Below are 286264 nucleotides of genomic sequence, written 5' to 3' on the forward strand. Positions count from 1 at the left end.
TTGTTCATACGTCTAATAAAAGACACAGAAATGTTACCATACCTGAATTCCTTTTCTGATCAGTAGCAACATTTTCTCAAGTGCAGGTCTAAGAATAGTTAATCCCTTAAAATAAGAGTATGAAACACAGACTGGCTTAACTCCACACTGAAACATGTTCTGACATAGTGAAGAATTTGCAGTTGATGAGACACAAGAAGTCAAGATCCTATTGTTGGCTTCATACAGGGTACAGCTTTACCACGTAATTTGTACCTCTTAGAAGCATGGAGAGTGCTAGCTTACTAAACCTTAAAGAAGTGGTTGGCACAACCAAGTATGAGAATGTAACTGGCAACAATTAAAACATAGGAATGTCAAAGTCTGGGAGCCAAAAGCCACAAGAGTCATTATTTTGTATAATCAGTACAAAAATTGTATTTGTTTAAAACCTGCAAGAGCTGCAATACAAAATAAAAATCTCTGAATACATTCTTTTTAGAAAAGGAAAGTTGATGGCAGTGTATATAAATCAGCAGTTAAGGTCAGTATAGGACAGGAAAAGGAAGACTGGAAGGATTAATTCAGTATCGGTGAACAACTGATAAAAACTTATTCAAACATATTTTGGAAAACAGAATTACAAATTACAAAAGTGTAAAACGAAAAAGAAACAAGGGAGAGCCCAAAATGTTCCTAAAAATTATTTTAAGTAGGAAAAATCCACGAATATTCAGATGGGCCCATTTCAGCTGAACTTAGACAACTGGGGAAAATCCCACAGGACTGGAAGCTAAAGTGCCATCAATAATTACTGCCAGGGTGGGCAACATGTGGCTCGCCACGTTTTGTCTTGCAGCAAAACTTCCCCATTGCTGGAAGCCTTTTAAACAGCAAACAGACCAGCTGTGTCATACATGGCTACTAACAATATGTATGGATATGATGCTATCTTTGGCTGAAGCAAAATTCTAAAAATAGCAGCAGCATCACCTCCATACATGAACAAAGGGAACACAAATGAGTAGAACTAGCTGATATCCCAACAAGGACAGCTCTCTTATCAGGTCTCAAACAGACAGGAACATCTGGATTTGCAGTAGGTTTTAGTATATCAGTGCCTTCCAAGGGCATCAGTATGTTATACATTCCTGGCTTGAAGAGGATGTGATAAATGTAGGTTGGTCACTCCACCTTTAAATTCCAACCCTTGATAATGGATAACTAATGGTGGATGTTCTTGTACCTATATTACTATGCACAAATAACAAAACACCACAAAAAATCAGTTGATGATCTGAATGACATCAATTAATCTACACAGCTTTCTGAAGAGATGGTTTTCTCCATACACTGTGTAAGCAATGCGACTATGTGTCTGCGAACAACAAGAATGCCTATATATACAGGCAAGTGGAGTTTCACATCACTCTACAAAGAAAGGCAACGTCTTCAAAAGATATGAAGGTGGCTTGCTTTAAGGTGGCATTTTTGTACCAAAGTCTGAATGAAAAGCAGGGATTATTAGATTTCCCCAGCTTCATTCCATTTCAGGTTTACTCCAAAGATCCTCTGTTGGAAATTCACAAACTTTGAGAAGAATCCCAGGAAGAGGGAATGCGTTAGTCCTTCTGTCAATCCCCCCGCCCCGCCCCCACACACACACATACCACTTCAGTGGCTATCGGGGGGCGTCCTTTCAGGTACCATGGGTGCACACTTCCACAATTTAGCAACTGCAAGAAAAGTGCATCCATAACTTTGTTAAGTTCTCTAGGGCCTGCCAGACCTCAGGAAAAAACATTTATTGGAAGTCCTTAGACAAGCATTTTTGCTACTAAGGGATCTCCAGATAAAGCATAGCTAACGATTCAATGAGATCCCCTAAGAATGCAAGAGTAGTACTGCTGGGTCAGACCAGTATTCTATCTAGTCAGCATCTTGCTTCACACATTTGCCAAACAGTCACTCTGGAAGACTAACAAAAGGGTAAAAAGGCCAAGGGCTTCCCCAAAAACTGGTATTCAAGAGGTTTACTGCCTATGAATTTTGAGGCTCCCTTTAATCACTATGGCTAGTAGCCACTGAATGAATTTGTCTAACCCCGGTTAAAGCCAGGTAATCAATATGTCCCATTACAATGAATTCCACAATGGAATTACTCATTGAGTAAAACAGTACTTAAGTTTACCCATCCTGAAAATATTGTCCATCAACCTCTTTGAGTACCCCATGGAAAAGAAAAAGTTCTCTCTACCTACTAATAAACAGTGAGAAACAGTGTGGTAGGCTCTTTTGGTTCTATCAGTTATCAACTCAATAAAACTCTAGTCTAGGAATTCAGGATAATCCAAGCTCTAGATCTGCAATCATTTATGCAAGTGATACAGGTATGCAGTGTTTTATTTTTAAAAAGCAGCTGAAGGAACAGAGTTTGAAGCTGTAAAGTTGGGGAACAGTAGCTATATGTAATATTGAAGACCTAGCTTGTCAGTTCAGTGGTGGCGAACCTATGGCACTCCAGATGTTCATGGACTACAATTCCCACCAGGCCATGCTGGCAGGGGCTGATGGGAATTGTAGTCCATGAACATCTGGAGTGCCATAGGTTTGCCACCACGGTTCTAGGTAGTCCTATTTTACAAATGTACTGCCCATGTTTTTCAGGCTTTTAATTTCAGCCCCCTGGAAGCGGAGACTTTCAAAATGGTGAATTCTGTGCAAGAAACAAGATTCCATCCTGTAGAAATCCAGTAGACATACAGAATAAAAAAACCACAGCCCTATAATTACTATTAGAATGTAAGGTGTCACTGGACGTCTGTTTTATTTTGTTTTACATAAAGTTTCTGACCTGGAGTGAAAGATGGGGAAAACCATTATTTGTGTCTAGAAGTGTGCCCATGGATTTACATATTTGCATAGGTAAACTTTGCTACCAGTATACAGCACATGGGATTTGCAAGCTTATTGCAAAGTAATAACCTTAACAGGAACTGTTGGCTACAACATTCAGATTTACTGAGGAACAGAGCACTGAGTCATACAAATCCCTGGGTAACCCTGAAAAAATAAAGTCCAGGGGCAATTTAAAGACACTGAGAGGCTCTATTCAAATAACATCATTGCCCTCTGGTGGGAAAAATGAAAAAATGGAAACCACACCAACCTCTTTGGTAGCTTACTTCCTGAGTTCCGGAGGACTGAAATGTGGTCTGGCATCCCCTCAGGGAATTTAGTGGGACTGATAACTTTGAGCCTTGTTTTGTGACTCTGCAACCCCCACTGGAGGTTTTAAGTCTACTTTTTGTTGTGTCAAAGAGGGAGTTAGGTGGCCAGCACCAACTGAACCCTCACCCCCTACCTAGTCCCAGAAGCTAGTGCTCCGCTTTGCATGACAGAGGGATTCCTGAGTTAGAGTTCTGGCTACTGGCATTCTTGGAAGTCTCAGGGGCTGCATAAGGCTGTATAACAGGAACCAGTGGAGGACAAGAGATGGCCCGCAGAGCTTGTTCAGGCAGCTGGGCTGGCTGCGTCAGTATGGATGTAATCTTGCTAAGCTGCAGGAGCGAGCCGGAGATAGCTGCATGGAAAGAGAGAAAAGAGGATATTGGTTAATCCTGAGCATACATCCGGAAGAGAGAACCTGTTTTGAGAATGTGTTGCAAACTCAAAAATGTTAATATAGCCTAGCATTCCAGTGCCACTAGTACTGTGGCCCTTCCTGGGACCTCAGGAGCGTTGGATGCAAGGCAGGGAAAGCAATAAAGGGTTCAAGCACTGGGAAATGACAGGGCTGATCAAGAGACTGAGAGTCAAGAATTCTGAATTCTTTTCAGCTGGAACACAGGCATGTTGCAATGGTGGCTCTCTCTTTCAATTCCTCATTTATCAACAGGTGACACACAGGACACCTACACTTAAAGTGACAGACTGTACAAAAGCCATTTCTTAAAATATTGCAGTTGAAAAGCACGTCTGAACAGAAAGAGGGAAAAGTCCTTAAAGCATACCAGGGCGCAAGATGGGCAGGGTACAGTGTTGCTCCAACCAACTCAACACCGACTGGCAGAAGTCCTTGATGCTGCCTGTGCCCACTGTCCTGGTGTAGCTCTCAAACAGTGGCTTGATTACCACACTAAACTGCAGATAGAAAAGTGTTAAGGAGTCTACACAGCCATGTCTCCCACTCCATACCCTATTTTAAGGACTCACCAGGACATTTTTGCAGTATCAAGCCTTGCAACCCCACCATTTACTCTTTGCTGCACCCTAACAATCCCATCCTGCTTAAGTGCTCTGCCCCCAGCTGTTGGTAGATACAAGCCAGAAGCGCCAGTCCTGTGAGGTGCGCAGGCGCACATAATCTTCGTAGAGCTGAGAAGGCTGATCTGATTGTGGTGCTAATACAGGAACTCCACTGGGTGGAAGCTGACGCTGGAACTCACTGCGGGGGGAAAAACAGGACAGGCATAACCCATTCTCATTCTATGGCTCATTCCGCACATGCAGAATAATGCACTTTCAAACTGCTTTCAGTGCTCTTTGAAGCTGTGCGGAATAGCAAAATCCACTTGCAAACAGTTGTGAAAGTGGTTTGAAAACGCATTATTTTGTGTGTGCAGAAGGGGCCTATGACAACCCTTGGCCCCTAAGACCACAGGACTGGTTCCAGGGTTTTTTTGGGAGGGGCAGGCACAGAATCTCTGGAGACTCCCTCTTCCCTGGCACTCACACACCTGCTCCCTCCCTGATCCACTGCTTGCCCACTGCCCCCTTCCCCACTTGACCACCTGCTGCCCGCTCTCCATTTGTGCACTTGCCACTGCTGCTTGCATCCCTTTGCTCACAGGGGAACAACAGCAGACCCAGCAGGTGGCCAAGAACCCTGGCAGCTCTCCCATTTTGGGATGCTGGCCCTGACAGACCACTCCACAACTCACTCAATGGCTGTGCTCAGCTCTTCGACTTCACTGCGCAATCTTTCCACTGTTGCCCGAGCCTGTCGATGCTCCTGCTGCAGCCTCCCCACATATGTCACGCTCTTCTGCAGAAGCACCGCTTTGCTAAGCTGGGGGCAGAATAGATATGTAAGAGGGGTCAGAAGTGCAAGGAGGCAATAGGAATAGGCCTGGCACAGCGACAGAGCCAATGGCAAGCAAAGAGGGGAATGTGTACCTTTGTGCTCCTCTGATCAGATCCTGGCAGCACCAGACTGGCAAGAGTGTCAAACCCAGAGCTGATGACCATACGCCGGGTATAGTCCGAAGAGGCAAATGTGGATCTTCGGCTTCGCTGCAATTGCCAATGAAGTCACAGGGTTTCAGACACCAACCAAATGCCTAGCTACCCATCTGATCCATTTGCTCCCATCTATTAAACATAGTCTAGACCAGAGGTCTGCAACCTGCGGCCCTCCAGATGGTCATGGACTACAAATCCCACCAGCCCCTGCTGGCATGGCCAATTGGCCATGCTGGCAGAAGCTGATGGGAATTGTAGTCCATGAACATCTGGAGAGCCACAGATTGCAGACCCCTGGTCTAGACATTCCCCATTACCTTGGCAGTGCACCGCCTGGATATTTCCGGTGGATTGTGGACACCCTTGTTCTCAGTCTCCTTGGCTTTGGAGCCTGAAAAGAAAGCCAACAATATTGGGAGAGGAAGACTCTCCTTAAAGAACCATTCCTCTTGGCCTGGAATCGAGTGAGGGTGGATGAGATATTTCCAAGAAATATCGACAAATCGAGTGAGGGTGGATGAGATATTTCCAAGAAAGGAGACTAAACAACCTCACAACACTCCCTAGCCTGCTCACCAACATCAGGAGAGGCTGTACCAGCAACAGGTGGCGACCTCTCTGTTCCAGAGGCTGAGCTCAACATGACATTAGCAGGGAGGTCTGGGGTGCCACAAACCTGTGGAAGAGGGTAAAATATGGTTATGAAAGGAGCCAGATAAGAATACGGAAAACAATTGTGTGTGTAGATGGCAGAAGAGAGTTTTCTCACTTGTGTAGAGTTCATGACTGGAGTGAGGGGAAGTGAGGTTGGACCTGAGGATTTAAAAAAAATTGCTTTCTGAACCTCTGTGGTTTCACTGTGTGCAATACAAAGCCTGGTTCCTAAAGACACATGCCAGGCAACTAACAAGTTCTGATCTAGCTGCATTTTGATAAACTACTAGATTCTGAGATTCAGCAGAACTACTTGGAAGTTACTTCAACCAAGAAATCTTCCCTGCTCTTCAACACAAAATTGTCCCAAATAACTGAAAATATAGCCCAAGCCACAAGTCTCTAGTGAAATCAGTGGCATCGTACCTAATACAGCAATTAATGAACATCCCTGACTCAGAGATATACAGATCTCTTCTAACATGTATCCACAATGTCTAGCTTCTTCACATGTAAAAGCTTCTCCTAAAATTCCTGCATGCATCACTCTGGTCCAACCTGGCAACCACTCCACTGTCCACTTACCATTACTGGGCTTCTGCACCTTTGATAGATAGTACAGAAAGGGGCTAGAGAACAAAGCTCTAGAGATCGTTTCAATGGGTAGCTAGGTGAGTCTGCAACAGTTAGATTCAAGTCCAGCAGCATCCTTAGAGACCAAGAAGATTTTCAGGGTAGAAACTTTTGAAAGTCACAACTTCCTTCTGGAGCTATATCTTCTAATTTCATAATGCCTCTATGTTAAAAGAAGCTATACCTACAGATTTGCTCTTCAACTAAGAACAGCTTGTTCTGTATGGCTTCTGATCATCCTGAGATTGTGTCTTGAATTAACAAACGAACAATATAATTTTTTAAAATGTAAAAGGTTATTTAGAAAAAAAATAAACTTTGCCTCCCAACAAGTTTTTTTCTCTCTTCATCCAGTGTTTACCTATAGTACATTTGGAACAACATTCACATTCCTGGTTAGGTTTTATCAAGATAGTTCCATTTGCCAGGAAAGCTAGGACAGTGGTCTTTTTCTCTATAAATAGAACCTAAATCTGCAAGTAATGTAGACTTTGCAATTCAGCGCATGAAAGGTCAAGCCACAAATAATGTTCAAGCTTTACAAATAATTTTATGACTTTAGCTATAAGTACTGGAAAATGCTCTCCCCAGTCAGTGACCATTTTCTATATAGGAAATAGCTTCCATTTTTCTGGATCCATGAGTACAAAATTAAACTCCTTATGAATTCATGAATGTGCTTAAAACCGTCTTTAAAGACATTCTCAAAGTTAAAAAAAACCCCTAAAACATCCCTAATCATCTTAAAGGTTACCAGAGACAAGCTAGTTCAAACAACATTTTGAAATCTGGGGATAAGAAAATCACCCCATCCCAAAAGGACAAAACCATATGAGCCTGCAGGATGTCCAAATCCACAAGGGAAGCCCTACTGCTCCCAAGCCATGCCCTTTCACATCTACATCAGCATACCCCCAATTCAATTGCTCCTCTGAATCCTAGTAGGAACATACCAGATGCAAGCAGGCAGGTGAGGGAGGTACTGGGAAGTACTGTCTTATGACTAGAAGAAGGTGCTGGAGCAATCCATTGTAGCCGTCTGCCCCTTCCACCCTTGGCTGGGGAAGCAGCAGTAGGCACAGCAAAGGTGCCTGTAGATGTGGACAAAGACGACGAGGAGGGCTTTTCTGACCCTGTGTGGGGGATGACTGAGAAGACCACGGTGGTTTGAGGCTGGATATGCAGGATCTGAGGAGTAGGCGGGGAACTAATCCTCACTGGAGAGGTAGGGAAGAGTGGCAGGAATGTCTGCTGTCCATTCATAGGTTGAGGTGGCTCCATGTTCAGGGAGATGGGAATGGGCATGAGAGAGCCTCCAGGTACTGGAAGTTCCTTGAGGTCAGTGGCAATATGTGGCACATCTGCATCACATTGACTCAAGGCAGTAGTAGCATCCGTTAATAGTGTCTGAGTCTGGGGTAGAGAAAAGAGGGGATCAGTCACATACAGTTCTTTAGGCAGGCAAAGCACAGTCCAGGTTTGGATCCACTAGGCATCACTGCACAGACACAGTTGCAACATTGTGCAGCATTTTGTGATGCCAGTTCAGACTCCAAATCTGGCACTGATCACTACCTGCAGCATGTACCAAAGACTGGAGAAGTCCAAGAGTTGGGACACTGGCATTAGGTAAACTGCTGTTCTTTACCTGCACTGTTGGATGAGGACGACAGGAAGTGATAAAATCTGTGAAGAAGAATAAAGCAAAGGTACATAGTTCGAAGAAGTAAAAAAAGCAGGCCTGTCACAACAGACAGGGAGACTCTCTTATCCTAGAAATATATCCCTCTTATCCTAGAAATATATCCCCCTTTGAATATAAGGGGAAACCATGAATGGCGATTTTCAGTCAACACCTTCACTAACTGATTTCACTCTCAGCTGCCCTGTCCTATAAGCTTTCACCCCATTCCTTCCATATTTTCCTATGAGAGCGCTAAGCAGAAAATCTGTGAAATCTATACTGTTTTCCTTTGTCTGCAGTAGGAAATTTGCAGCAGAAGCAGATGGGACAATGGGAGGGTAGGGGCAACAAGGCATGATCGTGTCACTCAGGCTGGTCTCAGTTCTAATCATTGACTGTAATCCACTTGGCTGCAACCTGCATGTATAAAAGAATCTGTGCATCAGAGAATGTGCAGAATGCCTTTTCCTTACCAATGAAAAAAACACTATCAAGCCCATATCCTCGCCTCTCTCAAAATCAGGGATCAAGGCCAAAGAACTAATGGGCCATAATGTTCAAGCAGTTTTAACCATAGAAAACATGTGCAGAACTTCAATTCAAAATTCCAAAGTCAAGAGAGACCATAATAGCACTGCAATGTGAAGCCCCATTCACTACAGGGAAAAAAAGATATTTGAGAAGATCTGGTCTAAGGTTGAACCCTGACCTGAATGCCAAGACTACCAATATGTATAAATAGTATTATGGGCACTCATGAACACTCATCACAGAATCTACCTTCCTGCTTGACAGTAGAGGACAAATGACTTGTGGGAAGGAAGAACCTTGGAAATCCTACTTTAGTAACAAAAGCAGTGATAAATACCCATCTTCCCATCCGCCCTTTTCCAGTGCAGTTTCAAATCCTGCCTCCAACAAAATTTCTTGATAAAAAGCAAACTACTTACACCTCAATAGGGCTGATGGCATACCCTGCTACAGATAAAGCTTCACAAACCCCTAAGCCTTGTTTTTACGTTTTAGGTGTTTTTTCAAGTGTGTGCTATAGGAGAATTCCTAACACTACGCTCCTATCTACTAACCTTTGTTAATAATTTTACAAATTAAGAAATCACAAAGAATAAAGTACCCAAAGAAAGCTCAATAAGTATCAGGATATTTCTAAGACCAGGATACTTCTATTCAGATGCATTCACCTATTGACCTTGCTAAAGGATTTTTCAAGCTAGGAGCAGCAGTGGCGTAGGAGGTTAAGAGCTCGTGTATCTAATCTGGAGGAACCGGGTTTGATTCTCCGCTCTGCCACCTGAGCTGTGGAGGCTTATCTGGGGAATTCAGATTAGCCTGTGCACTCCCACACACGCTAGCTGGGTGACCTTGCGCTAGTCACAGCTTCTCGGAGCTCTCTCAGCCCCACCTACCTCACAGGGTGTTTGTTGTGAGGGGAAAAGGGCAAGGAGATTGTCAGCCCCTTTGAGTCTCCTGAAGGACAGAAAGGGGGGATATAAATCCAAACTCCTCGTCCTCCTCCTCTTCTCCTTCTCCTTCTATCTTCATTGTTACTCCCAGGCTACAGACTTTGTGACTCACATACCAGGCTACTCTATTCAGAGGGCCTCACCTTTTGACCTCACAGTATATATACTCCACTTGCTTTCCATTCCTACTATCAGATCCTCTGAAGATACCAGGCACAGATGCAGGCGAAACATCAGGAGAGAATGCTGCTAGAACACGGCCATACAGCCCGGAAACCACACAGCACCTCAATAAATATCACTGGATGGTATTCTCTAATCCTATATTTAACTGTGCCCTTGTTATCCCTGCCATTCCAGGTTAACTGAAATCCTGACCTCTTTTTTAATGTTTCATTTATGAAGGCTTGTTAAAATGATTTGACTGCATTTATTTTTTATTTTGAAAGCTTTCTAGAGTAGATCTCTGGACAGGAAGAATATACATCCTTTAAATAAAGACAGAAGGGAGTGCACATCTCTACTTTATAGTGCTGTCATGCCTTCAGCTAGTTAGAGGCATCTTACAGCACAATCCAGATGTAGGGGGGAACACCACCATGGCCAGAGACAGTGTGGCAAAGACAGTGCTGTGCTGCCTCCAAAGGGGCTTTAAGCGATCCAGGGAGGAGAATTTTTTTAAACCCTACCATCAGAATACCACCATTGAAGAAAAAGGCTTATGCCACGCTTTCGTGTGGTGTAAGTCTGCGGCTGTGGAAGGAGGCGTTCCTGGGCTAGAAGTCCGGTGGAAGCCAAACGGAAGTTGACTCCAGTCCAGGGATGTTTAAAGTGATCACATCTCAATTACACTTTTTCAAGATGCATCTATGGTAACCTTTACACACAAACATATGAACTGCCAAGAAGAGAATTAATTTCACATGCATGTTGACTAATTTCATATATTTCAACTTGTCTGCAGATTGGCAGAGCTCCATCTGGAGAGATAATGTTTGCTCTGTGAGATTTCTGTTCTGACCTCGTGTGAACTACAATCAATGGCAAGCTGGAACAGAGACCCAGTCGGCTCTCTCCGGCTGCATCTTCCAGCCAGAGCTCTGATAATTGCTGATTCTCAAGATCATGAGCCATCCTTTCAGAAAGCACGATGTCTTCACCAGCAGCTTTTGAAAACAAGCTAGATTTTTTAAAAATTCTAAGCCTGGATGACACATCTACCAAATTGATCTCTAGCCTTGAGAGAAACTTCAGCATGCAACATGAATGAGACAATCAAGGGACACTATACTCATTATGGCAGCAAAATGCATTTCCTCATATAATATATTCTTTAGGAAATTGCAGCTTATTAGGCATTACTTGCAGCATGTATCCTTTTAGAATACAAATGGGACACTTCACATGTGCAGAATATGACCATGCACTTAAAATAGAGGCTTGTACCCTACTATTCCTCTCAGCAAAGTCTGTAGCCTTCCTCCAGTCAAAGCAGCCTAATCCATAATAGAAGTGACTATCCTACTGAAGGACAAGCCACCTCTGTTGGAGGAAAGTTCATCAGGATGGAAAAGGCTTCCTGCTGGATAGAATACAAACCACTGTATGCAGCAAACCTAAGAAGTGATACAAAGTGTTTTACGAACAAATATATCCCTGTACGAGCCAAATCATCCAATCACCAAGCTTAATTTAGCCACACAACACAATGAATCTGTTATATTACCTGGAATTGGGTCCAAGGTGTCCATAAACTCCTCTCCAAATATAGGGTGCAGCTGAGTTAAAGTGGGTTGGATCATGTCAGCATTATCTTGGTGGCCTGAAGACACAAGATGGGAAGTCTGATCCAGAGGAAGATATTGCCAGAGAACCAGGCTTCAAATATACATACTATTTATTAATGTATTGTTAAAATATTTCTATCTCACATTTCCTTTTGGATCAAAGCAGCTTACAATAATAATTAAAACATCCCCAACAAAAACATAAGATAAAAAAATGTCCCCAATCCCCCCTTATTAAAAATGCCTGCTGTTCAAATCCTCTCAAATGCCCTGACAAACAGGCAGACCTTCCAGTACAACCTCTTCAGGAAGCCCATTACAATGTTAACATCTGATTAAGACAAGCCATCCTAAAGTAGTAGGATAACCAACAGGTGGCTGCCTGATGACTATAGCTGGCACAAAGGGACTTATGAAAGGTCCTTCCATCTGCATTAAGAGGTGAGGCTCACTGCAAATCTTTGGGACACAACTAAAGACTTAAAAATAGGCCTCTGGGAAAACGATGGCAGAACCAGGAGCTGGATGGACTAGGCAAAAGCAAGGACCTCTCACCAAAACCACGTAGGTTTGAGCCACCATAAAGGTTCCTGCTGGAGAAGATGGTGTCCAGGAGTGCATCCAAATCATGCAAAGGGTCAAGATCCATGGGGCATCCACCAGCCATTTCATTGTACTGCTGGACCCCTGAAACATCAGCAGCTACCTCCTGCTGAAAACAAGAAGAAAAAGCTTTGAACTCTAGAATAACTTTGGGCAAACTCAAACAAATGCCTGTAGAAAAAGTGCTGACCAGCCACCTCTCAATGTGGGTCAGGATTTTGGGTTGCACACACGACTCAGAGAAAAAAAATTGAATAATTTGCTCAATAAACAAAATAACATTTGATATACCCACCTAAGATCAATTGCATGAGGGTAAGCAACATCAGGAAAAAAATAGCTAAAGGTTAAAATAACAATATAAAACACTGGTAGCGTAGCTTTTGTTCTAACAAGCAAAGTGAGAGACAAAAAAGTATTGCTGATAAGAACTGGCCGGCAGAATCTAACAGCTTCGACTTGCCTAAGATAGCAGGCTGAAAAAAAGGTTAAGCTCAGACAAGTAGAGAGAGTAATGAGAGTGAGAATGAGAATGTTGAAGGGCAATTATACAAAACTGCTGGTCAGGTGGCATAAACAGACCAAGAACACTCACAAAGTCAGTTTGGTGCAAAGTCATTGTTTCCATCAGGTGCAAATACTTGAAAGGAATTGTTAAAGTCCTAACTATGGAAGGAAATATCCTACAGCTGGGGTATGATCTTTAGCAAAAGCAGCTACAAACACATTGGGAGAAAGTAAAAAAAGACAATTTCTCCACAATGCCAAATGACAAAAGCCACCCAGCTACTTCAGTTTCAGGTTCCACTAAACAGGAAAGGGGATTCTGTAGGACCCGTATTCAAGAACAAGGCAAAAAAAGTAAAAAACAGTACCTGAATGGGGTCATAAACAGGTTTATCTATCTTCTCTTGGGCCTAAAACAAAACAGACAGGATTATTATAATTAACAAAGACATTAAAAAGTTCTGAAGGTGATGTATTATTGTTCTAAGCAGCGGAAGAGCCATGGCCATCCTTTCCAAAGATACTGGGGGCTCATTCCTTGTAGATGGTTTGTGGGTCAAGAGACTTGGAAAGCGTCAGACAGGACAAAGTAATAGCAACATTAGGCCTTCTCATAACTATCCATTCTAGTCTCCCAAAGTCCTGTATGACAAAAAGAATTTAGAGAAGCCACCAACTTGCAAAGAACTGAATGGGCTTCAACAATCAAGAATCAAAACAGCCTAGGTGTAAAATGGTAAAGAGGGCTGTAAGGAATATAGCACACCTTACTGGGAAAAGGGACTTACCCTGGTATGGAAGAATGTCCTCTGCTTGGGGATGAATGTCCTCCACTTGTGATATTCCCTAATGACAGCTCCAATTTGGCGCTTCCAGTACTTTCCCTCCATAATGACAGCCTTCAAAGTGAGAGGGAAGGAAGGAGTCACAGACCAAGGACACAGACCTGAGTCATGAGCTCTAAGACCCAAGTGTAAGCCTTACTCACCTCAAGTTTACGGTGCTCATCTACATCATTGAACTCCAACGGAGTCACAAAACTGCACACAGGATTTTGTCTCTTCTCCACATCTGTGTCCAGGGTGAGAGAGAGAAAGAATTGTGCAGTTGGATGCAGACTCAAAGAACGATAACTGGTTGGAAAGAACCCCCAAGCTACTCCACTCCCAGTATCCACCCGAGCATTCAGGTTGTGGTTTTTTATTGACTGTATGTTGTTCTATTGGTTTATTTTTGTATTGGTTACTGTATTGGTTTTATCTTTGTACACCACCCAGACCCCTTCGGGGGTGGGCAGTATAACAAATTTAATTAATAAGAATAATAAAGCCATAAACAATTTTAGATGTAACCTAGTCAAAGTGGAGTTTTGCTGGAAATTCATTCTTCTGTATTAAGGGGTCTCCTTTGCTGCAGCAGTCACAGAGATTATTTCCAACATTTTTTTTCCATTTCATTACCTTTATTAGGCATAGGATAAAACAACAATCAGACTGACAATAACAACAATAGAAAAGGTTATTAGGTGGTCAACAGGAGCGCACAGTTGTTGATAAAGAAGAAGAAGAAGAAGAGTTTGGATTTATATCCCCCCTTTCTCTCCTGCAGGAGACTCAAAGGGGCTTACAATCTCCTTGCCCTTCCCCCCTCACAACAAACACCCTGTGAGGTAGGTGGGGCTGAGAGAGCTCCGAGAAGCTGTGACTAGCCTGTCACCTGAAGTTGGCGTGTAGAGTGCACAGGCTAATCTGAATTCCCCAGATAAGCCTCCACAGCTCAGGCGGCAGAGCTGGGAATCAAACCCGGTTCCTCCAGATTAGATACACGAGCTCTTAACCTCCTACGCCACTGCTGCTCCTGTTGCCAAAAATTTGCTACCTCTGCAATTCTTTTAGTGCAGCAGTCATTCAAAAGCAGACGTAGCTTGTCTTGGTCAGAAGTGGCAAGTAATTTCCAACATTACAGGAAAAGAAGTCCCACTTTGAAAATTCTCATAGGAACTATGGGTAAAGCCAAGCCCTTGCATCACCCCGCTCCCGACTACTCACACTGCAGATACCAGGCCCTCCAGATGGCATTATTAAGCCGAATCTTGTCACGTTGCAGCAGTTTCAGCCCCTTGAAGGTTTTCCACTTGGGAGAGACAATTTTCCCACTACAAATAAGAAAGGAAATAATTTTCAGCAAAACTTGGTTTTCAACAGAAAGCTGGATGAAGCAATGAACTGAAGGAAAGCAAGACAGCCCAAAACACATTCAGCAAGACTATCTCTCAAACAGGCCAAGCTGTGAGACAGACATTGTTAATCTTATTCCATGCAAAACAAACAAACAAACAAAAAAGGCACACAGTGGACTAAACGCTGCATTTAAAATAAAGTAAACCAACAAAATATATTCCACAGTTTAGTGTAAATTTATTCAACTGGCATACTTTTAATCTAAAGCTGATATTGAAAGTTCCCCCAAAGTTTCAATTTCAGGGCAAATGTATTGTTTTAAGGGTGGAGAAAGATAGATGTCCGTGTGAGTAGGGCTATAAGTGTAGGAAAGCACAATCAGACACCAAGAGAACAGGACGCTAATTGTTAGGCAAAAACTGTACTCTAATTGTTAGACAAAAACTTTACTCTCTGAATAATATGGACCTCTGTATGAACTCCCTTCCTTCTTATTTTTCTTAAGCATCTTAAAACAAATGATAAAATTTTACAGTATGGGTTTTACATTTTCCTCTATTGGGCTAGGTTATGTGGGCCATGAGTACATTCCCTTCAGTTTAAAAAAATGCATCATCTATACATTGCAATTACTTGTTCCCTTTCAGTCATTTAACTGCACCATCAGAAATCATTTGCCATCCAGAGATCTAGCCTGGAAGATACACTTTATTGGTAATTACAAAGACCAACAATGTCTCGGAATACAAACTGATTGCAGTCTGTCAGAACAAAATAAAACAAAACAACAATTTATTGATACTTTAAACACTCACAACATTTATTTCCATATTAGCTTTTGTGATGGTGCTCATACTGAAATAAATGTTGTTGGCCCTTAAGGTGCTACTAGATTTTTATTTTATTGGAATATAAACAGACACTGGCAGCTGTTGCTCCCTCTCTAGTCTAAAACAATGTTAGTTGCCATCTTTGCCCTTCTAAGGTCCACGTGAATGTACATGGACATCCTGCATGACAATACACATGCCAAGTGTTAGGGAGTGCATTGCAGACTGCTTCCTTGCATTCTGCCCTGTAACTAAACCTGGCAGTAGCTTCACTTGACAGTTTTGTGATAAACAAAAAAGGAAGATATCAGAGTCCTGTGACTTCCCTTTCTCTCAAAAATGGCTTGATCTCTTTGGGGGAGGAAAGGACATTGGAAATGTTCTCTTACTACAAACAAACACCTCAAGTTTTAATCTGGAGCTGGGGAGTGGGGGGCAGGTTTGCCATTCCCAGGTGAAATCTTCTGCCATTCTCTAACTCCCATTGAGCAATTAGAACAATGCAAGTTTTATGATAGCCAACTGCTTGACAATTACATGCAGTTGAAGATACTGCAAGTTTTTTCTGGGCAGAGCCAAAATTTGAGGAGTCTCACCATTTAGAGAAAAATATCAAATACGGATAGCTTGTTCCCTATCATGTGTAAAGGTGATACAAACTATTGTCAAAGGCCTTCACAGCCAGATTCAACTGGTTGTTGTGGGTTTTCCGGGCTGTGTGGTCGTGGTCTGGTAGATCTTGTTCCTAACGTTTTGCCTGCAGCTGTGGCTGGCATCTTCAGAGGTGTATCACAGTGTCCTCTCTGTGATACACCTCTGAAGATGCCAGCTGCAGCTGCAGGCAAAACGTTAGGAACAAGATCTACCAAACCACGGCCACACAGCCTGGAAAACCCACAACAACCAGTTGATACAAAGTGTTTTGCTATAGTGATATGGTTTGGGAAGCAGATGCACAATATGTTGTAATACCTTTTGACTGTGTGGAAATCCTCTAATGAATTAGTTTCAGGATATAACTTTCAAATGAACAAGCTATTACTTAAATCAGACCTCATGCATATTAAATCCAAGTGCTAGAGAAAGAATATTAGTTAAAACAAACATGGATGTTCCATTGTGACAATTTTCATTTCAGTTTTTCCTTGAGATGGAAAGAGGTTTCCAGGACATTTAGTATAAAAGATTAAAAAGTGTGACATTCAGAATAGATTTAAAAACTATCCCATATGCAAATTTACTTCTGCAACCAAGGGTTCAGAAAGTACTTTGCAAAAGAATAGAAACTGGGATTCTCTCTAAGCCTCAGGCTCCCATGCGAAGTATGGTGATAATAGCACTGGCCTACTTTACTACAGAAATTGTGATAATATAGTCCAAACCCTGTCACGAGACATGATAATTTAAAACATTCCAGATAGTTTGTTGTCCAGCCCCTCTTTTAAAAAAATCTCCAACAAAGAAAACTGCACAATCACTCTGGGCTACTTGACCCATTGCTCAACAGCTTCATCAAACTGTTTAAAACAGAAAAAGATACAAACAACCAATTCCAATACTTTACTTTATGGCATGCCTTCATTTTCAACAAGCAGAAACAATAACTAAAACTAGATTATCTGGAAAAAATATAGCTTTCTTTGTCCTAATCATTCAAAGTGTTCACAAGAGTTCATACATGTATGCAAGAACTTCATTTGGAAGAGGCATGGGCAGAAACAGATGACTCTTCATTAACAGCAGTATCTAAAACATAGAATATTGTAAGACTTTATGTAGTCAAAATCACTCTTCTACAAGAAAAGCAGGAACTTACAGAAACAGATACCTCTGTGGACTTTAAACACTTTATTCTCTTGGATGTTTTATTTCTGTAATAATAAGTGGCAAATGCATGCACAAGATGTGGCTTCCCTGCTATTTGAAAAGATGGTTAATATTACAATACACAATAAGAATCCAGCTATAAACTTTCGATCTCTTCCACATAAGGGATCTGACCACAGGGCGAGTGCAGTTTCAAATATAGTGAGGGCAGAATAAATTGATCTGCTGTAAGTAATTGGGTCAGAGATAAGATCTGAACAGCAGGACATGGTAACACGACATAACCTGGTAATAGAATGGTGGTCTTTTTTCCCCCAGGCAAATATATCACAAGTCCAAAGTCTGGGACACTGCCACTCTTGAAAGCAGTTCCTCCATTTCTCAGAGTTGTATTTCTTAGCCTACTAAACCAGGAAGCAGAGAACAGTACAAAGCTACAGAACCAGCCAAAAGTGTAAGCCTGGCTTTATTACCACAGGCTCCTTGTCCAGTCATACCACAATATTCCGCCAACTGTGCAGACGCCATGAAAATGCTACACAACTATCCCTGCTGAGACCATGACATTTATGGATTTAGGTCGCTCCAGGATCGCTTGTGATTTGTAACAGCAAATCTCAAAGATTAAGAAACCAGCTTAAATAAACATACACTGTAGCCAATGTAGACTTTACTCCAGCTTTAGCTAAAGTGCAAGGCAGTTTGGTTAGCGTTGCTTTTATTTAATGGTGCTAGTTACCTAAACGTCTATGGATTTTCTGGCGGGCCAGCTGGTTTTTCTCAGCTTAATAGTTCAATGCGGCCAAAGGCCAGTAAAAGATTCTTCTCAGCAAACGTACAACTGCACTGCACCTGAGCTGCTGGGAGCCATTTGCAAAACACACTTTTTCACTCACTCTCGCCTGTATGTTTGGCTAGCTTGCGTCCACGACCTGGCTGATCTGCCTTCCTGTGACCGTCCCCGCTTTCCTCCCGGCCTCTTCTTACCTGTAGGCAAGCGTCATGCATTCGAAGAGCTTGGTAAGGGAGCTGTCGATGTTGAGGGCCCCGGTGCTTCGCGGCCCGTAACGGTAGATCTGGCACGTGCCCTCGTTCACCATGTCGAAGTCGTAGGTGGTCCCACAGCCCTTCGGCGTCCCACCACCGCTCTCCCCGGCTGCAACCAGCCCAGGGCTGCTCTTTTCCCCTGGCTCCGGAAGTCCTGGAACAACCGGACCACTTGGTCCTAGCACGCCCTCGGGATCGGGGTCAGGCTCGGGCTCGATGTGGGGCTCCGACACCATGAAGTGGCCACTGTGGATGATCTGGGGGCGCGACATCATCACCATCCTAGGCGCCTGCAGGCCCCGTCTCTCCTGGAGCATCGCTAGCGGACCACGGGCAATGCCATCGTCACCATGGCAACAAGACGACGCCACCGCTATGGCGACTGCGACCAGAAGGAGCAGTTTTGATTCCTAAATCGCCGCCTCCGCCATCACGAAAGACCAAACAGAAAGCAGGGTCTTCCTGTCACCGATCCAGCTCCAGACTCCCATAGCAACAAGGAAACGGCTTTCCGCACATGTCCTGCAAGGCATTGTGGTAGTTGTAGTTCTGTTTTCACTTCTTTCCGGCATCCAATCTTCACCGCAGGATGAAGCAGTTGACTCACTTATTAGTAAACCATGAGATGGCGGCGACGCCTCGGGAGTGAGAAAACAGGACTACATGTTCCAAAGTGCATCGCGGCACAATAGTTTCAGGCGCGAGGGATGCCGGCAAATGTAGTTTTTCTTCTAGAGGATCTTTGTTATCGTTATTGGGAAAGAAAGGATGGAATTAAAGGGATATTTCCAGCGCGGAAGTTGTTTGCCAGGTATCACCTAATGAGTTTTTTTGCTTCGAGTTGTCCGTTTTTTCTTCTGTATGTTAATTTTGTATTGGAGTGTAAAAATCTTGTTCACTCATACCTTGATGTCTTGCACATGTAAATGTGCCATTATAAAAGAGACGTTGTATAATACCTCAAGTGCAGTGATTTTCAATAGAGCCAGAAAACCCCATATATTCTGTGCTGCTCATTGACTGCCGGAAAATCATCAGGCTTGTTTGGGTCAGTTTAGTTCATGACTAAATAATTCATTTTATTAACAGCTTTCCAATATATGATCTCAAAAAGAGCATAACAGATACACCATAGATTGTGCTTAACGGAAAACTGAGCAGCGAGGAAAGCAGGTGACACTTTGTGAAGAACAAAGCCTCACAATCATTAGGAAACGTGTGGATTTGTAAAGGCATCTGATAAAATGGACTTAACCCGCAAGCAAGGCTTACTAGAATAAAACTTGTTAGTCTTTCATTTTAACTGCAACCAGCTAACACAGCCACCATGCTTCCTGAATTGTTGGAAAGTGAACAGATTTTAGCACAATCACTAAACTACAACTATGTTTTACATAATATGTTCCTTGCTGAAAGAGATGATGACAATTAATCTCAAAGAGAGACTTTGGTCTGAAACTGCTGAATAAGAATTTATTGATAGGTTTAATTAATGAGGATTTAAATATACATAATAATGTTCAGCTAGCACTAGGATCTAGGGTACCTAGCAACCCAATTGATCTTGAAGATCTGGAATGAGAGTTACTCTCTAGACCACATAGACCAGTTCTTTGGAAGGTGAACTCTATAGCATTTCACCCCACAGAAGTCCCTACAATCATTAAACCCAGCCCTCCCTACTATCCACCCCCAAATCTCCAGGAATGTTCTAACCCAGTGCTGTCAATCTTAAGGATTTAACTGGGAAGACTGTTTTGTGATCAATTACAATTGCTGTGAAGAGTCACTATGCTTTTTTTTACACTCTTTGAGATTTGCACAGAAATGTCACAGATTTTCTAACCCAGAGCTGTCAGTCTTGAGGATTTAACTGGGGAGACTGTTTTGTGATCAATTACGATTATCAATTACAAAATGTCACTGGTTGCATTTCATGACCCTTGAATCAACAGTTGCTCCCAGCTTCCTCCTTTGTTGAATCAACAGTTGCTCCCAGTTTCCTCCTTTGATGTGTTAATCTGCAGATTGATGTTGCACTTCATGCATATGATGAAATAGGCTCTAAGCTTATGAAAGCATAGGCGTGGGATTCAAATAATTTAACAACCGGTTCTGGTGGTGGGATTCAAATAATTTAACAACTGGCTGTTTACAAGCACCATTTTAACAACCAGTTCTGCCGAAGTGGTGTGAACCTGCTGAATCCCACCACTGGGCTAAATCTATTAGTGCATAATGTGCCTCAACATTCCTTTTCATTTTTTGCAGCAGACACAATTACCCCTCCCCCCTGAAATTTCTGGTCAACTGAGCACATGAAGGGAAAGCTTATTAGGGTAAATTGGGGCATTCACCTGCAAAATAACATGTGCAGGAGTGCAAATGGCATCTAAAGATTGATAAGTGTTAAATTAGTTGTAGTTTACTTTTCAACATGGAATGAGTAGGTATGATTTCAATACAGTAGGTAAAGAAATCAAATACCAGGTTGTTTAGAGACTTAGTCAAGGCAGCTGGCCATGCAGAATGGTGCTGTGATATTGATCCTGCGGCAGCAGGTAACACAGTGGATGGCAATCTCATGAACATTTATTGGGAGTAAGCTTTATTAAATTAAGTGAGACATGCTTTGGTATATATTTACCCGGTCTTTTGACCTCAGATCCACAGAGGGCTGCATGGGGATCACATTACATTTAGCCACTGAAATACTGCTGGTGATAGATGAGAAATTCAGAGATGTATGACTGATCAGTTGCTACAGACTGGACTGAGGGTGCCGACATTTTTTCTACAGAAAACCTAATCAGGAGCAGTCTACCTGAGCAGTAAGAACTTGACATTTCAGCAGCCATTATCTTTATAAATTTATTGCATGTATGTGGCCATTTTCCATGAAGGAAAGTAGAAGGAAGTGCCTGACCTGAGCATACAAACTGCAAATTGCAGCACTTCTGTTAAAACTTCAAACTCAATTAAAATAAATTCAGTTTCCAAGCTGAAAAGAGTGTGACTCTCCTATTTTTGAAAACCATTTTTCAGGTTAAAAAAGAAGTACATATTTAAAAATAACTTTAAAACAAATGCTTTTGTCCACATTAGTTCTGACTTAGGAAAGTCAGTTCAGGTCACCACTTGGCAACACTCTCCTCTATATTCCCTCCTTCTGAGGAAATGACAGGATGTCAGCTGTCAAGAACAGAGATGGAAAGCATATTTTAAACAGCCATTTGGCACCACAACACCTTTTATAGTCCCTTAGTGTTTCCATAATCCCCAAAGGATATTATGATAAATATGCAATATAATATTTCTGAATAATTTAATACATTGAAAAGTAATACAGAAATGACCATTGTTCTTTTTAATAATAAAAGAACAGCAATCAATTGGTGAACAGCCCTGGAAGAGTATTGTGTTGACCAACTGTTAGGAGTCGCATCTGAACCCACAAACTTATTTCAGTGGCAACAGTCAGCACTGGAAGAAATTGCATGTGCACCTCTAATAGATTTCTGCCAAGCCCAGAAAGCATTGCTCTAGGTAGCTGCACCAAACAAGGAGGCAAAGAAATACAGAATCAACTTTGTTTACTCATGACAATTAGACCTATGTAGCCAGGTAGGGTTGCCAACTCTGGGTTGTGATTCCTAAAGATTTTGGGGTGGAGCCTAGGGAGAGACCTCATCAAGAACTCCACCCTCCAAAGTAGCCATTTTCTCCAAAGAAACTTATCTCTGTATTCTGTTAAACCAGTTATAATTCTGGGAGATCTCCAGTCTCCACTTGGAATTTGGCAACAGAGCGGAACAAGCTTTACATATATGGAGTGTTGTGAGGTTTCTGGGCTGTATGGCCATGTTCCAGTAGCATTTTCTCTTGACGTTTCACCTGCATCTATGGCTGGCATCTTCAGAGGATCATACAGCCCAGAAACCCCACAACACCCCAGTGATTCCGCCCATGATAGGGTTACCTGCAATAAAATAAAAGCACAATTTTTATTTTATATTATTCCGTTTATTTAGTAAAGAAAAATGTTTAGATAGGCTTTTTTTAAGTCTCCATCATGTACGTGAGAGTTGAAGGCATCCAGGCCTGACTCAGGAAGCTACTCCCTCTGCCTCCCAATGTTTCTACAATTTAAAACATACAGAGACTTATGAACCTTCACAAAGGGTGCAGGACTTGTGACTGTTTTATCAATTGCAACCCGGAAGAACACCAATTGTGTTGGCTACCACCCTTTGTCCCTAGAAAGGATTAGCCGATAAGAGTCCAGGGCAGGAGCCTTGGGCCACCGATGAAGTCATCAAAGCAAGGAACACCTCTACCCCACCTCTGGATCGCCTTCAACAAATAAAATAAGGACTTTTTACTATTTGCCCGCCTCCTATATACTTTGATTTTCCCCCTATAAATTGCTTTACATGTGCTTTTGCAGGGGCGTTTGTTTTAGTAAAGTGTTCCTGCGTTTAAGATTATTGCATCTGTCGTAATTTCCATTGAGAAAACCCTGCCTTCTGCCCGGATGCTACTGTTTCGGGTCAGCACTATCAATTGTTACTTTGGCAGTGGTAACAAACACCTTCAACAATATATTTTCACGTATATGTTTCACGAGTCAGAGCTCAGTGGCATTAGGCCTCCAAATGGTTGGGTTTTGGAACATAAGCACTGGTTTGTATTAACTGGTTTGTACTAATTAAGGCAGCCTGTCATCAGATTAACATTAGCACTGGTTTGTATTAACTAAGGCAGCCTGTCATCAAATAGCTGTCCATGCAATCTGTTTTGCAGGGCTGTAGAACTGAAAGAGATTTGACAATCCATCACCTCGAGTTCTTTTGAGCAAAGGAATGTAGTAGCAATTGAAACAATGCAATTTACCCACACATATTTGCATTAGTCAGTTGCAGCATATGAACAGCAGGATGTGTGGGGAGAACCCTCGATTTTACAAAAGTTTCTTTGTAAGGTAATCTGGACAGTGTTGTGCTCATCACCACCAACCACACAACCTCCTATCTGCATTCTGAGGTAAGGCTATTTTTACTCTGAATACTTTGGAGGTGGAGAGAGAAAACAGGAGATTTACTCCTAACAGTGGCGTACTAGGCCTAAATGACACCAGGGGCATGATCGCCTCCCCACATCCCCTCCCTGCCTGTCTCCCCGCGCCCCACCCCTGCCATGGAGCCCCCCCACATCCCCGCAGACCAGTTTCTACTCTCCGCAGGGCCTGGGGAGGGCAAAAACTGGCTTGCAGGGAGCCTGGGAGGGGGGTGGGGTGTGCAGGGAGCACCGCCCCCTGCATCCCCTGCAGGCAGGCTCCTGTTCTTCCCAGGGCCTGGGGACAGCAGAAACTGGGCTGCAGGGAGCCTAGGAGGGGGTAGAGCAGTGGTGGGATTCAGCAGGTTCTCACCACTTCGGTAGAACTGGTTGTTAAAATGGTGGTTGTAAACAACCAGTTGTTAAATTATTTGAATTGCACCACCGGAACCAGTTGTTAAATTATTGGAATCCCACCACTGGGGTAGGGACACTGCCGCTGCCCACCACAGAGCCCTGCCCCCCTCCCCACATCCCTGCAGGCCAGCTCCTGTCCCTAGGAAGAGCAGGAGCCAGCCTGCAGAGAAACCAGGACGGGGGCAGGGCGCTGCAGTGGGTGGCTCAGGCGCATGATGTTTCGTCATGTGGGGGAGAGTCCAGCACTCCCCCGACGTGACTGAAAGGTGTGCCCATGGGGACATTGGTGTCCCCATGTCCTTATGGCCCCTGACTCCTAAACACGTGAACTGCAAAAGAGGAAGATCCCACAGGAGATGGATTGACTTTATAAAGAAAGCCACAGCCCTTAGTTTCCAAGAGCTGAGGACATTGATTTATAGGGTCACCATGAGTCAGAGGCGATCTGACAGCACTTAACACATTCACATGAACTGTAGCCTTACTGTATAACTTAATCATTTGCTCCTACCCACCACCTCTTTACTTGTGTCCAGGTCCTCTTGGACAGAAACCCCCAAAACTTTCTGATGCTAATGTTAACTTGTTCCCAGTTAAATGTTTTCCTATGTACCGGGAGCATTCCAATTCCAGAGCGCTTTTATTCAGCTGTAAGCAAGTCTGGTATGAATTAGACTTCTGGAGAAACTGAAAAAGCATGTGAGGACTAGAAAAGGGTTTGCTGCTTGGCTGAGGAAAACAATTGACTGATGCTGGGAGGAGAAGGAAGCACTGGCATTTTTTGAGATTTGTATGGAAGCAAGGCAAGTCCAAGATAGTTTGTTACCACAAGCAAGGGGCACCCGTTGCTCCTACCCACCATCAGCCTGGAGTAGGCCCAAGTCCCTGTAGTATGTTAGGTGCCCTCCTCATTGTGCAGTCCAAAGCAGCTACTTGTGGTGGCTTGAGTAGCGAACCAGCCAGATGTGGAAACTGGGTGACAAAGGTATTCCACTAAACAATGGCAACTGGGTTGGGGCCAAATCATGGATTTATTGGCCCTTTTCGCACAAATCACCTAAATATTTGTAAAATCCCACCCCCTTTTACCACAACATTTGTATGAACTCACCCCCTTGAAACAATGGTCACCATTAGCTGTCCCCCCCCCCCTTTTGAGTTATTTGTTCAATTGATGCTTCAATATTTCTTGCTGTAATTCTCATAGCTTGTATTAATCAATGCTTCGAAGATTTTTATCCCTCCCACCCCACATTAGGAAAAAAAAAACACTTACAGGAATGATATGAACAAACTGGTGAGGGGGAATGGAGTGAGCTCAGCAACACAATAAAATGGTGCCGAGGAAGTTTGGGGATTGCACAGAAACATGACAAATGTAGTAAACAGTTTGCACAGCAGGTGAAAAGGTTTTGAAAATGTTTCAATCAACAAATCATTTTTAAGGGGATTCAATTAAAATGTTTTGAGGCTGGAAAGAAAATGTTTTCAGGATGTAAGGGGGGAAAGTAATGTGGAACTCCATGATGGAAAAATTTTATTTCCTGTCTCAAAATGTTTTAAAAGGTTTGTGCTGAAAGGACCCCCATGTATCAGTGAATACATACAGTCATTACTTTTAATTGGCAGGAAGTCAGCATGGGTTAAACTTCCTTCCATTGAAGCTGAAGTTTTAATAATATGCACCCCCCACAACCACCACTTAGTGTTACGTTAGAATCTACCTATTCCTATAGGCACTTACCTGACCATTCCAGTCATTTTCAGAGGCCATGCTTTAAATGCCATCACCATAGACGGGTGGCAACCCAAGAAAGGGTTTCTCGATCATGGTACTGAAACTTTGGAACTTCTGCCTCAGGGATAGAGGGAGATTTGTCTGTCCCCGTCTGTCTCCCTTCAGCCAGCCAATGAAGACTTACCAACTCTTCATTAACCCTTCTCCCTCTTTGTTTTTGCCTTTTATTGTAAATGTGTCTAGATGTTTGAAACATTTAACATCCTTGGAATGCCAAATTGGGTGGGAAGGCAGCATAGATTTGTGTTAAATAAATGAACTTGATGCATTCATCAGGACACAGAATTCTGCTAGGAACATGCAGGAGAGGTCGATAAGAAGCTTGACAACATCAGTTTTCTTCTGGAATAGTTAAGTGGCATTTCTCAGCACAGAGTAGTTAATGACTGTGTTTTGGATTACATTGATTTTGAATTGGCAGCCGGGGGGGTGGGGGGGTATGTAACAGTCCTTTCTTTACTCAAATCTCCCACTATCTTAGACTCCAACATACCAGCCTTCTCTGCTCAAAACTGCCTTCTTCAACATCAGCTTGATGGGGAGGGAAGAAGCAGGGCTATTGTGATTTAGTTAAATTAACTTGTGTGATTATGTTCCATACTTTCTATGGTTTTATAATACTTGTACAAAAGTGTCACTTTTAAAGCACAAATCATGTCTTTAAGACTGGGACAGTAGTCCAGGCAAAATAATCTCTTTTACCCTTCCTTTTTATATTTGCCAGATATAAATAAATTTATCTGGCTTCCTGGTAGTTCTCCCAGAGTAATGAATCTGTCATCAAGATCTTCAGGGAGCTCCAGCCAGGCATGTACTGCTGGCTGACTCTTTGCCCAGCTTTGAGCAGATTGACGGCCTAAAGGTTTGCAAAATTACGGCTGGGACGAGCAAAAACCATCTTTTTTAACCCTGCAGATTAGTGTTTATGACCATGGTACCTGGAGTTAATTGAAGCTTTAAAAAACCGTTACAACTTTAGAGCCTAAAGTCAAAGATGTGACTAGTTATCTCAAATGAATGAGATGGTTCTTCCCTTCTGCTGTTTCCAGCCAGGCACAGTTCTCCTCTTAGCTCAATCACTGTTTTCTTTTTCTCAGATTAATCCCTTTAGTGCTCTGGGCCATTCTCTCCCCACCTAACCTCAACCTTTGCTTTCTCTGGGCTGAGACTTTTTTTTAAAGTCCTGCTTCCACACACCACCGTTTATATTCCTCCACAGATTGCCATACTAGCTCTTCCAAAAATCTGAACAACTCCACCAATGGCAATTAGATGCTACGAACCTTCCTGACTGGGACATCAGGGTAGAATAATCAGTGCCAGAAGCTCCAACATCCCCACAAAGCATCTTGTTCACGTAAGCAAGTAAAAAGATGATGGGAAGTAGATCTTGCTTCCTACCTCTGCTAAATAATAAGCAAATCTGTTCTCCTCTCTGGAAATGTAGATACCTGTGAGAGTTCTTCACTCTTAGAGTCTGTCCAGCAAAATATGAACTGGCACTACCCTTCCTTGTAAAGGCCGAATGGTGGAGTGAGCCTCCTTAGAAATAAATGTACGCAAGAAGCCACCATCTGGAAGCTGTTCACTCCTTGGGTGCAAATAGACGTCAGCTTCTCGTACTGTTCCTGCTTCACAGAAAAAGCAGCTCTAACCAAAGGGAGAGCCAGTTCCCTATTTTGCTTGAGAAGCCAGCCAGAACCAGGCTCCATTCATTCTAAGGGCAGGATCATGGGAGAGGAAGAGGTGTCCCCTCTTACCCCATTTGTGCTGGTATTCACTCAGCTCCAAGGTGGCCTGTGTTGGAAGTAGATGGCAGCAGGATGGTGAGGTGGCTGTTCCTGCTGGCTCCCAGAGGGACAAGGTTACTCCCCCCCCCCACCACAGCTGCAACTCCAAGGGGCAGCTGAAGGGCTCTGCAGCCAACTGACTGGGAGGTGACAGCCAGAGCACGCCCTTTCACATTACCTACTGACCACTTGGGTGGTAAACTAGCCTTGGAGCCAGACTTTTTCTTATTTTTCTTCCCTGACCTGTAAGCACAGTAAGGCTCAACACACTATGTGGTTGCAGATATGGGGACATCTCATTGAAAGGCTACTGTGCTAGAATCTGTTTCAATGTGACTCATGCTGAAATCTGTGTTGTTTTCAGCCGCACAGCAAAAACAAGGAGGGACTGCATTTATGATTAGGCCCCCTTCTTTACGGCCCCACAGGTGGGTAGAACATTGTAGTCCAAGGGATGGATGGCTTCTCTTTTGAGACATCTGTCCATGAGATGAAACACACTTTGAAGAAAAGGACATGACTAGAGGTCCTGCAAGAGAAAAGCAAGTTTATTCTCAGGCTGCGTGAAGCTGACAATGGCACAGTAGATGTGTGTGCAAAGATGAGTGGGAACAGTTTCTTCCCCCGTGGATCACAGTGAAAGGCTTTGCTTTATAAAGAAGTGCTCAGTGGCATCAAAGCACATTGAAAGAACAACCAAAGGCGACTTGTAAAAGAACGTGGCCCCTGAGGCCCTCACGTGGAGCTGTGGAATGTTCAAGGCCATTATGATGTCTGAAAGGAGTGAGCAGAATGAGCCCCCACCAAAGCAGTGGTCCTTTCCTGGCCCTTGTGCTGCCCATTATCCATTGAACAGTGTGAAGGCTGTGGTCTCCTGAAGGGCTGATTTCCTTTCCTCCTTGCTATCCTTCTCCTAAGCAGATACTGGCTCCCAGGACAATGTGAGGCCATAACTTGAAGGTAGAGGAAAGACGACTTCACAATATGATCAGTTCTTTTTTCCAGCCTCTGGGCTCCATGCATCATTCCACTTAACAACAGCACATAAGGAGGAAGGCAGAGGCGAGTCTTCATCCTGAGCTGGGATCTATGTCTATGCTGGTCTGCCGCACCATCCTCTGGGATCGAGCACCAGAGACAGGACTTAGGACGTTGTCTTTACCAGGCTGAGGATCTTGTGGAGAAGGTGACTTGAGCTTATCAGGGCTTTCAGGATCTGTATGCCCCTCAAACTCCTTGGCTCGGCTCACCACCAGGGCAGCATCAGCTAGCTGGGCCACAGAGAGGCGGTGCTGTAAGGGGGGCTTGCGGCATGATGGGGCGGGGCCTTCCATGCGCCGGACAACTTTACGCACCCGACCTTTTGCTGGGTGGTATGTGAGCTGCTTGCAGAGTTGGCCTTTAGGAGCCTTACGCCTACGGCATCCAGACTTACGACACAGCACCCGCTCCCTTTCTGGCAAGCTCTGTTTTGCTGTAGAGTCCGTTGCTGATCTTAATTTCTCTTCATTTGAGGGGCATGTCGTGGAATTTATAGGGGATTTCCTCTCAGAATGAAGAAATACCTGTTAAAGGAAGAAAGAGGTAGACAGTGTATCAACAGCTACACAGGATTCTCCTTCATCCTACCCTCACCATTGCACCTCGGGTTCTAGACTTTGTACCTCCTCCCACCCCAACTCCTTGCTTAGCATCTGTTTGTGCACTGCCATATCTTTTTCACACATCTCATTATTCCTTGCTCCATCCTCCATTATAAGGGTTCTTTTGGTGAATATCATCACACAGACACACCCTTACCTCTTCTTCTGTGACACACACTGGCATAGGGATGTGTTCTGGGCTATCCATCTCACTGATGCTACGCATGATTGCATAGAGGTTAATGCGCTCCCGTCGGGGCTGGACTGACTGTTCCGATACTCTTGTTGTAGCCAGGTGTCTTCGCACTTCCTCAGCCCCTGAGTCGTCTGATGCCCCAGGTTCTTCTGTCTCTAGAAGACTAAGTCGGGTGCCATCAGAGGGGTCTAGAGGCCAGTTGGGTTCTTCAGGAGGGTCCCTCAGAGGCCGAAAGCAATACTGGGGTGTTGTCACTGGCTCCTCCGGCTCTTCTTCTGAGCTTATTGTCTCATAATCTGGGCTTCCTGAAGGATCACTGCTGGCATCACTTACATCTGAAGAACCTTCTGATTGTGCATCTTCCACCTTTTGTTCCCATAGGCTGCTATGTCGGCTTAAAGTACAGAGAAAGCAAATGCAAAAACAACAAAACAATCAGCAGGGGAAAATTAACCAACCATGTTAACTTAAAGTCAACTGGGAACAAAGGGGGATACATTTGTGTGGTTTCCCCATGGCTGCTATGGTTTCAGATAACACAACAACAGCTACAGTGCTTCTGAATGGCAGGTTTCTGTGGGGCTATGTGAAGTGCTTTTAAAAAAAGCACTTCACCACCAGTGAAGTGCTTTTAAAAAAGTCCTTTGAATATTGTTTTAATGTTATAGCAATATGACTACCAACTAATTGGAATTCCGCACTTTAAGTCTCTAGTCCCTTTCATTGCAGAAATACAAGAGGAAAGGCATATCTCCCCTCAAATGGGGCTAGACACTTAACTAAAAAAATGAAAGCTGGGAATTCAGAGAACCCAGTAGACACATAGGAACATGATATTCAGTTGCTGATTGGGGGCGGGGGGGGGGAACCTCTCTAGTGGTGGAGAAGAAATAGATGCAACTATGGACTGGGGTAAGGGACAGCCAATGTGGTTGGAAACAGGAAGGTTCAAATTTCCCTTCTTTATAGGTGCCGTCCTGGCTTTGCTGAGATCTTTCCCGAAACATCACAGCCAAGCAAGTTTGGGGAAGATCATAGGAAGGACAGGGAAAGCCTGGAATGAGCAAGGAATCACCCATGATGCTGTGGGGGAAGCAGGATAAAGAACTGTTTCCCAAATCATCCAAGCTGAAACAAACATCCCATCTGTAAGTGATCCAACTCTGTCTGATACAGAAAGATGTTTGGCAAAGCGCCATGCACAGGGAGTTACTTTAAAAGCCACCTCATTTCTGAAGGCAGGAAGAGGAGAGGGAACACATAGGCCAGGTAGTCCTTCAAATTCCCTAATCCCAAGCCATGAGAAACTGTATTAGTTAAAATGTACAGTACAAGATGCATGCAATCATGTAAATCTAAGTAATCTATGACACTTTTTAGCTGCAATTTAAGCAAAACAACCCAACAACTCAAACTACACATTACATACAAATGTGTACAATGGTATTCTCAGGTACTGTTTGACTTAAAAAACTCCCAACACTTCAAAGTGGGTGACTGGAACCTGGGAAGCAATGGGGGTGCTTATTTCTTTTTTCACCTTTTTTTTCTTGCTCCAAGTACACCGCACCGCCATTACTTTCCCATACGTCATGCTTCAAACACTTTCTTCCTTGCAAGCCAGCATTTGGAACCCCACAAGAGAGGAGGGAATAGGTCAGAACACTCCTGCCTCTTCTGTGCTACCAAATGGTTTCTGCTCATACTGTTTTTACACCTAAAAGGGAGGCTTTCTGACTACTGCATTATACATTTGCATGCAATTGTTAGCTGGGCCGCTGGACAATAACAAATCCAAATTTAGTATGGTGTTAAGCAAGTGCCTCCTGGTAAAGCAGGGAGACACACAGTAGACTGGTAGACTGACACAGTTGGGCAACTGCAGTTCCTATCTGTTCCCTTGTCCACTGATAAATGCACTGACCAGATAACACCATGCCTTTCCCCTGAAATTACCTGGCATCCAGAATCCCCTGGTAAAGCTCCAGCTGTCTCATGAAACCTGGATTAGGGTGAACAATTGGACGCCGTTCCCGCACATGACAAAGGGCCCGTTCCAGTGACCAGCCATACTCCTTCATGGTATAGGCAATGACTGTAGAAGCAGAGCGACTCACGCCCATCTTGCAGTGCACCAACACCCGCAAGTCTTGTACCCTGCATGGGAGAATCTTTGCTTCAGCATTTGCCCACTGGCAGATCACTTACATCATGTCAGGCTGCACTGCCTGATACAAGCAACTCCTACTGTTTGCCTGGTCAGAATGCTGGTTGCTCAAGTGCACAGCCCCAGGAAGGCAAAAAGAGGAACCTTCCAGGCACTGCTCCCAGCAGTGATGGTAGCACCAAGCCAGGGACCTCAGCAGAAGAGGAGGATGTTGGATTCAGTGACTCACTTCTCTGAACAGGTGACTAGCTAGATCACATTTGACAATTACACCTAAGTAGCACTGCATACATGGATCCAAAATGATGCTTGTACAGCTCTAAATGCTGGGTTCCAAGAATCAGCCCTGGTAACCACAAGCACAGTAGGAGACTCCATCTCCATGCCTAATTCTCACCGGGCATCTGAAATGAAGCTATAGGTCTCCTTCCAGTGTGGCAGTAGCTGTGCTGTTTCCTCATCATAGAGGCGCACATTCATATACGTGAAATGCTCTGGGAAGAAGTTGTCGATCTCACGGGTTACATTGAGGATGTGGCTGATGCTGAAAGACAAGGCAGAGGACAGGCTGGGTTCTCCAGTACACACTCAAGTAGCGAGTATAAGCAACTTTCTGCCACCCTGTTGCCATCCTTGTTCCCCCAATCAATAAGACCCAGTCTTCTCTCCTAACCATTTCATTGTACAACTGTTCAGTATCCCAGAGAGGGGTCAAATCAGTGGTGGGATTCAGCAGATTCGCACCACTTGGGCAGAACCGGTTGTTAAAATGGTGCTTGTAAACAGCCAGTTGTTAAATTATTTGAATCCCACCACTGGATCAAATCATTCCTGGTTAGAAAACAAATGTTTTATTAAGAGGTGAGGCAAATTCTGTGGGGTTGCTCACACTACACGATAGGCACAATTCTTGTACAGACCCACATACTTGTTCTTTTGAAGCTCCTCAAGGTTGGCTGCATTCCATTCAGAGCCCTGGAGCAAAGAACACCACCATAAGACAAAGTTAACTCCCATGATATGTGAATAATTAGCAAACACGCTTTTATTGTTGACTTGCTTACTAAACACTTCTCTTAAGGAGCAGCTCAGAGCTGAGTAATGTGTTTAGCCACATTATGTCACAGAGTCTTTCTTTGATTATACAACTTCATGCTGCAGGGATATAGAAGTGACCTGCACTTGCCATTATGCCAAATCAATACAGTATGAATGACTGTGTGTCTCCCTGCTTTAGTTGATGGGTAGTATTAGGGATCAATGTGGTCAATTGTTTGCATTAAAAAAATATTCTTCCTTAGGTCCTCATGTCCTGGAGATCTTTTAAGTACATCATGGTCCCATGTGGCCCTTTCTTTCGCACACAGGACAAAAGTAATTTCAGCCAATTAATCTGTTTTATTTGAGATAATATACTCAAGAGTATTGATTCGTTAGTATTCTGTCCAGCAGCCTTCCTTCTCAGGAAACAGGTTGAAATGTCCCTGTTGCAGAGAGCTTCTCAGAAAGATGGGTGTTGAATATTATATGCTACTATGCAGTTTTTATTTTTGTTGTGGTTTTCTGAGTTTCTGCTGGACTGGATTTAATTGCTTAAGAAAGAATAAATATGCATAAATATTTTAAAGAACACAAACAGCATGTTCTTTAAAAATATTTTAAAGAACACAAACAAACTCGTTTTCCCTCAGCTCCTTTTGAGAGTATGTCAGTCAAGGTGGAAAAAGAGCTTTACCTTTTAAGAACAATGGTAGCGTGAGAATTCATATAAGGAATTAGGTACAGAACTAGGGTTGCTTTATATTGTGGGGTATTTAATGCAAAGCTCAAGTTATTTGATATAAGAGATGTCTCCTGACATAGATCTGTTATAACTGCATCCTCTCCTGTAGGGATGCACTGCTGACCCAGCAGCACCGTAAGTAGAGCGCTGGAACACCGGCGCTCCTACGGTCTTCTGGTCGCACCGCTCCCCCGCCCCTCACCCCCCGATGAGTCATGGGTCATGAACTACCTGGCTCACAACCACCGGGTGTCCCAGACAAAGGGACAATGGTCTTGCCCCCAGGTGAGGATTAGGCCTAGACGCTGATGCTCCTCTCCGCATGTAGCAGCCAGGTGAGATCATGCATCACATGATGATCTCTCAGTCTCCCGCTCTCCTGCTCTCCCGGAATCCCCGTTAGCCCTTCTACATGCCCCGGCCAGAATCATAATAAAAGGTGCCAGAGCCAGCACGGGAGAATGAGTCGCTGGGAACCACCGGGACACCAGCTACAGCTGCTGGCGCTCTCCACCAGATGTTATCACCGCGTCTCGTCTCGTTCTTGCGCTGACCTCGCGGGCACAACTACACTCTCCCCCACCCCTCCGGCAAAAAAGGCAATGCTGTCAGTATTCTGTATTTGTCCTTAACATAGCACCTTGTGACAATGAGTCCAATAATTTCTTGTGTATGGGTGTGCGTGTCAAATATTTGTTTAAAAGGTGCCTCTAGTTAATTTCAAAGCCAAAGAGAGTAAGGTATAAAGGATTAGCCAGTGTCCATAAACAGCTAAGTCTCCCCCTTTAGAAAATATACCTCTAGAAGTTACTATATGGATGATGCTGGAGGCAGTAGGAAGGAAACTCTCAGCACCTGACAATAGGAGAGAGGGACAGCCTGAAGGCCACTAGGTGGCAGCAAGACTTCCATCTTTTTTGTCACCCAGGAAGAGTTTGACACAGGTTGAGAGAAAGGCATTATGGTCTCTTGGGTATGGCCACAAAGTGCCATGGATACCTCACAGTACTTCCTCACCAGATAGAGGTGATCAAAAATCCTGGATGGCCGATCCATCTGAGCCATGATGAGCAGCATCTCATTATCAATGAATTCTTTGTAATCCTCCAGGCTGCAACCAGCTCGGTGCTCCAGTTCTGTGCGAATCTGTAGAATTGGGGGAGCTTGTGAGACCTCAAGCCGTATCATTGCCTTTCTGCTCTTTAACCAGACACCTGTATCTCAAATCTTATTCCTCACTTCATGCACATTCCTGCTTCCCAAATCTTCCAGACTTCTCTCACTCCCTCATCTTGTCAGCACTGCTTATACTTATTGTTCCCATATCCCCATCTCCTCTCTCACCCTCACTCTTCATTCTCACTCACACACTTCCATGTCCTTGGCAACTCTCCACCCCGCCCCATCCCACCCCATCCAAAACATTCCCATCACCTCCTCTTCCAGCACCCCTTTGTCCCAACATCCCACCTCCTTGGAGGTGATGTTCTCCAGGTCAGTGGTGGCCATCACCTCACGCAGCTTGGCCCGGATCATCCGCTCTGTCATCTCCTGTGCTGTCGGCCTGAGGCACAGAGACGGGAGGGTCGGCAAAGCTCTCGGCCCACCAGACTCGGCCCCAGACATCACCATACCAGGGCTCCCTCTCTATGCTCACCATCACTACCACCAAAGGCAGCAGATTTACAAATATGATGCTGTCCTCAAGCAATACCTTTCCCCAAAACAGCTTTATTAATTCAGAGCTGAAAAACATGTCATGGGAGCAATACTGGGAATTTTTAATGCTCTCACCAGCATTTTCTGCTCAATTCTCATAAATAGTCTCCTCTTCTCCCTATTAAGCAGTGGTGCAAAAGAGGGACCCCTTGGGAGACACGGCAAAACTGAAGTTGACTAGCAAGGCCATCCCAAGCTTCCATGCTTTGAACTGCTGCATGGCATAGAATTCCACTTTGGAACCCTCAGAGCCTCACTGACTATGCCACATAGTTTATGAACAGCCCCAGGGAAGGAAAAATAGCATCACTGACTGGTCAGAGGAGACCGCAGGCGAACTGGGCCGCACAGATTCCAGGTCAGACATGGTCAACCACTCATTAATGCAACTTTGCTCAGAGGTCACCGCCTCCTGGTACCACTCAGTCCAGCTCAACGCACTGCCACCTGGGAAATTATTGTAGCAGACTGCTTCACTACATGCCTTGTGCAGTACTTGCAGTGCTGACCTGAGAGCCGAGATGAAAGAACAAGAAAAACAATCAGACGTAATAATTAATGCCAAGCAACTGAAGTACCCAGACTGTCCGCCACCACATCCAAAGACGTGGGAGCTCCCTGTAATGTTTGTTCCACCCACAACTTCCTTCAGACGTGATTGGAACTGAACATCTGGGCAATGGTTTAAATCCACAACAGGAGCCTTGTACAGCAAAGATGTGCAGGAAAATACGGAAGGAGGATTCCTTCCCATTCCGTTTCCTCCCCTGCCCCTCCCATAAGCTACTACCGCTATCAAAGAAATTCAACAAAGGTCTCTTCCCTCAGACACTTTGATGGTATCTATATCCTTCTCCTGCCAGTGTCTTTAGCATTTCTCACCTCACCCAACAGCCTTGCTTACCACATAGTCTGGACAGAGATGGGCTTAAAGATACGTGTCTGCCCCCCAGATGTCACACTGAATCCCCTACAGGAATAAAAAGGGAGAACTAGTGTTACAAGAAAAACAGAGGAAGGTGGTATATAAAGGGGACCAAGACGAACATATAGACTGGGACTGTTATGTAATTGCCTTGAGATATTTAATAATGCCAGGTCCCATTTGTAAGCAGGAAACCTGGGCTTTCCCCACCCTCAGGATCTAAAAATCAAGTTGGTGTTTTGTGCAATGGCAAAAGCAGCCTTGATCAAATACTAAAAATGGATTGTACCAGCTAAAGTCAATATGGTAACCATCTTCCCTCTACACAGCACAATCATGCTAGAGATTCTTAGCATTCATACAGGAACTCTGTCCTTACCATAAAGTTTTTTGCAGCATGAAGAGAACAGTTGACATTTGGAAACAAATGAACTGGGGCCTGATAATTCGCAGCCAGTTGTCAGGTCCTTTAGATAATCCATTGTCCTTTAGATAATCCATTGTCCTACCCCTTGAGCAGGGGTAGGAAAATGAGCAGCAGAGGATCAAGGCCTACTTATGCAATTTTCTAAGGGAAATATGAAAGTGGGTTGGAGACTGCTTAGCATGTGACTGTGTAAAATGGAGATGAGGCTTGTGTTACGAGGTGATCCTCAGTCTACTGAAATGTTGCTTGTGACCTTTCAATAGTTGTTACAGTACACTGAAGAAATTCAGAAGGGGGAAAGGCTCAGTGGTAGAGCATCTGCTTCATCTGCAGAAGTTACCAGGTTTTATCCCTGTCATCTCCAGTTCAAACTATCAGGTAGTCAGTGATGTGATGCCAGAGACCCAGATACTGCTGGAGACCCTGTAGGGTTGAGGAAGCCTGAAACCTGATTGCATGTCCCTGTGGCATAAGAAGTGGCTATTAATCTGTAAGGAGAACTAGGATTTTAGATATAATTTTGTTATTTATTTTCATCTTACCTCTCTCCTCAGTAATGGGCCAAAGTGACTTACATTGTTCTATGCTTCTCCATTTTACCCTCACAGCGTAGTGGACTGAGGGTCAAGCTACACAATACTACTGGTGCTCTGCCCCACAGCAAGAGTACAGTTCCTGCAGGGCAGAGATTTTGGCACTGACATTATCCAATAAAGCAGTATGCCGCCAAAAATACTAGAATGCCCACAAGCCCAGGGAAACCTCAATTCTTCCTTCTTGCTTCAGGGTTTTGCTCCTTCTGGGTCGCTCCCCCGTTAAAAGCCAAGATCGGGGTTGCCTTTTTGTTTTTTTTAATCCCTTTAAAACTATATTGACATTTCTTATATCAATATTGTGCAGGTTGCTTTTATTCATTGCTTTTTTATTGCTTGCAGGGATCCACAGCTGGCATTTCCTGAAGAATACAAAAGCAATGAAAGCAGCCTGCACAATATCGATATAAGGAATGTCCATACAATGTTTAAAGGGCTTTAAAAAAAACCAAAAAAGGAAAACCCTGACCTTGGCTTTTGATGGGAGAGCGACGCAGGAGTGGGGGCAGGCAAGTGCACAAGCAGGCAGTGGGGCACTGCCTCACGTTAAAAAAAGGAAAATGTGAGGAGCCCCCACTGCGAAGGCACTGCGGGGCTAGAAGCATCATGGAAAGTTCTCCATGCGTAAATGGGCCACTGTCTAGAATGCCCCCTTTCCCCTTACACTGTGATCCTGAACAGAATTGGGCCTCTGTATACTTTTAAAATGCAGTTAAAAGTGAGTTACATCTGGAGAACTGGGACACAAATCACTAGATGTCATATCATGATTTAGACTGAGCAGAAGGGAGTACTGGACAGCTTCTTGGTTTGAGCCTGAAAAAAACAGGTTATGTAGCAAATGGATGGAGAAATGTTGGTTTCTACTATTACGTTAGAGAAGGGACAGCTTAATCCCAAAGCAATCTTAAAGCAACCTCAAATCCCCTTCTTTGCTATTCTGGATAAACTTCATGCCACTTCTCTCTGTGGATATAATTATTAACTGAGAACAAGGAAGAAGACATCTATTTATTCTACTTCTGGCTTGGCACAAAGAGTGAGGGATGGACAGGGGGTGGAAAGACACACAAACAACAAAAAATACATCTCACTAGCATTTGCTGTTTGTCTAGCTGCAAAGCAAACTTTCAGAGGCTTTCAAAAGGATTACTATTAGAGGAGGTTGTATGGTTTGAGAGGGAAAACATAAACAGCCTCTTACCCATCGCCATCAAGGAAGACCTGGGTGTCACTCCAGAGTGGCAGCACCATCCCCAGAGTGCAGGCAGCCGAGCTGGGGAAAAGGCATAGAAGAGATCAGACAGCAGCCAATGGAGTTACAGTCTGTTTGTTTAAGAGATATTTATGCCTATCTGTGCTCTCCCCACAACTGACTTTTGCAATAGCTTGGCAAACATTGTAGAAGTAATTGCTGTTTGGAAATGCAAAGTCAAGCAAGCATGTGATGCTGTATCTGATTTCAGGAAAGAAACAATAAATAGACAGCAGTGTAGCAGAAGTATTTGGCAAATGGCATCATTGCCCAGAGAGCAGCTCCTGACCATGATTAAAGAGAAATGCACAAATCTGTTGAGCCCTTTGACCGGGGAGTTGTGTGGCAACTCCTGTCTTCTAACTGAATATGTAAACAAAAGTTTCTAAAACATGTATATCCAGAATAAAGGTAGCGGTAATGGGGAATACAGTCAAGAGTTGCCAAACTTGTTCGACCAGGGAATAAAGCACATTAAGGAGGCTTGATGCCTAGGAGGACAGGAAGAAACAACTCTCTGGAGCAAAGATGCTTTAGATAGGATTTTTTCCACTGAGGAAGCAAGCAGGCTTTGTTCCTGAATTCTAAATGATTGCACTTGGAAGTAAGTCCCATTTATTTGAATGGTCACTGCCTTGATTATAAAATCAGAACCTGCAGCCTGAGTCTACACATGGATAATCAGGAAGAAAGATCTACTAAGTGCAATGGGGCTGACTTCCAATTTAAGTATACATCAAATTATGCCCTACAGTACTCCATAGATAGCCAGGCCCTGCTACAAGACATCATGCAGACACAATTTAAGTAAAAATAATCCACTGAGGAGCTTTCCTGCTTAGATTTGTGATTTCACCACTACAACAGGAAGCCAAACTTTTGTGACTTCTAGTATTTTATGTTCTGCTTTGTGAAACTAACTGGGTAGTCCTGTGCAGAGTTACTCAAGTCCATTGACTTCAGGGAGCTTAGTAAAGAATAACTGTACATAGGATTGCAATGTCAGTCTTTCTGAATTATCTGGAACCAGCAAATTGTCTAAATCAGAAAACTGCTTCTTGAAGGCCTGGATCCTTTCACAAATAACCAGTTGGAATAACCCATGCAACAACAATATGAGAACCAGAGGCAAAACCCCACAGAAAGGAAGTGCAACCCAAGAAACTGCACATCTGGGTGCTGAACTGAACTAGTGGGGGTGTATAGACAGCAGGTTTCTATTGGAAGAACTGGAAGTGTCCAAACACTGATCCCGACCCCTTAAATGCCTTCTGGGAAAGATGGAAGAATCTGAATCATGTTGCATCCCTTGTAGCACATTATTGTAAAGCCTATGTAAGTGAATACGCAGCAGTGCCATGTCAGCAGAAGAGGGGAAGAGGCGGGCAGATGACTCACTGGCTGGCAGGCAGCTGGCAGGGGCAGACGCTAGGAGGGAGTCAGCAGAGATGGGGGAAGGGGTGGGAGCCAAGGAACACCCCCCACAGACCCAGGCAAATGGTGCCTGGGTCAATTGTCTCCCCTGTCTCCCCGTAAGATACGCCACTGACTGCTCTGGTTTGACCAAGAAGGATCAATAACATCAGAAAACATGGACTGCAAGAAGAAAAGATAATCTCAGGGCACACACATACCTTTCCTCTGATCTATAAAACGGATGAAGGAACATAGTTGCTTCCCTTTGCAACAAACAGCAAAATTCTGCCCTCTTGAAAAGGATATAAATATGGGTGACTACGCTACAGCAAAGTGGCACAACTCTGGCTCGCAGACCTGATGTCTTCAGATTTCTTTCCTATCCTATTCTAAAGGCCTTGAGTTGGGAGATCAGCACTGCTTGATCTTTGATCAAGCTAGGATTTGACAATCTTTGATCAAGCCATTCCACTTCACAAGCTCCTTGGGCATTTTCTTTTTGCATCTGCATTCATCTCTCTTTTCCCAACGATTTTGTCGGGGCACTGTCTGATCAGCAAAATCTAAATGACAGTTGACTCATGACACAGCCTCATTCTGGGATTAATTGGAAGAGGACTGTGATTGGTTAGTAAACTGTATATAACGCAGCACTGTGCTTAGCATTGTGAGACACTTGTCTTCGCACCGTCTGGCAGAGCACTTTGTCTGTGAGAGCAACATTCTGTGAACTGAATAAAGTAGGACTGCTTTTGAGAAGCTGAATTGCTGTGTGCGTCTACGTTCCTGCTGTGTTCCAGTGTGTGTTGTGCAACTCTGCTATCCGGGGATTGAACCCCCACTTCATACCATACCCCTCAACAGATTTTCCATGCCCACTTTTTAAAAAAAATCTGTCAGTGCTAGAGTATGAGATTTTGGAAATATAATATTTTAAACTTATTTTTCTTCACCCCAGACTACCGAGATAAAACTATCCTTTCTTCCCCAGCTTCAGTGCATATTTTTTCTTTTTTAAAAATGTTTTTATTTTTCCCAGAGAGTTACAAAACACATAAAAAGATCTAGGAAAAAGAAAAAAGAATGGATGATGATATAATATGGATCTGCAGCAGTAGTCATTAAGATTCTTGATTTTTCCTCTGTATGGCAGATCCAGTTTTTTTAAAAAAAGATTTCTCGAAAGAGAATCCAAAATAAAAACGACCCAAAAATAATAAGAAAAAACCCCCAGGGAAAATGGAACTACAGAAAAAAGAAAATGAGTAAATGGAGAGTGGGGGGGGAGGGGGTGCTTCTGAGAGCCAAAAGGCTTGCAGACATCTACTGATTCTGGATATTTTCAGAACTAGTGGGTCTATTAATAATCCCCAACTAATTCACCTGTCAAATTAAATGTCCCCAGAGCTCCTGGGGAGGCTACAGTCAAAACCCGTCTGCCTTTGCGCCAGCGAATTGCTTCTTTCAGTAAGGTGTGGCAGAGAGCTCATAAGAACTCAAACCAGCCACAGTGCCATCTTCCCAAACCAGCCAAAGGGCCATCTTCCCCAGAAACCGCTCCATACTTCTTCACCTCCTCTGCTTTGGCACACTGCCCATCCCAAATCCTTCTGCTCACTTTCTTGCCCTCTCACCCTTCTTCAGGAAAGTCCACTCCAAGCAGCACCATCTCACTTTTGCTCTCCATCTCCAATGCAGACACAACCAGCAGGTACCGGATTCTGTGAGCTCGAGCTGACTCTAGCCTCACAGCCTATGGAGAACAAAATGCAAATACTCATCACACAAGTGACCTTCAATGTCACCGACATATCGCATGGGGATTCTTCTGTATCAAAAGCTGCAGTGCTGTCCCCAGATTCAAAGGCCCCCAGCTAGTTCAGCATCAAAACACAGTTCAGCATCAAACATACCTTTGTCCCTGAGGTCAATGCCAGGGCATGTTTGTGGTTATATATTTTTTTAAAATCACGCACACACACAGAGCAACACTTATGTATGACTATGGCACATTCCAGATAGGCCCAGGCTATAGGATGTGTCTCATTTCTTTGGTACCGTCATCTGCACAATTTCTATCATGAATGAAGCAGTAGTGATTTTGAAGAAGAAAAAAAATATATTTACATTTATCAGAAACATTTGTTTATAGCCAATGACAAAAGTAAGTCTGAGTGCACGTTGCATCCTATTTGAATATTTAAGTCTGACTAAGAGCTCTGCCATTTACAGGTCCCAAAACTACAGATCATCTCTTCAAAATCATAATTATATATAGATTTTTTAAAAATCATTTGGATCATAGAACTAAAGCTTCTAATCAATTTTGCACCATCATAAATAACCCGCTTTTGAGATTTTCTCCAGAGTTAAAAAGTCTAGGAATAGTCTTCTAAAATTACACATCTGTGAGCCACTGTATACCTTGTAAACATGAGACCTCAGACAAATGGACAGGGAAAGGTCATATGATGACGTTTCCCTATCTGTTCCCTAGAGATATATTGTGATGCTGTCTGATATGCAGTAGCCTATGGGGAAGTTACTTTTGCATGTGACACGGAAAAATGCTTATAAGCTCCTCTTCCACTATGAAAGTTGCTAACATGGGAGAGAAAATAAGAGAAATGAAATGTAAGCGCAGATTTTATACGGTCATTAAAGTCTGGTTTAATCCAAAGCCTATTTCAGGCTTATGTGTAAAAACAACCTTAGTGATAAGGTGTATACATAGTTATTGTACAGCATTGACTAAGCATGCTGATCCTCATTGTTGCCCTATCTGAAATGAGAGTTCACTGGACATACCAACATTCCCCTGTGACTCCACATTTATTCGTTTTCCCATATCCCACCTTACAGGGGAAGAACAATAAACAAATTTTCCATGGTACCTGGTCTGCCATTACTGAACCGACTGACTACCAAACATATTTTCATTCCTCCAGCTGTCACCCAGAACATATAAAACTATCTAGTCAAGTGTAGTGTTGCAATCACATTTCCTCAGACAGGGACATATCGGAAAGATTTATAACAGACATACCTATGATTATAATAATATTTAAATGGAAGAATAATCAAAACCAGGCTGACACCCAAAAACAGTCCGCTAAAGGCAAGGCTAAAGCAGATCACAAAAACCAATTAGCTGGTCACAGGCAAAAGCAATCCAATGCCTCATCAATGAACTACAATCTCTCCTTGATAGGAACATTTCTCTTTCACTTGGACTGCAAGTCATTTCTCTTTCACTTGGACTTGGACTGCAAGTCATTCCTTGGCCAATGTTCCAGATCTGAAAGTCAAGGTTCTCCTACAAAAAAAAAACTTCAAAGGGAGAATCCAACACAAAAGTGCTGTCTTAGAACTCATCAAGAAATTTAAAACTATCTGCTAGGCTTAAACAGAGACATGGCTTACCCTACTGACCATAAATGCTAACAACTGAACTGGGCCCACTCCTTAGAAATATTAGCTGTTTATTTTTACTATATTATTATCATGTTATAACTCTTCACAGAAAGCAGCTAATTTTTATTATGTTCTATATTGCATCTTCCTTCATTAGATGCTGTTTATTCTATTTTATTACACTATTTATCTGTACTTCATGAGAGGCTGGAACTTCTGACCTCTCGTATCACTCATTAGGGGTAAAAACCACATCTTCCAGCCTGTTACAGTTATACAGGGACTCATACCTGAATGACTTCTTCTGATACCATCCTCCCCGCATTCCATGATTCTGATTATAAAATTCTCCAAAAAGATTTTCTGTTCCATATGTATCTGATAAAGTGAGTTCTGACTCATTAAAACTTATGGTGGAATAAACTAGGTTAGTCTTACAGGTGCCACTTGATTCCTGTTTGCCACAGCAGACTAGCACAACTATCCTTTTCAAAATACTGACATGGTAACTGAGAAACTCCCAACAAGCTTCTGAATAGCACAAGATTTTTCCACAGATTGAAAACGATTGCCTTAAGGGATTGCCTCAGGTACACAGAAGCAGTCATGACTCACTTTCTAGAAAAAAAAATTACTTCAGCCAGCTTGGAAATCTCCCAACAGCGTCCCAGAGCTGGAATCAGGCTCACTGAGAGTGCAGCCACAATCTCAGGCTGCCTGTCCAAGAGAGAAAAAGATCCGCAGGCCATAAATGGGGAAATGGCTGCAGCTCCGGAATGTCTGTCTGTCTGAAAGCCACATTCCAAAAGGGGAGGACTCCCCCCCCCCTTTCACATCTCCATGCATGGTCAACAACGCCTTAGCCATAGCCTCCCAAGCAAAAAGTCCCGGAACTCTTGAATGGGGGCAGGGCTGGATTTCCTTAACCAGAAGAATGCCAAGCCAGACAAAGTACAGATGTTGGACTTTCACTGAGGAGGAAGAGAAAGGCGAAGTCAAGTCATGAACAGGGAACAATACTCTGGTGACTACACAGAAACTCTGAATTATGACAAACATCTCACTGAGATAATAAACCTTTGCTTTGATTTGGACACTTGCAGCTCACATGATGAAATGCTCCCTCATGAAAATACAATCCTACAAAGAGAATACTAGTGCATCAGGGAAAACAAGTCAAACTGTTCACCCTGACACTGCTTTCTATAAGCACGACATGGGTTTTGTACAGAGGAGCATTCAGTCTCATGAATCCCAACCTGTAATCTGAACTGTGGCAAACAAGTTTACCTTTTCTGTGAGTAGGCCAGTACCCTGTCTTCTGAAATGCTGCTTCTTTTTTCAAAAAAAGCCTAACAAAACAAATCCTCTTGTTTCCAACAGTTCCTTGATCTGTCCCAGCCTGCCCAGTGACTGCAAATTAAACCTGCAGGGTAGGGGCAAAGCAACAGTGCCAATGACTCCTGAAAGAGTTAATGGGCTAGATACACAAACAGAAGGAAATATCTGACTAGTTTCTTATAGTTCAAAGGGGAACATCTCAGATAAAGTGGATCATTTGATTGACAAAATCAATCTGATATGCCAGCAAGAAGCTGGTCCCCTTATTAATGTAACAGGAAGGAATTATAAATTAATGAAGGGAATTAGCTCCAAGTATGGGGCCTTACATAGTCATCTGTGCTGTCAAATGTGAGGGGCCAGTTCTTGGAGAGGCAGGCTAGAACAGAGCTGGAAGAGAGGATGTGGTGCAAGCCCTATCACAGGAAGAGAAAGAAGAGGACACAGAGCTAGAAAAAGAAGAGGACACAGAGCTGCATTCGTCTGTCAAACAACCAAAATACTGAACTAGATGTTCCAGACTCACTGGGGCTATCCCAAAAATTACACACTACTGTTGGTTTCCAGTCTCTATCCTTCCCACACAGCTGTTTCCATGCCCCCTTAATCATCTCACCAGCCGGATGGTGTCTTGTGGCCGCAGCAGCCCCACCATCTGCTGTAAGTGAAGCTCCTGCTGTCCTGCGGCATTCCCACTCTGCTTGTGGTCTGAAGGGGCTGGGCTCTCCTGCAGGCACTCAAGCTTTTCTTCTTCTTGCAGAAGTAGAGCAGCTCCTTTGACCATGACGAAGCTATGTCTGCAAAAAGGAAAAAAAATAGGGGAGACCATAGTAAAACCATCTCATTGTTCAGGGAAAAGATCCAAAAATTAAAAAAGACCAAGGGGTACCAAAAGGGTTCTGCTCCAGGAGGCAAACACAACTCTCTCCTTGAACACAGCCCCAGTTTTATTTTATGAATTACAGATTACAAATCAATTTCAAGTTCTGAAGCAGTGATACAGATAACCCTTAAGTTCAAAGGACAGCCAAGCAAACTCTGCTGGTTTGATTAATTAAGGCACATTAAATACACTCCCAGAAAGTGCTAATTGAAAATAATTTACGTTAAACTTTAAAGACCTCTATGCAGATTTTTTTGTAAGGAACACAGGACTATGGACGATGAATTACCACACCAATGACTACCAGAACTTAAAGACTCATAAGAATATTGTATTAAATGTGAAAAGGTCAGAAGACAACAATTATGAAAAGCAAAGTCACAATAATCACCAATGTATACACATAAAAGATGCAGTTTACAAGACTACAACAAAAGTGAAGTACAAACAGAAGGAAAAGTTGTGTTCAAAATGCACTGCAGAAATCAAGATGAAAAACAATCGAAGACTCAGGTCAGTCCTTATGAACAACCTCAAGAGCTGGTAAGTCCTATTGTCTCCCAACTGAATCTATAAACATCAATATCTTCAAGATAATGTCTCGACAGGCTCTTCTGGGTCTCTCCTGTTTCACAGCAGCTGAACTGCTTCATCAGTGGTACTGAATCTCACAGCCTGCTCATATAGTGAGTATAATATTCTAGTCTCCATAATAACAAATAAGGATCTTGGCAAAGAGTTGAAAAAATTTACACAAATCGAACTCTAGTTCAGAAACTGAAAAATTGCTCTAGGAGACTTACACGTGACCATTTCATGTTTAATACAATATTATTATGCGTCTTTTTTGGTAGTCATTGGTGCAGCAAGTTTTTGTTCTAGTTCACTGTTACTTTCCGCCACACAAGTCATTTTTCTTTAGTATTGTAAATTTGCTAAGGAATATTGGACTGACATTAAACACACTCCATTTAAGTACATAGAGTGAAGCAAGAATGTTATGAATTAGGGTTTTTTTTACAAAATTGTTTACTTTTTACACTAATACCCCCCCACTTTGAACCGGGTTTGATTCTCCGCTCTGCCATCTGAGCTACGGAGGCTTATCTGGGGAATTCGGATTAGCCTGTGCACTCCAACACATGCTAGCTGGGTGACCTTGGGCTAGTCACAGCTTTTCGGTGCTCTCTCAGCCCCACCTACCTCACAGGGTGTTTGTTGTGAGGGGGGAAGGGCAAGGAGATTGAAAGCCCCTTTGAGTCTCCTACAGGAGAGAAAGGGGGGATATAAATCCAAACTCTTCTTCTTCTTATTTGACCTTAAAGGGCCTCAAAAATCATGTTTTTGAAAATAACAGCATTTTACTAAATGGTCCTCTTGTACCGTTATATAAACAATATCTCACAAAAAACAAATGCTGATTGTGTGGAAAATCCATGAGACTAGTAAGAGGGGAGTAGTTTTCTAGCAAAAAATGTAGATCAAACAAAAATATGGAAGGTCATTGTCTCTTAAACATTCACAACTCATGGAAACTTTTAATTCTGTTAAACTATAGGGCCCATAACTGATTAAAATGAATGAAAACCAGAAAAAAAATGAAATAATTTTTCCCCTTCAAAATCATTTTTAGGTCCCATGGTGGAGACAAAGAATTACAGAGGGATTGGTAGGTGGAGGAAGAGAATTGTAGCAGACATGCAATAGTTGGGGGGAAATTATACATGCTCATTCTCCCCACCACTGTATCCTGCCTTTCAAAAGCACTTCTATGTTGGTTTGTTTAAAGGTACTATACCAAGAAAAATTGTCTGGTATGCTGAAGTTTGGCATGTAAATCTGAGGGTGTTTACCCCTGACGTAACATGAAATTGATCTTTGCCTCTTGTCTTTTCTTTTGAATAGTTTCAGGAGTACAGAACCATAAAACTGCACAAAATAGGAATGAGTACAATGCACTTCTGCTGTGCACAAAGTCTTACCTCAAGTTTCTGTTCTGTTGGAGAGACCAAACATTCCCAGAAATGTATGCAGGATATTTTGCTCTTGTGAAAGTTCTCCCAGAATAGCTAATTTAGTCTGTTGTAGCAAAGCCAAAGACCCCTGAAGCACCTTAAAGACCAACAGCTTTATTGAAGTACAAGCTTTCATGAGCTAGAGCTCACTTTGTTATATATATGCAATGGGCTCTAGGTCATGTAAGTATGTGGTGTAGTGGTTATAGTACTGGATGAGCGCCTGGGATGACAGCATTCAAATCCCTCACTCAACCATGCAAGCCTGCCAGGTGACCATGGACATGCCACAATCTCTCAGTCTAATTCACCCTCACAAGATCCTTGTCATGAGGATTAAGTGGAAGAGGTGGCATGATGTGAAAAGCTGCTTTGAGTCCTGATCAAGAAAAAAGTGTGATACAAATTTAAAAAAACAAGCAAAATAAGAAGCATATGCTTCAATACAACTGTTAGACTTTAAGGTGCTGCAACACTCCTTTAGGATTTTACTCAGGAAATGCAACTCTTTCCCTAGAAAAGACAACCCACTGCTATGTACTAACTGCTAACTGGAATTTCATTCTGAGTGTCATAGTGCTTCCTTATTGGATATTAGTCATGTTTAGTAACACAAATAACACAACTCTTACCCGTTGCTGCCAAGTGCCTGCACTATTTTCTGAACTCCCATTTTCTCTAGTGTTGTTATTTTTAAACATATTGTAGGTGGCTGTGAGCTTCTCTCCTACTGAGGCAACCATGCAGAACTAGCTTTAAAAGTTTTTAAAGGAGCAAGTTTACTCCCTTCCTGGCCCCCTCCCCTATCATTTCACCTCCCTCACCCGTTTCCTTGCAGTTCAAATCCTGCAGGGGAGGACTTTACACAGCTCTCTTTAGTAAACATTTGCAATTAGGAACAGCAGTTCTGTCCCATCATTAAATCCTTTACATGAGAAAGGAATATTGTTCTACTAATGCCGAATTGTTGCTAATGACACATTAACCTTCCCTAAAAAGAGGGAAGGTTAATGTGTAGGAAAAGGTTCAGATACTGGTTCTAAAGAACCTTTTGCAGCTGAGATAGAATGGTGTAGTTGATAGGGTATTCAGATAGAATGTGGAAGAGACAGTAAACTTATTGGGTGACCCTGGTCCAGTCCCTTTCTTTCTCAGTCTAACCTACCTCACAGGATTGTTGTTATGAGGATAAAGTGGAGATGGCAGGAATTATATATACCTCCATAACCTCCTTGGAGGAAGGGGGGGATAAAAATGTATGAAATAAATATTTTTATGTAAAAAAGGGACAGGATTATGAGGGTGACTCCTCACCGTCTTTGCAGCTGTCTCTTCCTGGGAAGATCTTCATCCTGGAAGGGAATTCCGTATGGATTAGTCATGCCTACTCCAGACCACAGAAAGAATCTCATGTTTCACATTAAGAGAAAACACAACATTCCACATTCCCATTGCTGAACAGCTTTCTGTACTCAATAGTTTGCACCAGGACATCCTAGAGGGACAATGTAGCTCAGGTTCTGATGAAATAATCAGAGATGCTTGCAAGGCAAACCTTCAGCTCTGCCTTGGTGGAAGGCGACCCCTAGCAATGAATGATCTTGTCTAGATCACAGGCCCAAGTCATAATATATGTTAGTGCACCAGTATAACAAAGGTAGCACAGAAAACACTAAATCATGGGTGTCAAATTCACGGCCCTCCAGATGTTATAGACTACAGTTCCCATCATTCCCTGCCAGCATCATGCTGGCATCATGGGAACTGTAGTTCATAACATCTGGAGGGCCGTGAGTTTGACACCTGTGCACTAAATTATACAATCATATTATAACAATCTACCTCATGCATATTTGGAAAACATGAATATCCTCTTTTCAGAAGAAACATCCTTTTTAGTTAAATTCCCATCCCTGTGGCTAGCAAAATTTCCTTTTTTGCTTATTAGATCAAAATAGCATACAGCTCAGGCATTTCCACAGTTGCTTGATGGTAACTCATGTGTACCATGTGAAATCCAGGTGTTTTTGAGCAATCTCAAATTGGTTTTGCACAGTTGGCTTTGCCACAGAAGAAGGCATGATATGACTACATTTTCCAGTTGTCAAGCAACTTCTGTGCCACAAACAAAATGGAGGCCCACCTATAATTATGAACACCAATGAGCCTTCCACATTATGGACCAACCAGTGAAGCCTAAATTTGCATATTTGTGTTTATTTTACATAATCTATTCTGTATCTGCTAATCATGGAGAAAGGATAAGGTCGAAGTCTGAGTACTGAAGGTTAAAGAGTTGCATAATCTTCTGATTGTATCCCACCCATGGACTTTGGTGATGAGCAGGAAATAAATATACAGGAAATAAATAAATAGTGATTTCTCAGACTTTACAAGTGATGGCCACAGGTTCATAAATTCTTCACAGCAACCAAAAGGGGTAGAAGCAGGTCTTTAAAAATAGTTAAAACAGAGATTCTCTGATAACCAAATCCTATGCTTGCATGAAGTTACCCCGGACACACACTGGTCCCTGCTTAATGCTAGTAGCTTCAGTACTACAACCTAGTTTGAAATAAAAACTGGAAAGATGGAGCTTTCTAGCCTATTATGATCAGATCAAGACCAGCCGAATGGTTATTTCATATTTCATAGATTTGAGATGGGCACCATTTTCCACATCCATTCTAAATCTCTCTGACTCACTTAAGAAGACAGCATCGTTTGCAAAAAGGGTTGTCCTACTGGCCTTCATTTCAGAAGTAAAAAAGTCTTTAACACTTGTTCTGACCACAGATAAGGGATACTTGCCTTGTGCTGTTTTCATAACTCTTGACCTATATACAGTAGCTGAAGCAATTCCCAGACAAAAAAAATCCTGTGGCACAGAGTGGCAACCTGCAATAGTGCAATCCAAGCTCTGCTCACGACCTGAGTTTGATTCTGACAGAAGTCAGTTTTAGGTAGCCAGCTCAAGGTTGACTCAGACGTCCATCTTTTTGAAGTCAATAAATAAGTAACCAGCTCACTTGCTCGCTTGTAAAGTGCAAAGATGACTTGGTAAAGGCAGTGGCAAACCACCTCGTAAACATAGTCTGCCTAGTAAATGCTGTGATGAGATGCCACCCCATGGGTCAATAATGACCTGGCACTTGCACAGGAGGCTACCTTTTCTTTACTAAAGGTGACTGACTCTAGTCCTTCCAGAAAGGTAGTGGTACTATAGTACAATCTTAAATAGAGTTACTATCTTCCAACTCCACTGAAATCAAAGGGTTTAGAAGGGTGGCATTCATAGCTTAAAGTGTTGTGCATCTTAAAGTTTAACACAATTTTATTCCAGCATAAGCTTTTATAGACTACAGCCCATAATACCCTGACAGTGCAATCTTATGCACACTAACCTTGAGGAGTAGACCCACTGACTACAGTAGGAACTTACATTTGAGTAGGCATGCCTAAGATTGTGATATAAGACCCTCTACAGCAAGCTTCTGAGGTGGTTCAGTATTCATGTCACTACATTACAGATGCTGCTGTTGACAATGGAATAATAGCGACTTGCTCAATTTTATCTAACTAAAAAAGAAGCAATGTTTAGACTTGGAGCTGCTTAGCTCAGTCTTGACCACTCACTACATTAGCTCTTGCTATGGAACATCAGGCCCACACAACCTGGGCCTCATTTTATTCCTGCAACTCCTAAAGAGCTTTTTCCAAATCTCTGGGCGGCTATTTGGTCTGGTAAATCTCAACTTGTACAGACCTATGCTACTTCATAATTTCAACAAATACCAGGCTCTTGTATATACACACATGATGGGGAACAGAGTGGTTGCCTCTTGGGCCATTTTACATGCTAGACTTCCTTCTACAACCGCACATATTCGCCTGAGCCAACTTTGAATTCAACCCCTTACACAACCTTATCTATGTATTTCCAAGCCTGTTAACTATTTCCTTTGACATTTATAAGGGAGGGGGAGGGGAGATACAATGTTCCCACCACTTCCTAATTACCAGTTCCTTACATAGAATCTAATTAAACTTGAAGTTTCTTCAGTCCCACATTTCCCAGCTTGGGGTGGTAACTCAAATGCTGAATGCCCCAGCTTAAGCAACACAAGGGGGTACTTCAAAGCTAGTGTTGTAGCCTGGGGTCACCTGCTTTTCAGAAACCTTGAAGCAAAGGATTCTTGGGGCTGCATTTTCTATATCTATAATGTAGCTATGTACAAGGAACTGGCAGGAAGTGTTGTGAAATTCACTGACAAGTCTCTACTACTGCCTGGTTCCCCATCACAGCAGTTTGTCAGAACTCAGTTAAGCAAATGGGGACACGAACTAATGACTACTGGTCACTGGCATGCTGTTAACAGGGTGTCCCCCAACCCCCCACTTACATGGCGAAATTCACTAGGGGAGGGAAGGAACAGTATAACAAGTCACTCTCTGTTGCAAAGGCCCAAAGCAAGATTAGCTGAATGGTCCTTTCACAGCTGGCCCCTTTCTTCAGAAGCTGCAAATGCAGAGGGTTTGTCGTCTTCAGAGAACCGAGTTTTCAACAGCCAGAGCCCTCTGGTTACCCTGTTCTTTGGGTGAAGACCAATTTGTGAACCACACTAAGCAGGAAGAAATCATCATAATGCCCCCATTGCAGCCTTCTGGGAAAGACCCTGGAATATCCCCTATTTGACAATCCAGAATAACTACTAAAACCACTACCCTCGTAAGGGCTAACAGATATGGCGATCTGGGCTCACTGCATTATTTATTTGAATTCCACTGCTCCCTGAGACCATATCCAAAACACATCCCCCCCCCCCCCCCCAAAAAAAAAAACAGTGAAACACTTCCTCTCCCCCGCTGTGCCAGGCTGAAAGGCAATGAGTGGTAACTGATCTACCTTAAGAAGCAAAGCTGGGACATTTAAGTCTTTAGTACAGTCCGAAGGAAAAAACTAGGAGTTATCTTATCTCTGATCCTATCACCGCTTCTCCCTCCATGCAGCTCCTCTACTGGGAAAGACCAGAAACACTGTGAGATCTCTCCCGTTTCCCCCACTTCCGACATCGCCCCCTACAGGGAGAAACGTAGGGGATGAAGCTAATTCTTTCAGTAAAATGAGAACGGCCACAGACGCCCGTTGCATAAGTTACATGCTGCACCGATAGAAAGAGGCAGCGGGCATTCGGGTAAAATACGCGCTGTGTTCACCACTGCAGGCTGCGGAACCTCATCAGCCCTGGAGGAACAGCAACAAAAATCAGGGCGGGGCTCCTTCGGGACTGATGTGCTGTGCTCCAAGCCAGAAGGATCTAATCCTACCTTGCTGAGGCTGGTATGGAAGGGACTCACCTTGCAGCCGGTGGGGGTAGAGTGGCCGCTTCCCGACGGGGACCGACAGACAGTCACAAGCGCCATGCACGGGTCGCTGCTGCTGCTGCTGCTGCTGCTGCGCCCGCTCCGCTCCCAGCCCTGGAGCAACCGGAGGAATCGTACCACTCGGAGCCAGTCGCCGCGAACAGCCTGCAGGGGGCGGAGGAGTCGAGCCTCCCGCACACCCCGCGGTGGGACCGGGCAGCCGTAAACTTTCTACTCCGTCACCCACGCTCTGCAACCAGGAAACGCAGGGATGCCGCTGCCGAGCAAGGCGAAACCGGGCACGTCGCGCGGGGGCGGCTCTAACAGGAGCAGGCCGGAGAGGCAAAAGGGTTCCCCGGGCTGAGATGGGAAGGACGGAGGAGGAGCATCGGGTTGCCGTAACCACTGCTGTGCTCGCTTTCCCAGGCAGCGGCCACCCACAGGTCCCTCGTTATGCTACTCCTCCTCCCTTCGTTTGGGGCTTCCTTTGAGCGAAAGGCTCGACCTTTACACCTGTCGTGAAACGAGGGGCCACAACACAGTAAAGAAGAGGATGGACAGAGTGCCTTTGCACAGCGTTGAACACTCAAAACATAAATCTTAGGGCTCCCAAGGGCTTCTTCCTCCTCTAGCAGCTTCTCCCGGCCCCCCCACAAAAATTTACCACTTCTGGTATGCCGGGTACACTCTGTAGGCAGAGGAGGAGGAACTGATCATAACATTGGTTCGTATTGCTGTCACAGGGGGGAAAATCTAGCCGTACTTCACTTTTTTGGCAGTGGCGTAGCTAGGCAAACTGGAGCCCTGGGCAAACCTGAGTTTGATGCCCCCCAGGCACATGCCCAATGCAACGCGCACCCCCTTGTAGCTACGCCCAGTATTGGCCTGTCTAGGGTAAAATCCGGAGTTTATGCTCTCCATAAGCAGCTTTACCCTCCCTCAATGTGCATCCGGGCAATGATTTTTACACCAGGTCGTTTCAAAGTCACCATCACATAGTGATTACGCGCCCCAACTCACAAATCTGAGCACAGCAATAAGCCATGCCACACAGCAGAAATAATTTTTTGAAAACATTTTCAAAATGCTTTCAAAATGTTTTATTACTGCTATGAAAACATTTTATGGTGTTGTATCCAGTACCCTGACCAATTGGGGGGAAACAGCATCACTTTCAGTGTTTCAAAGCGATAAATGGGCTCCCTAGTCTTAAACAAGTGATGCTGGAATCCACCCCCAAACAGCATCATTTTCAACGGTGTTTAAACTAAGAAGCCCAGATTCTCCTTTTAAATCCACATTAAAGGGAGAATTCCAAGCCTTAGTTTAAAATTAACATTGGAAATGATGCTATTTTGGGGTTGATTCTCCCACACCCTGAAGCAGCATCACTTGCAATGTTTAATCTGGGGACCTTTAGATTCTCCCTTTAAATCCATGTCAAAGGCATGGGGGATTTAAAAGGAAAATCTCAGGAAATTTGGGAGACGTCATCAGGTGTGCAATTAGTTAAGCTAGCAGCACCCAAACTTTCAGGGTATCTTTATGAGACTCCCCTAACGATACTACCCAGGTTCGATGAAGTTTGGTTCAGGGGGTCCAAAGTTATGGACCCTCAAAGGTGTAGTTCTACTTTCAGGCTCCCATTGGAAAACAATGGATGATAGGGCACCTCCTTTGGGGAGTCCATAGCTTTGGACCCCCCGGGACCAAACTTCACAAAACCTGGGTGGTATCAGTAAAAGGTTCTCCCATGATACCTTCCAGGTTTAGTGAAGCTTGGTTCAGGGGGTCCAAAGTTATCGACCCTTCAAAGGCAGCCTCATCTCCTATTAAATTCCCATTGGAGACAATGGGGGATGGGGCACGCCCTTGGGGAGTCCATAACATTGGACTCCCTGAACCAAACCTCACCAAACCTGCGTGATAGCATCAGGAGAAAGTCTCCCAAAACATCCCCGAAATTTTGCGTTACAAATTCCAGACCTACATTATACGTTCACGGGTCGTATCCGGCCCACCAGATGACCTCTAACCGGCCCTCCTGCCTTTGTTGGGGAGCACAGTTATATGTTTTGCCTTAGGGACAGCAATTCTTTGTCCCCGGGCGCAATCCATTTTGGTCACGTAGGGGGCGCCAAAACATCCCTGCTATCACGCTGATTCAGGTATTCAGGCCTTAGGAAGAGGCAGGGACTGTTAAACACAGCAGTCCTACTCATGTAACGGTGAAATCGAGTGTCCAGGAGTATGGGGAGAAATCCCACTGTGCTCCTCTTATGAGTTAGGATCGAAGGCTTCCGCCTCCCCTCCCTCTGACCCAGTGTGCCTTTATTCTCCCTTACTCACAAGCCTTCTGGCAGACTGGCCTCTATAGTACTGGTGGAGAGGAAGCTGAGCTGGATCCCAAAGCAACAGAACTCGATGATGATGCTGGCATTTGTTTTGGTAAACCTTCAGATGTAGGTGATTTAGAGAGATTTATATGCTTAGAAAGTTACTTTCCCCTTACACTGGCTTGGAGCTGTTTCTCAGGCCAGCCTACCTCACAGGGTTGCGGGCGACAAAAATAGGAAAGAGAGCTGGTGGGGAGAGAGCCATGCATTGTTTTGTTGGCGGTGGGGGGTGATCCAGAGAGATATTGTTGACATTTGTTTATAAATTTTCTGATGGGGGTGATTTGTGAGAGATTTATGACATGCTTAAAAGTTAATTTTCCCTGAACTGGCTATTTGAGCCGTTTCTCAGTCTACCCGTTTCAGGCTAACCCATCTCTACAGGGTTGGTGGCGACAAAATGAAAGGAGTTGGTGGGGAGAGAGCCACGGCGTTTTGTTGGTGGGGTGATTCAGGAGAGATATTATGACATTTTGTTTTGGTAAATTTTCTGGATGGGTGATTGTGAGAGATTTACATGCTTGTTAATTTTGAACCGCTTTGTTGTTTCAGGCTTTACCAGCTGCTTTCAGGCTAACCTACCTCACAGGTTGGCAGGCGACAAAATTAGAAAGAGTTGGTGAGAGAGCCGCGCGTTCTTTGCCGGGTTTGCGGCAGCAAAATCATTATTTGGTCGGTATGGGCGGTCACCATACCGAGTAACGCCAAATTCAGGTTTTGTCCTTTCGCTCCAGGCTTCAGCATAGATACACCGTTGAGTATTTCCGCGAGAAGTCGGCGCCACCTTGGTTGCCGGCTTCAAGGGTTTTCAGCAACCACCGATTTGGTTAGAGCGAAGCGCTTTGAGTTCCCTGCAGAAGCTGGTTGTTTGGCTGGTCATGGTTTTCAAAACCACCTCGCCTCTGCCTTTGTGCCAGAGTGAGAAAGCCCAGCTGGTTGCCTTACGTCGGCTTCTGGTTTTCGTTAAAAGCCATGCCTGTTCATTGGGCGCTGAGTTCGAAGTCCTCGCTATAGTCGGCTGTCTACGTCGCTTCTGTGGTTCTTCAAAACTACCTCGGCTTCCCTGCGTTAAGTCTGCCCTCCACAATATTTTCTGTTTCTTATGCAGCCCCATGGAAAAAATAATTGCCCACCCCTGTGCTAGCCTAAAAACTGCGCCATCTGCAGGCCAAAAATGGAAAAACACTGAAAATACAAAAAATCCCACAAACAAACTCATGCTTTCCACAGGGTTGTTTGCCCAGGGCAACTGCCCACTTTGCCCAATGGGAGGAACGCCTCTGTTTTTTGGCATAGTGTTCTGATCCATGCTACTTTTACAACATATGGAGAAATGTCTCTCCTTAGGCTTGAAGTAACCTGATCATTACAAGGCAAGGGAGGGCAGTGTTACACGAGCTTTTTATGCATGCATTTTAAGCTCTACCTACTAGCCTGGAAGTCGCATTCACACAGTTACTTCCCTTGCCCCAGGTAAGAAGGAAACTTCTTTCAATGATTCAGGAGATGGTGGCTAAAGGGTAGTGCCAAAAAGGCCATGATTAGTTTATTTTCTGCCACCAAGCCCTTCATAAGTTTACCATAAATCAGTCTTCATAATCCAAGGGACAAGGATCAGTCTATAACAGTGGTTCTCAACCTGTGGGTCGCGACTCCTTTGGGGGTCGAACTTCTTTTTCACAGGAGTCACCTAAGACTCTCTGCATCAGTGTTCTCCATCTGTAAAATGGATAAATGTTAGGGTTGCGGGTCACCACAACACGAGGAACTGTAGTAAAGGGTCGTGGCATTAGGAAGGTTGAGAACCACTGGTCTATAAGCAGACATCTCCAGCTGACACACACTCAAAGAAGCCAACCCTAAAGATCAAAGGCTCATCCTCAGACCCTTGGAAGTTCAGTAAGATTGAGAGCTGTCTATCCAGAGATATGCAGATGTCTGCAATTACAAACTGAACAACACTGACTTAGAAGGAGCTTTGAGCGCAAGCAACTATCCTAAAGCAGGGATGCAGCGGGAACGTTTAAAGAGCAACTCCTTAATTCTTTGGGGTGGGGAAACTTTAAACATTCTTCTGGGATATTTGAACAGATAAAAATGCTGATAGGATAGTATGGGGAAGAGAGAAGCTGTAACACTTGATGGGAAGAGGAAAAATATTTGAAGGAACTGATTCAGTGGTGGGATTTGGCAGGTTCACACCACTTTGGCAAAACCGGTTGTTAAAATGGTGCTTGTAAACAACCAGTTGTTAAATTATTTGAATCCCACCACCAGAACTGGTTGTCAAATTATTTGAATCCCACCACTGAACTGATGTACCAGGTAAGTATAGGACTTGAGAGAGTTTTGTTTGAATTCCCACTATGCCATGGAAGCTTGCTGGGTAGTCTTGGAGCAGTGATACTCTCTCAGTCTAAACAAAGTAACAGGGTTGTTGAGATGATAAAATGGTGGAGAGAAGAAGTATATAAGCCTCTTTGAGTCTCCATTTGGAAGAAAGATGGAGTATAAAGTACTTAACAGTGTGTTTCTGACTGGGGATTGAAATCTCCTTGGGTTCACAAGGCTACTCCAGGAGGGTGTGAGTTCTTTGTAAGGTCAGAGGGCAAATCCTTCCTATGACCAAACCTGCTCAGTTTTCTAATAACAATGAGAGGGCCTTTGTGCCTCAGAGAAAGGGGGCAGTATGAATTTCTTCCTCTTCATTCACAGATTAACTCAGAATACCTGCCAGAAAATGTTACAAATAGCTCAAACCCAGGAACTCTGACTGAATTATTGACACTGCAGCCGTGGCCCCAAGAAGCATAGGAGGCCTAGAGCCTCTCCTCTCAGCCACAGCTGGTGGTCATGGCAGACAGCCCAGCATACCTACCTGCTTGTTGCTTTGGCGGGTCCAGAGGGGAGGGAGGCAGCGCCATTTCACCCCCAGGCCATGAGCTCTGACTTGCCCCAGGGTAATTATGTTCCTGAAGCCTGCTTTCCACTCAGTGAAATCATACCAAAACATTTTTATTTTCCCTGCCATTTCCCAAGCCTTCTGTGTGGTTGCCAAACCTCAATTTTGGCACTTGCTCTACCAATTTTTTTGGTCCCTCACTTCACAACTTCGCCCCTCTCCTCTTAAATTTTATTATTTCTGGTGGTTTCCCCCCCATTTTTGGTATCAATGAATTAGTAATGTTAGGAAGTATTGCTACAGCATGTATGTGGAAGAAAAAAACCAACAGCAAGGAAACACCATTTTGAGAATGGGGTGTGAACAAACTTAATCGTAAACACGGATGGAAAACGGCTTCAAAATGGCACAAGGTGTGTGCGAAAAAGCCCGTTGAGCAGGGCACTTGTTGCAGTTCTATGTATTGACACTAGGTGGGGATATTCACAGTAATAGCAAGAATCTACATGGTGTTGCAGTTATGGCAGTGAAACCTTTGCTTAGTGTCAGTAGTTCAGAATATTCCATTGCTCAAGGACCAAAGTGGTTTTCCTTACAGGTTCAGTGAGGTAATGAGTGTGGATGGGAGCAAAACTTCACAAAGGAGACAGCTGAGAAGTATTGTAGGGATCCATGAGGTTCTGAGTCAAGAAGTCAAAGGCCCAAACCAGAAGGAAGAGTATAGGGCTGGCAACAGCCTCTGAAAGAGGAACCTGACAAAAGCAATGAGGAATGAAACTGGAAGCAAAGATCAGCAGAGGCTGAGAAGTGAGGGAAAGTGCTAACCAGAGGGATCTCTGAAGAAACTTCACATTACTTGAGCAGGGATTATTTGCTGAGGTGGAAGAGACAGCAGAGTATGAGGGTGGCTGGTCAAAGTAATAGGGACAAAGAAGACAGTGCCCTGAAAGGTGGCAACCTGCAATAATAGGGTTATGGAGACATGAAACCAAAGAAAGGAGGAGCAAAAGAGAAAATAGAAGTGGAACAAAATTAAATGGGCCTGCAGACAAGAAGGCTGTGTGCTGTTGGCAGGAAAGAAGTGGGCAGGGAAGGGCGTGGAGAATGAAGTCCCTGACAGGGCAATTCTGCCAGTCACAGGTTCTATTGTCACTGTACCATTATGTCCAGAGTTCCCAAACAGTCCTAAATGTGTGATGAGGACCAAAAAGTGTGTCCGTAAGGGAGCTTGTTTGGGTTGAGTTTCACATGATTTGAACAAACCAGCCATTTTGACTATAGGCTTCTAATGAGTAACAAAAGGTTGTGCCAGTTTGTGACTATTCCTATCTTCTTTCTTTCAGCCCCATCCAAAGCAGGGGAGCCAAATTGTTGCTCAGATGCAGCGCAGCCTCATGCCAATGTCCTTCCACAGGTATAAGGGGTACCCTTGCTGGTGGAGAGGGCAAGGATGCACAAATCTGGTCACCCATCAGCTCCACATCTGGAAATGGTTGCCACTGACAGATCAGACATCAGCATGGGGGTGGACTGGGACATTCATGTAATGGAACCAACATTAGTTGGCTTCCACCTGGGCTTTGTAACCAGGTACACCACTGCCCATTTAGTCCTATGGAGGGCTTTTCAGCGGTGGTTTTCCCCCTCTGCCAATTTTTCCTGCCTCCCCGTGCTGCCAAAAGTCTTCCCTGTGCTGCTAGGAAGCAGTGTTGTGCCCGGTTGCCATGGGCTTTGTATTGGGCTGCCCATGGGTCCTCTACACCAGCGAGGTGTAGTGGTTAAAAGCGGCAGACTAATCTGGAGAACCAGGTTTGATTCCTCACTTCTCTACATGATCTGGTGAATTGGACATTTCCCTGCTCCCACACGACACCTGCTAGATGACCTTGGGCTAGGACCTTGGAACTCTCCCAGCCCCACCTACCTCACAAGGGGTCTGCCATGGAGAGAGGAAGGGAAAGGAGTTCATAAGCCGTATTGAGTGTCCTTACGAAAGTGAAAGGTGGGTTACAAATACAAAATCATCATCTTCTTGATCGCATTGGTTTCCCATAAGCGGGACTTTATAGAAGGTAGCATAGAAAAGGATCTAAAAGAGGCCTGTACCACTTTAGCGCTCCCAAACTATATGCAGTACTCTGGTCTCTAGTCTTGTATGGTACCTCCTTAGGGGGCCTGATAACACCCTTGCATTGACTGCCTGCAAGAACTGGGGTGAGGAGGGCAGGATTGGCCAAGCATCTGTAAGGCACAATATATGGCTGGTGGGCTACATTCAGTAATGTGGCTAATGTGTTGTGTGGATCTGAGCTAAAGATAAGACTGAACCATCTCTAGAGTCCCTGCCTGAGTTAAACCATGCTAATACTAAATTGTTGTTCAAACTGCAAGTTGGCTTTGCATATACAAATCAGCTAGTTTGGTAATTTGCCTGAAGACCCACAGAAATCCTAGCAGTTAAAATTGGTGCGATAACCAAATACTCATGAAACAGGGGAAAGGGAAGAACGGCACAGAAAAGCAATGCTGGTTTCTTAGTTTTATTTAGTAGTTCCTGCTGCCCAGAGCCGACACCCTCTCCCCTGCCTGGTCCCCAGACGACAGGAAAAAGCCACTCAGGAGTGGGCACAGCTGTTCCCTTTAGACCCACTGGGTTCAATAAAAAAAAAACACACTTCCCGCTCCCCTTCTCATATGTATCTTCAGATATATAAATAAAATAAATTAAACACACAGGTGGGGGTGGAGAGCAGCTGATGATCAGGAAAAAAAATGCAGGAATGAAAATTATTCATCACGCTGCAGCCTGGCTTCAGATCTCACGGCAAACATTAATGCATCAAGCTCCAGGCCTCCACCCCATCGACTGCAACTTCCCCAACCAGGCCCAGTCTCCAACAGACCAAAACCTTTGAAGGGACAGAGACAGCAGTGCATTTATATCAGTCTTGGAAAGCCAGACACTGATGCCAAGGTAACATGACATGCTGATTTCCTCGACTTCTCGCACTTCCTTCACTCCTATCTGCTGCTCCATCTCCCCCTCCCCTCCCGCCACCTCGTTCTGTATAAAACACTTTCCTCCATGAGGGATGAGGATATAAAACAATTTTTAAAAATCTTACAGAAAATAATACCAGGGCGGAACTGAGTGAGTCTCAAGAAATGCAGAAGGTGCTGTCTTCTCGCATCCAGGCCAACCCCAGTGGGAAAGGGGCAAAGCATGGAACTCACCCCCACCCCACCAGAGGTTAAAAACACAATGAGAGCGAGGGCTTGGTAGGCTGGGTGGTGTGAGGCTCGAGGGAAGCGAGGGGCCCCTTGCTGGCAGGCTGGGATGCTACTTCTCTGTCAGCGAGAGCTGGAGGATGCGCTGCAGCTCCTCATCTTCCTCTCGACGTTGGCGTTCCTGTTCTTCCTGCTCCCGTGAGGACAGCTCCATAGCCAAACGCAGCTGCTCGTCGAAGCTGGGGTAGGGTGGCGGCAAGGCAGAAGAACTGCCACCGTTGGTACTGAGAGCTGGGCTGCCCTCAGAAGAAGGAGGAGCATCATTGTTGCCACCTCCTGTCTCCATTGTGCCCAGGCCTGGCCCTGACTGAAGAAACATGCTCTCCTGGATAGCCCTGAGGAGAGAGAAGGGGGAGAAAAACAGGCCTTAGACAGTGAGTAGGCCGTGGTTTATGTGGTCACACTCTACAGGCCTCTGTCACCCTACAGAGAAAATGGTTTATAGAACGTTTCACAGTGGATTTGGCTGTAATAAATATCTGCAAGTCATATCCAGCAACATTTAGAGTCTGGAAAGGTAGAGAGGCACTCATACTTTCCCATTTGCCTACATTTACAGGCATGTGCATCTGCTCCATATTCAGATATTTTGTTTCTGAAGTTGCAACCCCATGCCAAAATCACTTCCCTTACCCCTCCTATTTTCTCAATTTTGTTTGCATCATCCTTCCCCCAACATACATAGCTGGCAGAGAGTTGCTTTCCTTCCACTGTCAGATTGCTATTTCTCATTTCTACTTAAAATCTATTTAAAAACTGCACAATTGCAAAAGCCGAGACTGGAGTCTTACAGTGGGATGTGAAATACCACAAGGACTCCTAAAACCCCATTCACTCCACACAGCACTAAATTAAATTATGAATCAAGAAACCCTCTTTTCTCCTGTGTAAAAGAGACTCATCTAATGTATGATCACATTTTATATTTACTGGAAAGACAGAAGGATAAACCACTTCAACTATGTGGCAGCTGTTACCAGGATGGCTGGATAGGAGAGGCAGAGCTTTCCTCTCCACCCTTGTGTACCTGAACCCAGCATGGAAGATTTCATTCTCATTCTAAAATGTACAACCTGAACTGTGCCAACTCCTGCTTGTACTTATGTCAGTTCTTAGATTTTTTTTGAAAAAAAGATTTCATTAATATTTTATTTATTTATTATTTATTTATTACTTTAAATTTGTAAAGGCTCAGGGCGGTATACAACAATCAACATCAACAATACAGTCACAGCCCAACCCATTTAAAGCAGCTCAGTAAACAATAAATTAAGCAACTCATAAAAACAGATGGCGACAGCAACAAACCCACTCCCCTCCCATCACACCCATGAGAGGCCGAGACATGGATGGAATATAGACAATCACCCCAGCTGGCCAGATGGGAATGCTTGGGCGAACAGAGCTGTTTTGCAGGCCTGGGAAAACCTTATAAGTCTCGTTGCCTGCCTGGCTCTTCTTTTGGGGCGGGTGGGCAGCTCAGGCCTGGGTGGGCACTGGGGGGGGGGGAAGGAGGGGACAGTGGGGGCGATTTTCACCCCCCACTGACTGAATGGCCTGCACCCAGGGACATGTCACACCACATGTTCCCGTGGCCTATGAACTACTGCATCACATTGGCCCTGTATTCTCATTTCAGCTCTTTGGTGACTCAATGTAAAGTAACATAGGTAGGCTTTAATTCCCTGTCTAGCATTTTGTTCTCCAGAAGAATCTTCCCACTATGTTTAATTTAAAAACATAAGAGGGAAGGCTTGTTCCATTAATGCCCATATAGCTGAATGCAAATGAAGTAAGGGTAAGGAGATGTTGTGAGGATCTCCATATGTGGCCCTCGGAAAACAATACTCCAATGTCAGCAAAACATCATACGTGCAAAACACAGCACTTCACCCCAGCCATTGCTAATACTGACCAAACGCTTATGATCCCTTTTGCCTTGCAGTAATACAATGCTTCCACAGGCACTGCGGAGATAGTTCCAATGCAACTCTCTACTGGGAATATGTGAGTATTGGCCCAGTGACTACAATATCTCCCCCAACAAATAAATCCCACCATGTGGGAATACCCAAGCAGAAGGGAACTGAACTGTAGGAACCAGAGGACGTAGGTGGAGCCACTCTCTCGAATCTGTAGCTCACAGAATTTGCAGTGTTCTGGAGCCATCCTGCTGTTTCTTGCTGCTGGTGAGCATCCCTCACTACTGTGTAGTGGAAATCAATACATGAAAAATGCTAAATGACCAGTGTCTTGCGCAACCAACCAGCCTCAGTGACTGTGAACGATGGTGCAAAATAGCTTGTCAAAAGGGAACATGTTGTAGGCTGAGATTCAAATAGCCAGAGCACTGAAGAGTGTGGTAGTTACAGGGTTCCTATCATGCACACCACAGTATTCCCTCCAGTGAAAAGTACTGTGTTTTCTAGGTCCCTTCCTATGTTGCATTCTGTGGTTGTGTGGAGACAGATGTGCCACCATTACTGTGCTGTGGCTGCCTGTTTCCATATGTGGCTGATATGGGGAGGAGGGAGGTATCATCGGCATGATGACTGGCAGATGTCAGTGATATTACTAAGAGCTCTAGTGCAGCTTCCATTTCTTTTCTCTGTTAAAGCAGCATAGGACACTGACTAGATACGCGTGCATGCATGATGCACTAACATCTGGGGTTTAGGAGTGAGCTGCTTGTCATCTTCAGCACATCACATTTACATTTAGGTTTTGCTTAGCTGATCTACAATTCACCCTCCAGTTCTCTCACTGTAACTTTTCTGGTTGTGTTTTGTATACAGTCTCACATGTGACTATGGAATACGCAGCCTGCTGCTCATGGGGGTCTGCAATGCTTTCTCCTTGCAGTCACACAGAAACACTCACCGTTCCAGCTGTAGTTCTTCGTCATAGGATGGGGGATTGGATCCTGGTCGTGTATTGGTCAGAGCTTCCCATATAGTGACCTAATGTAATGTGCAAGAAAGAATATCTTCAAAATCAACCATATCATTTATCCCCTAGCTGAGCCATGGACTCAGTGGCTGGTCTTGAGCTAGTTGTAGACTCACAAATTTAGAAATGGAAATGCTGAGTTGCCTGTGTGCACAAGTATGTGAGAATAAGATTCGTAAGGCATTTAACAGAAACAAATAATAAGCTTCACTGGCCAAAACTACTTGAGAGCTGGCTTGCTCTACAGCCTAATTCACCCTCCACCTGATATCCCCATAGCCATGAATAGGCCACTCTGCAAGTGCAGCCTTCTGAAGGTCATGTGCCTTGATTCCAGGAATCAAATAGGCAACTCATGTCTCCCTGCTAGAGCTGAATGGATTGGCATCCTTCCCCATATAGGCCAGCTGCTGCTCTCACCTGGTCTGTCTCTGTGCCAGCATCCAGAAGGCTCTGCTGAATGGCAAATTGAAGCAAGTCATCATCTTCATCCCTCATGGGCTCTGTCCGGCCTGCACCCAACATGGTGTAGCCCTGGGGTACCTCAAATACTGATGGGTCCACCTCACAGGGAAAAGGGTACACTGGAATAAAGACATAGTGGTTAGCATGGTGGTCAGGAGGAGTCCCCATTTCCACAATTCCCCAAGTCCCCAAAGACCAGTTGAACCACCTGTGTCTTCTATTCCCATCTACAAGACGGGCTCTTAAAAACTTTTGCCCCATCAAGTGTCCTTATGGTAAAAAATGAATGGTTTAAGTGTCCCTAGGGAGTCTAAACTGAAACAAAGATGACAATGGACTGGCAGAGCTTATTCTCTTGACAAGCATTTAGCTGATTTATTATCATTATTTAACATCAACCAAAAAAAGCTGGGTGGAATAAAATCAGAAATTATTCCACTATCTTCCCACACATCAATCTACTTGATGGGCTGGCAGACAGATATCATGACTATCATGACTAGGATTTACCTGGCCATGGTATATCCATGGATATACTAGGATATACCTCTGATTCCAAGTACATCCTCCAAGGCCACCAATTATCCAGGAGAGACACCAAAAGGATGGCTCATGCTTAGACAGGAAGAAAGTAAGGTCAATATTGATTACCATCCTAAATCAGTATGGCTGGTGGGTTGGGGATGCGGAAAGGCGGGAAGGAAGATGTGTCTCTCCTAGCAACTGTCCTCTTCACCACAGGAACAGGGGCTCACATAATTACCAAATATCTGTGTCCGTTGCACTTTTATGCCTTTTCCCACTGCTTTCTCACTGCTGGTAGTGCAAAGTGCCTCAGTTGCCACTGCATATAACCCAGAGGTGGGATTCATCCAGTTTGGCCCAGTTTGGCTGAACTGGTTGTTAAAAGCCTCCTTGCTCCCCCTACCCTGGGAGAGGGAGTGAGGACGGGGCTTTTATCACCAGCCCAGGGCGGGGAGGAGAGTTCAGGCTCAGCTCTCCTCCCCACCCTGGGCTCCCGGGGCAGGGAGGAGACTTCCCGAGCTGGGAAGCACTGGTGTGTGTGTGTGTGTGTGTGTGTAGGCAGCCAGGAAGTGTGGGGGAGGGGGGCTCTGGCGGCCACATCGCTGTTGGAGGTAACCCAGGCATCCTGGCTGCTGCCCTAGCCCAGAAAGGTCACCCTAGCAGGCTGTGTGGAGGTGGCCTTCCCAGCCTAGGGCAGTGGCCGGGAGGCCTGGGTGACCTCCAGCAGGGTGGCCGCTGACCACCTGGACCGAGAAAGCCCCCCCCCCACCACACAGACTACTCCATCAGCAGTTCTGGTTGGACCACCACCAAGGGCACTGCCAATGGAGCTCGAGGGAAAAGGTGGAAGCAAGCCGCAGCCCTACCGGCTTCTGCGGCCACACCTCCTCCCTCAAGCTCCATTGGCGCCCCCCCACCAGAATCAGTTGTTACATTTTTTGAATCCCACCACTGATATAACCCCTAAAGTAGCTACCTATTTTTCCTCGCCAAAAAGCTGTATCCTCTTGCCCACCCTCATGCCTCTGCAAAGATTCAGATCAATGAAAACTTTGGAAGCACTGGACATAGCGCAGAGAGCCCCCCAATCTTACCTTTGGTGTTATTGGCTGCTTCTGCCCCAGCACTCAGCTCCTCGGTGCACTCAGGACTAGGTGTAGGAGTACAGATCCGTACTGAGCTCAGGGGCTCATCACAGCCACACAGATTACTGAAAGTGATCCGAGCATTCAGCACATGGAAGAGGGGGATCTCTGAGAATTAGGTGGAAAATAAGCAAAAGAAAGCAGGGCAGGAAGTGAGGAGCTGAATGCTGCCAAAACTGTATTCTCAAGTCCCCCCATTTCCCCACTTGACCTTATCAGGATATCTTATTTTCCTCATGCCTACTCCTTCACTTCCATTCCCCACTTAATTCTTGATCCTCCAGATCAGTCTCTAATCAGTGTTTCTTCTCCTCCTTTCCTCCCATCCCATCCACTGCTACCCATGCCTTGCATCACTCACCAATTTTGACAGGGAAGCCGGGAGGTAACTTGAGGGTAATGAAGTCACGTAGCTTGGCAAAGTGAGCATTGCTGATAGCCATCAGATCAATGATGGGTGTTACCTGCTCCACCAGGGAGAGGGGATGGTTCTCACACAGCCATAGGGTGGCCTTGAACCTAGCAAATATGGAGTGTGTCAAATGCCATAGAAACCTTGGCACAGGGAGATCTGCTTTCATTTACCCTTCTCTAGCCATTTCATTTTTTTGTAGACCCTTTTTCAAGGGCCAGGTGCAAACATCTTGACTCCTTGTCCCATTTATTCCACCCCATCCCTGCCACACACCCTCTCATCGCATCACACCTTACCTCTGCACTTTGCTGGACATCTCAACAGGGCGACCGATATTGCGAGACTCCAAGTTGAAGTTGGGGTCAAAATATTCATCAGGGGTAATAGCCGTTGGGTTGGTGGGGCTAGCTGACTGCAGCACAGGGGCCTGCAACAACAGGAATCAGACACTGCCTACATGTACTCCAAGTCTTTCATCCGTGATCCAGCTCGTTCCCCACATCCCACATCTCCCTGCCATTCTCCCCTCGCCTGCTCGTTTAGGAGCATTTGAGAGGCTGCGCCAATGTCCCCTCCCCCCATGTATAGATGGGTTCACTCACCCCATTCTGGGCAGCATGCTGCTGGGCAATTCCCAGGAAGGATTGGAAGGGAGTCTTGGAACCTGTGGGGGAGGAGAGGAAATTTCCAAGGAAGTCTTTTCTCAGTTTCCTTATCAACACCCATAAGGTGAGTAATTATTTGTTTTGGGGAAAGCTTTAAACAGTGATTTACAGATTCAATATAGTACACAATGATCTCTCTGCCTTTTATAATCACTAGACCTGGCCCATCCCCTTCCTTGGCAGACAGTCACGGTTTAGGAAGGGGCTAGGAGACCCCTTCCATTACCTGCTTTGATGTATTGATTGTATTTTGTATGCAGACTTGACTGTTTCTTTTGAAAAAGAAAGGTGAGATAGAAATTTAATAAATAAGCAATACTTGCTGAGAGGGGCAATTTGGTAACTTTCCTCCTTGCTGCTGCCCTGTGAAGAGAGCAGGCACATGTTCCGTGGTAGCTAGGCAGGCAATTAAATGTTTTGCAGTGTGTGTGTGACTGCTGCTCTGAAATAAACTGATGGTTCCCTTGTGACATCCTCCACCCCCACCCCATGAAGGCGAGCAAAAATGTCTCCCCCTTGGCCGGTATCCTGACCAATAAATGCACACAATGGCAGAACAGACAGCTCTCATGAGTGGAGCTAGAGAAGGCAGGAGGAGAGCATGGTTTCCTGGATATATGTTTTGGCAGTGGGGATAAGTACCTGTTAGTACCACATACATTTAATGGCACTAGCAGCTATGTGAGTAAGGTATTAGTAAGGGGCGGGGGGGGGGGTTCACCCTATTGTGCGATACATAGTAAGACTAAGGTATGATTGCTTTAGGTCCAAACTTGACATGATGTCGGATAGCCACAATCAGATTGCTTGCTTTTCTTTCCTTCTTCAAGAAATCTGTGTGCAATTGCCAAGGCCTTAGCTATATGTTACATATAACATGTAACTGGGAGGGGGTTCCCTATTGAAATGACCCCGGGAGGGCATTATTCGCCTCATTGGGGAGCTGAATATGCATTGAGTGTTTACATGTGCAGTGCCCCCCCCCCCCCCCCCAGAAATTAATGTTACTAAGATTGTTTCAGGTCAAGAAAACAGTGTAGAGTGGAAGGCTGATGTTTCTATCTCTGCATACCTCCCCCCGCCTCCCCCAGTCTCAATCTAAAACCAGCCCTGTGGAGCTTCAGAGCTGAGTTCTCAAGGAAAATGTGCATCTGCTCCATGGCTGCAAGTCCATGTATGAAATATAATGGTCCCAGTGTGATACAGGTGCAGTGCTGCAGGAGGGATAAACCCTTCCCCATTCAGTTTCCCCAGTCTAAATTGTTCCACTGAAAGGGATAATTTAGATCAGGGAAAAGGCTTTGAGGAAAGGGTTAATCCTTCCCAATGCAATTGCCCAATCAAATTAGCAATGCAACACAGTTGCTTTGTAGTAGAAAAACAAAGTTAAGGGAGGTCTGATCTTGGAAGGCATGAGTCACATCTTGTTTGCTGCTTAGTGCTAGAGTTCAAAAGACTAAGAAGGGAGTTGCTGCTTTTTAATATGAAGCCTGGATTCAACTAAAAAAAAAAGATGCTTCAAGTCTCCAAATCTTGTCCTCCTGTCTCAAGATGGACACGGTGTGCACTGGACAGGCTCTTAGTTGCTAAAATAGCTGTTCTGCACCCTCCAAGGCTCCTTTACCCCTCTCGCCACTTGGCCTCCTCCCAACATTCTTTACAAACATCTACTTCCTGCATCGTTGACTCTCTAGCTTGAAGTAATGAAGCCTGCAGCACATGGTGGCTAAACAGAGCCTTGAGAAACAGGAGGGAGTCCTTATTCCATGCCAGGACTAATGAGGACAAATCACTTGAAGCCAGAGGGCAGCAACTGCCAGAAAACATAACATACAAGTGAGTGGAACTCTCCAGGGGAAGGGGGGGAAACAATTTGCAGAATGTTTGTGGGATGGCATGGGTTGAATCAGTAAACAATAACTGGAGGAGGTTCAGGTCTGTTTTACCCTTGTTGCGTGTTTTGTCCTGGTCTGACAGGTGCTCAGTACGGGTTTTGGTGACAAGCTCCACGTTGCTGGCACTGTAAACCTGGAGAAGCACAAAGGCCACCGATAGCACATGATCCCATAAAACACAAGCCTTGCAGGAAGCTGGGATCATCCCCGCCCCATGGAGATGTGCTATCCATACTAGGTAACTATGCACACAAATGATAGGGTAAGGGTGGAGAAAAGTTATACCTTAGCTTCATAGCCACTGATGTTCTCCATTTTCTCTGAACGCCAGCCCCAAATGCCAGATTTGTTCCTGCAGAGAAGGGAGGCCCTAAGTCAGGCATGACAGAATCCCGTTCAGATTTGATGCGTCCTCCCGTAGCTAAAAGGCACAGACTTCTTCAAATTCTATTTTTGCATGCAAGCACACACACACTGAAAATCCTAACCAAACTTATTTCTTCTCCAACCTTGCCTTAGCAGATCTACAGAGTGCAGGTGTGACATTTGTGGTAACAGGAGAGGGTGCTTGGGGTCTTGACCCATTTTTCAAAAGTGGCTCTCTGGCAAAGCTAGTTACTAATCTAGGTAAATTAGATGGACTTTCTTTATCGATGTTCAGTTCATTTGTAGGCCTCATCATGCCCTCCAGTACCACCAAGTGTTCCCCTGCAGTTATACGCATTCCCGGAGCCATTCCCCCCATCCCAGCTTACCGCTCGAAGGCAATGTTCTTGGTGTCAAGGTGGGTGGAGACGATGGGTGAAGTGAGCCGGCTGGCAACGTGCTCCTCTGAAGGCTGCATGGCAGCCAGCATCAGCTCAGGCTCATGCAAGGCCAGTGACAATGTTTCAGTGTACACAACTTGCTTGTCGTGATCCACTTCCATCACCACAGCATTCTCATCTGGCCAACCAAAGAAGAAGAAGAGTTAGTTTTTATACCCCGCTTTTATCAACCATAGGAAGTCTCAATGCGGTTTACAAACTCAGTCCCTTCCTCTCTCCGCAACAGATCCCTTGCGAGGTAGGTGGTGCTGAGAGAGTTCTGAGGGAACTGTGAATGGCCCAAGGTCACCCAGCAGGCTTCATGAGGAGGAGAGGGAAAATGAATCCAGTTCTCCAGATTACAGTCTGCCATTCTTAACCACTATAACATGCAGGGGAAGGGGGAAAGCAATACAGAAAGATTAGTGTCACAGCTCAGAATCCCACTAAGGACAATATTGATTTTCTCCAAAAAGGAATTTTTCTGACCTTCGCCTTTAAAGATGTAGCTGCGTCGGCCCCGCTGCCAAGTCATGTGCTCAAAACCTAGCAAGGTTGTGTCGACCCGTAGGTTTTCGCCACGCTTCCACACCCGGTATACATCACTTGGGCACATCTTAGAGACCAGGGGCACTGCAGGGAAACACATAGTGAGCAAAAGGGCAGAAGTTACCCCCAAACCTTACTGAGTTGCCGTATTTGCATCACCCCCATCATTGTCCAAGGAGGCATTCTAGCTTCACAATGACTACGTGTAGTAGGTCAAGAAAGACACAGTGATGTGACCAAAGAAAAGCGATGGGCTTCATGGCTGAAGGATACCCCTGTCCCATTTGGCTTGGGGTCTGTCCAGCTATCAGTTTTAATCCCTGGGGCACTGCAATGATGGCATGTGTCTCATACAACTAGAAAGACGAGTGGCAGGCAACCTCTAGTACATATGCTGAAAGGCAACACCTCAAACCAATTTGCTCAACACCAGTCAGCCAGTTCTCTGCCAGAGCAACGTAGGCAAGATCCTAAGGCACCAGAAACACCACTAGCCCTTGCCGTACTCCCAGTGTATCTGGACAAGTACAACAATCCCCTCCCCACCCCCACTCCCGTCACTCCCACAGCCCATTGGTTTGCTGGCATACCAATATCTTCACAAGGTGTTGGGGGGGGGGGGGTGTTCCTAGTTTTTTTAAAGCCTCTCTCAAAAAAATGCCCTGTGCCTGAGACAGAGTCCGCTTCATGATAAAACCATTACATTCACTGCAGAGAATGAAGAAGGCATCTGAGGAGGCCCACATGTAGGCTACAATCCCATGCTATGCCATTGGTGTGTAACCAGCAGTCAGAAGGTCAAATCTGGTCCATGGGTGAGTTTTACTTGGCCCACTACTTGACTTTCAGACAGCTTACCACCCCTTCTGAAACCAGCTATTTTTGACTACTAACCTTGCCATTAGAAGATAAGAGAAATCATCTGAAACTGCCCATGTATTCTCTTAAGGAAAGACAGTCCCATGGTCTGGGACTAAACCAGAAGTGAATCAACCAGGAATGGGAATGGAGTCAAATAGAAGAGGCACATTGGCCCTGAGCTCTGTCTAGTGCCTTTTGTAGAAATGTGTGATCACTACACTCAGTATAATACTTCCCTGAGCTCCTAAGGTTCCTATCTATTTAGAAGTTTTTCCCTGGACAGTCATTGCTGATCTCCTCCTCTAGCTTTTGGGAACTTTTCTCCTTCACTCCCCAAAAAGTGGAATTCGAAGCACTGACTTACCCCAGCTAGTAAACTCCCATTTCATTTCCACATAGAAATCAGGTGCCTGGTGAGACAAAAAACCCAGAAAGGGACAGATCAACACAGACAAGACAAATGGTAGCAACAGCAAACCCCTCCTCTCTACCTGTTGTATGTGTTTGTACTACTACAGGATGTAATTTTAACATTATTAGCAACATTCTTCCAATGGGAGTTCACTGTTAAATTAGATCCTTACTACTAGAAAGCCCAAGAGTGTGAAATATCCCCTAGGAACCAGAGTTAAAGAGGCAGCAATGACTAACTGGGATTCCAAGTAACTACTACTGTCTAAGTCCCTAATGATGGGAGGGATAATGATTTTTTGCAAATGTGAAATATGCATTGGAGAATCACAGGTAACAAAATTGCAATTATTCCATACATTTGTAGAGAAGTGGGAGATGTGCTGCTGAAACTTATTGTAGGAGATGAATCTTGACTGTAAATTTTAAAAAATACATCTGCAACCACAGCTTCAGGACAGAGAGTGAGCGATTCCAGTAATATATCAAGTTAGACACCCTTGGCAAGGCTTCTCCCTCTCAACCTCTTCTGAGGTTCTAACGAGAGCCCAGGAGGGAAACCCCCTGGCAGATGGACTCTGTTGGAAAATGCTCCAAGTCAGCTAGAAGATGACAGCACATACTCTACGTAGTTTGTTGAGAAGTTCTGGGATGCCAGCTAGGCGTTGTGTGGCACGCTGGTAATCACGATACTGGAGCACCAGCTGTACCATCTCTGGGTCTCCTGTGCTCACGGCCTCCTGCAGGACTAAAGCATAAGGGAAAAGATATAGAGAAATTTTCAGTATTCATATCCTGGAGCCGCTCCCTACCCCCACCATCTCCTCCTTTAAGTCCAGACCAGTGTCTCTTCTATCCTCACTCAAAACTGGTAGGAGCGGAGACAGTCTATTGATTTGCCAAAAGGGTATGTCTGACTGCCAAGGGCACAGAAATCCTGCTAACTGTTGCTCAATTCTGCAGGAACGGCTCTGGAATCCTAAGCCAGAAAAAGCAGGTATCCAAAACAAAACTGTAAGAAAGAAGGGGAGCATAACTGTCCTATCTCCAAGGCAGACAGAACATATGGAGAAAATATGTACTAGATTCTGGTCTTTAACAGTGTTGCATACCCCCTTCAACCAGTTCCTTGATGTCTCAAAACTTTATCAACAGCTGCATTCCCTTGTCCCACTTTCACAATCACCCCTTCCACATTCCTGCTCTCCTTTCTGCCTAGGATATAAAGAGCTGTCTTATTTAAATCAAGAAGCCAGAGACTGAAGCCAAGGACCTCTTCATGCACTGTCTAGTGCTCTACTACCACAGAGCTTCCATACCTGTCCAGCCATGGGCATTCTCTTGGCCCACACTGGCACTGTGTCGCAGCAGCACTCTTGCAGACTCCAGGTTCCCCAGGGACACAGCCAGCTCCAGGGGTGTCCGGCCACGTGGGTCCAACATCTCGACATCATGCTGCAAAGAATGATGTGCAGGATTAAATGTCTGGCTGGCACTTTCCTCTAGGAAGAGGCAAGGCTGGGGTTTATTTTCAGCTACAGTTCAACCATGGAACCTGTTTTTGGTGCCAGAAGCCTACCCCATGAACTAGGATACAAATGTCACTGTTATTTCTTACTAAAGGTGACCATTCATCCAGCACTATTCACAGATACTGCAGTTCTTATTTTTATACAGGGTTCTAGAACAGGTTCCACATATCTGACAGATCTGATCTCTCATTGAATTGTAATTAATTTAACCAGTAGCTTCTTGAAGCTGAAGCACACTGATGCTTGGATCCAGAATCCTTTCCAAACTCACTTATTCTTGGGCCTTACTATGGCAATACTTTCTTGTGGGATCATTTGCTAGAAATGACCATCCTTTTCCCCAGCGTTATAGTAAGGTTGAGGGCAAGATTAGCCTTGGTATGCTGCAAAATTATTCAATTTATTTTTAACTGGAGACAGTGCAGTACTGAAACAGTGCAGTACTGAGTAAGCACACATCCCCTAAACTAAAACATTTAAGAAAGCAATCAGTGAAAAATATTTCCAAAAGGTGGGTAATGACAATGGCTCAAGTTCCTTGAAAGTGTTACAAATATTGGAAGCAGGAATTTTTTATTACCAAGAGATTCCTCCTAATGTAACTACTATGACCTGAACAGTTCAGAGTCTCCTCCTTTCGATATCTGGCCCAATTCTCTGCCCATGAAAACAAGATGCCTACTAGAATGTTTCTGAGAACAGAAAGAGTGCTACATTATCTCAGTCCCAGTAACCCACATACTTATATTTTGTGGCATGGCTTCCAGACAGGCAAGATTCTCTATAGGCTTTTGTATAAACTAAGCCTTAAGCAGGGAGTAAATGGACTCTTTAAGATATGCATTCTGGCACTATAACCTGGTATACTGCACCCTCATTTCTTCTTGGAATGCTACCAGGCCTTTTTTGTATCCTCCATGCATGCTCTGGAACCAATTTTGATGTCAGACTTAAAGTAGCTAAACACCCTGAGATGTTTGGGGGGGGGGGGAGTGGGGGAGGCAGATGCTTCCCCTACTGACTCTGCTGAGCCACTGCCATCTTGGTTTCTCTCAGCTTCACTTCCCAAAGCTCCTCCTAGCTGTGCAAGCCAATCCCACACCAAGTCCCAAATCCCTCCTATGAGCTATGTGTCAGGATGTATTCTCTCCTGCTATCAAAGACCAGGCTTAGGTGCAAGGACTAAGACCTGGTTGTGCAGAGGGGGCAGCTGTCTTCATCTTCTGGTATGTTAATGGACCTTTCTTTTTCCTTTTGTTTTCCTTTGATGCTGGTAACTGTAGCTAACTAGATGGAACCCTGGCGCCTTCCCAATGGGAGGGGATGGCAGGTGGCTGAGGACTATCACTGAGCTGGCCTTGAGATGCTAAACTCCCAAATATCTTTCTTTCCGCTGTGTTATTGTCACATTTCCTGGGAAACAGGGAGGGAGGATTTATGGCAGGAACTCTGGAGGGATAAAGGCAACTGTCTTTTAGTTGTTTGGAAGAACTGGCTTTCTGAAAGCCAGGTACTAGATGTTACCAATAAAGACTTCTGATCCTGCATCCAGAGTCCATTTATTGACTTCAGTCTCAAGACCTGACACTATGGTAGCTACACTGAAGATAAACACTTAGAGGGAATACACCTCTGAAAACTAGATGACGGCCAAACCCCCGGGGGAATGCTGTTGCTTTGCTTGCAAGCATTCCATAGATGCTTGGCATTGTTGGGAACAGAATGTTGGATGCAACAAAATGACTTGTCCAAGACCACAGAGTACAAGGCAGAAGTGGGACTAGAGCCCAGACACCAAACTACACATTTGACTCCTCATTTACCACTGTAACACCCATTTCATAGAAGACAAACTAGTACGGCTGAGCAAATGACCTTGAACTACCTCTGCTTTGTATTTAGTGGGCAAACACCAAAAGCCCAAATCATTTCCCTTTCAAAAAAACAACAGCCCACTTCTGACCCAATATTTGCTGTCATGCCTTATGCCATTGCATACTACACTCTGAATTGTTACCTCCCTGTCCCTTCCACCCCACCTCCAGATCCCTCCGAGGCAAAAGAACAGAGCTTGGCAAAGAAATGCTGCACACAAAACACATAATTATCATATAGAACTCACTTCTGCAAAGTATAATGACAACGGCAACAAGGCTGCATGACATTTTAAAAGGTTTAGACAAATTCTTGGATGGGGGATCTATCAACAGTTACCAAGCTAGTAGACCACCTCCATGCCACCTCCATGGTCACCACAGATCCCCACTTAAACGTCTGTCCCTTTGACAGCCACACCTACTTCATTGCCCCTCAGAAAAGAAAGGGCAGAAAAAAATCTTCTAAAGTAGGGATGTCGAACTCATTTGTTACAAGGGCTGCATATGACGAGGGAGATGGGGTGGCTCCCTCAGCTTGCCCCAGCATAGCACTGGGAGGGTTCCTGGACTGATGAACCTGCAGTGGTCTGGGCTCATCAGGCCAAACTGGAAACAAGGAGGGGTTGCCTCAGCTGCCTTGCAGGCCTGATAAGCTCCCTCAAGGGGCTGGATATGGTCTCTGGGCCACATGTTTGGCACCATTGCTCTAAAACTACTTACTCTATCTCCCTCAGTTGTCTTCACCCCTCAGGCTGATCCCCATTTCTCACTGTGTTCAGAATCAAATTAGAGGTTAGTATTTTCCCATTCCTAGGTCCATTCTACTGCTTCCACTTCCAAGAGGAAGCACAAAGACACAACATTGAAAACTGAGAATGACTGTCCAATCAGCAGGCAGTAGCCAGTCTGCCTCCAGTACTTATCCATCTCTACCATGCCACAACTCAGGTGCTCAATGATATTCTGTACAGCTGGGGCTAGAGGGAATCTTGAGACCTTTTTCTGTTGTTGTTCCCATGTTAGTGCCAGCCCCATGGTTTTGTTCTCATGTTAGTGCCAGTCAAGAGACTAAAAATCTATTTTAGAAAATAATGCCTGATGTGTATATGTGCACTGATCTCCAAATATCCTTTTTTGTCCTTTTCTAAAATGGTGGAGCGCATTGTGCTCTGAATAAGCCATCAATGGACAATGGAAGGAAAGCTAGGCCTCAATATCATAGGATCTGATGGGTATTACCACTATTAGCATTTCCTGAAAACCATCTGGAGTGTGAATGCTTGGTGTGGCTTGCCTTCATTTGCCCAATGGAATGGATGCTACAGGATCAACGCTGAAGATGTGTTGGGCTATGGAATTCCACACTAGTGGATTCAGAGGAAAAATGCTATTTTCTATGAAGCTTCTGCTGCCAAGACTGACAAAGAATGGGGTTGGGGGTCCCCAGCCTGAAAGACTCAACTGTTCATCCATGGGTTGGCTTGGGCTGAGCTATAAGAGAAAGAAGGGAGAGCTATAAGAGAAAGAAGGGAGATGTGGGACCAGGAGTTTGATGAAGCTAGGGGAAAAGAATGACGGAGCCATGGCAGTTGGGGTCAGGGGAGGTCCCTGGCGCCGTTCTCATAGCAATGAATGTGTGTGCATGTAGTGCGGAAGTGTTCCCTGGAAGAGGTGGCTCAATAGGATGTAGGGTTAGAAATAGTAACAATATTAGGATTGGTGCCAATATCTGCCTTTTTGGTGCTTTCCCATTCTGACATGCAAAGGGAGAAGCAAATGCTTGGGATCATCTGAGAAGAACCCCACATCTTCTCTCTCCCACATCTGGAACTCCAGCTGTGTAAGGCTATGGGGTGGGCCGGAAAGAGGAGCAGGGCGAAGGAATAATGCCGGGAGCGATTTTGTGGCTTCCCCCCTACCTGTCCCTTGCGCAGCTCGCTGTCCAGCGCCTGGTGCCGGTTGTGCCAGACGAGCAGGTGCAGAGGGAAGGCGTCTGCGATGCGGGCCATCCCGTCACCATGTCCCCACGCCCGGCCGGGTCTCTGCTTCGATCCCCTCCGTTCGAGGCCTTCTCGGGTAGCGGCGCCGGGGCCGGCGGCTGCCCTCCTGCTCGGCTCGGTACTGGGCCCCGCTGCGGCGGCGGCGGCGGCGCTCCCGGGAGAGGCAGGCAGGCAGAGGGCGGGCGGGGTGCGCGCGCGGCCTGGCTGGGGTTCGTTGCGGCTCCCGAGGCCACCCGAGCCAGAGAGCGGCGGGCTGGGAAGAAGGGGCGGGCCTGCGGAGCGCAGGGAGGAGACGGCGGCGGCGGCGGCGGCGGGGCGGAAAGCTGACCCAACCCAGGCACTTTTCCCCTGGCCCGACTGTCCGCTTCGGCTCACCCGAGAAGGCCCCGGGCTGGGGACTTGGGGCGGCAACACCCCTCGCGTCACCCCCGGCGGCGGGAGGGAGCAAAGGCGCAGGCGGGCCTTCGGGGCCCGCTTTATGAGCTGTCGGGAAGGACTGGCGGTTTCAAAAGGCCCGGAGGTGTGCAGACGGCCTCCGCTTTGGCCCGCACTCTCCAGAGAGGGGTTGAAAGGGGGTGGGGGGGCGTTTGGCCTGGCCTCGGTCGCTTGCAGTGGGCGGGCAGGCGTTTAGCACCGTCTTGCTGGGGCTTTTTTAATAGCTCCTTTTCGAACATTTTCTCAGAAATGCCGTGGAGACTTGAGACTCCTGGCTGGCAACAAAAAATGGGGCTGAAGGTTTTAGTGGTTCCTGCTCTTAGTTCCGGCCCCCAAAACTGTTTAGGACGTCGGGGTTCATCTCGAATATGTGAAGAAATGCTTGTGAGCATGTGCAGAGTAACGTTGCTTCCCGCTGAGTAACCACCTGCTGACAGCCCGGAGTCCCTGCAGCTCTCATCCTAGAGATTAGAATCCGTGATTGCAACTCCTCTTGGATCATCCTCCTTTTTATTGTTATTTTCTGTTTGTGACTTCCAAGCCAAAGTGAATGGCTGAGGGAGCGTCTCGTAAATTTTCCAGTAAGCGATCACTTTCGGGCCACTGCTTTGTCCTAAGCTCTGTTCTCCAAAGTTTCAAAAGGGCGACTGTGACCGACTGTCCTGTATCAGCCTGTTTAGGCTTTGCCTGGCTATTATGATGCAAAGACGGGTGCGTTTCTGGTTTGAAGGGCTAGGAAAGTTGGCACCCAGTTAACCTGGACAAAAGTAGCTTCCTCTAGAAGCATCTAGTAAACAAGGCCGTGAGGAGGCCCAGAAAAATGTAGCACAGAATGTGAAGAGGAGGGAAGGAATGACGGTGAAGGAGACTTCCTACCTTAATGGACAGGCTGGTCAGACCTGTTGTTACCGTGGTAAATTGTGAAATATGCTCTTGAGCTAATGAAGTTTCTCCTCCCCATCCTATATCCTAGATCAGTGATGGTAAACCTTTTGGGCTGGGCTTATCAAATATTCAGAAAATGCCCAACTTGGCTTGGCTGGCATTTCATCCTCCCCCCTCGAACAAAAAAGAAACAATTCTTTATATATTCAATTGCTCAAGGAACAAGGAACCTTACAGGTTTAGTGAGGTAAGAGAGTTATGAGTGTGGCTGGGAGCAAAACCTCACAAAGGAGACAGCTGAGGAGTACTGTAGGGGTCCAGGAGGTTCGGAGTCAAGAAATCAAAGGCCCAAAACAGAAGGAAGAGTTTAGGGCTGGCAACAGCCCCTGAAAGAGGAACCTGACAAAAGGAATGGGGAATGAGACTAGAAGCAAAGATCAGCAGAGACTGAGAAGTGAGGGAAAGTGCTAACCAGAGGGATCTCTGAAGAAACGTCACATTACTTGAGGAGGGATTATTTGCTGAGGTGGAAGAGACAGCAGAGCGTGTGGGAGGCTGGTCAAAGTAATAGGGACAAAGAAGACAGTGCCCTTCCATCCCCACAGTCTCCACTCTGAGAAGCATAGGAGGGCAGTGCCCTGAAAGGCAACCTCCCTGCTCCCTCCTCTGCACAAAAGAGAAATAATTCTTTACATATTCAGCTATTTTTAAAAATACTGTCCAGTCATGTGTGGTGCTATGTATTATATAAAGAAGCATCAAATAATTACAAAAATAACTCACACTCAAACAGGGAGAATAGTTGTTGGTGTATGCTGGCATATCACCCAAAATGTGGCATGTCACCTTTGACACGCATGTCATGGATTTACTATCACTGTCCTAGACCATTATTGTTAAGTCTATTTTTCACCATTTTTTGCAAGAATGATTAATGTAGTTGACAAAAACTGCACGGGCAGAGATTCTGCCGTGAAACTGCTGTGATTCCTTCTTCCAGGCTGAACTTGCTAAATTTCTGCCCAAAATTGCCCAGTCAAAGGGGTGGTGGTGGTCAAAATCCTTCTCTCCCACACTATATGTTTACCAAGTCCCCAGGTCCAGTTTGAGTTCTGCTTGTGCCTAGCCATGCCTTTTTGTCTAATTCATCAATTTATACTGATTCAATTTATACTGATTATATAAATTTGGTGGCTCCTTAAAGACTACGCCATAAGATTTTGTTGCACTAGAGCCCATGTTGTCAAATAGTTATCCTTAGTTGGCAGATATATATTTATGGGAAAAAATGTAAACAGTGAGGTCCAAAGGCCATGAAATGCAAGGGGTAGAAGTTCAATCTGGTAGACCCCAAATATATGAGATAAGAGAATACGGAAGTATTCACAACTGTACTGGCTCCTGGTGATAGATATTATCTTTCTAGCTATGCTGTTCTTTGCTAATTTAATACACGTAGCAGGAACTAAATGTACAGTGCTGACTAAATATGAATTGAATAGGTTATATTTTGCTGAGAAATTCTACTCCAGCAATTTTATGCTGGAGCCCCCTTGGAAATGTTTTGGATTGTGACATTGAAATCAGTAATACACTGTTGTGGAAGACTGAAATGTTCTTCCAGTTTCTGAATGTTGCAATTTAAAAACGCACACACCTTATCAGTTTATTCTTTTGTACAGGTATGGTGCAGTTTGACCCACGCAGACAGCATAAGGGCTTTGTAGGAATAAGGATGAGTAGACAGATGAGTTCCTACTTGGACTGAGATCCTGTAATAGTGTTGTCTGAACAAATGGGGCACATAGTATTTGGTTAAGGTCACTCCACTATGGAAGCAGTAAGAATGGAAACATGGGGGAACTGTGTCTATCTGTCTGCCCCATCTTTGTGCTCTTCTCCCCATGCTTCCCCCTGCAGTCCATCATCTTGATGCCTTAGCTCTGAGATAACTGCATGTCTCCTTGAACTTGGGAATGCCTGTTTCCCCAGAACACCTGAAGTTCAGGTCAGCTGAGGTAAAAAGCCCTGTAAAGGGCTGGGAGGGGGAATCACATGGAGCCTATATTTGTTCCCCTCCTGCCCCCCCCACCCACCCCTTTTTCCCTTCTAGGGAAAGAAGCAAAGGAGAATGTTTTGTGTGTCTCTCCCTTACCCCGCTCCAGTTCAAAGGGGAAGTGTACAGAAGCCCCATGAGTCATGACCAAAGATGGAGTATCATGTTGGCTATGAGCAGAATCCCCATATGAAAATGATGCAGGGCCAAACCTCTGCATTTGTGGTTCTGTCGGATGGTCTAGTGTTGCTGGTAGGTCTGCCTATGCACAAGAAAATTGAATTCAATTTTCCTAAACTGAGGACCTCTTTCTTTCCACTATTGAAATGGCAAGATATGGGATAAGATGGACCTTGCTGTGTTCCTAGTTATATTTCTGGTCCTCTATTTTCTGTCCCAATATTTGTAGGGGCATAACTTATCCTTCAGTAAAAGTGATAACCCAAAGGGGAAGCCTCAGACTTCCTAGAGGTTCAGTACTTCTGGGATAAGCACCTAGCACAGGGATCCCCAGTCTTTCCTACCCTGCAAATACCTTTGGAGTTTTGAAACAGGGTGGTGGCATAGCCACAAAACAGCTGCTGCAAGAGGTAGAACCAGCCATATAAGTCAAGGAGTAACAGTCACTCTAATAGTAACTCCTCATCCCTGTTTAACAGGATGCCTTTCAAAATAAGCATATGATTTAATATCATGTTCTTACATACACACAACTTATTTTCAGTCATAAAGTGAATATTTGGGTGATTTTTTAAAAAAAGCACAGCTAATCAGATCTGCAGAGGCCAATCAGAAGCTTTGCTAGGCCAAGTGCCTACCTGGGCTCACCCACTTTCTAAAACACCTGAAAGGAATGAAAACTGAAAGCAGGCACCATGGAGCCCATGGACAGTCACCAGTAGAGCAGCACAGAATCCTAAAAATGTTCCCACTCCCAAATGTTTCAGGGTATGTAACATACACATAAGGTCCCATTTAGTGTCAGAGAATGCTGAAGCACGACTCTGCTCCCATAGTTCCACAGCCACCAAAGTACTTGCATGAATCACAGTTTCTTCACCAGAACATTTGTCTGTCAAGTACATTTTTATCCTGCAGTTCCACCAAGAAGCTCAGGGGAGCATTTATGGTTCTCTTGTCTTCATTTTATCTTCATAGCCATTCAATGTACTAGGTTAGACAGTGTGTGTGACTGCAACAGGATCACCCAGCAAGCATCACAGCTGTATGGGGATTTGAACCTATGTCTCCCAGATCCTAGTCCAGCATTCTCACCAACTACAACACTGACATCACAGAAGACACAGATGCATAACTGACATTGGGGATTAAGGCAATAGGGTAAAGGGTGTAATCTGCATCATGGTGGGACTCTCAAACACACTTCTTATATCACAAACCAGCTGTAGGCTTTTTCCCCCCACTGATGTTACAGGTATCCAGTAATATTGTTCAGAACACTGAGCGATACATTACATCTCCTTTCTCCATACCACTTTTCCATTTAAAAAAAAGGGATTTGTACACTAGTGCGGCAGGACTGCTGCTCAAGAGTGCATATGTAATCTGTTTTTTTAAAAATATAGATTGAACAGCAGCATAACCCCTTCAAAATGTGTAAAGTACTGACAGGTATCATGATATTACCACTCCAAATTGTGAAATAGGTAACTTCATTCCTTTAGTGAGCATACACAAAGGCCCTTGGTGCCTGTCAGAACCTCCCTTATTTATGCATTATATGTCTGAAGTTGGGCAGTACAAGTTCCCCCTCAGCAATTCCACTGCCTTAAGAGCAGAAAGTCTCCATGCACCAATACACAACTCTGAGAAGCAGAGGAATAACAGCATTAAAGGGTTTCCAAGTACTCTGATTTACTTTCAGACTGCAGAGATTACTTCCCTGTCATTCTGCCCACCCTTCTCAGGCCCCTCCCATTAGCAGTGTGGCTGTACTCGATAGTGGCCACAAAACCTCCTTTCTATCAGAAAAGTTGCCTGCAACATTGATGGTCATGCCAGTGGATGATAATGATACTTCCCAAGGCAGCATCTGCTACATAAAGATAACACCACAGCTGTATAGATTCTTCAAGACATGCTCCACAAACATGGAACTTGCTGCTTCCTACCCCCATGTTTATATTTTCCATTTCCACCAACCTGGCAGCCATGCAAATGCTTAGCATTATGTTCATGCCTGTGTCTACCTGGACATGGTTCATCCTAGCCTAGGTAGATCATTCTGTCCTGGGGAAATCATGAAAAAAGGACCAAAAAGTTCAAAGTTCAGATAGTATGTATGAGAGAGACCTTTGCCCAAGCCCATGGATAACTGTTGTCTGTCAGAGTAGACAATACTAGGCAGGGTGAATTGGTTCAGACAAGGCATTCATCCAAAAGCCCAAATCTATGTCAGTGACCTTTTTCTTTACACTCTAAGGGCCACAGAAGAGCCTTTAGGTCCTAGTCTTGTGGGTTTTGAATTTTTTATTATAAAAACAGTCTTTTTAACCCACTCATTAAAATCACATTCAAAAATCGGCAAAAAAAATCCATAATAATAACCCAGAGAGACAAACCAGAGATCAATATTTACAGACACTGCAAGGAACGGGGCTTCATTCCACCTTTCTCCTTCTGGGGCTAATCACCCTGGAAGGAAAACGGGAGTCAGGTGGAAGAACAGGCAGAGTTCATCATTGGGGTGGGGGCATGCAGCAGAGGCAATCGCATGCACTTGGGCCGTGAGACCAGGGGAGGGGACCTGATCTCCTACCAAAAGCCATCCACCCATACCACACCCCCTCTGTGTTTCACAAGTGGAAGAGGAGGGGCACAGGCTTAATTCAACCTGACATTTCTCCCCAGCCTGTGAGAGAAATCATAACACTGCTGTGAGGGAGGGACAGTATTAATACAGGGGAAGAGCAGACCCAGTTTTTCAAACCCAGCCTGGCCTCTTGGCACGGAGATATTTACAGAGTCCTTCAGACACTCGGAGTTGGCACAGGGCCTCAGTTAGGCTGAGCTTCCAGCTACTGCCCCTCCACTCTAGCCCCACTCCTGAAAGGCCCCAAGCACAGGACAGGCAGTTCTGAATCTCTTTTGGCATGAACTCTGCTGCCCCTCCTTCTTTCCACAGCAAAGCAGAATACATTTGGCAGTAGAGACAGCAGAGCAGGAGACGGTTCCCATCCTATTCCAAGGAGAAGACTCAGAAGCAATAGCACAGTCTGGGGCACTCAAGTGATAGGAAACTTGGCCCGGTATGGCCTGGGGCAACAAGGAATAGGATTTTGCAGGTACTCCATTGGCCCACCTGGATGAGATAAAAACCATTGTGAAATTTGGCACAATTGATAAAAATATTTGTCCAGGCCTGGAATAGTGTAAGCAGAGGAATCATGAGTAAGGCTGTAGCAACAACAGCCTCAGGAATGGGCTCAGGAACACAGGGAGGGAAAAGAATGGGGTAAACCTTCATCTGTTAGCAAGTTCTTCTAGGTAGTAGCTTCAAGACAGCTTTACCACCCTCCTAGGGTAGAAACCCAGCCAATCCTGAAAGACTTGGTTATGGCACAATGGCTGATGAATTAATACTCTGAGCAAGGGGCAACAGCAGAGAAAAGCGTGCTCTCTTGAGCTTTCTCTGCCAGAACCAGGACACCCTTGATTCAGCATCAGCTGTGCAATTCTTGTCAGAGTTTGGATCTGGACAGTAAAGGGGATGGTATTCAGATTGTCATTTAGATTTCTTTCCATCCCTACTAGTAGAAGGAGACTCAATTCAGAGGATGTCCTGCCCCTCCCCCCATCACCCCATGGGGAGCAAAACCTAAACTAGCAGTCTCTCTGATGCTCCTCTAATGTGCACTAGCACATGTGTGGCACCACAGGGAGGAGGCAGGGAGTGTTCAAGGTACACAAAGCACTCCAGAACATTCTCTCCCGTTGGTCCCATTTAAATGCAAGGTGTTAAATCCCAGCCTTCCTTAGTGAGAGGTGTGTTGTCTTATTCTATCTTTCCAACTGGGCTCCTTCCCCTTGAAATGGGCATAAATCCCCATGTGCTTTGGGGAGGACAAGAGACATGGAAAAGCTTGTCCCAAATTTGTTGATGCCCCCACCCCCTCACTACAATACCCCAGAGGGCTGGGGTGAACATCACAACAATCAGCAAAAAGAGAGACAGGAGAGAGGATGGGGACGGTGGACAAACCCAGCCAAATAAATTAAGGATGGGAGGGAAAGTTGAGGAAGGTCAGAGGCCGTTGGTGCTGCTGCTGCTGCGCTGGATCAGCGGGACCTTGCTCAGCTCCACCACCGGAGAGCGTGGCTTGTGTTTCATCTTGGGCACCCTCTGCAGCAGCTGCTGGGCTTCCTGGTAGGCATCACGCAGCTCCTTCTTCCATTGCACCAGCTCAGGGTCACTCTGCAAGGAAAGGCAAGGAAGGGAATGCAGAGAAGGTGCACATCACGTCAACAGCACAAACCATGCTGGGGGCATGGGAAGGTGTTCCAGGCTCATCAGCATATTGTTACACCAAAACAACCCAGCAGTGTACAAGTGATGGGAGACCTTGCCTCCTTCCTGTGGCACTCTGAACCACAACCTTGGGTTTTAAAAAGTGTATTCTAATTTCTAAACGGCCAATTGGCACCAATACTGTTTTCCTTACAAATTATGGATATGGAATGGCAGGCCTGGACCCTCAGTCAAGCTCCTGTGCATCTTCCAATCCCAAGAAGTCTCTTCTGATTCAGTTTACATGCTTTCTCTGTATCAAATGGGATGCTGCAAAGGAGGTTGCAAAGGTTTGATTCCCCTGTATTAATGACTAGTCTTAGTGGCAAACAAGAAGAAGAGTTGGATTTATATCCCCCCTTTCTCTCCTGCAGGAGACTCAAAGGAGCTTACAAACTCCTTTCCCTTCCCCCCCTCACAACAAACACCCTATAAGGTAGGTGGGGCTGAGAGAGCTCAGAAGAACTGTGATTTGCCCAAGGTGACCCAGCTGGCGTATGTTGGAGTGTACAGGCTGATCTGAATTCCCCAGATAAGCCTCCACAGTTCAAGTGGCAGAGCAGGGAATCAAACCCGGTTTCTCCAGATTAGAGTACACCTGCTCTTAACCACTATGCCACTGCTGCTCCTATAGTTCTACCAAGGGTCTACTATAGTTCTTATAAGCACTTCCAGGGCTCACTTGCCTAGGCTCATGCATGGCAGTCAGATCTAAACTTTGTGATCAAGAGAGGCCTCAGCCAAAGCTTCTACTTGCACTGGAGCAGAGGGGGGTTAAAAGCCCTGTGGCTGTACTGGGTTCATGTAGGAGGTGGAACAGAACTGTGGGAAGCCAATGTTTGCTGGCCTCAGCCTTTCCTTGTTCAAAATACAAATTGCAAAGTACAAATTGCTCTTAAGAAATAGTTACCAACCAGGCCTATAGAGCTTGCCTAGAGTTCATGTCCCTAAATGCTTAAGGGAAGATAAGCTAACGAGACAGAGGTCTTTAAAAGTCTTCACTGTGATGATGTTTTCTCAGATTGGGCTAACAGATTTCCTTTTCGCTACCTCAGCCTGTCACCAGGACTAGATGGTCTTCAAGACAAACAGTCTTCTTCATTACTGTCCTGTCAGTCCTTTCAGCTCATGTCTCTAGATTCAATACTTTCCTGCTCCTAATTTCTACAGTCCACCAACAGTATTTCTGTATGAGAATCTACCAACATCTATATGAAGCTACAGAACATCAAGTCAAATCACTGGTCCATGTAATTGAGAAATGCCTCTTGGGGTTGGTGCGGCTCCTTCCGCAACCTCTGCTTGCTGACAGCTTTTAAACTGAGAGGTCGTAGAATGAATGCGAATATGCTGCACAACATGGGGACTTTAAAACATCATTTGTAAATGTCTTGAGCACTCTGATCCCAACCAAATATTTTAACCACATGCTTAACAGTCTTACTGAAATCAACAAGTCACTCAAGGTCTTGAACTTCAGCTGCACTTCCGTCCTTGGTTTATAGTGACACCTGAAAATGAGCAGCTGAAAGCCAAAATCTCAAAGGCCAGAGAGAGTTCAGACAGGATTTTCAGTGACTAGCAGAAACCTGTTATTGTACCCACACAGCTCCTTGCCTCTCAATATGCACAGATTATTCTGACTACAGAGCAAAACACTGCTCTGTTAAAAAAAAATCCTTTGGCAAAGCAATTTATCCTTTTGAGGCAAACACAGTGACCTTATTAACTGAGCAAATTGCTTTTCCAATGGATTAATGAAGACCTAGTCCCTTTGCCTGCAGGAGCTCTATGGCACTTTGTACTCCTTCAGACAAGGCTTGGCTTTTTCAGACTAAGGGAAAAACTCACATCACACTGCAGGACAAACTGTTTGCCTCCCCGGATCTTCAGCAGGACACACTTTCTATCCTTTATCTGTGTCTCCTCCACTGACTGGATCTCTTCCATGGTGAGTAAAGATTGCTGTTGTAGGATGGAAGAAATAGTGAATGAAAGAGAATGAATTTCCAGCTTTAAGTTTAAACATGCATGCAGCATTCTTTACCCATCCTCCAGATACTCTAGCTGAGAGGAAACATGCCTAACGGTGTACATTTAGGGCAAGTCTTCTCCTCGCCTTCAACAGGCCCATTCCCTCTCTTCTCACAGTAAAGTAGAATTCTTCTCTTACCGGGGACTCTCCTTCTCCACGCCACTCCAATCGATTTGGGAAGAGGTAGAAGTATCTCCTCTGCCACTGGGTAAGGAAAGGATTCCCCAGTTTTGACATGTAGCCATGCATGATGCAGTCTTTGCCTAGGGCATAATCTGTATAGGACAGTAGAAGTACAGAGTGTCATGGACAGTGTATAGCAAACCAAGAAAGCAGGGGGGCTCTTGGAAGCAGGGCAGGTGACCAGAGGCGTAGCTGGGCCATACTGCGCCCGGTGCGCACTCTGCGTCCACACCCCACCCCGGCGTCCTGCCCCGCCCACACACACTTACCTTAGTTTAGCCTGAAAGTGGAGGCTGGAAAAAGCAGCCTGTTCACTTGAGGCTGAAAACAGGCTGGTGGGAATTACACTTCCCAGGAGACCTTGCAGCTTGCAAGGTCTCATGGGAAGTGTAGTTCCCATCAGGCTGTTTTCAGCCTCAAGTGAACAGGCTGCTTTTCCAGCCTCCACTTTCAGGCTGAACTAAGGTAAGTGTGGGAGGGTGGGGCAGGGGGGTGCCGCAGGCGGGGGACGATTCCCCCCCAGTACGCACCCAGTAATTGTGCACCCCCCTGGTAGCTCTGCCTCTGCAGGTGACAATAGGTAGCTAAGCCAATCACAGCATCTCCCCATAGTGGATGAACAAGAAACTACTTTTGCACAATATTCCCAGTAGCAAATGCCCTGTAAATATTGTGGGTGGAGAAGATACTCCTAGCAGGCAGCACAGCTATCCTGAATCAATGTACCAATGGCAGTCCAGTCTCTCAGTCATGTGATTTACCTTCCTCATGGCCCAGCTGCTTGTTCTTTGCTCTTTTGCGGGCCTCCAGCTTGTCAGTCTCTGCATTGACTGTGTCAAAAACGGTTTCTGTCACCTCTTGTTGCCAGCGCTCCGAAATAGTGAGGGGGAAGTTACGATAGAGCTCCTGGTCACTATCCAGTAGCTGAGAAGACAGGCATGTTAGGTTACTATGGAGTTTCGGGGAAAACCCCACCACTTCCCTTCTCTGTTTTCAATACACCATTATCAAGCCATCTGCACCAGCTCTGTTCCTCTTTTTTTCTGATTCCATCTCTCACCCAGCATATACAGGATGTACTCCAAAGCCCAACCCTTATGGTTTTTCACAACTAGTTCTCACAGCTTCCCCCCACGACCAGTTCAGGCACAACTGCAATCTCCTTTTGCTCACTCCTCAAGTTCTTCTTGGCTAGCCCCTAAATCTTTCATACAAAATTCAGCTAATACAAATACTATCATTTTCAGAGGCAGAGTCTCTTGAATTACAGCTGGCCAATGGGATGGCTATTGCTACTATGTCTTGATTTTGATTTTTTTTTAAGGCACCTGGTAAGCCAGAGTTAAAGTGCTGGCCTAGTGGGACTTTGGGTCTGAACTAGCATCGTAGTTCCCAGGCACATAACATAGACAGCTTCTAGAACTGAATATTGCTTACTAAAACCTGACATCTTGAGTCTACAACAGGGAACAGACAGTGATAAGCCAAGTTTCTGGCTTACATGTGGAAGGTCCTAGCAGGAGGCAGAAGATTTAACTGATGCACCAATCATACAGTTTTAGCTAACTCCTAAATCCTTGTTTAATACATATTTTACATGAAACTCACTACCAAGAAATGTGATGCTGGCTGCTAGCTCTATGTTTTGTATTTTTGTTTTCTGGTGTCAAGTCATAGCTTGAAAACCTGTAGGCCTTTCAAGGAAAGAGATGTTTGGAGATGGTTCACCAATGTTAGCCTTCACATTATAATTCTGATATTCCTAAGAGGTCTCCCATCCAAATACTAGCCAGGCTAAGTTCTAATAAACAATTAAACAAATTAATGAAAGAATAGGTCTATTAGTTGCTGTTAACCATAACTGAACCACTGTGTTCAGGGATAGTTATTGCCAAGTAGCATTTACTAGAAGCAAATAAGGAAGAATGGCTATTTATCACGTAAGATAGATCATCATGTCCTCCTTGTATGCTCAACAGGGATATCTGGCTGATTAGCAGTAAGAAGCAAAAGGCAAGATTAAATGGATCTTTGCTTGACCCAGCAAACCAGTTTCTATGGTCTAGACAGACCATTATGTACAGTATCAATCTTGCTCTGCCCTAAATCCAAAATATTAAGTACCAGTTGCCTCATTAGAATTGCTGACCCTGCCCAAGATATTCATAATCCAACCTGCTCCAAGTTCCTGTTTTGGAAGGAAAACACAATACCCATTTTAAAACCACCATGCACACTCAGAGTAGTGAGCAGTGGCTTCCTGTCAGGTGTGCTGTAATCCCAGGAAAAGAGATTGGGTTCATTCCCTCTGTACCTTGATTCCTTTTGTGTCCTCTTCATCAAAGGAACCAATGTCAAAAGCATCAGCTGCATTCACTTCTCCACGTGGTGGGATTAAGGGTGGTGGGTACTATTAAGATAAATGATTGGAAATAAGATCATTAGAAATAAGATAATTCATTCTTGAATATAAGAAACTTAAGATACACCATTGGAGGAAAATTTACTGCAGTTCAGAACATCAAAACAGAGTTGTCCCTCCTTTCCTTTCCCCTCCAATTTCCTCCTTCAAAATGCACAAGTAAAATATTCGTTTTAAAAAATTTACGGATCAAAGTAATAAAATATGAAAAAAGGAAAACAACCCGTCCATAAATATGCTTTAGATATTAGTAAAAGGATAAACATAGATACTAATAGTAAATAGTAACACCATCAAGGTTAATAAAAAGTTAAAACATAAGACATGCAATAACCATTTGAGAACATGCACAGAATACGTAGTTCAGTGAAGACTGAAACTTTAAATGCCTAAGATATTATCAAATACATACACAAAAAGAAGAGAAAAAAGGTTTAGTTCTACTGTCACTGAATCACTAATAACTCTTCAATAACATCTATCTCAGGGCAAAGGAGCTGCATCCAAAAAGACGTCTCACTCCTGGGCAACCCCCCACCCCTCCAATGCATAAGGTGTACACAGAACTTGATTAATCTGAGAAATAGTATGTCACTTCTTTAAAATACATTCATTTCCTTCCTGTTTCTTTAATAGGAAATTGCTAGATATGAAAATGTTAAAAGAGGTGGTTTAGGGGCAGCCATCTTCTCTTGGATTATATGCTTTTTAACATTATTCTCTAACCAATCCTTAAACTTGTTTAATCCAAATAATTTCCAGCTTTGAAAGGAACCATACTTTTAATTAGAATGGAACTGTTATCCTTCTGAAAAATTTCCTTGCTTTGAGCCACAGTAATATGTTCTATTTAGTACTTCGAATAACGTTGTTTGGTAGTGGCTGAAGTCAATCTGTGACTCACTATAAGCAATTAGTATAAAAATCTATATAATAATGTATAATAACTGTTCCATTAATGCAAAATTTAAAATCTACTCAAACATTCAGGACTGTCAAATCTCCATCTCTTCTGCTACTTGCTTTAAACTTTAATTTTTGTTGTTGTTTTTTTTGCCATATAAAACTGTTAAAACATTGTTGCTGTTTTTCCACTTACCTGTATATTTGCATATTTTGCAATAAAAGTGTCCCTATTCTCTGTGCAACATAGGGATTCACACTCACCTTCTGGAGAAAAACCATCTGCCAATCAAGACCCTGGAAGAAAGGGTTCTCTTTCACCTCAGTTGCTCTGCAATAAACAAACAAACCCCAGTAACAGATAATGTCCTTTTCCGCACGTACAGCCTACTACAGATTTTCCTTGGTTAAACCCTGCCTCTTGAAAACATTTTCTGTGAAATCATTCCACACATCTCCCCCACCTTTTTTTGGGGTTTTTTTACCCTTGTCTTTTAACTTGCATTTATTCCACACACAACTGCTGAAACCATATTATTCCTGATGGTGATGGGAAACCCTCCCCCCTTTTTGTTCTTTTGCACAGACTCGATAGTGTTACTGTGCAATTATATTCTGAAGCGGCAACTCAAAAGTGTTTCAGCCTCCATATCTACTTTTGAGAACGACCAACCTAAAATGGAAGCCAAAACAACTTCTGAAGGAGGCACCCCTACCTGAAGGAACATAAAAACGTAGCCTACTTCCCCACACAAAGAACCAGATTTTTAGCTAAACTTATTCTGCGGTAATACACAATGATTATTGCAGCAGTCCCTGATTATGTGCAGTGACTACTTCTAGTACTCTTTTCAATCCCCTACAGCTTCAAAATTGCTTTCTGTCCTAATGGTACATCGGATAGTTTGATATGAAATTGATAAAGCTGATTCAATTGACCTTGCCAGTTTGTATATCTGCCTCAATGTTACACCATTAGTTCAAGATGATACAGAATTTTTTAAAAAAGATTTTGAAAACAGGAGGAGAGGAAGGATAAAATGGCTGAAGGGGAGGTTGGCCAGGTGTTTGCACACAATGGAAGCTAACTCCCCCTCACCCACTACTGGAGCAGGTGCCATTACCTGAAGGAAAAGGAACATTTAGTCCCACCACCACCACACAAAGAACCACATTTTTTCAGCCAAATTAGAGCTGCATTAACACATATTTCTTACTGTGGTAGTCCTTAACTGCCAACACAGTGTATTTTTACCTTAATGTTAGATCACTAATTTGAGACTAAATGGACAAAGCTGATACAATGACCTAGATTGTGTCTATGCCCTAATGTTACACCATAGCCCACCTCCAATCTACGAAAATTAACCCTGCTTGTTTGTGCCTAAATATTTCATTGCAAGGCATGTATGAAACTGACAAAGCTGATTCAACCGACTCTTGCTTGTGTGTGTGTCTCTGAATGTTACATTGCTAGTTCTATGTGACAAAGAGAAACATTTTAATAATTCCTTTGGAAAATGAAGGATAAAGGGGAGGAGAAAATGGTTGAAGGGGAGGTTGGGCAAGTATAGGGGTATGTGGATAAGTGCCAGGTGTTTGATGGGAGGATCATATGCTGAAGAGAAGCTGGTTCAGAAACGGATCAAAAAAAAGTTGTGGTTAAAGTGCTTGGGAAAATAGTGGAGGAAAAATGAGAAAATAATGTTTCTAGAACCAAATGGAAGAAAAAACATGTGGAATTCAAAGAAAAAAACATAGCATTTAGTGACAACATTAGTAGTAAACAACTTGTGCAGAGAAGGCCAGTAAGAAGCCCTCCTTTCAACACATAGTTATCTAGGGAACAACAATTTGCAGGTAACTGCTCCATCATGAACAGTAAACACAACTAGAATTCTGCCTTTGCATTTTTCTAACTGTTGTGCAATTACATTTTTTAAAAAGTTCAAAATACATGCTTGAAGTAATCACTGGTAAACATACTGACCTCTGACTTAGTGTGCCATGCCTTGTTTGAGCTGGAAGACATGCTGCTTTATTTTGTTGCAGGAAAAAGATCACTGTAACTCCCTAAAGGCAGAGTCACTGCTGTGCAATGATCTCACAATTGTGCAGAAAAAGAGCAGAATGTGTGGTACTGGTACAGAGAAATTTAGTTCATTACAAAAAAACACAAAGCAAGTGGCTGGTCCTTATGACTTTCAAGGTATACTTGAAAGTTGTAGTTAATGGGAGGTAGTATCTCAGCAGTAGAGAAGTGACTGAATAAGATTTCCAATGCTACGATGATGTTGCAAGTGAATAGCTCCGTGTTCCTTCCCATTGGCTACCAAAACCAAAGTAAATGATGCAGAAAGTTTACAAAGCTCTGCAGAACAGATAATGTAAATCAAGTGAAAATGATGAAAAATCTGCTCGATTTGCATAATTTATTTGGGGCACAGACACCAGCTTTTCTTAGCATAGAACTTTGTTTGCAAGTGCATGGAACTATGTCAATGCAGAATTACTGCAGCACGACTGAAAAGCTAAGTGCCTCAGCATAGTATGAACTTGTTTAAGCAACAGGCTCCTCCATCAGTAGCATCATGTTCCTACTATGCCAGTCAGCTAGTGTAGGAATCTGGGAGACCCAGGTTCAGACCCTCTATTTTGCCATGAATGCTTGCTGGGTGACCTTGGGCAACTCACTCGGAGCCCATCTCTCAGGACTGTTGTGAGGATAATAGAGGGAGAGGAGAATTATGTAAGCCATTTTGCCCCCACCCCCACAGAGAAAGGCAGGGCACAAATGAAGGAAATAAGATTCACCATGTTCTGAATTCTATTGATTTATCTCAGAGTGTAGCCTACTGGGGAGCAGGACTATTGACCCTTATTTTATGGAAGAGAGAATGACTACCTTAGCAGTAATAGAGGAACCTAGCCAGGAACTGCCATTCTCATTAGAAGGGATACTGAGTGTTTCAGAGAATAATGTAATAATGACTGATAAATATGAATAGTTACTTTTTCATTTGAAGTTGTCCTGTGTGTGTTTTTTTAACAACATTCTGAATTTTCTAATTTTCATTCTAATTTTCTAAGAATGAAACTGCAGAGGACAAATATACAGGGGGAGCTGGGTGAAGGAAACCAAAACATGAGAAAGATTTCACATCCCTAACAACAGGTAGTCCCCTCTGGCTTCTGCAAATGTATTTAAGTAAAGTAAAGGTAAAGTTTCCCCTTCAGTTGTGTTCGACCCTGGTGTACCACTGCAAGCAGTGATTTCATAGGAAAGCTGTTTTTGTGGGGTAGTTTGCCATTGCTTTCCCTAGCTATTCTTTACCCCCTAGCTATGTGCTAGGTCAGTGGTGGCGAACCTTTGGCACTCCAGATGTTATGGACTACAATTCCCATCAGCCCTTGCCAGCATGGCCAATTGGTACTAGGTACTCATTTACTGACCAAGGAATGGATGGATGGCTGAGTTGACCATGAGCCAGCTGCCAGGATATCTGACTCACAGGGGGCTCAAACTCCTGACCGTGTGAGTGGCAGTGCAAGCACTTCACCACTACGCCACGTGGCTCCTTAGTATTTTTTAGTATTTAAGTACTAAAAATCAAAAGTCAGTTTATTTTAATAAAGGAAACTGATAATTCTCTTTACTCCTTGTCCTATCTAAGGTTCTAAGTTGAGCAGACTATACATGGAGAAAACTAAGCCCAGCTTACAGGAAGCATGCATTGCTGAGGAATACATACACACCTTTTGGTCTCTCACTACAGCCCTGCTCCAAGGTCATTTAAGCTGTGCTATCAGATTGTACTTCAACTCTGAAGCAGAGGAATAGTGAGAAACGCAATACTTAGCAGCAGAACTCTGGAGGACATTTTTGAGAAGTTGCTTCCGTACATAAAAGGAGCAGAATCTGTACAGATCCCATTAGTGCAAAATATCACCAAAAATTCTAGATCAGATACATATTAAAGCTGTCTTTGTTGTGGTAACTACAGTTATCTTCCCAGATCTTTTTTTAAGGTGGCCATAGCAGCCCAAATCCAAACCCAACTTACAGTCAGTCACTCTTTTTGTAAAAAACTTGGATAACCACACAACTCCAGCACTCCTACAACCCAGCCAACTCACCCATGGCCCATACAACCCAGGCGACGATTGACATCTCTCTGAAGTAGCCCCTCCAACAGTGAGCGTAGCTCAGGTGAAAAGGTGTCTGGCAGCTCCACAGCCTGTCGGAACAAGCAGAAGAAGGTCAGAAGAAGAGAACTGGGAAGAGGTAGGGAGGGGAGAAGAGACACCGCCTGAAAACCAATGCATGATATTCTAGAAAACTAGAGAGATCTGCCAGGATGCTGCAGGGAGAAGTCCTTGAGCAAGGAACATTGTTCCAACAATTCTGCCTCCTGGGTATAAGCTGTGCAGAGCAACTGGGGCCATTTATTCATTCAGGCTGCCAGAAGGGACAGGGATCCCTGTTCCCTAAGGTCAAGGAGATTCTGATGGAAAGGCTACAGAATACTTGTGTATGATAGTCATGCAAGAACTATCTCTGGAGGAGGAGGAGAAGGAAAAGGAAGAAGGTGAGAGGCACAGGATTAAAAGCATACTCAATCATTATCAGAAGGGGGAAAGTGTTAATTGCTATCAGCCTCATCTAACAAGCACACACTTTATGTGGAGAAGCCAGGCAACACCCCTGATTTCCAACAGATGGCACGGAAGCATGGTTACATTTCCTCCGTAACTTGCTTCAGACAGTGGCAGCAGTTTGTTACAAACATCCAAAGGTGCCCTCTACACCTATCCCCTTCTCTCCCTCCCACTTTCCTCAGCTTCATCATGATGTCTCTAAAAGTCTGTCAAACAGGTAGGCACTTGATGTATCGCCACCTGAGCCTATCATGGTGATGGGAATTGTATCACTCTTCCCTTTTGTTGCCAAAATTATCCAGCTGTATTGAGTGCAAGGAAAAGACTGTGGGAGGGAACTAACACCATCATGAAATCTAGCGCAATATAGGAGCATTACTGATTAGCCTGGAAGAAAAATGAAAGCCACGACTTTCTAGAAGCCTTCAAAAACCACCCAAGGGACATAAACTAATAAAGGGTTTTTTTCTGAGATAAGAAGATATTTTTCTCTGTCTCCTAATGTTAGTATTTAGGCTCACCAAATGAGAGTGATTGGTAATAGGCTGGCACAGGCAAAAGGAAGTAAATTTTATATACAGCAGAGTTAATTTATAAAAAAAATATAAAACCTGACAGAAGGTACACCAGTGGCAAGCTTTTTAAAAAGTATTAGACAGATCCATTAAGTATAGTCCATGACAGCTAAGAAACTATACAACATTGCTGATAACTGACACAATAATATATAACATTTCTCCAGCCCAAACACTGGTTGTTGCTAGTCCTTCATGAGGAAGTGGCACAGATCAGATCTCATAATAAGTAATAAACATACACAGGATAAGCCTATGTGATTGTTTTAGCACACTGACATAAATCTGCATATGTTTTTACTTTTGAATTACTGGCAACTGTTCACTTCCATCGTTTCCCGTTCTAAAAAAGCACCTCTAAGTAGCCCATAAAAATCTTTGCCTGCCATTCCTTTCACATACTGGTTATTTTGCCATTCCACTTTTCCCTGCAACATACCTTTACTCAGAGATGTGTTTTTCTTTTTTTTTAAAGGGTCATATTTGGCAGACTGCTGGACAGATATAGATTCCTGGGAATGTAGGACTTGCCCAAGGACTGTTAGCTCATTCGGGGCTGAACAGGAATTTGAACCTAAGATTCCCATGTCTAAGTTAAATCTCTGTCCTATATGTTATATTTAAGACTATTTCCCACTTTCACAGCTATTTAACACTGTGGCATTTCCCCCTCCCTCACCTGGGCCCTTTGGGTGGTGTATCCTTTCCTCCTCCCTAACCTGGGGGTTGGTCTCCCCAGACGATGACCTTCCCAAATGGCCCAAGGGCCAACAAACCACCGCACCTACAAAGCACTGGGTATACGGGGCAGCCCTCGCCCATGCCACCCTCCTCCTAGTAGGTCTCCTTGCCTCTCTTCCCCTGTCTGGCTTGAGAGTTCACACCCTCCCCCTCTCTCTCTCCCTTGTTGCTTCACAGGGAGAGGAGTTTCCAGGGCTTTGTCTCTCCCCTGTGGCCTCACAGGGAGAGGTGTTTACAGCTTGTGTGAACGACTCCCACCCTGTTACTGGGATCAGCTTGAACCAGGGTCTAGGTTCTCAAAGGGGGTCTGGGCTTCAGGGTCCTCTTCCCTCCTTCCCACTTCCCACCACTGAGCTGTCCCTTTCCCTTGTCTCTTCACACCATACCAGGTCACACACTGCTGCGGCAGCTCCAGACTCACCCTTTCCCACTTCCTTATATACCTTCTGCCATCTCGTTCCGCTTCCTCGTCCCAGCTGCTTCTACAGCCCATCTTCTACAGCCGCCTCAGCTGTGGGCGGGTGGGCAGGCCCTGCCTGGTCTGAGCTGCTTCTTCAGCCCATCTTCTACAGCTGCCTCAGCTGTGGGCTTGCTGGGCCTGAGCCTCCTCTCTTCCCTGCCTTCCCCTTTGAACAAGGCTTCTGAAGCCTCTAAGGCCTTCACCCTCCCTGAAAGAGGCTCCTCTGTAGCCTTCCCATCTCCCGCAGTGCCAGCTGGTGCAGGACTAAGTGGGGTAAGTCCGGGCGCTGCAGCCAAGCCCGGACAAACACATACTGGTTTCAAAGCAATAAGCTGTCATAGAGCCCTGGACTAGGGACAGATTGGATTTTGTCATGTTACCCATGGTGAGGGGTGAGGGGTGGGGGGAAAGGAGCTGGTCTTTGTACACCTAGAAATGGTTTGGTCATGGAGGCAAGAAGACAATTTCTAACAGAATTTCAGGAATCACACTGATCAGGTCACTACTTGAGGAGAACATACAGATCTTAACTCCAAGGTAGCTGCTAGTAGGAGAGACAGAAGCTGGGATGGGACAAATTTCTGACATAATTTTCTGCAGCCCTATTCAATTTAGCCAAGTCCTCATTCCATTTTCTCAAGCCGCATCCAATTCCAGGAGTAATGCCACATACAAACAGGATAGTTTTATGTGGCCTCAATATGTGATGCCAATTTATCTAATTCATTTTTTTATCCCACCCTTCCTCTGAGGCACTCAGTGCAACACACATGGGTCTTCTCCAGTTTTCTCCTCAAAGGAACCCTGTGATTAGGCTGAGTGTGCGCAATTCTCAGCATGCTTTCGGATACTGTGGGGATTTAAAGCTGAATTTTCCAAAATCTAACCTACCGTATTAACTGCTACCTACTACTGGCTGTTCAATTCAACACTGTCATGATCTTCATTAGGATCACAGAAATGACAGCACTGCTTTGACAGTGAAAACTAGGCCCAGTCTGAACAGGTAAACTAGCAGAGGTTGGCAAGATTCTACAGATTCTCTGTTGAAAAACTCTTCAACATACATTGAATGTACAGGAACACAAGGACAGATGCAGAGAATCGCAGCACAGCAACATCCTTATTAGCTCAGCTCAGTGGTTCATCTATTTATTCTGTCTCCCACAGTGACTAGTTACCCCATGAAATGTACAACTGAGAGCCTTCTGCTCCCTGTAACTTTCATCCTTTAGCAGGTTATGGAATGGGAACTAGTTTATTAAAATGTTTATAGCCCATCTTTTCCCATGACTCAAGGCAATTTACAAACTCAAAATTTAAAAATACAACAAAACCTTCCAATGACCACTATCTTACAATGCCTGTAAACCATATTCCATTTAAATACTGGCAAATAAAATAGCCTTGTAGAGCCTCTGAAATACCCCTGGAGTTGGTATCGCCCTTATGTTCAACAATGCAAACTTGTGAACAGGAACTAGTGATCCAATCATACAAGGGATATGAGCTCTTCCTTTCTATCTGTTCCCAAAGCTGTCTCTTACAACCCTGGACAATTTGATTCCTTAAGTCACAGGACTTAGGTGGAGTAATAGTCCAAGAGTAATATGGGGTGCAGTAAGGAAAAGGGCAAAATCTGCATCTCCCCAATCTTCTTTCAGCACAGTTCTAATAACAGAGGAGGCTCTCCCCTCTCCTCACTGCATCGTAATAACCTGCATGGCTATTACTTCATGACCCCAGGAATCAAGGTTGCTAGAGTTCGAAGGGATTTTCTGAGGTAAAGGATTGCTGTGAGCGAGAGGAAAGTGGGCAAGATCTATAACCATTAGTGCACTCCACTGCTGGATCATGAATCCCAACCTATTCTGCATTCACCCAACACTTTCAAATTCTATCAATCTACAGAAGTACATAATGTTTACACGTTAGAATTCATGACTACAAAGGAAATACGGAAACCTTTTAACCAAAAGCAAAATCACAGTTGAGGATACTTCTACCTCTCACCTACTCAGTCTCTCTTAATTTTTTTTGCAGCAGTAGCAAAGAGGAGCAAGAAAAAATAGACTCCCAGCAATTTCCTCTCTGTTATTGCAAGAATGACTCAGTTATCACAGGTTGAGCAGGTAGACAGGTGACAGTACTGACAAAGAGATTAAATCAGACTTTCAAGTTGCTGCTAGCCCCTGTTAGAATCTTCAGTCTGCAAAACATGAAGCTTCTGTCTTTTTATGTCTGTTGTGTGAACTGGACCAGATAGAAAATATTAAAGATATAAGTAAGGTATGTCAGACTAAAAGAATTTATGAATGACTTTCATCAATAAGCCATGAAGAGAAACTATAGTTGTATTATAGAGCAGGGAAAACAAATGGATAGAAATCATCACATGCCAAACAACAGATTCCAGCTAAATCCTCTGGAGGGCTTATCTGTCATGAGAGTCCTGGGCGTCTTGGCAATGCTTGTACAGCTTGTCCTGCCAACAACTCAGCACTAAGTTGAATTGCTTCTGCTTACTGTCTACAAACTCTCTGGGGAAGGAAAGTCCTTTTCTACCCTTTATACATTATGAAAAATGGAGGATTCTCTATTCTGATTCTTAAGGCAGTGTCTTAACTTCACTATACCCTTTTCCACCAAAAGATCTAAGCTCAATTGTTAATTAGTCCACCACTATTTCCTGGATCTTCTTTGCAGTGGAATGGTCCTGGTGCCCGCCTAATTCTGCTTTCCCCCACCCTTTCGAATGATTATGAACATTCATTGATGGCGGCATGTTTTTTAAGTGCCGCCTTCATCAAAACCATCATTCTGTGAAATATTGAACATTTTACTTTAATAAGAGAGAATTTATATTGCCTTGAATTTTCAATTTTCTGCCATGTTCAGGAGCTTCTGTTTCCTCTGCATGCAGCTCACCATATGGCCATTTCACTCTACAAAGTTAATTAATAAAGTCTGTTTATCCTGGTGATTCTGCACACGTGATAAACAAACTTTATTAATCAGCTTTTCAGAGTGAAATGGCCACCATGTGAGCTGCACGCAAAGCCCTGGAGACAGTCTTAAAATGGCTGCGGCAGCATGGAAGCTCCTAAACTTGGCAGAAAATGGCAGGCGCTACTACAGAACAAGGCAAGTTTTGCCAGTAGTCATTCAAGGCAATATAAATGATCTCTTATCAAAGTAAAATGTTCAACAGTGCACAGAATGATGGTTTTGAAGCGGGCTGCTCTTAAAAACCTTTTTTTAAAAAATGCTAATAGAGAATTGGGACTATTTTCAGCAGTGGAAAGATGCAGCTCCTGGGGCACTACATCAACTGCACTGGCTGCCGATCGAGTTCCGGATTGTGTTTAAAGTGTTAGTTTTGACCTTTAAATCCGTTCACGGCCTTGGATCTGCATACCTGAGGGACCACCTCTCCCCCTATTGCCCCATTAGGCCCCTCCGCTACTTGGAGGAGGACCTACTAGTGATCTCTGCCCCCAAAATGATCAGGCTGGCCCCTACGAGGGCCAGGGCTTTTTCAGCCCTAGCCCCTACCTAGTGGAACAAGCTCTCTAAAGAGATCAGGGCCCTGCAGGACTTGCAGAGTTTTTGCAGGGCCTGTAAGACGGACCTATTCCACAAGGCATTTTGCCAGCCTGGTATAATATATCTACCTTTCCATCTGGCCTCCCGTGGGCACAGGGGGTGGGGGAGGAGAGTGCAGCTAGACGCCATCTGCATTTTTATGGGTTCTTGTATTATTATACATACCGATGTATCAAATTATGGTTTTACGTATGTTTTAAACTGTTGTTCACCGCCCTGAGCCCTTAGGGGGAGGGCAGTAAATAATAATAATAATAATAATAATAATAATAATAATAATAATAATAATAATAATAATAATAATAATAATAATAATAATAATAATAATAATAGTTGTTGTTGTTCTTGTTGTTATTATTATTTAGATCTTTTGGTGAAAAAGGCTGTAGAGGGAAACTCTTATGTCTCCTAATACATGCATTCATACCCTATGCTTTTCAACTAACCTGATAGTAAAGGGCACAGAAACAGGGACAGCCCAAATAATGTAGAAGAAGAATTTGGATTTATACCCTGTTTTTCTTTCTTGTAAGAAGTCTCAAAGCGGCTTATAAACTCCTTTCCCTTCCTCTCTCCACAACAGACACCTTGTGAAGTGAGTGGGCTGAGAGAGTTCTGAGAGAACTGTGATTAGTCACCCAGCAGACTTCATGTGGAAGAGTGGGGAATTAAACCCAATTCTCCAGATTGGAGACCATTCCTTTTAATCACTACACCATGCTGGCTCTAGAACGATATTGATTCAGTTGAAGAGAATATAATGTCAAAATGCTTCTGAGGTGTGGGGGTTGGAGAGGGAATGAGGAATGACTATTTAAAAAAGATATCTGTCAGTCATTAATAAATGTTAAATAAGCATAAAAACATTTGTGAACAAAAGCGGGGGGGGGGGGGGAATCCAAGGTTTGAGAGACCCAACGAAGTAGGAATGGCCAAGTTCCACATTAGGTATATTTAGGATCAAAACTTGAGCCTAATATATAAAGAATACTTACCATCGTAAGCGTCATGCGGTCAATTTCATGTTTGTCTTTAGTCTTGTGCTGCCGAAAAGGACTGTGCCTGAGATAAGAAAAAAGTGTCAAAGCTTCCTGCAGCATCTCCCTAGCTTACAACCTGTTCTTCTCTTGTTGCTCTAACATCCTTGTTTCAGAAATGTCAACCCTTTCATCATGCCATCCCATATTCTATTTAACTGTCAGTCACACCTCTCCATCACTATCATCTGTTCCCCTTTCTCCATCTCTTGCTCTTCACCCTCTCCCATGCTATCCACTTACCCCCTCAGTAGTTTGAAGAGCATGCAGCCTAGAGAGAACCAGTCAGCACTGCTATCATAGGCCACGCCTTTCTGAAGAACCTCTGGTGCCATGTACCCATGTGTGCCCCTGTAGATGCACAGTAAACAAAGCATCAGAGAAAGCATGTTCAATAGTGCACAGTAGAGCTAGATGCTGTCAGCATGAAGTGCAACACACAAAAAATCATTCTTTTAAATCCACAGGAGTGTGACAAACACCCCCCCGCCACATTAACATAGAAGGGATTTGCACTAGAGAATTTGGAAGCACGTGTGGCTTTTATCTAGAACTAGAATATAATTCATTCTTACAATTTATTTAACAGAAGAACTTACAGAAGCTCTCTCCCAATGAAGTCTTAATGGGAGTGGCATCAATTGAAAACTGAAGGGGGAGCTACTCTCTGCAGTTCCACTGTCTCCCAATTGGGTGGTCACCACTGCAAATGTTCATTTGTTGTTGGGGAAAGCCCTGTATGTAGACTTCAGTTCCATTCATAGTAGGATTCTGGCATCACAGTGGCTTGGCCAGCCATACTTCCATAAGGGCTAGGTATGGAACATTCAACACATTCAGACCTGAAACTTGATCTGCAACACACTCTGATTATGTGCCATATAGTTGACATAGTCTGGGCCTCCACACATCAGAGCACAGAGGGTTGCATGCAAACATGCTGAAGGGACATGGGACAGGCTGAAGCGATCTCATTCCCAGCCTTATATAGAAACAACCACTGACAACATGCTAGAGAATCTAGTGAACTTCTAGCTCCCACATTACAGGTGAAGTGCAGAATCTACCTATAGCCATTAAGCTCCATCGCTCTACGATGGGGAGCACTGATAGGCTTGGGTGGGGTGGTGAATATCAGATGCACTAGCTGAAAGAATGGACTTCTTTCTGGATACTCACACACTGGCATGAGGTTTCTTCTTGGAGAAATCACAGGCAAGACCCAGGTCTGAGATACGGACATGGCCAAACTCATCCAGCAAGATATTGGCTGGCTACAAAGACAGGAGAAGGAGAGGGTGGGGGGTGGGGTGGAGTGGGGGGACAATGAACAAAAGTTATAGGGAAAGCAGGAACTGGTGCGATGCAGCGGTTAAAGTGTTCGATTAGGATCTGGGACAACTGGGTTTTTATCCCCACTCTGCCCTACAAGATCCCTGGATGAACTTAGGCCCATCACATTCTCTCATCCCAATCTTCCTCACACAGCTATTGTGAGGATAGGCCAGAGGAGGGGAGAACAATATGATTGGCCACTTTGGGTCCCAGTTGTGGGGAAAGGTGACATTGAGATAGATAGGACAGGATGAGCAGATAGGAGGGACAAGGTAGACAGGATAAGATAGATAAAATAGATAAGTTGGGGTTTTTTTGCTGTCAAGACACAACTGACTTATGGTGACCCCAAAGGGTTTTCAAGGCACAGTGGGAAAGAAGAGGACTCACCACTGCAGCCTGCTCCAAGCCTTCTCTATTGTAATATTTTGCTTGGCAGCAAAACAGTTTGGCCTTTTGCAGGCAGGCTAGGTTTTCTGGCAAACAAGGCAGATAATCCCTTTATCATCCGTATTTTGTATGGACAAAATAAGAATAGATTCTGGTTCTTCACTAAGATAGTGTCCGTCTGGTTCTTCAAACCTCAAGCTTCTGTTTTCTAAAGAAGCAGATTACATAATCTGTCTCCTACATAAGGTTGTTGCTGCCCCAAGTGAGTCACAGAAGATAGCATAACTTCTAAGAAGGGCATCCCAGATGTATATGGAGCCATTCACACTTAACTCAGAGAAGCCCATAAATATATGGGTTGGATGTGGGTAAAAAGGTGGCATTGGGGACCCTTATGCAGAAGGCAGCTATGGTTACCTCTATGGAAAGGAAAGCCTGGGATGGTGGGGGTGGAGTACAATGTAGCTGGTGGGGCAGGGAGGTCGCATATGCTCACCTTGAGGTCACGATACACCACAAAGCGGTTGTGCATGTGTTCTAGCCCTAGAATGATCTCTGCTGCATAGAAACGCATCTCAGTCTCGGAGAAAACCCCGTGCTGTGACAGGTGGTAATGCAGATCGCCCCCTGCAAAAAACAGAGTTGAACGTCCTGTGAGGTATACGCCCTGGTCAGTCTCACAGGCAAGAAACAAACAGGCAGGGTCCTTCGGCAGCCGGAGGATCCTTTGGAGAGGTACACAAGGAGGTGGAGGAGGAGGAGAAAGAAATGAAGAAAGGGCTCCTACAGGCAGGGTTCTGGCTCTCACCATTCATGAGGTCCAGGATGAAGCTGAGCTTGTCAGGTGTTTGGAAGGCATATGACATGCACACGATGAAGGGACAATCCTGGCAGAGACATGAGGGACAAAGTCACAACAGAAAAAGGCAAAATAATAACAATTAAAAATCACTAAGTATGCAAGTACACTTATGTGAATAGTTCTCCTGCTTAGTGTTACACACATCTGTGCTCACATCCTCATGGCTCTCGCATTCCTGCTTCCCTGCTGCCCATTCTGCACTCTGAGACAGGCTCTTGCATTCTCCTTCAAACATATATGCCTGCAACTGGCAATCCGGTGGGACTAGCTTCTCCTACAGACCACTCTGCCTGTTGCCTCACCGACTACTTGGCCAAGGTTTTAACGGCTGTTGATATGACTTTTAAGAATTCCAGCTCTGTTTTTAATTATTATTATTATTATTATTTATTAAATTTAATAAACCTCCCACCCCTGAAGGACTCTGGGTGGTGTACAACAAAACAACAACGAGAAACAATAGTGCACAATAAAGGATTAATAAATAATTAATTGTTTTAAGGAGGTGTTTGTTTTTGCCGTGTGATCTTAATGGCTTCAAAACGTGAAGGTGGCCATTCTGAAGGCAGCAAGGCAGCATACACATTTTGAAAATAAAATCTGAAAAATGAATACTGTTGATCCATCCATCCATCCATCACTCTTGGCCCACACTTTCTGTTGGTGGCTTTCTGCCAACTGCTACCCAGCTCACATACCACCTTTCTGCTTCCTGGTATCCTGGACACATGTATACATGTGCTTCCTGAACACCTGCACTGGGCTTCCAGACTCCCTCTATCATCTGGCACTCAAAGGCACCTCCCACCCCTCCCCCTCTTTCCTCTGTGCAATCCATTTCTGTCTCATGCTCTCCTTCTGCTACAGCACACATTGCCTTGCCTCTCTTCCCTTTTCACGTGCATGATACACACTGCACTGCCTACACAAATCCCAGCCCTGCTGCTAGCTTACTGCAGGCATCACACTCCCAGCCACATGCTTTGCAGCACCTCCTGTAAATGTTATACCCTTCTGATAATGACCAGCATGCTCATCAGAACACCTGCTGTGTCTATACTGCCACATCATAGCCTGGATTGAAAGCATACTGCATACCCTCAAGCACTCTCCTTACTCACAGCCCTCTCTCTGCTCCCCAGCCAAAAGATACTCCACTGGGAAGATTTAGGGTTTGCGTACTATACTACTAGGATAGTAAACTCACCCCAGTGCTGACAAGCGACAGCATGATACGCTCATTCAAGGCCAGTGTCTCCCCCTGTTTCATCTTAATTCTTTTCTTATCCAGACACTTCATAGCATACCTGCCAGGAACAAGAAGAGCAAACAAACCTGCTGTTATTTTCTTTCCAGTCCCTACAGAATAATCCTTGCTGATATCCCCCTACACCCCTCCCCCCAGGAACCACACAAAGATATCCTTTGGCGTGGTGCTTGTGGAACGTATTCTGCCAACACGCTGTCAGAATTTTAAGCCAGAACAAATCAAACACATCAAGGGTTGTTTTTTTTTGTGGGGGGGGGGGGGGGGGAAAGGAAATGTTCCTTGGATGCCTCCCCACACAGTTCCACATCAGATCAAAACAATAATGGCACAGTTTGCCAATGAATAGATTAAACCAGCCTCCCTCTTATCTCATAAATTTCCCTTCCAATTAACACCGAGCATATTAAAGGAAGAACAAACTGCCCGAGTTTCATATTGCACTTTACTGGCCCTGGCAGAGCAGCAGCTGGAAGGGATGGGCGTGGGGGAACCAAATTACTACACTGCCACCCACACAGGAGGAACTGTAGAGTGGTTTAAAAGAAAATGGGGGTTCTCTCAAATGGCACAGGTGTCTTTACCACAAAAAAGGGCCCCAGGATGCTCTAGGAGCTGAGATACTGGAAGATACCTATTCTATCTTGTAGGTTCAAACCACATTTACATGTTGCTTTGCATGCAGTTCTGTTATTATCTCTTTCATAACCTGTCCTGCTCTCTTTCCTACACCTCAGTAAAGTCCTTTTTGGTTTTTTACAAAAAGAAAAAACAATTTGGCTAAGGGTGGGGAAATTGGAGTTAATTCTGTGATGACAGACAGTTCAATCCTACACTGAGTGCCATGGACTTAGAAGGAGTAACTCTGCATAGGACTATACTGTGTTTCTACAAAGGCAGAGACTGTTGTCTGAGCACTCTGTACATGGCTTGGAGGACTCTGGATTCAGTGAATGCACTACTATGAATTCCCAGGAATCAGGAGCAAGCTGGGAAAAGACTTTTGCAGCTTGAACCAGCTGGGACAAGATGCTATGTAAGCTTCCATTCAAGAAGTACCAAAATTGGCTGCAGAGCTGGGGGGAGGGAATACAGTGGTACATCGTAATTTTCCACTGCTATCATAGCCACTGCAAACCTCTGGGGGATATTATCATTTCTACATGACTTTTCAGTGTACAATTATCTCAATTTATCTTCTCCACAATTCTGGGGTTGTAAAGCTGAGAAACAACGAAACCAAATGCTCTCTCAGACCTCTACCCAACAAAGAGCTAAAAAGAAAAAGATGTTCTCTTAGATGCAACCACGTTTATTCTCTCCTTCTGGTATGCACCAAATGAGCATGCTAGCAGGAACACACTCCTGTTAGCAAAGCCAGATCAATTCAGATCATCTCAGCCAAAATTAAGGGAGGGCAATTTCAACAAGTCCCCTCCTATTATTGATATTCTGACTGCTTTCATGCCAGCTATCTATGGAAAGAACTGTGTGGCAGGAGGAGCTCTGAGCTCCCTCACCTTAACACTGTCTTGAGCCATCGCTCTGAATAAGACAGCAGAATCACCACTGTGATTAGGGAGGAAGGGCAACTGTAGTTTGAATTCACATTCTCAAACTCAGTTACAAGCTGCCTTGAAAATCCAAATGACAAAAACTAAATATTTAAATTATTAACCTAAGTTTTGCTGTCATGAAAATTCTCACAGCACCCTCAAAGCAATGCCAAACATTACATTTTGCCTGTGTCCGCTTTCCGGCAGCCATAGACCTCGCCAAAGCCACCACGCCCGATGATACGGTGGACGCTGAAGTCATTCATGGTCAGCTGGGTCCGTGGGATAGGGTGGGACAAAAAAATGGAGGGGAGGAAGACAGGAAAGGAGAGGAAGGGAAGAATATCAACATTGTATGAGCACTATATTGCACCTGTAACATCTCAGAAGCAACACACATGATATTCTCATCCTTTTACAGATCTCAATGCCTAACAGATCTCAATGGCTTTCCACACATTCCCCCTTCACACTAGTCCCCCATCACAGCTGCTTGGGAGAATACTTCTGTCTGATTTCAGATCTTGACTCAAGATCATCTTATGTCATACCTGAGCTGAAAAGATTTCTTTTAGGTACTGAGCACAGGACTGGGTTCACTTAATCTCTCAGACCTATACAGATCCTTCTGAGTCATCATTTCAATTACTGTGCAATCCTAAAAACACATTCCTGGAAGTAAGCCTCATTGAACAGATCTGAGTAGGATTTGAGTAGGCCTGTTTTATTCTTCAACTTTAAAACAATAGAATTCTACCTCCCTATGGCTACAAAGACTGTACAGGTTCCGATGCCAGGGCTGCTTTTCCCCTGCGTGGCCAGTGCTTTGTGGATTCTATAATATTCTGGCATCCAACAACAGTGTGCCCAGAGGCAGGTCCATGCTGTATGTCTTTTGACAGCTCTTGCCTTATCACTGCAACTCTTAGGAATGCCCTCCCACCCTTGGGGCACTCACATGGATGTTCAGCTCTACATTCTTCCACTGGCAGAACCGTGTGAACTTGTCACTAGACAGAAAGGTAAAAGGAAAACACAAGTGAAATAAACACTCATTGACAACTATTCCAATTCACACACCGTTCCTGTAAAAGAAATCCCCCACTTTATTAGATATCTCAAGTCCAGTAGAGACTCAACATATATTCGTGAATAGAATGTTGTGTACAGAAGGGGGAATATACAGAGTGACCTCATAAACATGTGCTATTCTCCCATCAGCTGTACCTGCTCACCCCCACCCATTAGGAACTAAAAGCAACTTGGGGGAGGAAGGATTTATATGGAATAAATGGCACCAGGAGGAAAAAGTTAACTACCCAAGTGCTCTGACCACAATCAAGTTCAATGTGTGGTGTTTTTTTTAATCCTGGGAAATCCTGATCAACAATCTCCAATGTTACACCTAGTTCAGCCCAAGTCTCACTGAGTTCAACAGGATTTGATAATTACAGCACTCTGTAATAAATCCCATTGCATTCAATGGTGCTTACTGCTAAGTAATTTTGCAGTTTTAAAAGTAATGTCCCATCTTTCCCCTTTCAGAGAAGTCTCCTGTTCCCAGTTACTCCATAATGAAGTGAAATTTACTCTTATACCAGATTCATCTTTCCTTTTTTTCCCAGTTAGTTCCACAGATAAACCCACTAAGAATTATTTAGACTTTTCTCCCAATGGATATCCTTTGCCAAGGATTTTTCCATGAAGTCACAGACACACACCACATAAAGTCCACGCTCCTTGACACTTACCTCTCAAAATATTTCTGGAAAATATCCCCACGCAGACATTGACAGATCTCTTCAATGTATGGCTGTCAGAGAAGTGAACAGGCAAGATTATTACGACAAATCTATTCCATTCATCTTTCCACCCACTGGTTCTGTTGTCTACCAGCATGACATCTGCAGCCCTGAGGATGCTTACAGCAAAATCCCTGGCACACCTGACTGTCACCAGCTGAAGTGAGATTTGGCCCATAACATCCATATCTCAGACCTACCTAATGGTTTGTCCCGCACATGCCAGTCTCGTTGACTTTGGGTCAAATGAGATTCTGGACTGGATGTGCACGATAACTCAGACCAAATCCACATTTGCGCCATCAAGGTCAGAAATCTTGAAATGAGACCGTAAATAATTTTTCCCACATGGTAATAGTTAGAAATCTGGTACAAGCACATTTAGAACAGCTTTTCTGTTTGTTTACTCATGCGTGCACAAGGGACAAAAGGGCCTTTACAGCAGCATGTGTGAATTCAGTCTCAATCTATTAAGGGGGACATACCTGGAAGAGATCAGGTGGTACTTGCTTCTTGGTGAGGCGGCTCTGCACATACTCCGTGGCAGTCTTAGAGAACGGCTGTGAGGGGCACAGAAGTAAATGAGCCTGAATACACAGCTCTTCAGCCTTTCCACATGGACTCAAGAAAACATGTCCCTCGCCATGGCAGCAGCAGCAACAGGCATAAGGACAGTGTCCTTGCCCCAACCCCAGCACGCTCACTGCAGCCGCCTGCCTGCCTGCACACACACTCACACCCTGTGGCCTTGTGTGGATAATGTCAATCATGTAGAGGCTCCCCCATCCCCTGCAGCCCTGAATTACCTCCTTTCCCTCTACTTTTCTTACCAAGTCAAAATGCAATGCTGCAGGGCAGCTCAGTAAGGGAAAGGAAAGCTCCCTAAATGGTGTGTGAAAGGAAAGTGGGGAGAGAGAACACTGAGTTTAGTGCAGGGGTCTGCAACCTGCGGCTCTCCAGATGTTCATGGACTACAAATCCCATCAGCCCCTGCCAGCATGGGCAATTGTCCATGCTGGCAGGGGCTGATGGGAATTGTAGTCCATGAACAGTTGTTTGTAGACAGCCACCTACACCAGTTGTTTGTGGCCACGAAAACCTTTGAACATCTGGAGAGCCGCAGGTTGCAGACCCCTGGTTTGGTGCTACCATACTGGAAAATGAGCTCAGCTTCACTCCCTCCCTGCAGTGGCAAATGAGGAAGTGTCCATCCAGATGTTTCACTTGCAGCCACTTGCCACACTCCCCCTTTAAAGCAGAGACAAGCAGGCTTATTTTGCCTCTCATTAAGGTGGAAAGCTGTACGAATGCCACAAGTCAAGTCTCAAATTGAGAAGAACTTCATATGCATGGTTCCCCTTTAATCTGAGTGCTACTTGCTTTCTGTGCAGGGAAAAATCCCCATGTGGAAGTAGCAGTTCTTACAATAACAGCATCAATCTAGGGAAACATCTTGAGGAGCAGGGGAGGTTTACATCCAGTTCCAATTTTGCTACGATTGGGGTTTTCACTGGGGGATACAAGAGCCAATCCACCCATAGAAATCAAAGCTGGGTCTCAAAATCTGAACTTGTCTCGACAACAAAGAGAACAGAAAACAGCTGGCCACAGACAGATACTGAAATTGTATGCTATCCTTTTTCTACACCCAAACAGCTGCTGAAAAGTGCCGTCTACCTGCTACCGAGGAAGAATACTGTTTGAATCCAGCCAGCTTTTTCACCCAATCTCACCCAATTTTCCTCCTTACCGCTGTCCTTGTTCCACGTGGTTTTGTCTACACATATCCCATAATCCTCCAACATAGCCTTTTTGAGTAGTGAAACTGGACTCCTGGCTGTTGTGAGTTTTCTGAGCTGCATGGTTGTGGCACAGTCATGGAGAGAAACACATACCTCTGAAGATGCTAGCCTTAGATGCGGGTGAAAAGCTGGAAGCAAAACTGCGAGACCCAGAGGCGTACCGGGGGAAAATGGCACCCAGGGCCACACCACCCCCTCTCCCCAGCCACGCTCCACTTACCTTAGTCGGTGGTGGTGGTCCCAGGAAGCCTGGCGGGGCCTGCCGTGGGCCGCCCCTTGGCCTGACCTCACCAGGCTCCGCTGGCTGAAGAAGCAACCTGGTGGGGCCGGGTTGAGGGGTGTCCAGCAGGCCCACAGCACACTCCTGGCCCAGCTGCTCCTGCAAGCTGGGCCAAGGAATGGTTCGCAGCAGGCTGCTCCTTCAGCCAGTGGTGGAGCAGCCTGCCCCGGGGACCCCCCCATGTGATCTAATGAGGGGTGCCTAGGGTCAATTGACCTCCCATGTTCCTCTGGCAGATACACCACTGACCAGACCACAACCTTACAGACTGGAAAACCCATAACAGCCAGTTGTTTGTGGCCACGAAAACCTTTGACAAAACATTAAGCTTGATTCCCTCCTCTTTTTTTTGCTAGTGGAAGTTGGTTGAATTCAACTCATTGCTTTCCACAAAGTAATGCTCTACATAACTGCCTTTTTTTCCCACTGTCAGATCATAGCCAATTTATGGCAAACCTGTCGGATTTTCAAGGCAAGAGACTTACAGAGGTGATTTGCCATAGTGCCCTTGGTGGTCTCCCATTCAAACCCTGACCAAGGCTGACCTTGCTTAGCTTTCAAGATTTGATGAGATCAAGCTAGCCTGGGCTACCCAGATCAGGGTAGGTGGCTGTCTACAATTGTTCAAAAGTATAGCCCAAATAGGAAATGAACCCTTAGCCATCAGTAGTAGAAGAAAGGGAGGCTGATCATGCAAGGAAGAGTTAAGTGTCAGGATTGGTACTCCTAAATATGTGTCCTGTAGTAAACCAAAGAAAATACCTAGCCTATTGGAGAGCATATAATGCCACATATATAGTATGAATATATGAAACTGATAGTGAATCAGAATTTTAGTTTATCTAGTTCAGCACTACCTACTTGGACTGGCAGTGGCACTCCAGGGTCTGGGTAAGAGAAAGATGTTTTCAACACCTTCTACTTGAGTTCTTTTACGTTGGAGATGCCAGGGGCTTTCCACATGTAAAGCATGTGCTCTGTCACTGAGCCACAGCCTCTTCCCTAGTTGACCAACCCCTCTCCATCAGCCTGAATTTTCAGGGAATGTGCTCAAGTTGATTATGAAGCAGATTTTCTATGCAAGTCCCAAGGGCTTTTCAGACTCTCCCACGGACAGCAAAGTATTTGGGACACTCACATGAGAGCACGACAGCAGCTCCTTCATGATATATGTGTCAAAGATCTGGCGGCTCTTAATTGCACGCTCCTCCTCAGAATCCAACTTTTCATACTTCTTGATCTGGAATGAATAGGTATTATCGGAGATGCAAGGCAACAGGATCCAGTAATTTGAATCTTCCAGCGCCCATGACTTGAACCAAATAACTGAAAGGCTGGGTTTGGTATCAGCTTTTAAAAACATGTTTTGTTTGCCTATTTTTCTCACTAGGGGTGGGGAGGGAAGCAGATTTCAGCAGGGACTGTGTTCATTTCCACATGGGTGATTATACCAGGTTTGATGCCAGTGGCAAAGCCACCAGGGGGCGGGGGGTGCGCGACGCACCGGGCACACCATTTCTAGTCACGTGGGGGCGTAAAAATCCCCCCCCCTGCAGCGCACCACCCCACTTACTTTTAGGAATGTAGCAGGCCAGAAGTCTGTCTGAGTTGCCTGGGCCTGGTGGGAACTACATTTCCCAGGGGCTCCTGGGAAATGTAGTTCCCACCAGGCCCAGGCAACGCAGGCAGGCTTCCAGCCTTCTTCTCTGGCCTGCTCCTTTCCTAAAAGTAAGGGGGGGCACCACGGGGGGGGGCACCACGGGGGGGGGGGGCGCAAAAGCCAGAGTGTGCACCGGGCGCACTCTGGTCTAGCTACGGCTCTGATGCTGTTGTAAAATGGGTTTTGTTTCTTCTTCCTCACAGCATCGGGGTACTTCCTTGCACCACCTGGGTTTTCCTCTGTGATCTTTCCCAAACCTGCTTTTCTGGCATGTTTTGGGGAAAATTTCAGCAAAGCTAGGCTGGGTAGGAACGTCTGGATTGTCCCAGCCCTGCCTGCACAGTAGCCAATTTTCCATTTCAGCCCCCAATGCCAGCTGTCCCCTCCCAGCATGCCACTTGGGAGCTTTTAAAAGTGTTTTAAAATTTCAATTGGCACATCAAAATAATGATACATTGGTATGTCCATTACTATTTTTAAAAAACACTCCCAACTTACCCCTCCTTCCCCAAATGTGGGAGTTGGGGGAATGTCTGCCATGGGGACCAAGGTTGAGGAAATGTGGAGAAAGCTGCCATCTAGAAGTCCCACTGACACTGACTCAGGCCCCTTCTGCACACGCAAAATAATGTGTTTTCAAACCACTTTCACAACTGTTTGCAAGTGGATTTTGCTATTCTGCACAGCTTCAAAGAGCACTGAAAGCAGTTTGAAAGTGCATTTTCTGCATGTGTGGAAAGAGCCTGAGCTACATCAGTGAGGTGGTAACAGAAGTAGCTAATGGGGGGAGGAGGGGAGCAAAGTCAAAGGGACAGGAACAGCAGATTATAGAGACTACAGAAGCTACAAAGCAAGCATTTATTTTTATTATTTTAAATCTATATTTTATTTATTTATTCATTTTTGCATTTATACCCTGCCAGTTTTCCCAGGAGGACTCAGGGTGGCTTAGAACTGAGATAAAAATGTACAATATATGTCTACATACATGTAGACAGTTACATAGAAAGAAAATAGAACATAGCAAACTTTTCAAGCTCTGACTGTTTCAATATATAGACCCTTACCCATTTTTTTTGAATTTTTCTCCACATCTTCCACAAGGTCTTCCAGGATTTGAGAGGAAACAGTGCTACACACAGTATTTAGGGTCACTAAGTCACAGTCCAGAACGTTTTGCTGAATTTTTACATTCCCTCTCAAATAGGAAAACGAGCTACCTGAGCCTTCTCTTACCACTACCACCCCTCCTCCTGGTTGGCCTCTCCTTCACCTGGTGCAATATGCAGAACTCCAGGGACAAAAAGTACCCAGAGGAAAATGGGCAAGAGAGACCCAGGAATACCTCATCTCCCAATCCTGTCAATAATTTAAAGGTACATAAACAATCAAAGGTAAATGGACAACCAAAGCATGAGTTTGATGAGAAGTAGGAATTGTAAGTTTTGTAGGTTGCTGTATAATTCAATTAACAACAACAACAACAACAACAACAACAACGGGGATTACAATTAGATGCAGAAGAATTAATTGAATAGGACAATATGTAAAGATACAAGAAATTGTTTATATATCAACGAATGCTACTTGAATAATAGAATATTAGATGAAATAAGTAATATGAAAAGTTCCCTCAAACCAGTATCATGTTTTCATTGAATATTAAGATCCATTTTATTGCTATTAGATTATATACATATTAGTTATTGTGTTGTTTTTCATAAGTTTTCTTAATAATTTTCTATTTTTTCATGCTGTTATATGTAAATGTTTAAATTTTTTAAAAGAAGAATTTAAAGGCACAGTGGGAACCTCTGACTAGTCTAGCAACCCTAATCCTAATAACCACTATGCAAGGCAGTTATAACCAGGTCTATTTTCAACCTTTCTAGAGCAGGCCTCCACGCTACTGGAAAGGGACTCTCATCCCAAAGTCAGTTTTGGCAAATGCTGTTTTGCCACAGTGTCTGAGGGGATTCAACCCTCTTGTGTCCCTCGGCAGAGAAGGCAGTTTGGAAGCAACTACAATGGAAGAACTGGGATGGATTTTTCTCTCACTCAGACATATATATATATACTTATAGAGATCCTCACCTCTTCATAGAACTCCACCAGTGGCTTGGCCTCCTCCATCTGATTCAGGCAAAAGTCTCGGAATAGCAAGTAGCCTAAAAAAATGCATACAATTGTCAGCAGTTAGGGACTGATGCATCCTCCTCCACATCAGCCAGTCTGAACCAGCAGTTCCTGGAGAGTCTTGATGCTATATTCCATTCCTCATGATCTTAAAACCTGCAAGGGAAATTTGTCTGACAGGGAGGATCAGGATGAAAACACTGGTAATCTATTCTGTTCTCACCATCTTAGGAACAGAAGACTTGCCTTGCTGAAGAAGAACAATGTCCTGCTCCAGCACCTGGTTTCCAAGACCCAGCAGCTACCCTGATCTTGCCAAGTATGCTGGCCAGTAGGGTTGCTGTGCCCTTGATGTGCTGCACACACATACCTTTATAAGGTCTCTGGTTTTGATTACAAATGGCCAAATGAGGAAGGTGAAGAAAGGGAACAGTAGAAAAATGAGACAAGAAAGACTGCATCTGCATTATCTCCCATTCCATTGGAACATTTTTAAGAGGCATATGCAACTTTTTAATGTAGCACCCTAACATCTTTCCAAGAAGATGATTTTTTTAAAATTTTCTTTGTTTGTATCCTGCCTTTCTCTTCAGTGGGAACCCAAAACAGATTACATTCTTCTCTTCATAGATAGGTTAGGCTGAAGGTATGTGACTGGTCCAAGGTCCCCCAGAAAGCTTTAAAAAATTCAAGACGAACAAATCAAAAGCGGCAGCAGATATTAAGACACCACTGCACGTAAATGATAGAACAACAAAATGGTAACTAGAAAGCAGCTTCCAGTTTCAAAATTCACTTGCCCCCTCCACACCTTTAGAAGTAGAAATATCTGAACTTGCCACCTGGAGATGAGGAGCATTCTATAGTCTGGGCACGGTCACTGATTAAGCCCCAGTCAGGATACCCGATCTGCTTAGTTTGACTGATCACAAAAGGGCAAGGCTCATAGCCAGATGGTGGTGGCAGTCCATCAGCTACACTAACCCTAGGTTGCTTATGGCCCAATCGAGAAGGGGGGAGGAAATAAGCTTGGGGAGGTGGTACGGAGTTGCACAGGTGAATCTTCCATCCCTGTGGCACTTACCCTGGTGGAGGGGCAGCCATGCCGGCAGGTGGCTGATGCAGCTGACTGAACACCTGGACACAGCCCCCAGAGCTGCATCAGCACTCCCATACTGCCGCCAGCTCTGCTGGCACAGTGGGGGCATGGCAGAGACATTCCCAACCTTAGTCGTCTTTCGCCCTGGGTTTGCAGCAGTTGTGCTGCGGCCCTAACACTTAGACTGGTGTAAGCCCATTAAGTCCTATGGAGGACTTCATGGGGGCAGAAGGTGTTTTTTTTTTTCCATTTTTCACTTTCCCTGTGCCACTGAAAAGCCCTCTGGAGGCAGCAGGGTGGTGCAGTAGCAGCACCGTCCCTGGCTGCTCAGGGTTCTGATTTGGGCTGTGCAGATCATCACTACTACTTTAACATGCCCAGAAGCAAAATTGTAACCAGTGAAGCTGATACATGATTGGTGATGGCTATTCTCATGCAAAGAGTAGTAGTAGTAGTAGTAGTAGTAGTAGTAGTAGTAGTAGTAGTAGAAGGAGAAGAAGAAGAGGAGGAGGAGTAGTCTGGATTTATACCATGTTTTTCTCTTCAGTAAAGAGTCTCAAAGCATCTTACAAACTCCTTGGTTCTCCAAATTAGAATTCACAGCTCTTAACAACTATACCACACTGGGCAGTTATTCTCATGTGCACCCTAACCTGGATAGTCAAGATTAGCCCAATCTCATCAAATCCTGGAAATTAAACAGGGTTTGCTCTCCACAGTCAGTTCGAAACTTCTTTATTCAAGCTCAAAGCAAGCAACCTAAAGCCAGTGGCGTATCTGCCTAGGGATAGGGGATACCCTCTGTCCCCGGGCGCCACTGATCTGGTCACGTGGGGGGTGCAAAATCGGCCCCCCACATGACCTGGAAGATGGCAAGGCAGCAGGACTTCCTGCTGGTTTTCTGGAGCTCTCCAGAGCCTCTGTTACCACAGACCTTCAGTGGTCTGCTACGAACAAAAAGCAGGATGTCCCTAGGGGCAGAAGCAACTGGAAGGCTCCGTGATGGGGCCTTTGTTTTTATAAGCTCAGGGGGCATGGCAGATGTCTCTGGGCGCCATTTCCCCCCGGTACGCCTCTGCCTAAAGCACACCTAACAGCTGCATCTACTACCACCCTTTCCATGCCCTTACATACAATACTCTTAAAGGAACATACACACTACTTGTCATTTCCCCCTTCCTTAACCCATAATGTAATCATTCGTCCAAACAGGTGGTCATCTCATTCTTCCTCTCCTCTCAACCACTACAGCAGATGGTAGTGATAGTATCTGTTGAGACATATCTAAAGGTCCTGAGTGCAGACCAGAGTTTTCCCCCAGCACAGATTCATCCTCATTTTGAATTACTGGTAACAAAAAGGAGTAATCTCATTCAAAACCCATTTTGTTTCCACTCCAATATGCAGATTCCAAATGGAAAGCATTCCATACACAACCATCCAACAATCTACAAGTATATGGTCCTTTCTTCTCCGTTATCTGGAAAAGTGAAGTAAATGTACATTCTTCTTTTTGCAAAATTCCACGTCTTCTTACTCTAACAAATGAACCACATTCAAAGTGAATATTAGAACATAAGAACGTAAGAACAAGCCAGCTGGATCAGACCAGAGTCCATCTAGTCAAGCTCTCTGCTACTCGCAGTGGCCCACCAGGTGCATTTGGGAGCTCACATGCAGGTTGTGAAAGCAATGGCCTTCTGCAGCTGTTGCTCCAGAGCACCTGGACTGTTAAGGCATTTGCAATCTCAGATCAAAGAGGATCAAGATTGGTAGCCATAAATCGACTTCTCCATAAATCTGTCTTAGCACCCCTTATGTTTATCTACGTAACCCTTATACTTTGCTTGCCTCTGACCCACTCTTTTCCCTCAGAACAGATTCTGACAGTAGATCAGGCCTTGCCTTTGCCAATGACATTTAATTTAGTACGCATCTCTCTCCCATGTAATAATTCTGTCAGTGATCTCTGCATTGGAGCATGCCTTGCTGCCCTACACACTTGCAAAAAGTGAGTAGTAAAAGCAATCCACGCCTTTCCTTCCAATTTAGCTGTTGGAAGCTATCTTTCAAACGTCTATTAAACTGCTCAAATTCTCCATTTGCTTGTGAATAATTCTCCATTTGCTTGTGGACTGATGACCTCCTATGTATAACATTTCAATCTGCAAAAAAAGGTTTCAAACTCCAAGGAAGTAAACTGAACACCATTATCAGAGACTGACTCCTTAGGATCCCCTCCCTGTAGAGAGTTGGGTTTGTGAGAGGCGTGATGACCGCATGGTGACTTGCCTGCCTGGTGCGAAGGTTGCGGATGTCACGCTTCGTCTAGATAGGCTTTTAGACAGTGCTGGGGTGGAGTCAGCAGTTGTGGTCCACATTGGCACCAACGACATTGGGAAATGTAGCCGGGAGGTTCTGGAAGCTAAATTTAGGCTGCTAGGAAACAGGTTGAAGTCCAGGACCTCCAAGGTGGCATTCTCAGAAATGCTACCCGTTCCACGCGCAGGGCGAGCTAGGCAAGCGGAGATACAGGGTCTCAATGCGTGGATGAGAAGGTGGTGTAAGGCAGAGGGTTTCAGATTTGTCAGGAACTGGGGAACCTTTTGGGACAAGGTAGGCATGTACAAACGGGACGGGCTTCATCTTAACCAAAGAGGAACCAGGCTGCTGGCGCTCAACATTAAAAAGGTGGCAGAACAGCTTTTAAACTGATCACTGGGGGAAAGCCGACAGGAGCTGAGGTGACTTCGGTTCGGAATACAGTATCTATGGGGATGCAGACAGAGAGGGAGGTTTTTCTAAATCAACCACATACAAGCGAGGAACATAGCAATGTGCATGTGACAAGGGATAGTGTCTACAAAAGACTTGAGGGTAAAGTACATAAATCCCAGGTTAAGGACAGAGACAGGGTATACAGGTGTCTCTATGCTAATAGTAGAAGCATTCGGACCTAAAATGGGGGAGCTAGAGTACAGAGTTTTGAAGGAGGACTTTGATATAGTGGGCATTACAGAGACATGGTGGAATGAGGAGAACCAGTGGGATGCTGTTATACCAGGCTACAGGCTCTATAGGAAGGATAGGACAGGGCGCATTGGGGGTGGAGTTGCCCTTTACATCAAAGAGAGCACAGTATCACATAAAATAGACAATGCAAGGGGAGCTGGTTCCCCTACAGAATCACTGTGGATATCAATACCAGGTGTGAAGGACAGTTTAATATTAGGAATATATTATCGTCCCCCTGACCAAAGTGCACAAGAGGATTCTGAGATGGAAAAAAGAAATTAGAGAGGCCAACAAAAACAAAAATGTCGTGGTAATGGGTGATTTTAACTATCCCCATATAAACTGGAAAAATGCATGTTCAGGTCATAGTAAGGAAGAGAGCATTCCTGGATATGCTAAATGACTGTGGCTTAGAGCAGATGGTTGTGGAACCAACCAGGGGAGAGGTGATCCTAGATCTAATTCTATGTGGGACCCAGGACCTGGTGCAGGAAGTCAGTGTTGTTGAGCCGATAGGGAACAGCGACCACAATGCTGTCAGATTCAGTATCTCAGCATGTGAACAAGTGGCAACTACTAATGTAGTTACATTCGCCTTCAGAAAGGGAAATTTCTCAAAGATGAGGGGGATAGTGCGCAGGAAGCTGAAAGGGAAAATCAAGAGAGTCAAAACTGTCCAGGATGCTTGGAGGTTATTTAAAAAACACAGTAATAAAAGCTCAGCTGGAATGTGTTCCACAGGTTAGAAAAGGCAGCACCCAGTCCAAAAGAAAGCCACCATGGTTAACAAGAGAGGTTGAGGAAATTATCAGAAAAAAAGAAAATGTCTTTTAGAAAATGGAAGTCCAGTTTGGCTGATGAAGAATATGAGAGGGAACACAAATGGTGGCAAAAGAGAAGCAAGTTAGCTGTAAGGGAGGCAAAAAAAAGGATTATGAGGGAACGCATGGCTATGAACATCAAGACCAGCAACAAACAGTTCTTCAAGTACATCAAAAGCAGGAAGCCAGCAAGGGAAGCGGTAGGCCCGTTAAATGACAAAGGAACAAAGGGTGTGCTAAAAGATGGCAGGGAGATTGCAGAGAAGCTGAATGAATTCTTTGCATCTGTCTTCACCCAAGAGGAGGTGAGGAACATTCCTGCACCTGAACCAAGCTTCTTAGGAGGCGAATCCGAGGAACTAGTGAAGATAGTGGTAGACAAGGAAGAAGTTCTGGCAGCCATTGATAAACTAAATGTTACCAAATCCCCTGGCCCAGATTGCATTCACCCAAGAGTTCTTAAAGAGCTCAAGCATGAAATTGCTGATCTTCTCACTTTAATATGCAACTTATCCCTGAAATCAGGCTCCATCCCTGAAGACTGGAAGATGGCCAATGTCACACCAATCTTTAAGAAACGATCTAGGGGGGACCCGGGAAATTACAGGCCAGTCAGTTTGACATCTGTTCCTGGTAAATTAGTAGAATCTATCATTAAAGATAAAATTATTAAACATGTAGAAAGCAAGACCTGCTGAGAAAGAGTCAGCATGGCTTTTGCAGAGGCAAATCCTGTCTTACAAACTTACTAGAGTTCTTTGAGGGTGTAAACAGGCATGTGGACAGGGGTGAACCGGTGGACATTGTCTACTTGGATTTCCAAAAGGCTTTTGACAAAGTTCCTCACCAGAGACTGTTGAGAAAACTCAGCAATGAAGGAATAAGAGGGGAAGTCCTCCTATGGATTAAAAAACTGGTTGAGAAACAGGAAACAAAGAGTGGGTGTAAATGGGAAGTTCTCACAATGGAGAGATGTCGGGAGTGGTGTCCGTTTTGGGACCAGTGCTCTTTAACCTATTCATAAATGACCTGGAAGTAGGGGTGGGTAGCGTGGTGGCTAAGTTTGCAGATGATACCAAATTATGTAGGGTGGTGAGAACCACAAAGGATTGCGAAGAGCTCCAAGCGGACCTTGATAAATTAGATGAGTGGGCTCAGAAATGGCAAATGCAGTTCAATGTAGCAAAATGTAAAGTGATGCACATTGGGGCAAAAAATCCAAACTTCACATACACGCTACAGGGGTCAGTGCTATCAGTCACAGACCAGGAAAGGGATTTAGGCGTCTTAGTTGATAGTTCCATGGGAATGTCAACTCAATGCATGGCAGCTGTGAAAAAGGCAAACTCTATGCTGGGGATCATTAGAAAAGGAATTGAGAATAAAACTGCAAAGATTGTCATGCCCTTATATAAAGCAGTGGTGCGACCGCACTTGGAGTACTGTGTCCAGTCTTGGTCGCCGCATCTCAAAAAGGATATTGAGGAGATAGAAAAAGTGCAGAGAAGGGCAACAAGGATGATTGAGGGACTGGAGCACCTTCCCTATGAGGAGAGGCTGCAGCGTTTGGGACTCTTTAGTTTGGAGAGGAGGCGGCTGAGGGGGGATATGATTGAAGTCTATAAAATTATGCATGGGGTAGAAAATGTTGACAGAGAGACATTTTTCTCTCTTTCTTACAATACTAGAACCAGGGGACATTCATTGAAAATGCTAGGGGGAAGAATTAGGACTAATAAAAGGAAACACTTCTTCACACAACGTGTGATTGGTGTTTGGAATATGCTGCCACAGGAGGTGGTGATGGCCACTAACCTTTATAGCTTTAAAAGGGGCTTGGACAGATTTATGGAGGAGAAGTCGATTTATGGCTACCAATCTTGATCCTCTTTGATCTGAGATTGCAAATGCCTTAACAGACCAGGTGATCGGGAGCAACAGCCGCAGAAGGCCATTGCGTTCACATCCTACATGTGAGCTCCCAAAGGCACCTGGTGGGCCACTGCGAGTAGCAGAGAGCTGGACTAGATGGACTTTGGTCTGATCCAGCTGGCTTGTTCTTATGTTCTTATGTTCTTACTGAAAACTACTGTCAAAAACTTGATCAAAGCATCTGAAATAGCTTGTGTCATAAATGATATCTCTGACCACTTGCTGAAATAGTCTATTAGGGTAATAGCATAATGACACTCAGTAAGGGCAGGCTCAAAAGATCCCACTATATTAATGTCAACCTTTTCCCATGCAGAGTGTGGAAATGGGACTAGCTGCAATGGTTTTGGGTGTGTTATTGCTGTCTTATCATGTAACTGACAAATCACCAGCCTTAATGGCTGCTTCCTCTCAGAATCCATCCCAGATCACCAACACAACCCCCCTCCCCAATCTTTATTTGGTCCATACAATTCTATACCATGCTGTGCGGTTATTCTCATGTGCACCCTGACCTGGATAGCTCCTACTTGCCTAATCTCACAAAGTCTCTCAGATGCTAAGACCACTAAGGAAGCCCAAGATCATTATTCAGCAGCAAGTAACAATAAACAACCCCTGAATGTCTCTTACCTTGGAAATTCTGTGACAGGGTCCCCAGCGTGGTACCCAAGGGCACCATGGGGCCTGCTGACCCCTTTTCTGGCACCCACCAAGTGTTTGGAGGAAGTGTGTGGGGTCAGGTAGCAGTGGTGGAATTCAAATAATTTAACAACCGGTTCTGGTGGTGGGATTCAAATAATTTAACAACCGGTTGTTTACAAGCACCATTTTAACAACTGGGTCTGCCAAAGTGGTGCGAACCTGCTGAATCCCACCACTGTCAGGTAGGGCTTTCACCCAGCAAGGCTTCTGATTAAATATGGGAGATGTGATTGGTTGTGCAGATTTTTTAGAATGTTGTTTTGGCAGCAGTTGCCACCACAGCACAATTTACATCATGTTAACAAAGTTAATCTGTGGAAATCGTTTTGTACCTGGCTCCACTTCCTATAGCAGCCTTTCTGTGGCAGCCATTTTGGTGCTGCACCTACTATGCCATGCCAGAATTCCAGATGTGCCCGCAGGCTCAAAAAAGTTGAGGACCCCTACTCTACGAGGTCACCATAGGTCGACTGTGACGTGATAGCAAAACAAACAAAAAAACCCTCATGTGCATGGTCAGTACTCAGAGGCCACTATTAGAGGCTGAGAGCACCTGAGTGTACAAAATTGGCAACTGTTATAATCTAATTTAACTTTAAGCCTTGAAAATTAGACAAAGAAATCTGACATTTCTAACAAGAGCCTTTGAAATATTTTTACTTTTACAAGGACAATTTTAGCTTTGTAAACTGCATAAAAGACTACTGGAGATAATAAATTTGGCACTATGTTTGACTCATTCCCCCACCCCACCCCTTGCCCAACATACAAGAAATTACAAGAAAGAAACATATCCCACCCGTTTATCTCCATCCCAAGTGAAACCTCACTTCTGCTGTTAAAAAGCACAACAGGGGCGGTGAAAAGAAATAGGCAGCCATATTGCACACTTTTGTCATCAAGTTCCCCATCAAAGCTTACCATGACTCATGAGAAGTACAAAATTCCTCTAAAGGCACTTCCATGGAAAGACCTGATGGAACCCTCCCTCCCTCCCTCCCTCCCTCACTGAACAACTTCCACTCCAGTTTGTGGCTAAACAGCTCCTGATGTTAAAGTCTTTCTCCAAGCTAGGCCTGTATCATTCACAGGTGAGAGGGGAGGGGAAGGAGGGCACAACGGCAGTTGGGAAAGTAACCATGAAGGGAGGGGAGAACACATGGGGAGGAGGGGAGGCGATTAAAACAGGGTATCTCATGCGGAAACCACAAGTGGCTGAGGGTGTAGGAGGAAGCAACAGGGTTTCCTGTAGGGCGGAGTATAGTAACAGAAAGGGGGAAACAGCACTGCAAGCAAATTCTAGGCTTAGCATGGACAACAGTCCACTGTCACTTAGCAGTTACTCCCTCCCTAACATGAATTTTCCTCAAGATACATGACCCCAGTTGCCGTCATAACAAGGACCCAACAGTACACTAAGAGACGGAATAACAGGGTCCCCCCACCCAAAGCAGGGCTCCAGTATCTTTAAAAACACAACACAGAGAAATTCAGCAAACAACCTTTCCTTCTTTTATACATGAGAAAAAGCTTCAGCTGCTTAACTTCAGTTCCTCATGTACAAGAACTCTGCCAGGGGAAGTACAACAACCACCTTGATATCCCCCACCTCATAAAGGTAAGGCTGGACCAGCAGGGGAAATTCTCACAGGTGCAGCTTCTACGATGACTACAGTAATGGGGAACAATGCACCTAGGGACATCCTGCTTTTTGTGCGTAGCAGACCACTGAAGGTCTGTGGTAACAGAGGCTCTGGAGGAAGAATATTTTCAACCCATAATCAGGCACTACTGATCTTTCTCCCAGCACAAGAGGAACCACTGCAGCCCACACAAAGAGGAAGCAGAATTTCTGCACGAACCTCAGCAATTCCTCCCCTTTCCCAATTCATCTGGGCAGCTCTCAGTTGATCTCTTTGAGATCAGGGCATCACCAGCTGGAATGCAAAGAAAGATAGGATGCCCTTTCTTTTTCCCCAGAGACAGAATTTTCTCTGGTGCATCTTTTCTTCCTGCTGCAGTACAGATACATGACAAGTTGCACAGTGCAGAAGTCCCCCTCCTATATAATAAAAGCACAAAAACTCTAGCCTCTTTTGCATTTGATCATGCAAAAAAAAAATGTTTGTTAGCTGATGATCTGGGTAAAGGGTTCCCTTATTCACAAAGGGGTCTCTTACTCACCAATCTTCTGAGAAAATATCTTGTCAAAGGTCACCTCACCCCGGTCTTCTAAGTATTTCTGCATAACACTGCGGATGCTGCCAAGAGACAAGGAATATAAGTAAATTACAGGAAAGCACCTCTTTTTGCTTTGCAGATTTTCCCCTTAGAGATCAACATAAACAGTATCTCCAGAGTAGACCATGCAGATAAGAGTCTTTATCCCAGAAATGGGGGAGTGGGCTCCAGCACTAGGTACCCTCAGTTTCATTTATGAGTTATGGGCAACTAGCACTTTAAATGAGAACTATGTCTCTACCTGGGCCAAGTTGGACCCACAAGCTGAAAGTAAAGAAAGACAGTCCATCAGCCCAGTAGGGGAGTGAAAAGGGGTTTGTTACATGTCTTAAAGGACAGGTCTGCCAGAATTTAATCTGTGTCTGGGAGGTTTGCAATAGAAGCCCATTAAAATGCCTCTGGACAATACTGACCTTTCTTTCTTCAGCAAGAAAGAGCAGGTTTCATTAAGGGTAAATGAATAGGCTCCTAGGCTTCAGAGAAAATAACATCTGGAATTTTGGGTCTACTGTCCTACATCCATCCATTCTGGTAAATGTAATATTTATTTGGAAGAGGAAAGTGATGCTGGAAGACCCAAGATGCTAAGCGAGAAGCAACGTAAGTGTACTCTTGCTTAAGAATGAACCATCCTTTTCAGGGGTTGAAATGCCCACCAATCAAACTCAAAGATGAGTTGGCAGCTTACAAAATCCAGTAGGTGGTCTAACTGTTATAGGCTGGTTTTTCACAGTGAAATTGCTCCTCTGTTAGCGTGGGAAATGCCTTGGTGCAATGGAGAGTTCTTCACTGCCCCCCTTGCTGCAGCATGTCTGTCACGCTGTTGCCCTGGCACAGCCCCGGAGCATTGGCTTTGCTCCGTAACTTTTCAGAACTGCCAAAATGGAGGTTCTTTTTGAATGCCCCTGTGTTGCTCTGAGGGCTTCCCTGCCATGAAGAACTCCATAGTAGCAGCATTGGGGCCATTTTTCCCGCCTCACTGCTCTGGCCTGTCCCACCAAAACAAATGAATCCCCCCTCCCCCCATGCACTAGGAGTTTGCAGGGAGGGAAGGGCGATTCTCTCTGTTTTAATTATTTTTTTTAAGTACTGAAAGTGAGTGAGGAAACACAAGGCTGCCCACACATGCTTGGAAGAGACTGTGGAAGAGCTCGGTGCTTATGGGAAAGCCTCAGCCTCGTGGGGAACCAGTTGGGGCTTCCTACACCGGCCCTGACTTGAGTGAAGGAAAGAGTCGGGAAGCCACAGGGAACTGCAAGCAGGGTGGGAAGCCCCACAGCAGGTATGCTCCCAGATATTCCACAGGGCATTTCGAAAGTGAAAAATCAGCCACTGTGTCAGGCTAGGCCAGGGGTCGGGAACCCGCGGCTCGCGAGCCACATGCGGCTCTTCCGCTGCTGTTCTGGGGCTCCATGAACGGAGCCGCCGGCCCCCTCTTCGCCCGCCCTGCAGGAAGCAGGGCGGGCACATCTCTAGCCCGCGGCCGGCGGCCCGTGCCGCGGGCTCTGGCTCCTGCCCGCCCCGCTGCTTGCGGGGCGGGCGCTCTCCCGGCGGCTGGGCAGGCCGAGCCGCCGGGCCCCTCTTCGCCCGCCCTGCAGGAAGCAGGGCGGGCACATATTTAGCCCGCAGCCGGTGAGGCCGCGCCGCGGGCTCTGGCTCCTGCCAGCCCCGCTGCTTGCGGGGCGGGCGCTCTCCCGGCGGCCGGGCAGGCCAAGCCGCCGGGCCCCTCTTCGCCCGCCCTGCAGCAAGCAGGGCGGGCACATCTCTAGCCCGCGGGGGGGGGGTGAGCGGGTGGGGGGAGGGAGGGCGAGCGAGCAAGCGAGTCGGCGGGGGAGCGGACGGGGGGGGTGAGCGAGTGTGGGGGGGTGAGCCAAATGGCTCTTTGGTGGTGAGCCAAATTTGGTGGTGAGCCAAATGGCTCTTTGAGGGGAAAAGGTTCCCGACCCCTGTGCTAGGCCAATGTCTTACAAAGTACTGGGGCTCTGCCTTGAAATCATCTGCACTCTTTTCAAGTAGGACTACTACTGGATTTTCCCAGTAGACATTAATTTTTGAAGTGATGCATCCAGAGCCAGTTTCCATGGAGAAACTGTTTAGTGCTGCCACACACAAACGCACACACCCTGCCCTGCCCCACCCCTCCCCAGCAGCTGGACTTTTCTAGAGCTTTCATATATGAACACTTGTGCTCTTCTAGTGAAAATCTTTTCAAAAACACCTTAGCATTTTTTTACCTGAATTCTAGCCATACTAATTTAAAAATCACACTAACTGCAATGGATCATTTTTGTACTTTTCAACAGCTTGACTTCAATCATGTTTACTTGAAAGGAATGCCTTTGGTTTTTAAAAGGGTTTCCTTCCATGTAAACGTGATTGATTGTAATCACGATGCCCTCCATATCTGAACAACCGTGCTGAGTCAGAGTTTCTGACATGCATACTTCATATCCTGATTGTACAGTTCCTCATGCTGATTATTGCTAGTTGCAGCAAACAAGGGGGATCAGTATGGCTGATGCAGCAATTGTCGCACAAGAGCAGTGACTGTAGCGTTGACTTGTTGTGTTAGCTAGTCTACCTTATGTTATGTACTTTCTTACTTTTAGCGATGGAAAACGCCATGCCAAAAAAAGGGAGTGTGTTGCAGATGCAGCTCTTCACCCTGACTGCATGCCAATTTTCTAAATGTGGGGAGGCATTCAAACAGGCTGCCACACAGCCTGATAAGGAACAATTCAAAAAAATATTTACCACTTCTTTTTGAATGTTCAAACAGGCCCTCCTCATTCAACCTTAGATGCTGATTGAAATACAAAAAGGGCTACAGCCTTGGCACATGAAGGCAACTGCATTATCCGTAGAAAGCCAAGGGAAAAAAGTATTCTTTATTTCACTGCTTAGTCTGAGCTGTAAAATGGGGGCAGATGGCAACAATCTCATCTCTGCAGTCTGCTGATAAAGCCTGAGGCTGGTCTGAGTGCTTTTCTGCCAGGGGATGTTAAAACAGCAGATATTTCTTTTGTACAAGAAAAGACAGACTTTTCAATGGAAGAAGGATGACCAGCTGCATTTCTGGTGCCTGGCACTGTTATGGGACTGGGATAATATACTAGTATCCCCATGGCAACCATCTCTGGGGTAGCGGGAAGATCTAATAGTAATATTATTACGTAAAGTGTTCTGTGTGCAAAAAGGTTTAATGCTCATGTTCTGGGCGTCCACACAGTATCTTGGTCAGGTAGGCAAATCAAGCTTTATTCCCTTGATGGAAATCACAGCAGGGAAGAGTCCTGAACACAACTGGTCTGCTAATGTCAAAATAATTGACCCATGTCAAAAAAGCACAAATGGGAAAAGAAGACAACTTTGGATTTGTACCCTGCTTTTCTCAGCTGTAAGGAGCCTCAAAGCAGTTGACAAACTCCCTCCCTTCCCCTCCCCACAACCGACACCTTGTGAAGCTGAGACAGAGAGAACTGTGACTAGCCCAAGGTCACCCAACAGGCTTCATGTGCAGGAGTGGGGAAACAAATCCAGTTCATCAGATAAGAGTCCACTGCTCTTAACCACTATAACTCACTGGCTTGTTTGGCCATCTGTGGTAAGAATCTACTCCATTCAACCAAACAAGGAAACATGGTTCTCATACTGGTTCTCATGAGATAGTTCTCATGAGATGGAGGTAGGTTCAGGAATGATGGAAAGATCACATGGGTTATAACTTTGGTTGGCTTATTCAGCTCTTAGCAACTGCCATGTCCTTCTGCTTATAGACATTGGAAGAGTAAGTGCTGCTGCATGGAGGAGGGAGGATTCTATCCTGAAGGTTTATGTAAACTAATTGTGGCTCCTAAATCTTGCCTCAGTTTTTCACTTGGTAAAGTACAGCACTAGATAACTGCAGTGGGTTACCTACATGTCGGCTGTCAGGCTCTTCTTGCTCGATACTTAAAAGAAAAGCAGTTACTACTAAAAATAATCAGCCAGCTGTTGACAATGCTCTTGTTTGCTGAAAGGTCACTGGGGAGGAAGTGGAAGTCGTTTGCAAGGATCCTTGGGCATCAGCAGAAAGCACAGGGTTGGATGGCCTTTTAAAAAAAGCTCTTGTGAATTGGAAGTCTCCAGAGCCTGGCTCTAATACTTTGAGCGAACACTGGCTGCCTTCCTAGCCAAGCAAAGAGAAAGGAAACAAATACACAGGAAGCCGTTCAATTCCTTAACAGGAGAACCAACAACAAACTTGTAGTAACACTGACCAGTGTTTCTCCACCTCCTGCCCCCAATTCTGTCTTCTTATAAGTGCCAGGCAACTTTGGTTCTAACATACACAAAGGGAGGTTAGAAAATAGCAGCTACTGAAGTTGGGACATGGGTTGCCCTTCTCACGTTCTGTGCTGCAGTTGTTTAGTTAAAGCATATCTAAGTGGTCTACACCCACAGGTGACACCATTTCCTGACAGCAGCAGACATACAACACGCAGACAGCTCTTCTTTGATGCCGCACTCTGACTGGGGTGGGAGGGACAAAGGAAAAACAAACCACTGCTACACCGCATGAAGGAGCCAGTCAGGACGTAGCTAGGGCAGGAAGCACATTTAGAGGGAGCTCCATAATAGGAATTACAGAAAGCTTCCTCTCCTGATCCATGTTTCTGCTCTGCATGGTTTCAGCTTGGATCTCTTGACAGAGGAGGGGTTAACCAGTTCTGATGAGCAGCAGCCTTGAGTTCTGTTTTCATTCTCTGCCTCTTGGAGTGTCTGTGTAGACAGAGCCTCCCAATCCCAGTCTTTAATACACAGAGACAATGGAGTGTGTGGACTTCAGCATCAAGATGGGATGCAGAAAACTCCATTTCAAATTCTTGCCTGACTACAAAACTCACCAAACATCTGAAACCAAAATTTTCTGACAGTTGACTGAACCTCTCTGGGGGTGTGTGGGGGTGTGTGTGTGATGTTGCAATGATAAAATGCTGCCTCTGAATTCCTTAAAAATAACAAACGTAACAGAAATACAGGAAGATTCCTGTTATTCAGGTAATGAACTTAGCCATGGCATGCAGCCATTTTACTAATGCTCCTCTTGCTTAGAAGTTTGGTCTTTTATTAGTCCAAACCTTGACAAGTCGCCTAGGGATGGCCCTGCACATCCATTTTGACAAGGTTGTGCAGGGAGTTTGCAGCCCTCTTCCTGGCTTCAGCACTTTTGGTAAATTTCCCTAAATTCTCAAATACAGGTGAAAAACAGGAACTACCCATGAAGAAATGTTCATGAAAGACAGAGTTTGCTGGGGCCAAGTGGCATGTCGTTCCCATAGCCCAGGGGTAGGGAACCTGCGGCTCTCCAGATGTTCAGGAACTACAATTCCCATCAGCCCCTACCAGCATGGCCAATTGGCCATGCTGACAGAGGCTGATGGGAATTGTAGTTCCTGAACATCTGGAGAGCCGCAGGTTCCCTACCCCTGCCACAGCCTATCTGCTTAGTAGTGAGCGTGACAGTAAGCAGTACTGTCTATAAGAGCACCTACGCTGTATCCTTAAGAGCAAGGCTTTGCCTGTGCCAAGATCACCAAAATAGTATGGACTGGAGAAATCATCATCCTCACAAAGCTGTTCTTCTATTAAATGAAAAAAAGTTCTTAATTCTTATATATCTTAAATCTGTAAAATTTGCATATGTGTAAAGTCTGTAAAATTTCATTGGGGTGGACAGGGAGAAGAATATGGACAGAAGATATGATGTGGGATGAAATGAATTATGCCAAAGCCAAAATATATGCATACTTACTTATTTTGCACATTTGTATTCTTGTGCATAACAGTTCTACTTATCACCAATCTCCTCTAACCCATCTCCTTTGCTCATAAGGTACAGGATGGACTTTGCAGTATGTGCACATTAAAGGGAACTCTGAATTTCTTTAGATTCTGCCCATCACAGTTCCCTCAAGCCAATTCTGGTCATTTTAACTTTTTCTGCTGGCTTCCAGAATGAACCATGTGTAGGGTCAAACTCAGAAGGGTTCCCAGAGAAAGATGAGCAGAAGCAACGTGTCAAATTTCCCCCTACCAAATAGAAAGAACAAATGGGGGCCTGCAAAATGCAAGGGTGTGGGAAAATCCCATCTCCCCTTGCCATCAGAGTCTGGCCTGACTCACCTTGGAGCCTGGCCACAGCAGCAGCAATGTCTGGGAGCTTCTGTGAATCTGGAGCAGCTCCAGGTGTCTGATGCCACAGACAGGCCTGGACCGGTTCTTGGGCTCTACCACTGCTGCCACCAGGCTTCAGGGCTCTGCTGCAGCAGCCACCACTGGATTCCTCTTGAACTTCTTAATGGTGTTTAATTGGGGGGGAATTTAAACCCCCAAATGATTTCTTGACTTTTCAGATTTTTCTGCAAATCTAGGGGATCCCCCAAGTCTGCAGAAAAATCTGTTTTGGATAAGTGGGGTCCCAATTCACAGATTTAGGTACCTACAGATGCGGGGGGGGGGGGGATCATACTTGTGAAACAGACATATAGATTTTCCTGCAGTATTTGCTTCAGATAGATATTCTGGATCCAAACAAACTCATTCTCACAGTCATCCCTAACACCCCTGTAGTATCCTCACCATTGTCATTGATGTAACTGCTGGGACAAGACTTCACTGAAGACTTCACGTTCCCTAGTCCAGTGCCTCTCAATCTTTCACATCTTAACGCCTCACCAATCACATTGATTCCTGCAAAAATCCCACATTTTCCAAGAAGGACATCTATATGCTTTATGCCTAATAAAGGTTTACTGTACTGTACACCTATATGTTTACAGGCATCTTGTTAAATTTATGGTAACTGCAGAAGTACAATAGATAGTCCCTGGCAGGTACAGTTGGCAGGACAAGGTGCATCAAAGACACTTACTGGCGACAGGGTAATGGTAGAATTATGATAAATGCAAAGTGGCCATGGTTATGACTAGCAGGACAAAAGGCCACAGATTAATAATCTGTAGCAGGAAGAGTCAGCAGGAGACAGAATGTCATATTTTCAGGTGGACAAATGATTGAGGGAGAAGGAATTCTTAACAACTATTATAAAAACCTGCATCCCACCACTTGAGATCCATAGCTAGCTGTTTTCTAGGGCACAGCCTCATTTTCCCTCTCTGACCATATCATTCCTGGAAAGAGAAGCTGTCACAGTTCATGATTCCTCTTTCATAGGCTAATCTCAAAGGCATGCTTTTGGACTCTTGGCAAGATCATACCAGCACTGAACAAACACACACTAGTGAGAGCACAACACACATTCTACCAGGATTAGGCATAACAAGAGGTGGGAGAAAGCAAGTTAGAAACACGATGAAGAATGTCTACTATGATTATATTTCAGTCCTATACAGGCCAGGAGTTAGGCAGCGGGGGCTGCCTTGGAGATAGGCAGCAAGTGAAGCAAACTGGTTGTGTAGCTGCCCTCATTCTGCTACCCCCAACTCTCCAAAGGCTATGAAACTTTGGGCAAAGTCCTCATGTGGTTATTTCCATACTGAAACATCATTCAAGTGAAGAGTGCAAAGGCTACTGGGACTTTCAGCTTTTGTCTTGGCAATAGATTTGCTTCAGCCTCTGAAATGGCAGCTTTCAGGGCTTGCACCACAGGTCCTCTAGATCTTCCTCAGCAATTACCCAGCCTTCCTTCTGTGGAGTGGAGTAATGGTAGGTTTGGTCTGATCAGACTTCTTCTATTGGTAGGGCCCAGGATGGCAGAGAGGAAAGTACGACAGGTCACATGGAAAGGGAGAAGAGGCTTCTTTTGCTCACCTGTTAATGGTGCATGATACCTGTTAGGTCCAACCCTGTTGCCCTTGGTAACTCTTGCAGAGAAGCAGAGTTAACTAAAATGTGGCCATCTGTCTCAACTGGATAAGCAGGGAAGACATCTGAAACCTGCCTGTCTGCTTGAGCCTTTCCTTAACCAGGGCCCTGGCCCACATGCATTTTCCCTCATTTACCCTGAGAAAAGCTGTGCTTCAGTGGCCACACATTGCATTTACAGAGACTTGCACTGCTGTGTGCAGCCCTCATTCTCCACTGAGTACACAGCAGCTACAAGGTGAACAAGGACCTTAGTGCTATTTGCAGCTGAAATGTCAATCTGCAAAACCACTGGATGATTATACTGATAGATGCCTCCCCTCCTTGCTTTGTGCCTCAAATCTTCTGCAAAACTGTTCTATGTGGTTGTGAATGGCCCATACCCTGCATAAGAAACACTGAAAACAAGAGACTGCGCTGAGACAGTGGTTTAGGGGATCACGAGAATGACTTCAGGCACTGTCAGAGCAGAGATCTATTCTATGCCTTGGTTCATCATAACACAAAGTAGCATAGATGCAGGATGGCTTTGAAAAGAAAAACATGCTCGTTGCACATATAGCCCGACACCTTAGCTTAATTCTTTGTTGGAGTATAACAATCGCATGTGCATACACAGAAAGGGGGAGATTGTGATGTCAAGCTGGGGGGGGGGGGATTGTTCCTCTATAACTAGAAATATCAGAGTTGCTGCTGTAAGGAGTGAAGGAAATAATACCCTGCCATTCGGGCCGAATCAAGAGCCAGGAAGCGGAGCCAGGACACCCTGACAAACCATTCTCGTGACCACTGTAACAATACAACCACGTACACTCAGATATGTTGTTTTACAACCACCCTCCTTCAACCCATATGCCTGAGGTGGATCAAGTTGCCTTCTGCAGGAGGCGAGGGGAGCTGGACTGGTTTCAAGGCACGCGCACACACACATGCACATCCACGCCACCAGCCACCCAGCCAGCCGCCTCTCCTGCTGGGCCCCGCACCTGCCCCCCAGCTCACCTCGGCTCAGGTAGCACGATCTTTTTGCTGGCTCTGGCGGCTGGAGTAGATTTACTTTTCTCCATAGCCATCAAGTAGCTCACATCAGCGAGCACAGCCTCCAAGTCGGCCATCTTGCCAGGAAAGATTTCTTCTGCTTTCCTTTTTCACAATCAATTCTCTTATTCTTCCCGCGGCGTCTGCGACTCTCTCGTCTCCTCTTCCTTGTCGGGGTGCGCGTGTGTGTATGGTTGCGTCTGTTGAAGGGGGAGTGGGGTGGGGGAGGGAAGGAGAGGGGATCTGGGCCCCCCACCCCGCTTATAAACAGACCCACATGATGCCTGTGCGGAGAAGCAGCGGTCCTTCCTTATTTCTGGGCTGCTGCTGCTTGGCCCCCCCTGCTCTCTGCGACTTGCTTCCCTTCCTCCAGGGCTCTGTCTGTGTGCAAGGGAGGGACAGAGGGAGGTTTCTGCTATTGCGCCCGCTGCCTGTCAACGCCGATCAGAGTGGCTGGGGTGGGGGAGGGAGTTGAGGCTCGATCGCTGCCTGATCAGTCAGTGCTTTTCTTTTTTGTGGGGATGCGATCCAGGCTTGGAAGGGAGGACGCCGCGAAACAGCAAGAGCAATGCCGCCAAAGCAGGAGAAAGCCGGCGCAAACACCTACAATATCAATGCACCGATTAAATGCTAAGCCATTGCGAGCGGGTCCCAAGCGCTCCCACTTCCTTCCTCCTTCTGTGCTTGTGCTTTGTTTTTCCTCTTTTGCAGGCACAAGGAACTCCTCCACGGCGCACCGCACCACTCCTCGCGCTCTCAGACGCTGGCTTAAAGCAACAGTGCCCGGGCAAAAAAATTAAAGAAAAAGTGGGGGGGGGGGGGGGGGGCGGCTATGCGCTAAAGTTCGCCACTCGATGCTGCCCCCTAGAGACTGCGGATGGACTTGCACTTCGCTTGGCCTAGGCCGGGTTTAGGCCGTTTAGATTCAAGCGCAGCCGGAGGCGATGCGCTGCTGTAGGCGCTCAAATCGAGGGGCGCTCGGAGGCCTAACTGGTAGCTGGGGTTGTCACTGCTTTAGGCTTAGTATAGCAGAGAGCCGAAGGGGCCTTACACATTTATCCTACATATTAAATGAAAACTAAGCATTCTCTTTAACAAAGGAAAATATTTGTTGAATACGTTTCCTCAGATGGAGGTTGGAGATCTGGAATTACAATTGAGCTCTGAGTTACAAAAATCAGTTTCCCCAAAAGGGGCATTTGTACTCTGCTGAGGTCCCTCTCCAAATCATGGCTTCCCCAAATCATGGCTCTGCCCCTAAATCTCCAGGAATTTCCCAACCCAAAGCTGGCAACTCTAAAAAAAACAAGTGAAAAGGCCAACTTCCAGGATAGTGGGGACTGGGGAAACAAGTCACCGGTGTAATCTGCTAAAGAATGTAATCTGCTAAATATTAGCATAAAGTACACCTTCCCTTATAATCCAAAAAGAATGATGCAACATCCAGATACACTAAAGGTCTGCTGCTTGGTATTTAACTCTTCAAATACTATTGTGGCATTAAAACTCAGCTGCAGTCTTCTGAGATCTTATTCTCAAGGCAGAAAGATGGTATTCTGGTCAACTGGTTGAGGCATTTGGAAGGTAAGTGCCACAATATCAGGGACATTTCTGCCCACACAAATAGTTAGCATTTCATATTTGTGCCAAGTACAGGATGCAGTTAGGTTTGGCTTTATGACTGGGAAGGGTATTGGACAGCTCCAAGTGTTTTCCTTACATGTTGTACTTCTCTACATTCACTTAGATGTGTGTAAGGAGACGTAATTTCCAATTTTTAAACTAGCAATATGTAGTTTGCACCAACCATATTTGGTGTTATTTAAAACAAGGGATTTTCTAGTCTAAATGTTCAGTTTCTTATACAAAAAAAGTAATATAGTATGCTCCAAAGAAGCTCAGAATCAAAATGAGTGGGATCAACTAGGACTTCACTCACCACTTCTGAATGTGGGGGGGTCGGGGGGGGGGGGAGATGGAAGTAGTCTGAAAGGTTTATTGAGGAAAAAGGACCAAAATTCACATACCCAAGATTGCAAATATAAATTGCATTGTCTTTGATCATTGCTACTGTGAAGAAAATGAAGGCTAAAATCTTCAAGAGGTGTAAGAAATTAGTTCCAGAGGCTTAGCAATGTTAGTCTATTGCAGAAAAAATAATCAGGTGTTTTGTTCTTATTTTCACAGACTTCTGTGAATAAGAGCTCACTTTGTCAGATGCAAAATTACTAATGCATATTTAAATAAAAGTGTTTTATTCTTCCAGAGGGGGACGCATCTCTCACTTTCATAGATACATGTTTGTGCCCAGAGGCACAGTTGCTCAGGCACACAAACAACAGGTAGTGAGAGATATTGTAGCTTCTGTAAAATAATTTTGTAGCTCACAGAAATTAGAGCCAATAGCAAATTCTTCAGTTTCTTTTTTCCATATGGATATAGTGGTATTCAACAATTTTCATAGTAAAATTTGATTCATAGTAAAATTTGATTTACAGAGGTACCTTCCTACCTTCCTAGAATGTGGTGACCCTGTATAGTGCTCAGATTATAGGTGCCTCATTTGATTTTTGTTAACATGATTTTTGGATTCTGTTTACAAATGGACTCTTTGTACAATTGCAGTTCAGCAGATGGAGGGGGCATGAATGGTGCAATAGTGAAAGATCAGTGCTGCCCTATTTGCACACCAGGGTACCAACATTTGCTGTTCCTGTCATCACAATCAGTTTTGGCTGACTAGCATTAGCATACCCATCCCTTTACTTTGGTCAAGGAGGAACCAAAAACTAAAAGCTTGATTTTTCTCCAGGGAAGTCTTTAAATAAATATTTGAAAAAGGTCAGTAAACTGGTTTCCCATAGTTTGTCATATGTACCCTTTAATCAAGGACTCAAAGGGCTGAGAGAGAAGGCCCAATCAAAATTGCAGTTCTAGGTTAAACATTAAGGATAGCTTCTGCATAGATACGAGATACCAAAGGGATGTGTCCACTAAAGACTGGACTTCTTTTAGAAATATGTTACTGCCCAAAGGTAGGTATCATAGGACTACAAAATCAGGGACTTGTACTCACACTAGACCTTTACCAGCTCTCTAGAACTGTGCTGACTATATATTCCTACAGATAGCTTTTCTTACCTGGATATGAATGTGAGGTAAAAATAATAGCAGAACCCCAGCTTTTCTCCTATAAATTGCTTCAACACCAGAGTTGAGTGCTAGAAGTGTACTGGCCAGATGCAGTCTTAGCCAGTAGGTAACTTAGGGCAGCTGCCCAAGTGCTATGTTGAGCCTAGCCTTTGACTGCGATAGGGTGGGATATTATCTTGAGTAAAGAGGAGACCTCAACCAGACATAGCCCCCTTTATGAATAGCAGGTTCGTACAGTCATTGCCATTTGCACCTACCCCATCTGGGACTTGGGTAGCTGGTTTCCAGTGCTGATAACAGCTCCCACAGGCCTCACCCAGGTATCCCTTCTTTGGCTCCAGTGCTTCTGGAGCCCTATTCTGGACTTTTGCCTAGGACCCAGAACTTCAAAATTCTGTCCTGGACCCTGGACACTCCATCATAATTTAAGCTAGACAGTGCTTTTATGATGGTTATCCAGGTTGAAGTTGAGCACCAATCTTGCCCAATGGCCATAGGGATCAGAAGGAAGAAAACAGTCTCCTATTTTGCAATGTCTGAACCAAAATGCTTCGAAAGGGTGGGTGGGCCATTTCCAGATGCCGCCGCCCCCTTGCATGCCACCCCCACTCACTCCCCTGTCTCACTCCCTTTCCTTTGCATGACAGTGCAGTCTAAATGGGAACAATAAGGACCCCCTTTTAGGGGGTATGCAGCTACTTCCATATTAAACACATGAACATGATATATATGAAGTCAGAACACTGGTCTATCAAGTTCTATTCTGTCTGGCAGCAGCTCTCCAGGGTCATATTATCTACTACCTTTTAAACTGGAATGTCAGGGACTGAATCCAGCACCTTCTTTATACAAAGCAGATGCTCTGACACTGAACCTTGGCCCCCATAACCTCTTGTGTAAAGGACATGTCTTTTAAATTAAGGTAAGATCTCCATTCTGGAAGGCAAGTTTCATAAACATAACAGATTATTTTAAGACTGCTTATCTGTTTTTGCAGTTTAGAGCTGTCAGCAGTATTTTCAGCAGGCACCTGAAAATACTTTTACAAATCACTTCTGTCCCATTACTGCATGCATTTTCACTCTTACATACTTGAAACACCTTCCATCTTAATTGCACGTATGTGTAACTGTGCTCACGATCCCCCTCTTGGACTTTGCAAAAAGCTAAATTGTGGTTTATTTTCACTATTGCTTGTCTGGTTTTGTGCCAAATAATCATTCCCACATTAAATAATAATTTCCTAAGTCTAAGACGATGACACACACCACAGGAGTTCATGATTCTGATGACAACTTTACGCAAATATTTAGAACAGTAGCATGTTGTCAGTCACAAGCATTTTTAACCTGGTGATTATACACTCCGCATTGCTGGATTCAGGACAAAAAAGGCTTTCCTCTTGCTGAGGTATATTGTTTTTACTCATGAAGGTCTGCTCCTCACGTTCACCTTTTCACTTTAAGCACTACTTAGCTTGTTCCTCATGGTCTGGTACTTTCCCCCTTTCACCCCGCATCTCCCTTTTGCTTTTTCTTGTTTGCAGCTACTGGATGATTTTCTCTGATGTCACTGTGGGGCTTTCGCTACCAGCAGTTTAGCTACTGAAGTCCCTCAGAAGAGCTGCTTAATCTCCATGGGTGTGGGCATTGGCGACCTTAGAATCTGAATTCTAATGCCCATGAGTATTCTGTATAATGTTCATCTCTGGCACTACATCATGAGATTTTGAAGTATACTTTGAAGGCATGGAGTTTCTCAAAAAGGCTTTTGTGAGAAAGGCACATACAAGACTATCTGTAATACAGCAGAATATGATGAATTGTTAGGGTCGAACCGACAGGGTTTTCTTTGCCCCAGCGATGAAAATGTCATGATTCCCATTTGTTATTAAAAGAAAAATAACAATTCTCACGTAAGGAGTGACTATTCCTTGTACACTTGTTAACAGCCAAGAACTATTTGTAACTATGTCTTTCTTCCCAATGACAGATCAGAACTAACAATAATCAGGAAAGATAAGGCGAACAGATTAAAATTAGCTCAGCTGCAATTATTAATTTTGAAAACAGGCCATTCAAACGAACTCAAGCTTTCTGAACTATTTCCTAGCCCAATATAATACAAGATGATTTCACTTTTGACAATACTTTTCTGTTATCAAGATAACAGCAAGGAGTTTAAGACTAAGAAAGGAATTATGTTTTAGTAAGCCAGAATTTCTGACCCTCCTCAATTGTATGGTGATGCTGGCTTTTAGAAGCTCAGGCAGTAATAAATTAGCAAGCCCCTCTGCTGTAGTTGCTGGGCCTGTTCTTCCCTTTTAAACACACGTTTGCATTTTCTCTTATTTATGGCAATCCATAGAGGTCCATTGAATATTTTGGAACCTTTCACATTCTTCAGAAGCTTTCAGTGATCGAGCATTTCTGAGATCCCTGCTAATGTGTTCTCATCAACACCCCCACTTGGAATTAGAAATCCAGGTTAAGTTTTTCAGAGAAGCTTTTGAGAGGCTTTTGCCATCCAATTGTTGAAATTATTGTCTTCAGTGAACCTTTCATTTGAATGTGACTGAACACTTGTAAGAATGGGTGCAGGAGCATTGCATATGTATTAGAAGGAGCCAGAAGATCACTGAAGCTTACTGTGCCACTTCAGAATACAGATGCCTTCAAATGTTTCCCCTTGTAAATATCAAAAAGTCAAGCAAGCAAAAAAAAAATCCCCTTTTTCACCTGTGCAGTGCAGAAAAAGATCACTGGGAGTAGACCAGGCACCTTACTTTTCCTAAAGGAACTTCCTTTTTCCTTAAGGAAGCTACTGACAAGAAGTAACTTACCACATAACTGTGGAAGGCAGAAATCAGCATTTCTGATCCAATCAGTGTGAGCCCTGGCTCCTTAGTATAATGAATTGGAAAGAAGAATATTATACAACCAACAGAAATAGACGGACCCTGGACAAAGATGAGACACTACACCAGGTTGGCCAAACTTGCTTAATGTAAGAGCCGCATAGAATGAACTTTAGATGTTTTGAGTGCCACAAGACATGGACAAATATTACACACGTTTTTATCGTTACATGCACATTTTGTTACAAACCTTTTACTTAAATATTAACAAATATACATACATAATAATTATTCATGTATGTATTTTTGTTGTTTTTATTAAAGCAGATACTACTAATGACAGTTACTGGCTGTTATGCTACTGTGTTTCCCCGAAAATAAAACAGTGTCTTATATTAATTTTTGCTCCCAAAGATGTGCTATGTCTTATTTTCAGGGGATATCTTATTTTTCTGTGTTCTGTTCGTCGGGCATGCTTCCAAACAAAAACTTTGCTACGTCTTACTTTCGGGGGATGCCTTATATTTCACACTTCAGCAAAACCTCTACTATGTCTTATTTTCAGGGGATGTCTTATATTCGGGGAAACAGGGTAGCAGAAATATTGTAAGTCTCCATCTTTGCTGTGAGTTGTTTAAAATCCAGCTATGTTGCCAAGACTGTGTGAATTACAGGGGCTATGGGGCCTTGGGGTCTTCTGCCTCCAACCCATACACCCAAGGTGTTGCCACCCCTTCTGGCCTCCCTCCCCTGTAGCAAAGGGTAGCAGTGCAGCCAGAGACAAAGACAGAAAAGTGGGAGACCCACTTTACCAACCAGCCTCCCTGGTTGTGAATCACACATTATGTGGCAAAGAGCCTTTTGCTTCTTGTGAGCCAGTTTGGCCCCTACCCTATGATCCTGTGATAACTCTGTGAAAGAACCACTTCTATGTAGAAACACTCCATCCTAGCCTTCTAATGATGTATTAATTTTGACACAGACTTATAGCTGAAATTAAAGTTTAGTTAATGCAGAGTGTCTGTACGTTTGAAATACAAACCCTTGACACACAGAAGAAGCAATTCTAAACCAAGTGTGGCAATTTGTACCTTTAATCAGTCTTTTGCTAGAGCAACTGTTCAGGCAAGAGCCTCTTGGGTTCAGGTGTGACTCCAGAGACACTAACATTTACTCTTAATTTAATTAACCAGTTGAAGCAGAGGAAGCTCACCTGGAGGAGAGGATAATGGAACTAGGATCTAGAGTAAGTTACTCCTGAAACATCCACCCTGCCTCCTTTCAGAAGAGGACGACTCCTCGTTTCTCTCCAGTCTGTGTTGTTACTATGAGCAGGTAGTCTCCAATGAAGTTGGACAAAATTAGCTGGAGACACAGAGTAAGAAGGGGTAACTGGGATTGTTAGCCTATGTATACTAGGATCATCTAGGTGAAAACTCCTAAATGACCAGGCGGTAGTTATAATTGTAATGGGTTTCATTAATAACATAAAAGCAAATAAAGGAATTTTTGCAAACAGTAATGCACGCTCAGATCACACAACAGCTAGCTAGGGAAAATGGGTAGGAGGTTGGACGGAGTTCAGGGATGGTCGATAGCTATCAGTCTTGCAGGGGTGTCCAGGGAAAGCAGCGCTGAGGAGGAAAATGACCAGTGATTCCAGCAATGGGGCAGCCCACATGCAGGTGGGGGTGGGTGTATGGATGCAGGACGTACCCGTACACACACAATGAATGGCCCAAGGACCAATATTTATACCCCAACTAGGTCCTGAGGCAGTATGAGATAAGCTGGCAGGAAAGCTTGAGGACAAAGCATTGATTGCTTTTCCAGAGTTTCAACAAAAGGGTAGGAAAAGCTTGATGAGTTGTCAGGACCCAGGATAATGCCTGGATGATTTCCTTGAAATATTCCTTCGACAATATATTCCCTTGAATGCTGATTGATTGGTGGAATGGATGTAGAGAGGGTGAGTAATGGTCTGCTTGGAGCACTGATTAAATAATCTTAGGGTGACACAATGGAGTTTAACTAGACCCATTGTTAAGCTAGGCACACTTTAAGACCCAGGGGAAAGTCAGCTGCTAACCTTTTTCATGCCAGGCTTGACACACAAGGTGGATCCCAAATTGCTAAGGGGCACCAATGGGGGGGGAGGGGCAGTGCCCTGCTCTGATGCCAGTCTTTGGCCCCCTGTTACTCTGTAACAGGAAGGGTCCAGTGACACAGAGTGCGACTGAAACAGAGCAAGTATTGACTGAGCATCAGGACAGATGATACTTGCAAGTTTACGTCTCGCTCTCACTTTTATCAGTTCATTTGTGAACAGCATGTGTGGTCTCAAGTTTGAACACAATTCTTTGAATGGAAATCCTATGTGGACCTTCTCTAGGGTTAATACTTAAGGATATTTAAGGAACAAGTGGATGTTAATCACATGTGCACAGTCTAAGAGAAAGTGAGATAGCTATTGCACCAAACTCATAACCAGTTCATGTTTTTAAGCTTTGCTCTAATATGGAAAAATCAGCCTATGTTCCTTTTATATTACAATGGCCGATTTAAGACTGAATGAGCATCTTCATAGGTTGTTGGAATTCATTTGTAATGTATAGGGAGAAATCCAGTCCTATCCCCGCAAGCCCAAATACAAGAACTTTTAATTTACTGCAAAGCAAAATTCACAAACTGATCATCATCAGAATTACAAATTGTTTAAGGATTTTATCCAGTCCCTTAAATTTGAGTTTTAAAAAAATAAAAATGGCATTCTCAGCACCAGAGAATGTACCTCCCACACCGGCTTATGTACAAGACCTCTCCCCCTGCACAAACAACAGAAACACAGAAAATTAGCAATCTTTCAAAAGTTTCCAATGAGAAACTTCATTTAAATTCATTTTAAAATCAATCAATAATTGGAAATGCCAGATTTAAGTTTAGCAAATTCAATTGCAAGGGACTGGTTAAAGATGACTGAATATGGAGATTATGAATACGCTTAACAGATAGCACTTACTCTTCAGGGAGGAGGAATCTAATTATGAATATTACCCAGATGTCAATGCTTTAGGTCAAATGGTGGCAACATGCATTGCTGAGGCTTTAAGAGGAAGGTAGGGCAACAGAACGAATAGCTTGATTATTAGTAAAAGGGGAAGCAGCGCTTAGCTGGAACAGGAAGAGACATAAACAGAAGTGTGACACTGAAGACAATTTTAAAGGAGAAATGCAAGAATTGCACATTAAGCACCCATTTAACACACAAAACTGTTTTATGCTGACTCACACTACTAGTTCATAACTGACTGACTACTCTGGCAGCTATTGTCCAGGGTTCCATGCAGAAAAAGCTCCTATGCTGTTCATACTGAGGTCCTTTCACAGGTTCTTGCCCCTTCTAACTGCCCATGAAGAAAGTTTTTCACTTTTTTCCATAAGCATTTCATCCTTTCCTCCTTTTGTTTTTTTACACTTGATACTTTCAGGCATCTCATCATAAATTAATTTGCTTGTGAAAGAACAAGCAATAATAAACTCATTGACAACTTTCAAGTAGTACAACCTTTCTCTGCCGCCTCAATGCTGTATCTGACTTTGGACTTGAATTCTGCAATTTCCTTCTCTGGTTTTCTATCATCATGTTAGCCCTTGACCTCCATCCCAGAACTTTGCCATTGCTTGCATTCAACAAGCTTCTTTTTCCTCATCATCAAAACCTCCCTTTTAAATGTATATATCCTGACACATTCCTGCCCTTGACCTTTGTTCTCCAACTTTCTTCCATCTCCTGTTTCCTCTTTTGCATGGAACCATCTCCCAGATCATGGATGCTGCTTCTCATTTCCCTCTTAAACACATCCCCGTAAGTTCCTCTCCCATATGAAAACTCCCTTATGTAACTGAAATAGATGCTCATCCCTTTAACCCCCCCCCCCCCCCCCGCATCACATATTCTTTGGACAGAGACCTGTATTGTGCTTTATGAAGCACCATGTACATTTGATGTTACCATAAATGCAACGGAACTGAGGACGAGAGATTCATTTAGCTAGAGATGCCAGGGATGGAGTCTACAACTGTTCACATGTAGTGTTTTATTACCAAACTATAACAATTCCTCTTTAAGCACCTTTGCTTGAGAGGCAGAACATGCAGTGCTTCCACCTGCCACTGTAATATGCCCATTATCATCTCTGGGGCTAAAGCCTCTCAAGATCATCATGAGCTACTACACTGATATGACACCTGCACTTTGTAGCGAAGTACAGCCAGGTTTAACAAAACACACATCCTAAGGGAACTTTGTAAACTATACAATAACAAAGTAAATGTCTTCTGTAGTTCACTATATAAAGCATCTTCAGTTGACTTTGATGTTCTCATACACAGAAAGAGAAATGTAATGCTTTTTCACAGATCTGAAGAGGACAAGGGTTCACATGATCCTTGTGTTTCCTTATAGCCAGAATATTTCATGCTGCATTTCCTTCAATTGCTGGCTGGATCAGGGCATCCAGGAGGAGTGTTGGACAGATTTGTGTACTTCTCTAAACTATATTAGCTATTCTCCCCTTTAGCACTTCCATCTTCAGCGCATGGATTTAGCAGTGGCTCTTACATGTCTTTACTAGACTACTGCCTGCTTATAGCATAAGCCTTGTTGTCAATACACAGGAGAAAATACAGCAAATATCAACGTACCAAGTTTTTCTTGATGGGTTTCATGTTTGAAAACTAGCCACCATGAAAATAGGGGGTTTTTTGGCTGTCAACTCACAGTTGACTTATGGTGATCCTGTAGTGTTTTCAAAGCAAGAGATGTTTGTAGGTGGTTTGCCATTGCCTACCTTCACTTGGGTTGAGAGAGTTCTGAGAGAACTGTGACTGGTTCAACGTCATCCAGCAGGCTTCATGTGGAGGAGTGGGGAATCCAACCCAGTTGTCCAGATTACAGTCTACCACTCTTAAACACTACACTATGCTGATTCTCCTAGGGAAGTATACTAGCTTAAAAAGCTACCTCTGTAATATGTGTACCCACAAGCCTGGGTGAAAAATTCAGGTACAAACCTGAAGACAAGTGGAAGAGCAATAGATCAGGGCATAATCCAGTTATCACATACTACCAAAAACGGCCTAGATTAGAAGGGTACTTATCAAACTAAACAATGGATTCCATAATAAGCAATATTAACTTTTGTTCAGCTTGTTAGGAAACATTAGAAATTCATTAAGGGATGAAGACAAAGCAACTATCTTTGAGGTAAGAGGTTCATACTTTGTTCATATTCCTGCCTGCATAATAGACTGAAAAGGATGGATCCTAACTTTGGAGGTGGCTTTGCCTCCAAGCTGTGAAGCACTTCAACAAGAAGTAAGTAAGAGAATGCAGTGAAAAATAAAGTAGCACCTTTGCCCTTCAGCTGCCAAGGATCAGAATTTTTAAAGGCTTCAGAATTTTGAGTCATATGACTATTGAGAGTCCTCTTGTCAGTTATTCTTAATATCCTGCTCTAGTCTCCCTCCCTCAAAAAACTCTCATAGTTTGGTTACAAACATAGAAGCCTGAAAAGAGGCTGGGTGACCAGAATGACCACTCTTGTGCAAGCAACGCATAAGGAAGCAATTGAACAACTGGGTTCAAAACCAATCATTTGATTAAAAACTCTTATCTAAAACCAAGCAAACTTTGCAGGAGCCTATAACTTTGGGGTTTTGGTCCAGAGGATGTTAGCTGTGGTCCTTTGCCATCTAAATATGTTTTAAAACATTGACAGAGGAGTATGCATAGTGCAATTTCACGAAAGTGCAGGATGTGTCCATGGGTGTAGACTTCAATGTCCTAATTATCTCAAGTTCTGTTTCAAAACAAGTCCCTAGAACTTAGGAAAATGTCAGAGAGGCTTTATAGTATTATGAGCAGTGCTTTAAGTGCTGTTTTAACTAACTCTTCCTTTCCACAAAAGAAATTCATAACAGTAAAAACTATAGTATTATTTAAGAAGGTACATAAATTTGCATCCTATACACATGATGCAGGAATCTAGCTTTGCTTGGCACAAAATTAAAATTGTGTGAATACCAAATTTAATTACATTCTCTACAAATACTGGATACAGGCAGGTAACCTCATGGCATGAAGCTACGTTTGAGTACTTAGGCTGGACTGGTCCGGGATTTTAAGCTTATGCAATCAATATGCAGACCCACACATTTTTTTTCTTGAAATTTTTATTCCAAAATCCACCCCATGAAACAAAGTTTCCCTTCAGAGGCTGGTATCGTTTCTTCTTCCCCCATCCACTTCTCCCATTTTTGTGGTAATATGTTTGAGGAAAGATTCTCTAAAACCATTATTGGCAAATGATTAGAAAATGAAAAACCCAACTAGATTCCCTCCCTTTAGCCCCACGTATCACCCAACCCTAAACATGTCAACCGAGAGAGCGCAAGACTTGAGTTTTTTACCCTTAATGCTTACATTTAATTTTAAAGCACAACATTGGAGGTTGACTCTAAGTTAGCAACAAAATATATATTTACAATTTCTTCAAAAAAACACAAAAGAACAACCAAACCCTTTTAAACAATAGCAACTTTCTTTAGGGAGATTTATTTAGGGAGCAGGATTTTTTTTTAAATCACTAAGTGATTTTCATATATAATTTCTCTTTCTTTTACGTCACCACTTGCCCTCCGAGGTTGTGGCCAGTTTAGGCAATGACATTTCACAATTCTTGCTTCTGAGTCTCTTAAGCCACAGTCAGTTGAGGGCCACGTTTGAGAAGGCTGCAGGACAGCAAAACTTAGCCCACAATTCTACCCTCCTCAGTCTTCTGCTTGTTTCATCCCCTTTGCCGCAGGACAAGTTTCCTCCCAGACTAATGCTCCTGACATGCCAATCTGCTGCAGTTCAGCACTCCTCAGGTTGACCAATGCAGATGGAGAGTTGTGAAGGTGCTCCTACTTTTGGAATACAAACAAAAAATGCAAAATACCCAGAGCCTAGAAATCTCCAAGGTGGGAGTCATCTGGGCAGATGCACTTGAATCTCCTATTTATGGCTATTCTCACCTTCCTCCTTTAAAACGAAACAAAATAAAAAACCCAAGAGATTGATTCTACAATATTTTTTTCCACAGGAGCCAATACAACAAGGCAGAAAGTTTCCACTTCTAGGAGAAGATCAGTGGGCATTTTTGCAGAAAAATTCTATTTGCAGCAAAGCTCCTGTGTACTGAGGCACTCTGGAACTTATCACACTAGCACTGTCCTCTCAGCAAAGAAGCCCGCTCCTTATATGGAAGTGAGGGGGAACCTCTGGGTTTCAGTAGATCTAAATATACATTCCCCCACCCCATCCCCAACAGTACAGGGCAAGGTGCTCTTCCCTGAGGCTCAGGTGCCACAGCGTTCAATGCAATCAGGCAGAACAGTTTGGAGAGCTATAGGGTGGATTCCTCCCCCTCCCTTATTGCTTCAGAAGCAGCAAGGGTGCATTGGGCTTCTCTGATTCTATAATCGCTTTATTCCTTTCCCTTGCTGCACAGACGCTGGAGAGCTCTTTTCTCCCATGCGAGGCTCAGAGGGGGAGGCAGGGGTGAGGGGCAGTCTAACTTGTGCTATCACTATGGGGAAGAGAGCAGAGTGCAAAGTGTGCATTCAAACCCTGACAAGTTCAGACAGCTGGAAGGAGTGTCCAGTCACTCAGGCAGGGGGAAATAAAATAGGGATCCAAAATATTACCTTTCTTTCTAAAGTGCAAAAAGCTCTCTGCTGCCCAAGAGAGAAGTTCTTTGGACCGGCCATTCATTGCAAAGGAAGAGAGGCAGCGAATGGGGGCATTCACCCGTCTCCCAGCTCAAGAGCCAACAGCTATGCACCCCAAGATGTAGGCATTTCTTCTCCAGCCAGCATCTCTAAGAGTGCTTTGTTGTAGCAGACTGTAGACATGGGGCAAGCAGAAACTACTTCCACTGGTGTGAGAAATCCCACTAGATGCCTCTCAAGCCTTCAAGCTCTGCTGCAGCTTTTCCTCTGCAAACACTGTCACCTTTTCAGAGTAGGAAAGACAGGACATGCCTGCTTGACATCCCTCTTGGGAAAGTCTAGGACAAGAACATGACTGCCTCCATATGGAAGATTAGCCATCCCCTCACTAGCCTGAAGTTGGAAGGTGCCTGCAGGCTAACCCAAGGCCACATAGAGATCCCTTCATGACATAAAGACTCTGCTATTGTGGGCATCACAGCCTCTGAGTAATCAGCACAAAACAGTAGCTGCCTGTTCAGTTGCTGAATGGCAAGGAAAGGAAGCTTAGCAGAGTGTGGCAAGAGAAGTTACTCCCAGCCTGATGACTCTTAACAATCATATGAAAATGAGGAGAACAGGAAACGAAAATGCACCTGTTCTACACCATCCAGGTCTGATTTCCCCATAATCTGATGAGGAAGTGAAATCTGTTTTTGTGGAAATTATGGGAGAGGCGCAGGGTCCAGATGAGAGGAAGCAGCACCTTCCCCCTGAAAAAGCTGCTACAAAACATCACAGAACGTAGCTGCCGAGCAAGTACCCCAATGAGAGCACCCCTACGGCAATCTCTAGTTGCCATTCTTCAAATGCTAACCTGCCTGGTGGGATTTCTGGTCTGCAGAAGTCCCGAGTGGAGGAGGGACAGTGCAGTCACAAACAGGCTGGCCTCTTCCCAAGCCTGTGGAGATGGAGGGAACTGGGGGAGGGTCTGCTCTCCAAGAGGTGTTTGTCTGGGATCTTTCCTTCTCTTCAGTCTGTCTGTGGTAAACCTCTAGCTGATTTTCTGGATCAGCTTTTCATCAGACAGGCAGTAGAGGCTGTTGATTGACAGGTCTGAGATGAAATGCTCGCAGGCCTTGCGAGTAATCTGCTTGCAGCCTCGCAGGTCTATCAGGGTGACATTTGAGATGCGCCGCAGATACAGCAGGGTCTGGTCTGTGAGCTTATTGCAGCCTGTGGAGATGAAGATATTGTTATGACTTGCGCAATTCCCATTCCCCACTTTCACAACAGAATGAGAGTACATAACCACAAATACTGCAGATGAGTCAAAGAGATTCAGTTATAACAGTATTAAGTGACTTCTGTTGACAGTCAAAAGTAAGATTTTAAACAAGCAAATTTGTACCCATCAAGCACTCCAAGAAAAAGTCCCACACCAGCAGCATTCCAAGGCCCAGAGTAGGAAACTTAATTATGTAATTAGCAAATCAATTTAGTTATTTGCAAGGCTTCTTCAACCTTTCAGCTTGTACTCCAAAGCACAATGCCTCAAGCTGATACAAGGAAAGGAAAGTTGGCAGAACTGACAGCCTGTTATAGAACATGTCTGGCTCTTAGGCTGAGATACACAAGAAGCCATGAAGCAGGTAACTACACAGTTGAGATCCTTCACAGCCATTTTTTGCATTAGAAAAAAATAAGATGAAACAGACTTCCTTACTGCTGATTTTTCATTTGCAGTCATCCCATATGGAGTATAGGGATGATGAAACTGCACTCTGAATGCTTCCACCACATACCTAACATAAACATGCCACTGCAAATACTTATGAAAAAAGACAATTTGGCAATGGTATATCTAAATTTGAAAAGGCGTCGAGAAGTGATCAACAGCCTTTCGATCAACATGGCATACGTAAAAGCTGTGTAAAAGCTGACAAGAGATCCCCTCAACAATTATTTGGCTATTGGTTTAAAATCCTTCACTTACCTTTAGGTACTGAGGTAAAACTTCAGTTATATTTTCATATATCTGCAATCCTTTCTTTTCATCAGTGACAGAAATCCCAGAGACAGAAGAGGCCATGGAGCCTTTGCACCATGTTCAATCCTCATAAGTCAGGGAAGAAGGATTAAAAAGCAGCTAAAAATCATCTAACTGCACATACCTGCCATGTTGATTTCAGTGAGTGAGTTCCGTGTGGAAGACCCCACAGCTGTTAACAAGTTTGTTGACTGGTCTGTAAGGTGATTGCAGTGACTAAGATCAAGTCGTGATAGGAGAGGCATGTGACGGATGATAAGCCGGAGTGTGGCATCAGTAATGTCCAGCCCAGCCAACCGGAAGTCTATCATATTACGGAGTTTGCTGCGATTGTCTTGACCTGCACGGACAAATGCAACAATGTTTTGAAGGAAGAAGAGTCTCAACCTCTAGAGTGAATATACATATAACATGCTGTGGAGGGCAACCTATTCTTCTCACACCTAAACTTTGTTGCCCTCTTCCTAACCAGCAAACACATATTTGGATGCATCCAGAAGGAAGACATACTTGGTTTATCTGATGGAGGTGTGAGCAAGTCCCGAATCTGTGGATCCTTAATTCCTACTGCCCACCGAAGATCGAGAGTCCTGAGAAGAGGGCAAGTGGAGGTACTAAGAGCAGAAACTGCTGACCAAGAACAGCCTGCTAAGATGAGGTCTTTGAGGCCTATCAGTGACAGATGGAAAAGGGAAAAACATTATAATTTGTAAAATTTAGCACAATTCCTTTCCCACACATTCAATTTACTTTAGTGCATTCACACATACTGAGTTGTACAGCTCTCATCCAGTATTCTTGCCCAATCTACTGGAGAGAAAACACAACCAATATTGTATTCTGAGTCCTTATTGCAAGCTACAAGGATGGGAAGCAGAAGACCAGGGAAAGATGATTTTGAATGTTACATTTTGTGCTCTGTTCTATTTGGCACTATCTGATAGAAGTCAAAAGTTTGTCACAGCAATCTATCTACTGGTTATTTCCATGAAGGACCCAGGAATACAATTTTATAGAACTTATAATCTTGTATATAAGGGTCAGTTTTTGTGATGAAAAGCATATTGCAAATTTAGCTTTAGACATTTAAACTGAAACACAGGTGGAAAGATAAACCCATTTGCACTATGAAATGTGCTTACCTGGTAGCCTGGCGATGAGCCAGGTAAGCTGTTTTCTGGAAATATTGGTCCAGCTGAGGTCAAGGCTGACTGGCTGTCTCCTGATGATGCCACCTAGAGCCAAGGGTGTGATGGACTTGTATCTACTCAAATCAATCTTTGTCCACAATCTTCTGTCACCACACCTAAACAGAGAAACATTGACTTATACAGGCAATGTACCATCCTGCCACCACCTCTGTGCACTTAGCAGTGACTGGTAAATTTTTGAAGCAAACTACCTTTTGGGTGTGAATAAATTTGTGGAGTAGTAAAGTGCCTCGTCGAAACTGAAGCGTGCAATAAAAAGAACCTCCCAATCCCTACTTCAGCCACCTCACACCCCCTTCCCCCAACAGTACTCTTTTGTAGAATGATCTTAAATAAGTTTTGCCCATGGCCATAAGCTGGGAGTCACAGTTCTTGCAGGAACCTAAAAATAGCTGGAAACAACTAGCTACGAAGTTTCAATGACATCTTTGGAATTTCTAACGCTTTGTAGCACCTATTACAATTTGATTTTTGCTGATCTTCTATTATATATCCTTCTGCAGCTACCTTCTGTTCTGTGGCATCACAAAGTTTTAAAGAATACATCTGAGATTGACTAAACCCATGCTCACTGTGAAGAAGATATTTTGAGCTAGCAACCTGCTTATTTGTGAGTTGGCAACCTGATGTAGAACAGGAGAGAATGGGAAGTTCTCTCAGCAAGTCTAAGGAAAGGAGCATAATTAAGGGATACAAAAAGCTGCACACAAAAAGCTGCAGAGGCTTTCAGGGACGCTTACTCTGCCATCCTCCATTCCCTAGCAAATGATATCCCCTTTGATAGGAAGCTAACTAACATGGGCTGGTGACCTTACATGTTAAAAGTCATTTTTTCCTATGAAGTAGCCTGGATAGGGTGAAATAAAATCTCTTGGGAAAAGGCTTAATGCAGGTCAAAGATTAACTGGTGACTAATAATGCCTTGCTTTCCTTCTCGAAACTTTTTTAGAAACCAAATGAAGGAACAATGGCTATTCCAAGCCAGGACACATATCTGGAATTCTCAGATGGTTGTCTCTAGAACTAAGCCTTACCCAGCCACTTGTGTGAAAAGCATATTGACTATACAAAATACAGAACCACCAGGATTATAAGGATATTGTGGTTCTAGAAATATCTTAATGAAACCTTTCTATGTCATAGACAGTTACCACAGAACTGAGAAAGACTACCCTGAGATACAGAACTGCTTCATTTGCCAAACATACAAGTTGCAGTTGGATGATGCCAGGCCATTGCTGGATAAATCCCAGCTGTCAGGATTATCCCAGCAAGTTAAGTTGATCCAGAGTGCTGTTACTGCAAGAACTAGACATGGAAAACCTCAGCCTTTAAAAAAAAAACTTAGCCTTTTAAAGGCGCAGTAATGTTGGCAAAAGCATTTCAAATGATTTTAAAAGAACTGAACCTTGGAATAGCTACAGAACAGAATTCTGGAAATTTACTGAGAGGATTCCTTTTTCTCTGAGGTAAGGAGGGCATTTTGGGAACAGCATGTGGGGAATACCCAGGCTTGCAAGATACCCTCCTCCTCACAGTGAGAATGGAACTTTGGAAACTTACCTTCCTCCTGCTCCAAGGTAAGAAGGGCATCTTGGAAGCTTGGGCGTTTCTCACTGGCTGCTTCCAAGATGTCCTCCTCCTCAGAGCAAGAAGTAAATTGGCAACAGAAAGCCTCAAACCATAATCACCCACCACTGTGGCATGCCAGCTTTATTCTTGCTAGTGAAACATGAGTCCAAGCCAACGAATCAATACATGTAGATACTTACTACAAAACTTGAACATATTTGTTTACCAACAGCTTTTCTACCAGCAAGAATTTTGAATATAGTGGTAGGATAGAGTTTATTTTACAAATCCTTTAGTCACAGCTTTTGATGATTGTTTTGGTACAGTTAGCATAGTCAATGTGAAAAGCAGGCAATTATCTTAATATTTTAAGTCTGGATCCACATCGCTGGTTATGGATGAACAGGGGGAAACATATCTTTGCCACCTGATATTACACAAGAACACTTTTGGAATTTAATAACCAAAATAACTGTCTTTTAACAAGTTTGCAAGGGACCAGTACACAGCCCAACTAGACTATGACTAGTCATGAAGAGACTAAATCAGATTAAGATATATTTGTGCTACCATTTAACTTCCAACGGTGACCAGACAGGTCTCTTTCTGAAACCCAAAAGCAGGACTGGATGCCAATAGCCACGCCCCATTTGTTCCCAAAATCCAGCACTTAGCCATATGCAGCAACTAAAGATAGAAGTTCCATTTGCTGCTATTGTGAACTACTTCAGGGATTTGTGCATTGCAGTGGGTTGAGATAAATAAAGTTAATAAGTAAAACACCTGTTGACAGATCTATCGTTGAATTTATTTCATCTACTTTTAAAGCCATCTACACTAATAGTGTTTGCCACAGCATATGGTATGAATTCTATGTTAATTATGCATTGCTTAAAGACCTTTTTGGCCCTCTAACTACATCTCTCCCTCTTACGACTAATTATGGATGTGGGAAAAAAACACCAACTTGTGACTGAGAAGGTTAAATTGGGTCTGAGGGGCTCTGAATAACAGAAATGCTTCACAAAAACAAATTTTGGTTCAACTGTCCACTTACCATTTGTACCAGGTTTTGCATACACGCATACATTCACAGAGCTCCTTGCGAGTGAGATAGCGGAAGACAGACATCCAGACCTCCTTCTGCATCCAGATCTCCTCACTATCGAATGCCCTCCCACCTTGACCATTCAGTCTAGCTACTCCACTATCCTCAGTATTCTCATCATCTTCATCTGCACTTTCTTCCTCCTCATCTTCCTCAGCGGCCTCTTCATCTCCACCCCGCTGGGGTGTTCTGGTTGAACTTTGGCGCATGACAACACGGGGTGAGTGCCGCAGATTGGTGGAGGAGGCAGTGATCGCCTGCAGCTTGGGCACAATGGAAGTGCCATGCATGTCTTTGGTAGGTCTTTGTAGCGTGACTGTAAGATAGGAGCCATGGAGCTTGGCCTTTTCTACCTCTGAAAGCTCTTTTTTGCCACTAGGGTTGTTTTCCTTTTCCCGCACCACTGTGCGCTCCGTGCCTTGCAGCCGAAGCAGCTGGCGTCGCTTGAACCGGTCGTCTCGGCTGGCACCATGATGATCGCTAGGCCCTGCCCCTGGAGAGGATCGTGTCACCACACCACGAGGGGATACGGGGTCATGGATCAATTGCAGCATTGGGGTGGGTGAGTGTGGTGGTGGAGTCAGAGGCTCCTCACAGCTTCGTAGAGGGCGCAGGACTTTGGCTTGGACTGTGTCATCATCACCTTCATCCATTTTTCGCTTCTGAAAAGCAAGCAGCAGCAAGTTACTAGACCACCAGTGAGTGCTGTAAGCTTCACAATAATGTGGCAGAATGAGATAGGAAGCTGAAAGAGCCTGTGCGGACTGGAACCACTCAACTTAAATTCAAGGGTAGCCAAAGTTCTCTCATTGCTCCTACCACCAGAGTTGATATCAGCCTAGAAATTGCCATACTACTAAAAGGAATCAAGAGCTGCAGAGATTGCACTGATTTATATGGCCCCCCGAACCAAGATCCATCCAGTGGCCAATACAGACCATATACCTTATTTGTTGAAACAAATGTCCCTTGCTAACTCCCTTTCTAATACAAATGTCCCTTGCTAACTCCCTTTCTAGTTTGAACCTTTAGAGCTCAGCAGATGAACAATTGCTAGTGAACAACTGAGGATGGTATGTCAGCATATGGATTATATCTCCCCTGAACTTTTCCTCATGAGGCTGCCCACCCTCTGAGATCAGCATTAAAATCCTTGCTTGGAATCCCAGTCCCAGATATGGAGACTGTAAAGCAGAGGCCTACAGTGGGAAGGGGCAATAATCCATGGAAAGCAAGTCAAGAGTTTTAAAATAGTGTCAGGGTGACCCTACTGATAACAGCCTTCTCTTCCTCCCAAATCTTCTAAAATAATACAAAAACAAGAGGCAGCCACATTCCTTCTCCTACATCATGCTTTTTTCTCCCTCATCAGCTTTTCTGATTTGATCAGCATTACAATTTTCACTACATCTTGGTCAAAATATACTTATACCTGTGCAATGCAGGGATTATACCGGTTACAGTCAAAGGGGTGGTGGTGGTCACAAATTGTACCATTGCAGCAGGCAACTTTCTTCCAATTACACTGACAATATGACAACCCTCCCCTGCTATTTTATGTTCCAGAAAGCTACAATGTATTCTTCAGTAAGGGAGATCGAAGCAAAGTTACTTTACTACTCAAATAGCTCTTCAGCAGCTATACCTTTCATTCTTTTCAAGCAAATTCTTTTTGTAAAACTCAAGGTTTTTTTTTTTAAGTAGAAGCTACATAAAATACAGCAGCACACCAAACAATGACCTAGATCCAATATAAGGGTTTTTTTAAGTAAAGGGATTTCTGCCTATAAGTTGTAGCTTTTTTGCCTGCCCCTCCAGTTGCTGAAGAGAAAATTCCATCTTCCTGTAGAAATATTCTACTGGATACACTTCAACCTATTTAGCATCAGAGTCTACACATGGAACATAAAAGATATTAATGTTATAATAATTCTATATTTCTGATATGTAGCATCTAGCCAAATATCTGGACTTGTAGAATGTAGCCAAGTCTGTGGGTTCATACATATGCATAAGAATGATCATGAAAATCTTGCCTGAGGTGCTTGGGGATGCACGTTCTGAAATCTACTCTATGGGCTGAATCCAGCAATCTGTGGTTGCAAAGACTGTGGATCCTGCCCAATCCTCCAGCAATTCTTTCTGAACCTATGAAGCCTTATTCCTGTGGCCAAAGTATCTATGTCAGGGGTCTGCAACCCGCGGCCCGGAGCCGCAAGCGGCTCTTTCAGCCTTATACTGTGGCTCCGCGTGGTCTGGAGGTCGGAGGGTAGTGTGGCCGTGTCCCTCCAGCGCAGTGCTGGAAGGAAAGGTGAATGGAGGGGCTGAACCGGAGGAATCTCTGTGCGTGAGGGCGCCGCTTTTTGTGTCCCCTCCACTCACCTCTCCTTCCAGCGCTGCTCTGGAGGGCGTGGGTGTGTCCCTCCAGAGCAACCACCATCCCCCCTCTGCCATCCCTGAAGCTGCCATCCCCCTTCTGCCCCACGGAGCAGGCAGCTGCCTGCTCCGTCGGTCAAAGGGGTTTTTCCTGCTGGCGCCTCTGCCTTCCAGTGCTGGAAGGAAAGGTGAGTGGAGGGGTCGAACTGGAGGCGGTTCCATGGGAAGCCGCCTCTCCGGCTCAGTAGATCTTTGGGGCCGTGGAAAACGGGTCCAAATGGCTCTTTGGGTGGTAAAGGTTGCCGACCCCTAATCTATGTAGTCAAGAAGGAGTACTTGGGAGTGGATGGAATTTCCTGCTCCTCTCAGCAAAGCTGCACTGACAGAAGAGAGGGGAGATGGTGATTTCATTCCCTCCAAGTGAAGCCCTCAACCTTTCTGACTATTAGATTAGTCTTGTAACCTCAACTCCACGTATGTGTTCTACTCTCTGCAAAAAAACACCCCACAATCCTGACGAAAACTTTCAAAACCTCTCTCTGCATGTGAGGTTACTGAAAATACTTGATCCTTGATCATTCACTTGAACAATATACCAATCCCAAACCATTTTAATGTCTGTTTCAATACAATATTGCCTTCTAAATCACACTCAGATTATAAAGATTGTATGTTATACCAAAGTTAATAAAAGTTGAATGTCTATTTATACCCAGGAACAGTCCTGTGAAACGGTAGAAGCACATTCTCCCATCATCATGCAAACTGGGGGATAACAGAGGTGAACAGCCAACAGTTAGACCACACACAGTTTATCTGTAGCAGCATCTTACTAGGCAGATCAGACTAACCTCTCATACCAGATTAAGGTCTCAGACAGGCACTGAGCAAAGGATCAGAAACAACTATTCCACTTAGCTGGGATATAGCTTAATATAGCAGGCAACTTCCAGCATGGTAAAATACAGGTGAGAGTAGGAGCAAAACCAGTGCTTTTGGTGTGGGAGGGAAATTTTCCATGCTTTAATCTCAATAATACTTAGATCTTCCCTGCCCAGTTGCACCTCCTCGCTTGCCTTCACTGAGATGCTCTGCTGGGATAGGAGGCACAGCTCTGCACAGGATCTCGTGACCATATTTCTGCTGGGGCAGTGCTTTCAGTCTCTGACACTGATAATATGCTTGCTGTTTAGTAGGTGGAAGCTGATGCTGCTGCCCTCTCAGGGATTGCTTTTTCTGCAAGATGCCAGGGTTTATTCGCTGATAGGCTGTCTGTAGATGCCAGTACTAAAACCTGTAAAATGGCTCCACTATGAACAGTGTGTTGTGTCACCAGTGCCCATTTCCAGTTGGGAGTGATTTTATTCAGTGATTTAGCTCCCCCAAGTGCTCACCCGTCAGACACTTTTCATGTGTCCACTACTAAGCTTTCTCAAGATGTGCAGAAACAAGATCTTAAGCCACCTGAAAAATCTTATCCTAGCAAGAGTTTAGGTGCATGTAAGGTGAGTGTTTGGCACTGTGCATAACCCAAGAACAAAGCAATGCATAAAAATGCTTTTGTAAAGTACAAGAAAACTGCCGTCTGCTCTTTGAAAAAGTCTTACCTGGCCCTTCTCCGACTCATCACCCTTGTAGCACTTTGGACATTCCCAGCAGTTAGGCAATTCATCATTCAGTATCCCTTCCCCATCCATCTGTACAGGAAAGAGTCATTTTAAGCAAGGAATTTATTCCTGATGTTCCAGTACTAAAATATACCAAGCAGTTGACCCAAGCTCAGGTCTTACCCGTAGACAGCCAGGGTGAACAATTTCATTGCAGATGCAGCATTCCATTAACTTCTTCTCAAAGTCCTGTGAATCCTCATTCTTATCTACCTCCCCACAAAGTGCACATGTGACAGAGTGAGGCAGTCGGGGCTACAAAGTAAACAATGAAACACGATCACACTATAGAACTTTTTCTAAATGTTTGTAATAACTATTTTTTGCTTTGCTGTATGTTTCACAGAAGGATTCCAGTGTTAACCCCAACCACCGGCATTGAATCTTAATCACATCTATTCCCTCTACTTTTGAAAATATTAGCTGGCTACCTTCTTTTCCCAAAGCAGACTAAAAACAATTCTTTCAACACACAAGTAGTCCCCCCACCCCTTGCATGCCACTCACCGCCAAACACTGTCGCAATATACAGGACTGCTTCATACGACCAGGCCCACCAAACTTCTTCATATCTCTGCAGTAGTGGCACATGCCACATTCACCTTGCAGACAGGCCTTGCATTTTCGACATCGCACTCGCCTCCTGCGAGCACCAGATACTATAGGAGAGACTGTGGGCCTCACAGTTGCAGGCCGTGGGGCTGGTTTCATGGTATGGGGCTTGGTGATAGGGATGGTAGGTAATCTTAACTTTGGCCGAACCTGAAGTTTGAGCTGTTGGTGAAAAAGAAAGATATGGAGATGTTAAGTGGCTCATATGTCTGTCATACTGTAGGAAGCATATGTCTATCTCAAGAAGTGTAGGTTGGCAGTATGTGGAAGTTCAATCTCATGGGCTGAAAACTGAAGACATGGTACATGGAATGAGTTAGGACTTTGCTCCCAGTGACAGAAACTCTAAAAAAGTTTATGTTTATCATTAACTAATTCTGGTTTTGGCAAAGACGGCTCCTAGAAATTGAGGCCATGATTATGACCTTTCTTGTTCCTTTATCCTGAATTTCCAAGACTCTTAATTTATATACCTGCAGTTTGCAACACTCACTTCCTCCTTAAAAATTCAAAGAATGGGGCAGAGACTTCTTTCAACTTTTCATTTTAAACTTAGAGGCTTCTTCCAACATCTAAATCTTCTGTGTTCCCCAACCCAAGTCTCCCACTATTTCAGCCACGTCACTGATCCATCATTTACCTTATCCCTCTTCGGCCACTGGACAATAGGGATTCCAGTAAGTGCCAGTTTGGGGTCACTGCTTGCGTATTCCTCCAGCAATAGCTACAATAGAGACCAGAAAATTTAAAAATCAGTATTTTTCACACAGTTTGCATGTTCAGAGCTCTTCATCAATTTCCTGGAACCTCTGTAATCCTGTAAGACATATAACTGGTGTTCTCATCCCCAAGTTGCTAATAAAGGGCTGAAGCAAGATTTGAACAGCAGACTCTTTGCTTCACAGTTCACTCACTAGCTCTTAGGGGAAAATCACATATCTTCCTTTCAGACTGTCTGATCTTTCCCAAACTGCAGCACTGCTGTTGTTATCAGATACATATACAGTTGAGATCTGTCTTACCCAAAGAGCAAGCAGAAACCAAAAGCAGTCTTTTTAATCATACTACTTTAGGTGGTTTATCTTTCACACAGTGAGCATTTCCAAACCATGTGACTGACCATTAGCTATAAGTTATTGAAATCTCCAGGGATCTGGGATCCCTTCTTTTAACCGTATTTCCCAATGTACCTGCTATCCACCTTACTCACCCTTGACTGCCACTTCAGAACTGCTTTATTTACTTGAGGTTGCTATGGTTACATTTTGAGAGGCCTCCTGCTGGCATCCCCATGTGCAGGAAGTGCAGTGTTTCTTGCTGCCAGGAGGGAAAGAGCACTGCATGGGCTGGGCCAATTCTCCCTTGCACTTACCACAGCAAGGGGATTCATATTCCCACAGGAAGCCTGTACTGGGAAACTGATTCCCAGTACTGGGAAACTGATTCCCAGTAGGGTGGATTAATTTAAATCACCTCTGGAGAAGATTAAAATCACTGATTTTACAAACTTCTGGCTTTCTAATTCACATTTTTCTGAACAAGTATACTTATTGCGCTACAGCAATTAACATTTATCTGATTTGCAACCAATTACAGTCTTTATATTATGCAAAAATGTTTTTAGGCATGTAACCCCTTTTTGATGTCACAGAATCTATGCCTTCCTAGGGAAACAACTATAAAATTAAGGTTTTCTGTTTAATTCTTTATTCATGAAGAAGCATTAAGCAAAATTATTTACTCATCTCATATTTTTGTCCCAATCTGTTATTTTAGATATATTATATTTGATAAAGGATCATGTCTGATAAAGGATCATGGATCCATTTTATAGATATCTTGAGTAAAGTATTTAATAGGTTTCTTTTACTTTAACTGATTTTTTAAAAAGTTATTTTTGGGATATAATACAACGAGAATTTAAAACTAAATTAATCCCATCTTTTATTTTTAAAGAACCCTATCCACTACCATTTTACTGGGCAGCTAGCTGTTCCTTCACCATTCAAAAAAAGACTGTGGGTGGAAGGAAGTGGCTGCCTTGGCTAGAATATGCAGTCTTCAAGCCCCACCCTCTTCCCTACAGCTTACACTTGAGGAAAGGTCGGCATTTGAGGGCAGGAAGACACATGCCTTTACGGGGCAGAAGGGGAAACGCGCTCTCCATCAGCCTGGGGCACTTTAGGGGTGGCTGCACAGGCATGCAAGCTCTGGGATGGAAACACCCAGCTCCACCACTACCTCCCACAAAGAGTATTAGAAAAGCGGCCCCAAGAAAAAAAAAAGTGAAGCGTACTGTAGAAATCCGCGCACAACACCCGCAAACAGCCACTGTTCCCACAGCCGCGCTAAGGGGATCCTTGTAGTGCCCCCATTTCAAATACCTTTGGTACAAGCGCTCCTCCGCCAAGCAAGCGCCAGATAAGCACCTCACTCCTCAGTGCTGGGTCGGGAAAATCCCGCTGGCAAACCGCAGCAACAATCCTGCGGGACTCTGCTGGCTCCCTCCTCAAGAACAATTCCACTCCCAGTTCTGAGCCGTGCGCCAAAGCGCCGTGTCTGCCTGACCTTGCGTACTTCGTTCCACAGAAGGTGCCGAGACTCTTGGAGGAAGTTTCAGAGTCTCTTTGTTTCTATTCCGAGAAGTTACAAAGCTTTGGCTTCGATGTCTTTTCTCCAGCACACAATCTCCTCACAATCCTCCTTCACACGAGAAGCCCCGAAAAGCTGATCATTCCTTAATTCTACCAGCCTGAGCAACTGCCCCCCCCAGCAGCATGCTCCTTCCAGAACCCTTCAGCGGAAGCTTCCTGTGCCTGCAAACAATGCTGCTGCGTCACCCACATGCAGTTCCCAGCAATGCTTTGCAACGGAAGATGGCAGAAAAGAAAAAGAGGCCGAGAAAGCGAGCGAGGCAATGAACGGGAGGGCAGCGCCGTTCTGCTGCAGAGTTGGGAGGGGGAGGGGGGCTGGACCAAGCTGTTGGCTGACTGCTGATTGGTCAAAACGGCATCCCAGGCCGACTCTTCTCCCCTCCCCCAACACTACTGCAATTGGAGAATCCTGGGCCAGCCTCCCCCCTCCCTCCGAGTGTGGCAGACTTTTAGAGAACAGAAAGCTTAACCCAGTCTCTATGCAGCAGTTTGCCGCCCCCCGCCCCCAGTGCCCTTGTCTCGCTATTTTCCTCAGCAATTCCTCCTTAATAACAATGTCGCCTTCTGAACAACCACAATGACATTTCTTACTCTAGTCACATGCCCACACCTCCATGCCCCGGAGCATTCGAGAGATGGAAATAAGACCCATTTTAGTTGTAACAGCCATTGATGTGAAGATACAGTTTCCAGAAATATAGGAACCGTAATGCTTCATAAATGTAACTCATCTAAGTAATAGCTTCTCAGTTATTCAGTGCCTCTCACACCAACCAACATTTGGGAAGTTTCAAGCGTACACTAGTAAGTTTCACAAGCATACGCTAATAAGTTTGTGAAACCAAGTATAAGAAGTCAGGGCAAGCAAACAAATATACCAGTCAAACGAGTATGACTGGATGACGTGTTGCATTACTCGTTAGTTGACAGTAACTATCTTGTTATAACCCTCTCCTACAGATAAGCAAAGCATCATGCCTATGCATTTATACAACACTGTCACAACAAAAATGCTCTTTTTCTTAACTTCCCTTAACTTTACAACACCAGCCTCTGATGCTGCATAGTAGCCCACAAAACAGGCCTCAGGCAGGCTCCTATCTTGCTGAAAATCCAGAGAATTCATGTACACAACTTGCAGATGCCTGAGACAAAGGAACTACTTGTAAATACTACAGCAAATAGAAAACAATAGTTTGGCTATTTGTGCCAGAGGCTTGTGATTCCCGTCTTTTATTCATACAAGCTGCAGTATGCTAGCTAATCAGAACTGAAAATTGGTTTATGCAGTGTGTGAGGACCACAGTTTGCACCCAAGAACTAACCACAGTTTGTGCGAACAAGGAAACAAAGGATAGGGGAGAGAATGCCGAAACCATGATTTGCTACTGCGCAGTTTATTTGAAACATTTTTAACACATCCCTCAAGCACAAGTTTTGGGCAGTTTATGGAGAATAAAAACCAGATGAACAGAGTAACATCAATCTTAAAACAATTTTAAAAACTCCCTATAACATCAAGTTTGCACAACAGATTTATACTTTATTCCAGACCTTGATGTAAATATGCCACAGAATTCTGATGAATGATCAGGAGATCACTAGGAAGCAGATATCCTATATTCAGCTTTGTTTTTAGACTCCAAGATGGTATTTAGGAATTGATGGTCAAATACGACTTTTGCTTAAAGCCAGCTCCAATTTTGAGATGTTCAATTTGAGTGGCAGCAATAAATATTTCTATGTCTTTAAAGACTCTAGGCTAGTTTAAACACTAATTCAGGTTCAGTCAACTTTTCCTCCAGGAAATGTCATTTGATATCACATGTAGTAAAACATACAATAGCCAGTTAGCACGCCCAACATCTTTAGAGGTGTGAGCAACTTGTACCATTTTCATTAATATTCCTTCAAACTTAATCTCAGTCATCTTACAATAAAGGAACCACCTCAATTTTTGCCTTTTGAGTTGGTAATTTCTCCTCTTTATCCATTTACTTGCATCCAGCACATCACACACATCAAAACATGGTAGAGAGGAGTAGTGGGAGATGTAAATTGGCTGGATCAAACAATACATTACCAAAAGTTAATGAAAGAGTGGATATGCTGTTGTCTTTATCTGAATAGATTGCAGGAAGATATTTATTAATTAGCACATCTTGCTATTTATGTTTTTAGCCAAGCTGACCAAGGGAACAACAAACCCAGGAAATCTTTCTAAAGCCAGGTACAAGCGACCCAGAAGAATCTAGTGAGAAGCAGCAGGCAGATGAATGCATGATCATCACCCAGTTTCATTTAGAAGGTTTGGATATACTTTTATTTTCCTCAGTATAAAAACTCTGCAGAGCAAGATATCAGATTAAAAGTACTACTAAAGTGTTCAATAAAGTTGATAACCATCTCCATATTCTGTGAATATGGCAGTCATGTTATTTTATCTCCGTATCTCTTTATATATGACGAACATATCATAAGGTAAGAGATGAAGGTGAAGTGAAAATTGGTGGAAGGAACATTAATTGAAGATATGCAGATGACACCACATTACTGGCAGAAAATAGTGAAATTACTACTACTGAAGGTAAAAGCAGAAAGCACTAAAATAGGATTACAGCTGCACATCAAGAAACAAAAGTGCACAACTTTAAAGATGAAGAAATTGAAATTGTTCAAAATTTTCTATTCTTTGGCTTCATCAGCAATCAAATGGCAGACTGCAACCAGGAAATCAGGAGGAGATTTAAGAATTGCAAGGGCAGCCACAAAGAAACTGGAAAAAATGTTAAGTGGGAGGATGTGTGTGTCACTCGAGACCAAGATCAAGTTAATTCATGCCACAGTACTCCCCATTACTATGTACAGGTGCAAATGTTGGGCAATGAAGAAAACTGATAGGAAGAAAGTAGATTCATTTGAAACGTGTTGGACATGAGCATTACTGATACTGTGGACTTCCAAAATGGCAAACCAGTGGCTTCTAGATCAAATCAATCAAGGACCCACCTTAGAAGCTAAAACGACTAAACTGAGACTACTGTACTTTGGCCACATCATAAGAGTCATTGGAAAAGACAGAAATGCATGTAAAAGTTTAAGGTAGCAGGAAAAGAGGATGACCTAACATAAGATGGATTGACTTAATCATGGAAGCCACGGCCCTTAACGACAGAATGTTTTGAAGAACATTAACTCATAGGTTTGCCATAAGTCAGAAGCAACTTGACACAACTTAACACACACACGTCCGATAGCTTTAAAAATACTGAAGAACCCACAAATCCAAACCAATGCCACAAGATAGCCATTAATATGTTACACGAACAGATTAGTAACACCTGTTTCTGTCCAACAAATCTGAATCAACCCCAAAGGCAAGCCAAAACAGCAAGACACAATCCCTTGCACTGGTCTAAAACACAGATCACTTAAGAAAATGTCATCGGGTTAGATAGATTCACTTGGTTAGCATACAATAGAAAAATTAAAGACAACTAGGTCTTTGCTTCATACCTTAACGTCAGCAATCAGGGCGTCCTCATCTTCAATGCCAGTGGGTACACACTTCTTGTGCAGGGGCAAAGATTCCAGCTTGTCTACAAGACAGCGCAGACCCTCCAGTTCAAATTGTGTCAAATGTATCTTCTTGCCCTTATGAGGACTGTTACTGTGAGAATCCCAAGCCTGGCCATTGTGAGACCCTCTGCTAGACTCAGAGTCCATGGACATAGTTCTCTTAAGGCTTGGAGAATTTCGGCAGCTTTTACCTAGCTCCTCATAGTCTAGGTTAGCACCATTGGCCACAGGGCTAGTGAGTATTGACCGTCTGGTGACTGGACGCCTTGATTCCTTTCCTGCTTCAACATCATCTTCATCCATATTTCCAGACTCTGAGTTACACAGCTCCATATCTGACAGTAAAGAGCAGAACAGTGAGATCAAATTTTCGTGTGTGTGACAGTTTTACTGAGGAATTTCAGCATTTGTACTATTCACTCACCAGAACAGCACAGGGGAAAACATATGTATGACAATACACGTTAGAGTGCTCTGCCATTTGTCTTGGGAAAACATTTGTGCCATAGCAGCTGCAGTCCATTTGCCATTCAACTGCCAAGTGGAGGCAATTTCTATTCAACCTAGACCACTGGAAAGTAGGTAACTAAATTATCTGCTTTCTGGTACTATTCTGACAAAGAATAACTGCTTCTTCAAAGTTAGCAGTATACCTCAGTGAAGCAACATCAGCTAACAAATAAAGGATGTACTGGTATGTGGGCTCACAGGACAATCTTTTTACTAAAATGAGGAGTTTTATAATAAAGGAGGAAATTACTCTCCTTATTCCAGCATTAATTTTGAAGGCATTTCAGAAGAGAGATATAATTCTAGGATTTCACAGGAACAAAGAGGTGAAAAAATAGCTGCTCTTACCCATACTGAGTGATTCCTTTTGGAAGTCCTTAGTCAGGTGGGAACGGCTGGTAATGCAGTACATATAGCGCTCTAGCACATACCAGCACATTTCATAATAAAAGGGATAACGAAACTTATTTGGGACCTGTCAAAGGGTAAGGAAAAAGAAGACCGAGTCAAAGAAAAGCTGTTATATACTTTCACCAATATACCTCTTTGGGAAGGTAAGAAGGGGTCGGATCCTACAGTAAATCTCTAACGTTATGACAGAGCAACAGGACTTTCCGTGCCTCATCCCTGATGCTGCAGCCTGAAAGTTGGAGGTTTGCAGAAAAAATTGTAACACATAAAATAGCATTAAATAAAACCAATCACTGAGATGAGGCTAACCCCCCCTCCCCCACACAAATAACAGAAGCAGCACCTGTAGCTTTATAAAATAAATTCTGTACAATAGTATTGCCAGTTAAGGCCCTGATTTCAATAAGTAAAAGGCAGGGAGAGGGGGCAGAGTCACACCCAGCAGTAACAACCTGACTTCCATGACTCACTCAGGTCTGGTTGTTTGCTACTGTTCACTCCTCACCCAACAAAAGCCAGTGTGGCACAGAGGTCAGAATTTCAGGTTGAGAAAAGTGACCCAGATTTGATTCACAACTCTGCCACAAAAGCTCTGGGTGACCTTAGGTCAGTCATACCCACTCAGCCTAACCTGCCTCACAGGATTTTTGTGAGGAAAAATGGAAGACAAAATGTTCTGGGTCCCCACTGTGGAGAAAGGTGGAATATAAATGATGTAAATAACACAGCTGAAGACACATAAAAGATAGGTTGGTTGACAGATAGGAAGGAGAGAAGTAAGCAGAGCCCTTCGGGGATGGGGCGGTATAAAAGCCTCATAAAATAAAATAAATAAATAAAATAAGGTGAGGATATGGGTGTCCTATGCAAGTCCTTGTGGGTTCCTCACCATGCAACTGGGTCCAGTCAGCAGTCTTGTATAGCATAACTTTGTTAAACTTTTCCTAGGAAGGGAATGCCAGGGTAGGAAAAGAGGGAAATCGGGGGGGGGGGGGGGGGAAAGGGGAAATTTGGCTGGTGGGTGGGAAGGACAGAGAGAAGCAGGAAGAAGGGAGAAGGAAGGGAAACAGGAAATTGGGGGTGAGAGGAAAATGCGATTCTTCCCCCCACCCCCTGCCCCACTATTGATATAATGCTGTTTGGTCTGGTTTTCTGCCATTGTGGCATAGTGCTTAGTATTGATGAGGATGTAAATAGTTTCAAAACTTCACTTTGCCATGAAGTTCACTGGGTGACCTTGAGCCAATCACTGTTTAACCAACCTCTGAGGACTGTTGTGAAGATATGAGAATCATGTATGCTGATTGAGCTCCTTTGAGAATGGGTGGGATTATAGATAAATAGATAATTAAAGGCATTTGGTGATAATGTTGTATACTTGGTAGGTAGTAATATTTTAAAGATTACGAACCACCAGACTAAATGTTGGGGGATAAATAGGAAGTGACTGTCACCATTCTGCTCTGAGCTTCTAAGAGTACCGGTGTCACTGATTGAAACACTAATATTGGCTAGATGGGCTCTTCATGAAGAAACATGGTTCTTATGGTCTCTATCCTCACCATCACAATGGGACACATATTGATATTTGCAAAATTCCCTAGTAATCAATATGCTTTAGACTTATTGCTGTAACACAAATTAAGCATCATTTAGAATAACTGGATGGACAGATGCAGTTAATCTTCTTTGCTGACCCAAGCTTATGTTTCACTGTAGTTTGAGAATGCTGACTTTATTTTGTTGTCCAGGGGTTTTAATGCAATATTACCTTGGTCAAGGGTTAAGAACAGTTTGAATATCAAAGTAGTACAGAACATCAGAAAGTTCATCAATTCATTTTTCAAATATTAACTAGTACGTGAACGTATCCTGTTAAAGCAATATACTATATAACAGAACATGCTCTCAAGACCATTTTTAAACCCTCCTTTTTGCTCTGTTTGAGCAGGAAACAAAAACAAATAGGTAATTCTATGTGGGGCTACATTGCTGCTCTTGAAAAGAATGAATTCTGATTTGAAAATTTATTTGAAAGTGCTTACTCGTGTACGATCTTCAATGCTGTAAATCCGCAATTGCATAGGGATGTTGAAGCTATGCAGAAAGTTACCACCAAAAACCAGGGTGTCCGTAGGAGTGTATACTGCATGGATCCAACCTGAAGGGGAATCACGGCAGATTAGGTCCTTCCTGCAGTTGCATAGTCAAGAATCATACCTCCTAAAAGTTTATTTCTATCACTTCTATCTTCAGATTCATGCTTTTGGAACCCAAATCTGCCAATGGGCAGAAAAAGAGGTTTTTCCTCAATCATAGCTCTTTCTAATGCTATTAAAACTACAATGAGCTTCTATGTAAGGATGGTATATGGTTATATTCAACAGTGATGATGAAAAGTGCTTTGATGTAGATTAGTGAATATGAGTTTTTTGCTTCCTGATTTTTAATGGCTGACTGTATTTCATATTCCTGAATTCCCTCCAGTGTAAAGAAGATGTATATGTAGCAGACATCCTCATTACGACTATGTAGAGAACAGCTGCTTAAACTAAATATTGCCAGTGTTAACCACCAGAGACATCTTAGTAATACAACATGCAGATGTTATGTTTACATCCCCATACCTGAGGGAATGACAAAGGTAAAGCCTTGCTTGAGCTCAATACGTTGACAATCTGACACCCGGTCACCAAGAAAAATGTCCCCTTGTTTCCCTGAGAGCAGCCAGTTTTCATATAACTCCAGGTTCTGAGGAGTGGGTGGAATTAACCAGAAGACCTGCAAGTAGAAAGAAACTGATTAAAGTGATTTTCCTATCTGAATACCTACTAGGATATGAACCTTGCCCAGCCTCAAAGTAATTTAAATGAGCATTTGAACTGCACAATTGGTTAAGGGTAGTAACTTTTGTGAACCATTTCCTTAGCTGCACATCAAGTGTGGTCATCATTATTTGTTTGTCTTTTAACTTCTCACAGCCTCTGCTACTAATGCAGTGACTACTTTGGTATGCATGCTAAATGCTGAAAGGGCACCATATCCTTTACTGAAATAGGTAAGTCCTGTGTTGTGAATAGTGTGGGAGTTACTGTTCATGAGTCCAGAATGCCTTAAGTGGTCAGTAATAAAGTACAAATGAGAATAAAATTCTGAAAATCCATTTCAGAAAAAATAAGAGTCACTGCAGCAGTTAGGTATGCCAAGAATGATCACAGCACAGAGCAGAAGAGTACAAAAAACTCAAGCCATCATTAAAGAGAAAATGAGTGGGTGGAAATTTTATGGCCTGCATTTTGCAGCAGTCTCAGAGTATGACATATTTTGATTCTTTCCAGTACTAAGGAAGAGTATGGCAACTTACATTCAATATATGCATCTATACAGCAAGTCTACTTCAAACTGTGTTCGACACACTGTAAGTTACTTGCCTTTCAAAATTCAATTCAGCATTGACATGGTTGCATGTTTATTTAAAAGTGTATTTATTACAGCCAAATGAAAACAATTGAAAATCATACTAAAATTGCATTTAAACTGAGTTTCACAATGAAACAGGAATTTCACTCAATTTAGCACTATTTTTAAAATATTACTAATATCATACAGTGGAGAATTATATATATATATATAATCACACTTATAAGAGTCAAGAACAGGGCAAAATCTTTTTAAACCCTCTAGCCAGAAAAAGGCACATTCTAGTCCACAAATTCTTTCAATATGGTTCAAGAAATAATGATTAGTTGTTATTAAGGGATAATCAATGTGGCACTTAACTAGGACCCAGGAAACCTCGGTTCAAATCCTCACTTAGCCATTAAGATCTCTGTGTGGCCTTGGATCAGTCATACTCTCTCATGCCTGATCTGTTGTGAGGATAATATGGGGATGGAGACAGAGGAGGGGCAGCATAAAAATATATAAATATGAATAATTTTAAACCATGCCTTAGTTCTCTGGTGTGAAAAGGATAGACTACTGATGACCCATGTCTATGCCATATCCACAAGAAAACAAGAAAATACTATTTTCCTATCCTTATGAAGCCCAGGAATAAGGACCTCTGGTATACAAGAAATAAATGTGTATTAAACAACATTTCAGATATGGGGAAGATGGGGTGAGAAAAGACAACACGCTTTTGGACCCCATGCATTTGGAACATGAGCAGTCTAGACCTATCACTCTGAGCATGCAACAACTGTAATGCTCATACTTGTAGTACACCCAACTACAAAAATGTCCTACAAAACAGAAGTAGGAAAGCAAGCCAGGGGAACTTGGAAGATTAAGTCAGATTACTATTCCACAGTAGCCCTAAGGTCCCCCTCCTTTACCCTATAACAAAAGCTCAGAGTTTTAAGGCAGATAGTTAGACATGCTGACCACTTGCCTTTTGTCTTATTTAAAATCGTGCCATTGAATTGTCTACTACTGTTGGAGATTTGGAAGCAAAACTGACCAAACATGTTTCACTAACTATTCCCACATTTCTCTTTGAATTGTTCATGTTCTATTAATTACACACTGTGTATGGAATGCCATCTGAAGAACAAGATCTCATGCTTTTATAGCTGGATGTGCTAAAGGCCAGTTAATGAGCTACATATTGCTCCTCTGGTAATTGGATGAAATAAAGAGTAATGAAAACAGCAGCTCTTCAATAGGCAGAGAAGAGTTCAGAGCACAACAGAACCTGGTCCAGATGGATTTGTGCCAATTTCAAGAATTGAAGGGTATAACCTGTTTTCGAGAAACAGATCAAATAGGAAAGGAGAAGGAATAGCATTATACATAAAAGATTATTACAGCTATGAGCAGGTCCATGACTTAAATCCTCCTAGCCAGGTTGAGAGCATCCGGGTAAACATTAAGGGGGAGATAAACAAAACTGATCTCATTGTGGGGGTCTATTATGGACCCCCATGCCAGTTTGAAGAGATGGATGATGCATTCTTGGAACATATGACCAAACTTGCATGAAGAAGATAAGTAGTAGTAATGGGAGGTTTCAGTTATCCAGATATTTGCTGGGAGTCAAACTCTTCCATGACAATCAGGTCCAACAAATTTCTGACTTGCCTTGCAGACAATTTCATGGTCCAGAAGGTGGAAGAAGCAACAAGGGGAATGGCTATTTTAGATCTGCTCCTAACCAATAATGATGACCTGATTAGTAGAGTGGAAGTGATAGGATCCTTAGGTGGGAGTGATCATGCTCTCCTGGAGTTTGTTATACAGTGGAAAGGGGATGTTAAGCATAGTCATACATACATTCTAGATTTTAAGAAAGCAGATTTCAGTAAGCTTAGGAATCTACTGGGTGCGATACTGTGGTTAAAAATACTAAAAGAGAAAGGAGTGCATGATGGCTGGGAGTTTCTTAAAAGTGAGATCTTGAGGGCACAATTTCAAACAGTTCCAGTGAGGAGGAAAAATGGGAGGTATCTCAGGAAACAAAGATGGCTGTCCAAAGAATTTTCAATTGAGCTAAGATTTAAAAAGGATAGGTATAAGAAATAGAAAAGGGGGGAAATCACCAAAGAGGAATTTAAACAAATAACCAGGATGTGTAGGGAGAAAGTCAGAAAAGCAAAAGTTTACAATGAGCTGAGGTTTGCCAGAGAGGTTGAAAACAACAAAAAGGGCTTTTTTGGTTATGTCCATAGCAAAACGAAGAAAAAAGATAGGATAGAGTCACTACATGGAGGAGATGGCAAAATACTAACAGGGGATGGAGAAAAGACACAACTGTTCAACACCTTCTTTGCCTCCGTCTTTTCCCAAAAAGGAAATGCTGCTCATCCAGGAGAAAATGAAACAAAAAATACAGTAGAAGAAATTCAGCACAAAATAAATAAAGAGGTAGTGCAGGAATACCTGGCTACTTTAAATGAATTCAAATCTCCAGGGCCTGATGAACTAAATCCCAGGATATAAAAAAAACTGGCAGAAGTCAACTCAGAACCACTTGCTATACTCTTTGAGAACTCCTGGAGAACAGGAAAAGTCCCACTGGACTGGAGATGGACTAATGTTATCCCCATCTTTAAAAAGGGGGGAAAGGAAGACTCCAATACTTATCACCAGTCAGCCTGACATCAATACCAGGGAAGATTCTGGAGCAAATCATTAGACAGACAGTCTGCCAGCACTTAGAAGGGAATACTGTGATCACAAAAAGTCAGCATGAGTTTCTGAAAAACAAGTCATGCTAGACCAAACTTATCTCTTTTTTTGATAAAGTGACGAGCTTGGTAGATGTAGGGAATGCTGTGGACGTAGCATACCTGGATTTTAGTAAAGCTTTTGACAAGGTGCCCCATAATTTTCCTCGCAAATTAGCTAGTGAAATGTGGACTAGACAATGCTACTATTAGATGGACCTGTAATTGGTTGACTGATCGCACTCAAAGGGTGCTCATCATCCTGGAAAGAAGTGCTTAGTGGGGTGCCACAGGGTTCTGTTCTGGGCCCAATGCTATTCAATATTTTATCAACGACTTGGCTAATGGAATACAGGGCATGCTAATCAAATTGCAGATGACACCAAATTAGGAGGGGTAGAGGACAGACCTCAGAGGACAGACTCAGAATTCAAAATGACCTGGATAGATTAGAGAGCTGGGCCACAACAACAGAGATAAATGTAAGATACTCCACTTAGGCAGAAAAAATGAAATGCACAGATATAGGATGGCTTGATAACACTACGAAAGGGACCTGGGAGTCTTAGTAGACCATAAACTAAACATGAGTCAGCAGTGTGATGTGGCGGCCAAGAAAGCCAATGCGATTTTGGGCTGTATCAAGAGGAGTCTAGTGTCAAGATTGAGGGATGTAATTGTACCTCTCTATTCTGCACTATTCACCTGGAATATTGTGTACAGTTCAGGACACCGAAATTCAAGAAGGATATTGACAAGCTGGAATGGGTTCAGAGGAGGGCAACAAAAATGGTAAAAGCCTGGAGTCCATGCCCTACAAAGAGAGGCTTAGGGAGCTGGGTATGTTTAGTCTGGAGAAACGTGGGTTAAGGGGTGATATGATAGCCATGTTTAAATATCTGAAGGGATGTCATGTCGAAAAGGGAGCAAGCTTGTTTTCTGCTGTCTCAGAGACTAGAACACAAAGTAATGGATTCAAGGTGAAGGAAAAAATTCCACCTAAACATTAGGAAGAACTTCCTGACCGTCAGGGCTGTTCCGACAGTGTAATTCACTGCCTTGGAGAGTTGTGGAGTCTCCTTCTTTGGAGGTTTTTAAAGAGAGGCTGGATGAACATATATCAAGAGTGTTTTAATTGTGTGTTCCTGCATTGCAGGGGGTTGGACTTGATGGCTCTTGTGGTCTCTTCCAACTCTATGATTCTAAGACAAACAGGAAAATTTACTAGCTGGACTGAGGTTAGATAGCGTATTGTGAACAAACCATGAGAAGTACTCAGATACAGATAAAAGGGATTTTGAACAAAGTTCTGGTGAGCAACAGGAAGGATGGAGAAAGGACGGCAATAGGTGTATTTTGTGGGTCATGTCCATATAAGAATAGTCAAATGTACTGAACACCATGAATCTTTGAAGTACATGGGTTCAAATGTCTAATTCTACTCTGTTAAGCATATAATTTTTCTCTTTCATGATAATCTCTTTGACAGGACAGAGCAACTTGTTGAGATGCTACTGTACCTTTCCCCCTCTGAGAATATGATACCACACAGAAGTACCACCGAAGTCCACATGGAAGTCAGTATAGCAGCCCTTGACACTCATCAAACAGTATCTGAAATGAAAAACAGGAAGCTGTAATTCAACTCCTTTCACTTTGCATTTCGGTGCAGATAGCATAAAGACATTTGCGCTTGAAGACAGTATTGTAGGCAGCTACCAATTTGAATCAGAGTGCAATCTACCGTATGTATTAAGCATGCTGACACCTGCAAATTGCTGATGGTCTAGATGGACAACAAGAATCTCAAAGGAACCTCTGCAGGTATATAGTAATATTAGTCTACATCTCTACAATAACAGGTACCTATTCAGAGGATCTTCCTATTGTGCTTCTTGTTCGGTGCTAATATCAATCACTTGAGTACCATATTGAGTGTGCCCAAAACATACACTATTGAAAAATGGAGTATTTCTGCAATACACAGAGGTTGTTCCAGGAGAGCATTCTTTTCAAAGTCTAATTTGTGTGAATGGCTATAACTATAAAATCTAAAGTGACTTACTTCTGCACTTTGGGATACTGCATATCCAGAATGGCATTTGTTGATTCAGTCTGGCTTTCTTTAAGATGCCTTGGCCACATGTTGTCAACCCAATCAATTAAATCCACCTGTAGCCATAAAGATAATATTGAAAAGCATAGATATAAAACATAGATAGCAAAAGCTCAAGCATTAATGGGGCTTTACTGCCACAGAATTTAATTTTCAGCTGTAAAAAAAGAATTGAAATATAAAGGATTATATTTCAAGGAGCATATTCTGTGGTACAAATGAAACCAGTGTAGGGGTGAGCCCGCGAACCCAGCAGAACCGTAGAAGGAGCGCTAGGCATGCCGGTGCCGGCTACGGCCTTCCGGGCGCACACGCTTCCCCAACCCCCGCTCCCCCATGAGTCACGGGTCATGAACTGCCTGACTCGCGGTCACCAGGTGTCCCACACAAAGGGACACAAAGGCTCCTGACCTCAGGTGAAGATTGGACCCAGACATGGATGCTTCCTCCCGCACGTAGCAGCCCGATGAGATCATGCATCACATGATGATCTCCCGCTCTCCCGCTCTCCCGCCTGCCTGACCCCTTTTACACGCCCCCATTGAAACCCTAATAAAAGGTGTGAGGGGCGAGCGCACGGCAGAGTTGCCAGGATCACGGATCCCGTGACTTCCTGCTTGCTGGCTACTCTCCACCAGATGAAATCTCCGCTCCTCGCCTCTTCATTGGGACCTCGTGGGTAATGACTACAAGCTGGCGCCAAAACCCGAATCCTCAACCTCCGCCGTGACTTACCGGCCGCCTGGGAAAGGGCTTCTCGGTACCAATCCGCCCGCTGGATCGGCGATCCAGGGACCCACCCTCAGAATCACCATCCGCTGGATCGGGCGCGATCCAGGGATTCGCGTTTAGACACTCTCTCGCCTGATCGAACCACCGGTAAGCATGGGCGCTTTGTAAAGCACGGCTTTTGACAAGCACGTTAGCGAACTGAAAGCGCTAGCAAAACGCGGCAGGGTCTCCGTAAAGAGAGGGGAGCTGCGCGAATTGGTTGAGGAGATTGATAGGCAATGTCCATGGTACCCAGAAAGGGGGACATTCAATCTTAAGGACTGGGAAAACATCGGGCGCACTCTGCACAGAGAGTCTTGCGCGCCGATGTCACTGCTACTAATGTGGAGACAGTGTTATGTCGCCATCAGCCTGCAGGTCCATGGTGTCTTTGCCATGGATCTCCCTCCTTTTGATCTTTCACCTACAATTTCAAGCCCGGAACTTTCTCTATCCACTAAGCAGGACGCCTGTCCTTCTCCCGTTTCAAACTCTCCCGCCAGGTTTCGCTGCCCTGCCGCTTCCTCCTTCTGCTCCGCGCTTCTGCTCCGCTTCCTCCGCTTCTGAAGCCACCGCGACTCCGCCAGCCACGCCACGAATGGCGCTGAAGTTTCAAAACTCTAGCAGAGCCGTGATACTCCACGATCTGCAGAGGAAGGAAACCCTGACGGAAGACGATGCCGCCCTCCTCGCCGTCTGCCCAGCCCACTACACTGACCACGTGGGGGAGGACGGCGCCGTCCAACGGGTCGTTGAGTATCGCCCCATAGGCTATAACGTCCTCACTGAGCTCCACAAAGCAATACGGGACGTGGGGATCACCAGCCCCTATGTGAGAGGCATGTTAGAAACCGTCATGCGGAATCACGTAATGGTTCCGGAGGACTGGAAAACCACTTTTCACATGCTCTTGAACCTACGCAGTATGTTGTCTGGGAGAGCGAGTACCGCCAGCAATGCATAAGTAGAGGAGAGGCCTCTGGCGGTGCCTACACTGCCGCACAGCTCTATGGCTGCGAGGGTTTCGCTCTTCCCGATGCACAGGTCGTCCTGCCGGAGGCCACCCTTACGGTCGCCTCCGATTGCGCTTTCAAAGCGTTTTTAAGAGTGCCCGCTGCCGGACAACCTACTCAAAGCTTCTCCAACGTCCGGCAGAAGCCTCAGGAGCCTTATGCTGAGTTCCTGGACAGGCTCCGGGAGGCCCTACAGAGGCAGGTCGACAACGACGCAGCCCAGCGCGAGCTCCTCCAGCGCCTCGCCAAGGAGAATGCCTCCGCTGAGTGCCGCAGGGCAATCACGGGCTTGGGAAAGAACCCCGAGCTGGCCGACATGCTCAGGGCCTGTCAGGATATCGGGTCTTCCGCCCATCAGGCCAGTCTCTTAGCCGCGGCACTTTCTGCTGCTCGGGGGCAGCCCCAAGGCGGACGCTTCAGCTACGGCAGGCGGGGGCACTTCCAGGGAGACTGCAGGCTGCCCGGCGGGGGGACCTACGACCCTGACGGGGGAGGGTTCGCGCCCAGGGGACGAGGGTCCCCGGGAAAAGGGTCCGCCGGGCGCCCCCCCCAACCAGGGCCAGGGAGGAGGGTACTAAGGCGACCCCAAGAACTGAGGCCCACGCTAAAAAAACCCCCCTCTGTGAGGTCCTCATCGCCCCAGCCCAGTGTGACGATTCCATTCTCCCGGAAAAGGTCAGGTTAGCTCCGCCCAAGGCCTCCACCATTGAGCAAGGGTTGTCTGTCGTTCCAGGGGACGCTGACTCCATGGCCCAGGGAACCACTCGCAGCCTGGTGGGGACGAGCCCCCTACGGGAGCCACCCGGCAGAATCAGCCGCGCCCAGCTGACCCTCCTGCCCCGCGAGCTGCCCGTTGCCGGCTCGATAAAAGCCACGAGCCCCGGTGACTACCGGGGCCCCGCCAGCGCCACTGCAGCGGCCGCAAGGACGTCCACTGGCAGCCCCCACCGACACCCGGGGCTCGAGCGGCAATTCACAGTTCGCCGCGTTTTTTCGGGCGTTCACATCGACTCGTGGGGGGGGAATCCCAAGGGCCAGGTCGAAGCACCCGTGACTGAGATGAGTAGGCCCGCCCCCACCGCTCTCCCCCTTACGTGGGTTACGGAGACCCCTGTCTGGGTGGAACAGTGGCCGCTACCCAGGGAAAAGCTAGCCGCCATGCACCAGCTGGTAGAAGAACAGCTGACGGCCGGCCACATTGAGGTCTCCACCTCCCCGTGGAACACCCCCGTGTTCGTGATCAAAAAGAAAAACGGCCGATGGCGGCTACTCCAGGACTTGAGAGCAGTAAATGCGTGCATTCAGCCCATGGGCCCCCTTCAGTGCGGCCTTCCTAACCCCAATCTCATTCCCTCTGAGTATCAGGTCCTGGTCATTGATCTCAAGGACTGCTTCTTCTGCATCCCTCTTTGCCTTCACAGTGCCCGTTCTTAACCATCAGCAGCCTACCGCCAGATATCAGTGGAAGGTTCTGCCCCAAGGGATGCTCAACAGCCCCCCCCGTTGTGTCAGTACTTTGTTCACCACGCCCTGGCCTCATTTCACAGTAGGACCCCTGAGGCCCTAATCATCCATTACATGGATGACATCCTGGTCGCTGCACCCACAATCCCTCCACAGTGGATGGCGCTGCTCTCGGACACGTTACAACAATCCGGTCTACACATCATCCCCGAAAAGGTGCAACGGAAGGAGCCGTTTCTGTACCTAGGGCATAAGCTCCTCCACTCTTACTCCGCTCCCACCCTGCCGGAGTTGCAGATCCCAGACGCACCCAAACTTCTTCAGCTGCAACAGCTCCTCGGGACCCTCAATTGGGCTCGTCCCTTCTTCGCCCTCACCACCTCCCTACTCAGCCCTCTTCGCAAGCATTCCGCGCCAAAGGCCCCGACAAAATCCAGCTCACTCAAAAACACAGAAACGCTTTTCAAGTAATAAAGGAGGTCCTGGCTCGCCGATGGGTGGATCGAAGTCCTCCGACCAGCCTCTTTCTCTTAAACACCCCCTCTCTTCCAACCGGAGTCTTGGGATACACAAAACCCCCTCAAACCTTCTTAGTGGAATGGCTATACTTGCCCCATGCTCCTACCAGAAATCTTTCTACCCCGGGCCAGCTCTACGCTGACCTTATTAACCAAGGATGCCAACGCACCTTGGTAATGGTCGGGTGGGACCCAGACAAAATCATCGTACCTCTTAACAGAACAGATTTCCAACACCTTTGGAACACTTCCTCTTCCTTACAGCTGGCCTTGGAGGGTTTCGTAGGAGAAATCCTCTTTCATCTTCCCCCAGACCCACGCTTTACCCTCCTTCATTCTAACCCTTGTCCAGTCCGACCCCTAGCGGCCTCTATGCCGCTCCGGGACGCTCTCACAGTCTTTGCCGACGGCAGCAAGCGTGTCGGTGCCATTGCCTTTCAACAAGACGGGCAATGGCAGACGGCTTACACGCCGCCCCAAGCCTCAGCTCAACGGAGCAAGCTCGCTGCGGCCATCCTGGCTTTTCAAACCTTCCCCCAGTCCTTCAACCTCTTGGTCGATTCACAATATGTAGCACATGTGATCACCTACCTGCCCGGGGCTTACGTCGCCCCCCGGAACGACCCAAATCTCATGAGTCTCTTTCTAACGCTGCAAAACTTGCTAGCATCCAGAACTTCTAGCTACTTTGTGGGCCACATGCGCAGCCACACACCGCTCCCAGGACCCCTCAGCGAGGGGAACTCGGACGAAATGCGGATCGACGCCACCTTAAGCACATTCTCCCTCCTCTTTTTTTTTCGGATCCTTTTCAATCTCATGATTTCTTCCATCAGGGCGCAAAGGCCCTCGCTCGTTCATGTCACATCCCCCTCAACCAGGCGCAGTCTATCGTAAAATCATGTGCCCAGTGCTCACGCCTCGGCTCCTCCTCAGACCTGGGAGTCAACCCACGGGGAAGTCTGGCCAACCAACTGTGGCAAATGGACGTAACAATGTTCCCAGCTCTGGCTCCATGGAAACACCTACACGTAACCACAGACACATACTCCGGGTACATTTGGGCCACACCACTTTGCGGGGAAACTACCAACCACGTTCTTTCCAAACGACCTTCTTTCGCGTATCACAGTTATGGGGCTTCCTCTTCGGGCCTTCTAAAAAACTGACAATGCACTCCGCTTTAATTCCTCCGCTTGCACATGCTCCAGTTTTGCACCAACTGGGGAATAGTGTTGGACACACCTGGAATCCTTTAGGTAACAGCACTGGCTATTGCAGGCTGTATCACTCGAATCGAGCCAACCGCTTCTTTCAAAGAAATTTTAGCCAAACAAACTAAAAGAAAGGGGAATAGGTGGCCCCCCAACTTAGGGCTCATCCAGCAAACGGTATCAAAGTGCGTTATTTTTACCATCAATCACCTAAACTTTGCTTGGTTCCTGGCTCCTCCGGGCAGCAGATCACCCCCGTGAGTAGGCACTTTAGGCAATCAGGAGCCTCCTCCCCACGCCCAGGTCTATTACCGCTACCAGCCTCCCAGATCAGAGCTATGGCGGGGCCCGGCGCCCTCGCTTATAACCTGGGGAAGGGGGTATGCTTCAGTCCTTTCTCCCTACAGGTGGTCACTCTCTGGATCCCAGCCCAGCCAAGTGTCCGCTGCCAAAGCCCATGGGACAGCACCCAGAAGACAACCAAACCCAGAGGTGAAGCCGGACTCCCTCTGGAGAACTCCCGCCGCCTGCCTCGACGGAGCCGCCGCCGGCACCGGAACAGCCGGAAGGCCCGGGCGACCTGGAGGGACTTCAGGACCGAGAACTGCTAAGCTCGAGAGCTATCGGGCTATAACGCAGAAAACGCCACGGGGGCATCGTAAGGACTCCTCCGGCACACACTGATCGCCTCTGCTGATTTACTGCTGCAAGAGTTCCACGAAAGCCACAACTTCAACTGCTTTGTTAAGTTCCTGCTGCTCTCCACTGGCCGCCGTGACGCTCGGTCACCCCCTCATGGATCTTAATAGTTGCCTTAGCCGTCTTTCCATCGTCCCGCTTCAGGCTCCGCCTCAGGAGCCCAAACGCCGTCACCGCTCCGCTCTCTTCCTCGACCCCTCCTGCCAAAGCGACGCGGCCGCCCCTTCCCAAGCCGAATATGTTTTCCTCGCGACCTCCCCGGTGGGAGTCCCCGGACATGATGATCTCCCGCTCTCCCCGACCCCTTTTACACGCCCCCATTGAAACCCTAATAAAAGGTGTGAGGGGCGAGCGCACGGCAGAGTTGCCAGGATCACGGGATCCCGCACTTCCTGCTTGCTGGCTCTCTCCACCAGATGAAATCTCCGCGTCTCGTCTCTTCATTGGGACCTCGTGGGTACGACTACAAGCAGGGACTCTTTACTTCCAGTTTTAAACTACAGTCTAGTATTACTGCAACTACCTTATTGCTCCATATAAATATGAAAGTAACACCACACAGTACTGTCTCAAAAATTAACTGAATGAATGCCATAAAGCATACCATCAGGACCTTTTGCTGACAGATCACAGGATTCATCCCCTTGCAATGGCCAGATATCAAGTGTACCTTATTCAAAAACAATGAAGTAGTCAATACGTTGTCCCTCCATTATCACTGCAAAGAGAAGTCCTGCTTCACCAACTTTTTGGAGTTCTCTGGTGACCCAAGCATATGATAAAACCAAGCATATGATAGGCCTAGCTGGTAGACATCATATATTTGGACATCCCAAAGACTTTTGAAAAGATGCCTCAAAGATTCCTGAGTAAACTTAGCTATCAGCAGTGGCATATATAAACTTAGCTATCAGCAGTGCCCCCATCCTCTATTGTTCCAATGGGAGCTAATAGGAGATGGGGGCTACACCTTTGAGGGTTCATAGCTTTTGACTCCCTGAACCAAACTTCACCAAACCTGAGTGGTATCCTCAGGAGAGTCCCCTAAAGATACCCTGAAATGTTGGTGCTGCTAGCTTAACAATTGCACCCCTGACAGCAGGCACCCTCCAAATTTCCCCAGATTCTCCTTTTAAATCCACCCCCCTTTGGCATGGACTTAAAGGGAGAATCTGAGGCCCCCAGTTTAAACATTGAAAGTGATGCTGTTTCAGGGTGGGGGAGAATCCACCCACAAAAAAAGCTTCACTTTCAATGTTGTTTTAACTTGGGACCCCAGATTCTCCCTTTAAGGTGGATTTAAAAGGAGAATCTGGACTCCCTAGTTTAAACACCATTGAAAGTGATGCTGTTTGGGAGAGGATTCCACTGGAGGTGTTTTTTGAGAGATGATGCTGACTGGTAAATGTTTTGCTGGGGGTGATTTGTGAGAGGTTTACATGCTTAATATCCATTTGCACTGGCTTGGAGCTGTTTCTCAGGTTAACAACCTACCTCATAGGGTTGGTGTGAGAACAAAATTAGGAAAGAGAGTTGGTGGGGAGAGAGCCATGTATGTTTTGCTGGGGGTGAGTGGTATTTTGTGAGCTGGTGCAAAAACCATTGTTTGGTCATGGTGGGGGAGGGTCGGCGTCCATACGGTGTGGGGGGGGGGGCAAACTCAGGTTTTGTCCCTGGGCTCCAGTTTGCCTAGATACGCCTCTGACTATCAGCATAACAGGATGGGTCCTCTTATGGATTAAAAATTGGATAATCAGAAGGAAACAAGCAGGGATAAATGGATAGTACTCGCCATGGAGATAAGAGAGCAGCATGGTCCCACAAGGGTTAGTATTGGGAGTAGTGCTATTTATCTGTTATTTGAAAATGGAGTTGAGCAGTATTGTAGCCAAGCATGCAGATGATACAACACTATTTGGGATGAAAACCACAGCAGACTGTGAAGAACTGCAGAAAGATCTCTCTACATTGGGTGAGTGGGCAACAACATGGTAAATGAAGTTCAAATGTAAGGTGATGCATATTGGAACAAAAAATTCTAACTTTAAGTATAGGCTGATGAGGTCTGAACTGGTTGTGACAGATTGGAAAATCTTGTAGTCAAAAGGTTGATAAAAATGTCAACCCAAGGGATGGCAGTGGTAAAAATGGAAAACTCCAAGATATGAATTATTAGAAAAGGGAAAATAAAATGGCCAATATTGTAATGACTTCATATTAAGCTGTGACCTCATTTGGATAGTGTATGCATTTCTGGTCACTATATCTCAAAAAAGATACTGCAGGGCTAGAAAAAGTACAAAGAAGGGCAACCAAGATGATTAGGATGTTGGAATGTCTGGGACTTTTCAGTCTAGAAAAAGAATAACTAATGGGAGCCATGATAGAGGTTTATCAAACTATGCATAGTGTGCAGAAAATAGATTTAGAACAGACAAAATGAAATACTCCTTTACTCAGTGAGTAATTTAACTGTAGAATTCACTGCTGGGAAGGTAGTGAGGCCATGAACACAGATAACTTTAAAAGGAGGTCAGACACATTCACAGAGGAGAAGATCACCAAGGGTTTAAAGGGCAACAAACAGAAGATCTGGTACACTTCTAGAACTAACAGGCCTAATAATTCCATTGACAACGTAGATCTGGCTAAAAGTGATGATAGATGGAAAATTACATTCTAAGACTGATTCAACCAGGTTCTCTTTATCAGCAATATGGAAAAAATATAAAACATGAAACAAATAAAACATCAAACATCAGTTTTACCAGGCTATCCCCCATTAATGCCACTTCATTTACAACAAACATTTTGAGAACGCAAACTGAAACCTTCTCAACATGGACACAAGAAAGTTTAAGTGATTTTATTGATTCCTCCTCTTGGGAATAGGCAGAGGGAATAATAAAGGATAAGCCACTGAAATTTCTACACCAGCAAATAAATATTCTGTACAAAATTTAGCTCTCCAAAATTGACATATTTAGAACTTTAAACAAGTTTGAAAAGTTAATGGCACATACCAGACCATCAGAAGGGCTATTGGCAAAATGTTATGATATACTGCAGGAGCTAGGTATGAAGGAATTTGCCTATAGAGCAAAATGGCTGGCAGATCTAACACAGGAAATCTAAACCAATAAGTAGGAAAAAAATTAATGAATATATGGACTACTTCTACTAATGTAAGTAGAAAAAATAGTTTGAAATTGTTTTGATGGCATACTCCAGATCTGTTGTTAATATTTCTGACTAAGGTTAGAATTGCTGACAAAAGAAAATATATTTTCTCCATATTTGGTGGAGTTGCTCTATTTTTAATCAATTTTGGAAAAGGATTTATAGTCAAATACATACTGAGCAGCTTCTTGTGCAAAATGTAATCCAATGTTGATTCGATTTGGCCAAATGGAAAAATCATAAAGAAAAAAGTATGGTTGTGGTTGACAAATCAGATTACTAGTTGCAAAATACTAGAAGCAATCTAATATGTACCTATTGATATGTGGCTTAGAAAATGCTGGTGAGCTATGATTTTTTATAATAGTAGTCTGTAAACAGATGAAATGTGGAAAAATAACTTCTAAAGGTTCTCTTTGTTAGTGCCTGTTTATAAGTTACTGGAACAGAGTCAAGCCAAAAGGAGCTCAAGGAACAATTTTAAGGTATTAATGAAAGTTAAGGGATAATTGATATTCTGGATGTATAATTACAATGTATAATAATTCCTCTTCATTCTTCTTACAACTGGATATAGATATTTATGATCACCATGAAAGTATTTGATTAGTCACTCATTTATGGTTTGAAATTTTGACATTTCTAATTAAAAATGGCTACTTGCCATGTGACTGAAAGGACCCTCCAGGGCCGGCACAGTGGCAGCAAAACTCTAACTACCAGTGCTGGCAGAAAGCAGCAACGGAAGGTCTTGGTCTCTATGCCTGGATTGTTTGGTCCTCCAAGGCTGGCTGCTGTGTGTGGAACAGTATGCTGGATCGGATGAAAAACTGGCCTGATCCAGTATGCTCCTCTTATGTCCTTAATTCGTCTAGGAAGCAATACCAGTCAGCATGCAATAATGTGTATTACAGATCTTAAATGTTTTGTTTTTAATTTTGCAAGCCACTACTTTCATAAGCCTGAATGCTGAGCATATGAGCTAAAAATGGCAACATAAATATGGAGAGCAACATGAGGAATTTGAACCAATGGCACAGAACAAAAATTTCCATCAATGGTATCAGACTATCAGGGTAGCTTGAAGTCATACACAGATCCTTTACTCTTTTTTCCTTGAGCACAAGCTAATTTCTAATGAAGTTTATTGCTACTGGTGAAACAGGTTTTACCACCTTACATTTATATTAATTTATACTGCAGAACTGGTTATATATAATTTCTAATAGCATGCTACCATTTACCATTACATTAGCATTAATAACTTTATTGACATTTTATCCCAGATCTTAACCTATCAATAACCCTCAATGTAGAAGAGAAATTCATATTTAAGCCACAGTTAGATGTTTAAAGTCAAATGCATATTTATTATGGAATAGGAAACAATTTTATAAGCTGACTAGCTACTGTCATCTCTGAAATTAAGCTAAGTAGGTGGGAATTACTGAAAGTACTCTGAAAAGTGAAAATGTACAGCTTCCACCTGTTTGAGCGAAATGGAAAATGAATAGTGACATTGCCAGAGGAAGAAAGAGAACTCACTGACCGTTGTTGGTCTCTGTACCAGGCTTTCAAGCCGGGTATGACTGAACTCCAGGCTGATAACATTATACAACTTCTCACGTTCCTCCTCTGGAGTTTCATAATAGCGTGCCCATTGTGCCATAGTCATCTCAATGTCTCTCTGGGTATTCACATCCATGACATCCACCATCCTCCGACTCCCTATTGGGACAGATACATGCTGTATTTACCAGAAAGGAACACTCTAAAAAATTTATACCTCAAAATACTTTGTATCATTGGATTCAACTCTAATTTGTACATGAGTTTAAAAATTAGCCCCTCTTTTTATGATGGCATATCTACAAAGAAACTAGTCTTGCATCTGAGTAAATGCAGGAAGGTTGATTTATTTATTTGACTTGCATCCTGCCCTTCCCGACCAAGGCTGGGCAGCATACATACATATTTAAAACAGTCTGTGAAATCATTTAACATCCAACAAAGTACAGAAGGTGAACAAAAACCTATACCTATGAAAGTTCCCGAACTCACCTCCACTGAGAGCCCACTTAGTGTGGGAGAAAAATAATATAATAGGGGGCAGCACTAGATGACAGAAGCACATAGGTGGTAAATTGTCAGAAGGCCGGCAGATGAAATTTGGAATAAATGTGTGGCCTTAATCAAAGGCCTGGGGGAACATCTCTGTCTTACAGGCATTGCAGAACTGTTTAAGGTCCTGCAAGGCCCTGGTATCCACTGACAGAGAGTTAGACTAGGCAGGAGCCAGGGCAGAAAACTGGCTCCGGTCACTGGGCAGAAATCACTGGCTCTGGTTGAGGCCAGTCACACATCCTTCTAGGACAGGGACATGAGGGGGGCAGGATGCAGAGCACCCAGCCAAAGCAATTTTTGATTTAGGAGTCTTTGGTCATTAATATCAATACATTTCAAACTGTGTTTCTGCAATGTAGATGTCTACATTTTATACATGTCCACATTTTAATCAAAACCAACTCAATTCTTGGTTCTAGCTGGTATACTAGCTGTTATACATATAGCCTATACCATGAGTGACATAAAATGTGAATACATAATTACCTACGTATAGTCGTACATCACTCACACTGAAGTCTGGATCTGGCATTCTGCAAACAAAAACACATTACATGAGGAGTCATACCCAAAGTCTCCTTCCCCCAACTTTATGGAATAATTTCAAATATAAACTAATCTATTCCATCGATGTACTGCAAATTTGCGAAATGTTTAAGAGTGAGTAACACATTCTCTATTCATATACCCTAGCTCCTTGGCCTCCCATCACTGACTGTGAGATTCTTTTCTTAACTGAATCATTAGCCCTTAGAAAGGATATGATGCATCATATCTACTGCCTGACAATGCGTCTGCTAGTCTACCGCTTCACTCAAGCAATACAACAGCCATCCCAATACTGACTTTTAAAGACCCAGAACACATCACACAGGCAAGGACCTTCACAAAGGCAGATATATTTTCTATTCCACTACACATATTACAAACCTTCAACATACCCTGTAGGGGTGAGCCCGCGAACCCAGCAGAACCGTAGAAGGAGCGCCAGGCATGCCAGTGCCGGCTACGGCCTTCCGGGCGCACACGCTCCCCCAACCCCCGCTCCCCCATGAGTCACGGGTCATGAACTGCCTGACTCGCGGTCACCAGGTGTCCCATACAAAGGGACAAAAGGGCTCCTGCCCTCAGGTGAAGATTAGACCCAGACACGGATGCTTCCTCCCGCACGTAGCAGCCCGATGAGATCATGCATCACATGATGATCTCCCGCTCTCCCGTCTGCCTGACCCCTTTACACGCCCCCATTGAAACCCTAATAAAAGGTGTGAGGGGCGAGCGCACGGCAGAGTTGCCAGGATCACGGGATCCCGCACTTCCTGCTGCTGGCCCTCTCCACCAATGAAATCTCCGCGTCTCGTCTCTGCATTGGGACCTCGTGGGTACGACTACAAGCTGGTGCCGAAACCCGGGAATCCTCGAACCTCCGCCGTGACTTACCGTCGCCTGGGAAAGGGCTTCTCGGTACCGATCGTCCGCTGGATCGGACGATCCAGGACTCCACCCTCGGTACCGACCATCCGCTGGATCGGCGCGATCCAGGGATTCGCGTTCTAGGACACTCTCTTGTCTGTTAATCACCGGTAAGCATGGGCTTTGTAAAGCTAACGGCTTTTGACAAGCACGCTAGCGAAGCTGAAAGCGCCAGCGAAACGCCGCAGGGTCTCCATAAAGAGAGGAGCTGCGCCAATTGGTTGAGGAGATTGATAGGCAATGTCCATGGTACCCAGAAAGGGGACATTCAATCTAAAGGACTGGGAAAAGCATCGGGCGGACTCTGCACAGAGAGCCTCGCGCGACGATGTCGCTGCAACTTCGATGTGGAGACAGTGTTATGTCGCCATCAGCCTGCAGGTCCATGGTGTCTTTGCCAGGGAGCGCCCTCCTGTTGATCTTGCACCTACAGGTTCAAGCCCGGAACTTTCGCTATCCACTAAGCAGGACGCCTCGTCCTACTCCTGCTTCAAACTCTCCCGTTGCTCTCGCGGCCCTGCCGCCTCCTCCTTTTGCTCCACCTTTTGCTCCGCTTCCCCCTCCCGTTTCTGAAGCCACCGCACCTCCGTCAATGCCACGTAATGGCGCGAGTTTCAAAACTCTAGCAGAGCGTATTACCCACGATCTGCAGAGGAAGGAAACCCTGACGGAAGACGATGCCGACCTCCTCGCCGTCTGCCCAGCCCACTACACTGACCACGTGGGGGAGGACGGTGTCATCCAGCGAGTCATCGAGTATCGCCCCATAGGCTATAACGTTCTCACAGAGCTCCGCAAGGCAATACGGGACGAGGGGATCACCAGCCCCTATGTGAGAGGCATGCTGGAAGCAGTCATACGGAATCACATAATGGTTCCGGAGGTCTGGAAAACCACTTTTCACATGCTCTTGAACCCTGCGCAATATGTTGTTTGGGAAAGCGAATACCGCCAACAATGCATAAGCAGAGGGGCAGCCTCTGGCGGTGCCTATACTGCCGCGCAGCTCTATGGCTGCGAAGGCTTCACCCTTCCCAATGCGCAGGTCGTCCTGCCGGAGGCCACCCTTAAGGTTGCCTCTAACTGCGCCTACAAGGCGTTTGTAAGAGTGCCCGCTGCCGGACAGCCAACCCAGAGCTTTTCCAACGTTCGGCAGAAGCCTCAGGAGCCTTACGCTGAATTCCTGAACAGGCTCCAGGAGGCCCTGCAGAGACAAGTTGACAACGATGCAGCCCAACATGAGCTCCTCATGTGCCTCGCCAAAGAGAACGCCTCCGCTGAGTGCCGCAGGGCGATCACGGGCTTAGGGAAGAACCCCGAGCTGGCCGACATGCTTAAGGCTTGCCAGGATATCGGATCTTCTGCCCATCAGGCCAGCCTCCTAGCCGCAGCACTCTCCACCACCCGGGGACAGCCCCAAGACGAGTGCTTCAACTGCGGCAAGTGGGGACAGTTCCGGAGGGATTGTAGGTTGCCCGGTGGGGGGGCTTACAACCCCGACGGAGGGGGGGTTCTCCCCTGGGAGACGAAGGCCCCCAGGAAAGCCCCGGACCAGATGCCCCCGATGCTGGGAGGGCTTTCACTGGAGGAGCGAGTGCCCATCGGGAAACTCTTACCCGGGCCTCTCCCCAGCCCAGGACCAAGGAGGAGAATACTAAACCAGCCCCGGGAACCAAGGCCTGAACCCAAACCACCTCCTCCCAGAGGTATCTCTCTCTCCTGCACCCAACCTCTTTCCCTCAAGTTTCCCCATGAGATCCTCGTTGCTCCAACCCAGTACAGCGATCCCATTCCCCAAGAAGCCGTCGGGTTAATCTTGCCTAAAGCCTCCGCTGCTGAGCAGGGACTGTTTGTCGTCCCGGGAGTCATTGACTCCACACACCAAGGAGCCGTTCACATTCAGGTATGGACAAACATCCCGCAGGAGTTGCCCAGCGGGACCAGCTGCGCACAGCTGATCCTCCTGCCCCACACGCTGCCTGCCGCCGATCCAATAAAGGCCACGAGCCCAAATCGCCATCGGGGCACAGCCGGCACCACTGTGGCGGCGGTAGAAACGCCTATCAGTAGCTCCCGCCCGTACCTGGAGCTCACTATAGAAGGGTGTCCATTCAAGGGACTTGTGGATACCGGCGCCGACGTAACCGTCATCAGAGCAGCCGAGTGGCCTGATCAGTGGCCAACCGAGGCTTGCCCGCGCATCTGGGGGGTGGGGGGGAAGCAGACCGCGAGATGGAGCACCCGCCCGCTCACAGTCCGCAGTCCAGGGCTTGAGCGACAGCTCACAGTCCGCCCCATCGTTTTGGATATCCATCTTAACTTGTGGGGAAGGGATCTCATGAGTCAAGTAAAGACGACTCTAGTCTGGGATGGATAAATCCATTCCCGCCATGGCCGCTACCCAGAAGAACAGATAACAGCTGGCCACGTTGAGATCCCCACCCCCCAGCTCTGACTGTGTTTTCTACCTCCACCCCAGAGCCCCCGCTCTGGAACACCCTCTTTCTCTCTCACCTCGTTCTGTTTTTTCAACCAGCAAAGGCGGGAGGGCCAATTGGCTGACTGGCCCTCCCTGGATTAAAATCTGGGCCCATCCTGGTACCGCAGCACTGCCAGGACAGGCCCCAGGTTAAAAAAGGGGCTGCCGCACCAAATTCACTCACAAACCTGTTTGGCTTGTGGTTGCCCAGCGCCTGGCAGCTATATCAATACAATGTCAAAGGCCAGGCGCTTAGCCGAAACCGCCCCTTAAGGAGTGGTTTCGGCGGGCGGCATTTCCCCAAGATACTCAAATTCTGAACGCCATGTCTGCCTCAACCCCTGCGATCACGGTAAGCATATTTGCCTAAGGGTGGAGCCTCCCCCAGTCCTTTGTCCCAGAGACCAACTCCCAAGTGTGTGATTGTTTTGCTATTCTGACGCATCCCCTTCTCTAAACGCACCTCCAAAGTCCCTTTGTCCTGCAAATTAAGTATGCATACCCACAATTCCTCAACGGTCCACTCGCCCCCCCCTTCTTGGGGGTTCGGACCCTCGCTCCGACGCATTCTTGTGACGTCTTTGAAGCCAACTCCACATAGGAGTCGCCTGCCCTTCGTACCCCCTGCTCATGACCAAACAAATTAAAGAAAGGGGAGTAGGTGGGGCCTCCGTGGCCTGCCCCCCTGCAGAATTGAAATTGAAATTGCTGACAATTCAAACCTGCCCTCAGGCCCACTCCCACCTGAGCCAAGACCAAGCTTGGCGGGGCCCGGCCCCCTCATAACCTGGGGAAGGGGGTATGCTTCAATCCCTCTCCCTACAGGTCCCCAGTGGATTCCAGCTTCGCCATGTCCAGCCAACCCATGGAATGGCACCAGAAGGAAACCAACCCGATCCCGGAGATGGAGCGGATCTCCCTGGAAAATCCGGTCCTGTGGCCCCGACGGAACCGCCGCCAGCGCCAGAACGACTCGAGGACCCAGATGACTTGGGGAGATGTCAAGGCAACAACCGGCCAAGCTTGAGAGCTGCTGCAACAGCAAGGCTGCCCCGAGACACCCGAGGCACACATCTTTGCGATCATCACCGCAAACTCCGCAGTCACCATCATCTGCCTGCTCTGCTGCCTCTTGCCGGTGACGCTCGGTCACCCTCTCTTGGAGCTCAGTCAAGTCAACATCTGGGAGTGGTTCGCTGCCACTGCCAACGTTTCATCCTTCTGCCTGGGCCAATATCTCGGGGTGGGAAGCTTGCTAAGTTCCTGCCTACTCCCTGTCTGCAAAGCCCTTGGAGATTTCCTGGAAGAGTCCGGCATGAGCCCTTTCATGAATGCCTCATCTATCCCGCCGGCGTCCTCTCTCTCATCACCCAAACTGTCGCCAACCACGAGTCCAACACTTGCACCCGCATTGCTGATGTGGCGGGACAGGAAACTGGCCCGAGCCCAGTCACCGGCTCGGCCAACTGGAACTGCACACATGTTGAGGACATTCCCTCCATATATGGGAACATCCTCCTCCCTAAGGGCTGGTTCTGGACTTGCGGGGAGAGAACCTTCAACTACATCCCCGCTCGCCTCTCCGCCGGGACTCTTTGTTGCCTTAGCCGCCTTACCATCGTCCTGCCCCAGGCTCCCCCCCGGGAGCCCAAACGCCGTCGCTGCTCCGCTCTTTCCCTCGACCCTTCTTGCCGGAGTGACGCGGTTGCCCTTTCCAAAGCCGAGTACGTCTCCCTCGCAACCTCCCTGGTGGGAGTCCCAGGGCTCGCCACCTATAACGCTAAGACTATTGGCCGGCTGGCCTGTGCCCTTGCGAAGTCCATTAATTCCACCTCCACCGCTCTGGATGCTCTGGCCTCCGAGCGACAAGAACTTCGTCAAGTGACTTTAGATAATCATGCCGCTATTATTTGTTATTACTACATCACCAAGGTTGTGAGAATGTACATAATATGTGTTGTTTTAATCTCTCTGATAATTCCCATTTGATTCATATGAAAGTTCGTGAGTTACAAGATGTTGTATCTAATCTGAAATACGATGTGTTGCCTCACTGGTGGTCAGCCCTTTGGAGCTGGCTGCTGGGGGGATGGTTAAGTACTATTGTACAATTCTTCATTGGTCTGATTGTATGCTTTGTTGTTGGATCTTGCCTTGTTCAGTGTGGATCTGCCTTTGCCTGTAACATTTGTAAGAAACCCCTTGACTTTCCCCTACGACGCAACCAGGTCCTCATACTGCACAAACAGCTCAGCCAGCTTGAGCAGGTCCCTGGGGACGCAAGCATCCCCCTAAATTGCCCCAACTAATTCGGCTTCCCTCCTAAAATATAAGAAACGGGGAGATGTAGGGGTGAGCCGGCGAACCCAGCAGAACCGTAGAAGGAGCGCCAGGCATGCCGGTGCCGGCTACGGCCTTCCGGGCGCGCACGCTCCCCCAACCCCCGCTCCCCCATGAGTCACGGGTCATGAACTGCCTGACTTGCGGTCACCAGGTGTCCCATACAAAGGGACAAAAGGGCTCCTGCCCTCAGGTGAAGATTAGACCCAGACACGGATGCTTCCTCCCGCACGTAGCAGCCCGATGAGATCATGCATCACATGATGATCTCCCGCTCTCCCGACCCCTTTACACGCCCCATTGAAACCCTAATAAAAGGTGTGAGGGGCGAGCGCACGGCAGAGTTGCCAGGATCACGGGATCCCGCACTTCCTGCTGCTGGCCCTCTCCACCAATGAAATCTCCGCGTCTCGTCTCTTCATTGGGGCTTCGTGGGTAAGACTACAATACCCCATAACCTTGTGTTTTGCGCTAGCAATAGGAACGAGGAAGTTCTACATTACATCATGCCCTTTTCACTACTCTAAGCCTCTGATTAAGGAGCTAGACTATTCACCTATAGCAGCAGAGGAGACTACACTAATACAAACTGTAGAACATCCTACATGTAATGGTGAACCTAGCCCCAATGCAGATCAATACATACAGAGAATGGGCTCAAGTTCAGATAGGGGGAATGGACGCTTAAAATGAAGGGAGACTTAAATGCCCCCTAAGAGAGGGAGACAGCCCACTGAATAGTCACCAGGAAGGGCCCTTCTCCTCTGGGATCAGGAGGACATCTTGAGTAGGTGATACCCATCCCTTGGTACAGGGAGGCAGGAACTTTTTCTTCTATTTCCTGTATTCCGGGGTGGGAATCACCTTCTCTAGTTTGGATACTTTCTGCAGCAGTTTTGCTGAACAACTCACTATAACTATACCTTAAATGTGAACAATAACAACATACAACGACCCAAATAGGAAGCAGAAGAGATATTACAGAAAATAGAATATTTCATTGAACAACTAGGAAAACAATGAGTGATGATGTGATGATGACTAGTGAGGAATCAAGATATCCTCCTGATCCCAGAAAAGGACACTTCAAGGTGAGTATCCAATGGGCCATTCATCCTCTAGCTCAGGAGGATATTTTGAGTGGGACCTCCCATAGCTGTATCCCTGAATACAGGAAGGGTCATCATCTTTTGTTTGAGAACATGTTGCAGAACTCTTCTGCTGAAGGCTGCCTCTGCAGAATATATGTGTTGAGCGTTTGTAATGCTTTACAAAAGTAGATATGCTGGTCCATGTAGTGGTCCTGCATATTTTATGTAAGGTTGCATTTTTGCTAGTGCAGCATTTCTAGCTGCACTGCAAATGGGATGTGCAGTGACACTGAATGTTTAACCTTTAGAATTTGTATGCCTCAGTTATACATGCCTTTAAACTAGATCCAATAGCTGCTTTAGACATGGCTTTCTCTAGATTGAGAGGGGTAACAGAAGTGAACAGGGTGTCAGATTAACTAAGGTCCCTTGTCCTTTTGATGAAGACCTTAAGCACTTGGTATAGGTCCAGTGTATGTCACACCCTCTCCTTGTTGTGAGATGCGTTTGGAAAGAAGGGTGGCATACAGAGCTCTTGGGACACGTGGAATCTCAATGCCACTTTTGGTATAAATGGGGGTTGATTCATAAGATGACCGTATATTTTTGAAAGGAACAGTTTGGACTTGAATGTGCTGAAATTCTATGTGCTGATGTAACTACCATGAGAAAGAGCGTTTTCATTTGTAGTCACTTCATAGGCGTTTCCTGTATGTGCTCGAATGTGCCTTAGTCAGTGTTGTGAGAACCAAGCGTAGACTCCATGTACGTAACTTGTGACCCTGAGATGGATTGCTCTGAATAACTCCCTTAAGAAACTTTTGGATGTGAGGGTGTTTGGTGATACTTTGTGATACGGCCAAGGCTGCTATCTGATGTTTCAAGGTCAAGCCTTTTAGACCAAATGATTGGCCATTGTGTGATAACTCTAGAATGGATGAGGCACTTGGTTTTAACAGCATTAGTGTTATACATACATGTGTTCCTGTGTTGGCACCAGTGTTACATATACATGTGGTAGATGGCCAGCATGATGCTAGAATGATGTCCACAACATTCGAGGAGTACTTCAGTTTGAGGAATTCTGCAATTCAATAGTCACATGGTCAAATTGAGACACTAGAGGTGTGGGTGTAGCACAGGACCTTGTTGAAGGAAGTTCAGTTCTGCCAGTAGGCAAAGTGGACAGCTACTGCCATTACTTGAAGGGAGGAGAACCATGGCCATTGAGACCAGTAAGGTGCTATCACTATGACCACTGCTTCCAGCATTTTTATTTTCTTATTCTTTTGGCACTACTCTTGTTGGTGGAATGGCATAAAGAAGACGCTGTAGCCAAGGGATGGTGAGAGCATCCGTTCCTTCTGCCTGTGAATATACCTGATGTAGATTCTGTGTGGCTGCACATTCCAATGAAATGCACACAGATCCAGAATTGGCTGGCCAAAGTGAGTCATGAATTTTCGAGAGGTGCTTTCTTCAGGGCCAATTTGGAGTCCAGAACCATTCTCCTGCTCAAACAAACTGCTGTCATGTTGAGTGCCCTTTGATGTGCTCTGTTTGTATGGAGGCTAGGTTGGATTTTGACCATTTCAGCATCTTCACCACCTTAGAGTGTAGCTTCAATGACCTGGAAATTCTCTGGTTGTTAGTGTACATTTTGGGTTGAGATATTGTCGGTTCCCACCAAGTAGGTTCTGACCCTGTAGGTTGGATCTGAAATGAGAGATTGCCAAGAAAATGGCCTGGATTTCCAACTGATTTATTGGAATGTTCCCCATCCTGTTAGGCTTGTGGTAGTGAACAGTTGGATTTGATCTTGGAAAATGAACATCTTCCCTTGAAGCAGGTTCACCCTGCTTGTCCACCTGAGGATGAAGTCTTGACCTCTAGAGGGATGGTCACTGGTTGATTTCATTTGTTCATAATGTCCAACTGAAAAGGATGAAAGAATCTTTGAAGAGAGCTGGCGTGTAATCTGGTCCACTGAATGCAGTCTCTAGAGGCTATGAGTGTGTCTATTAGCTTGGCCTGGAGCATTAACACGGAGTGCCTGCTCTCGATGACTGAGGCAGCCAGTTTGACAGTCTACCATGACACTCAGATACTCTAGGTGTCATACTGGGATCAGGGAACTCTTTTGGAGATTCAAGAAATCCGTGTTCTACCAGGTAACAGATGGTTGTGTGCATGTCTCTGATGGTCCTTGCCTTGGAATTCTCCCTAATGAGAAGGTCATCGAGGCAAGGATATGTGAGTTCTCTGAGCTGCCTGAGTGATGTTACTGGGGATAAGAGAATCCTGGAGAACACTCTGGGCACAATTGACAGGCTGAAAGGAAGGTCCTTAAATTGGAAGTGGTCCTCCTTGGCTGTAAACTGGAGGTATTTTCTGTGCACCATTAAGACAGGAATGGACTGTTGGATACTCAATATGAATGGTCCTCCTCCCATGAGGTCAAGAGGATATTCTGACTGGGTGATTCACACAGCTTTTCTCAGGGAGACAGGATTGAATCTCTTCACTTCCTGTCTCCTTGTGGTGGGTATCTATCAACTTTCAGTTTCAAGGCTTTGCTCAGCAGTATCTTGATCAAACACATAACCTGCAACCTACTTAACTGATGCATAACATTTATACCAAACTACAGAATATTAATTACTGGAGGGAAGAATATAGCAGTAACCCTAATGAACATAACCCTAGATTGTGTAATTATGGGAGAGACTATGACACTGGGAGGGCCAAGATGTCTTCCTGACCTCATAGGAGAAGGACCATTCACAGTGAGTATCCAATTGTCCGTTCATCAATGAGGCAGGAGGACATCTTGATTGGGACCTCCCAAAGCAGTGTCCTTAGGGTGGGTCATTATCTAAACTTCCACTATGTGTTGAAGTATGTGTCTGTCAAAGGCAGCGTCAGCTGCATGAAGTGAATTAAAGTTGTAATGCCTAATGAATGTAGACACTGAGGACCATGTGGCAAATGTCCTGCAAATGTCCTCTACAGAGGTGTTTCTGGCTAGGGCCATGTTGGTAACTGAGCTATGGATTCAGTGAGCAGTGATCCCTGAGGGAATCTCTATCTTTGAAGCTCTATATGCCTCAGCTACATAGTTTTTAAGCATGGAGCTAACAATAGCCTTTGACATGGGCTTGCCCATATTTGGGGGGCATATGTTGATATATAGGAATTCCGATTTCCTAATTGGTTGAGATCTAAGGATAAAGATCTTGAGAGACCTACAAACATCCAGATTGTGCCAGAGGCTCCCTCTTGGGTGAGAAAGATTAGGAGAGAAGATTGGAAGGAAAAGCTCTTGTTGCATGTGGAAATTGGTAGCCACCCTAGGTTTGAATGCTGGATCGGTCCTTTAAGATCATCTTGTTGGGATGAAATATGCAAAGTTCCAGCTTAATGGATAGGCCCCCAAGTTCCAAGACTCTCCTGGCTGATGTGATAGCTAGAAGGAAGAGAGTCTTTATGAAGCCATTTCAATGGAACTGACTGAATCGGGTCAAAGGGTGCCTTTGTCAAGGGAGACAGAATGGTATGAAGTCTCCAAGTGGGAAACTATGAGCCTACAGGGTTGTCATGATCTGATTTGTTGTTCCTGGCCCAGAAAGATTTGAATGAAGATCATCTCTGAAAGGAGCTGAGTTGGGACCAGCTTGACTTCCTTCTATTCCTGGTTGCTCTGGGAAAAAATATATGGGTCCTAAAGGTGGAGGAACTAGGTCTCTTTCGGTCTGATTTAATGAATCAGCTTTCTTTTTATTCCTGGTGTCTACCAGGACTCGCTCCCCAAAGAGCCTGTCGCCTTGAAAGTTGTAGCCTGCAACTATAGATTCTGAGTGAAGGTCCGCTTGCCATTATCCAAGTCAGAAGTTGAACCTGGCAGCTAAAGAAATCTGGAAGAAAATATCAGTGAATCCAGGGTGGCATCAATCTATCAACCATGAAAGTGGAGGTCTTCACAATTCTGAATACACCTTTCATTAGTTTCTTTTCTGATTCTGTTATCAGTTGTACCATTTTGCGGAGCCAGACAATGGTTGTTCTAGCCCAGGGGTAGGGAACCTGCGGCTCTCCAGATGTTCAGGAACTACAATTCCCATCAGCCCCTACCAGCATGGCCAATTGGCCATGCTGACAGAGGCTGATGGGAATTGTAGTTCCTGAACATCTGGAGAGCCGCAGGTTCCCTACCCCTGTTCTAGCCACTATGAAGGCTGTAGCCATGGTCTTCATTGCCATGCTGGTGGCTTCATGTGCCCTTTTAAAGGACAATTCAGAACATATGTTTAAAGGATCCTTAAGGGATCCTTTCCCATCGCGTGATAAAAGGCTGTTGGACTGAATAGTGGCTACAGAACTGACTACCAGGGGTTCTGTAGCATTTTGTACACAAATTCTGGCAAGGCATACATTTTCTTTGTAAAGGTTGGGAATTGTTTATTAGAGGTGGGTTTAATCCACTCTTTCTTTATGTGCCTTTCAAAGAATTCAGGTAGAAGGAAGGTCTTTGGCTCTGCTTCTGAATGAGGAAAGAACTCTTTATTTCCCCTTGAGTCTACCCTTGATGGTCTTTTCAGTTTTGGTGCCAAAAGTTAAACATGCACAGTCAATTCTTCTACCCTAGCACTTGGAAGAGGAGAAGGGAAAATGAAAAAGGACAAGATTGAAGAAGGATTAGGCAAGGATGTAAAAAGTTGTATAAGGAAGCAAGAAAGCGAGAAGTAACAGGAGTCTATGGCTAATGTGATCTCCCAGTCTTAGGCAGGAAAGAAACTGGAAGCTGGGTGATCCCTGCTGCAAGGAAACAGGAAGTGAAGAAATTTGATCCTGCCTCCTTGAGAAAAGGGGTAGGAGTCACCCAATCACGATGTCCTCTTACCTCACCGGAGAACATGTAGATATGCTTCCTATAGATCTAACAAAGACAGAAAATCTTCAGGTTGCAGTGCCTCCATGAGAGATCTTAGCATTTCCATGTGGAAGCATCTCGATTTGATAAATTTGTTGAGGAGCTTGAGGTCCAAGATGGCCCACCAGTCCCCATTCCTCTTGGGAACTGTGTAAAAGACTGAATAGATGCTCTGTTGGGCATGGGACAGGTTGTATTGCCCTTATATATTAGGATGCTGCTCAGATGTTCAGGAATTCAATCTCTATCAGTTTCTGTCAGCATGGCCAATTGGCCATGCTGGTAGGGGCTGATGGGAATTGTAGTTCCTGAACATCTGGAGAGCCGCAGGTTCCCTACCCCTGGTCTAGTAGATGCAGAACATCTAGTAGATGTATGCTTTCTCTGTGGCATCATGTGCTTTCTTCAGGCAAAGTTGGATCTCCTAACCAAGGTGTCCCTGATGGAGCCTTCCTCATCCTCTGATACCAGACTACCAGTAGTGATACCAGATGTAGTGCTGCCGCTGTGGCATCCACCAGGGAGTGGTGTAGGAAATTGTTGGCAAATTCCAGTCGAGCACAGAGCTTCTTCACAAAGCAGGAAAGTGTTTATTTGATGCTGGTTTGGCCCATTCTTTCTTTAGCTGGTTTTTGAAGAAAATGGATGAAGGAAATACTTTGCTTCCTCTGTTACAGGGAAGAACTCTTGGTTACTTTTCAGTTTGTGCTTAATGGTGGACTAAGAAACACTGGACTTCTCCTACGAAGCAATTTTCTGCAGATCTAAGGAAGACATAGCTTTTGCAAGGAGGCAATCCTCCTATTTAAGAAATATGAGGGACTGCTCTGGCATTTTAGTGGGGGTAGTCTTTTCATTAGAGAGAAATCTGCCCTCTTCTCTATCTTCCTCCTTGCTAAGGGACATTGACTCCCAATCCAATTCAGGTGATTCCATGGAAAAGCAACCCCTCCTCCCCCCGCCTTAGTAGCCCAAGAAGTGGCATCCATAGCACCCTGTAGTGGTTAGGTAAGGGGGGAGAGGGGCAAGAGATTAGGAATGGTATGGCTGAGAGGTGGGGCTGGCAGAAGAATGCCATCTCCTCCCTAAAGGTTTACATGATAAAATCCATTTGCTCTGCTAAGAAGGCTGGTTTGCTTGCAGCTGGCAATTTACTCACAGGAACACCCACTGAAGTGTTACCTGCTGTGCTGGATCCTCAAAGGCCTGTGGAATTCCAGCCTTTTCCAGATGTTCAGGGTCTGGTTCTTATCAGCTCTCACCAGCATGGCCAATTGGCCATGCTGACAGAGGCTGATGGGAATTGTAGTTCCTGAACATCTGGAGAGCCGCAGGTTCCCTACCCCTGCCTTAGCCAATGCTCTGCAGAAAGGTGAAAGCAGCCATAGCACTCCAAAGCCTCTTCTGCCGAGTCTGAGTGGAGGGCAAACTGGTGCCCACCAGGATCAGAGAAAGGGGCCTTTATTCTTTGTGTGCTTGGTGCCACTGCTAGCTGCCTGCAGGTCGACTGAGGCATTGGTTCTTGGATAGGTAGGTTCTCATCCCTGAACCTCCGAAGCAGCTGCCGTGAGGGGAGCCTCCATTTCAGCTTCTGTAAGGAAGCCAGCCCCATTGCCTTTTCCCACCATTAGCTAGAAAGCACAGGAAAAATCTCTGAGCCCTATCTGAGCCCTAGAACTAGTCTAATCACAGAGCTGAAGGGGTGGAGATAGACAGGGAAGGTAAGAGAACAAGAAAATACGTTAGAAAGGAAAGTTCAGAAGTGTACAACAGTAGAAAGGCAAGTCTCATGATGGAGCCAAAACAGAAATCTATTCCTGTGCTAGGTAGGAAAAGAAACTGGAGGTGACTCCCCACCACAGGATATAGGAAATAAAACAAAAGTTCTTGCCTCCCTGTACAAAGGGGTGAGAATCATACACTCAAGATATTCTCCTGAGCCAGAGGGAGAACTGTCTGTGCTTATGCAGATAACATACTGGACCACCCCCTTTGGGTGGCTGTGGGGCAGGCAGATGAGCACAGGCTGCTACCACCACAAAAGCATAATGCATAAGACAGTCACCATAGTATGTGCCAGGCATATGGAGGTGGCAGCACTGTGTGTGGGCAGGGAGGGATTTGGAGCTACTCTCCTGTTCACCCCCAACCTGCATGAGCCAGGCAGCCATTGGTGGAAGCTCTACAGTTGGAAGGAGAAACTGGCCAGTCCGCTGGCGGGAGGAATAAAAGAATGCCCCTCCCCTAACATGAGTTCAATGGTCCACTTTTGTTCATCTATGTTTGTGCTGTTATTCCACTTATACAGGAGGAAAGATTACAGCAAGATAGCCAGGCATATGAACTTGAAGAAAAAAAATGGTTATGCTGCACCAATGAATCTTGGAATGAAGATGGGTAGAGCAAACAATAACTGTATTTGGCTTCATAGTCCAAATAGTAAAAGGGACTGAAGGAACAATTTGGATATGTAATTTAAATTTCCATTGAAAGAATAGTTGGGTTCAACTTCCTTTTATATAACAGTATATGCCCAGGACTCAAATGACCATTTCATTAATCTTCTTTGCGGGACAGAGGATCATTACTATGTTAAGGAATCCAACAATCATTTGACTAAGAAAATCCCAAGTACTCTTTGTAACAGAATGAACATACCAGCAGACAGGACAGGTTACAATTCCAGGTGTTATGATTTAGCATCCAACTCAACTGCTGGGGATGGGATCACAATCCCGAATTAGATTTCACGGATAAACTATGTAGGGAGTATATTTCAGAATGTTACAGACTTGGAAATTTTACTATGGGCCACTGACACTAGCATCGAAATCTCATTACTCCTAAATATACTCACTTTATTCCAAGTCCATCAGAATTCTTGAAGATTAAGGGGTCTCTTAAACCACCACGCTGAATATATTCCACTGTGAAATCTGATGAGAGAAAAAGTAAAGCATTTAATGATTAGCAACTGAGAAAAGTAGGCTAGGAAAAATAGAGATGCGGTGATAGGGGGAGGGGAGACGGTGACAAGCAACCAATTTTCATCTGTGAAAACCACAACCAACTTAGAAAACTACTCTGGGCACAGAGGCATGCAAGTTATAGTGGTCAACAGCTTGACTAGCTGAGCATGATAAAGTAGTTTTCACATCAAAATATTGTCATGTATTTTGAAGCAATGATTTCAACCAACTGTGTACCAACTTCTCTGCCTTGTAAATTGTTTTACTTGTGTGTTTCAAAGATATGCACTGAAAAAGTAAAAATTAAAGACTATTCCCAAAACTTAGTTTCCAAATACAGTTGAAAAACCAAAAATAAAAGTCTTCTTGTACTGAATTTTTCATTTTATGCCGATTAAATAGCACATGCAAGGTCCATGCTTTGTAGTCTCGTCTTTCCCATTCAGATGTTTCTTGAGAATAAAAGCATGCCTACAACTTCAAAAGCCACACCCTCTAAGTAAGGAAAAAAATTGTGCAAGAGATGTCTCACTTTCATTTTAGGGAGGCAAGGGAGATGCGTGCCTTTGCTATTGCTATAATTGACTGTGTTTGACAATAAATTTCTCCTAAGACATATCCTCAAGAATTCAGCAAAAGAACAAGACTGACCTTCAGAAACATTTCTCCCAGTTATTCTCACAACAGTAGTACTCCCTAGGTAACATAAGTCATCTAATGTTGCTGGTAATTTGTCAATTACTGTAATTTTGAAAATTAATTGTTCAGTTATCAGTTTCTCTACCTCTCAACCTGACTAACGTATATACTCGTGTATAAGTCGACCCGCATATAAGTCGAGGCACCTAATTTTACCACAAAAAGCTGGGAAAACTTATTGACTCGCGTATAAGTTGAGGGTGGGAAATGCAGCAGCTGCTGGTAAATTTCAAAAATAAAAATAGATACCAATAAAATTACATCAATTGAGGCATTAGTAGGTTAAATGTTTTTGAATATTTATTTCAAAGAAAAACAGTAAACTGGCTCTGTAAATGGAAAAGGGAGTCAACAAAAACAATATGGTCTCAATAACTTTAAAAGTACAAAAACCTTAGCTCCATCAGCAACCAAGCTAAAACACAAGAGTTAAAATCCTTCAAAACTGGATTCCTCATCATCATCATCTGTATGTCCAAATGTAACCCAACTTAGATTTTAAGAGGGATATTATCAGAAATGGAAAATCTACTATTAGCTTCCATTGTAAACAATGGGGGATGGGGCACCCCCTTTGGGGATCAATAACTTTGGATCCCCTGACCCAAACTTCACCAAACCTGGCTGGTATCGTAAAGAGACTCTCCTGATGAGACCAGCCAGGTTTGGTGAAGTTTGGTTCAGAGGGTCCAAAGTTATGGGCCCTCAAAATAGTAGCCCCATCTACTAATAGCTCCCATTGAAAACAATGGGGAATGGGGCACCTCCTTTGGGGGTCCATAACTTTGGACCCCCTGAACCAAACTTTACCAAACTTGGCTGGTATCATCAGGAGTGTCTTCTGAGGATACCCTGAAATTTTGGTGCCGCTAGCATAAAAACTGCGCCCCCTGCTGGCCGGCAAAGTAAAAACACAATTTTTTTTAAATGACCGGCATATAAGTCAAGGGGAGCTTTTCAGCATTAAAAATGTGCTGGAAAATTTGACTTATACATGAGTATATACGGTAATTTATACTGTGCAGGGATAATGTGTTATCACAACCAAGTGAGAAAACGAATTCTTAAGATATGAAAACTAGAATGATTGTTGTCTATGGCCGATTACGCTCAAGGTGTTTGCTGTGTGGTACAGGAGAATGTCCGCTGCCACAAGATTTCATGTACCAATATACTTCCTCTAGTCCTGTTTTCACTTTCCACTCTCTGCGCAGCAAACAAATCCAATTACAGCACAATTTTAATTTTGCTTTGCGGCCAGAGCGGGACAGATATACCAGTGAGCACAACTTTGCCTAGGACCTCTTCCCTCTGCCCACAGTCAGCCCGCTTAGTCTTATCCCCCAACTTGCACTGCTTTGCATGCTTCCCCCTCGCCCTCCTCCCTACTGCCAACTACTTCCCACTTCTTGTCCTGCCTTATCCTTTCTACTGCTTGTAGCCTCCTCACTCCTGCATATCTTTAGATTGTAAAGAAAAAATTAAATAACCATATTGATAGATCAATAAATCAATACTAACACTAAAAACGTAAAAATAATAAGACTAGTCAATTAGTCCATATACCTGATTTGCCCCTGCATTTGACCAGCAAACTGGGTCATCTCCAGCCTTATAATTTTATACACAAGCAATCAGTGATTCCAGACCACACCAGGAAAAGTCCGTCTGTCTTTACTCTTGGGTTTACAGCACATCAGGAGACAGACGATCGTGAAACTGGGGAGCTTGGCAAATGGCAGTTCACATTGTCCTGTTGTGGTTTTGCAGTTTGCACACCGCCATTACTCCCCAGCTCATTTCCCACCATAAATGGCAATCAGTGTCCGGGCAAAGTGTATGGATGTTGTAGTCCAGACTTTTCTTTAATACAATTTTTAATGTTGATATATCTATTGATGCAAAATAGAGAACCCGCAAAACATCGTGCTCCCCTCCCCCTGGAGGCAAGCAAAAAGTCAGCTGATGGGTAATGCCTGCCTTGTTGCAAACAGGGGGGTGGATAATAATGACGAACATGCCTTCAAACCAAGACTCCCTGGCCAATTCTCTTTTGAAGTCATGGGAATCTCGCTGTGTGTAATCATTCTATGATGCTTTAGCCTTTTCCTTTTATTTTCAAATCTTATAAGATAGTGGTTCTCAACCTGGGGGTTGGGACCCCTTTGGGGGGGCCGATCAACCCTTTCACAGGGGTCGCCTAAGACTCTCTGCATCAGTGTTCTCCATCTGTAAAATGGATAAATGTTAGGGTTGGGGGTCACCACAACATGAGGAACTGTATTAAAGGGTCGCGGCATTAGGAAGGTTGAGAACCACTGTTATAAGAAATCAAGTTGGATAGCTTCCATTTTGAAACACCCCTCTCCCCCAAGAGAAAAGGAGTTCTATTACACATGGGTCGGAACATCTAACACACTCAAGACAACATACTCGTTGCACAGGTATTGAAGGGGAAGTATACAAGTGCTTGTATTTCTGAAAGACTGTTGATTAGACAGAAATAATACGGGAACCATAAGGGAAGGGTTTCTCACCTTTGCCTTCCATAAAGACAACAAAATTGGCATTAAATTTGCTGGTGGTAAGCTTCTCTTCCAGATCAAATGTTCGTTTGCCCTCAATCTCATCATCTGAGATGCCATCATCTTCATAACGACGTCTCATAGCACCACGCTGTAGGAACAGTGACAGTTTATTAGAATGTAAGAAACACAGAGAGCAGTGGGATACTGCCATGAAATGGCATCCGGGGGCAAGTCATGGGTGATGTGTCCCCTCCCCGCAGCTGTGCTGCCCCACCAAAATCCAACAAAACTTTTCCAGCCTCATCATCTCCTCCCCCAACCTCCTGTGGCAAAACATCCAGAGGTTTCTCTTCACAAGGCAGGAAGCAGTCTTTTTCATGCCCCCACAGGGCAGACTTGCTCTGCTCCCAGGCATGGCCAGCTCCTTGTGCTCTCAATGAAATGCAGGCCAGGGCAGAATCCTGGGCTCCCCCTCCTCCCCACAGCCCTCGTCATCAAGTTAGAAAGGAAGAATGCATGTGAGGAGGTGGAGCAGCTGGTTTCCCTTGGGCAGCACTTCTGATTCTGGTGGTAGGGAGGGATGGCGACAAAGAGCCAGGAGGGTTCAAGGGTTGAAGAGCGGCTCCCAGGGAGGGTTGGTGGTCCTGGGTGGGAAACAGCAACAAAGGTTGAGGTGGGCGTAAATGGAGCTCAGAGCTGACTGAGACATGAGTCAATCACCTGTCTGGCAGCACGGGGGCCCAGAAAAGCCGCTTGCATGGAGAGGGAGGGCCAGGAGTCACAGCCTGCATCTTTTATTTATTTATTTATTTATTTATTTATTTATTTATTTTTTGGATTTTTATACCGCCCCATCCCCAAAGGGCTCTTTGACAGTCCTTGAGACCTAGACACATTGCGGGGACGGTGGGAGTTCAGTACAATGGGAGGGGGGCAAAAATGTGCCCCCCATGAATGACGCCTGGATCAAATGACCCCCCCTAGATATGCCTCTGCCAGAAAGTATATATCAGGATATACAATATTGTTCATGCACAGCATTTGCTCAGATTGGCTTCTTCAATAGAGACAAGATAAAGCATCCAATAAAATAGGAAAGATTTTTCTTCCTTCAATAACTATACTAATTATTACACAGAATACTTCCATTTTAATGAATGCGTAACTCCTCACCTGGATACTCTTCCTGTGTTAACAGCAACATAGATCCCTGCGGGATTTATAGCTCTCGGTGTTGCATCACCCAGATTCCAAGTATTCTATTCTAAAACCAATCTTTTATTCCCATTAAGTCCCAGAAATGTTCCAGAAGGATATACCAGTCCACTATATCAAAAACCATGTGATGGCCAAAAACAAAAGATTCCCAATGTGGCACCAATGTATTGACTGGTGGCTGCTTTGTTTCCTGTCCCCTTCCTCTTCAAATACTTATTTGTCTCCCTGTGCCCTGCTTACATTATTGTGAAAACTATTTTACCACAACAGCAGCTCCACCAGAATGGTGAACTGAAGGATTGAGGAACTGTGTTTTGGGTGTCTGTGTGTAATTTTGCTGAGGACTTTCCCCAGCTTTTTACAATGGAAAAACTTGGAAATTTGAGAACACCGGGGGGGGGGGGCTCCTCAAGTTGTGGAGAATATTTACAGTTTCTTATATAAAATAAAGACACACTCTTAAATTCTATAAATATGCCAAACAGTATTTTAAATCAATAAAAGCAGTTTAGGTTTAATGGGAAAGTTAGTATTTTAATGTTCCACAAAATTTCTTCTTTTCTGAAAAACAGATCCCCCCTTCCCCCTCCCCCCAATGACTCAAATTTCTGGGAATTTTTCCATCTCTACCCTTCATTACAAAGAGTGACCATATTTACAAGAGCAGCAAAAAAAATACGAGGAAAGTTAAAGAGACAAAAATTAAGGAACTCAAAACTGTTCATATGCTAATTTGACATGCCCAAGCAATCATAGTAGCATTTTGCGAATATGTATTACATTTACATGGTATTATTTTATTCTGCCCTTCTTCCAAGGAGCAGCATATATAATAATCTCTTGTTTAGTAATACTGAAGATTTTGAGGAGATCTTATCTTATAGTGCATTTAACTCATTCCAGAGGTGGGAAAGTTTTTTCAGTTCTCCAAATTTCTCAATTTTTTTAATTGAAAATTTTTGAAGTCAGGAAAGGTATTTCCCTTGAATTCCCTTTCCCATGTCCTCATATCCTGAAGGATATAGGAAATATACAGTATAGGAAATATACCCACAAGAGTGAGATAGCTCCCCAAGGTGGGAGTGGGAAACATAATATGATTTATGTATCAACTAAGATACAGCCCCCAATATTTCAACTTAGAATTTTGAAGTCATCTTGCTTTTGGCCATAATTTTGCAGATTTCTTCAAACTTCAAAGGATCCAAGGACACTGAGCATTTCCTTTTCATGATGTAGATATGTATTCATTGCTTCAGAAGCACAACTGAACATCAGGTACATTATCTTTAACTATACGTTCTTCTTAAAAACTCCTCTTCTGTAGATGTACTGCTTAAAACAAGATAAACTAGCTAGACCTGATGCAGCATCACTCCAAGACATTTTTTCCAAATTCAAAGTCACTTAAAATAAAGTTCTGTGAGTATTGTAAGCCTTCTGATTGTAGGTTCCACATGCTGATCTGTTTCCAGTATTTTGATGCCTAGGAATTACTGGAAATAATTGCAAATTCTAGGAATGATTGCTAAGAAAATATTGTAGACCTATACCACAATATAGTAACTGCTGTTAATAGAGGTCTTTGTTAATTGCATTTGTTAGGCAGTGTCTAAAACCCTAGTTTTAGACACTGCCTAACAAATGCAATTAACAAATTCAACATTTATTCTCAGATTAGAATTTGCCCATCGGTCAACTAAAGGCATAGCAAAAAGATTCTAGGTCTTGCACTTTTGAAGACACCCCCCTCCTATGCAGACTTATGCAGTAACTGCCTCCAAGGAGAGAAGATGCACCCAAGACTTTTGTATTGCTTGTATACAATGATAGCAGATTGTTTGTCTTTTAGTACAAATACTGTATTGATTTCGTTGTAAGCACTACAGACAGGTAAAGTCAACGAACTGCTAATATTGGGGTTAGGTACTCCTAGAAATGATACTTCATACACTGATGATATTCCACTACATCTGCCAATCATATAACCTCCACTAGCAACTGTCTTATTTAGGCCAGAATTAGAATGATGTGGTCATGCAGCTAAGGGTGTGAAAGCAGAAACTAAATCCAATTTTTATTTTATTTATTTATTTATTGGTTGAACTTATATACCGCCCTCCCCCGAAGGGCTCAGGGCGGTGAACAACAAAACAGAAATATAGCACATAAACCAAAGACTAATCTAGACCAGATCAAAATGATGTTGGCCAAGGAAGCCAAAATTTTGCATACAATGGACTTGCTGACTGTAGGCAGGTTTGTCTGTCACTAGCAACTCAGGGGAACTAATTATCTTGTGCTTTTGGACAATCTCTTGTAGGAGCAGTTGGAACAATTGCTAGGAATGCATTCTTTCATCTTAATTTTATTCAAAATTGTCACTTGCACTAAACTCAACTATCCTAGCCAGAGTACACTACTAATATGCTCTATATGGGACTGTCCTTGAAGACAACTTGAATTCTTCAATTAATACAGAAAATGGTAGCCATCCATATCATGTCAATTAGAACAGCTGCATCAGTTAGTGGTGTTCATCTCTGAAGCCCTTCATACCGTGTTTCCCAGAATATAAGACAGTGTCTTATATTAATTTTTGCTCCCAAAGATGTGCCATGTCTTATTTTAAGGGGATGTCTTATTTTTCCTGTGTTCTGTTTGTCGGGCATGCTTCCAAACAAAAACTTTGCTATGTCTTACTTTCGGGGGATGCCTTATGTTTCGCACTTCAGCAAAACCTCTACTATGTCTTATTTTTCGGGGATGTCTTATATTCGGGGAAACAGGGTAGCAGAACCACCATGCCTGAAAAATGCCTCACTCAATGTGAAACTATATGCCTGTTCCATCCTGTCAAACTAAGCCTACTTCTTTCCTTAGTCAAATGGCAGGTTTCATCCCTGTGCACTCGAGAGAGTTTCGTGCTGCTGCTCCCACCCTCTGAAATGGGCTTCCAGAAGTGATCTACAAGGCTCAATCCCTCTGTGCTTTAGAAGGCATGCAAGGTTTTTAAGAGGTCCTTTTGCTGACAGCTTATAATTGTTTGCAGAGGACTACATTTTTGGAGACAAAATTATACTGATGTATTTAAAATGTGAAAGACTGATAAGCTTGCTGTATATATTTGATTTTATTCTGATTGCAAGAAGCTGCCCTAAGAATACCAGGGCAAAAATAATTTAAGTATCCAATTTCCCCAACTTCCACAATATTGGTGGGTTTTAAATATACTTATTTTAAGTACATTTTGGTAGGATATATTCTGCATGGCCAGAAAATACTAAAGACTGCTTTTCCTTTTAACAACATTAGTTCCCCAAATTATAAGCGTGACCCAGGAAGAAATGGTCACGGAGTGAGAGCCAGGACCAAACCAGAATGATGGGTGGGTCTCACAGAAGGCACAGAGATATGAGGGAACAACAAAAGACCCAGGAGCAGATGACCAAAGCTCATGAAGGAAGGCCAAGGAGGATCCCTAGGGGGTGGCCTTGGTTAAAGGAACCAGTAGTTGGTCAGAGGCCAAGGGTGATGGTGACTCCTGGGGAAATCATTGCTTAGAAGCACCACAATTCGTAAATGCCAGCATACTTTTTCACAGTTGTTTTGACATTTTCTAGTAATGAGTAATGGTATTTGCACATGATGGCAAGACAGTTTCAAAAAGATGACAAACTTCATGAATACAAACTAAAACCCAGCTACATGGCAAGACAGAAAAATCTTTGAAGCAGGTTTACTTTCTTTAACACAAATATCTGTGAAGGTCTTTACTAGTAGCATTAAGCACAGACTGCTTATCACCATCATATCAAGGGTTTATAACTGAACATTGGTAAATACCGTATATATTTGCGTATAAGCTTTTTCAGCCCTGTTTAAAGGCTGAGAAAAGCCCCCTTGGCTTATATGCGAGTCACCATTCTATCAATGGCAAGCAGGGGGTGGGGCAGGACAACCCAGCTAGCCGGCAGGCAGAGGGAGGTCCTTATTTGGGCAGTGACTCCCCCTGATGTCACTGCCCAAATAAGGAGCTCCCTCTGCCTGCTGGCTGGCTGGGTTTGACCAAGCCCAGCCGGCAGGCAGAGGGAGCTCCTTATTTGGGCAGTGACATCAGGGGGAGTCACTGCCCAAATAAGGACCTCCCTCTGCCTGCCGGCTGGGTTTGACAAAGCCCAGCTAGCCTGCAGGCAGAGGGAGCTCCTTATTTGGACAGTGACTCCCCCTGATGTCACTGCCCAAATAAGGAGATCCCTCTGTCTCCTGACTTCCCACCCTCGGCTTATACCCGAGTCAATAAGTTTTCCCAGGTTTGGGCAGTAAAATTAGGTGCCTCGGCTTATACACGGGTCGGCTTATACACGAGTATATATGGTAACCAAAATTAAAAGTTCATGTATCAGTTAAAGAAAGGGAAAGATCAATGTTAAGAGGCACCAAAGGATTGGACAAAGCCCGTTTATTCTCACCATAAAAGGGGTTTACATATACTCCTGGAGGATAGTTCCATCCATGACTGCTAGCCATGGTGAGTAAAGGGGATGGAACCTTTGAAAACCAGTCCTAGGAGGAAGCATCAGGAGAAGGCTTCAGTGTTTATATCTGGTTTGTTGGCCATGTACAGCAACTTGTTGGTCACTGGATGAAAAGGATGCTGGACCAGATGGACCATTGACCTGATCTAGCAGGACTCTGATATTCTTCATATAGAGGGAAAACAGAAAAGTTTCGTCTTCTGTATAAAACAAAATCCATAGAGTCCAACTCTGTTTTAGACCATGGACACTCAATGTTCCTAGGAATCCTCTAAGAAGAACAAGACTGCACACTATTTATTACTTCATAGTATTACTTCGTAGAATTGTCTTTTTGAATAGTTAAGACCAACTCCAAGAAGTATGTATGAGCTTTCTACCATACATGTACAATTTAAAAAGAATAAAGTACTGCATTAAAAAAAACAAAGGTGAGAATGGTAAGCAGAGAAAAATAGCCACTGCAGGCAGGCAGCATTGAGTATAGCATATGAGAATAAAGACAATTGGGAAACTATGCTCCCCAAATATACCTAAGATAGAATGGTTTGCCTAACAGTACCCACTATTTTGAGACCAGAGCAAGGTAACAGGTAAAAATATTAGTGTCACATTGTTGACTATGTAAAAAAGAAAATTTGCCTTTGAAAACACAGCATTCTCAACGATCCCTAGAACTAACAGCACAAATAAAAATATGACTTATACAGTCAGCTGTATTTCACTGATAAGAGAAGAGAGCAGCACTGCTGCATGGCTCAACTAACAAGATATCCTGGAATGATCAGGGAGATATTTTGTAGACCAGGCAGACCACAATTTTTTAGGACATTCTGCCTTAGAAATTCTTCCACTACAATACTAAAACAGTCACCAGAATAGGAACAGACTATGGTAAACAATGGATTCATCCCTGTCTCAGCCATTTTAGTATTTTAAAGTGTTATGAGCTGTATGTTACGTTGCAATTTTTTCAAAAAGTGGTCACATTAATTTTATGCTGAACTTAAGGAACCCTTAAATTCACTGGGGTTTTTTCTTGTTTCTGGGCTGATTTTGTACACCATTCAGGATAAAGTTGATAGCTGGATTGTACATTAATCTGCGCCCTCTTCCTGGTTCCTTCCTGAAAATTCTTCCTAGCTAAATGCTCCACTGTGGTCCTAATGCCCACCTTGCTTAATGCCTTCCACTTTAATGTATTTCACTGTCCTTGTGTATGTGAAAGCATCCGAATTCTCGTGAGGTTTGTTTTTTTCTTCTCATAAGCAGTAGCTGCCCTCCTGGCCTGCAACATGGCCGGGGAAGCCCTGAGCCGCCCAGAGCAGCAGCAGCTGTCATAGCCAAGCCCCCAACTGGAACAGTGGAACAGCATTCCTACAGCATTAAGACAATAATTGCGGGGCTGGATTTGAAATTCCCGCTTCTGCCTCATCGACCATTTTAACCGCTATTTCTCCTGCTGCTGCTCTTCCGGCCATTTTATATATGGAGAGGAGTGTCTCTGAGTGAAAAGAGGCAGGTTTTTGCCAGTGCTTGTTTATGGCTATAAAAATGCTCTTGAAGTGAAATGCCAAGTTTAATAGAGCCAAAGGACATTTTTAAGGAAAGCTGCACATAGCAATGACTCTTCAATGCTTATTTAGATTTGGCACTATTTTCTCTCTGGCGGAAGCAGCATTCTATCACTTCCTGTGCACAATGTAGGACCACACTCTCGTTTTTATCCAGAACAGGGCATAGTTGTTAATATGACTTATTCCATTGTTGCTGATATTAGGCTGGCCTCATAACTTACAACTGGTTAATTATTTTTGTGACTGTTAAAAAGTCATTTAAGTGACTCTTTTCTGGATGGATAAAAAACACAAGTTGATCATTTCACAGTCTCTTCAACCTAGTGCTTATTAATGTCCATCAGCTCCAAATAGAGATGTGAAGGATTGAGGTTTATTTAACAGTTCCCAAAGAAAAACTGGAAATTTGAAGAATGATGGCTGCTTCCACAGAGTGATGTGCCATGTTGTTGATGCAACAAGAATAGGGAGGGGTGGCATAATGAAATACCCAAGCCCCAAAATCGCTTTTTTTCTGGAACAAAACCAGGAATTTGGTATTTTTAGTGAAATGCAACTGCCCACCCCAAAAAAACTCATGTTGTTTTCACATTTGGTAGGTGTTTGTCAGCTACATGTGCCTGTTCTTCTTAGATTCTACTGCTTTGTTGAGCACACAGCCCTTCTAGCCAAACACCTTTAGAGATAAGCCACACAGAGTTGCAGTTCCCTTTTCTTCCTGCCTTTTTTGGGGGGAGGGGAGCACAGAGTCCTTTTCTTCAATCACTGGGTAAACAGAGAGCCTGGGATGGGATGTACTAAAATAATAGGATGCAATGGAAGATGCCCCAAGGTCCACTGGATACAAAGGGAGCCAGGAATGCCAATTGACAAACATAGACACAATTGAAATACATTCATTGTCAACCGATACTACTGGTTGTGGTGGGTTTTCCGGGCTGTGTGGCCGTGGTCTGGTGGATCTTGTTCCTAACGTTTCGCCTGCATCTGTGGCTGGCATCTTCAGAGGTGCATCACAGAGGGAAGTCTGTTACACTGTGTAAGCCTTCGACAATACAACCTATACTACTTTCGCCACACCCTGTGCTTCATTTTGTTTACCTCAATATGAGTAAACTTCCCAGTTTCCCCCGCAATTAAAATAATTAAAATTTGTATTAGTTCTTTGAAATCTTACCAATCCCCAAAACCACACATAAAGGAAAAGATTCACCAAATTACAAAGCACTTATCATATAAGGACTCCAAGCCTCTTCTGCTCCAAATGTTAACCCTAAAAACAGTTTTTGGGGACTTGGTCATTAAGCATCTAGAAAAATTAAATGTTTAGCAACATTATTGATAAAGGCCTCACTTTTCTTTAATGGTTCTTATTTCAAGAGTCCTTAACCTTCAAAACTACTAATCATCCATTTATTTATTCTGCTTTGTCTAAATATTCTATCAAGGATTTCCAATTGTCCATAATCTTAATTAAGTTCTTTTCTTTGAGTAATGAAATTAACTTGGCCATCTCTGTCAACTCTAAAGCCTTCATCCACCATTCTTCCATCCCACTTTTTAAAAGAATCCTTTTTGTCTCCCATGGCTTCCTCCACTTGGATTATTAATCACACTGGTGTTGTTCTGGACTTAGTGGTGTCTCTCCTAACTTGAAGACTATATGGACTTCTATATGGACTTCTATTAGTGTAACTTTAAACAGAGCTATAGGGCAAATTCAGCACTGGACTGCTAAGGTTTAGCAATAGGTGGACAGGAAGTTTCCTTCAATTTCAGCAGCTCTATTCTATTGCACTATTTGTTAAGAAGAATTTCCCAAGTGCTTATCCTCCATGCAATTTCTCACTAGCCCCAAATTTACTGTCTAACAAGAAACATCATGAAGGCAATACATTGGCCTGCTGATGCCCACATATAAGGTTGGGTTTTTACATACTTGGGGACTCCTCAGGCATAGATGTAAAATTTCCAGAAGTTTTGAAGTCACAGGAAAAAAAGAACACATTCTTTCCCAATTCCCTCAGAATTACCGATAACAGAAATTCTGGGAAAAACTGAAATACAAGCAAAACTTACTCTTCTATCAGGCCTAAAACCTACTTTGATGTTTTAACATTTATAACTTATCAAGCATAAAATTATATTAATAAGCACATATAGGAATTTAATATTCTAAGTATCTGGCAGTGCTATCCTAAAAAAAAGTTTCATGGAAGTTAGTCCCTATTAATAAAATAGGCCTTGCTTCCAAGGAAAGATGTTTTGGATTGCTCCATTAGTTAGCTTTCTCACTTTAGTATTGGATGTATTTGCAGATTCCCTTGTAGAAAGCTATAAGCTGTTGCATCCCATGCTATATGAGCACTTTTAATTCATTCTAAAAGAAATAAATATTTAAAGGAATCTTTAAAAAACTAGTTTTTAAAGCCAGCTATCTCTCCACCCCCTTCTTTCCTATTCATATGAACTATACTCATAACCCAAACACTGATTCATACCACAGCTATCTTAACTCTCCCTACCTACACAAGCCTAGCTGATCTTAAATCACGACTGAGCCGAGGTAGCTTTGTTCCCAAATAATGCCCTCATTTCAAGAAGATGGAAGTTGAAAGAGGCTAAGCACCTACAGAAAAGGAAGAATATTGCTAAAAAATAAACTGCCCTAGTTATAATTGACAATGTAATCATGCATAGGTCCTTCCTTACCCTTCCAAAAAGTCCTTTAAAATGTGATACTGTAAGTAAGTAATGTAATGTAAGTAAACAAAATGTAAGTAAACAAAAATGTAAGTAAACAAAGGGCTTCGTGGGACTTTTTTCACGGCAATAAATAGGTCAGTTTTGTAAATTAAACAAATAACTATGATTTTTTTTTCATTAAACACCAAAATTATTCCTAAAACAAATAAGCATTCTCTATTTATATGGATTCCTCCTTTCTATGCTGCATGCCAGGAATGAGTGCTCAAAACTTGTAGCCTGAGAATTACAAAGCTTAACTATTTCTATTTAGGAAGACAGAAGTAGTTCCTCAGAATGCCAAAACCTTTTGTACTGTCCTTTTACTATGGTTTTCTTGGAATTCTCACAGTTACTGCTAAACCCTTCAATAGTAATTGAACAATATTTAACCCAAAACTACTGTATAAATAGTACAAACAATTGAATAATTGGGGCATTCCTAATAGTAACATCAGTATTATTAAACATGTAAGGTAAGTACATTAAACATTTTATTAGACATCCCATAACATTGCAATTTAAATCTTCTTTAATGGCTTTTGAATTTTTAGTACATTCTAACTCAGACCAGATAAGGAGTGGTTTCAAATCTCTCTCTCCATATAAACATTTAGATGCTTAGAGGGCAATGTGGAAGAAACTTGTCAAGAAAGTGTCACTGAAGTTAGGAAAAAACTTTGAAATTATCATATAGACAGTAGTTTACACTAGTAAAATGGAAGTATATTGACACAACATCCTCTGTCTGGTGCTGGAAATGCCATAATATCATCATATCCATAATAAAAGGCTAAGGGATGAAAAGTCCCAACAAGGAACCCTCCACCATTCCATCCCCTCCCCAGAGCAGCAGCACTTTGGCACTGCTACTCCAGGGGCCACAGAAGCCCTCCAGCAACCACCCCAGCCCACGGATCAGCAGATTTTTGGGCTGCAGAAGCCCTCCCACCTCCCCCAGCAACCACCCCAGCCTGCAGATCATCTGATCCACGGGCTGCAAAAGCCTTCCTGCCCATGCCCAACAACCAGCCCGAGCCCTCCCACCTATCCCCAACCATCCCAATTCCACCCTCCCCCACCCCAAGGCTCACCTTGCCATCCTCTCCTCATCTCTAGCCTCTTTTGGTGAGACAGAGTATAATTAATGTATTTTCAGGAGACAGAGTATAATTAATGTATTATTAGTTAACTCTACCTTACCAAAAGGAAAAAAAATTGTAACTTCATTCACCACATGCTGGACCGTCTTTGTTTTAGAATTTGCGGTTCAGGTCCTAGTGCCTACATAGTTCTGTTAGGCGAGCACTAGGATCAGTGGTGGGATCCAAAATTTTTAATAACAGGTTCCAATGGTGGTGGGATTCAAACAGTGCTGCCGCCGCACACATGCACCTCCAGTCCCTATTGGGCAGGGAGGTTGCTTTAGTAACCCCTTCTTGGCACTCAGAAAAAATTAGTAACCACTTCTAGAGAAGTGGTGAGAACTGGTTGGATCCCACCTCTGACTAGGATCCAAAAGGAGCATTCCAAAACAAACACGGTCCAGAATGTGGCAAACGAAGTTACAATTTTGGTTCTTCCTTTTGGGTGTGACCATTTCATCCATCAACTCCATGTTTCTCTTTATGACAAATATACATCACTTCTCAAATTCCCTCAAGAGCAACCAGTTCTAAAGAAAATAAGACCATGCTCAGTTAAGAGTGCTCAAGCTCTCAGAACCACAATAGGCTTACAAACCTCAACCATCCGCCCTCAAAAACATTAAACTTTTTCGCATATTTACACTCTCATGATATTTTATCACAGCTACTCTTCCCAACGTTATTTTTTACCAAAGGGGGGGGGGGACTTTAAAAACAACAACAGATTGTCCCTTGATTACCAACAGCTTCTCACAGCCAAGAAGTATTTTTTTTCAAGGGGGGGGGGAATTATTTCCTGAAGGTGGCTAAGAAAGCCTTGTTCAAATTAAATTTGGGTTCTTAGGGTAAACAACACATGCATGCACACCCAGTCTATGGAAAATGAAATTAACCAAGAACCTCACTGACTAAGAATTACTTTGGAGGAGACGTTCTCCTAGCCCAAGAATCTGAAATACAGTGGAACCTCAGTTTTTGTCGGTAATCCATCCAGATTACTTCGGCGAAAACCGAGGCTCCCATTGGCAAGCAATGGAGCCTGCACGGTTGCCAGTTTTCGTTGCAGATTTAGCGCGCGCAGATGAAAACCAGTGATAACTGAAGCAACCAACGAAAACCAAGACAACATTTTCGCCCAAAGAATCGGCAAAAACTGAAACCGACAAAAACCGATGTCAAAGATAATGGAGGTTCCACTGTAAAAGAGACCGAAGCCCTCTTAGTCATGTATGGGAGCATTTTTGAAAAACATAGAAGAAAAAAAGAGGAAATGTTCCTGGTTGTTCAAAGTGAGGAAGACCAAGCATGCTGCCAACTACACAGGTTTAAAAGCGGAGTGTACGGCTGCTTTTAAAAGACCTCAAATTATAAACTGGAACACAGTAATTAAGCATGCATCACCAGAAATTACCTGGCTAGTAGTCACACAGAAGAAGAAAGAAGAAGAAAGAAGAGAAGGAGGAGGAGTTTGGATTTATACCCCACCTTTCTCTCCTGTAAGGAGACTCAAGGTGGCTTACAACCTCCTTTCCCTTTTTCTCCCCGCAACAGACACCTTATGAAGTAGTGGGACTGAGGGAGTTCCAAAGAACTGTGACTAGCCCAAGGTCACCCAGCAGGAATGTAGGAGTGTGGAAACACATCTGTACTGCCATCACATGGAAGAACTTGTAAGACTACTCATTTTGAATTGTGAATAAACCTCTGAGGTTATCAAGTCTGACTTGCGTTTATTTTGTTATAATCCAACGTTGCAAATATCTCATCTGCATTAAACTGCTATTCTGAATTAATATTTCTTTTTCAATGCTTCAACAGTGTTAGACCCTCACCCAAAAGAGACCTTTTTACCTTCAAGCTGATATTTCAGTTTGAAGCCCAATTCAACAACACTAAATCAACATTACATTTTCAGTCCTACTCCAATAAGGTGCCTGTTCAGAATACAGAATGTGTTACCTACCCCCATCTAGATGTTAAAAGCCATCAAAAATGTCTTCCAGCAGTTAGGAAAACTGTTTTTGTTTGGATTGTGATGATTCCCTGGAAAAAGAGCATTTCTGTGGCCATGTGTCAGCCTCTGTGCATGTCTGATCTAATGAAAAGACTTTAATGAAAAAACCAAGCCCTTTACCACTTAGCGCCACCTTGAATTACCTGTGTAGGTAATAAAGTGGTAAAATGTTGGAGCACAGCAAGTACACTTTACAGCACACCTCCAACATGAAAAGCTGATGCACAATATACTACTGAAAATTCATTGCAGTTCTCAAAGACAGTCTCACAAAGTACATTACAACAGTCTAGACTTAATGTTATGGACATGAATGACTCTTGCTAGGTCCACAGTGGAGAAAAATGGTCACAGACTTCTCACCAAATCTAAGAAATCTAAGAATTTCTCACCAAATCTAAGAAATGAAAATACTCTAGCCATCACTTGGACCTAGCTTTCCAGACACATTCAAGGTTTTAAATCTGAGCATAAAGGTAACTGACCATCACCTATTCTGTCCTATTTTTCTCCCCAGATACATCAACTTGCCTGTGGTCAGCACTACTTTCAGTTCTTTACCATGGCAAGCAGTGTGTATATTACATTAAATTATCAGATACAGCCATCAGATTACAAAATTCAAAAGAGATTCCATTAATATTCACTGGGAGGAAGAGCTATTACAACAATGTTTTTTAAAAGTACTTGAAAACAATCTAAATCAATCTTTTTCAATGCTTCAACAGTGCTAGGCCCTCACCGATATTTCAGTTTGAAGCCCAATTCAACACCACAGATGTCATACTGACCAGTCTTTTGCTATAACGGATCCGCTCTTCTTCAGGCTCCATCTCAGACTCTTCTGACGAGAGTGAGAAGGAGATATCAGAACTGCTGTCGTCTTCCTCCTCCTCCTTAAAAATCAGAACAGAGCACATTTTTAAAAAATCTTCAACTTCTATTTAGAATTTCCTCCATTTTTTTGCCATGAGACCTTTACAGTGATCCACACGTATAAAAACCAAATTTCTTCTTTGCTTCTGCTCCATTCCCACCTGATGTTTTCCCCTTGCTTTTGTCAACAGCAATATGAAATGCCAATAAGGGAATAATGACAATTTAACATGATGTGGATTTAAAGCCTTTCCTACTGCTTTCCAAAAAAGCTAAGTTTTTCAACAAGGTAAACAAAGCAGTAGTAGAAGCCTGCATCATGCTCAAACATTGTGAATGTTTAGTGGAATACATTATCCCAGGCCCATGCAACTAGTGACCTACCACAGCCAACGTGGTCAGCCATCCTAGCAGCCTATCAGAAGTTACTAAACCTCACTTTTTCTGACCCACCACGAATCACAAAAGCAAGAGGTTTACAAAGCAGTTGGCAGACCTGTGTAGATCTACCTAACTTCCAACGGCCATTTTGAACAAAAAAAATTATAAACAGTAACTATAGCAAAAGTATAAACATTAAAATGCTAGTGTTGGCTAAGTGTGACTGACACTCGAAGAACCTAGTCCATTCAACATCTCGATTATTACTGTCAGAACATGTGATAGACAGCACATTTTCAATGTGATGCTTGGCAGAGGTTGCTGAAGTTAAACAGAGGAAAAGGGGTGCACAGAACTGGGCAATTACAACTGACTGAATAGAAAATATATTAAAAGTATGATGATGAAGGTACTAATATGATGGACTAAGGCCCCAACCAGACCCCGGTTGGATGCGTACAGGATATTATAGTGGTGGATTCTATCCTCAAGCAACACCTAGTGCGACCTCAATGTCATTCCAACTTCAAATACAGCATGACCAAATATTTAAGTAGTGTTTTAAGATAGGATGAGGAAAGCATGCAAGTAGTCTCCATGTTGTAAAACTATGTCAAGGAATTAATCAGTACAGCACCCTGGTGTAGAACTTGTTTGAATTTAATAATAAGCAAGTACAAAACATAACCTGTAATAGGCTGCAGCTAAGTAAGACCTAGCTAGAAGTCTTACGCCTGACTCTATACTTCAAGTATAAAAGCAGCAATAAGGGATTGGGTGGGGAGAAGAAAATTCAAATTCCTATTTCCAATTTTCTCACTTCAAATAATCCCAGAAGTCTGAAAAGATTGGAAGGTGAAGAAACTCAGCCTACTATATACAAGCCCAACTCCATGCTAGAAGAGGCATGAAGTAGAATCAGCAGAAACTTTATTTCTACATGTTGAGTGGGAGACTACATGAACATCCAAACTTTCAACAACGAACATAATCGGGCATTATTTTACAAAGGGACAGAATATAATGTCAAGTCTTACCAGGTCTCTGGCTTTCCTTTGCCCTTTTCTAAGGACAAAAAGAGAGTCGGAAAACAAATTAATTCCCACTTGTGTTTGTCTTCGGCCCTTAAGGCTGGAGAGCGTCAGCGTCCAAAAGAGGCAGCAAGCAACAAAAACCCAATCCCATCAGAGGAGGGAAAATGAGAGCGGGTTGTCAGGTGAGTCCTTAGGATTGCTACACTGTTTCAGTTCCTCTCACAGAGACCAGACTAAGAAGGGCGTTAGGTGAAAGAGGGCACCCTGGAAACGACTGCCGCTCTCCCCTCACTTCACCCCAGCCTCGAAAAAGGTAAACTCAGCACAACTCCTCGAAGGGAAAAGCATCTCTCACTGACCGTAGCGAAACTCTCTCCTACTCAGTTTTTATTCTTTAAAAACAGACGGCTCCCGTTCTAGCTGAGTAACTCCAGAACCGTCTCCCCACTTCAGCAGACCAGTCCGACCAGCACATTCAGTCCTCGCAATACCGCAAGTTGCCTTTCTAGCACACACCCCTCAGACCTTTACCTCAGCCCACTTGCCTTACCTCAAAGGCGACCACCTAACCCAGCCAGTCCCCATCCATCACTCAAACTCACGAGCACTGGCTCCACTCTCAGGCACACAACACGCACCCCGGAGTCGCATCCCAGCCTGAGCTCTGACGCCTCCAGCTCTAACACCCCCCGGGACACGAACAGAGCCTCTCGCCGGACTGGGCCAGCAAGCTCCCTCACATCGATTCTCAGGGTCGAGGACGGGGACCCAGCACCACGCCACGAAGCCTCCCGCCCCGCCGACCCCAACCCGCCGCTACCGCTCGTCCCCCGCCCCGCCACCCCCAGACTCTTCCCCTCACATAGAAGCAGCCGCCGCCATTTTGAACCCGTCAGACTCTCACATACACACATACTCGGCCGCCATACTGCGCCTGCGCTTCGTAACCTTCTCTAACCGGCCCCCTCCCAACAGGCGAGACTCTCCTGTGCGCAGGCGTACTTTCCCCCACCCATTCAAAAACCCGCCCGAACTACGCACGCGCACAAGCCGAAGCCATTTTAGAACGAAGCGCTGGGAACGCATGCGTAGTTACTTTACCACCCTTAAGCTTAGAACCTCGTCTTACGTAAACCTGTAGTTTTCGGTTGCTCCATTTGTGGAACTGGGGTGTTTCTGACGCGTGCGCAGTAGTTGCACGCCGGCGGAGCCGTTTGCTGTGGATTTCATGTTGGACTCGGACTTTTGATCTCAGTGGAAGTATCTAATCCGGAGTCGAACATTTAAAGATAGATATGTCGTTGCTCAGAAAGACAGGCTCAGTCCCTTGCTGCTTTTACGTAAAGAGCCTTCACTTGACTTCTGTAAGCATCTATTGCTATGATGGCTTTCAAGGCCCATTGAGCAAGATGTAGGTTTGGGACCGTACCATTTTTGGAAGTGGCCCAGCGTCTTTCCTCTACTATTGGGGTTTATTAAGTTTTGTAAGATTCTAGCTTATCTGGCGAAAGACGTAAAAAGCCGTTTGAACGGCAGAAAAGCATTTAACCCATTTAGCATATAGTATTTGCCTGGGATCAAACTGGCCACTCGCAAAATTTTCAAAATTAAAAATACCGAACCTGTGGCACAATTTTGGACAGCAGAAGGAGCAACAGAAAGAATCGGGCGTTTGTTATTGGGAGCCTTTTTCTGCCTCATGGGAATGACCGAGATTGTAGTCCTGATCTGCATACAAGTAGATGTTTAGATAAATCTCTCGAAGACCCCGTCCGAATCTCCTTTTTTTACCACAATATAAGACACAGGGGTGCTAATAAGGTTTTCGTTAATTTGATTGGGCTAATTTTTACAAGGTTTAAAATAGTCAATTTGACCTGGATGTGTCTAAATTTTGAAACACTTTGTACCTTAAGATGTTAATAGAGTTTGAAGTAGATAAAGAATGACGACATACCTGTGTTTTATCATTCAGTCCTTTTGTATGCTAAGTTATGCAGAAGTGCCACCAACATAGGACTTACTCCTGAGTTAACACTTATGTGCAGCTAGGTTTTTTAAAATCCTTTTTTTCTGGTGTTGGAAGGTGGTGCTTTAGGTATGGAAGATGCGCACAATCTACGTTTAGAGAAACCAGAGTAGCTATGCTTTATTGATGACTGTCCCGATTCTGAAAACATTACGTGGAATAAAGTTACACAGCAGTTTATGAGGCTTACTTCCAAGTAAATGCACTGATGCTCAAAACATCTGATTTGCTGTCAATGATAACAATGCTGCCAATGATAACATAGCTATTTTATCCAAATTCATTTCAAGTAGGTTTTCAGGACAGTAGGTTTTCAACCTCTAAAATAAGAATGTTTTAATAATTTCATACATTACTTTAAGTCACTTAAAATTTATACTGGGTGTTAATCTGGAATATGTCCAACTGAGTGTATTTTATTACAGAAGCAGTCCACAAAGAAAAATAAAAAGGGGAAGACATTTGAAGCATCCCATCCCTTGGAATTTTGTTGAATCGAAATCCATATATTAGGGTGTAGCCTTGGAGGGTTCTTAGCATGATAATCCTTTATATTTAAATTGGCTCTTCCTGGAGTGCTTTCCCAACCAACTATGTTGTTATCTAAATTGTGCCTTAGGCTCAGTGAAACCATGTTTGCCTGCTGGCTCTTACGCATATTCACCTTGACGTTCCGCCCTGTATCTGGCTGTTAATGGGTTATTCTGAAACCACTGATTTTGGGAGAGACTTTTAGTATGGCTCAAATATTTAAACTATTCCTTTGTGATTTTTCCCAAACTAAAAGAAACTAAAGACACAGAACTGCTTAACTTTTTAAAGAAAGTGATAAAGCTTAAGATGCAATAGCCAGTAATTTTTAAGGTTCCACAAAACACTTGGTTCTTTGTTTTGTTTTTTAAAGGGTATTTGACCTTGGAAGAGGAATCCCAAATCACTGCTCTGGTAAGAGTCAGTTGAATCTTAACTGACTCACGGCATACCATCTGGAGGATTTCTTTTGTTCTTAGGCATCCAGGCCCTCAATTTGTCAAGCTATGCCAGAAATTGAATCCATCTTCCTCTTTGTCCCCCACCCTTAAAATTTGTTCTTGAAGTAAATTACTATGATATTTGAAAGCTGGCAGCTTGTAAGCAACTTGTTTCAATATAACAAACTCTATTGACAATGTTTCAAAGCAGGCTTTGATCCTCTGGAGGCAATCTGGTGGTCTCTGGTTTCAAGGACATTCAGTTAGCCTCAACCTGAGCACCTGGTGGAACTTTCTTCCATCTGATCTCAGGGTCCTGCTGGTTCTGGTTCAATTCCACTGGGCCTTTGGTCGGGGCAGTCCTGAGTCCATTCCATCTGCTGGCCTCCTGATCCTGTCCTGAGAGTTAATATCTTGAGATATAAATGGGATGGGGATGATAATGTATTATAGGCCAGGTATGGGTTCTCATGGACACCTAGATTACATCATCTTTGATATTTATAATATTTTCAAGGTTATAATTATCTCATGATACTTAATTGATTTTATGATTGTTTTAATTATGTGTGTGAGCTGCTCTAAGTCCAGCCCTGGTTTGGAAAGGGTATGGTATCAAATTTAATAAAAGTTTCATTTTTATTTAAATGAGAGCTGCTGGGACTTAATGCAGCTGAGGTGGCCACTTCCCAGTGCCAATCTAAGAAGATGCTGGACCCCTTCCAGTCCGGATTCCACCCTGGTCACAAGACCGAGACGGTTCTGGTTGCTATTGTGGAGCTCCGGTGCCAGCTGGACAGAAGCGGCTCAGTGCTGCTGGTCTTGTTAGATCTCACCGCAATGTTCAACATGGTAGATCATGACCCTTTGGTCCACTGGCTCACCGATGTCGAGATACAGGGGCCAACCTGGTGCTGGATGAACTTGTTTCTCTGGGACTAGGGACAGTGGGTGTCATCTGGGGAGAAGAGTTCCAGGTGATATCCCATTGAGTGTGGGGTGCCGCAGGAGGCAATCCTTTCCCTGACGCTTTTTAACAGCTATATGCATCCCTTGGCCAAGTTGGTCCAGAGTTTTGGGTTGAGGTGTCATCAATACGCGGATGATACCAAGCTTGTCTTTACAATGGTGGACTGGCCAGACTCGGCCCCCAAGGCTCTCCAGCAGTGTTTTGGAGGCTGTGGCTGGTTGGTTAAGAACTAGCAGGTTGAAACTGAATCCAGCAAAGACGGAGGTCCTGTGGGTAAGTCATGGGGAGATGCCTGCTGACTTTAGTCTGCCTGTGCTTGATGGCGAGGCCTTGCACACGACCTCGTTGGTTACCAGCCTAGGGGTGATTCTGGACTTCGAGATTACCCTGGAGGCCCAGGTCACCAAAACAGCTCAGACTACATTCTACCACCTTCGCCAGGCACGACAGTTGGCCCCTTATCTCTCTCGTTCTGATCTGACCACAGTGATCCATGCAATGGTCACCTCCAGATTGGACTATTGTAACACTCTCTATGCTGGCCTGCCCTTGAACCTAATCTGGAAATTGAAACTTGTTCAGCATGTGGCCACAACGCTCCTGATGGAAGCCTTGAGTAGGGACCATATTACTCCTGTTTCATCTGCACTGGTTGCTGATCAAGAACCGGGCTATCTTCAAGGTATTGGTTCTAACCTTTAAGGCTGGGAACTGTCTTAGACACACATACCTGAGGGACTGCCTCGCCCCATATTGCCCAAGTAGGTCCCTCCGTTCATTGGAGGAGAACCTTTTAGAAATCCCTGGTCCAAAGATGATCCGGCTGGCCTTGACAAGGGCCAGGGCCTTTTTGGTCCTGGCCCCTATCTGGTGGAACATGCTCCTGACCCAGATCAGGGCCCTACGGGACTTGAGTAGTAAGACAGAGCAGTTCCAGCCAGGTTCATAGATGTAACATCCTCTTTGGCCTCCTGGGTGGTTGTGGTTTGTGGGGTATAGAGTCGCCATCTGGAGTTGGGTTGTTTTATTTAATAATGTTAAATCGTTACCGTTTTAATTTATTTATTTATTATTTTAATTGAATTGTTTTACCGCTGTTGTAACCAGCCTGAGCCCTTTGGAAAACGGCAGGGATAGAAGCCTATAAATAAATAAATCTGGACTGGTGAGCCTGCTGGGGGCTCACCAGCCTAAGCATCCACCCCGCACTGCAGAACCTTGCCCAACCAAGTTACATTTATGTCATATCTGCCCTCATAACAAATCATTTCAACACCCCTGCTCTAGACTGATATCATATGGACCAAGGATTTGGACTAGATTACCTGTATGACCCTTTCCAACTGTCTGATTCTGTATGACGAAGCGTTCGGGGCTTATAACAAATAGGTCAGTGAGCTGAACAGAGAAATTCTTCTCATAGCTCAGTCTCGTGTAACTTGTGACCTACCAAGCTGAACGCAATCCACCAGCCATGTATTATGCCCTGCCAAGTGTTTGGCAAACTCTTTTTTACAGTCCTAAGTAGACAGCACACATAAGCTTCACTGAGCACCTGCATTCGTCTTGGTGTGACTTACAACATCTAAAGTTGTCTTCCCCCAGATCTGTTTGGCTTGAATATCAGAACCTTAGGTGGAGTAAATGTTATCTTCTCCACCCAAGCTCATGGGGCTGAAGTTCAACTATCAGAAGCAGATATTGAGCCACCGGGAGATTTTTTTCAACTGGTGCATTCTGGTGCCACCATGTTAATGTACTCTAGATAAGGAATTTGTCATTGACTTCATTCTTCTATCTAAGATGTTCAAAGAAAATTTGCCCCACTGGGTGAAGGACAAAGAGATGTGCAAATTTCTCCAGACTCATTCAAGACAAAGACAATGCTGATGATTAGAAAATCAGACAAGTCCCTTTTTGTTTGGGCCTGTATTGCTTCTTCATGATGCTCAAAGCTGCTTTGCAGATCTCTGTAAAGATGTCAGTTATATTCCCTTTGAAACAGGCTGGTCACTCAAGAGTCTGCACAGAGTCTCCAAGCCAAGTTCTCTCCCTGTAAATGAGAGTAAGGTAGTGGTGAGGGGAACAAAGTTTTCACAATATGAGCATACAGAAGATGCAGAGCGAAATTTAAAACGAACAATAACTATTCAATATCAGAAATGGGCCAAAACATTTTGATGTTTAAGGCAGAAAATTAAAATGATCTCTCCACTTGAAAAATATAATAATATACTAGTGAAATATCTGACAATTTGCTTCCCTTTAATGTTACTCTCAAAATCTGCAAACTCTCCCCCAGGCTAGCACTACTTAATAGGAATAAATTATCTTGCCCTATTCTTGAATCTGCAATGTGCAGCTTTGTCTTGATTTCTACTCCACAGTACAGTTTTTTAATGGGGTCTTGTTCTTTCTGAACATGTCAGCATGTTCAGAAAACAAAGACCCAGCATAGTCTAGTGCCGTGGTGGCGAACCTTTGGCACTCCAGATGTTATGGACTACAATTCCCATCAGCCCCTACCAGCATGGCCAATTGGCAGTGCTAGCACGGGCTGATGGGAATTGTAGTCCATAACATCTGGAGTGCCAAAGGTTCGCCACTACTGGTCTAGTGGTTAAGAGCAATGGACTCTAATCTGGAGAACTAGGTTTATTTCCCCCCTCTTCCACATGAACCCTGTGGGGTGACCTTAGGCTAGTTCTCTCAGAACTCTATCAGCATTGCCTATCTCACAAGGTGTCTGTTGTGGGCAGAGGAAGGGAATGAGTTTATAAGCTGATTTGAGATTCCTTACAATTGGAGAAAGCACAGCCTGCCGTCCCCCGCTTCTTGGGGTGGGTTTTTAAATTGAGCCTGGACGCCTCTTGTTTAATTTGCTAATTGTTAGCCGCTGTTTTTATGTATTTTAAGATGCTTTATTGACGGAGCCTATGTTTGTATTTTACCGGATTTGCTCCTTTTTATTGTTTATATATTATGTTGTTCACCGCCCGGAGCCCTTTGGGGATCGGGCGGTATAGAAATTGAATAAATAATAATAATAATAATAATAATTCCAAACTCGTTTTCTTCAAATACAATATTTGCTGCATCATGGATGTTTAATCATGAGTTTCATTTTGGTCAGTGTGAAAGCCCACTTCCACATGAACCCTGTGGGGTGACCTTAGGCTAGTTCTCTCAGAACTCTATCAGCATTGCCTATCTCACAAGGTGTCTGTTGTGGGCAGAGGAAGGGAATGAGTTTATAAGCTGATTTGAGATTCCTTACAATTGGAGAAAGCACAGTATAAATCCAAACTCGTTTTCTTCAAATACAATATTTGCTGCATCATGGATGTTTAATCATGAGTTTCATTTTGGTCAGTGTGAAAGCCCACTTGTACAGCATCAGCTATTACAGATGTGAGGTGGAACACAAGATGCTGTCTGTTATACCTTTCGGTAGGTGATGGGTTCCTGTTGGTTCTGGTGTAGCCTCCTTAAGAGAACTTTGATCTTTCTCAAGTCTGTCTTACACCCAACAAGCAGGATTGGAATTCCCCTGCAGAAACAGGCCACTTCAGGTTACCACTATGCTGAGAGATTGGAGATTCAATAGGCTATTAGTGGTGAAAGAGAGCTTTTGATATATCAAGAGAGATACCAAGACTTTTTTTTTTGAGAAACCAATTAGAAGACCTGTTTGAAGAGACTCATAAAGTTGGAAGAGATTCCAAGGGCCATCAAGTCCAACCCCCTGCAATGCAGAAACACATAATCAAATCACTCCTGACAGAAGCCAATCCAGCCTCTCTTTAAAAACTCCAAAGAAGGAAACTCCACCACACTCCAAGGTAGAGCATTCCATTGTCGAACAGCCCTTACTGTCAGGAAGTTTTTCCTGATGTTTAGGTGGAATCTCTTTTCCTTCACCTTGAACCCATTACTCCTGGTTCCAGACTCTGGAGCAGCAGAAAACAACTTGTTCCCTCACCAACATGACATCACTTCAAATATCTAAACATGGCTAACATGTTACCTCTTAACCTTCTCTTCACCAAACTTAACACTCTGGAGCCTATTTTAATATGCCTAATAAAGGCTGTTGTATTGAATAACACCAAACTTAACATACCCAGCTCCCGAAGTCTCTCCTCGAAGGGCATGGATTCCAGACCTTTTACCATTTTGGTTGCCCTCCTCTGAACCTGTTCAAGCTTGTCAATATCCTTCCTGAATTGCGGTGCTCAGAACTGTACACAATATTCCAAGTGAGGTCTAACCAATTACATCCCTCAATCTAGACATTATACTCCTATTGATACAGCCCAGAATTGCATTGGCTTTCTTGGCTGCCGCATCACATCGCTATGCAAAGTCAGTGTTTTCTTTGCTACTCATCCTTTGGGGTGCGAAATTGGGTTTGGGAGCTGCTCCACACTGGTGAATGGGATTCCTACCAGCAGATTAAGTGACAGTCTGCCCTATTGCTTTCCAATCAATGAACATATATGGTTTTTGCTCCATTTTTACATTGATTAGCTATAATCTTCAACAGTCCTTTTCTTTCCCAGTTCCCTCGAGTGGCCATTCAAAAGCACACCATGGCCCAAAATGGTTCAGATCCCTCTATTTTCCTTTACTTTCTCTGGGAGAAAGTGCAACTTCCCTGCATGCAAAGTCTTTTGCTTCACCTTTCAACATAATCTTCCTGTTTTAAGAAAAAATTCCACATTGAGGTTCAGATGTGTTGGTTTGTTGTTGCAAAAACAAAAAGGAATCTTGCGATGCTTAAAGACTGCCGTGTTTATTATAGCGTAAGCTTCCATATCCAGAGTGTACATAATCTGATACATGAAGTGAATTTGCAGTCAGTAGATAAAAATACTCATGTGGAAAGAGAAAAAAAATAAGTTGTGGACACTCTGGCTTAAAAGACCGTGAAATAAAGATGTAACGTTTTCTATGCCAAAACCAAAACTACGTAAGACAAGCGCAGTCAAAAGCCTTAAAAACTGGGGTTAATGATAACACAAAGATTTTTTGGGGTGATGGTACTCACCAGTACTGAGTACTGGCACATTTCTGGGGAGCTCTCCCAAGTCCTGTGGATGAAATTGGTACAACCTTATATGTGTGCAGTAGCAGCTTTTTTCAAAGACAAAAAAGCAGTCTACCCATTCATGTTAATATAGTGAGTGAGAAATGTATCTCTGGAAATAAAATTCAAAACAGAAATCTTGGTTTAATGGCTCTTGCTAGATACAAAGCTCTTAAACCTTCTTCCTCTAACAAACCCAACCTAACAATTATATCAGCACTTCGGTTTCCATAGGGAAATTTTGTTTCATTCCATTTGGAATTGTCATTGCTCAATTGCAATATTGCAACAATGTTTTTTAAAAGTATTTGGAATCAATCTAAAGCGTCTAACATAAGATGTCATACTGACCAGTCTTTTGCTATAATGGATCCGCTCTTCTTCAGGCTCCATCTCAGAGTCTTCTGACTAGAGTGAGAAGAAGATATCAGAACTGCTGTCGTTTTCCTCCTCAAAAATCAGAACAGAGCACATTTTTAAAAAATCAACTTCTATTTAGAATTTTCCCCATTTTTTTGCCATAAGGCCTTTACAGTGATCCACACATATAAAAACCAAATTTCTTCTCTTCTTCGGCTCCATTCCCACCTAATGTTTTTTCCTTGCTTTTGTCAACAGCAATATGAAATGTCAACAGCAATTTTGTCAACAGCAGTTTCCTTGCTTTTGTCAACAGCAATAAGGTAATAATGACAATTTAACATGACTGTGAAATAAAACAATATAGATTTTTGGACATAATTTTACAAAGGGACAGAATATAATGTCAAGTCTTACCAGGTCTCTGGCTTTCCTTTGCCCTTTTCTAAGGACAAAAAGAGAGTCGGAAAACAAATTAATTCCCACTTGTGTTTGTCTTCGGCCCTTAAGGCTGGAGAGCGTCAGCGTCCAAAAGAGGCAGCAAGCAACAAAAACCCAATCCCATCAGAGGAGGGAAAATGAGAGGGGGTTGTCAGGTGAGTCCTTAGGATTGCTACACTGTTTCAGTTCCTCTCACAGAGACCAGACTAAGAAGGGCGTTAGGTGAAAGAGGGCACCCTGGAAACGACTGCCGCTCTCCCCTCACTTCACCCCAGCCTCGAAAAAGGTAAACTCAGCACAACTCCTCGAAGGGAAAAGCATCTCTCACTGACCGTAGCGAAACTCTCTCCTACTCAGTTTTTATTCTTTAAAAACAGACGGCTCCCGTTCTAGCTGAGTAACTCCAGAACCGTCTCCCCACTTCAGCAGACCAGTCCGACCAGCACATTCAGTCCTCGCAATACCGCAAGTTGCCTTTCTAGCACACACCCCTCAGACCTTTACCTCAGCCCACTTGCCTTACCTCAAAGGCGACCACCTAACCCAGCCAGTCCCCATCCATCACTCAAACTCACGAGCACTGGCTCCACTCTCAGGCACACAACACGCACCCCGGAGTCGCATCCCAGCCTGAGCTCTGACGCCTCCAGCTCTAACACCCCCCGGGACACGAACAGAGCCTCTCGCCGGACTGGGCCAGCAAGCTCCCTCACATCGATTCTCAGGGTCGAGGACGGGGACCCAGCACCACGCCACGAAGCCTCCCGCCCCGCCGACCCCAACCCGCCGCTACTGCTCTTCCCCTCACATAGAAGCAGCCGCCGCCATTTTGAACCCGTCAGACTCTCACATACACACATTCCCAGCCGCCATACTGCGCCTGCGCTTCGTAACCTTCTCTAACCGGCCCCCTCCCAACAGGCGAGACTCTCCTGTGCGCAGGCGTACTTTCCCCCACCCATTCAAAAACCCGCCCGAACTACGCACGCGCACAAGCCGAAGCCATTTTAGAACGAAGCGCTGGGAACGCATGCGCAGTTACTTTACCACCCGTAAAATTCGCCCCCAATCGAGACCGTGAGAAAATATGGCGGTTGGTAAAGGGCTGCTGCAGCTGGACTTATACGAGTTATTGGGAGTTGATGAGAAAGCGGTGGATAAAGAGATTAAGAAAGCCTACAGACAAAAGGCATTGACTTGCCATCCAGATAAAAATCCAGATAATCCCAAAGCAGCTGAGCTCTTTCATCAGCTGTCTCTGGCGTTGGCAGTTTTAACAGATGCAGCTGCCAGGGCAGCATATGATAAAGTGAGAAAAGCCAAAAAACAGGCAGCAGAAAGAACTCAGAAACTTGATGAAAGGAGGAAAAAAGTCAAGCTTGACCTCGAAGCCCGGGAAAGACAAGCCCAGGCTGAGGTTAATGAGAAGGAGATACGGATAACCAGGACATTGGAAGAAGAGATCCTATGGCTTCGTGAAGAGGGATCCCGCCAACTGGAGAAGCAGCAAAGACTCGTCCAGGAGCAAATTCAACGTAAGAGGGAACAGAGAATACAAGGCAAACAAGATCGTTATAGGGAAGGCAAAGGAACCCCCAAGCTCAAACTACGATGGAAGTGCAAGAAAGAAGATGAGATAAAAGGAGGCTATTCAAAAGAAGTTCTCCTGCAAATCCTACAAAAGTATGGTGAGGTTTTGAATTTAGTCATCTCAAGCAAGAAGACTGGAAGTGCAGTTGTTGAGTTTGCCACAGTGAAAGCTGCGGAGATGGCAGTAAAGAATGAAGTTGGCCTGATAAGCAATCCTCTAAAGATCTCCTGGCTAGAGGGCCAGCCACAGAACAGCACAGTGTTTTCTGATGGCTCCATCCAGCCACGAATAACCAAGGGTTCTGTGGTTTCTGAGCAAGATTACGAAAGTCTTGTGATGATGCAAATGCGCCAAGCAATTGAGAGACAGAAACTGATTGAGCAATTGAAACAACAAGATGAATAGTCTTGAATATAGTATAAGGAAGAACAGGATTCTCTTATATTGTCACATACTGCTTAAATTAAATCAATAAATACCCTTTTGGAAAAAAAAGATTGGACCCTAGTCTGTCTTAAAGCTGTAGTTCTTGTTTGCCCCATTTGTAGAACTGGGGCTGTTTCTGACATGTGTACAATAGTTGCATGCTAGCGGAGCCGTTTGCTGTGGTTTTCATGTGTTTAAACCAGATATGGACTGTTGATCACACTCCTGCACTTTCTCTCTCCTCTCACATAGTGATATTGCAAACAAAACCCTACAACTAACTAACATTACTGGGGCTAGTTTCAGAGTCCTAGTTACTAAACCCAGTTAATTCAGGCATTGCATTCAGACACTGTGATTAGTTAAAAACTGCCATTTTCAACCATGGAGTGCTGTGCAAGGGGAGGAAGAGAGCAGTGTGAGCTCTGTTAACTGAGTGGCGCCCCCTTCCCCGCCTTGTTTTTCTGCATTTACCATCCATGCACTTTACCAACTTTATTATTCAACTTTATTATTCTCTTAGAGAGGAGCCTGGCACCTCTCCCTTTCTTGTTGGGGTGATCTTAATGAATTAGCTGTTAGGATACTTGTTATTGTTATATTGACCGCTGTTTTAAATGGATTTTAAAGGACTTAGTATTGTATTGTCTGTACTGACTTTTAATTGACTGTGTATCTATGGATGCTGTACACCGCCCAGAGCCCCTAGGGGATGGGGCGGTTTAAAAATCGAATGAATGAATGAATAAATAAATAAATAACTGGATCTGTGCCCATCTGAATGCAGCTTATGTTTTGAAGAACCCACCAAATGACTGATTAGTGAAACTAAGTTTAGCTATACTGGTATTAGCCTTTGTCACAACTGAATGTTCCCCTGTTGAACCAAGTCGTTCTGAGGAGCTTCAGAGGCTCTCAGACCCGGGGAACATTAGCTACTGCTTGTCTTTGGAGGCTACTGGTGAGCTATCCCCCAGTATCCAATTGATCCATTTGACCTATGATTGACAATATCAAAAATTGCTGAGAGGTCTGGGGGAATCAATAAGGTCAAACTTTCCCTCTCACAAAAACCATCCATCAAAGTGACCAAGGCAATATCAATTCTGAAAATAAGTTTGGCTGCAGCCAGAAGTATTCCTATGGCCGTGGTGGCAAACCTTTGGCACTCCATATGTTATGGACTACAATTCCCATCAGCCCCTGCCAGTATGGCCAATTGGAGTGCCATCTGGAATGCCAAAGGTTCGCCACCACTGGCCTATGGGGAGGGAAGAGTGAGGATCATGCTGGTTTGCTGCCCAATTACCAGCCGCAGCTGACTTCCATCTGGTTAAATTTGTATTTATCATGAAGTCTGGGTGTGGTCAAAGGCATAATCCGAAAAGCATAAGAGACTCTTGGTCTCTTAGGCAGTAGCTATGGATGAGTTTGCAGCTGATTTGAAAAATGACTCAAGGGGCTTTTAGTTGATCGTAGCTGGTGGTATGCGCACATCTTCCATGCCAACATCTACCCTAGACCAACGTCTATGGTTTACCTACTTCCAAGAGGTGTTTGGTGACTAGCAGAAATTTTGCCCCTGATATCTTACCCCCTGCAAAAGAAGGTGCTTATATATTCTGCTTTTCGCTGCCACCAAAATGTAATTTTTTTTATTATAGCCCACAAAAACTGATTTTCAGCAGACACCACCCTTTGCTGGGGAACACACAGACACTGACAGACAAATAATAAAGATTGGAGAGGTTTTTATAATGAACAAAAACTGAAAACTTTTATTGCTGGCTTTAACAGAGGCTTCTCAGGTAAATTGGAGAGGAAATAAGCGTATTGGTTTCAGAGAAAGTTTGCTTTAGCTTAATGGTTACAGAGAAAGATTGTTTCTTAAAGCTTAACGGTTGCAGAGAAATATTGTTTTAACGCTTAATGGTTGCAGGCACTTCACTTTAGGTTTTAAATGTACTTGAACACTCGCAGGTGTCACGTTACTTCAGATTTTTACTTCATAAAACAAAAAAGATGTTTCTTAAATGATGTTTCTTTGGAGGTTTTACACTCCCTCTTAAAAATAAAGTTTTCAGTCCGCTGCACCTCACCACAAAAATAAAACACCCAGTCTATACCCTGTGGGATTCAGGCATAACAGCCTCCCTCTCCCACAATCCTAAAATTTGGCCTCTCTGCCACAGGATTTGGGCCTCCCAAGACTGGTGTTCACTGGAGGACAGACTTTTAGACTGTTAGAGGTTTCCCTCAAAAAAACCCCAAACACCTGAGGGCGGACACTCTCCTCCAAATCTCAGGGTTTTAGTTGGCTTAATAGCTTCCCCAGCTATTATTAATCAACAGCCGTGAGAGATCTGGCGGATTCTCCTCACGCTGCTACCAAAAAGCACCCGAGGGCACACAAGCTCACACCGAGCCAAAAAGTCAAAACGACTCCAAGAACCCCTCAGCACTCTCGCTGACAGTATTTACAGTATCTGCATTTTTTTCTCTAGCCAATCAGGGCTGGCCAGGGCTTAACTCTTTCAGGGGCGGCTCCACCCTGTAACCTGAATGCAGGATAAATGCATTCGTCACACCCCCCATTCCCACCTTTCCTATTAGGCCACCTGTGCTTGCTGAAGAAATCAAACCACTGATTGAGCAATTGAAGTCCTGTAGGGATGAACTGCTGACCCAGCAGCACCGTAAGTAGAGCGCTGGAACACCGGCCGCCTTTACGACCTTCTCTGGTTGCACTGGCCTCCACCCTCATCCCCGATGAGTCAATGGGTCATGAACTACTCTGCCTGGCACAACCACCGGGTGTCCTGGACAAAGCGGACAATGGTCTTGCCCCCCCAGGTGAGGATTAGGCTCCAGACGGCTTCGATGCTCCCTCTCCGCAAGACCGTGAGTAGCAGCCAGGTGAGATCATGCATCAGCATGATGATCTCTCAGTCTTCCCCGCCTCCCCGCCAGCTCCGAATCCTCGCTCCGCCCTCTTCTACACGCCTGCCTAGAATCATAATAAAAGGTGCCAAGAACCAGCACGGGAGAGCCGCTAGGAACACGGACACCCACAGCTTCCCGCTGCTGGCGCCTTACCAGAGGGGAAGAATGTTATCACCAAAGGCCTCTGCCTCTCGCTTCTTGCGCTTCTGGACCTCGGCACGCGACTTCATAAGCTGGTGCCGAAACCCGAATCCTCTCAACCTCCACCCTAAGCACTTACCGCTGTCAGCCTGGGAAGGGCCAGCGTCATGTACCGACGTCTCGCTGGATCGGCGCGCATCCAGGGACCTTTTAACTCTGTCGTAGTATCGCCCGTCCCGGCTGGATCGGCGCATCCAGGAACCCGAAGTTCTGGTGGACGCTTCTCGTCGATCCGAAGAATTTAAAACACCCGGTAAGTATGGGAGCTTGCAAAAAGCAGGAGCTTTATGACAAGCTAAGCGCTAACGAACTAAAAAGCTGTTAGCGAAATGTGGCAGGGTCTCCATAAAGAGAGGGGAGCTGCGCCAAATTGGTTGAGGAGATTGAAGCTCACCGTCCATGGTACCCGGAGGGGGGGACATTAAATCTTAAGGATTGTGGAAAACATCGGGCGACTCTTCACACAGAGCCTCGCGGCCCGGTGTCACTGCTACTGACGATGGAGACAATGCTATGTCATGCCATCAGCCTGGTATGACCTATGGCTCCCTTTGCTATAGGCCGCCCTCGCCCGACCACCTCTCTCAGCTTCCAGTTTCACCCCCGGAACTTTCTTATCTTCTGCTATAAACTTCGCCCCTCCCCTTGCTCCGCCCTTTGCATTTTCTGAAGCCACAGCACACCTCCGTCTAGCCGCCATCCGCGCGTAATGGCGCTGGTTTCGAAACCCTAGCAGAGCCGTATTAGCCACCGACATTCATGCGAGAGAAGGAAAATCCTGATGGAAGACGATGCCGATATCCTCGCTTCTTTATGCCTCCATTCGCTAATTCCACAGATACCGGTAGGTGGGAGGCTGCATCGCTTCAGCGAATTGTCGAGTACCGCTTCCCTTTAGGCTATAATACTCCTCACCGGAGCTCTGCAAGGCGATCGCGGGACGTAGGAATCACTTCAGCCCCTAAGTGTGAGAGAGGCATGCCAGAAGCAGTCACAAGGAATCACCTAATGGTTCCGGGTGACTGGGAAGACCACCTTTCAAAGATACTCCTGAACCTTCTACGCCAATATGCGATCTGGGATAGCGAGTTCCGCTTCAGCACAATGTTTCAATAGAGGGGGGAGCCGCCTCTGGCGGCGCCTTACACGTCACGCTATCAGCTTTACGGCAAGGCGAGGCTTTTCGGCCGACCCCAACAAACTCAAGTTGTCCTGCCAGAGGCCACCCTCACGGTCGTCTCCACGATTGACAGCATACAAAGCGCTTCCACCAAAGTCCCTTAGTTCCGAAAGCAGCCAACCCAAAACTTCGCATCCATTAGACAGAGAAGCCCCAGGAGCCATACGCTGCCTTTGTGAATAGGATCCAAGCGGCACTCAGAAGGTAGGTTGGCAAGCAGGAAGCCCAGGACGAACTACTCAAACGCCTACGCTTAGGGAAAACGCCTCGCCCGAAGTGCCGCCTTCTAAAAAAGCCATCACAGATCTAGGTAGGAACCCCGGACTAGTCCGATATGCTCGAGGCTCTGCCGGGACATCCGGGTCTTTCACCCACCAGGCCAGCCTTCTAGGCCACCGCCCTCCTTGCTGCCATATAGGGCAGCTCCTCGGTGATTCGAGTATCTGCGAAAGTACGGCAAACCAGGTAGGCATCTCTGTAAGAGACGCTGGTTGCCCGGTTAAGGGGAGCTCGCAAGAGCTCCGGGACCTAGGTCCGCCCACCGAGCCTTCTCCCCCATTAAGCAGGGAAGACTATCCATCATTTCAGGGACTACCGACCTTAAAGCTTTGCCCGGAGCTCCGCCCACACCCCAATGTGGGCGAAGGCCCTGCAGGAACAGCTCTCACGAGAGCAGCCAAGCTTGCGGTCGCGGATTCCCCTGCCCCGAGGCAGCCCGCCGCCCATTCCACAAAAATCAAGGGCCCAGGTAAACCCCAGGGTACAGAGAACTCCGGCGCGGCCATCGGTGGAGGACCGGGCGGCCTGATCAGTGGCCGGGCTGGGGCTCATTTGCGCACCTTGGGAAGAGGAAGGGGGGAACAGGGCCACACCAGAAGCCGCCTCTCGAGCCACCTCGGACGGCAACTCCATTGCCCTCCCCATCACCATGGGAGAGCTTCGAGACCAGTAGTAAGTCCCCGGGCCCCCCCACCTGCCTGCCTCCCCCTCACGTGGGACTCACCAAGACCCCGGGTTTGGGTAGAACAGTGGCCACTGTCCAGAGAAAAGCTGACTGCCATGCACCAAATCCCCTCGTGGAGGAACAGCTGGCTGCAGGCCACATTGAAGCCTCCCCACATCACCATGGAACACACCTTGTCTTTATAATAAAAGAAGAGTGGCCGATGGCGCATTTGCTCCAGGGATCTCAAGGAGCAGTAAATGCCTGCATCCAACCCATGGGCCCTCTTTCAATGTGGTCTGCCCAACTCCCCAACTCCTTTTATCCCTCAGACTACCAGGTCCTGGTTGTTGACCTAAAGGATTGCTTCTCTTTCTGTATCCCCTCCTCTCTCCTGGGGACCGAGGCGATGCCTGGCAAACTTTTACGGTACCGGTGCTTAAACCCATCAAGCAGCCCACGGCCCAGGGTACCAATGGAAGGAATTGCATTACTCCCCAGGGAATGCCTCCAACAGCCCCACCTTTTGTGTCAGTTTTTTTGTTCATCACGCCCTAGTTCTATTTCTCAAGGCTTTCAAGGCCGGATGCCATAATCATCCATTACATGGATGACATCCTAGTAGCCGCACCCGATCATCCCTCCGCAGTGGATAACACTGCTGGCCGACCACATTAAAACAGTCAGGCCTTATACATCAGCCTCCTGAAAAGGTGCAAAGAAGCGAAATGCCATTCTTGTATCTGGGGCATAAACTCCTCCACTCCTACTCCGCCCCTGTCATACCAGAAATGCAGATTCCAGACACACCCACACTCCTCCAGCTGCAGCAGCTGCTCGAAACCCTCAACTGGGTCCGTCCTTTCTTCGCCCTCACCACCTCTCTGCTCAGCCCCCTGTTCTCGCTACTCCCGCCGCCAAGGATCCGGGGACAAGATCCAGCTCACCCAGAAGCACAAGGACGCCTTTCGAGCAATAAAGGAGGTCCTGGCTTGCTGATGGGTGGATCGAGTCCCCCTCAAGGATCAACCTCTCTCCCTCTTCCTCTTGAACACTCTCTCCCAACCGGGAGCCCTAGGATACACCCGACCGCCACAAACCTTCTTGGTCGAATGGCTCTACCTACCTCATGTACCCGCAAAAAATCTTTCCACCCCAGGCCAGCTCTACGCGGATCTCATCAACCAAGGGCGTCAGCGCACCATGGTAATGGTCGGGTGGGACCCTGAAAAAATCATCATGCCTCTGAACAGAGCAGAATTCCAGCATCTCTTGAACGCTTCCTCACCCCTCCAGCTGGCCCTGGAGGATTTCGTGGGGGAGGTCCTCTTCCACCTCCCCCCGGATCCTCGCCTCACTCTCCTTCACTCTGCCTCTTGTCCCGTCCGGCCTTTAGCAGCCTCTGCCCCACTCCAAAGCGCCTCCACCGTCTTCGCCGACTGGGGTAAACGCGTCGGCGCCATTGCATTTCAACAAAATGGTCAATGGCAAACCGCTTACACACCGCCCCAAGCCTCCGCCCAGCGGAGCGAGCTCGCCGCAGCCATTCTAGCCTTTCAAACCTTCCCTCAACCCTTCAACCTTTTGGTCGATTCCCAATACGTAGTGCATGTAATCGCTCACCTACCCGGAGCCTACGTCGCCCCCCGAATCGACTCAAACCTCATAAGTCTCTTCCTGACATTACAGAATCTACTAGCATCCAGAACCTCTCGATATTTTGTGGGCCATATGCGCAGTCACACACCGCTTCCGGGCCCCCTCAGCGAGGGGAACCAGCGCGCAGACAGCGCTACCCACATCTCTACCCTCTTCTCCGACCCCTTTCAGTCACACGACTTCTTCCACCAGGGGGCAAAAGCACTCGCCCGATCCTGCCACATCCCCCTCAACCAAGCACAATCTATCGTTAAATCTTGTGCTCAATGCTCACGCCTTGGCCCCTCTTCAGACCCCGGGGTAAACCTGAGAGGGGCCCTGGCAAATGACTTATGGCAAATGGACGTAACCTTGGTCCCTGCCCTAGCCCCTTGGAAGAAGAGAAGATGCCACCCTTCCCCCTCGTTTCCCCATTTGTATAATGCCCTCCGGAGCCGACCTGCATGTAACTATAGATACCTACTCGGGGTACGTTTGGGCCACCCCACTCCGAGGTGAAACCACCAATCACGTCATCCAACACCTCTTTGCATGCATTACCGTCATGGGCCGCCCCCTCCACCTAAAGACGGACAATGCGCCCGCATATTCCTCCACAGCCATGCTCCAGTTTTGCACCAATTGGGGAATCGTGCTGACACACGGAATTCCCTACAACAGTACGGGGCAAGCAATCGTTGAGAGAGCAAATCGCAACTTTAAGGAAATTTTAGCCAAACAAACTAAAGAAAGGGGAGGCAGCCCCCCCCCCCCACTTAGGCCACATACAACAGACAGTATCAAAACTACTCTTCACCATCAACCATTTGAATTTGCTCGCCCTACCATCAGGGCAACAGATCACCCCCGTAGAAAGACACTTCAGGCAGTCAGATCCCCTCCCCCATGCCAAGGTTTACTACCGTCAACTCCCAGACCGAACCTGGCGGGGACCGGCCCCCCTCATAACCTGGGGAAGGGGGTATGCTTCAATCCTTCTTCCTACAGGCCCTCTATGGATCCCAGCCCGACACGTCCGGCCAGCCCGAGGAACGATGCCGAACGAAGTCAGGCCACACCACGAAGACGGAGCAGGCCCCCCTGGAGAACCCCGCCCCGTAGCTTCAACAGACCTACGGCCAACATCGGAATGACCCGAAGATCCGGAGGATCTGCAAGGGCGCCAGAGCTACGATCAGCCTAACCCGAAGGTTCCCGCAGCAGCCGGCCTGCCTCAGGACGCCCAAGAATCCCAAAGTTGCAACCTCTGCGGCTATTGCTGCGGATTTCACAGCCATCAGCAACTACTTACGCAACTACCCCTTCGCCGGTGACAATCGGTCACCCCCTGCAGGATCCTAACCCTCGGAACCCCCCGTTGTCTTCAGCCACCCGACTGTTGTCGGGACATGCCCTCTCTCGCAGCTTCGCTCATGAGAGTCATTGAACCTCCACGAACCCTGCCACCCTTCCCCCTCGTTTCCCCATTTGTATAATGCCCTCCGGAGCCGACCTCCAAAGGAACTATTGAGAACTGCAAACCAACTGGCACATCTTAATCCTAGGAGTTAGTTTGTTTTCGCCACATCCGCCTACCGGGACTCTCTATTGTCGCCTCACCATCACCCGGCCTCAAGCTCCACCCCGGGAGCCCGGGCGCCGCCGCCGCTCCGCTGTCTTACCAAGCCGGAGCAACACGATCGCCCTCTCCGAGGCGGAATTCGTCTCCCTCGCGACTTCCCTAGTGGGAGTCCCCGGACTCCGTCAAGCGACTTTAGACAATCGTGCCGCTATTGATTAATTGTTGTTATTGCATTACCAAGGTTGTGAGAATGTACATGATATGTATTGTTTTAATCCTTCTGATAATTCCCATTTGATTCATATGGAAGTGCGTGAACTGCAAGATGTTGTATCTAATCTGAAGTATGACGTTTTGCTCCATTGGTGGCCAGCCCTCTGGAGCTGATTACCGGGAGGATGGTTGAGTGCTACTTTACAGCTCTGCATTGGTTTGATTGTGTGCCTCATTGTTGGATCTTGTTTCATTCAATGTGTGTCTAATATTGCCTATAACGTGTGTAAGAAACCCCTCGACTTTCCCTTGCATCGCAACCAAGTTCTCATGTTGCACAAGCAGCTCGGCCAGCTTGGCCAAACGGCGGAGGAGGCGAGCGTCCCCTTAAATCGCCCCCTAACAATTCGGCCTCCCTTCTAAATGTAAAAAGGGAGGAGATGTAGGGATGAACTGCTGACCCAGCAGCACCGTAAGTAGAGCGCTGGAACACCGGCGCTCCTACGGCCTTCTGGTCGCACCGCTCCCCCACCCCTCATCCCCCGATGAGTCACGGGTCATGAACTACCTGGCTCACAACCACCGGGTGTCCCGGACAAAGGGACAATGGTCTTGCCCCCAGGTGAGGATTAGGCCCAGACGCTGATGCTCCTCTCCGCACGTAGCAGCCAGGTGAGATCATGCATCACATGATGATCTCTCAGTCTCCCGCTCTCCCGCTCTCCCGGAATCCCCCCGTTCCGCCCCTCTACACGCCCCCGCTAGAATCATAATAAAAGGTGCCAAGAACCAGCACACGGGAGAGTCGCTAGGAACACGGACACCCGCGCTCCCGCTGCTGGCGCTCTCCACCAGATGTTATCACCGCGTCTCGTCTCGTTCTTGCGCTGACCTCGCGGGCACGACTACAAGTCCCATAAAGCTCCCGGCCCAGACGTCCTTCCGCCTGACCTATTTAAAATATTCATTGACTGGTGGCCTCCACTTCTAGCTTTACTGTTTACTTCAGTTAACAACACTGGCATAGTCCCCTCTTTGTGGACCAATGCCATAGTAACACCAATGTTTAAAAAAGGAGATCCTACTCTTCCAGCCAACTACAGGCCCATTAGCCTCCTATCAATAACCAGTAAGCTCTATGCTAAATTCTTACTAAATAAACTTCTATCCTGGATCGACAGTAACAGGATTTTGGGTCCAGAACAAATTGGCTTTAAAAAAGGGCTTTAAAAAATTGGCTTTAAAAAAAAGGACCTTAGATCACTGTATGGTCTTAAACACAGGGGAGTAACGAGGCAAACTGTAGCCCTGGGCAAAACCTGAGTTAGATCCCCCTCCCAATGGGCGGCCACTCCACCTCAACCAACATTCTTTTTGCACCAGGACATTGGTGCCTGCAGGGGGTGCATTTTAGACATATCAGCACCAACATTTCAGTGTATCATCAGGAGACTGTCCTTATGCAACCCTCCCAAGTTTGGTGAGGTTTGGTTCAAGGAGTCCAAAGTTATGGACTCCCAAAGGGGGTGCCCCCATCCCCCATTGTTTCCAGTGGGAGCTAATAGGAAATGGGGGCTAAAGTTTGGGGGGTCCATAACTTTGGCCCCCCTGAACCAAGCCTCACCAAACCTGGGGGGTATTATCAGGGCAGTTTCCTGATGAGTCCCTGAAAGTTTTGAGACTGTGCCTTCAGAAATGTGCCCCCCCCCCAGCCTGCAACCCCCATTGACAGCAATGCAGAAAACTCAATGCAGAACAAAGCTTATTGGGCAAATTTCTGGGATGTTCCTGCAGGGGGCACATTTTTTGGATGTATCGGCACCAAAATTTCAGGGTATCATCTGGAAACTGTCCTGATGGGACCCTCCAAGTTAGGTGCAGTTTTGTTTAGGGTCAAAGGGGGTCCCCACCCCCATTCTTTGCTAAGGAGATGGGCTACCCTTTTGAGGGTCCATAACTTTGGACCCCCTGAACCAAACTGCACCAAATTTGGGGAGTCCCATAAGGACAGTCTCCAGGTGATACTCTGAAATTTTGGTGCTGATACATCCAAAAGTGCACCCCCTGCAGGAACATCCCAGAAATTTGCCCAAGAATCTTTGTTCTGCATTGAGTTTTCTGCATTGCTGTCAATGGGGTTTGCAGGCTGGGGGGGGGGGCATATTTCTGAAGGCACAGTCTCAAAACTTTCAGGGTCTCATCAGGAAACTGCCCTGATAATACCCCCCAGGTTTGGTGCAGTTTGGTTCAGGGGGGCCAAAGTTATGGACCCTCAAAACTGTAGCCCCCATCTCCTATTAGCTCCCATTGGAAACAATGGGGGATGGGGGCACCCCTTTGGGTGTCCATAACTTTGGACTCCCTGAACCAAAACTCACCAAACTTGGGGGGGGGGGTAGCATAAGGACAGACTCCTGATGATACGCTGAAATGTTGGTGCCGCTAGCCTAAAAACTGCGCCCCCTGCAGGCCAAAAATTGAAAACCACTAAAAATACCCATAAACAAACCCTGCATTTTGATACCCCCCACAAGGTGGTGCCCTGGGCACATGCCCACCTTGCCCAATGGGCATTACGCCCCTACTTATAGTCATTTCAAAATACACTAAGAGAGGCAAAGTCAACCTCTATACTGCCTTTATTGATCTCAAAGGGGCCTTTGACTCAGTTTCAAGAGAGCTCCTATGGATGAAACTTGACACCCTGGAAATCGATCCTAGACTCTTAGTGCTCATAAAAGCTTTGCACACTAATAATACCTGTCAAGTGAAATGCCTGCTCCTTGGCCTACTGACCCCTAAAATTAGAGTTACCAAAGGAGTCAAACAAGAATATTTTATGGCCCCTTTCCTGTTCAATCTGTTTCTAAATGACCTTGCTCCTACCCTGAGAACAATTGACTCACACTGCCCTACTTTAGGGAACGTGCCACTGCCAATATTGCTTTATGCTGATGATGCACTTCTACTTTCTCGCACTAAGGTTGGCCTACCCCACCTCCCATCTAAATGCAGCAAATACTGTGTTAACAATCTGTTGTCAATTAACTCTCTTAAGTCTAAGATCTTGTTCTTTTCAAGTACCTTTAAGATCTCCAACTGGTACTTGGATAGTGACACTATTGAACAGGTCAAGTTCTATAAATACCTGGGCATCAATTTCCATCATAAAGCCAGCTGGACCAAGCATAGGGAAACCGTTGTTAGGGCTGTCAAATTACCTCTGCCGCTATTGAAAGGTTTTTTTCTAAGGGTCGCAAGTTTATTCCAGCTGCCTTAAGGGTATTTAATGCCAAGGTGTCCCAACAACTTCTCTATGAGGTTCCCCTATGGATTGAAGCCTGGCATATATCTCTGGAGCGAATACAATCCAAATTTCTATACAAGCTTTTCGGGGTCCCTCATTGTGTACCCTATGCTGCCCTCTGTCTTGAGGCAGGATAACACCTCTTGGAAAGAAGGCCATGGTGGATCACCCTTAAATAAAAATGAATTAAATTTTTTTAACAGCATACTCATGAGCCTTTGCTAAATATTCAAATTATCAAAGGCTCATGCTGTTAGAAATTTTGTTAAATTCATTTTTATTTTTATAATTTGCCCATCCCAGAAGGGCTCAGGGCGACAACAACATGTTAAATCTACATTACAGTTAAAATCATAATTTTAAAAATGATCACCATAACTTAGAACAGTGGTTCTCAACCTTCCTAATGCCATGACCCTTTAATACAGTTCTTCATGTTGTGGTGACCCCCAACCCTAACATTTATCCATTTTACAGATGGAGAACACTGATGCAGGGAGTCTTAGGCGACCCCTGTGAAAGGGTCATTCGACCCCCCCAAAGGGGTCCTGACCCCCAGGTTGAGAACCACTGACTTAGAAGATAGCACAAAGGCAGGACCATGCCTGCTAAAAAAACAACCTGGCTCTGTGTAGCCTGGGCTTCTGAGGCACTCATGCCTGGCCCATCAGGGGGGGCCATTTGTGGGGGCTTGTGGGGGGCCATTTGCATCCCCATGTGACCTACAATGGTGGTGCCCAGGACAAATGTTCCTGGATGTCCTACACGCTGCAACCCCCTGTCACAAACCCAAGCATCTTCCTGTCCAGGCACAGCTGCAGCAGCACCACCTGCGCTACTTCCCTGTTTCTTGGGCCACTTTTGCTCTTTCTTCAACCTTGAACGGGCAGAGAAAGAAGATGAGCAGGATGAGGAGGATGGACCTTAACTCAATTTTTCTTAACTGTAAGGGGTATCAAAGTGACAAACTCCTTCCCTTCCTCTCCATGCCACGGTCACCTCCAGGCTGGACTACTGCAACTCGCTTTACACGGGTCTTCCCTTGCGACTGATTCGGAAATTGAAGCTGGTCCAGAATGCAGCGGCTCGGCTTTTGACGGATGGTTCCTTTAGAGATCATATTACCCCTGTGCTGTACCGTCTGCACTGGCTCCCAGTGGAATTCCGGATCGTCTTCAAGGTATTGTTGTTAACCTTTAAGGCCCTTAGCGGCTTGGGGCCTTCATACCTGCGAGACCGTCTAACCCCATATGTCCCAAATAGGCCTCTGCGTTCTGCGGAGGCCAATTTGCTGGTAGTCCCCTGCCCCTCGTCGATGCGGCTGGCCTCTATCCGGGCCAGGGCCTTTACAGCCCTGGCCCCATCCTGGTGGAATGCTTTACCATCTGCTGTCCGGGCCCTGCGGGACCTTGGCGAGTTCCGCAGGGCCTGTAAGACCGAGTTATTCCACTGGGCCTTTGGGGATGCCAGCCGCAGACTGCTTGCCCCCTCTGAAGCCCCCACGACAGTTTTGCCATCTTCAGCATTGCCTGATTGCTGATTCCACCTATTTTTGGGCAATGCTGGCCCTCCTGGCCTTTGGGTTGGGCGCCATCTGTGCATGTATTTTTTGGAATTGCTGCTATAATGTATTTTAATGAATTTTAATGTTTTATTGTTATATTGTATTTATGAGATCTTATATTGTATTTGTTTTATGTCTCATTGTACACCGCCCAGAGCCCTTCGGGGGTTGGGCGGTCTATCAAGACCAATAAATAAATAAAATTACAGGGACCTTGTGAGGAAGATGTGGCTGAGAGAGTACTTGGAGAGCTGTGATTAGCCCAAAGTCACCCAGCAGGCTTCAAAGGGCCACTCCCCACTCACCATAAGCCGCGGGGTCACCTCTTTAAAAGACACGAGGAGGATGGACGTTCCCCACGTCACCAGCGCCCACTGCGCAGCTGCCCTTAATTTGCCGCTCTCCCACCTCCTTGTCGAGCGGCAAATTAGCTCCTCTGAAAAGAGCAACATTTTCAAAAACCCCGCAGGTGCCGCAGGGGGGTGGGGAACCTCGGCTGTTTACGCGCGGCTGATTCGCTCTGACGTGCAGCTTCTGGCCAATCAGGAAACAGGAACCGTCATTTTGTTTAGGGAGGGTATTCCCGTCAGAAAGTGCTTGGAAATTGAGACATGTGCACAACAAGACGTGCCAACATTGCTCTTCTTTGCTCTTTTTTGCTTGAGCTCCACTGTTTTGCAGCTTGGCAAAGTGCTGCTGAGCACAGGGTTGTCGGCGGTGTAAACCGAAACCGATATTTACTTTCATTTTTCTGCCCAAGCAATTTGCAACAGGTAGTGACGTCAGCATGTGCAGACGTCTTAAAACAATGCATTCAGCTTATCCAAACGAACTTTTTGGGTCAGCCAATCAAAATGGAGCCCTGCCTTCGGCTGGCTGCAACTCCCACGTGTAAATGATGCACACGTGTGCCAGCCAATCAGAACGCTCGATTGCCTCTTTGACTCTTGATGTGGAACCCCACACTATTTCCTGAATGGAAAATGAGTGGGGAACAAATGTCTCCGTTGTCAAAAGCCACGGAGGCTTTTCTACGAGGGGTCGCTGTGGGGTTGCACTCAGACGAGGTAAGTGGGGAGTGGCCCAATGTGTAGGAGCAGGGAAACAAATCCAGTTCACCAGATAAGAATCCACCATTCTTAGCCACTACACCATGCTGGCCTATCCACAGTTTGGAGACATGAGTTAGTAACCAAGATTTGAGTGGGGGGAGGGGATCCAGCCCAGCAAACAGGCTGTCCCTATTGCTGCTACTATCTCAGCTGCAGCTGAGGCGTGCAAGGTGCCCTTGCTTGCCTTCCTGCCTGCCTGTCTCTCTTCTTATCACCTGTAAAATCCTCCTAAACACTGTGGCAGAGAGGTTCCATTCTCTCCAGGATGAGGGCTCCATGGGCATCTCTGATCATCACTCCTTGACTGTGGAAGGAGTGAGAGGCAGGGCTGCCATGTCTGAGTGCCTTCTGCACAGACTGACTGCAAAAGGGACAGAATGCCAGCTTGCCCTCAGGGAGGGCCCATGGAGGCAGCAAGGCAGAGGAGTGTATCTGTTGGTTTCCTAAATGTGGATTTCTAAACGTGGGAATTTTATAGGGGCCAGGCCAGGCATTGCAATAATGAGGGGATTTTATGTTGAGAGGGGCCTCTGGTTGGTCCTGAATGATGGGGAGGGGGTAAGGGAGGGGACATGGGCAGTTGAAGCAAGGAAGGTGTCCCCTTCAAGTGGTGCCCAGGACATGTGCCATAGCTGCCGTACCTTAGATATGCCACTGGGCCCAAGACATGCTACAGTATTTCAGACCCTTCCACAGTTACTGTTAGAATGACAATTGCAGTGGCCTATTTTAAAAGTTTTGTAATAATTACTGTAATCTTGCTTCTGTAAAACTTTTAACATGATAATGTGCCCTGTAAATGCTAAGTATTGATTTTACTAGAAAAGCCTATAAAGTTAAAATAAAAAAGTATCAAAGTCTAACAGATGTATAGTCCAATGTTATGCAGCGTTGCAGTCTAGATCAAATGAAATTAATGGGATTTGACTGGAGTAATTCTGTATAGGATTGCACTGTTATTGTGGCAGAAGCTTTTGTGTTTTAGACTCTAAATAATCTGTTGCACAATATATATCCTGATTCAAATGATAAAATGATGGAAAAACTTATACAAAATAAGCATTTATTTACAATAACTAACTGATGATCGTAAGCCCTGAGATTTTGCTAAATTACTACCAGTGATGGGTGAAAAAATTCTTCTAATTTCATACCTTGATTAAAATAATTCTGCTCTGATTTGACATGGCTATTTTGAATAATACTTGCAAATAATGAGCAGAGTATTTTCAGAGATTGAAATACTCTGTTTCTGAGTGTCACCATTTTTGACCACGCGGTGGCAGCAAAACCTTGAGTAAAACAGATTTCATCAAATGGTCAATATATTAGGTTTTTTCTCTTCTGCAGGAGCTGTTCAGATGTCCTTAAACGTACAATTTTTAGTTTTATTTGTTTCAGGGGATCCAGATATTTCTTCTAAAAGAAACACTTTGTGGGGGATATTCCATTTCCAACTGCACTATTGCAATATCTCAAGTGCTACTGAAACATTCAACACCATACAATTATTCAAACTCTCCACCAGAAGCTGATTTTGTGACTTGCATGATTTTCCTTATTTTGTAACGTTATTCTGCAGCCTTGCCCATTTTGCAGATATTTACCCTGGTTTTGCTTGATGTGGGAAGGGATATGGAAGCCAAAATTCTTCTCATAGATAGATATTGTATTCTTTCCAGGGGATCCACATAATGTTTACCCCATCCCCATGTTTCAATCCCATTAACCACGCAAGGGATCACTTTACTGATGAACAACTTAAGGGCTGGATCTACTAGACAGCCCCCTCTGGAAAAAAATAATTCAACTGTAAGCCCCATGCTTTTTAGGGCTGCTGCTTGCCAGGATGTCAAATGTACCTTCCAAGTGTCTCATTGAAGATTAACAGTAGATATTTATAAGAACTGTTTAATGGGTCTACCCAATATGCTCCAAGCAATTTTTGAGGTCATCTTCTAAAGACCATCACCTTGGTTTTGATGTAATTTAACCCCTCTTCTTTACAATGTATCGCCAAATAGTCAAGGAGTCACCGTAGCCAAGGAAATATTCATATCATCGCACATAGAAGAACTGACACCTTTGTCAGACCATCAATGGTGACATAAATTCTGGGCCTTTCAGCTTATCTGCTATATCATTGATACACAGATTAAACAGGAGAGAGGCCAGCACGCACCCCTGCTTCACACCCCTGCCCACTGTTATTTCCTTGGTAAGACAACCTGAGTTTCATACCTTGATTCTTATAGAAGTGTTTAAATGAAGTTGCTGCATCATATAGACTAAATGACCCTCTGCCTTTAGAAGCTTTTGCAAAGCCTTCCTCTATCCTGCAGCCAGATCAACAATGGGAACATTTTGTACCAATTTTCTTTCGAAGATTGACACTTTGTAAATTTTATACTTCTACTCCACAATGATTCCCACAGTTGACGAGTAATCTCTTCTTCAAAGTTTTGCTTCCCTTTTATCATGCAGACTTCAACATTCCATTTCAGTGTCATGTTTAAGTAATACCTTGTAGATTCTTCCTAGTAAGTGTTGTTTCTGCAGGGTGATTTCTTTTTCAAACTCCAACATTTCTTTTGAAGTATGTCTTGTTGCCTTTAGATTTCTCCTAAGTCTCGATACTATTTGAAAATATATCATCCATTATATGTTCTTTTCTTCATCTTTGATTTCCTGCCAAGATTTTATTTTTCCTTGATTATTTACCATGTTTTTATATGTTGTGATATTATTATTTTGGATAACAGTATCATAGTAAATTTCAATTAGGGACATTAAAGGTGAAGCTGGTAAATTTAGTCTTTTGTGTGTTTTTATCCAAATTTCCAAGAGACTTCTTATTTCATGTGTTTCTTGGTTTAGTTCTTCATCTTTAGTGGCTGTTGTGGACATAGATAATTATGTATACTTAAATTCAAGACCACTGTTTATAATTTTATTATTCTTTGTCTCAGGTTTTTATTCCAGTCCGTAATCTAAAGCATGTCTGCTGCCTGATAATACAATTTAATATTAGGAAAAACTAGACCACCTCTTTTCTTCTCACCCTGTAGAAATTTAAATCTGATTTTTGTTTTTTTTGTTACCACAGATAAATTTGTTTGACTTTGCCAGTCTTTCAAGATTTTATCTTGTATGTATATCAGTAGCATTTGAAACAGGAAGTTTAGTTTTGGTAATACATTCATTTCTTCCAAACCATGATAATTTTAGTTTAGTTAATTCCCTGACAAAACAATTTGAGAGGCTTTTGAACTTCAGAGTTCCTGGTGTTGAGCAATTTGCCTTAACTGGGTTTAACTGAAGTTATATGGGCTTCTTGCCATGAGGGTAGTAGAATATTGGCTGAGTTATCTGCATTCATGCAGCACTGTGCTAAAAAGCCAAATACAGAATCTCTGTGCCAAGCTTTTGTGGATATATATTTCTCCTGCCTTATTTGCCTCATCCATTCTTTCTCTCCAAGTTATTTATTCCTCTAATCCATATCCTCTCTGTTAATAAACCTTTTATTTTGTTTAAGTTTAAAATTTGCCTCAGTACTTATTTTGTGTGACTTATTAAGTGATTTGCTTAGGAAGGTTTAAGTAAACAGGCATCCTTCATCTTCTGAGTCAGTTACAGGACTGAGGGAAAGTGCTTTTGTTATACTAGATGCTACCATTTCTGAACACTTTAGTCCCTGAAGGGAAAAGGTGGGAAAAATCTGAGAAGACAGGTCAGTGAGTGGTTTCCCTGACTGCAGAAGTTAAGAAGGTGTGGGGGTCCATCACACTCCCCACCTCAGGAAGTCATTCTCCTGCCCATTGCCAGTCTCATGCTGCCTACCCAATAATGAGTAATGTTCTATTTTTTTCTTTTTCACCCATCTTGAAGTAGACTGCTTCTAGACATTAGTCTGGCTTTATCAATTTGTTTCTGTAGTTCATTGGATAGTTATTGTAATCCTAAGAACGCCTGTTGAAAATCCTTCAGGTGTGAGGTCCTAACTAAGAAACTAAGGCTGTTTCTGCACGGATGGTAAACAGCGCCCCAGGGACAGCAAAAACGCTGCCCCTGGGTCATGGGCATGTCTTTTCAGTTGTCCCAAGCTGCACAGGAAGGCAAGGTAAGTCCCTTGCACACACCTTGGGCGGCTTCGTATAGGGCCCTGAATGAGGAGAGAAGCGCCACATGGAGGATGGAAGGAGGACTCTACAATACAGATACAAATATAACAATATCAGAAAACAGGGTTTAAATTGATCTAGTTTGAAACGGTATTTAATGCAAATATAAAAGCTACAATATCTGGAATGCACATCAACATTCGATTCTGTATTTTTTCCCCTCACATTAACAGCCTCCCTACATTACATTAAAAAATTTGGGAAGCTGAATTGAAGTCTAAAAACCACTTGCCTCCTGGTTTTGATATTGTGGTGTTTGTGATCCCAGCAGGGATAAACATTACTTAAAAACTGTAAGAGAGGTATTTACATACACATTCTGAATGTAGATCTCTACCATGCAGTCTGAAATCTGTGGAGTTCTTTCACATACCTGCAGTAAGAATAATTTTAATTATGTTTACTGCTATGAGAAGCACCATTAGGAACCCTGGTCTGTTCAAGAAAAGCACATCCGTGTGAGCAAAAGTCTTTATTTAATTAACAGCAGTTCAGGAACTATTTCACATTAGATGTTTATTGACAGAACAGGGAAATCCTGCCCAAACCCCCTTTTATATAGGAAAGAGAACTCATCACCCTACTCTAAGCCATATCCCCTAACTTAGAGAAACCTGACTTTTCCCTCTCAGTTGGAAAGGCCTCTCTTATTGCATTCTACATCAGTCAAGCCAACACAGGAAGTAACTCCAGGTGTTTAACTAAAAACAACAGACTGTAGATTTCCAGGACTACATTCGAGGCACCGGAGTGAGGGTGGGTGAGTCACCACCTACCATACCCACCTTCCACCAGAAGGGGAATCATGACCAGTCCTGGTATGAGTGGGCATGATAAGCACTTTGGCAAAATACTATATAGTAATTGATAAGTTCTCCAAACTAGTAGAACTCTTTGTTCTCAAAGCCAATATGGTTAAGCTACTGCCATAGTACCAACACAAGCTTTTAAAATGGGCATCCTTGGTCTTATTGTTCTCTAAGGTGAGAGGCAACTATCTCTATAGTTAGTCCTAAACATATTCTTTATCACTCATCCCACCCTCTGCATCAGTCACAAATACAGCTTCCTCCTCCTACTCCACTGGCTGTGGAAGATAGTCTCATTACCCCAGAATGGTCAGAATAGTTTCTCTAGACCATTTCTGTCATGTGGTGCCATCCTAGACACAACTTAGGGCCATTCTAGGATGCCTTCTTTGCAGCCCAACGTGGGCAGTGGGGAAGCATGATCTGGAAGTGGCATGGACCTGCACTAATGCGTTTGCCCACCCTGCCAGAGTAAGTGGCACCTAAACCAGTGGGAAGAGCAAACAGGGTGGTGGCTGGGCACTGTGGAGTTGTGTGGTGCCCAAACTGGAAGAGGCTGCCTGCCTCAGAGCCATGCCTGACTAAAAGTGGATGCCAGAATGGCTGGGAACAGGCTAGGGATGTCGCCAGGGTTGGAGTCAGTTTCCACCAGGCTTTTGACCTGGTAATGCCCTCTGCATTACCTTGACTTATGCTATTTTATTTCATTTGATCCTGAGTATAAAGTCATAGTTTGATATTGTTCATTACTGAATTTCTGTGAATACCATGTAGCTTTCGCACTTAACTGAAAAAAATCATGCTGCATTTCTTTACTGCACACCTTGCCAATTATGTTCTTAGGACAAAAAGACTCTCCAGTTTTCCCCCTTACATCCTCTTATGAATGAAAAGCTCAACAAGTAATTACTTCTAAAATTGTGTTTATTATGGACTAATATTTTGACTCATTGACTGTGATACAGCAAGTACAATTTAAAAAAATGTATTCTGTGGAATGATAGCAAAAAAATAAGCATGCATTTGGCTGCTGTCATGGACCAGTATACAGACACTTCCATGTTACTTTGTAGATTACCCTGAAATTTTCATGCTAGTTTGTAAATTACCTGTAAAGTATGAATGCATATGTGACAAACAACTGTATTCTAAAGTGTTGTCCCAGTCATAGAACCCCCAAGATTGGCAGACAGTTCCAACAGAATTCTGCAAGTGGCAGTTAGAACTGTAACAATTAAGACCTGAGATCTGACTGAGATGAGTTATCAAGCAGAGCTTTGAAACAGCTGTGTGAGTTCTATGGCATCTGGTGGAGGATTCTCCTCAGGAGTGAAAAGGAGTACATTTTGGGTTTTTGGATCAGGACAGGATCCATAAACAGTTATAAAGGAAAAAATAACTGTAAGGTTTATAGAGAACTTCCTAAGAGTTTAATGAGAAATATCTCTTGTGAATCAAGCAATCCCATGCAAGTTTGAGAGAGAAACTGCGGAAGTGAGTTACTGTTCCTAACTTATACAATTAAAGAACCACTGTGGGGAAGTTTAAGAAAAAAAGCTTAAGTTTAAAAAACAAACTAGAGACTGCCAAGAGAGTAACCCTGATACATTTGGAAGTACAATATATCACTTGAATCTAACCATCTCAAACTTCTCAATTGAGTGATTACATTACAATCTACATTCCTGTTATGAAGATATTATAAACTGACTTTTAAATCCCACAAAAAAGTACAAATAAAACTATTTTAAAGTTGCATTTCAAAAAGCCTCTTGAGTGTCAAATATTCCTGACCATCTTATTATTCAAAACAAGTCTCTCTATCATAGCAAGTAACTAAGAAACTGGAAATCAGAAGGTCTACTTCTGCCTCTGCCCACTCCACCAAGTACATGGAAAACAGTGACACTAGACTTCATTATGAATTGACCTCCATCAAAGTGTAACATAATTGTTTTGGTAGTAGTGGACACCCTTACTAGGATGTCTTATTTTGTTCTCTGTACTGGAAGTCTTACAGTAATGAGTACATGATTGTTCCTCAGCACCATTTTAAATTTGCATAGGCTCCCAGACCATATAATTTCTGACCAGGTAATCCAGTTAATGACCCAATTCTGAACAGAGCTATTCTGTGACCTGAGACATACCTCTCATCAGCACACAGTCCACAGAGAAATGGGCAGACAATATGAATCCAGCCATGAAAGCCTTCGACAATACAATGAACAATTCACATTTTGGACTAGAATTTATTCTGTATACGCAGCAGAAGAAGAAGATTTGGATTTATATCCCCCCTTTCTCTCCTGTAAGGAGACTCAAAGGGGCTGACAATCTCCTTTCTCTTCTATAACAATGTAGTCCATGTCTCAACCCAATTTTCCCAGCCCATGTGAACACACCAAGATTCTAGAACTTGAGAACTTCATGTGCTCCATATCGACCTCAGAGACATGTTAGGAAAAGCAAAAGAAACCTACAAAACTCAGGCCCCTTCCGCACATGCAGAATAGTGCACTTTCAATCCACTTTCATAATTGTTTGCAAGTGGATTTTGCTTTTCTGGACAATAAAATCCAACTGCAAAGTAGATTGAAAGTGGATTGAAAGTGCATTATTCTTCCTGTGTGGAAGGGGCCTCAGTGTTACCCAAAGTGGTAGGAGTATCTTCCTTCTAGAGTGGGGAATTTGTGAGAGCAGGCTCTTGGCTAGCAAAAGGTTGGGCAAGATGGAGATCTTGTTTGCCTATGTTTTATGGAAGTCAGCTTTTGCAAAAAAAATTCTACAGGAGAGTGAATAAAAGTTAACAATTTTATTAAAGAATAACATAAGCACACAATAATCAAAACAGCAGAATACATACACGGTCCTAGGATATAAGTAGTTGAGAAGGGATAGGTCTGGAATAGATAAGGGAATTGGGGGAAGTAAGGGTTATAGTTACCTGATCTTGCAGCAGAATGGTCCAATGGACAGAACTGAGCAATCTGTCCTTAGCTCTGGTAGAAGAACAATGTGTTGTGGAGTAATACCACAGACAAAGCGGTATCCAGAGATATTGAACAAGGCTACTGGGAGAGAGGTCTCCTTAGGGCAAAAGGGATCCTCAGGATTATGCAGAGTGCCCCTTAATCTTCCAGGACAAAGGGGAGTCCTGCCTTTCCGGAGAAAGACAAGAGACAGACCTCAACCTTAATGGTTGAGGCATCAGCTTGATGTTCCAAGCTTGGGAGTGCCTGCAAAGAGGAAGGTATCTGATGAAATTACAGCCATATAACAATGACAGTGCAAATGAGGCAGTCATTAGAGAGGTATTAGAGGGAGAAATATTAAGACAACACTAGGCAGGAACACTCAGGGCAAACGCATTAACATGTCCTTTGTCTTTTCAGGGGTGTATGGTCCAGGGCTGGAGATGGGAATGCTCTCCAGGACAGGGTCATTGTGCTCTCTTCACCCCTTTAGGAAGGGGGTGAGAAAAGAGCTTTGCATGGCAAATGTGGGCAAGGGCAAGTTCCAGACAAGTTTTTGCTTACTATGTGTCCTTGTGGGTACACTAAACCAATGCAGAGAACGGGCTCCCCATTTTAACAGTGCACTGCTAGGCACCCCAGCATTGGCAGAGATAGGTAGAGGAATGGCTGTCTTAAAAAAGGGATCCCCCAACCCACCATGGGTCGGTCTGGTAATACCAGACAGATAAAAAGCGATGGTCTAGCAAACCATCACAAGTGGATGGCCTTTTATGGCTTTCCACTTGATATTTGCAGATGAACTGTCCATCACAGACCTTAGACTATCATTATCTGGCACACTTTGCTGTAACCAAGGTAATCAACCCTGCAGTTTACCACCTCCAGTTACCCAATGAAAATCCATCATGAAAATCCACCTAGTTATCCATATATCAGTCCTGGTACTTGATGGTCCTAACATGATTCCACACTGACAAGAACTCCTGTGACTGCTAATCCTGCCCTCCCTGAAATCAACCCCCAAAATCTACAGGAATTTCCCACTCTGGAGGTAGCAGCCTACCAGTGCTGGAGGGGACAGACCTGTATTTCTACCTCCTTACATTATTTTATTTATTTATTTATTTATTTATTTATTTATTTATTTATTTATTTATTTATTTATTTATTTGGCTTATAAACCACCCTCCCCTGGAGGGCTCAGGTATATAATTAGTATTTAAAGCCTCATTTCACCCACAACATTTCCTTGAACAAAATCTATGATAAACTGAAAAACTGTTGTGCATTGGCTTTGGTCAGCAGGACAGTTGTTGACCTTCTGAAGATTATAAAATATTGCATAGAAGTTAATTACTGACTAATAATACTGGCTAATACAGCTGGATCATGCAATCTATCATAGTGCTACTGTCTTCCTGGGATGCTGTTTGGATGACCAGTGATCCATACCAGTGTCAGTCCAGGTTCCCAGCAGATGCAAATGTTAGATGCACTAAATCTAAAGTGCTCTTGGTTTGGAAAGCACTTTCAGATAACTGATATGCAGAAGTGTTCTTTGAGTTGGACACAAGAAGTTAAAGATAGCATCAAAGCCTTTTACAAATAATTTTCTGAAGTGAAGTAAAGTTTAGCTACTTTGCCTTGAGTCCATCTCTCCCTTCCCATACCCTTTGGGACCTTATTATCCTCGCTTATGGTGTATTGTTAGTCTATGACATAATATTTCTACTCTAACTTTGTAAAACAGGATATGCTTCATCATCTGTCTGTTCCATCCCCAAAGATACTGTTAGGTGGTAGATTTTACAGGAAGGTCTGAAGACTCACGAGTATATACGAACAGGGAAGATTTTTTTAAATGTGCCTTTTTAGATGTATGCATATAAAAAGACTATAAAAGGCTTGATTGTTCTCTAGTTGGTTCAGAATTAATTAACTACTGTATTGATAATCAAGGTATGTAGTCGGAAAATCTCCTATTCTTTAGAATACCGGTACTTGAGATACAATCTTTTAAGTACAGGTATTTGAGGTACAATTTTCATCAGTTAACCAAATAGTAGCATAACTCCAAACAGTCTGTGTAAGGCTTCTAGAAACTTTTTGCTTCTAATACTTTGTGTCAGGAACAGTGAGAACCTGCAAAGGAAACCTGAAAAAAAAACACACACAAGGCTCTCAAAAAGCATCATACGTGATCAAGGTATGTTGTTCCAGAAGGGGCTTTTATTATTTTGTTACTTGTATATTTCATACATATATGAAAGTTTGGCAGGCACATTGCTCAACTTTCCCATTGGAATAAATGAGACTGTAAAATGCTGAAAAATGCTTCAAGATAAAAGGAAAGAGGGTACACAGGGGAACCTTTAAGGTTGTTGGTTTATTTGTTTTCTTTTCTTTCTAAACCTATTAAATTCCTGTAAAGGAGACCATAGCCCTCAGTGTGCAAAACCTGAGCAAGACTGTTCTTGATAGGACATTTTGGAGGACACTGATTCATAGTGTTGCTGTGAGTCAGAAGCAACCCGATGGCACTTGACACATACCCAAAACAAACAATGCATGGCACAGAAATACAGTGCAGCAGGATAAACAGGTTATTGCAATAATAACACTAAAAATAATAACAGTTACCAGGCTAAAGTCAGTACATTCCACTGGAGAGATGTGGGAGACCAAAATATGCCTTATAAGCTTGTTCGTAATTCACCACATTTATTAGCACAATACATTTTCCCATATATGGGGCTGCCAATGCAAACTTTTAAGATAATGTCACACGTGAGACATTTCTACTTTAATTATCTTTCATTCAGCTTCAGTTAATCTTCATTATGGAGTAGGTATTAACAGTCCAGATTTATATTTCTTTTAAACTGCATTGGGCAATGCAAGAAATAATTACTAAGACTTTCCACTGAGTGTTGTATATGTTCTAAGTGCGACCAAGTTGTTTGTGATTTATGGTGATCCTGTGAATTAATGACCTCCAAAATGTCCTATTGTTAACAATCTTTCTCAGATCTTGCAAAGCGATCGCTACACACACAAAAGCATAAAGCTTCAGTAATTTTTTTTAATGCTCCCACTGGTAGAATTATACTGTGAGGGTACAACTTATAGCCTTATGAAGCCAACGAAGTCATGCAAAGAGAGTTAGAAGCCATATTGTTGAGATAATCCCCCAAAGCATGAGTCATTTTAATAATATACTAAAGGAGATTCATCTTGAGGTCTGAGGTTCTTTCACTCATATGCCTCTCTTTTGTTTAGTTGGTTAGTTCAAAATCTAACATCTTGATCAAGTTTCCCATTTTTGCATCAGGATGGACAGCTTATTTAACTGTAAATTCTCATCCTTTTTGAAAAAACCTTTCCCAGGAAATGTATATTATTGTGAAAATTGTTGGCAGAAACATGTCACGGTTGCAGTAACAATCCTTACTTTAACAGGCATAAACCCTAATTCTGCCCTGCTATACGTTGCAAAGTTTTCTAGGAAATAATGATAACAAAACTCTAAGGAACTTATTCTGGGGAACTTCAACACGTCTGGGTTTTAAGCAGTGTGAGCAGAACTGCACCAGCAGAAGGCACCTTCCCCATCTCCCCCCACTCCTTGCTGAAACTTTTTAGTGTCCCCTAAAACTGTGTTCCTGCAGATCAGTGCATCCAAAGGAACAGTGTGGGGGACAAATTGAGGGTGTGCACTGAGGAGGGGGGGGGGATTGGCAAATTCTTCCTCCTCACCTCCACAGTCCATTATTGGAGCTGCTGCTATATTGTTAGAATGACATTTTAGGATTTGCCACTGTATTTCAGCCAAACCCTATAACTTCCCCCAGTGCTATTACCCCATGAGCAGACTCTTGGATCAGTGCTTAAACACATAGCTGGGATCTCTTCACAATTCCCCCAAAAGGACTGTGCATCCTTTAAATTTTATTTCTTAATCTGGCCTCCACCAAAGTTTGGAACAGAAGATTGGAATGTATTCCTCTAATCTGGGGGCAGAAGGGAAACACTGCACAGAAATCATACTGCATCAAAGACAGGATAAAGTGCAATTACCTCCATGTATGGGAAAAGGCAAATGAGAGTGAGCTCATCCCGCCAATTCAAGGGTAATAACAGTGTCTCAGTCAATTGCATTCAGCATTCCACAAACAGTAACAGGATTTAATGTATTGTCGAAGGCTTTCACGGCCGGATTCAACTGTTTGTTGTGGGCTTTCCGGGCTGTGTGGCCATGGTCTGGTGGATCTTGTTCCTAATGTTTTGCCTTCATCTATGGCTGGCATCTTCAGAGGTGTATCACAGAGAGAAGTCTGTTACGCACTGACATGATTTATCCATCAGTTAGGATGGATACATCAATTCATCAGTCTCTGATTCTGGTGTATTTATTTTCCTGACTATGTTTTCCCTTAGAATTAAATCCAAAGTAATGGGGACAATTTAACCTAAGCTTGTAATTCCATTTGAGTTACAAATGTAATCAAGGAGGCAATCTACAGCTCCACTTTCCCCTCTGTGTTATTTTACTGATCTACCAATGTTATTTGAGACTTTTCACTTCATCCCCATCTGCTTTGAGAAGCACCTTATTTCTCCATCTATCTTTACACTTGTGGGATATAAAGTTAGCCCCAAGAATCTCAGGTGGCCCTAAGAATCTTAGATTTGTGTTCCTGTTGCTGAGCCCCATCTCAATAATAGACTCCAGTTATTGGGTCAGCTTAGCCGAGCAGTTCCTTCGATTCAATCAGTTTTCTCTAAACAATCATTCCATGGGCCCCAGTTATAGGCTCCAAACTCCTGGGTGAAAATGAGCCTTGGTGTGCGTGACTTTGCATCATCCTTGCTATCCCAGTGCAGGCGTCTGCAAGGGTTGTGCTCACCTCCTCCACCTTTCCCTCTCTGCTGCTTTCTCCTTCTTCTGATGAAATCAGCCCAAGACAGACGAGTATATCTTTCTCTGCTCCCCCCACCCCAATTTCTCTTCAGACTGTCTTTAAATTAATACTGTTTGTTTAGGTTAAGAATTAATAGAAGTTAGTATTTGTAGAACATTTAATTCATGTGTGTGTCAAATTCTGTATTCAGTTTGCTAATACTCTTGGCTCCCCACCCCCTTTAAATAAATCCTTAAGAAGAAGCGGAAGAAGAGTTTGGATGTATTTCTCTGTGGTGCCCCTGGTGCGCTGGAACATTCTCCCTCTGGAGGTCTGACTCTGAATGAGTTTAGGCGCCTGGCCCAGACCACCCACTGAACCTGTGCATATGGGTGACCCCTTCTAGGAGGTGCCTCCTTCCCCCTGCCCTCCCCTTACACTCCCTTTTATTTTTGGTACCTATACCAGCTCTCTCCTGGTTTTAACCCCAGCCCCAGCCTAAATGCTGAAATTTGCTGGGGTGCGTTCTCGGTGTGTTGATGTTTATGTATTTTTAGGAGGGGGGCTAGGGCGGTGGGTGAGGACAATGTATTAAGATGGTTTTATATGTTTGTATTTGATGGTGTTTTTATGATTGTATCTTGTCCAGGGACTTTGGTGAGGGGCACGAAATAAAGACACAGAAAAGAAATAAATAAATAATTTGCTTTCAAAACAAGTGGAGTCTTGTAGCACCTTAAAGACTAAACACATTTATTATGGCATGAGCTTACATGAGCTTTCTTTCATGCATCTATAGAATATACATTTGGTTATCTAAAATGCCGAGATGAGGTACTACAGGGGGAAAAATGTACCTAAAGCAGATAGCTGTAGCAGATAGTGGCTTCATTGTCTCACTTTAGAACTTATAGAGGATTAGTCTACATATGCAGCAGTTGGTAAAGTTCAGAGGACAGTACCACTTGAGTCTGTGGATGGGAAATCATGTTTTTGAATGCTTGTCTATGTAAAAAAAACCCATAGCAAGCAGAAAATCGATACAGTAAAGAGGGTCTGGTGTAGACCAGGGGTCTGCAACCTGCGGCTCTCCAGATGTTCATGGATTACAATTCCCATCAGCCCCTGCCAGCATGGCCAATTGGGAATTGTAGTCCATGAACATCTGGAGAGCCGCAGGTTGCAGACCCCTGGTATAGAACCTTTCTTCCACCTGTGTTTGTCTGAAATAGTACTTCCCAACACACCACCTCAGAATTCTACCATCTCAGTCTGCTGTAGGTTTAGAATTAATCACCAACAATAGATGGGAAAAATTAAATATATTTATTACTTGTTATTGCAGGTCATCTAGACATGCATCACACCTTGACGATGAACAACATAAGCAATGTGACTGAATTTGTCCTCTTGGGCCTTACCCATAATGAAGAATTACAGAAAGTTTGTTTTGTGCTGTTTTTGTTCTTCTATTTAATAATAGTGTTGGGAAACTCCCTTATAGTTGTCACCATAATTTTCAGCTCTCGCCTGAACTCTCCAATGTATTTTTTCCTCAGCTACTTATCTTTTGTGGACATCTGCTATTCCTCTGTTACAGCCCCCAAAATGATTGCAGACTTCCTTGTTGAGAAGAAAACCATTTCTTTCGTTGGTTGTATAGCACAGCTCTTTGGGGTTCATTTCTTTGGATGTACGGAGATTTTCATCCTCACGGTGATGGCATATGATCGATACATTGCAATTTGTAAACCTCTCCATTATATGACCATTATGACCAGACAAATTTGTGGCCAGATGATGGCAGCCTCCTGGGTCGGAGGTTTCATGCATTCCATGGTGCAAACTCTTATTGTTACTCAGCTTCCTTTCTGTAGACCCAATGAGATTGACCACTATTTTTGTGATGTCCACCCTTTACTGCAACTGGCATGCACAGATACATATATTGTTGGTATCATAGTGGTTGCTAACAGTGGGATGATTGCTTTGAGCTGCTTCTTCATCTTGGTTGTGTCATATATTGTCATCTTGGTATCCCTAAAATCTCATTCTTCAGAAGGGCGCCGAAAAGCTCTTTCTACTTGTGCATCCCATGTCATAGTGGTGATTTTATTTTTTGGGCCATGCACCTTTACCTAAGAACATAAGAGAACATAAGAACAAGCCAGCTGGATCAGACCAGAGTCCATCTAGTCCAGCTCTCTGCTACTCGCAGTGGCCCACCAGGTGCCTTTGGGAGTTCACATGTAGGATGTGAAAGCAATGGCCTTCTGTGGCTGTTGCTCCCGAGCACCTGGACTGTTAAGGCATTTGCAATCTCAGATCAAAGAGGATCAAGATTGGTAGCCATAAATCGACTTCTCCTCCATAAATCTGTCCAAGCCCCTTTTAAAGCTATCCAGGTTAGTGGCCATCACCACCTCCTGTGGCAGCATATTCCAAAACACCAATCACACGCGTTCGTGAAGAAGTGTTTCCCTTTTATTAAGGTTCTAATTCTTCCCCAGCATTTTCAATGAATGCCCCTGGTTCTGCAGTATTGTGAGAAAGAGAGAGAAAATTTCTCTCTGTCAACATTTTCTACCCCATGCATAATTTTATAGGACTTCCAATCATATCCCCTCAGACGTCTCCTCCTCCAAACTAAAAGAGTCCCAAACTCGGCTTTGCAGCCTTTCCTCAAGTAAGAGAAGGTGCTAACGCAGTCCCTCAATCATCCTCGTCAGCCTTCTCTGCAATCTCTTTTTCTATCTCTTCGCTAATATCCTTTTTGAGATGATGCTGCGACCAGAACTGAACACAGTACTTCCAAGTGCGCGCTCGCACCACAGCTTTATATATAAGGGCATGACAATCTTTGCAGTTTTATTCTCTCAATTCCTTCTCCTAATTATCCCCAGCATAGAGTTTGCCTCTTTTTTCACAGGCTGCCACATACACATTGAGTTGACATTCCCATGGAACTATCAACTAAGACGCCCAAATCCCTTTCCTGGTTCAGACTGGATAGCACTGACCCCTGTAAGCGTGTATGTGAAGTTTGGATTTTTTGCCCCTATGTGCATCACTTTTGCATTTTTTGCTACATTGAACTGCATCTTGCCATTTCTTAGCCCACTCACCTAATTTATCAAGGTCCGCTTGGAGCTCCTCGCAATCCTTTGTGGTTCTCACCACCCTACATAATTCTGGTAGGGTCATCTGCAAAAAATCCTTGGCCACCACGCTACTCCACCTACTTCCAGGTGGTCATTTTATGAATAGGTTAAAGAGCACCTGGTCCCAATCTCACGGATCCTTGGGGGACACTCACTCCCTACATCTCCAGCATTGTGAGAATTTCCCATTTACACCCACTCTCCTTGCTTCCCCTGTTTCTCCAACCAGTTTTTTAAATCCATAGGAGGGACTTCCCCTCTTATTCCTTCCATTGCTTGAGTTTTTCTCAATAGTCTCTGGTGAGGAACTTTTGTCAAAAGCCTTTTGGAAATCCAAGTAGAACCAATGTCCTACTGGTTCCCCCCCTTATCCACATGCCTGTTTACATCCCTCAAAAAGAACTCTAGGTAAGCTCTTTGTAAGACAGGATTTGTGCCTCTGCAAAAAGCCATGCTGACTCTCTTTCTCAGCAGGTCTTGCTTTTCTACATGTTTTATAATTTTTATCTTTAATGACAGATTCTACTAATTTACCACGTGGAACAGATGTGTCAAACTGACTGGCCTGTAACTTCCCGGGTCCCCCCTAGATCCTTTCTTAAAGATTGGTGTGACATTGGCCATCTTCCAGCTCTTCAGGGGATGGAGCCTGGATTTCAAGGATAAGTTGCATATTAAAGTGAGAAGATCAGCAATTTCATGCTTGAGCTCTTTAAGAACTCTTGGGGTGAATGCAATGATCTGGGCCAGGGATTTGGTAACATTTAGTTTATCAATGGCTGCCAGAACTTCTTCCTTTGTCTACCACTATCTTTGTTTAGTTCCTCGGATTCTCAGGGCCTCCTAAGAAGCTTGGTTCAGGTGCAGGAATGTTCCTCACCTCCTCTTGAGTGAAGACATGATGCAAAGAATTCATTCAGCTTTTCTGCAATCTCCTATGTCATCTTTTTTAGCACACCCTTTGTTTCCTTTTGTCATCTAACGGGCTCTTACCGCTTCCCTTGCTGGCTTCCTGCTTTTGATGTACTTGAAGAACTGTTTGTTGCTGGTTGGGGGGGGGGGTGGGGGGGGGGGGGGGTGGGGGGGGGGGGGGGTGGGGGGGGGGGGGGGTGGGGGGGGGGGGGGGTGGGGGGGGGGGGGGGTGGGGGGGGGGGGGGGTGGGGGGGGGGGGGGGTGGGGGGGGGGGGGGGTGGGGGGGGGGGGGGGTGGGGGGGGGGGGGGGTGGGGGGGGGGGGGGGTGGGGGGGGGGGGGGGTGGGGGGGGGGGGGGGTGGGGGGGGGGGGGGGTGGGGGGGGGGGGGGGTGGGGGGGGGGGGGGGTGGGGGGGGGGGGGGGTGGGGGGGGGGGGGGGTGGGGGGGGGGGGGGGTGGGGGGGGGGGGGGGTGGGGGGGGGGGGGGGTGGGGGGGGGGGGGGGTGGGGGGGGGGGGGGGTGGGGGGGGGGGGGGGTGGGGGGGGGGGGGGGTGGGGGGGGGGGGGGGTGGGGGGGGGGGGGGGTGGGGGGGGGGGGGGGTGGGGGGGGGGGGGGGTGGGGGGGGGGGGGGGTGGGGGGGGGGGGGGGTGGGGGGGGGGGGGGGTGGGGGGGGGGGGGGGTGGGGGGGGGGGGGGGTGGGGGGGGGGGGGGGTGGGGGGGGGGGGGGGTGGGGGGGGGGGGGGGTGGGGGGGGGGGGGGGTGGGGGGGGGGGGGGGTGGGGGGGGGGGGGGGTGGGGGGGGGGGGGGGTGGGGGGGGGGGGGGGTGGGGGGGGGGGGGGGTGGGGGGGGGGGGGGGTGGGGGGGGGGGGGGGTGGGGGGGGGGGGGGGTGGGGGGGGGGGGGGGTGGGGGGGGGGGGGGGTGGGGGGGGGGGGGGGTGGGGGGGGGGGGGGGTGGGGGGGGGGGGGGGTGGGGGGGGGGGGGGGTGGGGGGGGGGGGGGGTGGGGGGGGGGGGGGGTGGGGGGGGGGGGGGGTGGGGGGGGGGGGGGGTGGGGGGGGGGGGGGGTGGGGGGGGGGGGGGGTGGGGGGGGGGGGGGGTGGGGGGGGGGGGGGGTGGGGGGGGGGGGGGGTGGGGGGGGGGGGGGGTGGGGGGGGGGGGGGGTGGGGGGGGGGGGGGGTGGGGGGGGGGGGGGGTGGGGGGGGGGGGGGGTGGGGGGGGGGGGGGGTGGGGGGGGGGGGGGGTGGGGGGGGGGGGGGGTGGGGGGGGGGGGGGGTGGGGGGGGGGGGGGGTGGGGGGGGGGGGGGGTGGGGGGGGGGGGGGGTGGGGGGGGGGGGGGGTGGGGGGGGGGGGGGGTGGGGGGGGGGGGGGGTGGGGGGGGGGGGGGGTGGGGGGGGGGGGGGGTGGGGGGGGGGGGGGGTGGGGGGGGGGGGGGGTGGGGGGGGGGGGGGGTGGGGGGGGGGGGGGGTGGGGGGGGGGGGGGGTGGGGGGGGGGGGGGGTGGGGGGGGGGGGGGGTGGGGGGGGGGGGGGGTGGGGGGGGGGGGGGGTGGGGGGGGGGGGGGGTGGGGGGGGGGGGGGGTGGGGGGGGGGGGGGGTGGGGGGGGGGGGGGGTGGGGGGGGGGGGGGGTGGGGGGGGGGGGGGGTGGGGGGGGGGGGGGGTGGGGGGGGGGGGGGGTGGGGGGGGGGGGGGGTGGGGGGGGGGGGGGGTGGGGGGGGGGGGGGGTGGGGGGGGGGGGGGGTGGGGGGGGGGGGGGGTGGGGGGGGGGGGGGGTGGGGGGGGGGGGGGGTGGGGGGGGGGGGGGGTGGGGGGGGGGGGGGGTGGGGGGGGGGGGGGGTGGGGGGGGGGGGGGGTGGGGGGGGGGGGGGGTGGGGGGGGGGGGGGGTGGGGGGGGGGGGGGGTGGGGGGGGGGGGGGGTGGGGGGGGGGGGGGGTGGGGGGGGGGGGGGGTGGGGGGGGGGGGGGGTGGGGGGGGGGGGGGGTGGGGGGGGGGGGGGGTGGGGGGGGGGGGGGGTGGGGGGGGGGGGGGGTGGGGGGGGGGGGGGGTGGGGGGGGGGGGGGGTGGGGGGGGGGGGGGGTGGGGGGGGGGGGGGGTGGGGGGGGGGGGGGGTGGGGGGGGGGGGGGGTGGGGGGGGGGGGGGGTGGGGGGGGGGGGGGGTGGGGGGGGGGGGGGGTGGGGGGGGGGGGGGGTGGGGGGGGGGGGGGGTGGGGGGGGGGGGGGGTGGGGGGGGGGGGGGGTGGGGGGGGGGGGGGGTGGGGGGGGGGGGGGGTGGGGGGGGGGGGGGGTGGGGGGGGGGGGGGGTGGGGGGGGGGGGGGGTGGGGGGGGGGGGGGGTGGGGGGGGGGGGGGGTGGGGGGGGGGGGGGGTGGGGGGGGGGGGGGGTGGGGGGGGGGGGGGGTGGGGGGGGGGGGGGGTGGGGGGGGGGGGGGGTGGGGGGGGGGGGGGGTGGGGGGGGGGGGGGGTGGGGGGGGGGGGGGGTGGGGGGGGGGGGGGGTGGGGGGGGGGGGGGGTGGGGGGGGGGGGGGGTGGGGGGGGGGGGGGGTGGGGGGGGGGGGGGGTGGGGGGGGGGGGGGGTGGGGGGGGGGGGGGGTGGGGGGGGGGGGGGGTGGGGGGGGGGGGGGGTGGGGGGGGGGGGGGGTGGGGGGGGGGGGGGGTGGGGGGGGGGGGGGGTGGGGGGGGGGGGGGGTGGGGGGGGGGGGGGGTGGGGGGGGGGGGGGGTGGGGGGGGGGGGGGGTGGGGGGGGGGGGGGGTGGGGGGGGGGGGGGGTGGGGGGGGGGGGGGGTGGGGGGGGGGGGGGGTGGGGGGGGGGGGGGGTGGGGGGGGGGGGGGGTGGGGGGGGGGGGGGGTGGGGGGGGGGGGGGGTGGGGGGGGGGGGGGGTGGGGGGGGGGGGGGGTGGGGGGGGGGGGGGGTGGGGGGGGGGGGGGGTGGGGGGGGGGGGGGGTGGGGGGGGGGGGGGGTGGGGGGGGGGGGGGGTGGGGGGGGGGGGGGGTGGGGGGGGGGGGGGGTGGGGGGGGGGGGGGGTGGGGGGGGGGGGGGGTGGGGGGGGGGGGGGGTGGGGGGGGGGGGGGGTGGGGGGGGGGGGGGGTGGGGGGGGGGGGGGGTGGGGGGGGGGGGGGGTGGGGGGGGGGGGGGGTGGGGGGGGGGGGGGGTGGGGGGGGGGGGGGGTGGGGGGGGGGGGGGGTGGGGGGGGGGGGGGGTGGGGGGGGGGGGGGGTGGGGGGGGGGGGGGGTGGGGGGGGGGGGGGGTGGGGGGGGGGGGGGGTGGGGGGGGGGGGGGGTGGGGGGGGGGGGGGGTGGGGGGGGGGGGGGGTGGGGGGGGGGGGGGGTGGGGGGGGGGGGGGGTGGGGGGGGGGGGGGGTGGGGGGGGGGGGGGGTGGGGGGGGGGGGGGGTGGGGGGGGGGGGGGGTGGGGGGGGGGGGGGGTGGGGGGGGGGGGGGGTGGGGGGGGGGGGGGGTGGGGGGGGGGGGGGGTGGGGGGGGGGGGGGGTGGGGGGGGGGGGGGGTGGGGGGGGGGGGGGGTGGGGGGGGGGGGGGGTGGGGGGGGGGGGGGGTGGGGGGGGGGGGGGGTGGGGGGGGGGGGGGGTGGGGGGGGGGGGGGGTGGGGGGGGGGGGGGGTGGGGGGGGGGGGGGGTGGGGGGGGGGGGGGGTGGGGGGGGGGGGGGGTGGGGGGGGGGGGGGGTGGGGGGGGGGGGGGGTGGGGGGGGGGGGGGGTGGGGGGGGGGGGGGGTGGGGGGGGGGGGGGGTGGGGGGGGGGGGGGGTGGGGGGGGGGGGGGGTGGGGGGGGGGGGGGGTGGGGGGGGGGGGGGGTGGGGGGGGGGGGGGGTGGGGGGGGGGGGGGGTGGGGGGGGGGGGGGGTGGGGGGGGGGGGGGGTGGGGGGGGGGGGGGGTGGGGGGGGGGGGGGGTGGGGGGGGGGGGGGGTGGGGGGGGGGGGGGGTGGGGGGGGGGGGGGGTGGGGGGGGGGGGGGGTGGGGGGGGGGGGGGGTGGGGGGGGGGGGGGGTGGGGGGGGGGGGGGGTGGGGGGGGGGGGGGGTGGGGGGGGGGGGGGGTGGGGGGGGGGGGGGGTGGGGGGGGGGGGGGGTGGGGGGGGGGGGGGGTGGGGGGGGGGGGGGGTGGGGGGGGGGGGGGGTGGGGGGGGGGGGGGGTGGGGGGGGGGGGGGGTGGGGGGGGGGGGGGGTGGGGGGGGGGGGGGGTGGGGGGGGGGGGGGGTGGGGGGGGGGGGGGGTGGGGGGGGGGGGGGGTGGGGGGGGGGGGGGGTGGGGGGGGGGGGGGGTGGGGGGGGGGGGGGGTGGGGGGGGGGGGGGGTGGGGGGGGGGGGGGGTGGGGGGGGGGGGGGGTGGGGGGGGGGGGGGGTGGGGGGGGGGGGGGGTGGGGGGGGGGGGGGGTGGGGGGGGGGGGGGGTGGGGGGGGGGGGGGGTGGGGGGGGGGGGGGGTGGGGGGGGGGGGGGGTGGGGGGGGGGGGGGGTGGGGGGGGGGGGGGGTGGGGGGGGGGGGGGGTGGGGGGGGGGGGGGGTGGGGGGGGGGGGGGGTGGGGGGGGGGGGGGGTGGGGGGGGGGGGGGGTGGGGGGGGGGGGGGGTGGGGGGGGGGGGGGGTGGGGGGGGGGGGGGGTGGGGGGGGGGGGGGGTGGGGGGGGGGGGGGGTGGGGGGGGGGGGGGGTGGGGGGGGGGGGGGGTGGGGGGGGGGGGGGGTGGGGGGGGGGGGGGGTGGGGGGGGGGGGGGGTGGGGGGGGGGGGGGGTGGGGGGGGGGGGGGGTGGGGGGGGGGGGGGGTGGGGGGGGGGGGGGGTGGGGGGGGGGGGGGGTGGGGGGGGGGGGGGGTGGGGGGGGGGGGGGGTGGGGGGGGGGGGGGGTGGGGGGGGGGGGGGGTGGGGGGGGGGGGGGGTGGGGGGGGGGGGGGGTGGGGGGGGGGGGGGGTGGGGGGGGGGGGGGGTGGGGGGGGGGGGGGGTGGGGGGGGGGGGGGGTGGGGGGGGGGGGGGGTGGGGGGGGGGGGGGGTGGGGGGGGGGGGGGGTGGGGGGGGGGGGGGGTGGGGGGGGGGGGGGGTGGGGGGGGGGGGGGGTGGGGGGGGGGGGGGGTGGGGGGGGGGGGGGGTGGGGGGGGGGGGGGGTGGGGGGGGGGGGGGGTGGGGGGGGGGGGGGGTGGGGGGGGGGGGGGGTGGGGGGGGGGGGGGGTGGGGGGGGGGGGGGGTGGGGGGGGGGGGGGGTGGGGGGGGGGGGGGGTGGGGGGGGGGGGGGGTGGGGGGGGGGGGGGGTGGGGGGGGGGGGGGGTGGGGGGGGGGGGGGGTGGGGGGGGGGGGGGGTGGGGGGGGGGGGGGGTGGGGGGGGGGGGGGGTGGGGGGGGGGGGGGGTGGGGGGGGGGGGGGGTGGGGGGGGGGGGGGGTGGGGGGGGGGGGGGGTGGGGGGGGGGGGGGGTGGGGGGGGGGGGGGGTGGGGGGGGGGGGGGGTGGGGGGGGGGGGGGGTGGGGGGGGGGGGGGGTGGGGGGGGGGGGGGGTGGGGGGGGGGGGGGGTGGGGGGGGGGGGGGGTGGGGGGGGGGGGGGGTGGGGGGGGGGGGGGGTGGGGGGGGGGGGGGGTGGGGGGGGGGGGGGGTGGGGGGGGGGGGGGGTGGGGGGGGGGGGGGGTGGGGGGGGGGGGGGGTGGGGGGGGGGGGGGGTGGGGGGGGGGGGGGGTGGGGGGGGGGGGGGGTGGGGGGGGGGGGGGGTGGGGGGGGGGGGGGGTGGGGGGGGGGGGGGGTGGGGGGGGGGGGGGGTGGGGGGGGGGGGGGGTGGGGGGGGGGGGGGGTGGGGGGGGGGGGGGGTGGGGGGGGGGGGGGGTGGGGGGGGGGGGGGGTGGGGGGGGGGGGGGGTGGGGGGGGGGGGGGGTGGGGGGGGGGGGGGGTGGGGGGGGGGGGGGGTGGGGGGGGGGGGGGGTGGGGGGGGGGGGGGGTGGGGGGGGGGGGGGGTGGGGGGGGGGGGGGGTGGGGGGGGGGGGGGGTGGGGGGGGGGGGGGGTGGGGGGGGGGGGGGGTGGGGGGGGGGGGGGGTGGGGGGGGGGGGGGGTGGGGGGGGGGGGGGGTGGGGGGGGGGGGGGGTGGGGGGGGGGGGGGGTGGGGGGGGGGGGGGGTGGGGGGGGGGGGGGGTGGGGGGGGGGGGGGGTGGGGGGGGGGGGGGGTGGGGGGGGGGGGGGGTGGGGGGGGGGGGGGGTGGGGGGGGGGGGGGGTGGGGGGGGGGGGGGGTGGGGGGGGGGGGGGGTGGGGGGGGGGGGGGGTGGGGGGGGGGGGGGGTGGGGGGGGGGGGGGGTGGGGGGGGGGGGGGGTGGGGGGGGGGGGGGGTGGGGGGGGGGGGGGGTGGGGGGGGGGGGGGGTGGGGGGGGGGGGGGGTGGGGGGGGGGGGGGGTGGGGGGGGGGGGGGGTGGGGGGGGGGGGGGGTGGGGGGGGGGGGGGGTGGGGGGGGGGGGGGGTGGGGGGGGGGGGGGGTGGGGGGGGGGGGGGGTGGGGGGGGGGGGGGGTGGGGGGGGGGGGGGGTGGGGGGGGGGGGGGGTGGGGGGGGGGGGGGGTGGGGGGGGGGGGGGGTGGGGGGGGGGGGGGGTGGGGGGGGGGGGGGGTGGGGGGGGGGGGGGGTGGGGGGGGGGGGGGGTGGGGGGGGGGGGGGGTGGGGGGGGGGGGGGGTGGGGGGGGGGGGGGGTGGGGGGGGGGGGGGGTGGGGGGGGGGGGGGGTGGGGGGGGGGGGGGGTGGGGGGGGGGGGGGGTGGGGGGGGGGGGGGGTGGGGGGGGGGGGGGGTGGGGGGGGGGGGGGGTGGGGGGGGGGGGGGGTGGGGGGGGGGGGGGGTGGGGGGGGGGGGGGGTGGGGGGGGGGGGGGGTGGGGGGGGGGGGGGGTGGGGGGGGGGGGGGGTGGGGGGGGGGGGGGGTGGGGGGGGGGGGGGGTGGGGGGGGGGGGGGGTGGGGGGGGGGGGGGGTGGGGGGGGGGGGGGGTGGGGGGGGGGGGGGGTGGGGGGGGGGGGGGGTGGGGGGGGGGGGGGGTGGGGGGGGGGGGGGGTGGGGGGGGGGGGGGGTGGGGGGGGGGGGGGGTGGGGGGGGGGGGGGGTGGGGGGGGGGGGGGGTGGGGGGGGGGGGGGGTGGGGGGGGGGGGGGGTGGGGGGGGGGGGGGGTGGGGGGGGGGGGGGGTGGGGGGGGGGGGGGGTGGGGGGGGGGGGGGGTGGGGGGGGGGGGGGGTGGGGGGGGGGGGGGGTGGGGGGGGGGGGGGGTGGGGGGGGGGGGGGGTGGGGGGGGGGGGGGGTGGGGGGGGGGGGGGGTGGGGGGGGGGGGGGGTGGGGGGGGGGGGGGGTGGGGGGGGGGGGGGGTGGGGGGGGGGGGGGGTGGGGGGGGGGGGGGGTGGGGGGGGGGGGGGGTGGGGGGGGGGGGGGGTGGGGGGGGGGGGGGGTGGGGGGGGGGGGGGGTGGGGGGGGGGGGGGGTGGGGGGGGGGGGGGGTGGGGGGGGGGGGGGGTGGGGGGGGGGGGGGGTGGGGGGGGGGGGGGGTGGGGGGGGGGGGGGGTGGGGGGGGGGGGGGGTGGGGGGGGGGGGGGGTGGGGGGGGGGGGGGGTGGGGGGGGGGGGGGGTGGGGGGGGGGGGGGGTGGGGGGGGGGGGGGGTGGGGGGGGGGGGGGGTGGGGGGGGGGGGGGGTGGGGGGGGGGGGGGGTGGGGGGGGGGGGGGGTGGGGGGGGGGGGGGGTGGGGGGGGGGGGGGGTGGGGGGGGGGGGGGGTGGGGGGGGGGGGGGGTGGGGGGGGGGGGGGGTGGGGGGGGGGGGGGGTGGGGGGGGGGGGGGGTGGGGGGGGGGGGGGGTGGGGGGGGGGGGGGGTGGGGGGGGGGGGGGGTGGGGGGGGGGGGGGGTGGGGGGGGGGGGGGGTGGGGGGGGGGGGGGGTGGGGGGGGGGGGGGGTGGGGGGGGGGGGGGGTGGGGGGGGGGGGGGGTGGGGGGGGGGGGGGGTGGGGGGGGGGGGGGGTGGGGGGGGGGGGGGGTGGGGGGGGGGGGGGGTGGGGGGGGGGGGGGGTGGGGGGGGGGGGGGGTGGGGGGGGGGGGGGGTGGGGGGGGGGGGGGGTGGGGGGGGGGGGGGGTGGGGGGGGGGGGGGGTGGGGGGGGGGGGGGGTGGGGGGGGGGGGGGGTGGGGGGGGGGGGGGGTGGGGGGGGGGGGGGGTGGGGGGGGGGGGGGGTGGGGGGGGGGGGGGGTGGGGGGGGGGGGGGGTGGGGGGGGGGGGGGGTGGGGGGGGGGGGGGGTGGGGGGGGGGGGGGGTGGGGGGGGGGGGGGGTGGGGGGGGGGGGGGGTGGGGGGGGGGGGGGGTGGGGGGGGGGGGGGGTGGGGGGGGGGGGGGGTGGGGGGGGGGGGGGGTGGGGGGGGGGGGGGGTGGGGGGGGGGGGGGGTGGGGGGGGGGGGGGGTGGGGGGGGGGGGGGGTGGGGGGGGGGGGGGGTGGGGGGGGGGGGGGGTGGGGGGGGGGGGGGGTGGGGGGGGGGGGGGGTGGGGGGGGGGGGGGGTGGGGGGGGGGGGGGGTGGGGGGGGGGGGGGGTGGGGGGGGGGGGGGGTGGGGGGGGGGGGGGGTGGGGGGGGGGGGGGGTGGGGGGGGGGGGGGGTGGGGGGGGGGGGGGGTGGGGGGGGGGGGGGGTGGGGGGGGGGGGGGGTGGGGGGGGGGGGGGGTGGGGGGGGGGGGGGGTGGGGGGGGGGGGGGGTGGGGGGGGGGGGGGGTGGGGGGGGGGGGGGGTGGGGGGGGGGGGGGGTGGGGGGGGGGGGGGGTGGGGGGGGGGGGGGGTGGGGGGGGGGGGGGGTGGGGGGGGGGGGGGGTGGGGGGGGGGGGGGGTGGGGGGGGGGGGGGGTGGGGGGGGGGGGGGGTGGGGGGGGGGGGGGGTGGGGGGGGGGGGGGGTGGGGGGGGGGGGGGGTGGGGGGGGGGGGGGGTGGGGGGGGGGGGGGGTGGGGGGGGGGGGGGGTGGGGGGGGGGGGGGGTGGGGGGGGGGGGGGGTGGGGGGGGGGGGGGGTGGGGGGGGGGGGGGGTGGGGGGGGGGGGGGGTGGGGGGGGGGGGGGGTGGGGGGGGGGGGGGGTGGGGGGGGGGGGGGGTGGGGGGGGGGGGGGGTGGGGGGGGGGGGGGGTGGGGGGGGGGGGGGGTGGGGGGGGGGGGGGGTGGGGGGGGGGGGGGGTGGGGGGGGGGGGGGGTGGGGGGGGGGGGGGGTGGGGGGGGGGGGGGGTGGGGGGGGGGGGGGGTGGGGGGGGGGGGGGGTGGGGGGGGGGGGGGGTGGGGGGGGGGGGGGGTGGGGGGGGGGGGGGGTGGGGGGGGGGGGGGGTGGGGGGGGGGGGGGGTGGGGGGGGGGGGGGGTGGGGGGGGGGGGGGGTGGGGGGGGGGGGGGGTGGGGGGGGGGGGGGGTGGGGGGGGGGGGGGGTGGGGGGGGGGGGGGGTGGGGGGGGGGGGGGGTGGGGGGGGGGGGGGGTGGGGGGGGGGGGGGGTGGGGGGGGGGGGGGGTGGGGGGGGGGGGGGGTGGGGGGGGGGGGGGGTGGGGGGGGGGGGGGGTGGGGGGGGGGGGGGGTGGGGGGGGGGGGGGGTGGGGGGGGGGGGGGGTGGGGGGGGGGGGGGGTGGGGGGGGGGGGGGGTGGGGGGGGGGGGGGGTGGGGGGGGGGGGGGGTGGGGGGGGGGGGGGGTGGGGGGGGGGGGGGGTGGGGGGGGGGGGGGGTGGGGGGGGGGGGGGGTGGGGGGGGGGGGGGGTGGGGGGGGGGGGGGGTGGGGGGGGGGGGGGGTGGGGGGGGGGGGGGGTGGGGGGGGGGGGGGGTGGGGGGGGGGGGGGGTGGGGGGGGGGGGGGGTGGGGGGGGGGGGGGGTGGGGGGGGGGGGGGGTGGGGGGGGGGGGGGGTGGGGGGGGGGGGGGGTGGGGGGGGGGGGGGGTGGGGGGGGGGGGGGGTGGGGGGGGGGGGGGGTGGGGGGGGGGGGGGGTGGGGGGGGGGGGGGGTGGGGGGGGGGGGGGGTGGGGGGGGGGGGGGGTGGGGGGGGGGGGGGGTGGGGGGGGGGGGGGGTGGGGGGGGGGGGGGGTGGGGGGGGGGGGGGGTGGGGGGGGGGGGGGGTGGGGGGGGGGGGGGGTGGGGGGGGGGGGGGGTGGGGGGGGGGGGGGGTGGGGGGGGGGGGGGGTGGGGGGGGGGGGGGGTGGGGGGGGGGGGGGGTGGGGGGGGGGGGGGGTGGGGGGGGGGGGGGGTGGGGGGGGGGGGGGGTGGGGGGGGGGGGGGGTGGGGGGGGGGGGGGGTGGGGGGGGGGGGGGGTGGGGGGGGGGGGGGGTGGGGGGGGGGGGGGGTGGGGGGGGGGGGGGGTGGGGGGGGGGGGGGGTGGGGGGGGGGGGGGGTGGGGGGGGGGGGGGGTGGGGGGGGGGGGGGGTGGGGGGGGGGGGGGGTGGGGGGGGGGGGGGGTGGGGGGGGGGGGGGGTGGGGGGGGGGGGGGGTGGGGGGGGGGGGGGGTGGGGGGGGGGGGGGGTGGGGGGGGGGGGGGGTGGGGGGGGGGGGGGGTGGGGGGGGGGGGGGGTGGGGGGGGGGGGGGGTGGGGGGGGGGGGGGGTGGGGGGGGGGGGGGGTGGGGGGGGGGGGGGGTGGGGGGGGGGGGGGGTGGGGGGGGGGGGGGGTGGGGGGGGGGGGGGGTGGGGGGGGGGGGGGGTGGGGGGGGGGGGGGGTGGGGGGGGGGGGGGGTGGGGGGGGGGGGGGGTGGGGGGGGGGGGGGGTGGGGGGGGGGGGGGGTGGGGGGGGGGGGGGGTGGGGGGGGGGGGGGGTGGGGGGGGGGGGGGGTGGGGGGGGGGGGGGGTGGGGGGGGGGGGGGGTGGGGGGGGGGGGGGGTGGGGGGGGGGGGGGGTGGGGGGGGGGGGGGGTGGGGGGGGGGGGGGGTGGGGGGGGGGGGGGGTGGGGGGGGGGGGGGGTGGGGGGGGGGGGGGGTGGGGGGGGGGGGGGGTGGGGGGGGGGGGGGGTGGGGGGGGGGGGGGGTGGGGGGGGGGGGGGGTGGGGGGGGGGGGGGGTGGGGGGGGGGGGGGGTGGGGGGGGGGGGGGGTGGGGGGGGGGGGGGGTGGGGGGGGGGGGGGGTGGGGGGGGGGGGGGGTGGGGGGGGGGGGGGGTGGGGGGGGGGGGGGGTGGGGGGGGGGGGGGGTGGGGGGGGGGGGGGGTGGGGGGGGGGGGGGGTGGGGGGGGGGGGGGGTGGGGGGGGGGGGGGGTGGGGGGGGGGGGGGGTGGGGGGGGGGGGGGGTGGGGGGGGGGGGGGGTGGGGGGGGGGGGGGGTGGGGGGGGGGGGGGGTGGGGGGGGGGGGGGGTGGGGGGGGGGGGGGGTGGGGGGGGGGGGGGGTGGGGGGGGGGGGGGGTGGGGGGGGGGGGGGGTGGGGGGGGGGGGGGGTGGGGGGGGGGGGGGGTGGGGGGGGGGGGGGGTGGGGGGGGGGGGGGGTGGGGGGGGGGGGGGGTGGGGGGGGGGGGGGGTGGGGGGGGGGGGGGGTGGGGGGGGGGGGGGGTGGGGGGGGGGGGGGGTGGGGGGGGGGGGGGGTGGGGGGGGGGGGGGGTGGGGGGGGGGGGGGGTGGGGGGGGGGGGGGGTGGGGGGGGGGGGGGGTGGGGGGGGGGGGGGGTGGGGGGGGGGGGGGGTGGGGGGGGGGGGGGGTGGGGGGGGGGGGGGGTGGGGGGGGGGGGGGGTGGGGGGGGGGGGGGGTGGGGGGGGGGGGGGGTGGGGGGGGGGGGGGGTGGGGGGGGGGGGGGGTGGGGGGGGGGGGGGGTGGGGGGGGGGGGGGGTGGGGGGGGGGGGGGGTGGGGGGGGGGGGGGGTGGGGGGGGGGGGGGGTGGGGGGGGGGGGGGGTGGGGGGGGGGGGGGGTGGGGGGGGGGGGGGGTGGGGGGGGGGGGGGGTGGGGGGGGGGGGGGGTGGGGGGGGGGGGGGGTGGGGGGGGGGGGGGGTGGGGGGGGGGGGGGGTGGGGGGGGGGGGGGGTGGGGGGGGGGGGGGGTGGGGGGGGGGGGGGGTGGGGGGGGGGGGGGGTGGGGGGGGGGGGGGGTGGGGGGGGGGGGGGGTGGGGGGGGGGGGGGGTGGGGGGGGGGGGGGGTGGGGGGGGGGGGGGGTGGGGGGGGGGGGGGGTGGGGGGGGGGGGGGGTGGGGGGGGGGGGGGGTGGGGGGGGGGGGGGGTGGGGGGGGGGGGGGGTGGGGGGGGGGGGGGGTGGGGGGGGGGGGGGGTGGGGGGGGGGGGGGGTGGGGGGGGGGGGGGGTGGGGGGGGGGGGGGGTGGGGGGGGGGGGGGGTGGGGGGGGGGGGGGGTGGGGGGGGGGGGGGGTGGGGGGGGGGGGGGGTGGGGGGGGGGGGGGGTGGGGGGGGGGGGGGGTGGGGGGGGGGGGGGGTGGGGGGGGGGGGGGGTGGGGGGGGGGGGGGGTGGGGGGGGGGGGGGGTGGGGGGGGGGGGGGGTGGGGGGGGGGGGGGGTGGGGGGGGGGGGGGGTGGGGGGGGGGGGGGGTGGGGGGGGGGGGGGGTGGGGGGGGGGGGGGGTGGGGGGGGGGGGGGGTGGGGGGGGGGGGGGGTGGGGGGGGGGGGGGGTGGGGGGGGGGGGGGGTGGGGGGGGGGGGGGGTGGGGGGGGGGGGGGGTGGGGGGGGGGGGGGGTGGGGGGGGGGGGGGGTGGGGGGGGGGGGGGGTGGGGGGGGGGGGGGGTGGGGGGGGGGGGGGGTGGGGGGGGGGGGGGGTGGGGGGGGGGGGGGGTGGGGGGGGGGGGGGGTGGGGGGGGGGGGGGGTGGGGGGGGGGGGGGGTGGGGGGGGGGGGGGGTGGGGGGGGGGGGGGGTGGGGGGGGGGGGGGGTGGGGGGGGGGGGGGGTGGGGGGGGGGGGGGGTGGGGGGGGGGGGGGGTGGGGGGGGGGGGGGGTGGGGGGGGGGGGGGGTGGGGGGGGGGGGGGGTGGGGGGGGGGGGGGGTGGGGGGGGGGGGGGGTGGGGGGGGGGGGGGGTGGGGGGGGGGGGGGGTGGGGGGGGGGGGGGGTGGGGGGGGGGGGGGGTGGGGGGGGGGGGGGGTGGGGGGGGGGGGGGGTGGGGGGGGGGGGGGGTGGGGGGGGGGGGGGGTGGGGGGGGGGGGGGGTGGGGGGGGGGGGGGGTGGGGGGGGGGGGGGGTGGGGGGGGGGGGGGGTGGGGGGGGGGGGGGGTGGGGGGGGGGGGGGGTGGGGGGGGGGGGGGGTGGGGGGGGGGGGGGGTGGGGGGGGGGGGGGGTGGGGGGGGGGGGGGGTGGGGGGGGGGGGGGGTGGGGGGGGGGGGGGGTGGGGGGGGGGGGGGGTGGGGGGGGGGGGGGGTGGGGGGGGGGGGGGGTGGGGGGGGGGGGGGGTGGGGGGGGGGGGGGGTGGGGGGGGGGGGGGGTGGGGGGGGGGGGGGGTGGGGGGGGGGGGGGGTGGGGGGGGGGGGGGGTGGGGGGGGGGGGGGGTGGGGGGGGGGGGGGGTGGGGGGGGGGGGGGGTGGGGGGGGGGGGGGGTGGGGGGGGGGGGGGGTGGGGGGGGGGGGGGGTGGGGGGGGGGGGGGGTGGGGGGGGGGGGGGGTGGGGGGGGGGGGGGGTGGGGGGGGGGGGGGGTGGGGGGGGGGGGGGGTGGGGGGGGGGGGGGGTGGGGGGGGGGGGGGGTGGGGGGGGGGGGGGGTGGGGGGGGGGGGGGGTGGGGGGGGGGGGGGGTGGGGGGGGGGGGGGGTGGGGGGGGGGGGGGGTGGGGGGGGGGGGGGGTGGGGGGGGGGGGGGGTGGGGGGGGGGGGGGGTGGGGGGGGGGGGGGGTGGGGGGGGGGGGGGGTGGGGGGGGGGGGGGGTGGGGGGGGGGGGGGGTGGGGGGGGGGGGGGGTGGGGGGGGGGGGGGGTGGGGGGGGGGGGGGGTGGGGGGGGGGGGGGGTGGGGGGGGGGGGGGGTGGGGGGGGGGGGGGGTGGGGGGGGGGGGGGGTGGGGGGGGGGGGGGGTGGGGGGGGGGGGGGGTGGGGGGGGGGGGGGGTGGGGGGGGGGGGGGGTGGGGGGGGGGGGGGGTGGGGGGGGGGGGGGGTGGGGGGGGGGGGGGGTGGGGGGGGGGGGGGGTGGGGGGGGGGGGGGGTGGGGGGGGGGGGGGGTGGGGGGGGGGGGGGGTGGGGGGGGGGGGGGGTGGGGGGGGGGGGGGGTGGGGGGGGGGGGGGGTGGGGGGGGGGGGGGGTGGGGGGGGGGGGGGGTGGGGGGGGGGGGGGGTGGGGGGGGGGGGGGGTGGGGGGGGGGGGGGGTGGGGGGGGGGGGGGGTGGGGGGGGGGGGGGGTGGGGGGGGGGGGGGGTGGGGGGGGGGGGGGGTGGGGGGGGGGGGGGGTGGGGGGGGGGGGGGGTGGGGGGGGGGGGGGGTGGGGGGGGGGGGGGGTGGGGGGGGGGGGGGGTGGGGGGGGGGGGGGGTGGGGGGGGGGGGGGGTGGGGGGGGGGGGGGGTGGGGGGGGGGGGGGGTGGGGGGGGGGGGGGGTGGGGGGGGGGGGGGGTGGGGGGGGGGGGGGGTGGGGGGGGGGGGGGGTGGGGGGGGGGGGGGGTGGGGGGGGGGGGGGGTGGGGGGGGGGGGGGGTGGGGGGGGGGGGGGGTGGGGGGGGGGGGGGGTGGGGGGGGGGGGGGGTGGGGGGGGGGGGGGGTGGGGGGGGGGGGGGGTGGGGGGGGGGGGGGGTGGGGGGGGGGGGGGGTGGGGGGGGGGGGGGGTGGGGGGGGGGGGGGGTGGGGGGGGGGGGGGGTGGGGGGGGGGGGGGGTGGGGGGGGGGGGGGGTGGGGGGGGGGGGGGGTGGGGGGGGGGGGGGGTGGGGGGGGGGGGGGGTGGGGGGGGGGGGGGGTGGGGGGGGGGGGGGGTGGGGGGGGGGGGGGGTGGGGGGGGGGGGGGGTGGGGGGGGGGGGGGGTGGGGGGGGGGGGGGGTGGGGGGGGGGGGGGGTGGGGGGGGGGGGGGGTGGGGGGGGGGGGGGGTGGGGGGGGGGGGGGGTGGGGGGGGGGGGGGGTGGGGGGGGGGGGGGGTGGGGGGGGGGGGGGGTGGGGGGGGGGGGGGGTGGGGGGGGGGGGGGGTGGGGGGGGGGGGGGGTGGGGGGGGGGGGGGGTGGGGGGGGGGGGGGGTGGGGGGGGGGGGGGGTGGGGGGGGGGGGGGGTGGGGGGGGGGGGGGGTGGGGGGGGGGGGGGGTGGGGGGGGGGGGGGGTGGGGGGGGGGGGGGGTGGGGGGGGGGGGGGGTGGGGGGGGGGGGGGGTGGGGGGGGGGGGGGGTGGGGGGGGGGGGGGGTGGGGGGGGGGGGGGGTGGGGGGGGGGGGGGGTGGGGGGGGGGGGGGGTGGGGGGGGGGGGGGGTGGGGGGGGGGGGGGGTGGGGGGGGGGGGGGGTGGGGGGGGGGGGGGGTGGGGGGGGGGGGGGGTGGGGGGGGGGGGGGGTGGGGGGGGGGGGGGGTGGGGGGGGGGGGGGGTGGGGGGGGGGGGGGGTGGGGGGGGGGGGGGGTGGGGGGGGGGGGGGGTGGGGGGGGGGGGGGGTGGGGGGGGGGGGGGGTGGGGGGGGGGGGGGGTGGGGGGGGGGGGGGGTGGGGGGGGGGGGGGGTGGGGGGGGGGGGGGGTGGGGGGGGGGGGGGGTGGGGGGGGGGGGGGGTGGGGGGGGGGGGGGGTGGGGGGGGGGGGGGGTGGGGGGGGGGGGGGGTGGGGGGGGGGGGGGGTGGGGGGGGGGGGGGGTGGGGGGGGGGGGGGGTGGGGGGGGGGGGGGGTGGGGGGGGGGGGGGGTGGGGGGGGGGGGGGGTGGGGGGGGGGGGGGGTGGGGGGGGGGGGGGGTGGGGGGGGGGGGGGGTGGGGGGGGGGGGGGGTGGGGGGGGGGGGGGGTGGGGGGGGGGGGGGGTGGGGGGGGGGGGGGGTGGGGGGGGGGGGGGGTGGGGGGGGGGGGGGGTGGGGGGGGGGGGGGGTGGGGGGGGGGGGGGGTGGGGGGGGGGGGGGGTGGGGGGGGGGGGGGGTGGGGGGGGGGGGGGGTGGGGGGGGGGGGGGGTGGGGGGGGGGGGGGGTGGGGGGGGGGGGGGGTGGGGGGGGGGGGGGGTGGGGGGGGGGGGGGGTGGGGGGGGGGGGGGGTGGGGGGGGGGGGGGGTGGGGGGGGGGGGGGGTGGGGGGGGGGGGGGGTGGGGGGGGGGGGGGGTGGGGGGGGGGGGGGGTGGGGGGGGGGGGGGGTGGGGGGGGGGGGGGGTGGGGGGGGGGGGGGGTGGGGGGGGGGGGGGGTGGGGGGGGGGGGGGGTGGGGGGGGGGGGGGGTGGGGGGGGGGGGGGGTGGGGGGGGGGGGGGGTGGGGGGGGGGGGGGGTGGGGGGGGGGGGGGGTGGGGGGGGGGGGGGGTGGGGGGGGGGGGGGGTGGGGGGGGGGGGGGGTGGGGGGGGGGGGGGGTGGGGGGGGGGGGGGGTGGGGGGGGGGGGGGGTGGGGGGGGGGGGGGGTGGGGGGGGGGGGGGGTGGGGGGGGGGGGGGGTGGGGGGGGGGGGGGGTGGGGGGGGGGGGGGGTGGGGGGGGGGGGGGGTGGGGGGGGGGGGGGGTGGGGGGGGGGGGGGGTGGGGGGGGGGGGGGGTGGGGGGGGGGGGGGGTGGGGGGGGGGGGGGGTGGGGGGGGGGGGGGGTGGGGGGGGGGGGGGGTGGGGGGGGGGGGGGGTGGGGGGGGGGGGGGGTGGGGGGGGGGGGGGGTGGGGGGGGGGGGGGGTGGGGGGGGGGGGGGGTGGGGGGGGGGGGGGGTGGGGGGGGGGGGGGGTGGGGGGGGGGGGGGGTGGGGGGGGGGGGGGGTGGGGGGGGGGGGGGGTGGGGGGGGGGGGGGGTGGGGGGGGGGGGGGGTGGGGGGGGGGGGGGGTGGGGGGGGGGGGGGGTGGGGGGGGGGGGGGGTGGGGGGGGGGGGGGGTGGGGGGGGGGGGGGGTGGGGGGGGGGGGGGGTGGGGGGGGGGGGGGGTGGGGGGGGGGGGGGGTGGGGGGGGGGGGGGGTGGGGGGGGGGGGGGGTGGGGGGGGGGGGGGGTGGGGGGGGGGGGGGGTGGGGGGGGGGGGGGGTGGGGGGGGGGGGGGGTGGGGGGGGGGGGGGGTGGGGGGGGGGGGGGGTGGGGGGGGGGGGGGGTGGGGGGGGGGGGGGGTGGGGGGGGGGGGGGGTGGGGGGGGGGGGGGGTGGGGGGGGGGGGGGGTGGGGGGGGGGGGGGGTGGGGGGGGGGGGGGGTGGGGGGGGGGGGGGGTGGGGGGGGGGGGGGGTGGGGGGGGGGGGGGGTGGGGGGGGGGGGGGGTGGGGGGGGGGGGGGGTGGGGGGGGGGGGGGGTGGGGGGGGGGGGGGGTGGGGGGGGGGGGGGGTGGGGGGGGGGGGGGGTGGGGGGGGGGGGGGGTGGGGGGGGGGGGGGGTGGGGGGGGGGGGGGGTGGGGGGGGGGGGGGGTGGGGGGGGGGGGGGGTGGGGGGGGGGGGGGGTGGGGGGGGGGGGGGGTGGGGGGGGGGGGGGGTGGGGGGGGGGGGGGGTGGGGGGGGGGGGGGGTGGGGGGGGGGGGGGGTGGGGGGGGGGGGGGGTGGGGGGGGGGGGGGGTGGGGGGGGGGGGGGGTGGGGGGGGGGGGGGGTGGGGGGGGGGGGGGGTGGGGGGGGGGGGGGGTGGGGGGGGGGGGGGGTGGGGGGGGGGGGGGGTGGGGGGGGGGGGGGGTGGGGGGGGGGGGGGGTGGGGGGGGGGGGGGGTGGGGGGGGGGGGGGGTGGGGGGGGGGGGGGGTGGGGGGGGGGGGGGGTGGGGGGGGGGGGGGGTGGGGGGGGGGGGGGGTGGGGGGGGGGGGGGGTGGGGGGGGGGGGGGGTGGGGGGGGGGGGGGGTGGGGGGGGGGGGGGGTGGGGGGGGGGGGGGGTGGGGGGGGGGGGGGGTGGGGGGGGGGGGGGGTGGGGGGGGGGGGGGGTGGGGGGGGGGGGGGGTGGGGGGGGGGGGGGGTGGGGGGGGGGGGGGGTGGGGGGGGGGGGGGGTGGGGGGGGGGGGGGGTGGGGGGGGGGGGGGGTGGGGGGGGGGGGGGGTGGGGGGGGGGGGGGGTGGGGGGGGGGGGGGGTGGGGGGGGGGGGGGGTGGGGGGGGGGGGGGGTGGGGGGGGGGGGGGGTGGGGGGGGGGGGGGGTGGGGGGGGGGGGGGGTGGGGGGGGGGGGGGGTGGGGGGGGGGGGGGGTGGGGGGGGGGGGGGGTGGGGGGGGGGGGGGGTGGGGGGGGGGGGGGGTGGGGGGGGGGGGGGGTGGGGGGGGGGGGGGGTGGGGGGGGGGGGGGGTGGGGGGGGGGGGGGGTGGGGGGGGGGGGGGGTGGGGGGGGGGGGGGGTGGGGGGGGGGGGGGGTGGGGGGGGGGGGGGGTGGGGGGGGGGGGGGGTGGGGGGGGGGGGGGGTGGGGGGGGGGGGGGGTGGGGGGGGGGGGGGGTGGGGGGGGGGGGGGGTGGGGGGGGGGGGGGGTGGGGGGGGGGGGGGGTGGGGGGGGGGGGGGGTGGGGGGGGGGGGGGGTGGGGGGGGGGGGGGGTGGGGGGGGGGGGGGGTGGGGGGGGGGGGGGGTGGGGGGGGGGGGGGGTGGGGGGGGGGGGGGGTGGGGGGGGGGGGGGGTGGGGGGGGGGGGGGGTGGGGGGGGGGGGGGGTGGGGGGGGGGGGGGGTGGGGGGGGGGGGGGGTGGGGGGGGGGGGGGGTGGGGGGGGGGGGGGGTGGGGGGGGGGGGGGGTGGGGGGGGGGGGGGGTGGGGGGGGGGGGGGGTGGGGGGGGGGGGGGGTGGGGGGGGGGGGGGGTGGGGGGGGGGGGGGGTGGGGGGGGGGGGGGGTGGGGGGGGGGGGGGGTGGGGGGGGGGGGGGGTGGGGGGGGGGGGGGGTGGGGGGGGGGGGGGGTGGGGGGGGGGGGGGGTGGGGGGGGGGGGGGGTGGGGGGGGGGGGGGGTGGGGGGGGGGGGGGGTGGGGGGGGGGGGGGGTGGGGGGGGGGGGGGGTGGGGGGGGGGGGGGGTGGGGGGGGGGGGGGGTGGGGGGGGGGGGGGGTGGGGGGGGGGGGGGGTGGGGGGGGGGGGGGGTGGGGGGGGGGGGGGGTGGGGGGGGGGGGGGGTGGGGGGGGGGGGGGGTGGGGGGGGGGGGGGGTGGGGGGGGGGGGGGGTGGGGGGGGGGGGGGGTGGGGGGGGGGGGGGGTGGGGGGGGGGGGGGGTGGGGGGGGGGGGGGGTGGGGGGGGGGGGGGGTGGGGGGGGGGGGGGGTGGGGGGGGGGGGGGGTGGGGGGGGGGGGGGGTGGGGGGGGGGGGGGGTGGGGGGGGGGGGGGGTGGGGGGGGGGGGGGGTGGGGGGGGGGGGGGGTGGGGGGGGGGGGGGGTGGGGGGGGGGGGGGGTGGGGGGGGGGGGGGGTGGGGGGGGGGGGGGGTGGGGGGGGGGGGGGGTGGGGGGGGGGGGGGGTGGGGGGGGGGGGGGGTGGGGGGGGGGGGGGGTGGGGGGGGGGGGGGGTGGGGGGGGGGGGGGGTGGGGGGGGGGGGGGGTGGGGGGGGGGGGGGGTGGGGGGGGGGGGGGGTGGGGGGGGGGGGGGGTGGGGGGGGGGGGGGGTGGGGGGGGGGGGGGGTGGGGGGGGGGGGGGGTGGGGGGGGGGGGGGGTGGGGGGGGGGGGGGGTGGGGGGGGGGGGGGGTGGGGGGGGGGGGGGGTGGGGGGGGGGGGGGGTGGGGGGGGGGGGGGGTGGGGGGGGGGGGGGGTGGGGGGGGGGGGGGGTGGGGGGGGGGGGGGGTGGGGGGGGGGGGGGGTGGGGGGGGGGGGGGGTGGGGGGGGGGGGGGGTGGGGGGGGGGGGGGGTGGGGGGGGGGGGGGGTGGGGGGGGGGGGGGGTGGGGGGGGGGGGGGGTGGGGGGGGGGGGGGGTGGGGGGGGGGGGGGGTGGGGGGGGGGGGGGGTGGGGGGGGGGGGGGGTGGGGGGGGGGGGGGGTGGGGGGGGGGGGGGGTGGGGGGGGGGGGGGGTGGGGGGGGGGGGGGGTGGGGGGGGGGGGGGGTGGGGGGGGGGGGGGGTGGGGGGGGGGGGGGGTGGGGGGGGGGGGGGGTGGGGGGGGGGGGGGGTGGGGGGGGGGGGGGGTGGGGGGGGGGGGGGGTGGGGGGGGGGGGGGGTGGGGGGGGGGGGGGGTGGGGGGGGGGGGGGGTGGGGGGGGGGGGGGGTGGGGGGGGGGGGGGGTGGGGGGGGGGGGGGGTGGGGGGGGGGGGGGGTGGGGGGGGGGGGGGGTGGGGGGGGGGGGGGGTGGGGGGGGGGGGGGGTGGGGGGGGGGGGGGGTGGGGGGGGGGGGGGGTGGGGGGGGGGGGGGGTGGGGGGGGGGGGGGGTGGGGGGGGGGGGGGGTGGGGGGGGGGGGGGGTGGGGGGGGGGGGGGGTGGGGGGGGGGGGGGGTGGGGGGGGGGGGGGGTGGGGGGGGGGGGGGGTGGGGGGGGGGGGGGGTGGGGGGGGGGGGGGGTGGGGGGGGGGGGGGGTGGGGGGGGGGGGGGGTGGGGGGGGGGGGGGGTGGGGGGGGGGGGGGGTGGGGGGGGGGGGGGGTGGGGGGGGGGGGGGGTGGGGGGGGGGGGGGGTGGGGGGGGGGGGGGGTGGGGGGGGGGGGGGGTGGGGGGGGGGGGGGGTGGGGGGGGGGGGGGGTGGGGGGGGGGGGGGGTGGGGGGGGGGGGGGGTGGGGGGGGGGGGGGGTGGGGGGGGGGGGGGGTGGGGGGGGGGGGGGGTGGGGGGGGGGGGGGGTGGGGGGGGGGGGGGGTGGGGGGGGGGGGGGGTGGGGGGGGGGGGGGGTGGGGGGGGGGGGGGGTGGGGGGGGGGGGGGGTGGGGGGGGGGGGGGGTGGGGGGGGGGGGGGGTGGGGGGGGGGGGGGGTGGGGGGGGGGGGGGGTGGGGGGGGGGGGGGGTGGGGGGGGGGGGGGGTGGGGGGGGGGGGGGGTGGGGGGGGGGGGGGGTGGGGGGGGGGGGGGGTGGGGGGGGGGGGGGGTGGGGGGGGGGGGGGGTGGGGGGGGGGGGGGGTGGGGGGGGGGGGGGGTGGGGGGGGGGGGGGGTGGGGGGGGGGGGGGGTGGGGGGGGGGGGGGGTGGGGGGGGGGGGGGGTGGGGGGGGGGGGGGGTGGGGGGGGGGGGGGGTGGGGGGGGGGGGGGGTGGGGGGGGGGGGGGGTGGGGGGGGGGGGGGGTGGGGGGGGGGGGGGGTGGGGGGGGGGGGGGGTGGGGGGGGGGGGGGGTGGGGGGGGGGGGGGGTGGGGGGGGGGGGGGGTGGGGGGGGGGGGGGGTGGGGGGGGGGGGGGGTGGGGGGGGGGGGGGGTGGGGGGGGGGGGGGGTGGGGGGGGGGGGGGGTGGGGGGGGGGGGGGGTGGGGGGGGGGGGGGGTGGGGGGGGGGGGGGGTGGGGGGGGGGGGGGGTGGGGGGGGGGGGGGGTGGGGGGGGGGGGGGGTGGGGGGGGGGGGGGGTGGGGGGGGGGGGGGGTGGGGGGGGGGGGGGGTGGGGGGGGGGGGGGGTGGGGGGGGGGGGGGGTGGGGGGGGGGGGGGGTGGGGGGGGGGGGGGGTGGGGGGGGGGGGGGGTGGGGGGGGGGGGGGGTGGGGGGGGGGGGGGGTGGGGGGGGGGGGGGGTGGGGGGGGGGGGGGGTGGGGGGGGGGGGGGGTGGGGGGGGGGGGGGGTGGGGGGGGGGGGGGGTGGGGGGGGGGGGGGGTGGGGGGGGGGGGGGGTGGGGGGGGGGGGGGGTGGGGGGGGGGGGGGGTGGGGGGGGGGGGGGGTGGGGGGGGGGGGGGGTGGGGGGGGGGGGGGGTGGGGGGGGGGGGGGGTGGGGGGGGGGGGGGGTGGGGGGGGGGGGGGGTGGGGGGGGGGGGGGGTGGGGGGGGGGGGGGGTGGGGGGGGGGGGGGGTGGGGGGGGGGGGGGGTGGGGGGGGGGGGGGGTGGGGGGGGGGGGGGGTGGGGGGGGGGGGGGGTGGGGGGGGGGGGGGGTGGGGGGGGGGGGGGGTGGGGGGGGGGGGGGGTGGGGGGGGGGGGGGGTGGGGGGGGGGGGGGGTGGGGGGGGGGGGGGGTGGGGGGGGGGGGGGGTGGGGGGGGGGGGGGGTGGGGGGGGGGGGGGGTGGGGGGGGGGGGGGGTGGGGGGGGGGGGGGGTGGGGGGGGGGGGGGGTGGGGGGGGGGGGGGGTGGGGGGGGGGGGGGGTGGGGGGGGGGGGGGGTGGGGGGGGGGGGGGGTGGGGGGGGGGGGGGGTGGGGGGGGGGGGGGGTGGGGGGGGGGGGGGGTGGGGGGGGGGGGGGGTGGGGGGGGGGGGGGGTGGGGGGGGGGGGGGGTGGGGGGGGGGGGGGGTGGGGGGGGGGGGGGGTGGGGGGGGGGGGGGGTGGGGGGGGGGGGGGGTGGGGGGGGGGGGGGGTGGGGGGGGGGGGGGGTGGGGGGGGGGGGGGGTGGGGGGGGGGGGGGGTGGGGGGGGGGGGGGGTGGGGGGGGGGGGGGGTGGGGGGGGGGGGGGGTGGGGGGGGGGGGGGGTGGGGGGGGGGGGGGGTGGGGGGGGGGGGGGGTGGGGGGGGGGGGGGGTGGGGGGGGGGGGGGGTGGGGGGGGGGGGGGGTGGGGGGGGGGGGGGGTGGGGGGGGGGGGGGGTGGGGGGGGGGGGGGGTGGGGGGGGGGGGGGGTGGGGGGGGGGGGGGGTGGGGGGGGGGGGGGGTGGGGGGGGGGGGGGGTGGGGGGGGGGGGGGGTGGGGGGGGGGGGGGGTGGGGGGGGGGGGGGGTGGGGGGGGGGGGGGGTGGGGGGGGGGGGGGGTGGGGGGGGGGGGGGGTGGGGGGGGGGGGGGGTGGGGGGGGGGGGGGGTGGGGGGGGGGGGGGGTGGGGGGGGGGGGGGGTGGGGGGGGGGGGGGGTGGGGGGGGGGGGGGGTGGGGGGGGGGGGGGGTGGGGGGGGGGGGGGGTGGGGGGGGGGGGGGGTGGGGGGGGGGGGGGGTGGGGGGGGGGGGGGGTGGGGGGGGGGGGGGGTGGGGGGGGGGGGGGGTGGGGGGGGGGGGGGGTGGGGGGGGGGGGGGGTGGGGGGGGGGGGGGGTGGGGGGGGGGGGGGGTGGGGGGGGGGGGGGGTGGGGGGGGGGGGGGGTGGGGGGGGGGGGGGGTGGGGGGGGGGGGGGGTGGGGGGGGGGGGGGGTGGGGGGGGGGGGGGGTGGGGGGGGGGGGGGGTGGGGGGGGGGGGGGGTGGGGGGGGGGGGGGGTGGGGGGGGGGGGGGGTGGGGGGGGGGGGGGGTGGGGGGGGGGGGGGGTGGGGGGGGGGGGGGGTGGGGGGGGGGGGGGGTGGGGGGGGGGGGGGGTGGGGGGGGGGGGGGGTGGGGGGGGGGGGGGGTGGGGGGGGGGGGGGGTGGGGGGGGGGGGGGGTGGGGGGGGGGGGGGGTGGGGGGGGGGGGGGGTGGGGGGGGGGGGGGGTGGGGGGGGGGGGGGGTGGGGGGGGGGGGGGGTGGGGGGGGGGGGGGGTGGGGGGGGGGGGGGGTGGGGGGGGGGGGGGGTGGGGGGGGGGGGGGGTGGGGGGGGGGGGGGGTGGGGGGGGGGGGGGGTGGGGGGGGGGGGGGGTGGGGGGGGGGGGGGGTGGGGGGGGGGGGGGGTGGGGGGGGGGGGGGGTGGGGGGGGGGGGGGGTGGGGGGGGGGGGGGGTGGGGGGGGGGGGGGGTGGGGGGGGGGGGGGGTGGGGGGGGGGGGGGGTGGGGGGGGGGGGGGGTGGGGGGGGGGGGGGGTGGGGGGGGGGGGGGGTGGGGGGGGGGGGGGGTGGGGGGGGGGGGGGGTGGGGGGGGGGGGGGGTGGGGGGGGGGGGGGGTGGGGGGGGGGGGGGGTGGGGGGGGGGGGGGGTGGGGGGGGGGGGGGGTGGGGGGGGGGGGGGGTGGGGGGGGGGGGGGGTGGGGGGGGGGGGGGGTGGGGGGGGGGGGGGGTGGGGGGGGGGGGGGGTGGGGGGGGGGGGGGGTGGGGGGGGGGGGGGGTGGGGGGGGGGGGGGGTGGGGGGGGGGGGGGGTGGGGGGGGGGGGGGGTGGGGGGGGGGGGGGGTGGGGGGGGGGGGGGGTGGGGGGGGGGGGGGGTGGGGGGGGGGGGGGGTGGGGGGGGGGGGGGGTGGGGGGGGGGGGGGGTGGGGGGGGGGGGGGGTGGGGGGGGGGGGGGGTGGGGGGGGGGGGGGGTGGGGGGGGGGGGGGGTGGGGGGGGGGGGGGGTGGGGGGGGGGGGGGGTGGGGGGGGGGGGGGGTGGGGGGGGGGGGGGGTGGGGGGGGGGGGGGGTGGGGGGGGGGGGGGGTGGGGGGGGGGGGGGGTGGGGGGGGGGGGGGGTGGGGGGGGGGGGGGGTGGGGGGGGGGGGGGGTGGGGGGGGGGGGGGGTGGGGGGGGGGGGGGGTGGGGGGGGGGGGGGGTGGGGGGGGGGGGGGGTGGGGGGGGGGGGGGGTGGGGGGGGGGGGGGGTGGGGGGGGGGGGGGGTGGGGG

General features: G+C 48.6%; 7 protein-coding genes across 22 annotated transcripts; 2 read left to right on the forward strand and 5 right to left on the reverse strand.

Annotated features, from left to right (window-relative positions):
- Window positions 1-392: 392 nt before the first annotated feature.
- Window positions 393-19087, reverse strand: LOC125426894 (MLX-interacting protein-like). 3 transcript variants are annotated; one of them, XM_048485723.1, is made up of 17 exons: window positions 18397-19087; window positions 14621-14727; window positions 13561-13643; window positions 13361-13471; window positions 12941-12982; window positions 12018-12174; window positions 11402-11497; window positions 8159-8196; window positions 7464-7923; window positions 5993-6036; window positions 5800-5899; window positions 5541-5614; window positions 5158-5274; window positions 4923-5050; window positions 4303-4426; window positions 3993-4122; window positions 393-3562 (listed from the first exon to the last, which is right to left on the reverse strand). In XM_048485723.1, exons 1-17 carry the CDS (start codon window positions 18771-18773, stop codon window positions 3357-3359), a joined length of 2394 nt encoding a protein of 797 aa, XP_048341680.1. In that variant the 5' UTR covers window positions 18774-19087; the 3' UTR covers window positions 393-3356. The 3 variants fall into 3 exon arrangements, with proteins under 3 accessions (XP_048341680.1, XP_048341678.1, XP_048341677.1); XM_048485721.1 differs by having other exon boundaries at window positions 5800-6036; window positions 12018-12171; XM_048485720.1 differs by having other exon boundaries at window positions 5800-6036.
- An 8959-nt stretch (window positions 19088-28046) lies between these two features.
- On the reverse strand, window positions 28047-52978 carry SSH3 (slingshot protein phosphatase 3). Of its 4 annotated transcripts, XM_048485724.1 has the most exons (14): window positions 52652-52978; window positions 48608-48645; window positions 45012-45192; window positions 41275-41393; window positions 38174-38245; window positions 35929-35994; window positions 35339-35533; window positions 34776-34869; window positions 34323-34451; window positions 32451-32497; window positions 31920-32066; window positions 31312-31512; window positions 29317-29749; window positions 28047-29081 (listed from the first exon to the last, which is right to left on the reverse strand). In XM_048485724.1, exons 1-14 carry the CDS (start codon window positions 52715-52717, stop codon window positions 28587-28589), a joined length of 2283 nt encoding a protein of 760 aa, XP_048341681.1. In that variant the 5' UTR covers window positions 52718-52978; the 3' UTR covers window positions 28047-28586. The 4 variants fall into 4 exon arrangements, with proteins under 4 accessions (XP_048341681.1, XP_048341683.1, XP_048341684.1 ...); XM_048485726.1 differs by lacking the exons at window positions 45012-45192; window positions 48608-48645; window positions 52652-52978 and adding an exon at window positions 44345-44378; XM_048485727.1 differs by lacking the exons at window positions 45012-45192; window positions 48608-48645; window positions 52652-52978 and adding an exon at window positions 43670-43688.
- A 7503-nt stretch (window positions 52979-60481) lies between these two features.
- On the reverse strand, window positions 60482-77875 carry ANKRD13D (ankyrin repeat domain 13D). Its single transcript, XM_048485538.1, has 15 exons — window positions 77258-77875; window positions 73249-73384; window positions 72553-72677; window positions 71883-71928; window positions 70598-70741; window positions 70058-70247; window positions 69588-69654; window positions 69354-69435; window positions 67345-67406; window positions 67039-67169; window positions 66689-66846; window positions 66277-66435; window positions 64613-64776; window positions 64124-64203; window positions 60482-61578 (listed from the first exon to the last, which is right to left on the reverse strand). The coding sequence occupies exons 1-15, from the start codon at window positions 77345-77347 to the stop codon at window positions 61296-61298; spliced, it is 1917 nt and encodes a 638-aa protein (XP_048341495.1). The 5' UTR covers window positions 77348-77875; the 3' UTR covers window positions 60482-61295.
- A 5309-nt stretch (window positions 77876-83184) lies between these two features.
- GRK2 (G protein-coupled receptor kinase 2) lies at window positions 83185-133765 on the reverse strand. Its single transcript, XM_048484173.1, has 21 exons — window positions 133635-133765; window positions 124710-124786; window positions 114912-114985; window positions 112296-112397; window positions 109561-109635; window positions 109025-109086; window positions 108232-108283; window positions 107454-107545; window positions 105658-105757; window positions 104397-104475; window positions 104085-104215; window positions 103043-103137; window positions 102107-102214; window positions 101822-101888; window positions 94923-95023; window positions 91050-91116; window positions 89775-89870; window positions 88222-88384; window positions 87416-87552; window positions 87094-87207; window positions 83185-85149 (listed from the first exon to the last, which is right to left on the reverse strand). Exons 1-21 carry the CDS (start codon window positions 133745-133747, stop codon window positions 84979-84981), a joined length of 2076 nt encoding a protein of 691 aa, XP_048340130.1. The 5' UTR covers window positions 133748-133765; the 3' UTR covers window positions 83185-84978.
- Window positions 133766-145661: 11896 nt separating this feature from the next.
- Window positions 145662-219465, reverse strand: KDM2A (lysine demethylase 2A). 11 transcript variants are annotated; one of them, XM_048483547.1, is made up of 22 exons: window positions 219408-219465; window positions 218495-218522; window positions 216992-217096; window positions 202970-203108; window positions 199622-199700; window positions 184938-184984; window positions 183877-184055; window positions 173418-173524; window positions 172873-172966; window positions 167810-167963; window positions 167228-167343; window positions 165120-165246; window positions 164199-164596; window positions 158669-158752; window positions 157924-158190; window positions 157540-157671; window positions 157357-157446; window positions 153323-154035; window positions 150625-150788; window positions 149993-150151; window positions 149607-149822; window positions 145662-148668 (listed from the first exon to the last, which is right to left on the reverse strand). In XM_048483547.1, the coding sequence occupies exons 1-22, from the start codon at window positions 219416-219418 to the stop codon at window positions 148487-148489; spliced, it is 3591 nt and encodes a 1196-aa protein (XP_048339504.1). In that variant the 5' UTR covers window positions 219419-219465; the 3' UTR covers window positions 145662-148486. The 11 variants fall into 11 exon arrangements, with proteins under 11 accessions (XP_048339504.1, XP_048339509.1, XP_048339508.1 ...); XM_048483552.1 differs by having other exon boundaries at window positions 216992-217093; window positions 219400-219465; XM_048483551.1 differs by having other exon boundaries at window positions 219400-219465.
- A 9924-nt stretch (window positions 219466-229389) lies between these two features.
- On the forward strand, window positions 229390-231134 carry LOC125426736 (dnaJ homolog subfamily C member 17-like). Its single transcript, XM_048485400.1, has one exon. It carries the CDS (start codon window positions 229439-229441, stop codon window positions 230345-230347), a length of 909 nt encoding a protein of 302 aa, XP_048341357.1. The 5' UTR covers window positions 229390-229438; the 3' UTR covers window positions 230348-231134.
- A 28163-nt stretch (window positions 231135-259297) lies between these two features.
- LOC125426846 (olfactory receptor 4S2-like) lies at window positions 259298-260065 on the forward strand. Its single transcript, XM_048485649.1, has one exon. The coding sequence runs from the start codon at window positions 259298-259300 to the stop codon at window positions 260063-260065; it is 768 nt and encodes a 255-aa protein (XP_048341606.1).
- Window positions 260066-286264: the final 26199 nt, after the last annotated feature.

Source organism: Sphaerodactylus townsendi, linkage group LG02 (genome assembly GCF_021028975.2).
Source record: "Sphaerodactylus townsendi isolate TG3544 linkage group LG02, MPM_Stown_v2.3, whole genome shotgun sequence".
NCBI lineage: Eukaryota > Metazoa > Chordata > Lepidosauria > Squamata > Sphaerodactylidae > Sphaerodactylus > Sphaerodactylus townsendi.

Bases quoted from the DNA above. Each gene is read 5' to 3' on its own strand.
- LOC125426894 (XM_048485720.1), bottom strand. From the start codon at position 18,773: ATGCTCCAGGAGAGACGGGGCCTGCAGGCGCCTAGGATGGTGATGATG. The intron at 5,051-5,157 runs GTACACATTCCC...TTCTGCCCCCAG, and splicing joins CTGATCAGAGGAGCACAAAG to CTTAGCAAAGCGGTGCTTCT. The intron at 4,123-4,302 runs GTATCTACCAAC...TTCTATCTGCAG, and splicing joins AGGACTGGCGCTTCTGGCTT to TTTAGTGTGGTAATCAAGCC.
- SSH3 (XM_048485724.1), bottom strand. From the start codon at position 52,717: ATGGCGCTTGTGACTGTCTGTCGGTCCCCGTCGGGAAGCGGCCACTCT. The intron at 48,646-52,651 runs GTGAGTCCCTTC...ATTCCCTTCCAG, and splicing joins CTACCCCCACCGGCTGCAAG to GATGAAGATCTTCCCAGGAA. The intron at 31,513-31,919 runs GTGAGAATTAGG...TCTCCCATGCAG, and splicing joins AGCTTCATTTCAGATGCCCG to GGTACAAGACTTGCGGGTGT.
- ANKRD13D (XM_048485538.1), bottom strand. From the start codon at position 77,347: ATGGCCCGCATCGCAGACGCCTTCCCTCTGCACCTGCTCGTCTGGCAC. The intron at 66,847-67,038 runs GTAAGGTGTGAT...CATATTTGCTAG, and splicing joins ATGTCCAGCAAAGTGCAGAG to GTTCAAGGCCACCCTATGGC. The intron at 61,579-64,123 runs GTGAGTGTTTCT...CTCTCTCCTCAG, and splicing joins GAAGAACTACAGCTGGAACG to GGCTATCCAGGAGAGCATGT.
- GRK2 (XM_048484173.1), bottom strand. From the start codon at position 133,747: ATGGCCGACTTGGAGGCTGTGCTCGCTGATGTGAGCTACTTGATGGCT. The intron at 109,087-109,560 runs GTATGTCCCCCT...CTTCTCTGACAG, and splicing joins TACCACCTGATCTCTTCCAG to CCATACATTGAAGAGATCTG. The intron at 87,553-88,221 runs GTAAATCACATG...TGTCCTATACAG, and splicing joins GCAGCTGGGCCATGAGGAAG to ATTATGCCCTAGGCAAAGAC.
- KDM2A (XM_048483544.1), bottom strand. From the start codon at position 219,373: ATGGCGGCGGCTGCTTCTAT. The intron at 184,985-199,621 runs GTGAGTATATTT...TTTTGTTTGCAG, and splicing joins TCTGATGGACTTGGAATAAA to AATGCCAGATCCAGACTTCA. The intron at 148,669-149,606 runs GTATGTGCAGTT...TCATCTCCACAG, and splicing joins CACTGAAATCAACATGGCAG to GCTGCAATAAGCTCACAGAC.
- LOC125426736 (XM_048485400.1), top strand. From the start codon at position 229,439: ATGGCGGTTGGTAAAGGGCTGCTGCAGCTGGACTTATACGAGTTATTG.
- LOC125426846 (XM_048485649.1), top strand. From the start codon at position 259,298: ATGAACAACATAAGCAATGTGACTGAATTTGTCCTCTTGGGCCTTACC.